Consider the following 243793-nt stretch of genomic DNA (forward strand, 5'->3'; position numbering starts at 1 on the left):
CAATGTAAATGAATTTCAAAATAATTATACTGAGTGAAAGAAACCAGCCCCCCCCCAAAAAAAAGAGTACATGTTGTAAGAATCCATTTACAGAATATTCCAGAAGGTGAAAACTAATGTACAGCAACAGAAAGTGGATGAGGGGTTGTGTGGTGGGGGCAAGAGGGGTGAAAGGATGATACAGGGGCATGAGGGAGTTTGGGGGAGTGATGGATGTGCTCATTATCCTGCCTGTGGTGAGTCCCAAGTTATGGGTTTAGCTCTTAGATGGGAGCAGCTTGGTAGAAAAGGGTACAGGGTCCCAGGGAGCAGGGCATGTCCATAGCACTTGAATGGAAATGTCTCACCCAGCTTGATTGCCATAAGATATGAAAATTGAGCCCCTCGAGATTTATCTCTTCTCTTCACTTGTCATAGCAATAATTTGAGTGAACAATCTGTTGGTTAGGCTCCCCTGTATTTTTGCAGACAAATGATACTGCCTCTAAGTGCAAGGATACATTAGATTCAGGCGTGGCTGGATCCAGTGATCAGACGAGATCCCTGGCCCTTGCTGTTTCTCCATCTCTTCGTTCTTCTGTCTGTGATGGCTCCATCTTCAAGAAGGTCTTCTCTCAGGGTGGCAAGATGACTGTCAGCAACTCCTGGCATGCATCTAGCAGACAGAGTGCTTCTGGATTTCTTAAGTTTCATCAAAAGATCCAGGACTGACTCTGGTTGGATGGACTCACATGTCTATGTCTAGGTGTTAAAAAATGCTGACTGGCCAGGCTTGGGTCATGTGTTCACCCTTGGCTCAACTCCAAGTAGGAAGTGAATGGTTTCTCAAAGAAAACCAGAGACCCACTGCACCTTCAACATGAACCCCTGCAAAGAACTACCAATTAGCTTAACATGGTGCTTGATTGCACTCCCTGAATGCTTGACTGTGGGGGAGTAGCTGCATTCTGTATTAAAGATCCATAGAATTATGAACTCACTTGATCGGGAAAGACACTAAAGTTCTAGCCATTCGGTGTAGCAGATTTTCTATACCTTATTCCTTTCAAGCTCTGACTTCAAAGCTAATTGTATTTCTTTGCATATGATCATTCAGTCTAGGAAAACACACAAGAGACTTCCCTGGTGATCCAGTGATGAAGAATCTGCCTTCCAGTGCTGGAGACGTGGGTTCAATCCCTGGTCGGGGAACTAAGATCCCACATGCCATGGGGCAACTAAGCCACAACTAGAGAAGCCCGTATGTGCCACAAAGACCCAGCACAGCCAAAAAAAAGGAAAAAAGAAAATCACCCCACCCCTGCTGTATTAAGCATTTTCTCTAGATGGTGCTTAAAATTTCCAACAATCCTACGAGAATGTTACAGACTGAGGTCCAGAAGGTTGAGTAACTTAGGTGAGGTCAAGCTTGTGAGGGGGAGGAGAGCCTGCCCTGGGCTCCCCCCTGCAGGCGCAGGCCTGTCTGCCCCGTTACCAGGAGCCCCAGCGCACAGGTCAGTCCCAGAAGCTTGGCCTCTCAGCCTCATCTGTCCTGTGTGTTGTTCTCCAACACCTGCTAAGAGGCTATTAGGGATAAAATGAGATGAACCTGCACTTTCAATGTCCTCCTCAAGGCGAAAGAGAGCTTTCCTCTGTAGCCAATTTAATGTATAAGGGTATTTTCCGTTTACTGACATCAGGCTCAGGCAGGAATGCTCTATTTTCAGTACATTTCAATGTGGCTTTTAAGACCACTGCAGAAGCACCAGGTTGATGTGGAGGAAGGAGCATTGCCCTAGTTAGAAGGAGACCTGAATTCCTCTAGCTCTGCCTTTGCCCACCACTCCCTGTATGACTTCTGAAAATCCACTTAACCTGAGTCTCAGTTTCCCGAACTGTTGGATTTGATCAGGGTTTCCTGCTGCATGGTAGGTAGACTTAATATGGTGATACCTGAGATGAACACTTTACATTTTCCTAAATCTTGTACACATTTTAATGTGTAAAAATATAATAGTACACCAAGCCAATTATTTTCCAGGTATTTCTGCTTAGGATGATGCTAAGTAAAATGGGTATATTATTTAGTTTTATATACATATATATATATATATGTATTAAGTAAATTCTAGTAGAGGTTTATGCAAATATGACAAAAAATTGCAACAAAGGCCTATGAATGACGGAAGTTTAGGAATTCCTGGATTGGGAAATGGAGCTACAGTTTACCAAGCCAGGAACCTGGCACTTTGTAAGCATTAACTTAATTCTTACAATCCTAAACAATAAGTACTATTATTATCATCTTTATATTATCAAAGAAGATGCTGTGGCAGAGAGAGGGGAAGTTGCTTTCTTACCAACATGTGGCCGAGCCAGGGTCTGACCTCAAACCATGTTCTTGGTCCTGGTGCTCTGATGGTGACCGTGGACGGCGGTGCAGCGTGGAGGATTTACTGGGACCTGAAGGCAGGGGTGTGTGATTCAGCAGGCCTGGGATGAAGGCAGCATGGGCATCACCTGGGGAGCTTGTTAAAGCTGCAGCTTGTTAAAGCTGCAGCCCCTCCCCCAGGAATACGGGTCCTTCGGCTGGAGGGCCAGGGAGGCGAGGTTTTAACAATCACCCCAGGACATTCTGAAGCAGGAGGACCTGTGGTCTCACACAGAGAAGTGGCTGTAGTCCTCAGAATAATTAGAATAGTGAGTAGCTGTGGGGAGATGAGCTCTCTACTGACTTCTCTCCCTCCCTTGTTCACCTGGCCTGTCATACTTGCGGCTGTTTGCAGCCTGTGGGCCAGAAGTAATGAGCTGACATCATGTCTCTTTCAACTGTTCCTTTTACACATCACAGTGGCAGCAAGGAATCAATTGATCTGTATTCTCAAGTCGGTTCTGACAGCAGATCTCTATGTTCCTGATCACCCAACCAGAAGAAAAGAAACTCCAGAACAGGTAACAGTAGAAAAGTAAGCTTTGAAAAAATTCAGTGCAGATTCAAGTAAATTCTAGGTCTGCAGAATCTCACCCACACTCACTGATGCCCCCTGCCAGCCTGTTTCCCCCTTCCACAGTCGAAGCTCATTATGATTGCATGTAGGCTGAGTATACGGGGCTGTAAAAGGCTGAAAAATAGCGGAAGAATGTGTAGGTCTCTTCCAAAGAGACGATGAGGACAAGAGACGCCTGTGCCCCAGGACGGCTTTGCTAGTCAGGTGTGCCAAAAAGTGAGAGAGAAAAAAGGAGGAGAAAGCGGAGAGGATGCTTTCAGAGCTTCTGAAAAGGAGGACGTGGACTTTTGGTTAGTCCCTCTCAGATGAACAGTTCAGAAAAGAGGTAAGAAATGACCACAAACAACGACAAAGTACAAGATGGTAACAAGCACCGTAAAAGAAGTTCAAATCTCTTGAAACAGGTGTAAAGTTTGATGAGCAGGTGAACAAAGAGGGTTTTGAAACTCTAAGACCTGATGCCCAACAACTGGATGAACAGGATGAAGCTGGAACCTGCGATCTTCAGGTTGCCGGAATCCCCCCATTTCCCATTTTTCTTGCACCTGACACCTTTCCTTTTGGTTAATGAAAGTCATTCAGTTGTGTCCTACTCTTTGCAACCCCATGGACTGTAGCCCGCCAGGTTCCTCTGTCCATGGAATTCTCCAGGCAAGAATATTGGAGTGGGTAATCATTCCCTTCTCTAGGGTATCTTCCCTAGAGACCGGACTGAACCCAGGTCTCCTGCATTGCAGGTGGATTCCCACAAGGGAAGCCTCTGCTTTTGGTTAAGTCACACCTGGAGTTCTGTGGGCATCTGAGTTTGTGTATCAGCACGATGTGGGTGCCGATGTAGTTACTGCAGAGGATGCGATGCAGGAAGGATGTGGAGACGGGGCTGGCCGTGTGGGCTGGATTGAGCTGGGCCTTGGATGGCATACAAAGGGGTCAGTACCTTAAAAGTCAGCAGATCGCAAATAGACCATTGGTGCCCTCTTTAGACCCTGCACCTTGACACCATGGAGCATCATGAGAGGTGTTCTGGGCGTGAGTGGTGCAGGAGAATCAGAAAAAAAACCAAAACAAAACTGTAAGCAACAGGGTGCTACAATGCAGTGTGTGACTCAGGAGGGAGAGTGACAGGAGCACACACATGCTTTAGAAACCTCATTCTGGGGGAAGCTGGGAGTATGATGGAAGGAAGGAAAGGAAGAAGAATGATTGAAGCCAGAAGAACAGCTAGCAAGTGACAAGAGTAATCCGATGGGACTCGGGACCTCCCTCCCACCACTGCTTTCCAGCCCCTCCCTGGTCAACTGACCCACTCAGGAACTGGGTTGTGGGCAGATCAGCCCGAGGTGAAGGCCACTTTGTTAAAAACATTTGTGCTTGTTGCAGTTTGCTTTTTCCATCCCCAAATTCAGAGACTTTGGTCTTATGCTGTAAGTGACTCTGGATCATATACAAATTTGGGAGCTGGTCTTTAGAGAGGGCTTCTGCTGAAGCCTGGCAGACCTGGGGGGCAAAGAGGGGTTTTCTGGGCCCACAGAGGACATTTTTATCTACACAGTAGCGTCCAAACAAGAAAGCCCATGTGGTTTTAAGCAAATGAACAGAGAAGTGATCTCAGAGAAAAAAACGTGGGCATCTTTCTTTCCCCTGGAATCAATCAATGCTCAGCTCTCATCCCTTCACACCACGTCCCTGCCTGACACCTTGGGTTTGGAAAATGTAGCTGCTCTAGAAGCAACACTATTCTGGATTCCCAGAGGGGTTCAGCAACCCAAAGCAGTGGGAGGGCATAGAGTCTAGGAAATCATTGCTCTTCTTTCTTCCCCAGGGAATCAGAGTTTCAGGATTAGTTCTGTAAATGTTTTGCTTTGTTACATCTTAAACCCCTCCTGGGACAGAGAAACTGTGGAATCCCCAGCTTCATTAGCTGAAACCAAGTAGGTGGATGACTATAGAAATCACAGCCAAATAGTTTGGGGGGTGTGAGAGGGGGAGACTTCTAGCCCCTTACTTTCTTGGTTTGGCACTCCTGGTACACTCCTGGTCATTATCATGAATGAGTTCTCAATTCTCTTGGCAAATCATCCAAATCATTTGATGATGACCAGTCCTAAAATTGCTGTTGACAAAAGACTTGATTAGATGCTGTGTGTATGTATGCATAACATGTTTGTGCTCTTTTGTGTGCCTTCTGGGCCAGGTGAGAGGGTGGGATGAAGAGTTAAAACATCTTAACCACACATTTCATCAATAGCACTGAGCATGTCCTACCATGGGTCTATCACCATGCTGGAGTTTTGGTGACTGAAAGAAGCTAAGGGCAGGTCCTTGCCAATTTCTCCCCATGTCCTCCAGCAGGAGCTGAGATGAAGATAATGGGCTTGACATCTGGGAAACAGAAGCTTTGTTGCGATTTCTATTATTACTTTATATGCTCTCAAAAAAAGAAAGTTTTGAGCCTAGAGAAGGTTCATTCTGTAACACAGGCTTTTTGGTATTTTCAAAGGTGTTCTACTTTGAACCTTGCAGATCTGTCTAGAAAACCATGTCACAGGAAACACTGCATCTCCAAAAGTACTTGCTTTCATGCTTCCTGGTGTTCCAAAAAGGTCTGATGTTTCTAAAGCACTTACAAGTATGGAATTAAAAATTTGAAGCTTCAAAAGTTGAACTTCTCGTAGTTTCAGACTCCCCCCCTCTTCTAGAGATGAGATCAACGCAGCAAGAAGGGCTATGTTCTCGCTATTTGGGGGAACAGATCCAGGAGTGCACAGAAGAGGGGTGAAGAGCTCAAACTCAGACAAAACAAAGATGAAACCAAAATTCACTTCCCCTGACTATGCCACTTTTCAGCTGCGTGTCTTGGGCAAATTATTAAGCTTCTTTAAGAAATCCTACTTGTTTAATTTTGCATTTGTTCTTGGGCTCACAGACATTTAAGGTCCGTCTGTTCTAAGACTTTAATGTACCCAGAGGCTACATCAACACCCCCAATTTCAATCACTCATTTTGGTTTTTATTTTCAGTGTCCTCTTTTCATTAATGACCTCAATACTTCTTAGCTAGCAGGAATAGTAACAGGAATCCAGAGGAGTGAAACACCACATTCATATTTAACCCATATATCTAGGCTCCCATTTGAGAACCTACACTTTTTTTTTTCCCTTGCTTTCAAGGATCAAAAATTAGCTTTCTTGAATGCACTGTTAGGACTAGAAATAGAAGCTGACATCTATTCAGAACTTGTGTGGCAGGTTTTGATCTAAATGTGCAATTTCCATCAACATGCTTAGTAATTATTAATGATATAATAATTTCTAATTTAGATTAACTTCCTTGCAGTATAATTCACATAAACTGCACAGACTTTTGGTTGGATAAGTTTTGATGCACACCCCTCAAGTAGCCATCACCCCAATGAAGGTATCACACATTTCCATCAACTCTCGCGTTCAGTCAGATTTACACATTCACATTCTCTGATGTTTACAAACCATAGCACTGTGAACCGGTAAAAGGCACAGTGGACAAACAGATGATTTAGGATAAAGTTCTTGTTCTTCCCATGAAACGGTATTGGAAGTTAAGATATTTAACTTTTGGGAGGCAGTTCACTCACCTTTAAAATGAAGGGATTGGAGAAGATGATGCTTCTAAGTTGCCTTGGGGCTCTAACATCCCCGGTTATACTATTCCATATCTGAGGGCATGTGTGCACGTGTGCGCACACACACACACACACACACACACACACACCCATCCCCTGAGAGTTTTAAACTATTAAGCTAGATTATACATATTTTGATAGTGAAAAAGAATGGGAGTATCAGTTTAAGGAAAAAGAGGTGACTGAAATGTACTAGGCCCTATATTTTGTAAAGTTCTTAATCAGATACCCACAGTCATTTCTGCATCAGTTAAGAGAAGATGTGGTGGTGGCTCTTCTATCATGTCATCAGATTATGCTGGATCACCTACCAGACAAAGGGTAGATGTCAAGCTCTCATGTAACACGCAGGGCCACACGGGTGTCACAAAGCTCCAGGTCTTCAGTCACCTGCATGATGAGGCACCGTGAAGGAAGAGCATCCGCTCGCCTCGCCCCCGGGGCGCGTCCAGACGTCCTCCCGGGCGCAGAGCAGGAAGACGAGAGCTGGGCTCTGCAGAGGTGTCAGGTACCCCTTCCCTCAATCCCCCATCCTAGGACCCTCATATTCCAGCCGGGCAGGACTACGGAAATGCAGCGGTACACTTACGGTGCTTTAAAATCTTACCTTAATGCTTGACTAAAACATGCTATGTAAACTGACCCAAAGAAATAAAATGGTCCACTGACTTTTAAAATTTTCTATGAGAAGGGGAATGCATTTGATTATTCTTTTTTCACTTATTCTAAGGTATTCTAATTCCATAAGCAAATTGAGATTCATTGATAATAAGAGCTACTTTTTTTTTTAAAAAAGCTAAACATTCTCCCTCTCTCTTTAGAAAACTTCTCCGAACCCAAATGCCTATAGAGCATAAACTGGATTATAAGATGTTCATGGCTTAAAAAAAAAAAATGGTTTTTAATATCTCACCTTCAAATTGCTTTCTCTTAATTTTCCCTCAGAAAACCATGTTAAATAACTTTTTAAAGGTTTTAAGAGCTTTATTTTTTCTCCCTACTTGAGAGAGGCTCCATTTTAGTAGCAGAAAATAAATGTATTTCAAATGAAGCGTTAGCTTCAGATAACTTACCTCGCCCCTGGCTCCAGAGCAACTTGGATTTCCGATTCTTCGAGCAGGTTAGTGACTTGGGGAACCAGTAGAAGAGCCAGGCTATTCTTCTGACTGTCTTGTTAAAGTCACTTTTGATGGCCATAGCCAGTACTGCTGAGTGCTTCAGAACAGCCCTCCACAAGCGTGGACGAGGAAAACACAGCAAGACCCACATGTGACACTTTAGCTGTGAACTCTTTCCGCCAACATGTCTGGGGACCACCTGTCAGCCCTAAATCCCCTTCCCCTGTTATCCCTTTGGTCTGTCCTTTGGACCTTAGCCCTCGCAACTAGAAACTGTATTAATAGATGTTCTTTCTAAAAAAAGAGTTTTAAGCTTCAGAAACTCTAACCTAATGCAACACTTGATAATTTTTAAGTACAGACGCCACCCCTGCCCCACCTCCTCCAAAGAATTACAATTACTTTCACACAGGGACAAAGTCACCAGTATCCACTAACACAGCATCCAACAGAATTGTCAACGGCAGTCCGCAGGACTTGCTGGTGTTTAACCAAGCTACTTCTAAAAGCCATAGCCTTGATCCCATTTGTTTTGCACATTTTTGTTTTGTTTTGTACATTTTTTATTGGAAAAATGAAATGTATTTTAAACCTTGGCAGGAATCTATCGCAGAATGAAAGAATTTGACTGATTCTTACAAGTCAAGAAGTAAATAAAAGGCAAAGATCCATCATCACTCCTAGAACTACATCTAACAACTGATCTTTGTGCATTCTGTTTATGTCAAAAGAAATAAACTTATTCATACATTAGTCTGATGTAATGTTTGGACAGGCTTCTTTTATGGGAAACACTGCATTTTTGGAGCTGATTTATACACACCCACAAAAGGAAACTATTTTATGACCAGCTTGTTTCCAAGTCAGATGTTTTGGTTTCCTGCTCTACTTCCATGAGTTCTTATGAATTTGCTTAGGAGTCTGCTTCGAGGTGACAAGTGGGGGAGGAAGTCCAATTAAAACCATAGTGGAACACTTCCTGATACTCTCCTCTTCCTAAAAATAGGATGTAGGCTGGTGGATCTTGCCCAAAATGACAGCATTACGACTTCTTTATGTTTTCAGTGTCCGCCCCCGCACATTTTAAATGAGTAACTGTAAATTTTCTACAGCACTTCCTCAAAGACAAAAAGTACAATGTGAAAAATGCCCTTCTGTGTGGAGTGAAGTCAAAGATAAAAAGACTAGCTCTGGTTGTGGTTGTGATTCTGAAGGCACAATAAAAGTTCTGACATTTCAATTGAGACTGTTTATTCCTACAGATAATTCATAATTCCTTTCTTAACTCCAAATAACAAACCTCTTTTAGCACAGAACACCACAAAAAGCAAACTTCATCACTTAAAAAAAAACCTCAGGAAAACAAACAAAAACACATTCTGGATAACTTACTGATGCAGGTATTATATTTTTAAAGGAATATTTTGAGGAAAAGATCTTTTTATATCTAATAAGAGACACTCTGACAGTGTAACAAGGGCTATAAACCACTTACACAGTATTTGGTCATTTCCAAAATAATCGAAATGGGAGCTTTAGAAGACATGATGGGATTATTTTCCACATTTCTTCCTTAACCTCTAATTTTTATTTACTAAAAGATATCCCTGTTTTTCCCACATAATTTACATTCACTTATTTCATTTTTGATTACTTCTTCTATCAGAACCATAATCTCTTTTTTACATTAAGAATTAAATCCTACCTTACACCTGTCAGAATGGCTATCATCAAAAAGAACACAGATAACACATGTTGGTGAGGATGTGGAGAAAGGAGACCCATGCACACTGCTGGTGGGAACGTAAACTGATGCAGTCACTGTAGAAAACTAAAGCAGAGCTAAAAGGAGAGCTATCATATGACAGCAATCTACTCTGAGGTATACATCCAAAAAAACCCAAAAACACTAACTTGAAAAGATATGTGCACTCCAATGCTCAGAGCAGTATTATTTAGTTGCCAAGATACAGAAGCAATCTTAAGTGTTCATCGACAGATGAATGGATAAAGATGTGGTGTATACATACATGATGGACACTCAATCATTAAAAAAGAATGAAATTTTACCATTTGCAACAATGTGGATGGACTTGGAGGGTATTATGCTAACTGAAACAAGTCAGAAAAAGACAGATACAGTACAATACCACTTTTATGTGGAATCTAAAAAATACAACAAATTAGTGAATATAATAAGAAAAGAAATAGAGTCCCAGAGAAAGAGGACAAACTAGTACTTACCAGTGTGGAGAGAGAAGTAGAGAGGGGCAATATAGGGTAGGGGATTTAGAGCTAGAAACTACTATGTATAAAATTAGCTAAAAGTATATACTGTACAACAAGGAATATAGCCACTATTCTATGACTATACATGGAGTATAACCTTTAAAATTGTGAATCCCTATACTGTACATTTGTAACATATAATATTGTATATTACTGTACATTAATTTAAAAAAACTACCAAAAAAAAAAAAGAAAGAAGAGTTAAATGCATCAACTCTTTCACTTGTTACATTTAATATTTTTAATCCCCATCTTTTGGAAATATATCCAAATACTGAAAAAAAAAAGCTACTAAACTAGAAATGTAACTTATTTTAAAGCTAATTTTACTTACATAGTAACTCTGAAAATTTGGTTAGCAGACCAATGTCACTATGCATTTATTGACATAAGGTGTTCTGAATGAACACGCATTCTTGACAGTAGTCTATTGAAAGCAAGTGTGCTTGATTTACATGCTGCTGTAACGAGGAACAGAACAGTAAGTCTTACCCAACTATTAGCGTGGATCAGCGTTGATTTTACCAGGACAACTTACACAAGTTACACAAATACAGCCCCCACAGCAAGGGTTTGTTTATTGATGTTCTTTTCTAGAGGTGCTTGAATAAAAATGAAATTTGAAAATATATTAACTGACCATCTAACTTACATAAAATTTTTAGCTAGCATTCAGTGACGTAAACTTTTAAACTACACAATTAAAGACATTCACGTGAGATGGTCAAATGGTCTCTTACATTAGAATGTAAGAGATTAAACACCCCCTTGCCCCACATTCTCTGACTGAACAGCTTTGATGGTGGGAACTGTCACAATCAAAGTAAAGTAATGTCAAAGTAAAGTAGTGTCACTTACCCATGTGTTTATTTCTATGTGCATAGGTGACACTTAAAATTCCCCACCACAATAAAGTATCAATTTGAGATTTCAAATAACATCCTAATCCGTTTTCAGTTTTCCAATGTCCATGGGAGCCAAAATTTATTTACTCTTTAGAACATGGTCTCTTCATGATATACAGGTTGTACCCGGTCATACTTCAATCATCTAAGAAATCAGAAACCAAAACCAAAACCTAATCCTTCTGGGATAAAATAATTTCGTATTGAGCACAATTCTTTTGTCTAGAACCTTGGGTACATTTTTCAAAGAGAAGGCTCTCTTAGATTTGTACAGTGTATCTTTATGAAAGAACTTCTACTAAATTTGGAATCAATGGTTTAGAAAAGACACTGAATTGCCCCTCATCCAACTTCTGAGGTTAATTGACCATTACCACCCACATTATTTATCAAAAGATAACTTTTGTTTCTCAAACTGTTGTACACAGAAAAAATACAAACTGTTACATTAAAATCGAGAAATTTATTGATATTTCTTCATGAAATAGTAAGCAGAATTAAAGAAGAAATGTACAGCCTAAAACAGTTGAAATGATCCTAAAATTTTTATGACAATTATACATTTATGGCCAAAATAAAAAATGAAGTTTTTAATAATTCATCACTTTAAAAATTTTGCTCAGTAATTTACCTGAAATTAAACAGATAGGAGGATAACTGGGATAATGCCACTTTATCCTTCTCAAAAAAACTGGGATCCTAGTACAACAGTGGTTCGGTTCTGCTCTTCACTCACAAAAGCTATCTCACCATTCTGTCACTTACAAACGTATCAACAATCAGCCTTTACTGATTTGTAAGGATGCCAATTTTGGTTCCACTTAAAAATGTTTTCAGCAGGCAGTCGGAGATACATGACTTAATTGGCCTTACTCAGAAAAGTCGACCATCAGTATCTCAGAATACAGGTCATGGCTTTCTTCTAAGTGCTAACTGAGGTCAAATGTCCTCATATAATTATGAATGTTAAAAGGTAAAATTACATCTTAACAGCAGCCAAAAATTTATATACTTTTATGTATTTACAATATTATACATATTTACATGACCACATCAAATAGTGAAATATAGAAACAAGAGACCACCTATACAGGCATTCATTTAATGCCTCGACATTATTTTCTTGTGCAAACCGAAACTTGCCTCGAACTTCTTATAAAGCTAAAGACAGTCAACATTGCGAAGGCCACCGTCCATGGTTAATGAGCCAAACCTAAAACACAAAAGAAAAAAAGGCAATCTCACAAGATTCATTTATTTGACCTGTAATATTTTAAAGAATATAAAACACTTCTTAGATGAACAAACTATTCTTTTTAAAGAGTTAACCAACCATAATTTGCTCTATTTTGAAAATAGAGCAAAATAAACTTGCTCTAATTTGAAACACAGTGGTATTATTATAAATATTTGAAGAAATAAAACTCAATGGCTTGGGAAGACTTCTTAAGAGAAAACGAGGAGTGACATAATCTAGAAAGCATTAGGAAGAGTTGGGTAATTTCTTCGGGATGGGATTTATAAACACAGATGTGGAGCTAGGAGTCAGGGACAGTGAGGAATGGAATCCTGCTAGAACAGAATGTTATTTGGAGGAATAAAATTGGGTGATTAGGCTGGCATCAGACTATTATATTCTTTGAATTCAGTACAAATTTATACTTGACTTTTTAGGTAGCAGGAATTTAGAAATTTTTGAGTCAAAGGAGTGGTGTGATTAGATCAGTATTTGGGAAGATTAGTTTGGCTGTAAAACCCATGACAGATGAGAAGGGCTGGTTAAGCATATAGGTGGGAGATTATGCCAATGGCTCATGAGGGAGGGGGAAAGGAGACCTAAATGAGGTTGATGAGGGCAACAGGCGAACATTTTGAAGGAAGACTACCAAATATGATGAAAGGAGGTAAAAAAAAGAGTTAGTGTCTAAAATAATTTATATTCATGGAAGGAGAAAAAAGGGGAAGAAGATGAGGAAATTACAGGGGAAACTGAGTTGGGAAGGATGATAATTGATTTTAGATACAAAAAAATCTGAAGTGACAGATATCTATGTGGAGACAGTGCATAAGACTTGGTTTCTATTACCTGTTCTGGCACAAATCCTTAAGTGGTCACTCAAACATTTAAGTTATGATTCTGCCATGTCTGGTTACCCGTGAATTGTCAAGCCAGCAAATAAAACATGACTTAGTGGACATGCTTTGGGAAGTGGGGATTTTCTTTCACAAAACAGAAGTGATTCAATATATCAATAAAATTTTGTTAAAAAATTTTAATAATCTTTTCTACTTGCTAATCTTTAGCCTTTCAGGATAAACTTAGAATTTAGCTAAAGTTGTGAAGAAACTAGTTTGAGTAAATTTATGAAGTTATAAAGAGATAATTACTATGTAGATGCTATAAACCAATAGGAAAAGACTCTAAAACCTAACAGACAATTCACAGGAAAAAAATAAAAGAAGGAACATATAAAAAGATGTTTGACATCACTATTAACTGAAGAAATACAAACTAAAATAAGATACCAGCTTCAACTAAACAAATTGGCATTTGAAAAAGTGGTAACATTAAGTGTTGACAATGGGATAACAAGCAAGTCTTTTAGAGAACTAACAAAGCTGATTCAAAATTTAAATGTGCATAACCTTAGACCCAACAATTCCGTATCTAGAAATAAACCCTTCAAAAATTCTTACACAAGCACATGAAGAGGTATATGAACATGTATGTTCACTGAGGTATGGTTTGTAATTGTGAAAAATTAGAAACAATTTAAATGCCCAATAAATAGGGATGCACTAAATAGGTATGGTAGATGACTACGCTAGAATACCAGGCAGCTGCTGAAAATGAGAAAACTAAAGCTATAGGGAAGGATGTGAATAAGTGTTCTTGTTATATAGTCTTAAGTGAAAAAAGACTAAACCAGTGTGAACAGAATGATTCCATTCTTATAAAATAGACATGCACAACAAACTATTAATACTGATTGCTTCTATGGGGGTGGAGAAGTATGAGAAAGTAGATGAATTTTATTTCAATTTTTACAATTACATATGGCTAAAAGTTGATTTCAATTCATTAAATTCATTAAGAAGGCTGATGATACTACAGAAGTGTCTGATAACTTTCTGCATGTAGCTCGAATATCATGTGATTTCCTGACATTTAATCTTTTCAAGCCTTAGGAAGCTGTGTGGCCTTTTATTTGAGAGAACAGGGCTAGCAGGGGGAAGATGATGTGAGGAGATAAGAGGCTGGGTTCCAGCTCCAGTTCATCTTCTCAGGTATGAAGGTCAGCATCTGTGGAACACTGACAAAGACTTATCTGCTAGACCCTGGAACGCAAGGCTGGAATGCATGCTTAAGAGGCCATACAGCATGAAAGTGCCCTTCAAGTGTACCAAACACCCATGGTGTCCTTGCATTAACATCGTGGTGGTGAGAGGACCTCTGGAGAAACACCTAAGGGCTGGAAAAAGAAGGCTCCTTCATGAGCCAAATATGACTTCACTTCTCTGAGAAACACAGACAAGGAATCTGAGGAAAACAGCCAATAAAGTGGCTTTATTGGCTCTGTATGTTTTCCAACTTTTCCTCCTTGATCTATTAGGATTCTGGAGATAAGCAGACACTCAGCTCCTAAAGAACTCAATGAACAGATGATGCTCACGTGCAAGGAGATGTGCAGAGGGTTCTGTGAGTTACACTACCAGAGTGCTGTCATCTCCTAAGCAGCTCTGATTTCAGAATTGAAAATGATGATTCTAATGAGAAAATGTTTGGAACAATAACATGCAAAGTATTTTTGTTTTCGCAGACTGATTCAAAGAATTCTATTAGGTTGCTGCAAAATTGTGGTTTTACACTGTTGAAATTTGCCATTTGATACTGGAATACATTCTTAGATAAATGTGGTTATGCTTTCATACATCATATTAATGTGCATTTCTCACTTTATGTATTTTTGCTAATGACTTATTACTTGCTGTTTATTTTATATTTATTTTAGACTATGGAAATGTTAGACAAAAAGCAAATTTGAGCGATTCTCTTATTTGAGTTCAAAATGGGTCATAAAGCAGAGCAGACAACTTGCAACATAAACAAAACATCTGGCCCAGGAACTGCTAACGAACATACAGTGCTTCAAGAAGTTCTGAAAGGAGATGAGAGCCTTGAAAATGAGAAGTGTGGTGGTTGGCCATTGGAAGTTGACAATGACCAATTGAGAGAATCATCAAAGCTGATCCTCTTACAAATACACAAGAAGTTGCCAAAGAACTCAACGTCAACCATTCTATGGCCATTCAGCATCTCAAGCAAACTGGAAAGGTGAAAAAGCTTGGTAAGTTGGTACCTCATGCACATGCGTGGTCAGTCACTTCAGTTGTGTTTGACTCTTTGAGACTATATGGACCGGAGCCCACCAGGTTCCTCTGTCCATGGGATTCTCCAAGCAAGAATACTGGGGTGGGTTGCCATGCCCTCTTCTAGGGGATCTTCCTAACTCAGGGGGATTGAACACATCTCTTAAGTCTCCTGCATTGGCAGGCAGGTGACACATGAGCTGACCACAAATAAAAAAAAACTGTCGTTTTGAAGTGTCATCTTCTCTTGATCTACACAACAACAACAAACTATTTCTTGATTGGTTGTGATGTGTGACGAAAAATGGATTTTATATAAACAACCAGTGATGACCAGGTCTGTGTCTGGGCCAAGAAGAAGCTCCAAAGCACTTCCCAAAGCCAAACTTACACTCACAAAAAGTCATGGTCACTGTCAGATGGTCTGCTGCCCAACTGATCCACTACAGGTTTCTGAGTCTTGGCGAAGCCATTACCTCTGAGACAAGTATGCTCAGCAAATCAATGAGATGCACAGAAAACTGCAACAGCTGCAGCCAGCACTGGTTAGCAGAAAGGGCCCAATTCTCCACAACACCCAACAGCATGTCACACAACCAACATTTAAAAGCTGAACAAACTGGGCTATGAAGTTTTGCCTCATCCGCCATATTCACCTGACCTCTTGCCAACCGACTACCACTTCTTCAAGCATTTAGACAACTTTTTGCAGGGAAAATGCTTCCAGTAGGAAGCAGAAAATTCTTTCCAAGAGTTCGTCAAATCCTGAAGCATGGATTTTTATGCTATAGGAATAAACACACTTACCTCTTGTTGGCAAATATTTGTTGATTTTAATAGTGCCTGTTTTGACTAATAAAGATGTGTTTGAGCCTAGTTATAATGATTTAACATTCAAGATCCAAAACTGCAATTATATTTGCACCAACCTAATATTAACCAGTGCTTCTATAAAATGAAGTCAATCACAATTGACTTTTCTTTATCCAAACAACCCCAAACATTAACAGGCATCATGAAATTCACAAAACCTAAGGGTTCTGACTTAATACTGCTTTCTCACTGCTTAACCTATTGATACAGGAAGACAGACAGATACAAGTATAGATATATATGTATGCACTCAACTGCATAATCACCAGGAAGAATGATTTTTTTAATTACTCACCTTTCTAAAATATGATTATTTTCAGCAAGTTCTTTAACTACCCCTTCCATTTCTTCCTTTAATTTCTTCATACTATATTCAAAATAAAGATAAAAGTATCTCTGCTTAAAAAAAGTGAGCAAATGTTCTATGATTATATTTACAGTATGTTTAGTTCTCTAGACTGATCTAAGCCATTAAATAACATTAGCAAATGTATTCCTAACAAATATAAAACATTTCAAAATAAAAGAGCAAGTAAAACAAAAACAAATAGAAACATTACAGTTACCAAATAATAAATTTCTTACCCAAGAGTCATTTCTACTAATGTGTTAGAACATGGATAAATTGGGGTCATGGTATGTTTGATCCCACTGGAGGCTGCAAACATTTTCTGTGGCAAAGTTTCTTGTAACTACAACATCAGAAACAAACAAAAAAACCCACATCAATCACAGAACAGAATACTTACTACAGATCTTGGAACAAATGTTACAGGTTTTAAAAAGCCCGTTATAGCTTTATGCTGTAATTTCAAAACCATCAATAATACAATACTTCAACCAAAACTCTTTTTAAAAAAACTTTTTAGATGATAAAAAATGATCTATTAGATGTTTTATAATTAAAAACATCTAAGTTCTTGAAACCTGGCTCAAAATACGTATCACACAGACTTCCCTGGTGGCCCGCTGGTTAACAATCCACTGTGCGGTGCAGGGGGCGTGATTTCTGGTTGGGGAACTCATAATCCCACCTGCTGTGGAGCAGCCGTGACCACTCAGACCACTCGCTCCAGAGTCTGCACCACGAGAAAGCCCGAGTGCCAGAACTAGAGTGTGTTCACCGCAACGGACGATGCCTGTGCACATGAACAAGCGTGCGTGTCAGCCACTCCGTCACACGCACCTCCCTGCCACCCCATGGACTGCAGACCGCTAGGGTCCTCTGTGCATGGGCTCCTCCAGGCAAGAATACTAGAGTGGATGCCATGCCCTTCTCCAGGGGGTCTTCCTGACTGAGGGGTAGAACCCGGGTCTGCTGCATCGCAGGCAGACTCTTTACCATCTGAGCCCCCAGTGAAGACTAAATAAACAAATAAATCTTTAAAAAGGATTTCAATGGTACATGTTACACTGTGTACATTAAAAAAATACATATCACAAATGAGCAAGTGAAACTGAATACAGGCTATTATATCCTATTTCTCTCTTTTCAATCATTATCAGATACAAACTGAGAAGAATTTTAATTTTTCCTAATAGGAAAAAGGTTTTTATTCTAGATAATTTTGAAGCTATACCTCATTAGTATAGTCTTGATACTTTGATACTTCTTCTTCAATATCAAAACACTGATTAGTTAGGGATAATAACTGTTTCCTAAGGTGAAGCATCTTTCTGAAAACCAAAAAGAATCAATTAATAAGCAGTCTAAGGAAATATTACCCTTACTTAAAATATGTAATATAGATTAGATTGTATACTGTGCAGCCAACCACTAATCACCCCCCAAAAGTTTCCTTACCTCATCCATTCTTCTGATTTATCCAAAAAAGTCTCATACTTTTTAACACATTCATCCGTAAAGTGGGTCATAGCTTTTGTTGCATGATAATACAGTTTTTGCCTGTAATTTAGAAATGATCAGACTTAGAGCAATGTCACTGTTTCTATTTCCAATATTAAAGAGTCTTAAAATATATGAAAATTATTTCCTGTGACTACTGTTGTGGGTTTAGGATATTTACAGTAGAAAGCGCCTAAGATTTCTAAGACAGACATTATAGCAGCAAGAGAAGAAAAAGAAGGTTCATAGTGGAGAATGGTCAAAATCTATTTACTGAATGAGGTTAAGGTCAAAGAGGTGGTTAGGTGTGCCCTCGCCTATGTCCTCTATTGTCTGTCCTTCTGCAGTCAGAGCACAGGGGGCAGAAGAAGACTGTCTCCCTTATCCTCCTATCTCTGCAACCTCTGAACCAGGGAGCCAGGTGAGTAGGCCTCAAACATGTGCACATCAGTCACAGCTCTATATAAGGCCAATATTAAGATGTATTTTTTATGTGATTAATCACAACTCTAAGAAGAATCTCATTAACATATAACCAAAACTCATTATCAAACATAATCTGAGAGGAAGGAGAGGGTGAGATGAATGGGGAGAGTAGCATGGACGCATATAAACTAACACATCAAACAGCTGGCCAGTGGAAATTTGCTATGACTCAGGAAACTCAAACTGGGGCCCTGTCACAACCTAGAGGGGTGAGAAAAGGTGGGAGATGGGAGGTGGGAGGGAGGCTTCAGAGGGAGGAGACAGATGTACACCTATGGCTAATTCATGCTGATGTATGGCAGAAATCAAACCAATATTGTAAAGCAATCATCAATTAAAAATAAGTAAATATAATCAAAAAACCATAATCTGAACACTTACTTATCAAATTTGTGGATTTGTTCTTCATTATAAGCTAGTCCTAAAAATAAAAATATATATTACTTTTATAAATGTAGAATCATAAAATCACATGCAATTGTTTTCTGAGATTAGTACTTCAAAAAGCCTAAGAGCTTAAAGCAGATGTTACAAATTTGTGACCCATGGGTAGATATAACCCACAAATTCTTTTCTTTGGTCTATACAGTGCTAACATTAAAAAAGAACTGTCAAAAAAAAAATTGTCAACATTTAAAAACAGGCTATTTCTAGTAGAGTCTATCTCTAGCTTCTCTTGAGATCTAGGAAGACTGGAAAAACAATTAGGTGAATCTGAGTATTGGCTCTCCCCTTTGATGGGGGCAGGGCCGGGGAGGGGCTCCTCTCTGGCTCCCCTCAGTCTCCACTGGCGAATCTCATTCCTTTCTTTTACGTGCATGGCCCCTAGAGGTTTGAGACCATGATCCCTGATTTGAAATACTCAAAAGGTTGAATATTTAATACATTCAACCTCTTTCCTGACAGAAATCAAGTCTCTGAAATAAATCACTTACGTAGACATCTTTATTAAATATAGCAAATAATTCAACTGAATTACAACTAGTAGGACTGACTCATTAGATTAACAAATGGGAAATTTTACTTACTACGTTCTGCCTTGTCTTTTTTGAACTGATAGTAAATCTCTGTGATGCAATTTAACAGGACCTGTAGCTTTTCTACACTGTTTTAGGAAGAAAAATCCAAATAAATTAACTGAGTCGATGTGAAAAAGGACATTTAATAATAAGAGCAGAAACTACCAATGCACTTATAACCTACTGTCTATCCTTGGGATGAGTGCCTTCTTGATGGGTCCATGTATCAGCAAGTAATCCACCTGGAGACAATTTGCTTTCAATATCCTGGAGACTGGTTTCTATTGTTCCCTGAGAACTGGAAAGCTAAATAAAACCAAAGTGTTTAGATCCAGGTTACCAAAAATCAGAAATGAAAATTACAGTGCCAATGGAGCTGAATGTCTGAACAGTATTTCTTTTGTAGATTACTTCAAGGTCAGAATAATTCTTTTTACCTTTAAATGCAAGGACAATTTCTTAGGTTGTATTCAATATGATAATGACAATTATCATATGACAATATGATAATAAAACATGAGTATGAATACATTTTATAAACACTGCTTACATCAAATATTCTTTTTTAAAAAACACACAAAATATTTGTAATCATTCAATTACGCTTCTGTTTCTTTAGTTACAAAGTATGTGTTAGTACTCTATCTCATGAAAATCCAACAGGGGAACTACTAGCATAAGCCCAAGCATAAATGCAGGTATGCAGTACTGTGCTCTCTTTGTTTAGAGATTAAAAAAGGAAGTCCTCATAAAAACAAAAAATGCAAAGAAACCTCATCTAAGACCCTGTTCATTTTAAGCCTAATAAATTTATCACTTATCTACCAAAGATCTGAGCATTTGTATAACTTACAAAGAAAAGATGGTTAGACTTAAAGGATGAAGATATCTGAATATTTTACATGTCCTGATACATATTATTGTTTATCAAATAAAGTTTTAAGTGATGGTTTAGGCAGCTACTAGCAATGAACAAATGTGCCCTTTCCACTCCACTCCGTTAGCATTGGTATTATAGTTTTTTTTTTTTAATACGGTTTTGATATTTACTTATTTGCCTGCTTGCTTACTGTGTTGTGTGCTTTGTGGAATCTTAGTTACTGCACCAGGGATTGAACCTGTAACTCTCGGCAGTGAAAGCATGGAGTCCTAACCACTGAACTGCCAGAGAATTCCAGTATATCATTTTAGAGGGCACAATCCAGCCCATAACATCACGCATAGCAAGGAAAAGGAGATAAAGCCTTAAGCCAGTTCAGGACAGGGAGTCAGAAATGAATATTTCGCAAACATCCATAACTTGAGGAGTGCAGGGATCTTAGTCATCGTGGCTATTCTGCTGCCTGGAACAGGCCTGGCCCAGAGTTATGTGTGTGCTCATTTGTTTAAATGGACAGAAAAATAAATGGACACGGAGTGAAAAGAGACAGGAAAAGACTGAGGTAAGGTTGGAGAGAAGGGATAATTTTTAAAGCCTTGTTAATTTGAAAGTCAAAATGGTATCTTACTGTTACCCTAACAGGCAATTTTCTATTACTATTGGGGTTGAACTTTTTTCCCCAGGAATTTCACTTAGATCTACTCATTTTAAAATCATTTCTAAATGTTCTATGTCTACTTACTGCAGATTTAATGTTTCCCTTATGCATTTGTTAGGGAAAAAATTCCCTGGTGGCTCAGTCGATAAAGAGTCTGCCTGCAATGCAGGAGACCCGGGTTCAATCCCTGGGTCAGGAAGATTCCCTGGAGAAGGAAATGGCAACCCACTCCAGTATTCTTGCCTGGAAAATTCCATGGATGGAGGAACCTGGTAGGCTATAGTCCATAGGTTCACAAAAAGTCAGACACGACTGAGTAACTTCACTTTATGCATCTGTATGAGCTGTGTTTATTAAAAAACAACAACAAAAAAAAACCCCTTTATCTCCTTTTCTCAATCTATTTTTTAACTTTTTTGTTTTTTTTTCATTTAACATATATGGATCTTGAGAATTCCATGGCACTCCATGCTTTCACTGCCAATGGTCAGGGTTCAATCCCTGGTCAGGGAACTAAGATCCCACAAGCCATGTGGAACAGACCAAAGGAAAAAAAAAGATTTTAAATTCTTATATAGCCAAATACATATCTTGCTTTTCATGTTTTATATCTTTCTTAACACTAATGTTAAGAATGTATTACCTTATAGTTCTAAAATATGGAAAATAGTTTACGGACAAAGTTATTTTTTTATAGCACAAAAGTGTGTGAAATAGCAAGCAGCCTGAAGGACCAACATTCAATTGGCTGCAATATTATTAAATGTCTATTTAAAAATTAGTGGGACTTCCGGGCCTTCCACTTCCAATGCAGTTGATGTGGGTCTGATCCTTGGTTGGGGAACTAAGATCCCACATGCTGAAGTACAGTCAAAAATAAAAAGTAGTATTACCAATAAAACAAAACTGGAAAATGCTTTTACTATAATGTCATACCAAAAAAAAAAATTGTGTGTTCACAGGGAAAAAAGTATTTAATTATATATTATATATAAAAGACAGCCACTGATTTGACAAAATTTTAGCAGCATCGAAATCATTCGGAGAGCTTGCAACACTGATTGCTGGACCCTACCATCAGCTCCTGATTCAACAGGCGGGGCCCCAAATGTGCATTTCTAACAAGTTCTCACGTGAGGTGAGGCTGCTGCTTTAAGAATTACTCTGAGAATCACTGCTGCAGGACACTGAACAGAACTTCTAATACTCATTTTTGATTGGTATGTATATACATAACCTTTTCTAACTTATATATCTTACTTTTATGGTGGGAAAAAATTCTGAGGTCTCCATTAGGAAAGGAGCCACAAAAACTCAACATGTATGAGGAAAAACACTGAAATCTGGTGAAAAATAAATGGCCTGAAGTTAAAGCCCTGACTTTCTAAGACTCCGTGAATATAAGCTATTTAACCATCCATGCTTTGATTCTCCTACGAAATCTAAATCCTCACAAAAATGTCATAAAAATGAGAAACATTTTGGACTCAATGAAAGAAAAACATACAATTTCAATTCAAAGTGCTGAAATGACACTGGCACTTGAAAGTGTCATGAGGTCTATGAGCTGGTAAGTCAAGTTCTAAAACAAAAGCAGAAAAAAAATAGAAAACATTTACAACAATATGACTGCCTGTATTTTAATATGGACAAATACTGGGGAAAACTACTTCCTGTTTCTCTGACTTTTCATGTCTACTCTACAGAAACATTTTTCAAACTTTTTTGATCATGACCTATAGAAAGAAATTCACTTTGTTTTAACCCAGTATCATTAAAGTGTAAATAGTAAAACTGAACAGAAAGTTTCATGGACTAGAAATATCCTTATATGTGATGCATTCTGACTTTCTATTCTATTTCATTTTTAAAACATTGCTGGTTGCAATGCATTAAACTTTACAACTACTAGTTGTTCATGGCTCAATTTTGAAAACCACTGTTTCAGATCTAAAACTGAGGAAAAGAAATAACTAAAAATCAGCCTAAACTTGGAAAGAGAAAAGGAGTATAACAGCAAGCTCTAAAACTCTTAACATCCATTTCATGTAAGAATAATTAAAATACTAAAAGCTTGCAGGAGTATATATAGCATTTTTATTTATCTCATTTAATTGGTACAATAACCTGTGAGGTAAGCAGAGTAAGAAACTACCCATTTTAAAGAAGAAAAAAGTGAGAATGCAAAGAATTGAAGGCCTTGGTTAAGTAGCCAGGCAGGAATTGCTGGGTAAACAGGGACATGTCTAGGATTAGGAGTCAGTTCTCAATACATAATTTCATGCTCTTCTACCACACATTTTAATAAGAGATCCAGAGATTACCTGAAATGCTATTGCATTTTTCAGCAGAGATTTTGTCCTAATTTCTTTTTTAGTTATAGAAACAAATCATTGCCTTGAGAAACTCAAAAATTTTTTCTTACTTTTTATTTTAGAAAAGACTGGGTATTTTCCTAACTTGCATCTATTTCTAAACAAGTTTATACATTCTGCATGTCAAATTATATGAACTTGCTTTAACTTCCACAAAAGCAACACAAGAGCACTGTGAATTCTAAAGACAGAGAGGGAAAGAAGAGAGAGAGAGAGAAATGGGCTTAAAGCAAAGAAGGCATTTGGAAATGTCATGAAGAACTTCATGGCAGTAAATGGTATTTAAATAATTATAAATAATTTTCTATGGTGGGAAAAGGCTACTATTTCTCCTGAGATCTTTAGGTACATCATCTCTCTAGGAAAGTTCATTTCTAATCTTGTCACCAAAGGAACAGACTATGAACCTACAATTGTCATAATTTTGTAAACACTTACTCTCAACAGTTTGGTGTGTATGTCTGAAATTTCACCTAACTCTGCTGCTTCTAGGTTGATCTTCATCAACTTTTCATATCTGTACAAAAACAAGTACAGAAAAATTAAATGACCATAGATTTTAAAAGATGTCTCATAAATTATATTTGACCTATTATCATAATCATTTAAGAACAGAATATTGAATGCAAAGCCTACAACAATAATTCCAAGAAAACTTGATGTCTCTGTAAAAATGAAATTTTATATATTTGTATTTATAAATGTGCAGATTAAGAGATAAACTATAAGAGACAACTTTACTTCAGTCTTATGCCAGGATAATTGTCAAAATACTAGATTTCTGATTTAATGGAGGTCAACAGTATATACAGGTTCAGTTATTATATTTCCTATGCAGTACAAGTAGTATAGCCTAGGAACAGGGCAGTTTAAAATATCGCTGTGTTTCAAAAGGCATTCTCAGGGATAAGTAAGAGGAAACTAAACAACAGTAAGTAAGAGTAAACTAAATAATAATAAGTAAGAGTCAATTAAATACTAATGTAAGAAGAATAAACTTATTAATATAGCGCTGAAGAATATGCTTTTGAACTGTGGTGTTGGACAAGACTCTTGAGAGTCCCTTGGACTGCAAGGAGATCCAACCAATCAATCCTAAAGGAAATCAGTCCTGAATATTCACTGGAAGGACTGATGCTGAAGCTAAAGTTCCAACACTGGCCACCTGATGCAAAGAACTGACTCATTGGTAAAGACCCTGATAATGGAAAGACAGAGGCAAGAGAAGAAGGGGACAACAGAGGATGAGACGGTTGGATGGCATCACCGCTTCGAGGAACATGAGTTTCAGCAAGCTCCGGGAGTTGGCGATGGACAAGGAGGCCTGGCCTGCTGCAGTTATGGGGTTGCAAAGAGATGAACACGACTGAGCGACTGAACTGAAGAATAAACTGGAAGTAATCCCAAAATTCTAAAAATACTTTTGAAATACAGTTTTAGAATAACTTCCTACTTCCTTTGATTATAGCTTTTATATTTCCTATGCAGAACTGTCTGCTTAGCAAGGTAAAAAATTGAAATGTTTCTATTTCAGATTCTTTTTCCTTTTCAAAGGGAAAGAGAAAATGCTACCAAAGAGATGGCATTCATTTCTTACTGAGACAACTGGATATTTCTGTCCTTGTGAGGAAATGACTTAATCTAAGGTTGTCCCTTAACAGAAAGACTTGCATGGCATGCTATATCATGTTAACAATAACTAAACAAATTAAACAGAAATGGAATAATAGTCAATATTTTAACCATTACCAGTAAGACAGCAATCTACTCACACTTTCACAGTTTTTTCAATGTTTCTGATGCAGAAATCCAATGTGATCACAACTTCTGTCTTTTTGTGAACAGTTTCATTATAGTCATCTTTAACTAATTCTCTAAAAAATGATAATATTCTCATTAGTTTATCCAAGGAATTATTTGCTCTTGTCTTTCACTAATTACACTGCTGTACTACCTTCTGTTCAAACAAACTTCTTAATAGTCTTGATATATTATGAAAGTCAGTTATCTTTTTATTACTGAAAGCATCTCTATAACACTTATTCAGGGCACAAATCATTACCAGGTCAATAGTTTGGAAATCTAAGGCATTAAAATTACATTAAGGAAAAAAATTAACCTTCAACCACACAAATAAGCTGAACAGCATTACATTTTACACCACCAGAATTAATTTTTACTGTTCATAGTAGACTACTGATTTATACTTTAAATCAGTTAATATGATCTCTAAGGAAACATATAATGAGATAGTATATAACATAACTGAAGAGCTTTTGATCTCTATCAAGTCAGTAAACTAAGGCCTGATGCTTGTTTCTGCTAAAAAGAGTATCTACATTTTTAATGTTTGTATAAACAAAATAAAAACAAGAGAACTTGTGGTCCACAAAGTCTAAAATATTTACTATTTGAAAAAATTTGCCAACAGTGGTCTACATGAAAAACTGTTTTCTTATGACTTACTGAACTAAAAACTAATAAGTAAAGAAAAGCTTCATAGAGCTGTGACTTGGAGAGAAAAGGGCAAGAGAAAACAAGAGCTGTTAGTAGCAATGCTATGATACTGAATGAAGTCAACATTTAGATTTTTCCAGAAACCACTTAGTAAAAATAAACAGGCTTCTTAATGGAAAGAGAAAAGCATAGGTTTACAAATTGGCTATCTGTGGCGCAGATGGTAAAGCATCTACCTACAATGCGGGAGACCCGGGTTTGACCCCCGGGTCAGGAAGACCCCCTGGAGAAGGAAATGGCAACCCACTCCAGTACTCTTGCCTGGAAAATCCCATGGATGGAGGAGCCTGGTAGGCTCCATGGGGTTGCAAAGAGTCAGACATGACTGAGCGACTTCACTCACTTTATGTGAACACATAAAAAATATTAGAAGCATAAATGACAGGTTTAAGATAAAGGTGACAGGAAAAAAAAGAGCCTTATACTTTTTTCTTTTTAGAAAAAGCAGCAGAACAAGAATGATGAAACGCTTCATGTATGTTTTTGCGAGAAGGGAAGGACAGGTGTGAGGTGGGTATACATAAACTGTCACAAGCATTAAAGCCCAAGAGCACCATGAGTCCATTATTATGTGTCTATAAAATCCAAAAGCTTCAAATGACGTTGTCTAGAACTAGAGGCGTGATTTCTAAGAGAGCATTCACTCTCCACTTCTGTGAGAACATATATACTCATCCACAAAACATTTCTTAGGGTCATGGGACCATGGCAGTGGAAGCATGAATCCTAACTACTGGACCCTGGGGAAGTCCCATTGTCTCCTGATTTGTTTTAAAATTTAATTAAAAAAATTTTTAAATTCAGATACTATTTGTCCTGTCTTATATTTTTGTAGGAATAAAATTAAAGAAAAAAAAAAAGCTGCTAAATATTTTGTAAACTAAATGTGAAACAAATATACTACAGTAAAAATCACCCACGTGACCCTACCTAGTCTGAAGAGGTAAAGTACCCATGAAGAGATGATCAGTTATTTAGTGAGGCCTATGTGAAGATCAATTTTCAAATTTCAATCCATTACTTACATCAACCATCGTATCCCCTTTCGCATTAATTCCTGATAAAGCAGCAAGGTACTGGCAATTCTACAGGCATAACACACAACTCCTGTCATTGCCTAATGAAGAAATACAAAGTGTTAATATTTGGTGCTAAATTGTGGTATAGGGTAAGAAAAACTTTCACATAAAAATTTTCAAACATGCCTATTTTTATCACTGAAAACAGGATAAGCTACTAGTTCCCAAAAGCTAAGGACAGATATAACTGCAATAAACATTTCATCCTTAATATAATAATGGTAAACATGCACTGTCTCAATGGAGAACATTTTCTTGTGAGTTCAAGAAAAGATATAAGGAAGAGAGAACATGAAACAATTTGTAATGGATAACAATCTAAATGAACAATTTCCTAAGCTATACAAGTGTATATAAAGATACACTTTTTATTGCTCCCACTATTGATAATTTTAATTCAGATGTTTAAATAGTAATTTAATTAAATACTAACCTTAGCCATGCTGGCATCCCCATCTAAATCATAACGTGGATGTACTTTAGGGAGGGAAACTGAAATATGAAATAAAATAGTTAAAATCAGAAATAAAAAATGCATTATTTTATCCTTTATACATCAACCTCCAAATTAAACATTAACCTCTAAATTACCTTTAAATTAAACATTAGTGATAAAACTCTTTAATGTTCTTTACCTGGTTAAAAAAACTCATTCCTTAACAAATTACTACCTACACTATTTCTAAGGAGTTTCACATCTTTTTCTTAAATATATTCCAACATAACAAGTTCAATGCTTTTCTTTAAATCTAAATCAAATCCCAAAGGTCTAAATAGAAATGTAAAAATCCAGGCAATTTTTTTTCACCATCAGAATTAATAATTTAAAAGATCCCAAAATACAGATCTAATTATTCTTAGATTCCGAAGCCTGGCAAAGGGTCCTATTCACCCTGGAGACAATAGACATTTGTTGCAATTTATGATACAAAAGGTTATTCTGAGGATTAGTAAAATACTAAAAGCAGAGAGCTACAGTAAAACATGTATGACAAAGTATTTTACCATTTTATAAACAAAATATTTAATGTCAAATCTTGTTACTGATGAGGATTTAAAATTTTACTACTACTCTCATTCAATTAACTTATAAATTTTAACATTTATAAAAGTTCCACATCAATGTCATCATTAATCAACTTTATGAAGATGACAATCATTTTTATAGTTTTTTCCCCTTTGGCTGCGTTGTGTGTCTTGTGGGATCTTACTTCCCCAAACAGAGACAGAATCCAGGCCCTCAGCAATGAGAGTGTGGAGTTGTAACCACTAGACCACCAGGGAATTCCCAGTTTATTGTTGTTTTTTAACAACAATAAAAAATAAGAACAACAAGAAAAATCCCAACTTAAAAAAAAAAAAAGAAAAACCCCAGCTTACTTTTTTCATATGTCAATCCTATGGTGCTCAGAGGGTCCCGGCTGACTACAAAGATAGGGTTTTCCTCAGAAGTTTTAGGGAAATGCTGTGCTAGTCTTCCAGGTTCTAGAACTAAACGTCGTCCTTCATATATAAGCTCTTGATTTGAAGAAATAATTTTGGTTTGTTTATACACCAGTTCATGAAATACAGTAGCACTGTGTGAGAAAAATCGAAAAGGACAACATAATTGGGATAAAATGAAAGGTAAAATCTTTTTTTTTAAACCAGTGCCATGACATCCATTTCTCAGTAAAACTTTAGATCATGTCCAGTCCACAGAAACGCTTCGTTGATGTGGACACTATAAAGTCTACTAAACTGAAAATTCCACATAGTCTGTTGATATGGCAGTCAATTCCAAGACATTTTTATGTCTGGGCACATATATTGGATATGTGCAATTCACAGGAGTCTTAATATTTCAATAAATGGGAGCCAATACAGAAGACAGTTTAAGGCCACTGATTAGAGTCAGAATAGCTGGGTTCAAATTTCAGTTTGTTTGCTTTCTGCTTACTCACTACCTTAAACTACTTAACTTCTCTGTGCTGTGTTTCCTTATCTACAGAATGGGAATAACAGTCCTCACCTCACAGAACTGTCGTGAGGACTAAATGACTTAAATATATAAAGAATTGAGAATATCACTTACAACATGAGTATATAATATGTGTTAAATAAGCTAATAAAATCAGGTATTTTCAAAATGATGTTTTGGGGGAAAAGGCAGATTTTCCCTAAAGAAATCCATGAAAAAAACAAACAAACCAACATTCCAGCAGCAATGTTGTGATTTTTCTCTGCCAAAAGTCTCTGCTGTGATTTCTGGCTTGGGCTCAGGTGGGCTTTCTATGTACACATATACTTTTACAATGAAATAGTGGCCAACACCTAACTAAGTTACATTTCTATTCAGGCTATTAAGCACCAAAATACAGATGATGATTAATGTATTTTAGACAGTATATTAAAAAGCAGAGACATTACTTTGCCAACAAAGGTCTGCCTAGTCAAGGCTATGGTTTTTCCAGTAGTCATGTATGGATGTGAGTGTTGGACTCTAAAGAAAGCTGAGTGCCAAAGAATTGATGCTTTTGAAGTGTGGTGCTGGAGAAGACTCGAGAGTCCCTTGGACTGCAAGGAGATCCAACCAGTCCATCCTAAAGGAGATCAGTCCTGGGTGTTCATTGGAAGCACTGATGTTGAAGCTGAACCTCCAATTACTTTGGCCACCTGATGCAAAGAACTGACTCATCTGAAAAGACCCTGATGCTGGAAAAGACTGAAGGCAGGAGAAGGGGACGGTACAGGATGAGGTGGTTGGATGGCATCACCGACTCAATGGACATGAGTTTGGGTGAACTCCAGGAGCTGGTGATGGACAGGGAGGCCTGGCGTGCGGTACAGGATGAGGTGGTTGGATGGCATCACCGACTCAATGGACATGAGTTTGGGTAAACTCCAGGAGCTGGTGATGGACAGGGAGGCCTGGCGTGTGGTGGTCCATGGGGTTGCAAACAGTCAGATGCGACTGAGCGACTAAACTGAACTGAACCTAATGTTATATTAATATTATTTTATTCATTCTATTTATATTATTTTCAATGTTTATAATATTGTAATGTTAGTTGGTGTTAGTCACTTAGTTGTGTCTGACTCTTTGCAACCCCATAGACTACAGACCGCCAGGCTTCTCTGTCTATGAAATTCTCCAGGCAAGAATACTGGAGTGGGTAGCCACTGCCTTCTCCAGGGGATCTTCCTGACCCAGGAATCAAACCCGGGTCTCCTGCACTGCAGGCAGATTCTTTACCATATGAACCACCGGGGAAGCACCTTATTGGATACAGACATTAGACAAAATGTCAAAAGTATTATTCCATCTAATTGATTTTATTTGTTAATAAATAACCACTGAAAGTCTCTTTTTTAATTTCATGAGGCATCAAAACTGCTACCTGAGTCTTGTTAAAATAGAAACTAAGGCATGTAGAATGGGTGTAATGCTTTCCTCTTTCATTAAAAAAAAAAAATTTATTTTGAGATCACTGTAGGTTCATGTGCAGTTGAAAGAAATTGTATAGACACTAAACAGTCTTTACTCAGTTTCCCCCCAATGGTAACATCTTGCGTAAGTATAGTACACTATTACAATCAGGACCTTGATACTGACACAATCCACTTATCTTATTTAGATTTCCCTAGTTCCACATGTTAAGGGTGTGTGTGATTTAGTTGTATGTAGTTTTATCACATGGATAGATTTTTATCACATAGGTACAATCTATTTTTTTAAGATAAAAGGAACAGGTCTTTCCCCAGCACTCAAGGGCTTTAGGCCACATATGCAAATAATTACATGAACTATCTTTAAGGCTTATGCTTTAATATTTTTAAGTGACAGGACAATACTCTTAATAAAACATGGCTCATTTATTAAAAATGCTAATTGCAGTTATGTGGTTATGTAATTTGAGAGAAGGCACATAAAGGAAAATAGTCCTGTAAAATTTGTAGTTTAAGAACAAGTTAATTTACCTGTAAATTTTAGAAAATTAATCCTTTTACTTCAAAGATAAGTGAAAAGTAATTTACTAAGCACTCAAACATTTTCTAACACTTTCTACCCAGAAATGGGTACATCTGATGAAGCTGAATTATCTTTTCTATTTCTTCTCCTGATTTGTGAAGATACGTAACTATTATATAACACAATATCATGATATAGGAAAAAATATAAAGAGGTACTTACGTATTATAGCCATGAATATAAATTTTATGAGCTGTCATTTGTTGTAGTGAAAAAACATGAACTATCATCCGGTGAAGTATATCACTAGTTTCTGCAAAAAACTGGTCAAAACCCCAACACTTTTCCTGATCTGCCTCAAGGATGTTTGCAAGAACAGGAGTAAGTAGAACTTGAAGACCCCTAAAATAGTATTGAAAAGAGTTACATGAAGAGTGAATGTGTTACATTCTAAGTACAAAATCATAACCTTTACCAACAAATCAAAGGAACTGCTATTACTATTATCAGATAAGATTAATTTAAAATTGCAAAAAATCTGCCAACTTTTTGGAAAGCCAGGTAACCTTGATTTAATATTACTTGTCAATAAACCAGGGCTTATGGTATTTTTATGTTGGCTTTTACATTTTATTTTCTTTTATTCTCTCCTTTCCAAGTTTCCTCACTTTTCCAAACATCCTAACATTGTATATCCATGGCTATCCAGGTGAGATCAGTTGACTGGAACCCTGTGGTCATTGAGGATAATGGTTTAACTTCAGGGTCACTAATGTCCTTTTAACATGTCACTCCAACACCTAATTTTTTATGCTGAATTCATATGCCTTTTGTAGCATATTTCTTCAAGAAGGAAAATCACTATAATCATTTAGCAATCAATTAATGCCAATTAAACTAGGAATAATCTTTGACTCTGTTAGTCGCTTAGTCTTGTCCGACTCTGACCCCATGGATTACAGCCCGCTAGGCTCCTCTGTCCATAGAATTCTCCAGGCAAGAATACTGGAGTGGGTTGCCATTTCCTTCTCCAGAGGATCTTCCTGACCCAGGGACTGAACCTGGGATCTCTTGCATTGCAAGTAGATGCTTTAACGTCTGAGCTCCTAGGGAAGCTCCCAATCTTTGACTAATAAACTTAAATATTAAAAAAAAATGAATGGAAGGAACTTAATTCTCATGCACTACCTGAATTTTAAAATATGTTTAAATAGACTCAATTATGGAATTTCAAGTCATCTTAAAAATATATTCTTGACTACATGGCAGACACTGAAATAACTGTTAACAGTTTTTAAGGTATGTGTACACAGCATGTGCATGCTCAGTTGTGTCCGACTCTTTGCGACTCCACAGACTGTAGCCCACCAGACTCTGTCCATGGAATTTTCCAGGCAAGAATACTCAAGTGGGTTGCCATTTCCTTCTCTGGGGAATTTCTCTGACCCAGGAACCAAACCCAGGTCTCTTGCTGTATTTCCTGCATTGCAGGTGGATTCTTCACTGCTGAGCCATCAGGGAAGCCCACCAAGCCTTGATGACAACCTGAATCTGAGGATTTGGTGGAGCTCTGAGTTACACACACACATAAACTCTGAATTACAACGTCAACCCATTTTTCACATATCTGTCTTCACTCACAGCTGAGTTAGGTTTGTCTCGTTGGCTATCTAGTCTTGACTAATTAATACATATGAGAAAGAAGACGGTTATCTTTTTTCTGTAGTTCTTGCATTTTTGGTAGTTGTTTTCATTGTTGATTGTTAGTATTTAAAGTCCTTAGTATTTAAAAAAATCATATAACATACTTTGATACCTAAGCAATTTTTATAAAAAAATTTATAACTTAGTGTACTAAAGAATAATCAGACAGATAAGGCCTGCTGCCCTCCGGAAATATGCAATCTACTGTTCAGATGGACAAAAAGCCGTGTGAGTGTCGGCAATGCAGTTAGACACTAAACAGCAAGCGCTCATTTTCCTGACCCTTTTAGATTTTATCAGTTTTGCCCAACAGTTCCCAAATGGGTACTTTTCTAAATCAAAATTTTACAAAGATCACTATTATAACATTGAATTTCTGCTCTCCAATAAAGTGACTTTCTCTTGGTAATTCTAGCTGCATGACACAATTTAGTTTTGGAGACTTTTAACACACAAAAATGAAATTGTCAGGCCAGTTGTTTTCAAAAACCATTTCGGCACGGGTTTAAATGAGTTTTCACAGATATTAATACATAAAATGACAGGACATATTTCATTAACTTGTATATGTATTATATATGTACAGTCTAAATAAATATTTTGAATAAACATATTTATTTACTTTTATGTTGAAAGTAATACAAAAAGCACCCACAGATTTTAAAAGGCATTAAACCAATAAAACATAACCTATGTATGTTCACTTGTGGATTATACAATCCCCACACTCAAGAAAAATGGAAAGTAATTCAGTAATTACAAATTCTAAATACTGATGACTGCCTTGGCTTTACTTCCAGAGTAAAATCTAAAATAATTTACTCTCAAATTAGCACAACTTTGTAAATCAAACATATGTCAATAAAAAAAGATATACAACAGAAAAAAAATTTACTCTCTACTTTTAATTTCCTTTACCTTAAATCTCTCTCTGTGATAACAGGATTCATGTATAATTTGAGTTCTGGCTGCTATATTAAGACCCATATGAACTTTTGAAATGCTGGAAAAAGCAGTAGAAAACTGTTATTTCTCACCTTTTGAATAATATGATCACTTTTTGAAAATGAGGGAAATATTATACTTCTCCAATGTTTGTTTCTTAGAACTCTAGTTATTCCTACCTGTACCACTACTTGAGCTCTGCTATGATGAAGGTCAGCACAAGAGACACCAAAGGCCCAAGCTGGAAGCCCACATTGGACACGACTCTAAGACAAGCGACTAGCAATCTGAAGAATGTATGTATGCTCTATGTCTTAAAAGAGATCTGGCAAAACTATTTACATAGACCCAAATCAAACTTTACATTGCCACAAAGACGAAAATTACAAATCAAGGCATGCTTTAATAACACTTACTGAAAAATTAAGAACAAAACTACACTTAAGTATTGGTGACTTTAATCAACAAAGGTCCCATAAATTCATGGCTAATTCATTTCAATGTATGACAAAAACCACTGCAATGTTATAAAGTAATTAGCCTTCAACTAATAAAAATAAATGGAAAAAAAAAAACAAACAAAGGTCCCAACACCAAAAAGAACAGGGTACATACGCTATACTTACCGAGAAAGACTACAAGAAACAGGCATGTCTCCACTCCAGTCAATTGGTCCATTTTCCGCTTTCTGTACTCCAGATATTGCACCAGAAGGCTTTCCAGTAATTATTTTATACCTTGGGAGGAATAAAAGTAGATTAAAATAAGCAGTTTGTTACTGCATATCCTATCAAAGGGCTCTGCAAAAATATTTCCTCACTTGCACCTACAATTATCTACTATACAAAACTTTGTGACTGATGTTTACAGGATCCATAAAACAATCAAAATACTCTGAATCTGACTGACTGAAGTAGAATTGTGGCTGTATGATTATTTTACATAGCCCATAATTTTCATTTGGGTTCTCAGACTGCCATATAACAGCATCTTGATGTCCACAACAAAAATATTCATTTTTCCATCTGAAAAAATTGAGCAAACACAAAAAAAGTTATGTTACAGAATGTCTCTAGACCATGAAAAAAGCATCTAATCACTCTTACCCACATTATCCAAAGGCACAGTCAACTGGACCATGAAATTACTATAGAATGAACAATAGCTTTCTTTGAAAAAAAAAAAAAAAGATAAAACTATACATAGCAGAGTATCAGAAAGTTTTAGCATATTGAGAAAATATATATACGTAACAGGATTAGATGCGTGTACCAAATTAAAAGCCAAACTTAATCTGTTTCTTGATGATGGTGATAAAAATAAAGATGAGTTCAAGAAAGAGATGAATGAAGAAGTGAAAAAATGCTAATAATGATGGAGGCAGGGCAATGAAAGCAGCCTTACAAGTGCCAGCCCTTTCTAAAACAAAACCTGAAATCAGGAGAGAAATAAGAGGTCCATGCCTTCAAGATGAAAACGTAAATCATAACATGTCAGAATCTGATGTAAGTTTACAGACAGTGTTTCTGACATAGTTTTTGATTTGTTTAATGGCTACACAAATGTGCTCTGAGAAGATTAACAAACTCTGTAAAGAAGTAAAAGAAACCGGAACAGCTGATCTGAGCTGCTTGCTGCTTCTTCAGCAGAGGCAGCCAGGATGTGTGCACTAAGAGATTTTTCAAAGAAGGAAATTATTATTATTTTTTTTTTTAACAATTCAGTTTTTTTTTTTCCATTTATTTTTATTAGTTGGAGGCTAATTACTTTACAGCATTGCAGTGGTTTTTGTCATACATTGAATTAGCCATGGATTTACATGTATTACCCATCCCGGTCCCCCCTCCCACCTCCCTCTCCACCCCATCCCTCTGGGTCCTCCCAGTGCACCAGGCCTGAGCACTTGTCTCATGCATCCAACCTGGGCTGGTGATCTGTTTCACCCTAGATATACATGTTTCGATGCTGTTCTCTTGAAACATCCCACCCCCGGGTTCTCCCATAGAGTCCACAAGTCTGTTCTATACATCTGAGTCTCTTTTTCTTTTTTTGCATATAGGGTTATCGTTACCATCTTTCTAAATTCCATATATATGTGTTAGTATACTGTAATGGTCTTTATCTTTCTGGCTTACTTCGCTCTGTATAATGGGCTCAAGTTTCACCCATCTCATTAGAACTGATTCAAATGAATTCTTTTTAACGGCTGAGTAATATTCCATGGTGTATATGTACCACAGCTTCAAAGAAGGAAATTAATGTGAAATATAAGTTGCATTCATGTGAGAAGGATTAGATTGTGGAGAAATAAGTAGAAATATGTGACATTAATGCAAGAAGAGAAGTGAATAGAATGAATGGCAGAATTCTTAATTAAGGTAATGCTTATAAACTTGAAAAAACTTATTTTGTTAAGATACATATCTAAATACATTTATTAACATGTAAATAAGATTCTGAGGGATCAATACTCCTATAATGTGAGAGGAATACATCACTCAATAGTCAAGCAAAACAATCCTTATTATTTCTTTTGTGTTTTTAGTTCTACCACTTTATTGCTACCAACCCATCTCCCTCCACCCTCATGCACACATGCTCAGTCATGTAACCCCATAGACTGCAGCCCACCAGGCTCCTCTGTCCATGGACTTTTCCAGGCAAGAATACTGGAGTGGGTTGCCATTTCCTTCTCCATCCTTATTATTTCTTAAAGTGCTTCTGAACATTCATTAGCATCAATGTTCATAAAAAGTTTAGTTTCTGTGCAAATAAAGAAAAAAATTCTTCTAATGGTATTATCTGCCTACATGGTGGGCAGATAAAAACATCAGGTATTCCCAGTTGTTTATGAGTCATGTTTCCTTTATTACAGAGCACCACACTTTATTTAACCCATTCTTAGTGCAGCAATACATGCTGACACTGCTTTAAAACGCCTATGACAGCAAAGCATGATTAACTGTAGGCACACTTTATGTTTAATGAGGAAAGACAGTAACTGACTCTAAGCCTTCATTAATGAAGAGATTTTATAAAAAGGACACTGTTGTAAAGTGGGTTCAAGATGATGCTATACCAAAATCAGTACACTAATGGATAACTTCTTCCCACATATATGTATGCTCTCCTTGCTGGAAAACATTTAGATACTCAGGTTTTAGCAAAAGTCATGGTATCAGCTGAACTAGTTTTACCTCCTCAAACAAACAAAAGGAAAAATATGCTTCTCCTAACTTTCTGAGATTAAAGACTGTATGTTTACATTTGTGATTATTACTTATAAAGTGTTGGTCAGTCATGTCCGACTCTTTGTGACCCCATGGACTGTATGTAGCCCACCAGACTCCCCTGTCCATGGAATTTTTCAGGCAAGAACACTGGAGTGGGTGGCCATTTCCTCCTCCAGGGAATTTTCCGTACCCAGGGAATGAATCTGGGTCTCCTCATTGCAGGCAGATCCTTTACTATCTGAGCCACCAGGGAAGCCCCACTTACAAAAGGCGCGGTCAAATATATAAAGATCTGAGATCTAAAAAAGCAGTTGAACACGTTAAGGCTGTCAAGTGAGCTACCTCACTGAACTGAACAACATTCATAACCTCACCTTATAGTTTTATGTGTTCAGAGGTTGGATATTTCCCATGAGGCAAGGTCAACCACTAATTTCTTTCAAAATAGAAAGATGTGTGGCCAATGTACAGATGAATTTTATAATAAATTTCACATCTAACAATCCATCCCTTTTTTCTTCCAGTATTTGGTTTATAACAGTGACTTCATACATAGTAATTATTTCCTAGTAACTATGGCAGTTGCATAAATGTTTAATGTACTAGTAAAATGCATTCAGCATGTTTTCGACTGAAACAGCAACACTAGAAAAATATTACATTAAACGTTATTTTTGAAATGGTTAAAGAAATCAGGTCAGTTCATATTTCTTTTTGATCCACTAATGGTTCTATTACTTCATGAAAGTGCTTTTTTATTTTTTTAGTTATATGGAAGGAAAAAACTAATAAGCACACAAAAAGAACTAAATAGTGCTGAAACAAATTTCAGAAGGCACAATATTTTTAATATGGACCAGAGACTGGATGGACCAAATTTGGATGCCATTTATACTTTGTACATAAGATAGTTAAACACAGTATGAAACATTATCTCTATGCATTTTTATAAGGTTGTACTCTTACTAAAAAATCAAATAGTTTAAAATATCAGAAATGATGGCTAGATCAATACTCAGTAGTGTACCTCTCTAACATGATGAAATAAAGTAAGATAGATACACATTTAAAAAAATTATTTCTAATTTTAGATGGAGAAATCACTTACATCACTTCCTTATTCCTACGCGGCCCTTCAAATGGTCTAAATGGCAGTGATCCAGTAGCTGCATGGTAAAATGTTACCCCAATGCTCCAAAGATCCACAGTTGCTCCATATTTCTTCTGATGATCTTTTCTTAGCACTGCTCTCTCATACATATCAGGATGCTTTAAAAAGAAAAGATAAAGCTACTAACTTGCATTCTATGAAATACATTACACAAAAATGTGTATTCAATAATGTCTGGAAATTATATTTCCCTAATAATTTTACTTTTCCAATCTGAAAAGACCATTTCATATCTTCCTCTCTCTCCTCAAACCTCCAACACCACCTCCTTCGACCCTCAGTTTTGATGACCCCACTTCATACTACAATGAGAAAATGGAAGCAGAGATTAACTTTCCTTTATATCTTTTACCAAAAGCCAACCTACCTGAATCTGTGTTCAGAACCAGTTACAATGGGACGGCTCTTATCAAAGGCTTAACTTTTCCACCTGTGCTGTACCAAGTTGCTTCAGTCGTGTCTCTTTGCACTCCCATGGACTGTAGACCACCAGGTTCCTCTGTGCATGGGATTCTCCAGTCAAGAATACTGGAGTGGGTTGCCATTTCCTTCTCCAGGGGATCTTCCCGATCCAGGGATTAAACCTGCTTCTCTTATGTCTCTTGCACCGGCAGGCGGGTTCTCTACCACTAGCGCCACATCTGTGCTGTGGGTCCCATCATATCATCTCACCAATTCTAGAAATCATTTCCTGAAACTACCCTTTTAATTTTATGCATCATTTCCCCCCTTTCTATTAGCTCATTTCTTTCAGCTTACACACATGCTTTCATATCTCCCATTAAAAAAGCCCCTAAATTGACCTTACAATCTCTTTGACCTATCATTCAATTTTCTGCTTCCTTCCATAGCAAAACTCAAAACAGCCATCCACACTTAACAACTGCCTTATTTTTTCATCTCCCATTCAGGCCGATGGCATTAAGTGTTACCTATATCCTTTAACTTTCCAAACCATTTCTTGTCCTGAGTTCTGGATTCATATAGCCTACTGTTTTCTCAAATGTCTAACAGGTAGCTTAAACTTAAGGTATCAAAAACAGACTCCTGGTCTGACTCAAACCTGTTTCCTTCTAATCTTTACCCTTTAAGTAAATGGTTCCATCATCTAACCAGTTGCTCATACCCAAAACATATCAGGCAGCCTCAATTCCTTTCCCTCATACCTCACATGCAAGCCATGTGAGCAAGTCATACGGGCTCTGCGATGAAAACTGGTTTTCTGAATGAATTCGGAGGACTGGCCTGATTGGGTGTGTCGGAGGATACAGCAACTCAGCTAAGTAGCTGGTCTGGTGTTCACCACATGGTCCTTAAGCACAGAAGACACTACCATACAGTTGTGAAGAACAGATGGAATTTATAGGGCATGGCTTAGGAGCTTACAGATCCAGACAGATTCTTATGGACATTAAGCTCTGCAAAGGACAGCAGGGGTCATACACGCTTAGCCTCCGTGACACTGTCTTTATGTAAATTACGTGCTTTAACGCCAAGGTTTTTTGTAGATAAACCTGTAAGAGTGTACTCTGGACCAGAGCAGAGTCATCTCCCAAATGATCCCAAACTAAAACAATGCCTTATGACACTGTGGTATATGGCAGTGGCCCAACGGACTGGGAACCAACACAGGTAACAGTGCTGGGAGGGTGTCTCTACTGTAAATGATGCAGTTTATGAATTCAGCTCTCAAAGGGTCACAAGCTTTGGATTATTTTGGGGGGGGTGGATGGGACTTTTTTGGGAAATACATTTTAATGAGGAATAAGAAGAGGTGACAAGCCTGAGGGGCTTAAGACGTATGTCCAAACATGGCTACCAGATGCACAGGGTCTGAGTGGTTTTGCGGATTCTGTGGCATAGTACGTAAGGCATTACTGTCTAAAGAAGCATGAGCCAGACCTCTGTCCTAGCAGAAGGTTCTTACTTTATCAATGGCGCTGTGAAGAGGCCAAGAGTACCTGGACATGCCTGATATCTTCAAAGAACATGAGGCTGCCAACCTGGGAAGAGCAGATACAGCGATTCTAGAAGGAGACAAAGCGGGACCTCCTCAAAAGGTGCACTAACATACCTCCTAAATAGTACAGCTGGAAGGCCTTCCCTAGGCTGAGAATGATTAGCTGAGAATGGCCTGATGCATGCTGGTCTGACATATCTGGGCCCACAGGCTCTCACCTGAATGTGCTACTTATATTTGCACAGGGATTAGTATTACTGCGCCCGGGCCCCTGCATCTGGGACAGGAGCATAAGGACAAACCTACTGTAAGTTCTCAGGTTAAATCGGGTTGACCAAAATGTTCGTTTGAGTTTTCCTGCACTATCTTATGGAAAAACCCGAATGAACTTTTTGGGTGATTCATATTAAGAAAGCCATTATATTAAAAACAGAAGAAAAAATGCTGGTGCTTCCTTTGGTCTTCAACACATAAAAAGGAGAAGATTCAACATCTGGTCCGGGAATTCCAAAATGAGGAAAGTTTTCATTTAAATACAGAAATATTTCTAGACTGCTGAGTTTCATAACTGCTGGTGTAATTTATTAGAAAACAGAGTTGGGAATAACCTGAAATAGGAAAACAGACTACAGTAAAATTTCAGCCAAGAGAACAGTATGGGCTTGGAAGTTTATTTATTTAATGTTGTGTTCTTTCCATTTTACAAGTCTGTTAGTGGCAGAGGCTAAATTGTGGTCTTCGGAGACTATGAGAAAGCTGACAGTCGGTAAGAGGGATCACAATCACAAAGGCTAGTATGGTACTGCCATTGTTTCTTTCGATCACCACGGTCATTGGGAAGGGCTACTGGGATTTAGTGGGCAGAGACCAGAGATGAGAGACATCCTGTTGAACATGAAACAGCTCTGAAAAACAAGCTTCTGACTTCCTGCATGACTTTTAAATATCCTGCCAGATATTTGTGCACCTAAGAAGTCTGTTTATAATGATCTCACTTCATTTTATATGTAAACAGTGTATTTTTGAATATAAAGTAAACAGTATTTTTGTAGCTATAGGAATGCAGTATACATAAATCTACTTTGTTAAGTTAGAAACTTTATCAGGAATTCTTCAGTGCTTTGGAAATCGATGTCAGTAACAACACAAGACTTATGATATATGACTCACCAATTCAATATACAGGTTATCACTGCATGTACACTGGAGGTAACATTATACACAGGTACAGCATCTAATTATTTCAGTTGTTTGCTAGTGAAATTGGTAGTAAACTTTTGCCAGTAAACTTTTACATATTAAACATCTATGATTTTATTATATTTTCCTTTATATTATCATTAAGAGACTATGCTCTTCCTTTAATTAGGTATGCTGGTTGATTATATTATCTAAGAATTCCATTTCAAGATACTGAAAAGAATATTGTAAAACATTTATTATTAACAGGGGGTGATCATACAGGGTAGAAACCACTAGTCCATATGCTTTGGTTGGCTTCTGCTTACTTCTCCAATTCTTATCACCTGCCTTTTCATTCACTAAGTCCAACTATTCTGTCATCCTTTCTGTTTCTCAAACATCTAAGGTCATTTCTGTTTTTAGGCCTTTGTTCAGTTCAGTCGCTCAGTCGTGTCAGACTCTTTGCGACCCCGTGAACCACAGCATGCCAGACCTCCCTGTCCATCACCAACTCCTGGAGTTTACTCAAACTCACGTCCACTGAGTCAATGATGCCATCCAGCCATCTCATCCTCCGTCGTCCCCTTCTCCTCCTGCCCCCAAGCTTTCCTTTGTAGTTGCTTGTAATGCTGCTCTCCCCCAAAATCTTTGCATGACTTGCTTGTTTTCATCATTAAAGTATCAGTTGACTTAAGAGTGAAAGGAAGCTGTCCCTAGCTATCTTTCTTCTGCTTTGGTACCTTATTGTCTTTTCAACACTTTAATTATCTGAATTTATCTTATTTACTTGTCTACTGTCCTCACTAGATTGAGGGTTCCATAGGAGCAGAAATCATGTATTTCTGGTACACCGAAGAAGTCTCAATTTCCACAACAATGCTTGGTACATAAATAGCTGTTGGATGAATATAACCCGTTTTTAGGTGTGTGTGGTTTTTTTTGGCCACACTGCACAGCAGGATCTTAATTCCCTGACTAGGGACTAAATCTGTGCCCCCACACTCTAAGTGTGAAGTCGTAACCCCTGGACTGTCAGAGAAGTCCCCATTTTTAAGTACTCTTAAAAGATTATCCAAATGCAACTGCAGATTTATTAGTGGTTTCATATTCATAGAACAAGTTAAGATACCTTAATTCATGCCAGGGTTAGAATAATCTGAATAAAGCTATAGGGGCACCTTGACTTCATTCAAATTATAAAATTACAACCGCAGAATCCAATTGGAAAAAAAGTCACAGAATCTAAGACTTTTAAAATAAAACTCAGAGCATTAACCAATCAGTGACAGCTATATATCATAAACTTTCTGATTACATGTTAAATGTACTTTTTTTAAGTGCCTTTCTTAAGTGTTTCAAATGTTTACTAACTTCACACAAACACATCTACATAAACTGTTTCAACCACGGAGCTTTTCTAGTTTTCTAGTATTTCAAGTTAGATCTTTTAGAGGCATGTCATTTTTTGTGTGTGTTTCTAACAATGGTTCTTTTCATCTTTCAGTAACCAGCCTCCCTGAAGAGAGTCTTCTGCTTCAGAATTATAATGAAGTCTGCTCTACAGGGAACAGTATTATAACAAGCTTGTAAATATATTAACTGCTCTGATCCAAATAAGGAAGCCTTTACTAGCTAGATGCTTCTGGAGTGTACAGATAGTTCTTTCTTTTAACAAAGATGTATAACATTAGTAAAATTATTTAAGAGTACTATAAAACTTACAAGAATTTTTTTTAAAGCAACACCCTTAGAAACCACTAATTCCACATTACATACCATATTCATTAGAATAGAAAATTTAATTTTTGCCATAAGAGTTAAGACATTTTATAGAGTGATCTGGTTGATCAACTACCCATATTTATAATATATCCAGCTTCTTAAAATAAAATTATTAGTGATGCATGACTTACCAAATATTCTTCTGTGCCATACAGAGAAACAAACTGCTCATCATCTTCTAATTCTCTAGCTGCACCAAAATCTGTGAGTTTGTACACAGACTGTCCATCTTCCCCTATCACACGCATGATATTTCCTGGCTTGATATCACGGTGAACTATGCCATTCTCTCGGAGATGATTCATTCCACCCACTTCAACAATAAATATAAAACAAAGGAAATCATAAGTAGGTATGTGTGTGTGCATCAGATTCACTAATGAACATTAATTCATTCTTATTCACTCAATGTAAGTTTTTACATAAGTTGGTCCAAAGTCATTTTAATCAAAGAAGTAATAGATTATACTTAGATTTTGTGTTTCATGCTTGAGTAATGAGAAATTTTAGAAGGACAGGGATCAATACGGTCTAAGGAAGAGTCTCTCTTAAATACTGTCAAGAAAATGGAACACAATGATCTTAAGCCTATGACTTCCTGAATTACTTTTGTTATATACCTGTGGGCCATCTACCTAAACCCAAGAATACAGATTCCCAAGAAAAATAATCTTTCACCATAATTTAAATTTTTACTTTGGGGAAAAAATTCCACAAAATAGTAAACTGGACTCAATACATAATATGGTAAAAAAAAAAAATTAATAGCAATTGCTGAAATTAAGCTGTTTGGGGTAACTGACATGCAGTGTCAAAGAATGATAGTCTGAACCATTTGTGTGACAGCTGATAGATGAATGTCCAAGCATGACATATAAAAATAAGTTTAAAGATATCAACATTCAATTACGGAAACTCAGGACTACCAGTATACTTAGGAAGGGATCAATTATCTACCTCTTCTTTTGACTTAATAGGCTGTAGCATATATGGCCTCTCTTTCATTTTACCCTCACCTATGTAGTCTCTACTGCTTCCAGTATCAATTTCAAGAATTCCCACTAACGTCATACTTTGTAACACTGGGCTTTTCCTATTCTTCAAATATTGATTCATTTCTTTCCAAGAAGATATTATTCCTTGGGACTGCCATATTATTATTTTTTTAATAACAGGTTTACTGAGATAAAATCCACAAATCATAAAACTCATTTTTTTAAAGTATACAATTCAGTAGATTTTAGTACAGACCACAGAGCATACTAACCATCACCACCAATTTCAGAACATTTCCATTACACAAAAAGAAGCCCTGTGTCTATCAGCAGTCACTCCTTGGCTCCACTCTCCTCTCAGGGCCTTGACCACTATTACTCTGCTTTCTGTCTCTAGGGGTCTGCCTACTCTGAACATTTCACATAGATGAAATCATACAAGTATCGTTGCCTTTTGTGTCTGGTGTTTTTCACTAAGCATAATTTTCCAAGGTGCATCCGTGTTACAGCATGTATCACTACTTCATTCCTGTTACAAACAAATATACCCCACTGTATGTACCCCACTTGTCTATTCACAGCTGGTGAATGCTGGGCTTCCTTTGTGTTGTTGCTATTATTATAAATATTGGTATACAAGTTTTTGTGTGGAAATATTTTAAATTCTTTTAGATAAACACCTAGTAATGGAACTGATAAGTCATATAGTAACTGTTTAACTTTTTGAAGAACTGTCAGTCTACTGTACAAAGTGCCTGCACTTTTTTTTACAGTACCACCAACAGTATATGAGGGTTTCAATTTCTCTACATCCTTACCAATGCTTGTTTTGTCTTTTTGATTTTAGCCATCCTAGTGGGTATGTAGTGGCATCTCTTTACGGTTTTGATCGGCATTTCCCTAGTGCCTAATGATCTTTTTATATATTAGTTGGGGGCCTACATATCTTCTTTGGAGAAACGTCTACCAAATCCTTTACCAATTTTTAAATCAGATTGTCTCTTTGTTGTTGACTTGTTGGGATAAAAATTGGGATAAAATTCCTTATCAGACATCTGATTTGCAAATATTTTCTCTCCTTCTATGAGTTGTCTTTTTACTTGACGCTTCCTTTGGACACACACAAGTTAATGATGAAATTTATCTACTTTTTCCTTATTGTACTTGTGCTTTTGATATCATATCTAAGAAAGCACTCCATAAAGGTCTTTAGCTTTGAATGTAAGAAATTTATTTTTAAAAATTTTTATGTCATTAAATTATATTTACACACATACATAATCACATAAATAAATAAACATACCCACATCTCGCAAAACAATTAGAAACTCAGACTCTGGTAGTCCGTAAGCATTAGATGGTTCTTCTAAAACAGTGTATAAACTTCCACAAGGGCAGAATTCCATAATAAGTACTTTATGTCTTGTTGTTGTCTAGAAAAAAAAAAAAATCACTGACTTCGACTCAATCTAAAAAATAAATTTTTAATATATGCCAATACTCATCTGATTTCATTTACCAGTTGGATTTGCTACAATAATGAAGGTACTTTGAACTGCTTTTTACCTAGGGTTTGTTAAATATTTGTTTACTGTACAGATAAGAGTTAACATTTTCCAAAATTAATATTAAAACTGGATTTGTTTTTAAAGACGAACCACAGTAAAACTGGCTAAATCTAATTAGAAAATCACTGCTACAATGTTATAATGGATTTTTCAAAATTGTTTAATTTCTAACACATAATAGTACATTTAGGATATTAGCTTTGTAATGAAACTCTTAAAACACTTGAATTCTTCTTGTGACAAACACTTTCACTACTTTTACTTCAAAGAATGGAGTTTCAGTGTTTTTTTTTTTTGGCAGTACAATGTGGCATGTGGGATCTTAGTTTGCTGATCAGGGACTCAACCTGTGCCCCATGCAATGGAAGCCCAGAGCCCTAACCACTGGACTGCCAGAGAGTTGCCCGAGTTTTAGCCTTAAAAACAAATAGGTAGAATAACTGAGTGGTCCCTTTGGAGCAAAGTTCTAGTCAGCTCAGGAATCTGAGCTGCTGATCTGTTTTAAATCATGATTTTAATGTATCATTGATTATAAGATACACCATCAATTTAACAATAGCTTTATAGAGGAATAAAAGAAGTATTACCAAATTACAAATACACATTGATTATAAGATAAGGCCCATTTCAGAAACTTGAAAATGTGAATGAGTCTTAAATACAGTCATTATCATTTTTTACTCTTTCTTCCTTTTATAATTTTTTTCTATATATCCCCAAAATAAATCTATAAAATATTTTAAAAACTTCTTTACTATTGGGTAGTATGAAAGAAATAATTTTAAAAGAAAAAAGCTGTTGCTTTTAAATAATGAAATAACTGAGTTTTGAGGAGTTGAAAATTTGAAAAATACCTCTAATTTCATCACCAAGATAATTATGTTTTTATTTGGTGTGTTTCCCTTCAGTCTCTTTTCTATGTAATGAATCACATTATAGACACATAACACTTTGTATACCATACTTTATTTATCAAGATCATACTGCATAAATATTTTTAATACTGATTTTCTCACAAAACATTATATATAAGCATGCTCCCAGGTGACTGAAATTTTGTTAAATATTTCTTTTTATTACTGCTTAACCACTGTGCAGTACAGAATTAATTTTAGCCAGAGAGGTCTAGCACTTGCCCTTGGCTACTGGGAGCTGATTCAATAGACCTCTAGAATGTCCTATCTGCTGAAAGTGTCTCTGTCTGGGGGTTTTGGCCACGTGACAGTCTAAAAATGTGATTTATGATGGGGATCTTAGGACGTGCACTTCCGTTTCGACTTTCCGAGGCTAAGGAATCAGCCAGAACCCACAGGAAGGGCTGGAGACTAAACTCTGGCCATGCAGACAGTATGTGATTGCGCCTCAGTAAAAACTCTGCACACCAAAGGCGTGGGTAAGCCTCCAGGGTTGACAATGCTCTGCGTGTACTGTCACAGCATGCATCAGTGCCAGGAAGATAACGTATCCTTGTGGAAAGGAAGATTCGTGTTCGGAACCCTCGTACAGTCCTATGGCCCTATGGATCTCTTCCTCTGGTTAGTTCTAATTTATATCCTTTTGCTTTGCTACGATACTAACTTGTAAGTAGAGTCGATCCTTGAACAAAGCAGGGGTTAAGGGTGCTGCCCTTCCATGCATTCGAAAATCTACATGTAACTTTACAGTCAACCCCCTGTATCTGTGGTTCCATATCTGCAGATTCAACCAGTCTCAGATTATGTGGTTCTGTAGTACATATTTAGTGGAAAAAAATTCACATTATTATTGGTGGACCTGTGCAGTTCGAACCTGTGCACTTCGAGGGTCCACTGTATAGTGCTTTCCTGAGTTCTGTGAGTCATTCAACATTCTAGTAAATTATCAAATCTGAGGGCAGTCATGGGAAGCCCCAAATTTGGAGCCAGCTGGTCTTAAGGGAAGATGGCCCTGAGGACTCCTGAGCGTGCAGCTCGTGTCTGAATGAGCCGTCTGATGGGGACTTCTCCGACAGCCTGCCTGCCAAATTCTTCTGTGTCTCGTCTAAGAAGTTTGAACAGACCTGGCAGTCGAAAGGGCTATGCTTTTAATCTGCAGTATAGCTAACTCTGGGTAACAATCCATCAAACATTCTAACTTATTTAACCATTCTTTACTATAAACAGGACAGCAATGAACATCTTTGTGCATAAAATTATAGTTTACACTTCTGATTACTTTCTAAGAAGTAATCACTAAAAATGAAATCACTGATAGGAGTATAAACTGCCAAATTGTTTTTCAAAAGGTGTGATTTGATTACCCATACTAATGAGATTTCTATTTTTCTAATGACATTTTTATTTTCACTGTTTACCACTAAAACCAATCCTGTCTTTGACAATTGGATTCATATATCACTCTCTGGATTCCAAAGATTTTTACTCTTTATAAAGCCTTACTTGCATTGTTTGATTTTCTCCTTATGTAATTATGTCAACTTAACTTCACTTAGCTTTTGCTTTCAGTAATAATACTGGTAACCACATTGTATATTCTTTTATTACTTATATTACTTTTTCTGATTCCATGAGACTTTCCATTGTTATATATCTCTTTTTGAGAATACATAGCTGATTGTATGAGCCCTAATTTTCAGCATTAAAAAACCCACTCTTTATAAAACAATTTTTATGTCAGATTATTTCTCCTGAATTGTATTAACAATAAACATGACAGGATTAACTAAAGCTTGACGACTTACCTCCTCTTCAATAGCAAATAATTTGACAATGTTTTTGTGATTGAGTTTTTTTAACACTTCAAATTCTCTCATTTGAACATCCACTGGACGAAGGAAGCTTATGTTATTAAATACTTTGATAGCAAATAAGTCACCAGTTTTCTAAGAAAAGGAGAGAAAGCTTTTATTTACTTATAATATAAAGAAAATAAAAAAGGTAGCATTAGAACTAGATACAGCAATTTACTTTTTTTGTAGAACACCCTGAATATTTTTAAGCATTAGTAGTTTGTACTAGGACTCCTGATCTTTTTTTTTTAAAAAGCTAAAATACATCAATCAACTGCTCAATATTTATTTCAAATTGTATGCTTTGGAATGTAGAAAAGGCTATTTTCTTTCATATTATAAATAAAGCTTCCATTGTGATACATGTGGCAAAGACAGTCAACAGTAGTAAAGGTGAACATGTATTTTGAATGAGAAATAGAAAGTGAAATTCACAAGGTTTCTCTGGGAACTAATAATTTTAAACTAATCAAAGCAGGAAGAGAAAGATTACAGATTATATTCCACATATGAAATTTTTAGTGAGAATCGCAAAGTAAGGCAATTAGCTTTTAAGACTCCCTAGCTGGATAAAATGTACGTATGTGCATGTGGACATAGAGGAGTTAAAAGAGTAAGGTTAGAGCAGACCCTTCCTGCTGGATTGCGCCACGGCTGCTGCTGGGAACTTTCTGCAACTTTACCTAGATGACTAGGGCAGCTTGCTGCTTCCCACATCATTTCTGAAGGATCAAAGACATTTCCTTTCCTCCACCAAAGCAGCTGCAGTAGCCCCACTCTCACTCTCCCAGGGCACACGGAAGTACATCAAACACAGAATTACAAAGCACAGCCGAAACTGGGAAGGCATCTTAGAAGTACAGAACACATGTAAACATCACATTCTCACCTTCTTCACAGAATTAACCTTAAAGGCTCTCCTGCAGACCCTCTCACTTCTTTCCAATCACTCAGGCCAGATTGTCTGAGTTTAACCTTACTTTTCCCACAACCCAAGGCTGAACCCGCCTAGAGTTAGTGGAAAGCTCGTTTCCTCTATGAGCGTGGGGTTCAAGCATGCCTACGTAAAGCTTTCCCGTGGCTCTCTGTCTTTGAGGACCCTGCGCTTTTCCTGCTTTGAAGCCCTCTCTACAGTTTCTCACACAGATTAACCACCTACAGCTCGTCGCCCTCCTCGCTCGTCGCCCTCCTCCCTCACGTTAGAACTTCATGATCTTCTTCTTAAGACCATTTAGCCGTCTCACCAGCTCAGTCTGAGAGCACTCTGTGGACACCATCTTCCGTGTGATGAGATCACTCCTCCCTTTCTCCCATGTTCCCTCCACACCAGATACACGTGCGTTCTTTACAGAGGAAGAGACCCCCGACTGTTTCCAGACAGAATGAAAACGGAACAATTTAACCAAGGCTCAGTCAGACTGTTTTACCATTTGATCAGCAGGATAAGAACGCTGTTAAATCTATTACCATCCAAGAGAGATTCTTCTTGAGGACACTTGTCTTAAGCTTAGTCTGAAATGAGGAGAATCCTAAGAGAGGAGCAAGCAGGGGAAATAACACAATGCTGCAAAGTATTCACTGTGACCAAGGCCAGTATTCTCCACTGTTCTGTGGTCTACAATATACCCTTGAGTTCACTGGGACGTATGACACCATGTCCCAGTTTCCTTCTATTCAACTGCACAGTCACCTGTCGGTCGTGGTCCTTAAGTCAAAGCACCACGAGTATTATCTAGAGACTCACCAGCACACACACATACAACGTGCAGGTCAACATGTCCTTCCTCCAGCTCTCCCCCCTTAACTCCACCTAGTTATCACACGCATATACACCCATCCACACATGGCAGCAGCTCCAGGCAACTTACTGAAAAAGAGACAAATTGAGTAGGTAATAAACTTGGCATGGGGCTTCCCTGGCAGCTCAGACAGGAAAGAATCTGCCCGCAATGCAGGAGACCTGGGTTCGATCCCGACGCTGGGAAGATTCCCTGGAGAAGGGAACGGCTACCTTCTCCAGTATTCCAGCCCAGAGAATCCCATGGACAGAGGAGCCTGGCAGGCTACAGTCCATGGGGTCACAAAAAGTCAGACACGACTGAGCAAATAACACTTTCACTTTCATATTTTGTATAGGGCTTCCTGGTGGCTTTGTGGTAAAGACTCTACCTGCTAATGCAGGGGACATGAGTTCAATCCCTGGATTGGGAAGATCCACTGGAGAAAGAAATGGCAACCCACTCCAGTATTCTTGTCTAGGAAATTTCATGGACAGAGGAGCTTGGCGGGTTATAGTCCATGAGGTCATAAACAGTTGGACATGATTTAGCAACTAATCAATAACAACAACAAATGGTAAACTTAGGGACCTGGTCACTCCCAGCAATAACATAAAAAGGGTTTAGCTAATACAATGAAAGATCCTTAAACAAGCAGTAATTAAGGGCAAGCAGGATTTTGGGGGTATAGTCCTAAACCCTTGAAACTGATGTCACTGAGAACAAATGTGGTTTCTCAAAACATGTTTTGAATACTAAACTAGGTGTTGGCAATATTGTAAGTCAATTCTTATGCCTCTCAAACCCTTATTTGAGATTTTTGAACTCTACTGGATAAAGAACATTTTTACTTCCTTTGAAGAACTTCAGGTCATGTTAGGGCAGTCTACTGTAGTTTGTCCTCATTCATTCATTTATTCTTTCAGTCATCAAGCATTTATACCACCTACTAAATCTAAGTACTCCCATGAAGGACACTGGATCCACAGAAGGCAAGGCACCGGTCAACAGAGATATTCACCAGCCTCTGGCACTTAAAAACATGCCTCCCTCAGCTCCTGTCACTGCTGACTACCTGTCACTCCCTCGGTTTCCAGTTGACGTTCCTTCCAATGCCACCCCGCTGCTAAACCCAAACCTCTTCATGCACAGGAGCTGTACTTTATCTGTGGTTAAAATCACTAGTCCCCTCATAGTATTCGACATATACCAGGTGATTACTAAAGTCTGGTAAGTTAATTTGGGTCACAGGAAGACAGAGGGTCAGATGTGTCTCACTGCTAAAATTCAGTGCTGCCGCTCACTTTCTCTTCTTGGCACACTGCACAGAACAAAAACAATTTCGAGGACAGGAATATCCAAGGCTGACCACTATCAATCTAATCAAGGACTGGAACCTGTGGATAATTCTAAAAATTGGAGGTGAAAAAAAAGCTAAAAACGGTACGACACTTTGGATTCACTCCCTAAGACCCACAGAGGAAATAGCACCTGTCTATGAATACTTACTTCACTGTCACAGACAGAACCGACTGGTGGTCTCAGGGCTACAGAAAAATATATAGAAACTCCTCCTTACTAAAGTGTTGAGCTCCTGGGCTGAATTCTTAGTGCTGAAAAACTAGTGGCTGATTATTTGCAACATAAAAAGATGTTTTTATTCTATTATTTTTCCAGCTTCCTTCCCAGAACAGAAATTTTAATGATTTTAACTTTCTTCATTTTTAAATGACTTTAATTATCTTTCATCTCATTCTCCAGTATAGAAGCTGACACAGAGTCCTTTTGGTTCCTGAAAAGCCTCTGGGATTAGCCCTTTTATTCTATTCTCCCTTGTCACTAACAAGTTCTGATTACCTCATACCAAGATATACCTTTGAAACCTGGGCTCCTTGTTGGTACGTTCACTTTACACCAATCTACTCTGCAGAATGTTGGTTACTTCAGGGGCAGGACGCCCTACTACAGGCCAGCAGAATCATCCGACGGTTTCCCTCCAAAGTTCCCATCTGCTCCTCACCTCGCCTCCCTCTCCTGCCTCCTACCCCAAATCACCGCTGCACTGAACTCTGTCAGGGAGCTCACTCTCTACCGCAGGAGGACCAGGTGGAGGAAAGAACCAAGAAAAAGGCCAACATGAATTTTCCCTAGTTCCTTTTTTCATACAACCATCTGTTTTCTCCTTTTCCCAGCACATGACCTCTGCCACCACCAGGTAGATAACACTGCCTGTGACACAAGCAATACCTTAAATAACCACAAAAACACATACTCTCTTTAGACAAAATAATCAAACCCACCAAGTGTAAGCGTACATCTCAGAAAACTGCACATACAGAGCTTTCACAGAACTCTCCGCACCAACCTTATGTCTTCCACGAAAGACATTTGCAGTAGCTCCTTGGCCTAAAATATCAGATAAAAGCCACAGATGATTAGAAGTGCTCTGCATCTCGGTGTAATCAGGCGATCCTCCTGTTATACTAAGAGAAAAGAAAAAAAAATTGCATGCTTGTTTTAAGGGAATAATACATTTAAGAAACAAATGTTACCTACTTTTAGTCTCAAGAAAGAGCACCTATAATTTACTGCTAAATTGAAGTGTATAAACAGTCCAATAAAAATCTAACTTTCCAGCAATATTAAAGACTAACATGCTGTGTGGGCTCTGAAAAACCTTTAACCAATGACATCTTATATGTTCAGTTTAATTCACTTATTCACAGGGCTGAAAAAAATATCTATTTTCCTTCTAATTTTTTCTCTGTCAACGAAAGTGATATTTACCTCCTTAAAATGTTTTGAAAGATTAATCGCTGATGCATCATATTTTAAAGTGTTTTAAATAAAATAAGGTAAAATACAACGAATTATAGGAAAAAGTAACTTTGTTTCTTTCAGGTGCAAGGCAACACTAACAAAAGCAATTGTTGCCACTACATAACACTTTCCTAATTTAAAATTCCATCTACTCAGAGCCTGACAACCAGGATTCAAAGAAGACCTTTCAGTCACAAATTCTGAAATTAACTTAAGGATAGTTTTTCCAACCTCTAAATACATAAATACACACATATGAAGTGTATATTAACAAGTCTTAAAAAATAAGCAAGGGAGACTATGTACGTTTAGAGGCAGAAGTATATGGAAAAATCTCTGTACCTTTTGCTCAATTTTGCAGTGAACTTAAAACTGCTCTAAAAAAGTCTATTAAAAAAATAAACAATACCCCCACCTTTGTCCTTCAATATTGTAAAGCTGTGTATCTAGAAGGATATTGTGAATATTTGTGCTCCATGATGGAGTAAAAATGAGGTATGCTAAATAGCATAAACATTTGTTCCACCATGCCAATCTAAACCTAATGTAATGTCACATTTAATCTTAATATCCTTTCACAGTAAGTTAGAAGTAGATATTCAGGAATGAATTAATGAATGCCAATATTCCAAGTAGGGTTAAGAACACAAAGAATGGGCAGGGTCCAAACTTCAACAATCTTTGATATATTAAGATACATGAATATAATTTTACCCCCATCTAATTCAGATGAATAATTTTATATACAGAATTTATGGGAAATAAGCAGTAAAAATAAGATTTTGTTTTCAAAATATGGAATACACATTTATCAGCTACTGATATAATAAAATTCTCAAATATCTTTTCAATAGTATCTTCAAGTATTTCTCAAGAATGAAAAGCTTCCTTAATTAATGTAACTTTGCTGCTTGAGCTAACTATAACTGACAAACAATATCATTAGCTACCTATGTACATCCAATGGGTAATATAAAACACATTGATCAGCTAAGATACGGTGCTCTCTATATGCAGATATTAAACTACAGTGTCACAATGATTGGGGAAATGCCTTTTCAAACTATCTACCAATTACCCAACAACAACAGCATGCTAAAACATGACTCAGCACACCTAGAAGGTGCTTGCTATATAAATCCTTCCGAAATTTTGAGACAACATAAGCAGGCACTCAACAAGTACGAGATTGGTGATCCTGCCTTAAGTCTACTTCCTTATACCGTCCAAAATGAAAGTTACCATTTGTCCATAGATGAAAACCGGCTTGGTGACGCCGCATATGGACAAAGTTCCAGGATTTCCAAACTCTACCACTACGTGAATCATTTATTAAAGATAATATTCAGAGTTCCACAGCGAAAAAAGCCGGGCTTTGGTTACGCACTGGCAATTACTGGGGAGAACCTGTTTTGAGGACACCAATTGAAAACACCTGGGAAACGGACTGGAAAATACACTCGTAAGTCATTTCCCAAAGGAAACGTTTGGGAATTTGCATTACATGTATGTAACATTAAAAACGTCTTCGGCTTCTAGCTTCCGGTGAGCCAGCCCTTGCTGTTTTCATTAAAACCCTAATGACATGTCTTCTTAACCATCTAAAAAATCAAACGACCGCATTCACGCTCGGAAAGACGGGAGAAAGCAGCCAGTCTAACTCCAAGGGAAAGGGGCATCGATGCGCGCCTGCCCGGGCGGCCAGGGCCCAACCCCAGTAACGGATACATCCTCTTTCTCGGTGCCCAACGACACCAGACCCGTGAGGGCCCGGGTCAAAGGGCCGGCCATGGGGCGAGGAGTCCAGACGCAGCGGACCGGCCCGCGCGACCATTCCGGCCGGCTTCGCACGCCCCGGACACCCGGGAGGCGGTATCCGCCCAGCCAGGGTCGGGGAGGGCTCGGCCTCGGGTCCCGCTAGGCTCCTTGGGTCGCCCGCCCCGCCTCCGCCCTGACTCAGCACCCCAGTTTCCCACGGGGGCGGGATTGCTTCTCGCGGGCCATGCCTGGCTCCGCAGCCCGTGCCCCACGCGTCTGCAGCCCCTCCGCCCGAGCCTTCCCGGCTTACCTCGCCCGGTCTCCGCCGCTCCACCGCCAGCGGGCTCCCGCGGCCTCCCTGCGCCTCAGGCCACTTCCGGCTTCGCAAGCTCTGGACAGAGGCCACGTGACCGACGGCCGGCGCGCGGGTGCGCGTGCGCACTCCCGCCGGACCGGCCTGGGCCTCAGCCTCCGCCGCCGACGCTGCTCGCACGGCTGGGTCCGCGATTTTCTGTGACGAGGAGCCAGGAGGCTGGGTGGGTGTCTGAGTCCGACCCAGTCCACATCCACCGCCTGTCTCCCGCTCACTATGAGGGTAAAGCCGGAGAGCCCTGCGCGGTGAGCGCAAGAATTCAGATTCCCACGCGGCAAATTCTGCCGCTTCCCCCAGTGCAGCGATAGTGGGGCAGGCAGATAGGGACCGATGATTACAAACGTATAATAATCACAGCTGTGCAGAATACTGACACGTGCGGGGCCATCGCTGCAGGCATAGAGTCGTACGTATTTTAAAGACCACGTTGGCTGCAGGGGAGCCAGATTATCGAATGTAAACAAGCTCATTTAATTCCCGCTCTTTAGATGGTATTTTGGGCTTCCCCGGTGGCTCAGATGGTAAAGTGTCTACCTGCAACGCGGGAAACGCAGGTTCGATCCCTGGACCGGGAAGATCCCCTAGAGAAGGAAATGGCAACCCACTCCAGTACTCTTGCTTTGGAAAAGGACAATATTGGAGAATCTACGGACTAAAATCACATGCCCTGCAATATTTGTGCCTCTGAGAGTTCAAGCAGCTATCCCCTATAGATCCCTCTGGCCCACTGACAGCACTGCAGCCTTTCTCAGCTAGAGGCAAAAGAGACTTCTGCTGCTGAGGGGTAAATTCCGGAGGGAAGGAGGAGGAAGGCGCCAGTCCTTCCCAGGTGAGAACTACAGGAGCCAGGAGTGAAAGAAGGAAACTGGCAGAGTGGTTTAAGAGCAGAGGCCTCCAATGGAGCCGACCTGGATTGCCGTCCCAGCGCTTTTTCCTAAATGCTGATGTGCTGCAGTTCATGGGGTTGCAGAGTCGGACACGACTGAGCGACTAAAATGAACTGACTTTAGACAATTTGTTTTTTAACCTAAGCCTGTTTTTTAGGACTTCCCCGGTAGCTCAGAAGGTAAAGAATCTGCCTGAAATGCGGCACACCTGGGTTCGATCCCTGGGTGGGGAAGACCCCCTGGAGGAGGAAATGGCACCACACTCCTGAAAAAATCCCATGGACAGAAGAACCTGTCTGGTTACAGTCCGTGGAGTCGCAGAGTCGGTCACGACTCAGCAACTAACACTTAAGTCCTTAGGCGTGTTTTTATCATATATCATGGGTACAAAACAGAGGTAACAAAAATCCACTATAATGTCTGTTACAAAGGAATTTACATTATTAAATCATTAAAGTGTTTAATGATGGAATCATTCTAACAACGGTCTATTCACTGCTTACAATTCCCACTAATTTTAGTTCACCCCTATCTAATGCCAAGAAGGCGGCCTTGAGTCAAAAGTTGCTTCCAACAGTATAACCTACATCTCAAAGTTGAATGGGAGAAAATGTGATTAGCTGAAGGCCTTGATTCAAAATGTTTACTGCATTAAGTGAGGAACGCTGAAATACCTTTTCTGGAAGATCAAGCCGTTTGTGAAGCATTTAATGTATTTAAGATTTAAACAAACTGTTAGGCCCAGAACTATACCAGGCCTCATAAAACTTGTAGTTCCTTAGCTAAGACATACAAATCCCCATCGTTTTGCCACAGTGAGGCTTTGTTAAGGTGAGATTCACCCTTGAGACAATTATTGGGGTGTTTGCTTTTGGAGACTGTTATACAATACAGATAAGGCAATTTATGATGAAACAGTTTCCTAATTGCTATGGCACCCCCTAAGTGAAGTGCTCTAGACAGCTTCAAGGAAGGAAGGTGTGAAATATTACACGATTAGATAACATGAAGTTTTAATCTCTATTACAGATTCTTAATGCCCCTGTTTTGATTTCTCTTAGCTCGGAACACTTACGAATCTTCTGAAGGGTTTAAAGAGCCAGGAAGGAAGGAGGTGTCACCTTTACACATATGGAATAAACAGTACGGTAACACTGGCTACTGGGGGCTTCCAGGTGGCTCAGTGGTAACGAGCCTGCCTGCCAAGCAGGAGATTGGGTTCGATCCCTAGGTCAGGAAGATTCTCTGGAAAAGGAAATGGCCACCCACTCCAGTATTCTTGCCTGGAACATCCCATGGACAGAGAAGCCTAGCAGGTTACAAAAAGAGTATATAAAATAGCATGGGGTCACAAGAGTCAGACACCACCTAATAACTAAACAATAGTTATTATCAATAAGCAGATGCTGCAGTAAGCTTTTTTCATGTTTAACGTACTGAATTCTTAGTTATAATGTAGTTACCATTATTCCCCCCATTTTACAGATGGGTAAACTGGGGCAGAGAGAACTTACCTAACTCGCCAAAGGTTCTAAAACCAATTACTGGCATAACTGCTATCTGAACCTACTGAATCTGGATCCCGGGCCTGTCTAAGCTCTTAACTATTATGCTATGCAATTCAGTATATATATGCAATGATCTCTCCCACTGTACAGGGGAACTTGTCAAAGGAACAATAGCTCTCACTCATCTATTTTTAAAATCATTTTTACTGAAGTAGTCATCCCTTAGTATCCACAAGGGATTGGCTCCAGGACCTCCTCCCCAGTACCAAAATCCTTGGATGCTAATTTCTTATATAAAATAGCATAGTATTTGCATATAATCCATACACATCCTCTCACTTACTTTAAATGATTTCTAGAATACTTACAACACCTAATACAATGTAAACACTATATAAATAGTTCTCAAGTACAGCAAATTCAAGTTTTGCTTTTTGAAACCTTCTGGAAATTGTTTTTTCCAAGTATTTTTGATCTAAGGTTGGCTGAATCCATGGATGTGGAACCTGCACATACAGAGGGCTGACTGTATAATATACATCTCATTGATCTATTTTACAATTAACTGTTAACTTAGTTTAGCACCTTTATTCTATGATGTTAGGAAAATGTTTAGAATCATTTATGAAATTAACCCCAGGAGAATATTTATATAAAATTCAGGATACAATTTTAGGGAATTTAGAAAACCACTGAAGCCCATCCATGAAACCTCTAGGGACCACATGGGCCAAAGGTTAAAAAAAACCCTTAGCCACCCTAAAACCCTACTTGGAAGTTTGGAATTTAAACTTAAATGATGACTATAGTAATTCTGCTGCTCAATTTTGTCCATCCTTTCTTAATTTTCCGATAGTACTACTGGTCTTATCATCTTGGTTTCTTGCATGAAAGTGAAAGTGTTAGTCGCTCAGTTGTGTCCGACTCCTTGTAGCCCGCCAGGCTCCTCTGTCCATGGAATTCTCCAGGCAAGAATAATGGAGTGGGTAGCAATTCCCTTCTCCAGGGGATCTTCCCGACCCAGGGACTGAACCCAGGTCACCCAAACTGCAGGCAGATTCTTTACTGTCTGAGCCACCAGGGAAGGTTTCTTGCATAGTTATGAATAAAAATGGGGGAAGGCAGGGGAACTAAACCGGCAGCTACTACTTATAAGCATTATAAATACACAGGTATATTGTACCCTAAGTAAATCCAGTTAAGAGGGAAAATAATAGATTTTTAATTCTATCAACATATGCACACAGGCTTTTTGTAGTGCATTTGAAAAAAGATTCTGAATTGTTTAATAGAACAAAGTAGGATATACTCTTTTAGGAGCATAATTAAATCATCCAGACACTCATACAGTATGTGCAGTCACTTAAATGGAAAATCAGAGAAAGATGAAAAAATAAGGCTCAAGTATTTAAAATAACTCCAAAAGACTTGATATATTTCACTACGTAAAATTTATTTGTTTTTTTTTATAAAAATGTATAACACCAGCACCTACTCTTCAATCAGTTAATTTATGAAACCATTCTGTTTTGTAGAATACACATTGGCATTGAAACAGTTTAAGGAAATGTAATAGCTATCTACAAAAAAGTTAATTTTGATTTTATTCCCCCCACTTTTTTATGAAGTCTGCACACATAAATGAAACAGTTTATGAGTCTGCACACATAAAACAAAAATTTAAATTTTCAAATATTTTATATTCAGTAATGAAAAAGAAGTACACTGCTTTCTTGCTATGGTCTTTATAAAGGACTTAAAAGTTTCAAGTTAAAAAAAAGGTACTAGGATAACTGCTGTATCTTACAACAGCATTTTTATATAGAACGATTTAATCGGCATGCAACTTCTCTATGTTGTCACATACCTGTAATTTAGGGAAAATTACAACCATTTTACAGAAAAAAATCCCAATACATATACTGCAATAAGCTCAAAGCAATGTTAAAAAGACCAGTGTGAACAGCACACAAAAAATTGTTTCTTTATAAATTATTAACTGGAATTCCTGATCATGAAGTAGGCACGGGGAGATCTAGTCCTCAGGGCTTTGCTCTCTGGAAGAACACCTGTAAATAAAGTATTAGTTCAATTAGAACTGATGTCAGATGATTATCACCTTTTACCTGAAGAAGGGCTCCATGTTACTGGCTGCGAGCCACTCTTCTAAAACATTTCATATACTCCATAAAGCCACACATAATACAAGACAAAACCTTTCTCTTCTGGACAACCTGGTAAAGTCTAGAGATAACTACTGTTGCCATCACTCAGTTGGGAAACGAGTGAAGACACAGTGCTGCCTCCAGTGCGATGGGAGCCAAGCAGCGAGAGGAGAACACGCCCTTGACGCGGCTTGCTGACGGCACCGCTGTCAGAGTCAACTAAATTCTAAGGAAGGAACAAGTCAAAGCTAAAGACAGCAGGCGTTATCCCCTAGCTATTTATTTCTTTGATTATAAAAAAATACTTAAACTTAACATCTAAGACTCCGAATGTGTAGGCTAGAGGCTGTGCTAAGCACTGGCTCATATTACTCCCTTCCATAGTTGGGTTCACTTTAAGTAAGCACCAGAAAGAGTAAATAGAAGGCAGTAAACTCATTATGGATAAGGACCACATTCGTCACTGTATCTCTAACACCTAGTAGATCAGACATTCACCTAACAGTTATTAACTATTTATTGACTAAGTGGAGAGAAAAGAATCATCTCTATATAAGCAAAAGATAGCCTTATATAGAGGCCACAATTAAGATTAGCCTTGAAGAATGGGTAGAATTCCTAAAGGAGAAGAGTGCTAACAAGGGAGAATACTTGAAGAACAGCAGGAATAGTAAGGGACATTCCTGCAAGAGAAAACAAAGGTAGTCTGAGCTCAGAAGCTGGGAAAAAAAAAAGCACCTAAATGCCAAATCAAAGAATATGTTACTGTTTAGTCAACAGGTAAAGCATATGAAGATCATGAAGCAAAGGAACGAATTTCAGAAAACTGTTTCATGTTTTTAAATGGATCAGCTTGGACAGAACAAGGGAAGGGAAGTCAGAGTGGGAGCAGGGAAGACAGAAAACAAGTGAGAGAGTGGGGAGGAGGCGGTCAGCGAGGTCTGAGGACTCATCAGACGGGACAGAGGCGGTCAGCGAGGTCTGAGGACTGATCAGACGGGACAGAGAGGCGGTCAGCAAGGTCTGAGGACTCATCAGATGGGACAGAGGTGGTCAGCGAGGTCTGAGGACTCATCAGACGGGACAGAGAGGCGGTCAGCAAGGTCTGAGGACCCATCAGACGGGACAGAGAGGCGGTCAGCAAGGTCTGAGGACTCATCAGACGGGACAGAGGCGGTCAGCGAGGTCTGAGGACTCATCAGACGGGACAGAGAGGCGGTCAGCAAGGTCTGAGGACTCATCAGACGGGGACAGAGAGGCAGTCAGCAAGGTCTGAGGACTCATCAGACGGGACAGAGGCGGTCAGCGAGGTCTGAGGACTCATTAGACGGGACAGAGAGGCAGTCAGCAAGGTCTGAGGACTCATCAGACGGGGACAGAGAGGCGGTCAGCAAGGTCTGAGGACTCATTAGACGGGACAGAGAGGCGGTCAGCAAGGTCTGAGGACTCATCAGACGGGACAGAGGCGGCCAGCAAGGTCTGAGGACTCATCAGACGGGACAGAGAGGCAGTCAGCAAGGTCTGAGGACTCATCAGACGGGACAGAGAGGCGGTCAGCAAGGTCTGAGGACTCATTAGACGGGACAGAGAGGCGGTCAGCAAGGTCTGAGGACTCATCAGACGGGACAGAGAGGCGGTCAGCAAGGTCTGAGGACTCATCAGACGGGGACAGAGAGGCGGTCAGCAAGGTCTGAGGACTCATCAGACGGGACAGAGAGGCAGTCAGCAAGGTCTGAGGACCGATCAGACGGGACAGGGAGGCGGTCAGCAAGGTCTGAGGACTCATCAGATGGGGACAGAGAGGCGGTCAGCAAGGTCTGAGGACCGATCAGACGGGAGAGAGGCGGTCAGCAAGGTCTGAGGACTCATCAGACGAGACAGAGAGGCGGTCAGCAAGGTCTGAGGGCCGATCAGACGGGACAGAGAGGCGGTCAGCAAGGTCTGAGGACTCATCAGATGGGGACAGAGAGGCGGTCAGCAAGGTCTGAGGACCGATCAGACGGGACAGAGAGGCGGTCAGCAAGGTCTGAGGACTCATCAGATGGGGACAGAGAGGCGGTCAGCAAGGTCTGAGGACCGATCAGACGGGAGAGAGGCGGTCAGCAAGGTCTGAGGACTCATCAGACGGGACAGAGAGGCGGTCAGCAAGGTCTGAGGACTCATCAGACGGGACAGAGGAGGCTCACAAGAAGGAGCTTCGTTTTTTTCCCCAACTAGAAGACTAACCATAGAGAAGTTGCGCTTGGGAGGAAGACTATAAATGCTGTTGGGATGAATATACTTGGAGCACAAGCCTCCTACAATGTACCTAGACCTGCTGGAACAGATACCTCTAACAGAGAGTTACAATTTATTTTTAGTCCTTTAATCCAGTATGATGATCAGTTACTTAACAGAGGTTACTTTCACAGGTACTTTGCTTTTATGGGGAACTGGGAAAGGGGAGGGTTCCCAATGATAAACAGTAACTCTCTTCTCACAAACTCTTTGGTCAGTTTAAGCTGACAAACTATTACTAGGGGAAAAACTGGCAAGGGAAGATGGTAGAACCAAAGTTGAAGGATAGCACACAGTGACATCCCTTGACTTGAATGCCTTTAGCAAAAGGACCAGGGAGCCATTAAGTTACTTATCACTAAGAAATTTAGCGCATGTTTTACCCTGAAATTTGTTGAAGATAATTAAAAAAGTAAAGAACAGTTCCTCAAGCTGTCACACTATAACTTTAATTCCAGCCCATGAGCTCCTTGTGGGCAGGGAAAGTCACTCATACCAGTATCTGCAGCAGTTAGGATAGTATGTGTTACATAACAAGGCGGTCAGAGTACTGACTGAGTGACTAGCTGGGTGAGGGCAAGACAGCTGTTTCATGGACTTAACTGTAAAAATGAATACCAAGTAAATACTTGGAGGTTGGTTTGGTTAATTCAGCAGTTTTATGAATGTAAAAAGAGCCTTAGCGGCCAAATCTGAGGATTCTACTTTTTGTCCATTTTGCAAATTTGAAAGTTTCAAGACAGGCTATAACCAAGGAACTCATACTTGTGTTTTTTTTTTAGTTCCTTACTTTCAACTCTATATGGGCAGCTGTTCTTAAATATTACTTGTTCTCCCAATTCTCTACTTCCTATTTAGTTACATCACAAAACTGTAAAAGGAAATGACATTTTCCTATCACCATGGTCAGGCATATACAATTCAGTGTGCTTATCTAACTTCCTTTAACCTTTTGTAGGAGCTCAGCTGAAAGGGCCTTCACATAAAACTGAAGTGTAGTAATAGCTATTAATTGTGGATTCTTAGAAGCAGGTTTTAGAGCAAAGAGATGCCCAAATATGTAACTATGTAACTGTTGGTCAAACTACAACATGATACAATATGCTGTAGGATGTACTGGCTCTGAAACATCACCTAATTGTATGAAGATATGTAAGTTTTCCAAATACCTACCTTTAAGTAGTTTTTAAAAACTTTAGCATCAGGCTGCTGAAGCGCTTGACAAAACTCCTGAGGGGCCAGGAGGGGAGGAGAGGTAAAAGAATGAGTCATTTGTATTAAATTCATCAAAATTCAAAACCACAATATTCTTTTAAAATTGTGATAATAAAATCATAAAACTGACCATCTTAACCACATATACAGTACAGCACTGCTAACTATATGCACTGTCATGCACCAGATCTCAAGAATCTTTCATCTTGCAAAACTAAAACTCCACACCCATTGAACAAATTCCCCGTTCCCCCTTCCTCTCCAGCCCCCACCCCCTGGCCACCAACATTCTACCTTCTGTTTCTAAGAGTTTGACCACTTTAGATACTTCATTTAAGTGGAATAATGCGGTATCTGTTTTTGTGATTGGCTTATTTCACTTAGCGTAGTGTCCTCAAGGTTATCCATGTTGCAGCATATGACAAAATTTCCCTTTTTGTTTTAAAGGCTGAACCATATCCGTTCTATGTATACACCACACTTGGCTTATCCATTCACCCGTCAAGAGACATTCAGCTGGCTTCACATCTCCAGTATTCATATTATAATTAATCAAAATTAACCTGAACAGTTCCTTACCAAAAAGGTTATATGACATTTCCAAAGGTAATGCTTTTCAGCCAGGCTGTTTTCACTCTAGAGAACACAGCTGTTCTGGGGCAGACGGACTCTCACCTCAGAAGGGTGAGTGGGACAGAGATTACATGGTTATAGCTGTTCTCATCTAGCAAAAGGGTAACTGTGAGGAGCCAGACCAAATGAGAAAGAGAAAATTCTCTCCAATAGAGCTGTGCAAGAAGCGCAGTCAGATGGCATATGAGAAAAGGAAAACTGGGAATCATTATCTTTTATAAGCAAATTATTCAATAGAAATATATATATATATATATATTGCTTCATTTAGGAATCTAGGAAACTATTTGAGCTATTCAAAATTGAATGATATACTTCTGTTTCTGATACATTAAGATCATAAGTAATTAGTAACATAGTTTTTATAAAATATTAATTTACTTATGTAACAAATGGTGAGAAAATTAATATCCAAGTTAAAGATATGACATAAAACTAGAGATCATAAATTCATTAAAAATGAATTTTGTGAGTACTCTTATGTGAGGTCTATCTTTCATTCAGTTTTTCCAGTGCCTCTTACAAACAGCATTATAAAATACTATTGATGAAGAAACAATCCTTAGGATCTACACAAGAGATCCTAACTCGAGTTTCAATCGGGACTCTGATAGCTCATTAGAACTATGTGCTACTGCGCAAGAGGTCTGGATAACTAGATGCTCAGCAAACTGAATGCCATCATAAAAATGATGTGCCACTTACCTCAAAATATGATTTCAAATTCACAAGCTAAGCACAGGTGAGCTTGGCCTGTGTAAAATTAACCACCTGGCACAAACTTTCAGACCATGCGTTTGTGTACCACAGTCCCCTCTGGCAGACCGGGGGAGCCTATTAGACCACTTTCAGAATGTTTTAAAAAATACTCTTAAAATACATGGGGTTACAAAGGAAATTAATGAAAATGAATTATGCTTATGAAATATATTTGTGATGTGTGGCAGAATAATAAGACTTACTGACTTAGATAACAAGGTCTAGTAGCTATTTCAAGATCTCTGGAACAATGTAATGTGATATAAAAATATCTGTGATTCCTATAAGTGACAAAATCACAGGCAATGTGAATACTACTATGATCTGTTACCTACACAATAGTAGGAAGTTAGATTTGTTAGACTGAGAAAAAAAAAATTTTTTTCCCCCATTCAATTTCACAGACTCTCTGATGTTTGGACTTTGGCTATCCTATGTGTATTAAGTCAAGGTGAATGTAATAGTTCTGGCTTTCTTTTTTCTTTTAAAGCCTCTTTATTGATTTTGTTATAATAATGATTATGTTTTGGTCTTTTGGCCAAGAGGTATGTGGGATCTTAGCTCCCTGACCAGGGATGGAACCTGTACCCCCTGCACCGGAAGGTGAAGTCTTAACCACTGGACCACCAGGGAACTTCCAGGTTTGGCTTTCTCCAGTCAAAATTTAAATTGAATTACAGTGGCTCAGTGGTAAAGAATCCACCTGCCAAGCAGGATATGTAGGTTCAATCCCTGGGTTGGGAAGATCCCTTGGAGAAGGAAATGGCAACCCACTCCAGTATTCTTGCTTGGGAAATCCCATGGAGAGGAGCTTTATGGGCTCCAATCCATGGGATCACAAAGAATCGGACATGACTTAGGAACTAAACAACAACTTCTTTAATTAACATTAAGAGGAAAATCTGCTACAACAGTTCTTACCTGAATTATCTCTGGAGCTACTTGCAAGGAAGGCAGGTATTCCTGTTGAAGATACTGAACACATTCTGGGCCCTGAAAATTAAATTGGAACAATACATGAATACTTAAAATTCAATATGGTATTGTGATTAAGAAAACAGATTCAAAAGCCAGACTGCTTTGAAGCCTGGCTCTGGCTAACTTCTAATAACTTGGGTAGGTCACTTAATCTCCCTGAGCCTCAGTTTCTGAAAAAATGGAGTTATTGTGAGGACTGGAAGAGTTAACAAACATAAAGCTGCTAGAATAACACTCAGCACTCAAGACATATTAACATGCAGTGTTATGCAGTGCTAACAACTAAACAAATATTCTTCTAATGCAGGAGATCACAAAACCAGAGTCTGGTTCACAGGACTGAAAAAGAAAGCAAAGAGGGGTGCTCCAGTTCAGTCTACCAGAGTGGACGACAGGCACAGTGGGGGAAAGCCTGTGGGTAGTGCCAGGATCATTAACATCTTTAGAAATTAAAATATCAGCAAGAAAGAACAAAATGCTATATAGGAGATAATAGCAATAAAAGCACACCTCCTTCTTCCTATTCAATAAACTAGGAAACAGGAATTTAGTAGCCAGGTGAGAAAACTAAGACACAGGAAGACAGGGTGATTTGTCCAGTTTGCTGTTAATTAAGTCTGTACTATATACTAAATGCCAAAGCCTTTGACTGTGTGGATCACAATAAACTGTGGAAAATTCTGAAAGAGATGGAATACCAGACCACCTGACCTGCCTCTCGAGAAACCTACATGCAGGTCAGGAAGCAACAGTTAGAACTAGACATGGAACAACAGACTGGTTCAAAATAGGAACAGGAGTATGTCAAGAATGTATACTGTCACCCTGCTTATTTAACTTATATGCAGAGTACATCATGAGAAACGCTGGGCTGGAAGAAGCACAAGGTGGAATCAAGATTGCCAGGAGAAATATCAATCACCTCAGATATGGAGATGACACCACCCTTATCGCAGAAAGTGAAGAAAAACTGAAGAGCCTCTTGAGGAAAGTGAAAGAGGAGAGCGAAAAAGTTGGCTTAAAACTCAACATTCAGAAAACTAAGATAATGGCATCCAGTCCCATCATTTCATGGCAAACAGATGGGGAAACAGTGGAAACAGTGGCAGACTTTATTTTTTTGGGCTCCAAAATCATTGCAGATGGTGATTGCAGCCAGGAAACTAAAAGACGCTTACTCCTTGGAAGGAAAGTTATGACCAACCTAGATAGCATATTAAAAAGCAGAGACATTATTTTGCCAACAAAGGTCCGTCTAGTCAAGGCTATGGTTTTTCCAGTGGTCATGTACGGATGTGAGAGTTGGACTGTGAAGAAAGCTGAGCGCTGAAAAATTGATGCTTCTGAAGTGTGGTGTTGGAGAAGACTCTTGAGAGTCCCTTGGACTGTAAGGAGATCCAACCAGTCCATCCTAAAGGAGATCAGTCCTGGGTGTTCATTGGAAGGACTGGCGCTGAAGCTGAAACTCCAATACTTTGGCCACCTCATGCGAAGAGTTGACTCACCGGAAAAGACCCTGATGCTAGCAAGGATTGGGGACAGGAGAAGGGGACGACAGAGGATGAGATGGCTGGATGGCATCACTGACTTGATGGACATGAGTTTGAGTAAACTCTGGGAGTTGGTGATGGACAGGAGGCCTGGCGTGCTGCGATTCATGGGGTCGCAAAGAGTTGGACACGACTGAGCGACTGAACTGAACTGAAATACTAAATAAAGAGCAAGTCATTTGATATCTTAAACCGTTGTCCTTCATTGCCAACTGCTAGTACTTCTAGATACAAAAACTTTTGTAATAGTTATCTGGCTTTTTAAGGGTAAACCTGGTAGAGGAAAGGGAGAAGAGTTAAACAAACTTACCCCTAATCCCCACCCCTTCTCAACACCTACAAAGGAACTTAGGACACAGTTTGAAAACGGCTGTCTTATAGCACTCTGTTGCTGAGACAATGGCCTCAACCAAATACAATAAACCCAATACTGAGAAAACAAACAAAATCCCTGCTAATTTCATCTTCAAACTTGAATCTAACTTAAATGCTTTAATATATTGAGGACTCCAACCTAGTGCAACCGAAAGGATGCTATCAAAACAAAAGCAACCCAACTTTCCTCAATGTACTCCTCCCTGCATTAATATCTGGATTTCCTGTTCTGCTCCTGAATCAAAGGCTTTCTTTATGTTTCCTTATCTACGTTGACTCCTGACCCACTAGCCCAATCAATCCAGGTCACAATTTAATGATCCTTCTAAGGAAACTTGTTCCTGAGAGGAGGTAATACTGTACTGTTTGTGCAAGTTTCTCATATCAATTCTACTTTCCTTCTCACTTCTTTATTCTACTCATCTCCCTGTACTAACTGCCCATTCAGTGCTCATCATTGCATATAGCTCCACTGCTATCACTTAAAAATGGAGTATAGTTTTGTTTTTGTTTTTTTTTTAATGAGGAAACGTAAACTTTGACCTCAAGAGGAGATGAGTCAGGTAAATAAATGAGAAAATAGAAAAATGAAGTAAATAATTTTTAAATATTATGTTCCACTTGATTCAATTCTGTGTGTGTCTAAATAACAACTCTGAGGACAAGATAAACACTTCTGAATTGTAAATATCATTCTTACTGTTATTCCTCATCTCCTTGACTCTCTAGCATCTAACAATGTTAACCAGTCTTCTCTTTCATGACTCTATTCCCCTAACTTTTGTTTTTTTATTTTACAACATTGTACTGGTTTTGCCATACATTGACTTAAATCTGCCATGGGTGGACATGTGTTCCCCACCCTGAACCCCCCTCCCAACTCCCCCCCATTCCCCTAACTTTCACACCTTTGGTCCTACTTCTAGCTTTCTGTTGACTCTTGCTTTAGCCAAAGTTCTTTCTGTCCTGGTCTTAGAAACTCCCATTCATTCCTACTACTCCATCTTAACAAACTACAACCTGAGAACTCCAAAACCAGTATTTAGTTCTAACTGCTTTTGACCCATGTTTCTAAGTGCTCTGTGTACATTTTTTCTACCTAGCTATTCTAAATTACAATCACTGCCTGCTGACTTCCCAACTTCTCACACGTAACACATGCCTAGTCTCAATTAGGTTTTTAGCTATTCTACCCCTATGCTTCAGTTAAACAGAATAACATTATTTTCTACTAAGCCTACACTACAACACCTCATCTGTCTTCCTACACCTGTCACAGTATTTTTGCCTAGAGTGTCAGCTCCTCCTGGTCAGTCTAATGAATCCACATTTGCTTCACAGTCTATAAAAAACCATAAAAACACTCCCTCTTTTGGTATTGACTTATATATTGCCTGGGCAGACCTGCTCATTCATCTTTAGTCCCACCATGTTACACTTAATACAAATGAATTAATTTACTATACCTCCATTAAAGTACTTACTTAACACATCCAATTGAGTTTTTAAGTACTGGTCTCCCCAATTCTAAGTGAAAGTTGCTTAGTTGTGTCTGACTCTTTGCAACCTCATGGATAGCCCATGGAATTCTCCAGGCCAGAATACTGGAGTGAGTAGCTGTTCCCTTCTCCAGGGGATCTTCCCAACCCAGGGATTGAACCCAGGTCTCCCACATTTCAGGCGGATTCTTTACCAGCTGAGCTACCAGGGAAGCCCGATTCTAAGCTCCACATATGTTGGGGCACTTTTTATTCATGTTTATACAGGACTTTTGCAGCTCCAAAACACATAGCCCTTCCTCCCTAGCACATAATAGGTGTAGAGAAAATGCTGGATTGAAAACCCTTCAAGTCTCTCTTGGAATAAAAAATTCAAGTTCAGACGAGGGAGTAGGATGTATGGAGACTCTGAACAAAATCTCACGTGTTTATTTTGGGTGGTTGAGGGAAGCTCCTGTTCACTAGATGACTTCAGCTATGTGGGACTACTAGTCCTATGTTGGCATCCTGGCTTTGAGAAGTCGGAGATAGAAATTTTTGTTTTAAAAAAAAAAAAAGGACCTGATTTTCAAATGCTGGCATTCAATTCACTAGTTAAAAACACTATATAAAGCAAACAACACACCAGCTAGATTCAGCCCAGAATCACTTATGATTTATACAAATTGTTAGGTTTAACAAGGGGACTACAAACTTCTGAAGTAGTGAAGTGCTCTAACCAACCTGTAACTCTAAGAAGTTGGACAAATCTGTGAAGAACCTACCAGGTAGTGAAACCTGGGATTGTGAAATTCCGGTTAAGATGTTTCTTATTGTTTGTCAAATGAAACAAATACACATTTTAACTTTCTGGTTATCCCAACTGTGAAAGACAATAAAGGATACTACTACTTTCGTTCAGCCCCTCCCTCACATCCAAGACAGTTGAAAGTGAAGTTAATCAATTTTCATAAAAGACAGTTTTCAAGAACAAGACATACTCAATTAAAACTATAAAAAATAAACATGCAAGCTGAAAATAAGGGGGCAGGAAGTACAAAGCTTACCCGTTTGAGATGAATTGTTTTCAGTGTCACCGCACACTCAGATAAAGCCTATGAAAAGCAAGTTTAAGAATTTTAATATAGTCAATTCTTAAATACTGATCCTACATTTCTTCCCCTCGCCACTGTTCATTAACATTTACTGCCAAAGAAAAGATGGAGAAAGGAATGCTAACAGACAGGCAAAAGGAACAAATGGGTAGACAGAAAAATACAAAAATGCTGTCTTAATGTAGTGCATTATAATTAAGAAATCAAGCTTTTACTTGGTCTTAGGGAAATGAGTAAAGGGCAACTGCTTGACATTAAGCATTCTAAAGATGAGATTTGGGGAAACTATCAAATGAGGAAGAGAAAGTTACTCTCTTAATGATTAAGAAAGAAAAAAAACAACAAAAAAAACAACATTAAGCACAAGATTTAGAAGAAAGAAGTGGTAGGAAACTAGTAACCCAATCAAGCTTTAAAGAATGTTTGCATCATGTAGCCTTTCACAGTCATAGAAAGTCCTGGTTATTAAAACTGGAGGAGCTATATTTTATATAGTTAACTTTAATACCAAGATTTAGTAAGAATTCACAAAAGGTCCAAAAGGTATCATCAATGTTTTAAAGAAAATTTAAGCTAATATTCTAATTTGAAATTATTATTATTTTTTAAAGGCACTGAAATCTAATATAATCAGCCTGGCATTAAGGAAGAAATTGTGAGTTAGAACACATGAGATCTAAGAAGGTCTAAAGAGATTCCTAGGTGCTTACCAATACTGTTTGTGCATCTGCCAGGTCAAAGGTTTGTTTTAAAGGTGCTAGGAAACATGCGGGGACAATGTGCTTATAAACAAAATCAGCAAATCCCACTGGTCCATCTTTACCTCCTGTTAAGAAAATTCAAATTTTCATCTTGTATAATAATGAAGTCATTTAATTTATCACCAGTGAAAATCAACTCCCAGCTCTTGTCTATGTTAGGACTAGGATCCCATTTCATCTCTCTTGTCTTAGGAAACAGGCTGGGGAATGAAGAATTTTTTAAAAAATTATATTTATTTTTGACTGTGCTGGGTCTTCGTTGCTGTGTGGGCTTTTCTCTAGTGAGACATGGGCTCTAGGGCACGCAGGCTTCAGCAGTTGCAGCTCCTGGGCTCTTGAGCACAGGCTCAATAGTTGTGATGTACGGGCTTAGCTGCTCCAAGGCATGTGGGATCTTCCTGGATCAGGGATCAAACCTGTGTCTCCTGCATTGGCAGGCGGATTCTTCTACCACTGAGACACCATGGGAAGCCCCAAGATTTTTTAAAAAAGAATTATCTTACCCCAGAGTTCTACCAACTTGGAAAGGATAATAAAACATGTTTTCTGAGCAATGGGATCTGGATATTCGACTGCTCCTTGAATAACAGTAACCAGCACTTGTTCTACATTCTCTGCACCTGAAGAGAAAAACCTGAGTTCAATCTGAAAAAGAACTAGAAAGGCAATCTGAAGTCCTGATTTCATATACAGTAAAAAGACAAAAGTATTTACAGGGTTGATAAGATCCCTCAATTTTTATTATCCTGGCTCCTAAATTTTAAGAATAGAACACTGAAAAATTACTATTCCCTCATTATCCTGCCCTCTGGATTTCCATGTAACAAAATTAACTACGTGGACCCCTGCAGTCCATTTTTAATAGCTTACTGACCAGAGACAATTCAATATTCAGTTACATAACTAATTGCAGGCCACAGGCATTAAATTTCTGCAAAAATCCCCCAGACACTAATGTGTTAATTTAAAAAAAAGGCAATGTGGCCAGTAAGATTCAATTCTGGCAAGAAGCCATCACAGTAGTATACTATAAAGGAATCAACTAATATAGCTTTTGGCAAACAAAGAACATTCTCTAGAATAAAATACATATAGAATATACAACCAAGCCACAGTAAATATAAAAGGATAGACATTATTTCAAGTATCTTTTCTGACCACAATGGCATGAAACTAGAGATCAACCACAGAAAGAAAAATGAAAAAAAAAAACTATGTGGAAATGAAACAACATGCTACTAAAAAACCAATGGGTCAGTAAGGAAATCAAAGAAGAAAAAAGAAAAAATAATACCAAAGCAAGTGATAATGAAAAACAACCATACAAAAATCTACAGGATGCAGCAAAAGCAGTCTTAAGATAGAAGTTCATAGTGATATGGGCCTTCCTCAAAAAAACAAGAGAAATCTCAAACAATGTAACATACCTAAAAGAATTAGAAAAAGAACAAACAAACCCTGAAGTCAACAGAAGGAAGGAAATAAATATCAGAGAGAAGACACAGATTAAATAGAGATTAAAAAAAAATAGAAAAAGGCAATAAAAGCAAGAGATGGTTTTTTGGAAGGGATAAACAAAATCAACAAACCTGTAGCCAGTCTCATCAAGAAGGAAAAGGACTCAAATAAACAAAATAAAAAATGAAAAAGAACCAGTACTGCAGAAATTAAAATTAAAGAAATTATAATACTACAGTCATATGGCAACAAAATGGACAACCTAAGAAATGGAAAAATTTCTAGAGACATACAGCCTACCAAATCTGAATCAAGAAGAAACAGGTAACTTCAACAGACTGATCATTAGAGATGAAATAGAATCTGTCTTAAAAAAAAAGCTCCCTGCAAAAAAAGTCCAGGACCATTCAGCTTCACTGGGGAATTCTACCAAACAGACAAAGAACTTACACCTATCTTTCTTAAACTCTTACAAAAGACTGAAGAGAGAACACCATCAACGTCATTCTATGAAGCCATCATCACTCTGATACCCAAACCAGACAAAACACTACAAAAAAAGAAAATCACAGGCTGGTATCTTTGATGAATATAGAAGCAAAAATCTTCAACAAAATATTAGCAAACTGAAGCCAATAACACATAAAAAGGATTATACTCCATGATCAAGTAGGATTTATTTCAGGGTCACAAGGATGGTTCAATATATGCAAATCAATCAATGTGACATTACCACCCCAACAAAAGAAAAGATAAAAACCACATATTTATCTCAGTAGATTCAGAAAAAGCATCTGGCAAAATCAACATTCCTTCATGATAAAAACTCTCACCAAAGTGAGTACAGAGGGAGTATATCTCAACATAATAAAAGCCATTTATAACAAACCCACAGTGAATTTAATACTCAATGGTGAAAAGCCAAAAACATTCCTGCTCAATTTTGGAACAAGAGAAGAATGTTCACTCTTACCACTTCTAGTCAATATAGTATTGGAAGTCTCAGCCACAGCAATTACACACAAAAAAGAAATAAAAGGTGGTATCCACACTGGAAGGGAAGAGGTAAAACTGTCATTATAGGCTAATGACATGATATTCTATATTGAAAACCCTAAGGACTCCACAAAAAAATATATTAGAATAAATGAGTTCAGCAAGGTAGCAGGATACAAGTCTAATATATAGAAATCTGTTGCATTTCTTTAATAATGAAATATCAGAAAAAGCAAAAAAAAAATCACACTTGAGATTGTGTCAAAAAAACAAAACAAAACAACAACCAATAAATAAACCTATCAAGGAGGTGAAAGATCCATATGCTGAGAACTATAAAAAACTGGTTAACAGAAATTGAAGATGATTCAAAGAAATGGAAAGATATCCCATGTTCTTGGTTTGGAAGAATATTGTTAGAATGGCCATACTACCCAAAGTCACCTATGGATTTAATACAATTCCTATCAAATTACCTATGGCATTTTTTAAAGAATTAGAAGAAATAATCCTAAAATTTATATGGAGCCATAAAAGACCCAGACTTGCCAAAGGAATCCTGAGGAAAAAGAACAAAGCTGGAGGCACAGCCCTCCCAGACTTCCAACAACACTAAAAAGCTAAAAAGTTATTGTAGTAAAAACAGCATGATAATGGCACAAAAACGAACATACAGATCAATGAAACAAAACAGAAGCCAAAAAAAAAACCAAAACCACAAACACCTACAGTTAATCTTCTACAAAGGCACGATTATATAATGGAAAAGACAGTCTCTTTGGTAAGTGGCATTGAGAAAACTACTTGTTAATCAATCAAGTTAGAACATTCCCTCATGCTGTACACAAAAATAAACTCACAAAGACCTAACTATAAGATATGACACCATCAAACTAGAAGAGAATGTAAGTAAACATTCTCTGACATAAATCACAGCAACATTTTCTTAGGTCAGCCTCCCAAAGCAAAAGAAATAAAAGCAAAAATAAATGGAACCTAAACAAACTTATTGGCATTTGCACAGCAAAGTAAATCATAAATGAAATGAGAAGACTGGAAGAAAATATTTGCAGATTATGAGATTGATGAGGGCTTAAATCCAAAATATGCAAATAGTTCATACTACTCAACAACAAAAAAATAAACAACCCCATCAAAAACTGGGCAGAAAACCTAAACAGACATTTCTTCAAAGACAAACAGATGGCCAAGAAGCACATTAAAAAGATGTTCAACATTGCTAATTAGAGAAATGCAAATCAAAACTACAATGAGGTTATCGCCTCACAGAATGGCCATCATCAAAAAGTCTCCAAGTAATAAAGGCTGGAGAGCATATGGAGAAAAGGTAGTTCTTCTACACTGATGGTGGCAATGTACATTGGTGCAGCCCGTATGGCGAACAGCATGTAGGTTCTTGGAAAACTATACGTGGAATTACCATGTAATCCAGCAATCCTACTCCTGGGCATATACCCAGAAAAGATGGAAACCCTAATTTGAAAAGAAACATGCACAACAGGTTCACAGCAGCACTATTTACAAAAGCCCAAACATGGAAGCAACCTAAATGTCCACCGAAAGATGAATGGGTAAAGAAGATGTAGGTTACATATACAAGGGGATATACTCAGTCATCAAAAACAGTGGAATATTTCAATCTGCAGCAACATGGATGAACCTAGAGATTATCCTACTAAGTAAAGTGAGTCAGACAGAGAAAGACAAGTATTATATGATACCATTTATATATGGAGTCTAAAACATGACACAAATGAGCTTATTTACAAAAAAAAAAACAAGACTCATAGACATAAAAAACTTATGGTTACCAAAGGGGAAGTGGGGAGGAATAAATTATAGGTATGAGATTAACCTCTAAAGACTAGAGATCTCTTCAAGAAAATTAGAGATACCAAGGGAACATTTCATGCAAAAATGGGCACAATAAAGAAATTGTATGGACATAACAGAAGCAGAAGATATTGAGAAGAGGTGGCAAGAATACACAGGAGAACTATACAAAAAAGATCTTCATGACCCAGATAACCATGATGGTGTAATTACTGGACTAGATCCAGGCATCCTGGAATGTGGAGTCAAGTAGACCTTAGGAAGCATCACTAAGAACAAAGCTAGTGGAGGTGATGGAATTCCAGTTGAGCTATTTCAAATCCTAAAAGATTATGTTGTAAAAGTACTGCACTCAATATGCCAGCAAATTTGGAAAACTCAGCAGTGGCCACAGGGCTGGAAAAGGTCAGCTTTCATTCCAATCCCAAAGAAAGGCAATGCCAAAGAATGTTCAAACTACCGCACAATTGCACTCATCTCACACGCTAGCGAAGTAATGTTTAAAATTCTCCAAACCAGGCTTCAACAGTAAGTGAACCGTGAACTTCCAGATGTTCAAGCTAGATTTAGAAAAGGCAGAGGAACCAGAGATCAAATTACCAACATCTATTCAATCATCAAAAAAGCAAGAGAGTTCCAGAAAAACACCTACTTCTGGTTTATTGACTATGCAAAAGCCTTTGACTGTGTGGACCACAACAAGCTCTGGAAAATTCTGAAAGAGGTGGGAATGCCAGACCACCTGACCTGCCTCCTGAGAAATCTGCATGCAGTGGCTCAGAGGGTAAAGCATCTGCTTGCAATGCAGGAGACCCGGGCTCAACCTCTGTGTCGGGAAGATCCCTCGGAGAAGGCAATGGCAACCAACTCCAGTACTCTTGCCTGGAAAATCCCACAGACGGAGGAGCCTGGTAGGCTACAGTCCATGTGGCTGCAAAGAGTTGGACACAACTGAGCAACTTCACTTTCATTTTCAAGAAGCAACAGTTAGAACTGGACATGGAACAACAGACTGGTTCCAAATCGGGAAAGGAGTATGTCAAGAATGTATACTGTCACCCTGTTTATTTAACCTATATGCAGAGTACATCATGAGAAACACTGGGCTGGATGAAGCACAAGCTGGAATCAAGACTGCCGGGAGAAATATCAATAACCTCAGATATGCAGATGACACCACCCTTATGGCAGAAAGTGAAGAACTAAAGAGCCTCTTGAGGAAAGTGAAAGAGATGAGTGAGAAAGGCAGCTTAAAACTCAACATTCAGAAAACTAAGATCATGGCGTCTGGTCCCATTACTTCATGGCAAGCAGATGGGGAAACAATGGAGTGGCCGACTTTATTTTTTTGGGCTCCAAAATCACTGCAGATGGTGACTGCAGCCATGAAATTAAAAGATGCTTGCTCCCTGGAAGAATAGCTATGACCAACCTAGACAGCATATTAAAAAGCACAGACATTACTTTGCCAACAAAGGTCTGTCTAGTCAAAGATATGGTTTTTCCAGTAATCATGTATGGATGTGAGTATTGGACTATAAAGAAAGCTGAGTGCCGAAGAATTGATGATTTTGAACTGTGGTGTTGGAGAAGACTCTTGAGAGTCCCTTGGACTGCAAGGAGATCCAACCAGTCCATCCTAAAGGAGATCAGTAATGAATATTCATTGGAAGGACTGATGATAAAGCTGAAACTCCAGTACTTTGGCCACCTGATGCAAAGAACTGACTCATTTGTAAAGACCCTGATGCTGGGAAGGATTCAAGGCAAGAGGAGAAGGGGACGACAGAGGATGAGATGGTTGAATGGCATCATCGACTCAATGAACATGAGTGTGAGCAAGCTCCAGGAGTTGGTGATGGACAGGGAAGGTTGGCCGTGCTGCAGTCCATAGGGTCGCAGAGAGTTGGACACTACTGATCAACAGAACTGAACTGATGAGATTAACAGATACACAATACTATGTATAAAACAGATAACCAACAAGGACCTACTATATAGAATAAGAAACTAGATTCATTATCTTATAATAACCTATAATGGAAAATAATCTGGAAGAGGATATGTATAAATGTGTATAACTGAATCACTTGGCTGTGTATCTGAAGCTCACACATTGCTCATCAACTTAAAGAAAAAGGAACATTGCTTTAGGAAAACAGGAACTGAATACAAATTAATTTTAAGGGCGCTGAAGTGAAAGTGATTGCCACTGATAATAACAAACTGTCATCCTTGTGGCCAACATACAACTACTTGAAAAGTTCAGTTTTTACTTCAACGAGCTCTTGCTCATACAGATGCAGAACTGTGACAAATGACAGACAACTGAGGCACTGCATGCATCCGCACCTTGATTTGCTATGACTTCACTCATTCCGCTGCCCGTGACGGTTTGCAGGAAAGCAAAGTAACTCCTCCGCAACATCTGCTTCTCTAAAGCAGCAGACTGGTCATTTTCTTCTGCTGGTCGGAGCAAAACTTCAAAAATTGCATGAAGAAGAGGCATGAACATCTGTTGTAAAAATGGGGATACCTGTATCTGAAGAGAGGAAACAACTATTACTATCTGAGAAATAAGAAAATTACTAATATAAAATTTAGGAAAAACATGTTTTACATAAAGCCTTTTTCCAGAGTTTCTATATTTAGAATGCATATTTATATAATTCAGCTAGCAAATATCAATATGAAGACAAAAATCTACATAGCATATATGGTATTGAAAGCCTCAAAAATCAATAAATTCAAACCATTTCCTACTATTCAAGTTTCAGGTTCAAGTAACATGGAATCAAACATATTCCACAATCAAATATTGTCAAGGAATATTTTCAAATTTAAATTCTCAATAAATGAATTCTACTGCTAAATTAGGGCTTCCCTGATAGCTCAGTAGGTAAAGAATCCACCTGCAATGCAGGAGACGCTGGATTCGATTCCCAGGTCAGGAAGATCCGCTGGAGAAGGGATAGGCTACCCACTCCAGTATTCTTGGGCTTCCTTTGTGGGGGCTCAGCTGGTAAAGAATCCACCTGCAATTCGCGAGACCTAGGTTCTCTCCCTGGGTTGGGAAGACCCCCTGGAGAAGGGAAAGGCTACCCACTCCAGTATTCTGGCCTGGAGAATTCCATACGTCACAAAGAGTTGGACACAACTGAGTGACTTTAACTGCTAAATTAAAAATGAATTTATATGATTGAACTCTGTGAAGGCTTTACATGGCCTTAAGCAAATTCCTTAACTTCTCACTTAAGTGTCTTAGTTTCTTCATCTACAGAAGAACAATATTTAACTTCCAGGGTTGTTACAAAGATCAAATGAATGTATAAGAAAATGCTCAGAACAGATGTTGAACACAGAAAACACTATGTTAAGTGTTAGCCAATTTCATTAGCCAGCTTATGCTTTGCTTAAATTTCCTTGTACATAAAACTGACATTGAATTACTTTTAAACTACTTGGATACCCAAATTACAGTGCTTTTAACTTATTCGTTAGACATTTAGTATCCAGTGCTGTTTCATTTGCTTTTCTAAAACACGAAACTAATAGTTTTCTTCTAATGCATAGAACAGAAAAGATCTGTTCTCATTAAATATCTATCGACCATGCCCTGAATGTCAGGGAGTGTTGTAGACATTGGGATGATAAAAATGATCCATGCCCTCAGATAACTCATACTTAAAAAAAAAAGTCAAATGCTAAAATACACCTGAAGAGAAACACATCTAATCTTGCAGTCGGGAGACCGTACAGTCAGGACACGCTCTGCCCTCTGAAGGCGTGGTACCTTAAATTTGGCTGTGATCTGGTTGATGAGAGGGATGAATTCCTGGAGGTCCTTTGCTTCACAGTCTTTGAGCATGTGTTCTGAAGCGGATGGAATGAAGGGAAGGACTTCTTCCTCCAGGCAAATAATCATGCGATGAAGGAAAGTGCGGACTCCACTTCTGAGAACATCCTTTTGTAAGGGACAGCTGAGAGCTGGCAAGAACGTCTGTAAACAGTCCAGGTAAACTTCCGAGCAGCCACACTGCTTCACGGTCTGCTTGTTGCTGAAAGCTTTGCTGGTTCGACTATATAAACAATTATCAGGTAATTGGTTTTAAGTTTATTCTTCAGGTGTTTTATGGAGTCATAAACAACAATGCACAACAAATTACAAAACCAACAGAACAGAGCAGCCAATTCTTTACTTTCCATGTCAGTTATGTCCACTTTTAGCTAATGGCTGCTTCCAGTTACCATTCCAGAAAGGGCCCAAGTTAAATGCACGAAATGTAATTGATACGATCACTCAAGTGTGAGTCCACCTAAACGTTTTGCTAAAATCCTGCTGAGAATATATGCAGTAAAGAGAAAAAAAATCTATTTACTATGAATACGCTATACTACACAAACTGTAAACCACCAATTTATATTAGAAAACAATCTTAGAATTGAGTTATTTATACACTATCTCTAACATAAGCTTTTGCATGGAAGTCTTCCGTAGAGCAATTTCTCTAAGTGCTTCTAATTAAAAATCACTGTAACTTTCATGCTGTTATTGTTTACCAATAAAGAAGTATGTGTAGAGAGAAAAACAACAGCTTGGGTGGTTGAGACCCAATGCAACAACTAAGAAGAAGCCTCAGCACCTTATCTTTAAGATTCCATAACAGATTCCTGATGTCATTGCTATATATACTTAAGCAAATCTCCTTAAATACATTCTCAACTTAAACCAGAGAAATTAGAGAAGTTATGGGTTTAGAAAGATGTCAAGTTGAAATGCAGAATGTTACGAGATCTATTCCCTTCTTCAGCTAAACCTCCTAATTTAATGAATTTAGAAAAGAAATGTTTATACAATTCTCTGGACAATCCAGTTTTGGAAACACAACACACATGCCCAATTCTAGAAAAATCTAAGCAAATGACTCTGTACATACTGAGAAAATCACTTCGCCAATTTAAATGACAATCTTCACCAATCACACTCACCTAGCAAATCCAACAGCATGGTTGAGACAGTCTGCTAGAGATGCCTGCCTTTCTTCGTCCTGTGCCAGCATCAATTTTTCTAACAGAATTTTAAACTTCTCCATGAGTGGAGTCAACAGATTCCTCATTAATGCCTGCTTCCGCTCTGCTGGATACTCACTATTAACAATTAGCACTCCAGCTGTCTCATAGATAAATAATTGATCGTCGCTGCTCAACAAGGACTGGTAACCATTCTCCTAAAATGAAATTTAGTCTTATTGAAGTTTTTCTTTGTTCAGTTCCTCCCATTTAAAAGTAAAAGAGGGACAGAAGATGTAATCTATCCCATCAACTCATTAATAAAAAGAAGATTGAGTACTTATAAATAAACTGAATGAGAAGTCAAAAGATGATGGGTCTATTGAGACGACTACGTAAATGGTCGTGCAATGTAGTAATCAGTTTTCTAACTTGTTTTACTTTCATTATAAAATTTATCTGCTATTAGGAGGCTAAAAGTCAGTTATACAAAGTGCTTTGAAGGTTAAGACAAAGGCCACACAGATTAATATTTTGAAGTGTTTAAGATTTAAATAACAACAATTGCCACATAATAAACACATACACAAGTTGTTACTTTTGCACGTTTGAAAATAAGACTGCAAATAAAAAGAAAAGATCTTATTCAAGTGTAAGCAAACATCCATCCATACATTGAGCCATTTTATTAATGACTTTTGTTATTTTTCACCTTTATGCAAGATGAGAGGGCAGGGGGAATGGGAAAGTATCAGAGGCCCTTCTACATCTAACACCAAAACTCCTTGTTAAGAAATTATTTACAAGCCTAGTCTTAAAACAGATAAGTTGTGTGGTGGCCTTATTTTATATATCTATATATAAAAATATATATATAGAATATATACACACACACATATATAAAAGAAACTTTATCTTTTAAAAGAGAACGTCCTTATTTAGAAGTAACTAAAACACTTATTAACCAACACTATCTAGGACTTGTGACACTATCACAACTGTTAGATAGTTGTGACATTATCACACTATCTGAGAATCTAACAATCACTGCTCTAGAAGTTGAGATCACAAAGTTAAAGTTACTAGATAAATCCAAGGTACTTATACCACTACTAAGCAGCCAACATTCAGTAAAAGCACTGTTAATCAAGTCTTTTTACACCCTAAAAAAAGGTGTACAGGTATAGTACAAGTTCTTGTTTCTATGTGCAATAAGAAAAACAAAAAATTTCCAATATCCATAAATATGGCATGGCTAAATACGGCTCTGTGAAAGTCTTTTAATATATATATTTCTTTAGTATGTAGGCAAATTTAACCATATGATTCACTAGTAAGCTTTCATGCAATGAAATTAAATAACCCATATACTCTAAAAGTTGATATTTATTTTAAAAAACAAAATATTTTATGTTTAACATTTTTCAAGTGTGGCTCCATTAATAACTCTCATCAAAATGAAAAAACAAGTCAATGTCAGTAGTTTGCTGGCACTGCCAGTATTTTACACAAAAACAGGTATCAGTCAAAATGTGCTTTGCTTACAAGGTATCTTTTAAAAATTACTTAAATCTTTCTAGTGAAATAAACAACCAAGATATTCAGATCAAGCAGCATTTAAATTCTTTTTACCTCAAGCCAGAAGTTTAACAAAAAAATTTCAGTGTACTAGTAGCAGTCACTGGGAATGGCTCGTGTGACCACAGTACTAAACAGAGAATAATTCTGAAACTGAATTTTTCTTCTCCAAAAAATACTTCACTGGCATTCAATAGTACAGAGAGCAGACCATATCTCACACTGCTAAATCTATCAATCAAATTTTGATTCCCTTCTATTTCTTTTTTCCCCCTTCTATTTCTATTACTGCGTTTGTTTACTATATCTCAACAGAGTTTCAGTAAATAGATTTAAGCCCTATATGCCCCCCACCCCAACTTAAAACCTATCATTTGGAAAGAAAGATACTTACAGGTGGAGAAAGCTCTAATAAATCTTGTATTCTATTCAGAATATCCTCAATGAAAGGATTCATTTGTTTACTGAATAAAGGCAAAAAGGAAAAACACAATTACATAAATATATTAGTGCTTAGAGAAGTGCTGAAATATCAAATTCCTCTTTAAGGCAGAACTAAAAAAAAGTTCAGTTCTAAGGTAACATGTCACCATTCAGACTAGCTATGATTTTTTTAAAAAACAATATTATATCCTAAGAAAAAGCAGCTTTCATACCTTAAAAAATGGTACTAATAAAGAACAATATGACAGATTAAGGTAAAAATGTATTTCCAAGGAATATCATCTTTAGAATTTCAAAGAAACCATACAGTTTTATTTACAGCAATAAAACTGTGAAATAACTAATGCCACTAGTAATGACAAGCGTTACATATAAAAATATCCAAACAAATCAGTTTAATAATGAACAAAGCACCTGGCTGAAGAGAAAGAAAAGAAATCTTAGCACAATACAGAAAGGAACATTTTTTTAAAAAGCCTAAGAACAGAAGCAACCAAATCTACCATAGGCCCTTAGACAATAAGTTACATCTTACTTAACAATCTTAAAAATAAGAATTAAACATAACAGCCAAAATGTTTTACTTACTTGAGAGATTTAACAAATCTGGAGAATAGGTAAGCGGTTCTGCTCCGGACTTTAGCACTAGAGTGCCGCAGACCCCTGTGATCTAAGAAAGCCATCTAAAGAAACAGAGACACTTTTATGATTTCTGTACTTATTTAATGTCTTTTATTGCTAATGTCATGACATGTTTTTGTTCACAAAGAATTTTACTTTTTAGCTCTGGAAGACAGGAACCAGGTACATATATAAGTAAGTCTACACTACACACAAACAGGTTCTTGACTATTTGTTTTAAATAACTGTCTAGACACAAACTCCATTTTAAAGAAATGGAGGAGTTTTAGCATGTTCAGGAGTTTTTGAGAGCTCTGGAAAAGTGATAAAAGAAAGAATACTATCTGTTCATTAGCTGAAACACATGGAAAATAACAAAAGCTGAGATTAAAGTGTATACTTACTAGTACACATGGAATGTGCTGAGGTTCAACTGTGAAAAACTTTTCGTATCTAACAACCGTTTCGAAGAACTCCAATGTCACAGATGTGTGCTGATAGGAACTAACTCCTGATGTCACCAGCTAGAGCAGGAAAAAGTTAAGAAATCTATCTTCATTTAGTGCAACATCAAAATGTCCCTGTAATAATGCACATTATCAACTCTAACAATTAAGAAACTCACATGAGCTTATATGAAAACAGAAAATTAGGTTCAGAATAAGTTGTCTTTAGTATACTTACAGTTCGCATCATATCCTGCAAAGCACTAGCTTTTGAAACATCCCCTGAGAAGTGAGCACCATGAGATACTGGAAGAGCTTCTGCCAACATATACAGCAATCTTATTGCCACTTCAACTTCCATAAACCGTGTAGTCTGCCAGTTCCTACCAAGGTACAATACACCACTGAGATCAGAATACAGACTTTCTATACAACTAGTGATGCACTGGATAAAAACACACCAACAAAATCCTCTTTAACTATTAAAAAGTCACAGCAATTGTTAATTCTGCCAGGGAACAAAATTACTATCACAGAAGTATAAACAACCAACGTAATCCATGTTACTGTTTATGTTCCGAAGAGCAGCATTTCCTCTCAAGGATCAAGATAAATCAAGAAGTCAAGTGCATTGTTTCAGAGATACACATAAGATCTCAGTAAGGAACATAAACAAGTAAGTCATGTGAATCACTTATGGCAGGCCACCATCAGAGAGAAGAGGAAAGAGGTGACTTGCTAGAAACAGATGAACAAACTTACTGCAGTGTAGAACTGAACACTCTGCGAACAGAAGCCAGCAGTAACTCTGGTGAAACTTGAGCAAGCCTGTCCAACAATAACTTCAGTTGTTTTCTATATTCTACAAACATGGCTTCGTCTTCACCCTATGGTATTTAAAAAATCCCATTAAAAAGCTTAGAAGACCTTAAGACACATAAAATGGTGAGTTCTCATTAGTTTTTTATATTTACAAATGTAATACACTTTTATTTTTTCATAAATTTTACTTATGTAGGAAAACGCAGTAGTCTTTCCCCTCTGCTCATAAATAATTATTTTCAAGCCTAGAGCCAGAAACAGCACAAGGAGGAGGCTAAATACAAGAGTCATTATAACAGACGAGAGTGACCGAGGGATGATCAGGCAAACACCAGATAATGGAAGGCTTTGGAAAACAAAAGCCAAAGTCTAAGCCACGAAGGGGTCACATAGGGCTTTATGAGAACCTTAGCATCTTATGTATACTCTTTGTACCTTACTGTCCACTGTAAGAACTGTAATAATATCACATGATTAAAGGTATTATATGTAATGAACCTGGCACTTAGAAGTGCATGGTGTGTTGGTGATTATCACCATTATTATCCTCGTGCAGTTCAAAGTTTCTGAATGTCTGAAGTGGGCAGTAGAATATGTTAGCACACAGCTAGACAGTACATGCCATTACTGAGTTGCCAGAAAGCACTCATGACACTTGTGACTGATGGAAAGCTGACTCATGACAACCCTGGAGAGGACTTTAACCAGAACAAGTCCAGAGACAGTGAAGTGCCTCATTCCCACTCTCCCGCAGACAATTACAATCTGAGGTCCACCAACTGGGCCTCAATTCCTCTCTTATTAAATATAAACTGAAATATGATCACGAATAATACTGTCAATGTTTTACAAAGTTCAGTGCTACAGTGTCCTTAAAAGGGTCATTTTAAAGAATTAGAGGACAAAATACAAAAACATGAAGAATTATGAAGTTTCCATTAATCTAAGAAGTCGTCAATATAAACAAGACTAATTTTTAAAACACTTCTTGTTTTAAAGGACTCTAAGATACTCAAAACTTGAAACAGTAATTTGATGTGGGTACATAATAAAATTAAAACTGTTTTCTCCTCAATCCAAAATTCTTACCTCATTTTCAAAGTTATATTCTTCATCGTAAGTTAATTTTTTCATAACGGCCAACATGATTGCCTAAAATTAAGAACAAAGTATCTTTTATCAGTCTCTAATTTCACATAATTTGAAATTAGGCTCTATTTCAAGGCAGACTGCAGATACAGAGTCTATTATTGGTTTAAAAGAAGCAAAAAGAAGTCAGTTACCTCTACATTAGCTTTTTGTTGATCTGAAAGCACTGTAAGCTGTTGAAAAGAAAGCAATCATTTATTAGGTTTCCTAAAGTAATACTTGCTTATCAAAATATTTTTCTATTCAGTATCTTTTCAAACACGCACACAGCTCTTCTGGAGGGCGGTTTGATAGCACCTTTCTGTATGTGAAACGTACCTAGTCTAAAATCTATCAATTTCACTTCTAGTAAGTAACTTGGCATACAGGCAAAAACATGTAGATAAACTTGATTTTTAAAGATACTTATAAATGTACTCAGCAAAGAAGCAGATTACAGAACAGCAAAGTATGATCTCACCTTGTTTTTAATTAAGGCCATAAAAGCCTAGAAATCCACTATGAAATACAATGGGATTACCAATAGGGAGTTTAACTTTCTTCATACCTTTTCACACTGCCTAAAATTTCTTCAAGTATGCACGCAGAAATATGTTATAACACAAGCTAAACTCAGCTTGGAAAAATATTATCTTAAGCTTGACTCAATTCAACTAAATCAGTGTAAATTAAGTAGGCATAGCTCTCACCTAATGTCATAATGAAAAGTTATTAATTCTTTAAATGGCTAAATGTATAATATATGAGATTCACACCTTCTACATTTTAAGTTCTATTATTGGCAGCAACTCTCTAGGGGCAAATTTTTAATTATAAAAAAACTTTATAAGAAATGATGCATATGTAATGGCAGGGGTACAGGTTCAGTCCCCAGTCGGGGAACTAAGATGCCACATGATACAAGGCCGAAAAGAAACACAGATTAAAAAGAAAAGAAACAACCTAAACCTATAACTAATTCTGAAGCTTTTTAGTCTAGTGAATTTTAGAACCTGGCCATTTGTTTTCCGGCTAAGAAGTTTAAAGGAAAGAAAAATATGAAAATATATTCATAATTAACAGTAAACATCATTAGAGTAGATAACTATCTTATTTTCATTTTCCTGTATTTTCCAATTCTCTATGGCTTTTCTATATTGTCTACAACAAAGATTAACATAAGGACTTACCTGTTTCAAAATATGAAGATAATCGTAACAAAATCCAATAATGTTAGAAGAGATGTCATCATCCTCATGAATTAGGAGCTGCAACATCAGCGCCACCTTTGTTTCAATAGCTTGCAGTGCCTCCTGAGCATTTTTGATATCCCCATTTTTAATTAATTTAGTCCAGCTAACTATCAATGACTGTCCCATTCCATTGACCAATTTAGAAAATCTGGCCAGGAAGTCAACATCTTCTTCCTACAAACAATACAGATCTCAATTTAAAACCAACTACCTGAGAGGAAAAACTCTAAATTTTAGAATGGATCAAGTGCCATTTATAGGAGTCAATTTTAAACTAACATTAGACATTAACAATACTACCATTTTGACTGAGAAGTTTTAAGAGTCTGAATTCTTCTACTGTTATTATCTGCTAATACTCTCAAAATAACTATATTTAATGATTATAGTCATGTGGACATTGTCAAATTATAAAAGTTTAAAAAAGAGGGATTCAAAACCTTCTCTCTAAACTGATGAATTTAGTAAATACCTTCTAATAAACTTAATGCTGCCTTATTATGCTTTGTGCAACAATTTACAAGTCCTTTCTGACACTATTTGAACCTCAACTACATCACAAAGAGATAAAACTGCTATTAAAATAACCTACCTAAAGTTAATCAGCATTAGTGTTAGAACTCAAAATCAGGTTTATTTTCATTAATTATCCTTATGATGTTCTCCTACAGAAAGATTTTTTAGTTTCACCATTTTAAGTCTTTTAATAAGACAATTATTAGCAGTGTAACTGACTACACTTTGTCAGTTAGGTAAATACCAGAGGTGTACTCCTGATATATCAACAATACAAAGACTTAGTAATTCTTTATCACTGTCACAGGTAAAATTAAAAGTAAAACCCTTCAAATTCAGTTTCTAAATTATTAATTTACCACACTCACTCAAGCCCTAATTCTGCTGAGGCTAAACTCTAATCGCTCAAATGAATATGGTGAAAATGTAACATTAATAATGGAGTCTAAAAAAAAAAAAAAAATAATGGAGTCTAATTTAGGTCAAAATGCACTGCCATGCTTCTTAAAGTATGGTCCACGAAGAGCAGTATCACAGCATCACCTGAGAGGCTATTAGAAAGCACAATAGTAAGTACTATCCCAGATCTTCAAGTTTAAGTCTGGTATAATCCATGGTTAAGGAAAATGTTACACATGACAGTACAGCTTTCTGGACAGTGTTTCACTATTATAAGCTCAAGGAAGTTTCCAACGCTTAAAAACAAAAATAAAGAAAAAGGAAAGTATATTTAAATTACTGCCTATCCTAGTCTGTTCTAACAATTTTCAAAACCTTATACATAAATTTACTGACCCGGTCAATGCTGAAAAACCCAGCAGACTGTAACACTTGACACAAAGATTCTACCAGTTTCATTTTATCAACAGGATCCATTCCTTTATTTACAATTTCAAATAAACAATCACATGCTTCTTCCCGTAGAACTTCTATTGACATATGACCTAGCAGCATATTTATAAACCTGGCAATGGAGAAACAAAAATTCTTACAATATTTTCAAATTCATGAGTTTTACACACTGTATCTGCAGGTTTATATTCTTAAAATATAGATTTACTTACCTATCATTGGCTATAAGGGATAAGTCTATCCAAGAGACATAAGCCCCAACTACTTCAAGGCACTGGCATGTCACTTCTGAATTGGTATACTGATAATTTTGTAGGATTTGGTACCATGATTCCACCAAGTTTGGAATGCACTGTTCCCTCATGGTATCCTTTATGAGAGTATTCCTACGAGCCTCCTAGAAAATACCCCAAGATACCATATATACAATCAGATTACCTCCCAACATAATGTTTGATATCTGTATAATAGTTGCACACAGTAATTTCCTCACCACTACATTTCCCAACTTGTTAACACATTCCCTGCCAGTATTTCCTATTTATCTGCTCTAAAATCATAAGCTGTGATTCTAATTCTTCCTTCCATTCAACTTGGACATAATTTATTAAACACAAACTATAAAAAAAAACACTGCTTAGAAATTTTAACCATGTGATAAAAGTTATTTCTCAGTATTCTACAAACATACTTAAACTATTTAAGAGAACAGCAATAATATAAACAACACTCTTTGTAAATGTCATATTTAACACACAATAACCTGAAATCGTCATACACATTTGAATGAAGCTATTTCCATTGTGTTCTTTAAGAAAAAGGAGAAAGTTATATTGGGTAATAAAGAAATAGAGAAAGACTAAGATCATGGCCTGTGTGGCAGAATACAGAAGAACCTAGCACTGGTACGTGGCAATGCTTTTTCCTCACTCAGCAACTATAAGGTAATAGTAAATACAGGCCACATTTCTCTACAAATTCATAGGAAAAAAATCAATTTGTTTGTTTCACTAGAGGAAGTTCCTGTCTGGTTTAAAAAAAAAAACACAAACGCTAAATGCTCTAATTTCACCCTATACCTGGGGAAAAAAACCCCAATTTAAGTTCTTTTGTAAAGCAAAATTCAAAATGTTGAGCAAATTTGTAAGTATTCTTAATATTTAAGTTTTATCAAAAACAAAAAAATAACCCTTCTTGATCCTTTTATTATGTACCCAATATCTCTTGCAATATCTAAATTAAAAATTTATTAATAAGACGTTACTTGCCTCTGAGGTGTGAACCACATCACGATCCACCAACTCTGAATCAATAGCCATGAGAATTCGGAGGTACAGATCTACTCCCCTTGGGTTTAGGTCCACTACTGAGAGAATGTCAAAAAAAAATTTGGGCCATTTAGTGAGATACTCTGTAACAAAAAGCAAGGCGAAGACTTGGGCAGCTTTATTTCGTATGAAGGTCTTCTCTGGTTGGGGGTTCAGCATCTGACAAACAAAGATACAGTTCATGAAATTAAATGTAAATGGAAAAGACTCAAACGTCGTTCTCCTATTTATCATCAACAGGTAAAATCCCACTAAACTGCACCATGGCCTCCTACAGCTGTGCAGCAAACACTCCTGAGAATTACCAAGTACTAAAGTTTCATGGGCAGAGTTTTAGTGGTTCCTAAGGCCTTTTCTAAGAAGAAAACAAACACAATGATTTTTCTTCTAGCTGCTTGCTCTCTAAGATAATTATTCTAGCTACACAACTGCTTTAATATGTTAAAATTAGCTAAAATTAATGAAAAATAAAATACTGTGAATAAGGAACTCTATTGGCTCCTTTATAAAGGGCTCTTTGTGAAGAATCGTTCCAGGAGGGTTCGCCTTAAATGTGAAAATTGACTTTTATTTAGTAGTTAAAATTACATTTTAAAACCAAAAGTTTCCACCATGTGTCATGGAAAGAATGACAGCTTCAATTACTGATATAATTTTAAGTTACTGCTAATTTTTTATCACTCCTAATCTTCAAAGCCAGCACTTTCTAAAAGAGCTACATGATCAAATGGAGGATAAATGAGCGACATTTTTGAGGTGAAGCTGCAAACTCTTCCAAAAACAAAAACTGAAATATCTGGCAATTTGAGGTACTAAATGTAAAAACTACTATTTTACCTGAGCTTGAAGCCAAGATACAAGAGTCTCTCTAATTAGTTGTTGTTGAACAGTGGTTAATTCTGAATATCTGTTCAAAATACAGAAGAAAAACAATAATGGTAATATTTAGTGTATGTGGTTTTTAAAAAGTAATGGCCTCTTATATTTGAAACAGAAAATTTGTATAGCAATTACCTAAAATTCCCTATGATAAATTGGCAATAATCCTCATTACCACTTTAAAGACAGGGGTGGGAGTGGCTGGAGAGCTATCAATATTGATCTTAGTTTGATCTGTGATCCAGTTCATGCTAAAACAAAATGGCAGCTACACAATTTTTCAAATGAAAATAAGTCCATGGTCTCAGGTCTGTGATTTACAGAATAAATCAGGAGGCAAACTCAGGATCCCTGGGGCAGCAATTCTCGGTTTCTGCTTAAATCAGGCAGGGGTTTTTGGAAAAGTCAATGGCAACCCACTCCAGTGTTCCTGCCTGGGAAATCCCATGGACAGAGGAGCCTGGTGGGCTACAGTCCATGGGGTCACAGAGTTGGACACGACTGAGTGCCTAGACAACAACAGGCAGGGGTTCCAAATACAAGTGCCCACACTGCCACTCAACTGTAACAGAGAGTGGTCATGTACTGACACAGCACGGGGTTGCCGTATCTTTTAATTCTTTCCCAGAGAAACTGGAATTTAACTTTTTCCTGTGTACTGACTGGATTCTTTTATGGAGCCAATGAACTCAATATTTTTAAAACACCTTGGGATAAATCAAAACATATCTCAAAGCTGGATATGACACATAATGTCAATTTACAGCCAATGTTATGATGTCCCCAAAGAGGGAAAAACTAATTTCAAAAATAGCCTCTCCCCGCAAATCTTACTGAGAAAAGCCATACTTGTATTTAACTTGATGTTCCAGTACTTGGAAGCAGAAAAACTTAATATGATCATCACTGAAAAAGAAAAAAAAAAGAAAAATTAGATAAAGCAAATATGAATTGGGAAAAACAAATCAAAGGTAACTAGTAATGAATAACTTTTGAAAGTTTCTCAAACCAGACTTTTGGCTTATTGCTCTCAAGTGTTACATTCACATCCATTTGTAAGCTAAGAGAACTTTATATAATATTCAACAGAAATCTGACAAACAGAATAATCCCAAATTAAGATTCATTTTAAGTACATACAGCACTTTGCAAACAGAGAGCATTCCCCCCAAATTCTAGATGTTAGGATTCCCAAAGCAATTCTTACATTTTACAACAGAAAGGATAGATGTAAAATGACAAATGGTAGAACAGCCAGAAACTGTATCAAGTCAGAGATGGTCATCAAAGCCATACTTAAACTTAAAAGTTCTACTGCAGCAAAATCCAAAACAAGAGAAGTCCCCTAGACTGGCAGTCAGCCTCGGACTCATATAGAAAACCAGGTACAAACATGCTGCCTTAGGGACTTCCCCGGTGGTCCAGTCGATAGGAGTCTGCACTTCCACTGCATGGGGTCTGGGTTTGGGCCCTGGTTGGGAAACTAAGATCTTGCACATTGCATGGTGAGGTCATTAAAAAAAAAGAAAGAAAGTAAAAACAGATATATGATCTTAAAAAGGGGGGGACTAAAAATCAATATCTATCCACTCTCCACTTCTAACTGCCTCCCTAGGAGTGACAACAGAGATGCAGTGAGCTAGCTACAAGCTCTGACCAAGTCCCTTTAATGAACAACAGTGTTCTTTTTAGACCGTTGGTTTGAGTCAGGCATAGTCAAGGAACAATTTTTCATATACAAAGCTAACTAACAGTCAATGTAAGAATGGAGGTATTGTCTTCATTCTGACTACATCCCTTAACCCCTCCACCAAAAAAAATTCACACTTAAGAAAATAAAACCTAATTTTTAAAAGTTTTTTAAAAAGTTACACTTAATTAGCATCTTTTCTTACGGTTTCTATTCTTATCATGGATTGCACTGAAGCTTTAATTATATGACTTAGATTTTTCACTCAAAATATAAACTACAAGGAGTCTTTCATTAAAAGCCAGCCCCCATTTACTCTAAGACATATAGATGTTCTTCAAAATCAACTTTCACTAAATTGGAGCACTTGCTTTCAGCTATAAAATGTAGTGACTGATAGCAGTGAAAAAAAAAAAAAAAAAAAAAAATGTAGTGACTGATACTCCCAGCATGCAAGAAATCTAGGCAGGAATTCTCACTGACCCCTATAAACTTATTTACACGCCCACTAGTAGAGTTGTTTGTTCACAACTGGTCAGCGTGCTTCCCCGAGTCTCACTAGGTGCACTGTACTTCTTTTATATTTAAGTAACTTACTTAACTACTATATAAAATAACAGTGGGTATGATAAGTTTCTGTTTTTGTAACAGTTAAGTCGAAAGCTTTAGAAAGAGTTCATAGAAAGTCACATTGCCTGGGAGAAAAAAACCTTGTACATGTGTATTGTGGGCCAGATAACCAGAAGACTTGGAGACGTGGGAACAAATAAATAAAAGGTTTAGAAATCCACATTCACTGTTCTTCAATCCACTGCAGGGACCCAAAGCAGAAACTGGAGAGGATCAGTTATGGGGGATTTCAATATCTTCAACATTAAGAATCACAAAGTTACTGTGGCACATACACAAAGAAAAAGTGTTGGTTGACATCAAAAGATTAGTAACTGAATGTTTATGCACTTAAATTAAAAATTAAGATAGATAATTTCTGATTACCTTCTTTACCATGTTTTTAGAAAACCAACCATCCCTCCTCATCATAAGAAAACAAGGAAATTTCTACTGTACTATATGCCAGCTGGAATCTACTGCCAGGTACTTAGAATAAGGCAAAGAAAGGATAGTTTTAATGAAAAGTGCTCTCAGAATTGGCCAAAATTTTTAGTTTACTATTTTCCTCATTATACATTGAATAGTGTTTTAAAACTAAGGCATAAAATGTTTTTATGAAAGCCTTTTTCAAACAGATAAATGAAACAATCATGCCAAGTTCATAAAAATTTAAAGTCTTCTACAAGTTATGTATATTTTGCTTTAATTACCTGTATGTCCTCTGAGCCAGAGCTTCTGCACACACCTGCCAGGCATCTGGGGAAATCTTTAACTGTTCAAAATAGGCCAGGGCCTGTATAATTGCAAAGCAGAATATGCATTTGGAATAGTCAACCTCAATTCTTGCCAATACTCAACAAAGTTTACTGAGAGTAGTGAACTAACTACAGTGACTAAAAAAAACAGCTGAACACTGAATTCAGGCTTCTGAGTAGGTGCAACTGAATGATTACTCCTAGGAAAAAGGTTAAGTAAAAAACAAATTCCATCAGTTGGATACTTCTAACTTGTTTCCTTATGGGGAAGGAGACAACACAAAAATGCCCTGCAGACCTCCCTGGGTTATTAGAAGATACCAGAGAAACACTCCAGTGCTCTGTCAGGTGCTGTAGCCTGAGGCACATGTGATTATAAAAGGGGGTATAAAGAATACTTTTCCTAATTAGTAGCAAACATGCTGTTAAGGAAGTGACTACATATAAAGGATGAAACATTCTGTATTATCATTTGCTCTACCATTTAACAGAAAAAGAGAATTATTTCCATTTTTCAACTGCATCAGTAAGTTTCCTAAATGGTGAGATTAAAATCAGAGTTGAACTGCTTGACATGAATTTTAGGGAAGTACCAAATAACTAAAAAAGTCAAAGCTTTAGGAAATGCGTTTCTCATCCCTGTATTCATGAATTCTGGGTCTTCTTACAAGAGCAAGTATCCTCTAGAACAGACGCAGCACCAAGTCCATAGGCTATCTACCACTGTTGGGAAAATAGGGGTGACTCAACTCTTCCATTTGTATGCTGCAATGGAGATCAATGACGGATGCCAGTTTCACATGTGACAACAAACAGTAATCTCAGTAACTTGCAAAAAATATCTCAGTCAAGAAAATAACACATAATCTCTAGAAACACTGCTAAATGAGTCTGAAGCAATTAAGCACATACCTTGAAATGAGTTGAGGAATCTAATTTCAATTAGCCAATATATATTTTTTTAAATGTGGTTTGTGCCTCATCAATGTTGTGAAAACAATTTTATCAGTCTTGATCAGCAATTTAAAAAATGAAACAGAATAGAGATATTAGAGTGCACTGCACCTAACAAGAGTAACTATTATTTTGTATGACTTGTTTTACTTATGCGTGTGTATATATATATATGTCATATATTCACGTGTATATACATACATGTGAAAGTGAAGTTGTTCAGTCATGTCCGACTCTATGCAACCCCGTGGACTGTAACCCACCAGGTTCCTCTGTCCATGGAATTCTCCAGGCAAGAATACTGGAGTGGGTTGCCATTTCCTTCTCCAATATACATACATATGATATAAAATTATTTTTTCCTTTGGGTTAGAGGTTAAAAAAAATAAGTTAGAATCCTTGAGTCACAATGAGAGCTCTCACACACTCAACAAAAGATTCTGCTTGCCACAAGTTAGACCCGAGGCAGCCAAATAAATATTTTTATTTATTTTATAAACATACATATATTTTTAAACCTGCAATAATAATGGAAAGCTACAGAAATGGCAACCCACTCCAGTATCCCTGCCTGGAAAACTCCATGAACCATGGAGCCTGGCATGTTACAGTCCCTGGGGCTGCAAAGAGCTGGACATGTCTGAGTGAGTGATGTGCGTGTAGTCAGGGGATGGTTTCCTGTGTTACGCAATTGTATGAATGAGGAAATGAGGTTTTATATGCTGTCTCAATGGCTGTTCCCACTGAGAGGACCAGGTGAAAGAACTGAGTAGATGAAGACCACTATCTTAAGTGTAAATAACGGCTGCCTTTAGAATTAAGAATACAGGAGCTCAAGCAGCAGAAAAAAAATCTAGTTCAGGTGTCTAACAATACCTATTCGATAAAGCCTCGAGTTTCCTTTAGGAGTATCTCAGGGGCCTGGGCGGAGACAAGTTTGAAGTCAGTCTTGCAGACTGCATTACCATCTAATAAAACAAAACTTACCAAAACAGGTGGGGGAGGTGTGATTCAGCTGCTAGAATTGTCACTAAGTTTTAAGCCAAAGACAGATATTCTATTTTTTTAAGTGACAATAACTTGAAATTTTTCAGTTTTAACTATTCTTTGCACTCTGAATCCATGTGATACTAGCATTAAAAAAAACCAAACCAAAAACAACACTGTAACAATGATGAACAAGTCCGTTTCCATCGCCCAGTTCTTCTGTCTCACACCTGTCTACTGCTCCACCGTCTCTAGGTGGCAAGAGAGTCAGTCCAGTTCCTTAGTGCCCAGGGAGAAAACAGAACTACAGACAGACAATTGGGAACCAGGGTTGGTGGTCATTTATCTTATGACAAAACTGAACGAAGTTCCTGCTATTCCTCAATTCCAGCATCAGGACTATCAGTCCTTACTTTTCCTTACAATTCCTTATTTTTCATTCTAATTATTACTCAGGGTGGCTTAAAGGAGTATCAAATTAGGCCTGGATCAGGATGTCTAACATATGCCTCTGACTGATAGAACCCATTTTTATTGCTAAAAAATCTAACTTCTATAATATTAAAACCACTGTCAATGTACTAGTTTTACTTTCTGAAAAAGAAAATCATGGCACATTAAAAAAAAAAAGTTCTGATGGTGGAATTTAATTATAAAACAAAGGATTTCAAAAAAGGAACATAAAAATAACAGAGAAGCTTATTTAATAACTAAACAAAAAGTCAAAAGTTATGTAAACCAAGCTAAATGAAAGGTACAGATTTATTATGCTTCAACTATGTTCATGACTAAAGGATTTGAAGGTAGGTAGCTAAAGCTCCTATGAAAAGAAATATTTGTCTATATACACAAGACGTAGACTTTTTTTTTTTAAGACATAGACTTTTAATGACTTTTCATGTCCTAACCGGTTTGATAGGTATCTTGTAATTAGCTATTTAAATCTCAGTTTTTGTCTTTTACCTCTATCTGGAAGGCTGGTTACTTCTTTTAACATAGGAGACAAGTACACAGTACTATCCTGGAAATCCCTGCAGATTTTTTTTTTACTATTTAAAAAAATTTCTGTAAAATTGTTGATTTTTATATTTTGTAAAATTTTTAATATATTTTGTAAATCGTTAACTTCATTTAGCTCATGTATTAAAAAATATCCTTTACTATGAGAGCAGAAAGAAAATGACTCTTCATCCATTCACCTTATACTTTAAACCACCCACACATCTTTAAAAAATTTAATTACAGGCTTGTTCTTTAGATTTTTCTTTTATCATTCAGCCTTGATTACAAGTGTATGCTACAATATGTTTAATTGTTTATACTTACCCAAATATCCCAGCATCTCATAATGGATTCTTTGTCATGTAATCATTTTAGGTAGCCTGAGACATGGTATATAATACCTGCTTATTTACATGTCTGCCTGATCGAAGTAACAAGAATGTTAACCATCACTAACATGAGGGTTAAACACTTGTTTAGACTAAATTAAACCAAGCGATGGAAAAACATAGTATGTACGCCTGCTACTATGGCGAGTCCCTTGAACAATACTTTACATTACAACTTTCAAATAATTATAATGATGTGACATAAAGACTTGCCTTGAATTACATGAGATTTTAATACTGTTGTTAAGCCAACTACAGAGAAGATAAATCACAATCATTCATTGTTTCTGTATTCAGAATATAGTGAAATACCTCAGATTTGTTTCTCTATTCATTTCCATCCAAATTAAATCTTCCTCAGATATGAATTTTTTATTCAAGCCCTCTAATGAAAATGTTTATGTAACATGCTTTAAAAAATGATTAAGCCGACATGACTTACCCTTTGTCTGAAGTCTGAATCAGCATTTGGATTTAGACCTAAGAGAGCCTGTTCATCCATTCCTGCTGCTATACTTGGAGTTTTCTGATTACAATAGGCGTCCCCTCTAATTCCACAGAAGAATCCACAAACATCTGTACACACACACAAAGTTGAAAGAAAAAAACACTTGATAAGCAAAATAGATGCTTATCCTGAATACCATTACAAGCAGATAACATTATACAAAGACATTTTAACATTTAAGAGTTCAAAGAACTTTCTTTGAAACAATCCAAATTACAAGTATAGGAGCCTGTCTCAGCAGAGTGGGTCTGCTAAATAGTCCACTAATGTGTAATTTCTAAGGTATGTCATTAAGGTTCTTAAATTTCTTTTCTTCAAGATCATCAATAAAGTATAGAAAGTAATTCTTTTTACCTGAAATAGAAGCATCTAATTTACATTGTTACTATCTCCAATAAAGTGCAACTGTGCAACCACATTAAGTTTAAAAAGAAATACAAATTCAGATTATGTTACTGACGATTTAACACTTATTTAAGAACTTTTTTTTAGTCTCTGGAAAGCACTGCACTTTTTCACAATTTAGAGTCTAACATTTTCAAGTAAGAACATGATCAGCCCCAAAGGCAACTTGGTTTCTGATAAAATGTGTATTTATTTGCAAAAATAAAGAACAAACTCCAACTGAGGTAAGGAGACCTGGTCTTACTACTCTTAAAAGGCAAGAACCTGGGGGTGGGGGGCACAGGGGGTAATGAGGAAGGGGCCACAGCCTTTCTTGGGAATGGTGAGGCCAGGATTGGATCCAGGTTACAAGATTCTTACTACAACATGCTTTTCTGTCTCCCCCTGGTTCTGCCAAATCAATGATAAATCAGGATGTGTTCTGAGAGCCTTGGAGAAGAAAGCTCAGCCCCTTCTCTTATAGTTAAGGTCATACTTGCAGATTACATGAAGGCAGTGTAACTCCCTACTGCCCTCAGGATTAAGATCCAAACACTTTTCAATGACTGTAACCATTCTGCACTCTAACCACGCAAAACAACTGGTAGTCTGCCTTTCATCTTCTTTGCACATTGCTTACTTGGTTAACCCCTGCTTGTCCTTCAGAACTCAGCTTAGAGGTCACCAGCCCAGCTTGGATGCATGAGACAAGTGCTCGGACCTGGTGCACTGGGAAGACCCAGAGGGATCGGGTGGAGAGGGAGGTGGGAGGGGGGATCGGGATGGGGAATACATGTATATCCATGGCTGATTCATGTCAATGTATGACAAGAGCCACTACAATGTTGTGAAGTAATTAGCCTCCAACTAATAAAAAAAAAAATTAAAAAAAAAAAAAAATTAACCTCTTTCAAGAATGCTTCTTTGACCCCTGTTCTTCAACTTTCCCAAAATGGATGAGAAGTCCCTCCAAGTGCTGATAGGTTGTTACTTTATGCTTTCTACTTTTCTCTCATTAACCTTAAACGGAAGGAGTGACTGAGTATTTGTCACTATGTTGCTAGGATGAAATATAACATAGATTTTGGATTTGCAAAGATGGATTGGCACTCTTAATCTTATTTTCAAACTGGGGCCACGTGGACAACTACAAAAACTGAGAGAGCCCTTTCTATGAAATAGGCAAAAAAAGAGCACCTGCCTCATAAAGCAGTAAAGACTTCAATGAGACAAGGTATGTAAAGCATGACTGGCACATAGTGGGCCTGCAATTCATAATTCAGAGCTAGGCACATGGGAGAATGGGAACTACTTGGAGCATTCTTGATTTATCATATCACACTAGAAAACCGGCATTTTGAAAAGATGGAAAAACAAAGGCATTGTTAAAAATTTGATGATAATCCCCCTGAAAAACGCACACACAGAAAGAAAAGACGATCTGAATTTCTATGAATCCCAGATTGAGAAATTCTGTAAAAGATTCCTTGAATATGGCATGGCTTTAGAAAATTTCATAAACTCGGTCACTTTGATTCTATCAAGGGAAACAGCAAGCGGTACTAAGAAAAAAACATTGTATATAAAATCTAAGGAAACGAACTTGTTACAGTTGTCAGTAGAGAAAGAATCTCCCATGGAGAAAGCACTTGAATGATAATATGCAATTTTAAGTCACCTACATGTACGCAAAAAAAACCTGAAAAGTTGTAACGTATGCAAAAACGTGACAATTTTCCTAGCAAAAGGTTGTGCATGAACACATATCTAACATGGTATAGAGGTGCAGGCTTAAACATTTGTTACACTATGATAAACCCTTCAATTACGCATCTAGCAAATGTTCTTGGGGAAGGCAAGCAAAATACTTAAAATATTAAGCCCTAACTTTACTATGGATACCCATTAAATCAAGAATCAAAACAGTCTGGAAAAATTCCACTACACCTACTGAACACTGTACTTAAGTTCCAAGGCCGAATTTTTCCAGCCTTTTACCACCACGCTGACAACTCGCTTTAATCAAACGTAACTTCCCCCAGTAACAACTAATTAGCACTTTCAAAAAGTAATTTTTTTTCTGGTTACAAGGAAACATCATGTTTCTCTACTCCTGCAGAATTGTGAGAGGAAAGAGCAAAAGGAAAGAGCAAAAATGGCGTGTCCGTGCTGGCAAATTACTACACAGAAATAATACTTTTTTTCTTTTTTGTCCTGGGACGGGGTGGGGGTGGGGATCAAGTCTGAGGTCTCTGCAGTTGAAACTGCTGAGATACGCTACAACTATTACAAATGGGCTTAAACACTTTTACTATGTGGGGGCCACAGGCGATGGGGGCCCTCCTCCGCCGGCCTTGCCCCTTTCCTTCCCCCGGATCCCTCCCCTAAAGGAAGCCTCGTGGCAACTGGAGTGATGAAACACCGGGCAACTAGCGGCCGCGCACTGGGGACGCGCTCTGCCGCAGCTCTTACTACCCCCACCCAGTCAGCCCAGCCTCAGGGCGCACCGCCACGGAGAGCCCCCGGCCCGCACCCCTCACCAGCATGGGGGCTTCCCGGGCCAGTCCTCCCGGCCAACTTCCCAGCAGCCTCGCGTGGACCGAACTGGGTCCGAGTCCCGCCCCAAGCCCCGAGTCACCTTCCCTATCACTCCATCCCGCCTGCCCGCCTGCACTCCCGAGGGCCGGTCAGTGGAGCCGCGCCGCAAGCAGGGAGCGAGAAGAGCGGCCCTCGTCCTCGTCGTCCTCCGCCACGGCCGCGGCGCTAACGCTGGAGACGGAGCTGGCCGGGGCCGCGCGCCTCTCGCCGCTCTGCGTCTCCTGGCGCCTTCTCCTGCGTGGCGCCGGGCAGGCAAGCTAGCAAGCTGGCGGGCGGGGTTGGCGCCCCAGGAAGGTTAAGAGCGTGAGGGCCGGCTAACGCCGCCACGGCCGTCGCCGCTGAGTCAGCGCGAAGCGCGCTCCCCGCGTCGGTGTCGCGCGGACCAAAGCCAGCAGCCTCACGGAGAGGGCCGACGACGGCCCGAGGGCCCGGACCGGGAGCCTACGACTCCCAGCATGCAATGTGCAGGCGACGCTTCCGGGCGACGGTGCGCACACGCGCACCGGGCGCTCGCCGGGAGGCGTGGTCGCCGGGGCCTCTGGTGCATGCCGGGATGGGGGTCCGGTCGGAATCTTTCCCGGCTGTGAAGTCTGGTGAGGCTTCTGCGCCCGGGCGGAGATCCGTAACCACCCTCCCCCCACGCCCCCAAGCCGGGCCGGGTTTGCTCAGTACGTTCCATAAAGACTTAGGGAGGTAGTTGGTAGGTTAGAGAACGGAGTACCGGAGAGCCGCCTGTCGTGGTCCAAACCACGTGTGAGTCAGTTGTTTAATTTCTCTTATGATCGCACATGTTCCCCCGTGTGAGCATCCCCCGACGAGCGCTGAAGATTTTTTGTCAGTTTAAACGTACCAGTGTTTTTGTCATTCGTGAAAAGATACGGTTTACTTCGTGCGATACTCTTACTTGGTTTATTCATTCACCGATTAATTTAAAATACTGAATAGAGATAGTACAGGCTCAAGCTGTGTAGATTTGGATCCCAGCTCGTCCCACTCCCGTTACCCCGCTCACTGATTGTTAACCTCAGGTTCAGGCACGTTACATAATCTTATCTGTATTTCAGTACGATTGGATTTTTCTTGCTCAGTAGTGTCGGACTCTTCACACCCATGGACTGTAGCCCGCCAGGCTTCTCTGTCCGTGGGATTTTCCAGACAAGAATACTGGAGTGGGTTGCCATTCCATATTCCAGGGGATCTTCCCCACCGAGGGACAGAATCCGCCTCTCCTACATTGGCAGGCAGATTCTGTACCACTCAGCCACCTGGGATGCCCCTGTTTACTCATCAGTAAAACGGTGTATGCTAATAGTACCTACCTCAAAAGCTTGTTGTGAGAATTGAGTTAATACTTAATGTTTGACATACAATAAGTGCTCTGTATTTAGGTTTCATTACTGATCGTTAAGTATGTACTGAATATAGACTAGGTTACCCTCAGGTGGACTAGAGTGAAAAACAAAACCCGGGAGAAGGGAATGGACAGAAAAGTAGAATAAAATTAATGTAACCATATAACAGCTACATTTATTTCGTGACCTGCCCCGTGCAAAACACTGCACCAGGCATTTCATATATAAAGTATCTTGAGTCACTTTTGCATCACGTTTATAATTTACTTGTTCAAAATCTAAGGCTAGGATTCCTGTTCTATTTCAGTGTATCCCTGGTGCCTAGTACCACACTGTAGTTACAATTCAATAAGTGAATCATTGCATGGATTCTTACATTAGCTGTGTGGGTCAACTACTGACTATGGAAGTTCAATACTCATCCTGGTCCAAGTGACTCCAAAGGCTATAATGTGTTCAGCATATTCCACTGTATTATCCTAAATAACTTCAAAACACAGTCTATTATATTGGTACTATCGTTGCCTTTTTCATTTGTAAACTCATTTTGTGAATACTTCATAGTTAAATTAACTACTTCATAGTTAAATTACATGAAGTTTATCTACAGCTTATCTAATATCTATACCTTATCTACAGTTTATCTGGTAACACTGGCCTTTCATGGTAGTTCAAATGCCTAGGACTGTAAAAGTCTTTCCCTTTTGTTGACACATTATTTCATAATGAATAAGGAAATACTTGGACTCCACCAGAAGAGGATCTGAGAGGGATATGAAATGTGACTATTCCATATTCTGGTTCCCCCATCTATAAAGGAATGGACAGCTTCTCATCTCAGACTAATGTAAAATACCAGTTATCAAAATGTTGACAAAGAACAGTCATTAAAGTATGTGCTTCGCTGGTGGCTCAAATGGTAAAGAATCTGCCTAGAATGTGGGAAACCCAGGTTCGATCCCTGGGTTGGGAAGATACCCTGGAGAAGAGAATGGCAACCCATGCCAGTATTCTTGCCTGGAGAATTCCATGAACAGAGGAGCCTATAGTCCATGGGCTATAGTCCATGGGGTCCCAAAGAGTCAGACACATGTGCTTGCATATGACAATGCTTTCACTAACTGCCAGCATTTTCAATGTTTCCAAGGCAAACCATTCAATATCACAGTAATCCAAGTCTATGCCCCGACCAGTAATGCTGAAGAAGCTGAAGTTGAACAGTTCTATGAAGACCTACAAAACCTTTTAGAACTAACACTCAAAAAAGATGTCCTTTTCATTATAGGGGTCTGGAATGCAAAAGTAGGAAGTCAAGAGATACCTGGAGTAACAGGCAAATTTGGCCTTGGAGTACAGAATGAAGCAGGGCAAAGGCTAATAGAGTTTTGCCAAGAGAACACACTGGTCATAGCAAACACCCTTTTCCAAAAACACAAGAAGACTCTACATATGGACAACACCAGCTGGTCAATACTGAAATCATATTGATTATATTCTTTGCAGCCAAAGATGGAGAGGCTCTATACAGTCAGCAAAAAGAAGACCAGGAGTTGACTGTGGCTCAGATCATGAGCTCCTTATGGCCAAGTTCAGACTTAAGTTGAAGAAAGTAGGGAAAACCTCTCGACCATTCAGGTATGACCTAAATCAAATCCCTTAGGATTATACAGTGGAAGTGAGAAATAGATTCAAGGGATTAGATCTGATAGACAGAGTGCCTGATGAACTATGGATGGAGGTTCATGACATTGTACAGGAGACAGGGATCAAGACCATCCCCAAGAAAAATAAATGCAAAAAAGCAAAATGGCTGTCTGAGGAGGCCTTACAAATAACTGTTATCTTGCTTGTACCTTTTTGGATTAAAGCAATTTTTTCCCCCACTGTGAATATGTAGTACATTCTTAAAAAAACTTTAAAAAACTGACTGTAATAAAAGGAAAAAAAGGAACAGTCTCATTGACTTTGAGAATTTATTGAATGCTATCTCTCTCATGAAGTGACTCTACATTTCTGCAACCAGGTTTGATCAGTCATTTTTTTTTATGTGATTTTTTTCCATACCTCTCATGTCATTAATGTATTTTTGTTTTGTATTAAATTTGTATGGTTGTCTTACTCACCTAGTAGTCAGTTCTTGAAGACTGAAAATAAGTTCCTTCTGATTCTGTTTATGGATAACAATGTCTCAGTAAGTATCTGTGACATGTATTGAATTGAACCCAAAATAATACAATGTGAGCTGATAAACACTTAGTTCTGTGTCAAATTTTCTTCATCTCAGTGCTTATTAAGCCTAGGGCCATTTCTAATGGGCTTCCTGGCAGAGAAAGAAGGTGGAAAATAGGTCAGGTGAGCTGTCTTTATTGGGTTCTCATTAAATCACTGGTTTCTTTTATAGGAAGTGGGTGTGAAGCAGGAAGTCTGAGGCACAACAGAGCACTGGGGAATTATTTAGTAAAATAAATGTTTGTTTAATCCAGCGCTTTGCATGGTTCCTAAGACTTCATTATAATGACATGTCTCCTCCATATTTCAGTTGATTGCTAAATGTTATAGATAATTTAAATGTCCATAGAGTCTGTGATGCTATCCAAACATCTCATCCTCTGTCCTCCCCTTCTCCTCCTGCCTTCAATCTTTCCCACCATCAAGGTCTTTATAATGAGTCAGTTCTTCACATCAGGTGGCCAAAGTATTGGAGTTTCACCTTCAGCATCAGTCCTTCCAATGAATATTCAGGACTGATTTCCTGTAAGACAGACTGGTTGGATCTCCTTGCAGTCCAAAGGACTCTCAAGAGTCTTCTCCAACATCACACTTTAAAAGCATCAATTCTTTGGCGCTCAGCTTTCTTTATAGTCCAACTCTCACATCCATACATGATTACTGGAAAAACCACAGCTTTGACTAGATGGACCTCTATGGTAAAGTAATGTCTCTGCTTTTTAATATGCTGTCTAGGTTGGTCATAACTTTTCTTCCAAGGAGTAAGCGTCTTTTAATTTCATGACTGAAGTCACCATCTGCAGTGATTTTGGAGCCCAGAAAAATAAAGTCTGTCATTGTGTCCACTGTTTCCCCATCTATTTGCCATGAAGTGATGGGACCAGACACCATGATCTTAGTTTTCTGAATGTTGAGTTTTAAGCCAACTTTTTCGCTCTCCTCTTTCACTTTCCTCAAGAGGCTCTTTAGTTTTTTTTCACTTTCTGCGATAAGGGTGGTGTCATCTCCATATCTGAGGTGATTTATATTTCTCCCGGCAGTCTTGATTCCAGCTTGTGCTTCATCCAGCCCAGCATTTCTCATGATGTACTCTGCATAGAAGTTAAATAAGCAGGTGACAACATACAGCTTTGACATTCTCCTTTCCCTATTTGGAATCGGTCTGTTGTTCTATGTCCAGTTGTAACTGTTGCTTCCTGACTTGTATGCGGATTTTTCATGAGACAGGTCACGTGATCTGGTATTCCCATCTCTTTAAGAATTTTCCACAGTTTGTTGTGGTCCACACAGTCAAAGGCTCTGGCACAGTCAATAAAGCGGAAGTAGATATTTTTCTGGAACTCTCTTGCTTTTTCAAGAATCCAATGAATGTTGGCAATTTGACCTCTGGTTCCTCTGCCTTTTCTAAATCCAGCTTAAACATCTGGAATTTCACGGTTCATGTACTGTTGAAGCCTGGTTGGAGAATTTTGAGCATTACTTTACTAGCGTGTGAGATGAGTGCAATTGTGCTGTAGTTGGAGCATTCTTTGGCATTGCCTTTCTTTGGGATTGGAATGAAAACTGATCTTTTCCAGTCCTGTGGCCACTGCTGAGTTTTCCAAATTTGCTGGCATATTGAGTGCAGCACTTTCACAGCATCATCTTTTAGGATTTGAAATAGCTCCACTGGAATTCCATCACTCCACTAGCTTTGTTTGTAGTGATGCTTCCTAAGGCCCACTTGTTAGGCTATCACCCAACAAAGAAGAATTTGATATTATTACTTTGTAGAAGGGGAACTGAAAGAGCACATATGTACCAGTAAATCACATACTGGTTCAATTTATTTTTAAAACACTTATGTAGTGTTCACTCTGTTCCAAATACCTGTTCTAAGTACTCAGAATCATTGATAATCCTCATAATAACCCTGTGGGGTTGGTACTATTACCCATTTACAGGTCAGGAAACTGAGGCACTGAACATTTAAAATAAGCTGTCCAGGAATTCCCTGGCATTCAGTGGATAAGACTCCTCAGTCTCACTGCCAAGGGCTCAGGTTTGATCCCTGGCTAGGGAACTAGGATCCTGCATGCCATGCAGCACAGCCAAATAAAAAAGTTGTCCAAGGTGATTTTTTTTAACTACCAAGTGAGAGCTGGAATTTGAACCCAGGTCATCTGGCTCTATCCAGATGTCTATCCAACCTAGACAGCATATTAAAAAGCAGAGCCATTACATGGTCAACAAAGGTCCATCTAGTCAAAGCTATGGTTTTTCCAGTAATCATGTATGGATGTGAGAGTTGGACTATAAAGAAAGCTGAGTGCCGAAGAATTGATGCTTTTGAACTGTGGTGTTGGAGAAGACTCTTGAGAGTCCCTTGGACTGCAAGGAGATCCAACCAGTCCATCCTAAAGGAGATCAGTCCTGAATATTCATTGGAAGGACAGATGCTGAAGCTGAAACTCCAATAGTTTGGCCACCTTATGTGAAGAACTGACTCATTGGAAAAGACCCTGGTGGTGGGAAAGATTGAAGGCAGGAGGAGAAGTGGATGACAGAGGATGAGATGGTTGGATGGAGTCACCGACTGGATGGACGTGAATTTGGGCAAGCTCCAGGAGTTGGTGATGGACAGGAAAGCCTGGCATGCTGCAGTCCATGGGGTCGCAAAGACACTAAGTTGTGTCCAACTCTTTACAACCCTATGAACTATAACTCAACAGGCTCCTCTGTCCATGGAATTCTCCAGGCAAGAATACAGGAATGGGTTGCCATTCCCTCCTCCCAAGGATCTTGTACAGAATCTGTACCAAATGCTTCCTGAGTTCGGTTGGATTTAGAAGATAAGGAGTAAATGCCTATGTAGAGTGTATTTATGTTGTTGTTGTTTAGTCACTAAGTCATGTCCGACTCTTTTGTGACCCCATAGGCTGGAGCCCGCCAGGTTCCCCTGTCAGTAAGATTTTCCAGGCAAGACTACTGGAGTAAGTTGCCATTTCCTTCTCGAGGGGATCTTCCCAACCCAGGGGTCAAATCTGCACCTCCTGCTTGGCAGGAGGATTCTTTACCAGTGAGCCACCTGGGAAAGCTGTATTTACGTTAACTATTCTTATAAAGCTTACCGAAAGATAAGGGAGTACAGACACTTCACAGATCTGTAGTCCTTTCATAATTCGTAAGTCATTGCCTTTGGTCCTCCCAGCAACTGTCTAGTTAGGAGGGCATATGTTTAGTAGTGGTTTCATTACACAGATGGTGAAATGAAGCTCCAGAGGTGAAGTGACTTTTCAAAAATCTCAGGTACTGAGCAACAGGATTAGTGCTCTAATCCAGTTCTCCTGACTCCAAATCCAGGGATCTCTCTCCTATATTAAACCCCTTTCCTGGGAGCTGAACTTCGCTGTTACCTTGGCAGCAGTACAGAGAATGAGTGCCTGGAAACCATGATACTGCCGTCTCTGTATGCCACAAGATTAAACAGCTAACTGGGGTCAGCTTAGCCACCAGACCCTTTGTTAAATTCCCTTCTTCATGTGCATCACCTTCACGTTTGTTAAGCCTAGTACCCTTGTCACCAGAAACTTGCTTATGGTGGGCTTCCTGGCAGATATATCAGATATGCTTTCTTTTCTGGTCCTGATCCAGTCATTCTGTTTCTTAGTCCCGGGAAGTGGCTATGAAACAGGGAGCCTGTGAGACAGGAGACAGCCGTCTGGACTGAGGCTTGTTCTGCACTTGGGCCTCCCATTCCAACTGCAGCAGCCATTTCCCTCTCAACCACTCTCCTGAGGTATGACTCTTGGGCAAACGTGAAGGGCCTTTCCTTCTGTTGGTTTGAGGCAGCAAATTTCAGAATGAGTTAGATAGGAATAATCCTTACTTCAGAGGAAAGAGCCATGACCCTGGGGCTCCCTTTTCGTCCAGGTATTTATATGAAGAGTCAGATGTATGATCAGATATTAAGAAAACTTCAAATGCTAGGTCATTTAAGATTTTGTCAGCAGGTGGCGCTTCTCTCCTTACTCACCAAATACGGTCTTTCCAAAAGAGAAATATTGTTTCTATTCCTTTGCTGCTATTGAGTTTCTCAGACTGCTTTAGCTACATCTAAACATTTCTCCTCAGTTCCCTTTTGTAGCGATTTAGTCTACATTATGTTTATGTGTTTTAATTTATTTATACTGTTTCCACAAAGGATTTGAAATTGCTTACAACATACAGTATGCAATAGTAAAATACGAGGAAAATGAAAATGTAAAATGCAATAAAGAATACATGATTCAGGTGAGGGGGGTGGGAGGGGGGATCAGGATGGGGAACACATGTAAATCCATGGCTGATTCATGTCAATGTATGGCAAAAACCACTACAATATTGTAGTTACCCTCCAACTAATAAAAATAAATGGAAAAAAAAAGAATACATAATTCAATACTGGGTTGCAGGTAGCTAGAACAAATTAAACAAAATATACATATACTGTTTGCATTGTCTCTGGGTCTCTGGGTGAATCGGAAGGGAGAGAGAATGACTTTTCCAGGATTTGAAATTAAAATGAAAGTTCTCACCTAGGGTTACTGGAGGTAAGTTTTCTGTTGCTGTGTTCTCATCTCGTTAACCTAATTTACAATAAGTTATTCCTGGTCTGTAAAAAGTAAATAGTACTTGTTACTACCCTGAAGCCTCAAGTCTGCATGTTCAGCATTTCTCAGCCTCTAAAGTTCAATTTTTAGAGACGCAGGCCTCACCCATTCATTCATCCTACACAGATTGAGCTCCGACTGCCTACGGGGCGTTGTCCTGGGCACTGGGAACAGAATCACATCCATTAGGTAGACATGGGTGTCCGCGAAACTATTTATAACAGGCTCTTCTGTCAGAGAGCTTTTATGTAGGTGCAGAAAGAAGAGCTACGTCTCTACTCGTGAAAAACTAGAGAGCAATGCCAAGCAATCTTATAATCAAATGCTAAATCTGTGTGGTTGATCTTAATAGAGCTATAGGATTGTTTTATTTTAAAACAAATCGGTAAATTTCATCTCGTTCACGTTTGTAATAGAAAACCGGACTAAACCCGAGGCCTCGATACTTGGTCCGCAACAGCTAGGCTAGGGGAGGGTAAGGGGCCGGGGTGAGCAGAAGGCCCCAGGATGCTTGGCAGCGAGCCCAGAAGGACCAGCGTCGGGCCCCGCCCATTGTTGTCGGGGACTGAGACCAAGATTGGGGGGCGGGGCCAGACGCGGGGTGTGTGTGTGTGTGTGTGTGTGTGTGTGTGTGTTGGTGTGTGTGTGTGTGTTGGTGTGTTGTGGCGGGGGGCGGGGGTGCGGTGGTGGTCCAGGGGGCCGGACGCAGGAGTCCCGAAGCCGGGGGCCCGGCCACCAGCGCCCGGGGAGGCGGCCGCGCGGTTCGGCGGCTTTGTGGCGTGCGCGGGTTCCACCGCGGGCGGCGCGGAGGCGGGGTCGGGCAGAGGCGTCCGCCGACCCCGGCACTCGGCGGGGCCGCGGGCGCCCCGCATGGCCTGCCCCGCGCGCTGCGGCTTCCCAGCGCGCAAGAATAGCCGCTTGGACGCCTTCCTGCGGAGGCATCTGCCGCCCGAGGTCTACGACGCCGTCCGCGCCTATGAGCTGTGCATCGCGGTATGTGACTCGGAGAAACACACCGTAAAGTACGCGGTGCTCACCGACCGGCTCATCTACCTGACCGAGAACCCGCCCAAGTCCATCCGACGAGTCGTGGCGCTGCGGGACATCGTAGCCATTGACCTGGTGAGGCGCGCAGACCGGCTCGCGAGCACCCTGTTCTTGGCCCCCCCCCCCCCCCCCAGTCCCTGTTACACGCGGGGAGGAGGAGGACCTTCCCCACCCTGCCCTGGAGTCCTGTTCTCTTTACCATATATTTCCCGACTAGCAGCCACTTAGGGAAACTGGATTGCTGTATGCGTTCCGAATAAAGATGCTTTTCCCATGCTCATTGTGTACCGCGCATCCCTGTCCCCTCAAGTAGGACGACAGATCTGAGAACATAGCCTCCTACCAGAAGTACGCTTTAAGGCCCTTCTTTTCGTTAATTAAGCACCCACAGTGGGACAAACACTGTGCTAGACTCTGAGGATGAGAAACTGAAGCAGGGGGCCTTCCTAGCAGATTCTGTGGGAAAGACAGAAAACCAAAACCAGTGCAAATGAATGCCATGCGAGAAGTGCGAATATGCCTTGCTTATTTTTTATCTTTAGGGCTTAGACCGTGTTAGGTACTCAGTATGAGTAAGTGAATGAATGAATAAGTGCATGCACTGATAAGATTTGTATGGGATGCATGGCAATCTCTGGCAGGTATTTCATCCAATCCAGGCCCAGGCCATGCTGGGAAAACTTCCTGGAAGGAGCGTCATTAGAGCAGGAGCCTTGAAGGGGATACAGTCTGTCTCAGTTTTTTAGCTGCTGCTACTGTATCCCTTTCATCCAGCCATAGATTTACCTTATAAACCAGCAACAGCTGGGAAGCAGTCTCCTCTCCAGTGACTGTTTTTCCCCCCTTGGCTCCCTTTGTCTGAGTTGCTCTCCAGGTGTGTGCTTCCTTTTCCCACTGGGGACAGGTGTCTAGCCGCCTGTTTCTTTCCCTCGCTTGAGTCTCTGCGTCTCCCAGGGGAGAACCTAGCAAGACTTGATGGGGCCAAGAAAATCATAGCTTCTTTGGAACATGTCTGTAAGAAAATAATGAAATTGAATGAAAAAAGTGAAAGCTTTTTCTACTTAAAATACCTCTGTGGGCTAATATCACTATGTTGATTTCTTTGCTTCATTTTGATCTCAGGTGGCCTCAGCCTGCAGGGGATTGAAGCAGGATTCCTGGCCAGAGATTGAAGTCAGCCACCAAAGTGAAGTGCTGAATCCTAGACTAGAACATCAGGGACCAGTGGGCAGAGACAAGGCCCTTGCTGGTCAGCTGTGTAGAAGTGAATTTCCACAGAGAGACAGAAAGTAGTGAAACAAGTAAAGCATTTATTAGGAGAAAAGGGGGACTGTGGATAGACACACAGGTGGTCTCAGAGAGTTGCGCCCTTGTGGCAGTTTGAATCACTTTAATGGGGCATTTCTTCCGGGTTTCCTCTGGCCAATCATCTTGCTTTGCCTGGATGAGTCCTTATTTGGTACATATCAGGGTCTGTCCATGTGTGTGCACACATCCCTTAGCCAAGATGGATTCTAGCAAAGAGGCCGATCCACAGGTTGGCGTCACTTAAGATGTGATATGGGGTGGTGCCCCCTCCCTTTAGACCTCCAAGAAGCCTTTCTGCGCATATATAGTCAAGACGGTCTCCTTATCCTCAAGAGTGATAAATATGTGGTCTCTTTAATCTGGGCAGGTCTTAACTTCTCTTTCCTTCTGCTATTTTGGAGGATCTGTCCATAGGGGATGAACTCCAGCTGTTCAGCCTGTGGCTCATCTATCTGGATGATAGATGTTGGAAGTAAAACTACCTTTTCCTCACTGCTACTATTTGCATTCTCATGAACTAAAATTTTAAAAAATTTAAATGTCCGACCAAATGTTTTAGAAAACATTAAATGGTCAACTTTTATCCTAGTGTCTGCAGTGTAAACATGTATTCTTTGGACAGAAAGTTATGATTTTAGGATATTGTCACTCTCTCCCAAAAGAGACAGTATAGATATTTCAGTAGGTGTCAGATAGCTTTCTTTTTAAGCTGTCAGAATCTGCAAAGTACAGTAAAGCTCCGTAGGTCTCCCAAGCCAAGAATACTACAAAAAGGCACACCTGATCATGCTTGATGTATAAAGTTTACCTTTCTGGCATATAGGAGAGTGTGTAATGTCTAGAAAGGTACTGAACAAGTCTCAAGATTTCAGCATTGTTGATAGAATTTTTTAAATTTTTGGCTGTGTTGGGTCTTGGTTGCAGCATGTGGGACTGTTCAAGTTTCGGAGTGCGGGCTCCAGAGCCTGAGGGCTCTGCTGTTGAGGCATGCGGGCTGTTACCCCACAACATGTGGGATCTTAGTTTGCTGACCAGGGATTGAACCCGCATCCCCTGCAGTGGCAGGCGGGTTCTTAACCACTGGACCACCAGGGAAGTCCCTGTCAGTAAATTGAATGTCCATCTTACACAATATAGTTTAACTTTGGTTAAAGCTGTGGAAGGCAGAATAATGGCTCCCCAAAGATATCTCCAGAAGCTGTTTCTATTTTATATTACTTCCTATTTTATATTATACAACAGAGGGGAATTACAGTTGCAGGGCTTCCCAGGTGACGCAGTAGTAAAGAATCTGCCTGCCAGTACAGGAGGTGGAGACGTGGGTTCGATCCCTGAGTCGGGAAGATCCCTTGGAAAAGGAACTGGCAACCTTATATTCTTGCCTGGAAACTTCTATGAACAGAGGACCCTGACAGGCTACAGTTTATGGGGTCACAATGAGCTGGACACAACTGGGCAACTGCACACGTATGCTAACCAGCTGACCTTAAAATCGGGAGATTATCTTGGATTATATGTATAAGGTAAATGTAATCACTAAATCCTTAAAAGTGGAAAAGGAAAGCAGAAGAAGAGTCAGCAGCAGAGTGATGCTCTCGAAGAAAGACTGGTTTTGAAGTTGGAAGGGGGCCACAAACCAAGGAATGTGGATAGCCTCTAAAAGCTGATAAAGGCACAGGAACATGTTTTTCCCTAGAGCCTCCGGAAAGAATGCAGTCTTGCTGATACCCATTTTAGATCAGTGAGACCCATTTCAGACTTCTGACCCCAAAACCATTAAGAAAATAAGTTTGTGTTATTTAATACCACCAAGTTTATGGAAACGTGTTACAATAGCAATAAGAAATCAACACAGAAATGTTTCCTCTTATGATGTTTTAAAATGGGTAATTGTTTAAAAAGTATTCTTTCAGTGAGTAATAAGTACAATCATGCCAAAAACAAATGCCTTGACAATCTTTTTTGCTGAGTTTTTATTATAGTTATTATTATAGTTCAGTGGCTTGTACTAAATTTGCTGACCTAGTGAGTACAGCATTTTAACAGCATCATTTTTAAGGATTTTTTAATAGCTCAGTTGGAATTCCATCACCTCCACTAGCTTTGTTTGTAGTAATGCTTCCTAAAGCTCACTTGACTTCACACTCTAGGATGTCCGGCCCTAACTGAATGACCACTGAGTTTTCCAAATATGACCACTGACCATCTCAATGACCATTGTGTTTATCTGTGTCATTAAGACCTTTCTTGTATAGTTCTTCCATGTGTTCTTGACACTTCTTAATCTCTTCTGCTTCTGTAAAATCCTTACAGCTTCTGTCCTTTATTGTTTATCTGTCCTTGCATGAAATGTTCCCTTGATATCTCCAGTTTTCTTGAAGAGATCTCCCAGGTCAGTTCAGTTCAGTCGCTAAGCAGTATTCAACTCCTTAGGACCTCATGGACTGCAGCATACCAGGTCTCCCTGTTCATCACCAACTCCTGGAGCTTGCACAAACTCATGTCCATTGAGTCGGTGATGCCATCCAACCATCTCATCCTCTGTCGTCCCCTTCTCCTCCCGCCTTCGATCTTTCCCAGTATCAGGGTCTTTTAAAATGAGTCACTTCTTCACATCGGGTGGCCAAAGTATTGGAGTTTCAGCTTCATCAGTCCTTCCAATGAATATCAGGACTGATCTCCTTTAGGATGGACTGGTCGGATCTCCTTGCAGTCTAAGGAACTCTCAAGAGTCTTCTCCAGCACTACAGTTCAAAAGCATCAATTCTTCGGCACCTGACTTTCTTTATAGTCCAACTCTCATATCCATTCATGACTAGAAAGAGATCTCTAGTCTTTTCCATCCTATTGTTTCCTCTATTTCTTTGCATTGTTCTGCACTCAGTATGGCAGCATATTTGGAAAACTCAGCAATAGCCACAGGACTAGGAAAGGTCAGTTTTCATTCCAATCCCAAAGAAAGGCAATGCTAAAGAATGTTCAAACCACTGTACAATTGCCCTCATTTCACATGCTAGGTTATCCTCAAAGTCCTTCAAGCTGGGCTTCAACAGCATGTGAACCGAGAACTTCCAGATGTACAGGCTGGGCTTAGAAAAGGCAGAGGAACCAGAGATCAAATTGACAATATGTGTTTGAAGAAAGCAAAGAAATTTCAGAAAAACATCTACCTCTGTTTCATTGACTACACTAAAGCCTTTGACTGTGTGGATCACAACAAACTGTGGAAAATTCTTAGAGATGGGAGTACCAGACCACCTTATCTGTCTCCTGAGAAACCTGTATGTGGGTCAAGAAGCAACAGTTAGAACCAGATGTAGAATAACTGACTGCTTCAAAATTGGGAAAGGAGTAGGACAAAGCTGTATATTGTCACCTTGTTTATTTAACTTAAATGCAGAGAGAGAGAGAGAGAGAGAGAGAGAGAGAGAGAGAGAGAGAGAGTGTGTGTGTGTGTGTGCACACCCGCGTGCATGCTCAGTCATATCTGACTTTTTTTCGACTCTACTAGACTGTAGTCCCCAGGCTCCTCTGTTCATGGAATTTTCCCAGCAATAATACCAGAGTGGGTCACCATTTCCTTCTCCAGGGGATTTTCCCAACCCAGTGATCAAACCCGCGTCTACCTGTGTCTCCTGCATTTCAGGTGAATTCTTTACCACCACTGAGCCGCCAGGGGAATATATCATGTGAAATACTGGGCTGGATGAATCACAAGCTGGAATCAAGACTGCTGGGAGAAATATCAACAACCTCAGATATATAGGTGATACCACTATAACAGCAGAAAGTTAAGAGGAACTAAAGAGCCTTTAATGAGCATGAAAGAAGAGAGTGAAAAAGTTGGCTTGAAACGCAGCATTCAAAAAGTGAAGATCATGGTATCTGGTCCTATAACTTCATGCCACATAGAAGGGGAAAAAGTGGAAGCAGTGATAGATTTTATTTTCTTGGGCTCCAAAATCACTGTGGATGGTGACTGCAGCCATGAAATTAAAAGATACTTGCTCCTTGGAAGGAAAGCTAATGACAAACCTAGACAGTGTATTAAAAGCAGAGACATCACTTTGCTGACAAAAGTGTGTATGATCAAAGCTATGGTGTTTCCAGTAGTCATGTACAGATGTAAGAGTTGGACCATAAAGAAGGTTGAGCACTGAAGAATTGATGCTTTCAAACTGTGGTGCTGGAGAAGACTCTTGAGAGTCCTTTGGACAGCAAGGAGATCAAACCAATCAATCCTAAAGGAAATCAACCCTGAATGTTCATTGGAATGACTGATGCTGAAACTGGAGCTCCAATACTTTGGCTACCTGATGGGAAGAGCTGACTCATTAGAAAAGACCCTGATTCTGGAAAACAGTTGAGGGCAGGAGGAGAAGGGGGCAACAGAGGATGAGTTAGTTGGATGGCATCACCAACTCAGTGGACATGAATTTGAGCAAATTCTGGGAGATAGTGGAGGACAGAGGAGCCTGGTGTGCTGCAGCCCACGGGCCACCATGAGTTGGACATAACATAGCAACTAAAGGACAATGATGACGGCTTGTACTAACTAAGCTTCACAGGGTGTGTGAAAAATGAGTGTCCCCACATCGCTTTATCTAGTGTCAATTAATATCCACAGGTGTAGTTAGCTTGTCATCCCTCTGTGAACACTATGTCTGTCCTTAATACTACATGGAGAATTTTCCTGATTTCTGTATTATGTCAACTATATTGTCCCCTCATATGTATAGATGTCTGTTACAACGGATTACACTGTTAGAGTGCCAGGCAGCTTTGTCTTTTAGAACCGGTTCCTCCTTTCTTGAAAGATCAACTGTTCTAATCTCCTTTTCTACTAGGGTGCTGTCTTTTTCTAAGGCTACCTCTTTAGAATCCTTTTCCGTTCTCAAAGGTCTTCTCACTTTACTGTGCAAATTTGTCTCTTGTTATTTAACTTTCAGTTGACTCAGGTTCCCAGTGGCCTTTGTTTTCACTGTCAGTAAAGCCCCTAAGCAAGCCAATCCTTTTTGCCTCTGCGTCGCTACCCTTCCTGTTCCCTATCTGGCCAGATCTCTCCATTTAGTTCATGTCTCATGTTCTAGTTACACTTCACACACAAAAAATGTGCAAATATACAGATGAAATTCTATTCTCTCCCCTAAGGGGGGAAAGAAAAATGAAAAGAACAGCAACAAAACACCGAGGTGAGATTTCCATTCTAGCAAAGACAAGTTTGATGTGCATTTGGAGGTCTCAGTAGGGGATTTTTTTCCCAAAGCAAATTAATGTCAGATTTATTTAAATAATTTTATGTAAGTTTTTATCATTTATTTTTAAAAACTAATTAATTGTTTTAAAAACTGAAATATAATTGACCTATAACACTGTGTTAGTTCTGGGTGCACAACACAGTGATTCAATATTTCTACACATTACTAATGATCACCACTCAGTTTGGTTAAAACAATGGGTTTCTAAGTTCGCTTAGGCAGAGCTTTTGTGAAAGGCTGATATTTTCTTTAAAAATTACTTTTGAAAGCTCTAGAGTTCTGCTTTTATTGTGTGCATCACCACACTATTCGTTAAGCGCTTCTAAGACTAGATACATTTTTCAAGTGTGAGAACCAACCTACCTGAACAGTGATTTCCTATGGTTCCTGGAACACTGCCTGATTGATACATGTGACATGACCAATAACTATTTGTTAAATATTCAACATAAGCTGTCTCTTTGTTTCTCAATTTACGATCTGCAGTATACGTTGGAGTATTTAGTAGTACATTTTTATTCAGCTTTTGCTTTCTACCTGTGTGGATTTGGTCAAGTTATTCAACCTCTACTTTATCTCTCCATTTCTTCATCTGTAAAATGGAGATGACAGCATCATCCTTATAGAGCTGTTGGAAGGATTAACTTCATTAATACATGAAACACACTTAAAGTCATACTTGGGGATTTCCCTGGAGGTCCAGTGGCTCAGACTCCATGCTCTCAACACAGGTGGCCCGAGTTCGAACCCTGGTCAGGGAATGACATCCTGCATGTCACAACTAAGACCTGGTGTAGCCAAAAACATAAGTCAATAAATGAATGTGTTTAAATAAAATAGTACTTGGCACATGGTAGTAGCTATATACATATTTCATTATTATTAATAACCTTTATCCATATACATTAAGTCAACTTAGGTTCATGAATCTGTAAGACTATATCTCTTTGCGAGATTAGTAAATTTGGGGGGGGGGGGCGGCGGGGGGAAGAACTGGTTTTTGAGCATTGCTTATACATTGGATGTTTTAAAATCTCACTTGTTCTTTTTGAAAACTTGCCCACTGGGTTTGCCGAGTTTAATTTGTTGAAGAACAGAATTCCTGAGCTCCACCCCTGAACCTGTTTCTCTCTTAACTTTTCCCATTTTAGGAAGTAATGTCATCTTCCATTATCTTTAGTTCTATCTTTCTTTCATTCCCCATATCCTACATATTAATCTATTCTCTTGATTTGTGTAGAAGAGGAAAAGGTTTTCCTTAACCCTTCTAGGGATCCTGATTAGGTCTGAAAATTAAACTGAAAAAAAAAATAGATGAGCAGGAGAAAAATGTAAAAACTCATTTAATATAAATTTTATATGATAAGGGAGACTTTAGAAGGAAATAAAATTCCAAAGAAGAAATAGTTAGACCTGGGGGGGGGGGGGCTTCCCTGGTGGTCCAGTGGTTAGAAATTTGTCTTCCAATACAGGGGGTGCAGGTTCAATCTCTGGTTGGAGAACTAAGATCCCATATGCCTCATGGCCACAAAACCAAAACATAAAATAAATAATATTGTAACAAATTCAATAAAGACTTTAAAAAATGGTCCCACATCAATTAAAGAAAAATCTTAAAAAAACAAAGCAAAAACCGGTGTGTTTAACACTAGGTTTGGTGAAGAATGGAGAGTCATAGAAAAATATGATAGTTCAAAAAAGTTGAAAAAGCTAAGGGTCATAAACTGGGGACATTTCAGCAAGGCCTGCTTGTTTGGATTCATCTTAGCATCCCTGTCTTGGAGATAAGGTTGTTCCTTTCTTCTGGGTATAGAGAGACCAACTCTCTCATGAGGGCCTTATGACCTGATTCAGGGAGGAGGACTTTTCTGCATCTGCATTTTCTTGAATCCCTTCAGCTCAGAACATTCAATATGCTAAGGTACCACATTTTGGGGTAGTGTGTTCTGAACCCTGTCACTTGTCTGCTAAAATGTATTTAACTATGAACTACCTGGAACACTTTCCCTCACATCTTCAGAGGGTTGACTCCTTGACAGTTACATTTCCAGTTCAGCATCACCTCCACAGGGATGCCTTCTGGGCCCACCCAGTCTAAAGTGTCAGTGCCCAACACAACTACCATGTCACTGTTTCAAAGCACTTACCACTGTTTGCAGTATGAGATTAATGTGTTTGGTGATTTATTCTTATCTGTGTCGCATAGTGGGCTCAGAGGTAAAGAACCCGCCTGCCAAGCAGGAGACACAGGTTTGATCCCTGGGTTGGGAAGACATCCTGGAGAAGGAAGCGGAAATCCATATTCTTGCCTGGGAAATCTCACAGACAGAGGAGCCTGGAGGGCTACAGTCCATGAGATCACAAAGGAGTTGGACATGACTTAGCGACTAAACAACAATAACAAATGCACCACAGTAAAGTAAGCTCCATGAGAGCAGGAACTTGTCTGTCTTTTCATCCCTGTATCACTGTGCGTTATATTCTCTGACACATAGCAGATAGTCAATAACTATTTGTAAATTGGAAGAATGAATAAGTGAATAAATGGATGCTCAGATACATCATACAGTTCAGTTCTTAGAAAGGGAGATCATATTTCCTTATTTCCAAATACCGAGAGACTTGGGAGATTGGCAACTCATCACACTGGCCAGAGTTACATAGTCAGTTAGTGGCAGAGTTGGACTAAATTCTCATGGGTCTCCTGCTCCTCAAGTTCAGCTTTCTTCATGTTTTTTGTGTGTTTGCATGAGATGATCCCTGTGTTGTTTATCATGCATGTTGAGAGGTAGTAAATAGTTATAGAAGGTAAGACCATGTTATGGATACTTCTTTTCATCTTGAACTTTTTTTTCCCCTGTATTTTGACTCATTTTTACATTTCAAAGATCTCACTGTGGGAGGTGGAAAAAGTGGTAAACTTTTATCAGTTATTTTGGCTGCTTCTTAAGAGTTTGTTTGCATAGAATATTTTGGATATTGCATTCAAGTCTTGAGAAACTCTAAGAGGACCAGCAGTTTGTCAGCCTGATTCACTGCTCTGACCCTAGTGACTGGTCAGAATCGTTCAGCTTAAGCTGCACTAAGACATCACCTCAAAGCCGGAGTACTTTCACAGGGCCACAGTCTAGTCTTAGCTGCCTGTCCATGGTGGATTAGCATGGACTGTTCATTTTACTCACAAGGTATGTGATACTTAGTTGCCCATGTTAGCATCAGAGGTTCCCTTTTACCACATGCTTGCTTGATCACCAGGGCAGGGGAGATTACCTCTGCAAATTATCTACTGGGTTTTCATCTTCTACCCAGGGACACGTCCCTGCTTTTCACATTTCATGAACCAGTGTCAGGCACATGGCCACGCTAAACATAAAAGGGGGTAGGAAAATATGATTCTACTGTGTGTGTGTTCCATGGGTCTGGAAGAGAGGACAGGAATATTTCTGAACAGCTCTAATGCCTGCCTCAAATTGCTGACATTTTATTGAGTGCTTACTATATGCTACCCAGCTGCTGTTCTGAGTGCTTGATGTGAAACTTCTTTATCCTTACAACAAGCCTCAGATGATACTGTTAGCTCAGCTTTACAGATAAGGAGCCTGAAATACAAGGATTGTAAGCAGTCTGCCCGCGGTCATCCACCAAATGACAGAACCAGAATTTGAACCCAAGTCATCTGCTCCGGAGGCAGGGCCCTTATTCTCTAGGCTACACCTGCCTTAGTACATAGCAAATCATTTTTTAAAAAAAAGTTTTCATTGGCTGGATCTCCAGAAGACTCTAAACTCTTGAAAACAGAAACTCTGATCTTATGTTTTGTATGTTTCAACTTTGTACTTTGTATCAGGAGCTCAAAAATTCTATGAGGAGTTGAACTGAATAAATTAGAAACTTGATAATCAACTGCTGAAAGCTTAGGGTTCCTTTTTTCTCTGAAATTAAAAGCTGGTAAAAGAAAACTGAGTGAAGACTATGAAATCAAGACTAAGAGTTAACATAAATATAGGGTTATTCACAGAATACTGGAAAATAAGAAGGGTTTCCCCTCTCCCTGCATTTTGAAAGTAGTACTTTAAGAGAAATTGGTACCAGTTGCAAATATAAATATGGTCAAAAAGGATGCAGACTCATTCATAAGTGATCTATTATTCTTAGTGTAGTGAAAGTGTTAATTGCTCAGTTGTGTCTGACTCTTTTGCGACCCCATGGACTGTAGCTCACCAGGTTCCTCTGTCCATGGGATTTCCTAGGCAAGAATACTGGAGTGGGTTGCCATTCCCTTATCTAGGGGGATCTTCCCGACCCAGGGATTGAACCCAGGTCTCCTGCATTGCAGGCCAATTCTTTACTGTCTGAGCCACTAAGGAAGCCCATTTTATTCTTAAGAGATTTAGTCAAAAAAATTAGGGATATTTTCAAATAAAGCCTATTCACTTGATAGCAAAAAAGAGCATTCACCTCTCTCCCCAAATGCCTTTTGCTGCCATCATCAGAGACAAATGCCAGATGGAGTGGACCATGAATCTGGCTCAGCATTGCACTCCTGAAGTTCTTATGAACAATCAAATATCAAGAGTTATAAGAGACACCTGTTGGGTATGTACTGTGTGCCAGCCACTTTTAGTGGATTATCTCATTTCATTGTATTGATTCTTTCGGGAAGGTGATGCTCTCTTTCTTGCATAGATGAGAAAACTGAGGCAGAGAAAGGGTAAATACTTGTACAAGTTGCATAATCTGAAAACATCTGAGCTGGAATGTAAATTTAACCTTTGGAAACATCATAGCCAGCATTCTTTAACCACTATGCATATAGTAACAACTGGCCTCCTGCAAATTTATGGTATTAATATTCCTTGAGAGGTTTTTAGGTTTTGCAATAGGACAACAGAGTTACCTCAGTATGCACATTGCATGGTTTCTGAGTATCGGGTGTCAGGAAGGAGAGGAGTGGATAAACAAAACACCTTTTCCATTCTCCCACATCACCTCTCTGTATTCAGGACTGTTGTCCTTCACAACTGAGGCTGGTGTCATTGCTGTTGATGAGGTTCAAGCACAGGTTTGGCTGCAAGGACCCAGATGGAATATAGCGTCTTTTTCACAGGGCCAGGATTTGCAAGGTTTTTTTTTTTTTTTTTTTTTTCTTTTAGTATTCCTGAGGTGTGGCTCTGGGTCCTGAGGCAATGATTTTTCAAGCAAACATTAAAATAATCTAGGGACTCTCCAATATTATGCGAGGGCAGTGCCCCATTCTCCTAATGGGTAATTCCTTTTGAAATCTATGAGTGGATCATTCACCCCAGCAATATTCATACTTTCCAAAACTAGCTCACCTACTCAGATTTACTCAGGGATTGGTATGCTAAAGCCCAAGGAGAGTACAATGGGAAAAAACCACCTGGTGGAGACTGCACAATTACCACAGTGGAAGGCTTTGCTAAATGCTAAGTGTTAGAACTGGACATGCAACAACAGACTGGTTGCAAATCAGGAAAGGAGTACATTAAGGCTGTATACTGTCACCCTGCTTATTTAACTTATATGCAAAGTACACCATGAGAAATGCTGGGTTGGATGAAGCACAAGCTGGAATCAAGACTTCCGGGAGAAATCTCAGTAACCTCAAATATGCAGATGACACCACCCTTATGGCAGAAAGTGAAGAACTACTAAAGAGCCTCTCGAGGAAAGTGAAAGAGGAGAGTGAAAAAGTTGGCTTAAAACTCAACATTCAGAAAACTAAGATCATGGCATCTGGTCCCATCACTTCATGGCAAATAGATGGGGAAAGAGTGAAAACAGTGACAGACTTTATTTCTTTGGGGTCCAAAATCACCACAGATGGTGACTGTAGCTATGAAATTAAAAGACACTTGCTCCTTGGAAGAAAAGCTATAACCAACCTAGACAGCATATTAAAAAGCAGAGACATTACTTTGCCAACAAAGTTCTGTCTAGTCAAAGCTATGGCTTTTCCAGTAGTCATGTATAGATGTGAGATTTGGACTCTAAAGAAAGCTGAGTGCCGAAGAGGTGATGCTTTTGAAGTGAGGTGTTGGAGAAGACTCTTGAGAATCCCCTGGACTGCAAAGAGATCCAACGAGTCCATCCTAAAGGAAATCAGTCCTGAATATTCATTGGAATGACTGATGCTGAAGCTGAAACTCCAATAGTTCGGCCACCTGATGCAAAGAGCTGACTCACTGGAAAAGACCCTGAAGCTGGGAAAGATTGAAGGCAGGCCGAGAAGGGGATGACAGAGGATGAGATGGTTGGGTGGCATCACCGACTTTATGGACATGAGTTTGAGTAAACTCTGGGGCCTGGTGATGGACAGGGAAGCCTGCAGTGCTGCAGTCCATGGGGTCACAGAGTCAGACGTGACTGAGCGACTGAACTGAAATGTAAAAATAGCTTCCACTTAGGAGTAAGCTTAAGTACAGTGTGACATAGGTGATAGCTAACGTGGTTTAATTTGAGGGAGGTTCATTGATGGCCTCTCCATATATTGATTGGCCATTTCATCAGGATATTAAATATCTTGAGCTTGTCAGTGGTCCTCCTTCAGATGTGCTCTGAAATAATCTTGGAACAGGTGATTCATTACATTGCAATTTGAGTAAATTAATTTTTTTTTTTTACCCTGCTTTCCTCCCTTTATGGGAGATTGTAGAGTTAGAATGTGCTGTGCAGACGAAGCTAGGTTCTGAAATGACAATGGAAGTGGAAAAATGTCTCACAGCGTACCTGTATCAGGGCCTTACTTCAACTACCTACTGTCCCATTAAGTAAAAGTGAAAAAAAGTAAAAGTGCTAGTCACTCAATCGTGTGTGACTCTTTGCGACCACATGGACTGTAGCCCACCAGGCTTCTCTGTCCATGGAATCATCCAGGCAAGAATGGGAAGACATTCCCTTCTCCAGGGGATCCTCCCCACCCAGGGATCGAACCCAAGTCTCCTGCATTGCAGGCGGACTTTTTACTATTTGAGCCACCTGGGAAGCTTATTAAGTAAAATGGTCTCCAAATAGATGTTTACCTTCCGTTTTCCCCTTTTTTCTGGTTTATGTCTTTCTTCTTTCTACACTGAATAGTTCTACTGAATGTATGTTAGATTTTATAGAGAGCATTTACCAGTGTTTTGAATCACTGGTATTCATTTATACTACAGATGTATAAATGAATAAAAAATGGAACCTACTTTTGAGTAACTCATAATTTAGAGAGGAAGGTAAGCCAGATGGAAAAGAAGAAAAATGATAAGCAGATGATTATAATGGAATATGAAAGCAGATTAAATAGAATATTGTGGGATAAGAGAAAGTGACATATTCTTTCAGGTGGATGAATGGGTAATGGTTCACCGAGGAAGTAACTTGAGTTTCATCTTGAAAAAAGATTAGAAGTTCTAGGCAAAAAAAAAAAAAGGGACAGAGTATTCGTCAAAGGAAGGAATGACATGTGCTTCATCAGCTTTCTACAATATGTGTGTGTGCTAAGTTGCTTCGGTCGTGTCCAACTCTTTGTGACCCTATGGACTGTAGACCTCCAGACTCTGTCCATGGGATTCTCCAGGCAAGAATACTAGAGTGGGTTGCCATGTCTTCCTCCAGGTGATCTTCCCGACCCAGAGGTCGAACCTGCGTCTCTTGTCTCCTGCATTGGCAGGTGGGTTCTTTACTACTAGTACCACCTGGGAAGCCCTTTGTTCAGTATGTTTTACCCAAATCAGTGAACCTAGTAGAGCCTATTTTAGCGAAGGTCACAAAGCTTTTCTGTTTCTACCTGTCTTTTCAGTTTGTTCAAACTAGGATCCAGTCAAGAATCACACATTGCATTTGGTTGTTCTCTCTCTCATATTTACTTTTTCATATGGAAAATCTCAAGCATAAAGAAACTAGAATAAAGGACTACATTTAATATTTCTTATAGGTTGGCTAGTACCGATAACTTTTACAAGATTCTTTGGGATATAGATACAGAATTCTTTATAAGGAATGTTCTTAACAAAATGCATAGGTAAATTACATATTTACGTATATTCTCCTCCCACAAAACAGGACTCAGTAGATACCCTTTGCCTGCATCTTTGCAGGGAAGCTCCCGTGGTTCTTTTTGATCATGTAAATGCATTTCCTGAAGTACAATCATTAAGTTTCAATATTATAATGTTATAATTTCATATTTTAAAATATATATATTCAAGCTGAAAGAGACCTTAATTGATTCTACATTTCTCATTTTAACCTGAGAAAATCACAGCCGAAAGAGAATAAGTAACTTGACCAAAGCCATATAGTAACTTAATAATGGAGACCACATTAGATATCAGATTTCTTTTTTTTTCCCAATTATTTTTATTAGTTGGAGGCTCATTACTTTACAATATTGTTGTGGTTTTTGCCATATGTTGACATGAATCAGCCATGGATTTACATGTGTTCCCCATCCTGAACCCCCCTTCAACCTCCCTCCCCATTCCATCCCCCTGGGTCATCCCAGTGCACCAGCCCCAAGCACTTGTCTCATGCATCCAACCGGGGCTGGTGATCTGTTTCACCCTTGATGATATACATGTTTCAATGCTGTTCTCTCAGATCATCCCACCCTCGCCTTCTCCCATAGAATCCAAAAGTCTGTTCTATACATGAAATCAGATTTCTTAACTGCTAGTTCATAGTTTTTCCCCAGCCTTCCAAATTCCTGTCAAGGTGTTGGCTGATTACCTAGTTTGGTCATGATGTACTTAATAATTAGGGCACAAAACAATGAATTGGCTCATAAGACTTTAATGAGAATAATTCATACCAATGAACTAGATTGCTGCCTGCTTGATGGCTTTTCTTTAGGACATTTTAGTACCTTCCACTTAGAAATCTGATTCCCAAGTGATTTTAATCCTGATCTTTGTACATGAGTTTATGTTCATTTTTTGGGCTTTCTTAGTCTGAGGTTCTCTTTCATGTTTCAGTCCCTCTTTGATGTCAGGGCTTTGATAGAAACTCTGTACATGGGCAATTCATGAAAATGGGTAAGAAGTGAGAGTTACCTATCTCTCCTAAAGTAAAGGAAATAAAAGCAAAAAATAAACAAATTGGATCTAATTAAACATTAAAGCTTTTGCACAGCAAAGGAAACCTTCAACAAAACAAAAAGATAACCTCCTGAATGGGATAAAATATTTGCAAGCGATATGACTAATAAAGGATTAATATCCAATACACATAAACTTCAGTTTAAAAAGAAAGGAAAAAGAAATGAGAGCCAAATGGGTCCATTTAGCAATTAGAAAATTTGGCATTTTTGAGGTTTCTGTGACATTTGTTACCATAGTAATAATGTCTGTACAGCAGTCTTTGTCCTTAAACACTGTCTCACAGTAAGATTACAAAATACAGAAACACAAAAATCTACCTCATCATACCATTGCACCATCTCATAATAGAAGCAATTTTATTTTTAGACCCACAGTATGTAAGTTTTTTTGTGTGTGTGCATATATGTTTTATACTTTGCATGTCATTTGCATAAGTTAAGAGCGCAGGATTCATTTTGAATCTTCAGTTTGCTGCTTACTAGCAAAGGAACCTTGGGCAGGCCACTTCACTTTCTCAGCCTCAGGTTCTTCAAATTCCCTTGTAAAATGGGAATAGTTTTACCTACACTAGGAGTTCTATGAGGATTCAGTGAGGTAATACCTATAAAGAACATGTAATAAGTATTCAATAAATGTTAAACTTTATTACATTTTGTAAGATACTGTTTGAACATTTAATCTCTTTTTCCCATCTTCACTCTGGCACAAATCTTGGCCTCAAGGATAAGAATCTTATAAGTTCTTTCGAAAGGAAGGACAGGCAGGTGGGCTGACTCCTCAGGACTTAATAGCCGGGGAAAGAGCAAGGTTCTGCAGTGCCCAAAGGAAGCATAACCAGTGGTATAGACAGCCAATGGCCTTATGCTTGGGTTGCTGTTGTTTAGTCCTAAGTCATGTTGATTCTTTGTGACCCCATGGACGGCAGCACGCCAGGCCTCCCTGTCCCTTACTGTCTCCTGGAGTTTGCCCAAGTTCATGTCCATTGAATCAGTGATCTCAACCATCTCATCCTCTGGCCCCTTCTTCTCCTGCCTTCAATCTAACCCAGCATCAGGGTCTTTTCCAGTGGATTGACTCTTCACATCAAGTGGTCAAAGTACTGGAGCTTCAACTTCAGCATCAGTCCTTCCAATGAGTATTCAGGGTTGACTTTCTTTAGGATTCACTGGTTTGATCTCCTTTGATCTCCTTGCAGTCCTAGGGACTCTCAGGAGTCTTCTCCAGTACCACAGTTCGAAAGCATCAATTCTTCGGTGCTCAGCTTTCTTTATGGTCCAACTCTCACATCCATACATGACTACTGGAAAAACCATAGCTTTTACTATCATGGACCTTTGCTGGGAAACCAATGTCTTTGCTTTTTAATGCTTGGGTATGGCTGTCCAACTGTGTAGGGGTCTCCAAGACCACCTTCATGCTTGATAGATCATAGGACTCACAGGACTCAGACGTGGTTTATTACAGTGAGAGAATACAGATTACATTTAGCAAAGGGAGGTGTGTAGGATGGAATCCAGGAGACACCAGGTGCAAGCTGCCAGGTGTCCCTGCCCAGTGGAGTAGCATATGCGTGCATGCTAAGTTGCTTAAGTAGTGTCTGACTCTTTGTCACGTCATAGACTGTAGCCTGCCAGGCTCCTCCATCTTCCACGATGCAAGGTATGAGCTGCTCAGACCTGGAGAGTTAACCCTTTCCTGCACACCTACCTACTATTTTAACTTCACAGTTTGAGAAAAGGTATTCCTGGTTGGTGAGCCAGCATGGTGTTTTTTTTCCCCCTTCACATAAGCAGTGAAACCTAGCAGGAGTCTGTGGGGCTCCTGGCCGTGGAAGTCTTTCAGACAGTCGCTAATCAGGGAAGGCAGGGGAAGCAGAGACAAGGGAGGGGCAGCCGAGAAACGACCTGGCAGCCTTGGGGCAGGGTCTGTGCTCCTCTCCAGGGGATGCCTGCGTGTGTGCGTGCTGTGTCAGTGCAGCTGTGTTTGACCCCTTGCGACACTAGGGACTGTGGTCCGCCAGCCTCCTCTATCCACGGGGTCCTCCAGGCACGAATGCTGGAGTGGGCTGCCGCTGCCTCCTCCACTGGGGATCTTCTCAACCCAGGGATCACACCCATGTCTCCTGCGGCTTGTGCACTGAAGGCAGGTTCTTTACCACTGAGCCGCCTGGGAAGTTCCCCCCTAAGGGATATACAGGACAATTTCTTTGAGCGCCTTACAGAACTAAAACTCCCCATAAATGGAAGATGTTAGCATTCTTCATCCCAGAGAGGACCACCTGAGGTCAGATTAAAGGAGTACTGGCCCTACACACCCTGATCCTCATAAACACCCCAACCCTTGAACCACTGCTATAAAACCCCTCGTGAAATCTTCTTGGGTTGGGATACACAGCTTTTGAGGGGCACAAGCCTGCTTTTCCTGGCACAGCAATGAAGCTATTCTTTTCTACTTCACCCAAAACTCAATTCGGCACCAGTGTACAGAGGCTGAGTTTTCAGCATCAGTAATACAGGGTTTTTGGTTGTTGTTGTTAAGATTTTCCCCAAGACTCAATTTTTTTGAGGGGTGGACATGTGGCTTGCAGGATCTTAATTCTCTGACCAGAACCTGTATATCCTGCAGTGGAAGTGTGAAGTCCTAACCACTGGACTGCCAAGGAATTCCCCCCAAGATCTAGCTTTTAATGGGAGGATAGCATCTGGTGCTCTTGGACATGGTTGGAGCATGGGGTTCCATATTAGTATTGACGGGGGTCAGCACCTTTTTCAGAGGCAAAGAAAGGTCATATATCAGGAAGCACTACAACTGATGAATAGTCTTCAGTTCAGCTCAGTCACTCAGTTGTGTTTGACTCTTTGCAGCCCCATGGACTGCAGCATGCCAGGCTTCCCCGTCCATCATCAACTCCCAGAGCCTGCTCAAACTCATGTCCATCGAGTCAGTGATGCCATGCAACCATCTCATCCTCTGTTGTCCCCTTCTCCTCCTGCCTTCAATCTTTCTCAGCACTAGGGTCTTTTCCAATGAGTCAGTTCTTTGCATCAGGTGGTCAAAGTATTGGAGTTTTAGCTTCAGCATCAGTCCTTCCAATGAATAGTCAGGACTGATTTCCTTGAGGAATGACTGGTTGGATCTCCTTGCAGTCCAAGGGACTCTCAAGAGTCTTCTCCAACACCACAGTTCAAAAGCATCAATTCTTTGGCACTCAGTTTCTTTATAGTCCAGCTCTCACATCCATACATGACTACTGGAAACACCATAGCTTTAACTAGATGGACCTATCTATAAGTAGTGTGGTTTAATTATTTTATTAAGAGTTTTTATGTCAACAAGTCATAGGAAAAAAGAAATGTGTCACGTGTCTCAGTTTGGAGTTCTACGGTTATTTTCATGTAGATATTCTACATGAAGCACTGGTATGATTACCTGTGCTAGAAGTAAAAGCAGTTCTTTCAGCTTTGAAAAATGGTCCTAAAAACATAAATTCAGTGCTGTATGAAACAATGGATAACCTTATTTCCAACCTAAATTAGCTAAGAGTTTACAAAATAGAATCTGTCATAATAACTTAAAGCTGATTTGGGACATAAAGTTAGAAAATTTTAAACAAAGGTAATTCTGCAGGACCGTTACAATTTCCTTCCTGCCTCCTCCCTCCCCTCCTTCTCCTCTTCCTCCCCCCACCCCCATCTCATTCCTGTCTCTCCTTTAGGCTAAAACTTTGGCTTCTGAATTCCCTAAAGAGGTCTCTCTGATGTCCCAGTGCAAAGGCAGAACATCTTTTGTTTTTTCAGATAACACCACATCTAAAGCAAATCTCTAACAAGGGACTGAGTTCAGCTCTATCCCCTTTAAGAGCTTTCTTTTCTTTCTTCAGGTGCTGATTTGGACTTAGGTGTCCTTGCCCTGTTCACTGCTGCCAGTGGAGAGGCTTTCTGGTTAGAAAGAAAACTAGGCCAACACCCCATGGAGGAGTAAACTCGCCTTGTTTGGTTCCTGAGTGGTCCTCTCACGCTTCACAAGCATGCTATGGGTCTTGGAAAGAAGATTTTGATTAATTTTTGTTTTTTTTTTAATCTAAAAGTGAAAGAAAAAAAGAGAGACCACCTTCCTTTCTTTAACACTTTGCCCTTCTAATTCAAGTCCAAGTGAATTAATTGTGTATGTCAGAGTTTTGCTCTGGCTATACATTTGTATTCATAGGATCTGCAACTGAGATTACGATTGTTAGATGAACCAACAAGAGAGAAGAGGGAAGGTGAAAAGTGACCGGTCATTTTGGCACTACCACTATTCACAGTTACTGTTTATCACATGTGTCATCGTCCCCCCTCTCTTTTCCAACACAGATGTATCCCTCTAGCTGTGTGACTGTGATCAGGAATCATGTATCACCTCCGTTCTCATGATAGGGTGTCACGGTGTGCATAAAAATGGCTTTTTTAAAAGGCTACTGTAAACAAATTGTTTTTATTAATCATATTAGATGTTGTCCTTATTGTTCTACCCCTGCAACCCCAACTCTTTGGTGACAGATTTTTCAGGGAAGAATGCACACATCTGTGTTTTATGACTATGAGATGCCAGACTACCAGCTGAAATATTTTTTTAAAAAAAGATCAGCAAACAAGATGATTCTTACAATTAAATGAAAATAAATTATATACATATAATTCCATCGTCCAAAGATAACCACAGTTAGCCATACACCCGAGAAAATCTGAGTGCAGTATTACAAACTGATCAACCAATTAACACACATGGACCATGTTCCACATAAAAAATGAAAGTGTCAGTTGCTCAGTCATGTGTGACTCTTTGTGACCCCATGGACTCCTCCTGCCAAGCTCCCCTGTCCATGGGGCTCTCTAAGCAAGAGCAGTGGATGGCCGTTCCCTTCTCCGTGGGATCTTCCTGACCCAGGGATCGAACCCTGGATCTCCTGCATTGCAGGCAGGTTCTTTACAGTCTGAGCCGCCGTGGAAGCCCTGAGCCACCCAGGAAGCCCATATACTCCACATACTGTTTTATAATCTGTTATTTTTCGTTTCCAGCGTATCGTGGACATTTTTTCATGCCAATGAATACAGAAAAAATTTAAATGACTTCTTTGTATAAAATGTCACCTCTGTGTATTTAAGCAAGATACCATGTTCTAGAAGGACAGAGCTAAGCAAATTCGATGATTACAGCAACTAAAAAAGGGGTCTGACTCTACTCACTTCCAAATGAAGGAATTAGCATAATTTGACTGAAACTCTGACACAATAATGAATCCAGCTGCTTGATTGCTTCTTGGATTCCTGCCTTATTTTTAAAAGAAATTCTTCTTTGAGAAAATCCCCACCTCTGACCACTAATAGGGCTGTGCACTTAAACCTTAGTTTTTTTTTTTTTTTTTTTAATAAAATTGGCTTTAGAGACAGAGTAACTTGATTTGTAATTCTAGTTCCACCATTTATTTACTAGTTTTGTGAAGTTAACTCTTTGAATCTTGGATTTTTCCATTGCAAAATGGAGTTAATAATGACTACCTTATAGATTCGCTGCAAGTATTATTATATAAAATGTGTACTGTTTTTCATGAACTGTAATTATTATTCAAATAATTATAAATACTTTTTCTCTCTCCCAAACTGCTAATAAGCAATTTGACTCAGAAATGTTTCCACATTTATTTGCATTCAGTCTCTACTTAAGGCATGATTTTCATCACAGTAACAGTAAACACACTTGGAATCATAGACTGAAGTCTTCAGGAACACTCCCAATAAAGATTCCAGAAGTATTAGAGAGCTAACTGTAAAAGAGAAAACCATAAAGGAAATATAAATTATAGGTGAATATTTATTTGATGGAAGGCAGTAGTAAGCAATAAACAAAGGAAGAAATGAGGACAAAAGTTGATAGATTTACCACTTAGAAGCGCTATGTTTCTGTATGTTTTTAAAAAACACAGAAAAGTTTTCTACAAATAACAGCATTGTAAAATATGTCAAAGACAATGAAAGACATAGATAGTTACACTAGTAACACTAGTTACCCCAGCAGAATTCCTACTAATCACCCCTGTCCCCACTTCAAAGTTTTTCCCACCCCTACTATCATAATAATCTCAAAAAAAAAGGTTATTCTTTTTTTTTCAGCCAAGCCCGACAGCTTGTGGGATCTTAGTTTTCCCCAACGATTGACCGAACTCAGCCTACTGCAGTGAAGGCAGCAAATCCTAACCACTGGATCACCAGGGAATTTCTGAGAAAAGATTCTTTATCACAATATAAGACTCTTTAGGCTGGCCAGATTATTTACATAGGTGCAACAAGAGTGTTAATTTACCAGACAGGCCTCCTTAAAAATACTTTGCAAACCTAGGGTACTGAATAACTACCACTGCTGTAGATTTAACTTCTATCTGGAAGTTCCATGATGAATGCAGGTTAGACTTTTAAAAGCCTGTATTTGCTTTCCCAAAGCTAGGCAATCAAGCTTAAGAAACTCCACCAGATTTCCCCTGCAGTACCTATAAAATTTGAATGATTTTTGAGATCTTGAAATTTCTTCTGGGGGGTCTTCTTGAGATTCAGAAAATTTCTTGAGTTTTCTAGTCTGCCAGGGAGTGACTTTCCTAATACCTGTGAGGCTGGTACTCCTAGGAACCAGGACAGTTTTCCTAGGAAGTCTTTGTTAACATTGGTTCCATAGGTGCTGCCAAACTTTGGCCCTTAAAATGGCCTGCCATACCTGGTTAAACAAGCATTCTACTTAAATATTACACTTCATGTAAAGCTGTAGTTATACAATCAATGTGTCTGTCAGGTCATATCCTGGTAAAACGGAAAGCAGATCTTTATTCAATCAAGTTAAGAGTTTCCAAATTCTGGGGGAGTCAGTAAAGATCTGATATTTAAACATTTTCAGTTTCCAAAAGTAGAATCTACTGAATTTTTATGTTACATACTGATTATTATTTAAGAAGAAAGAGAAAGAGCTTCCTCTCATATCCAGAAAAACAGAACATTAAAACACCACTAATAATAGTCCAAAGAAATAATAAAAATAAAATTCCACTCATCAGTTTCACTTTGTCTTAAACTGTTAATTCTTATTCTGATAAACATTGAGTTAGGAGTCTTGTGAAGTTACCTGCTTCTTGATATAATAAAATCCTGGAAATCCTGACTCAGCCCAATGGTGCAGTCTTGAGGGCTGACTGTGTAATATAAGGTCAGCATTGAAGTGTTAATACTTTGAAGAATTATATGTCAATTATACCTCAGTAAAAATATGTTTAAAAATAGTTTGAAGAACCTGGCTCAATTCTTTTACCAGGAGGCTCTGAAACTGGCCTCTTTGTTGAAGATACAAACTCTGACTTTAGCTTACAGTAGAACTCTCAAGCAAGCATCTCAATAAAACAAAAACTATCTGTAGAAGACAGAGATGTTAAATGACTATGATTAGTTTATTACTCAGACCTTTCAAATAGGAAAGTCTGATGAGGCAACTGACACAAATTCATCTCACACACTAGTAAAGTAATGCTCAAAATTCTCCAAGCCATGCTTCAATAATACGTGAGCTGTGAACTTCCAGATGTTCAAGCTGGTTTTAGAAAAGGCAGAGGAACCAGAGATCAAATCGCCAACATCCCTGGATCATCGAAAAAGCAACAGACTTACAGAAAAACATCTATTTCTGCTTTATTGACTATGCCAAAGCCTTTGACTGTGTGGATCACAATAAACTGTGGAAGATTCTGAAAGAGATGGGAATACCAGACCACCTGACCTGCCTCTTGAGAAATCGGTATGCAGGTCAAGAAGAAACACTTAGAACTGGACATAGAACAACAGACTGTTTCCAAATAGGAAAAGGAGTACGTCAAGACTGTATATTGTCACCCTGCTTATTTAACTTCTATGCAGAGTACATCATGAGAAACGCTGGGCTGGAAGAAGCACAAGCTGGAATCAGGATTGCCAGGAGAAATATCAATCACCTCAGATATGCAGATGACACCACCCTTACGGCAGAAAGTGAAGAACTAAAGAGCCTCTTGATGAAAGTGAAAGAGGAGAGTGAAAAAGTTGGCTTAAAGCTCAACATTCAGAAAACTAAGATCATGGCATCTGGTCCCATCCCTTCATGGCAAATAGATGAGGAAACAGTGAAAACAGTGACAGACTTTATTTTGGGGGACTCCAAAATCACTGCAGATGTTGATTGCAGCCATGAAATTAAAAGATGCTTACTCCTTGGAAGGAAAGTTATGACCAACCTAGATAGCATATTAAAATGCAGAGACATTACTTTGCCACAGAGTTCCGTCTAGTCAAGGCTATGGTTTTTCCAGTAGTCATGTATGGATGTGAGAGTTGGACTATAAAGAAAGCTGAATGCCAAAGAATTGGTGCTTTTGAACTGTGGTGTTGGAAAAGACTCTTGAGAGTCCCTTGGACTGCAAGGAGGTCCAACCAGTCCATCCTAAAGGAGATCAGTCCTAGGAGTTCATTGGAAGGACTGATGTTGAAGCTGAAACTCCAATACTTTGACAACTTGATGTGAAGAACTGACTCACTGGAAAAGACCCTGATGCTGGGAAAGATTGGAAGCGGGAGGAGAAGGGGACAACAGTGGATGAGATAGATGGCATCACCGACTATTATGGACACGAGTCTGAGTAAACTCTGGGAGTTGGTGATGGACAGGGAGGCCAGGCATGCTGCAGTCCATGGGGTCGCAGAGAGCTGGACATGACTGAGCGACTGAACTAAACTGATCTGATGGCATGCAAAACAAAGATAATAAAGCCATGCCAAAAAATTAGACAAAATGCCTCTAAGCGTAGTGATGAAGTTTGTTTTCAAAGACATCATAAAGGTTACATCTCATTTGTAAAAATGAATGGATGAACATGATTTTTATATAATGCTTAAATATAGCTAATAATACTGAGATATTATACTATTAAGGCTTCCCTGATGGCTCAGTGGGTAAAAATCCACCTGCAATGCAGGAGACACAGGAGACTCAGGTTTGATCCCTAGGTCAGGAAGATCTGGAGGAGGAAATGGCAACCCACTCCAGTATTCTCACCTGGTACACTCCATGGACAGAGGAGCCTGGCAGCCTACAGTCCATGAGGTCACAAAGAGTCAGACACGACTAAGCACATGCACACATTATACGAATATAATATAAAGAATTGTTGTTCAGTCACTAAGTCATGTCCGACTCTTTGTGACCCCATAGACTGCAGCACACCAGGCTTCTCTGTCCTCCATTATCTCCCAGAGTTTGCTCAAGTTCATGTCCACTGAATCAGTGATGCTATCTAACCATCCTTTGCCACCTCTTCTCCTTTTGCCTTCAATCTTTCCCAGCAGGGTCTTTTCCAATGAGTCAGCTCTTTGCATCAGGTGGCCAAAGTATTGCAGCTTCAGCTTCAGCATTAGTCCTTCCAATGAATATACACAGCTCATTTAAAATATTAGATGTTAAATATACTTATTTTGGTGCAGAAACATTTTACTTACATAAGTACTTCCTTATCTCTACAAGCCATGAGAACACGAGTTCTTTTAAGAATTACTAATGTAGGGGCTTCCCTGGTGGTTCAGTGGTTAAGAATCTGCCTTGCAATGCAGGGGACAAGGGTATATCAAACCCTTGTCCCCTGCATTGCAAGGCAGTCACAACTCCTGAGTCTGACAGCTGAAACTACAGAAGCCCAAGCTCCCCAACAAAGAGAGGCCACTACAGTGAGAAGCCCATTAGTCACAACTAGAGAAAGCCTGGGCACAGCAAGGAAGATCCAGCCAAGGCAAAAATAAATAAATACATTTAAAAGTTAAAAACAAAAAGTATTACTAATTAGCACACTTCCTGGTGGTCGAATGGCTAAGACTCTGCACTCCTAAATCAGGCAGCTTGGATTTGATCCCTGGTCAGGGAGCCTGGTGGACTGCCATCTATGGGGTCGCACAGAGTCGGACACAACTGAAGTGACTTAGCAGCAGCAGCAGCAGATATAGAAAGAGCTTATAGTTTCAGATCAGTAAAGTTAGAAAACAAATTCACACTGGTGCAGATATCCAATAGCTGTTCTTTGTGTCAGATGGCAATGATCAATTCTATTCCACTGGACACAAACAATCTGTATCATTATGAACAAAAATCATTTGGATTATTATCAGTTTTTTACAACTTACAGTTTTAAAATATCTTAAAGACGATAAAAGATAAATATCTAGATAATCCTTTTTGCCTATTTCAAAGCCTTTCATAATTTATCTTGACTAAAGCAAGGGAAAAGTATTCAGAATACAGTTACACAAACCAGAAAATTTAGCTATTTATGTGTAACATTCTAATCTTATAAACTTTGCAGATTTCAAAATAAAGGCATTTCTGAAGAATCTTTTGTGCAGAATTCCTTTATTAACAATAAAACTTTGTATTAACTAAAGCACATTCTCCACTAGGCCTTGCTTCATTAGCCTGATTTGAATTACCCTACATATTTGAAAATAATTTTAAAAATTTGAGTAGGTCCTAACAGTTTTTCATTAATCCATCTTCCTATCTTTGGTTACTCTGTATTAGAATTAAAAATTTTAATTATTATCATTAATCTCCTTCTTACATTTGTGAAAAGAAAATGATGGAACTGAACAATCACAGGAAACATTTTTATCCAAATTCTGAGTACCTGTAAAAAGTACAGAGGAATCCCTCCTGATGTTTGAATTAATAGTTTTAAGTATGTGTCAGGTGATTCTTCTTTGGCGAAGGAATGGCAACCCACTCCAGTATTCTTGCCTGGATAATCCCATGGACAGAGAAGCCTGACAGGCTACAGTCCACGGGGTCACAAAGAGTTGGACACGACTGAAGCTTTTAACACACAGGTACACACGGTGATTCCCTCTGCTCCTAGCTTTTCAATCGTGTGCTATTGCTGCCTATCTGTCATAAAAAGGGAAGTAGATTGTTAAGGAAAAGATCTAAAACTCCTAAATATTTATTGAGATTGTCCCCTTTTCAGTCAAGAATGGAAAATAAGCACTTTGGAGAGAAGAAAGAGCTATTTAGAAGTAGGACACTTTCAATAGTCTAAACCTTGACGTTTGTACTCACAGCATCTGTGTAGACTGTTCTCTGCAAATGGCTATTGTCCTCTGCAGAGAAAAATCCTAGTCTAAACCCAATTAATTATACACTTTAAGACCTTTAAAATTCTTTAAAAATCCGAAAATGGAAGTGGTAGGGTATATTTTAACAAACGAAAACACACTATTTATTTAGCAATCCTATTGTGTAAATAGTTTCTTCGGTTTTGTTGCTGAGCACATTTTTGAAAGTGAAAGTGAAAGTGAAGTCGCTCAGTCGTGTCTGACTCTTTGCGACCCTGTGGACTGTAGCCTACCAGGCTCCTCCATCCATGGACTTCTCCAGGCAAGAATACTGGAGCGGGTTACCATTTCCTTCTCCAGGGGATCTTCCCAACCCAGGGATCGAACCTGGGTCTCCCGCATTGGAGGCAGATGCTTTAACCTCTGAGCCACCAGGGAATTTTTAGTAAAGACTAAAACAAATAGAGGAGGAATTGGGAAATCTAACAATAAGAGGAAAGATTTCCCAGGGAACAAAATAAGAAGAAAGAATGCAGTTTAAAATTGCCATAAACTTTTATCCCAGAAAAGACAAGCAGTTGTATTTGTCTTCAATCAGCTCTGTTCATTTTGTTTTTCAGATTGATGATTACCCAGAATTTCTAAGTCCACCAAATAGAGAAACCAACCAACACATTCGTATCATCTATTATTCAACTGTTTTTAAAAAAGAGTGTGAAAAATCAAAAGGTGTCAGGAAATTCTTATTTCCATTTCATCATGTCAATGCTAACAACAAAAAAGGTATGTAATATATTTCTTTAGGTGACATAAGAAAAGATACATTTCTACATGAGATTAAAAAGATAATGTTCTTTTTTCCTCCCCAGCTTTATGGAAGTATGATTGACAAATAAAAATCTATGTATTGATATTTAAGGCGTACAGTGTGATGTTTTGATATATGTATATCAAAGTGATCACTGTGAAGTGATCACCACAGTCAGGCTAACTAAGATATCCATCACCACATGCGGTTACTTTTTTGTTTGCTTTTTTTTTTTAAACACTTGAGATTTACTCTCTCTGCAGATTTCAAATATACAGCATGTTGTTGTTAACTACAGTCACCATGCTATGGCCAGGACTTTTTTATCTTATAACTGAAATTTTGTAACCTTTGATGCACACCTACCTTTTCCCCTCACCTCCACTTCCCAGTCCCACAGTGGTGACCACCATTATACTCTCTGTTACTGTGAGTTCCTTTTTTAGATTCCACACAAGCGAGATTATGCAGTATTTACCTTTCTGTGCCTGGCTTATTTGCATAATGTCTTCCAGGTTCATCCACGTTGTTGCAAATGGCAGAATTTCCTTCGTTTTAGAAGCTGGATAATACTACATTGTGTGTGTGTATGTATACATATGTACACATACATATATACATACACAGGCTTCCCAGGTGGCACAGTGGTGAAGAATCCACCTGCCAATGCAGAAGATGCAAGAAACACAGGTTTGATCCCTGAGTTGGGAAGATCCCCTGGAGTATGAAATGGGAACCTGCCTCTGTCTTCTTGCCTGGAAAATTCTATGGCCAGAGGAGCCTGGAGGGCTACCACCCATGGGGTTGCAGAGTCAGACAGGACTGAGCGACTAAGCACGCATGTGTGTGCGCGCGCGCGCGCACACACGCGCACACACACACACACACACAGACACACTACATTTTCTTTACCCATTCATCTACTGCCAGACACTTCGGTTGTTTACCATTCTTGACTGTGTGTGCTCAGTTGCTAAGTCACGTCCGACTTTTTGTGACCCCATGGACTGTGGTCTGCCAGGCTCCTTTGTCCATAAATTCCCCAGGCAAGAACACTGGAGGGGTTGCTACTTCATTCTCCAGGAGTACTTCCCAACCCAGGAATTGAACCCACGCCTCTTGCATCTCCTGCATTGGCAGACAGTTTCTTTACCACTGAGCCACCTGGGAAGCCCCATTACACAATTCTTGACTACTGTAACTAATTCTGCTATGAACATGGGAGTGCAGATATCTCTTTGAGACGGTGATTTTATTTCCTTCAGATATATACCCAGAAGTGGGATGGCTTTTATTTTTAATTTTTGGGGAACTTCCATACCATTTTCCAGAATAGCTGTACTAACTTACATTCCCTCCCAACAGTGCATGACGGTTTTCTTTCTTTTTTTTTTTTGCATCCTTGCCGACACTTGTTATCTTTTGACCTTTCGATAAGTCATCCTAGCAGGTGTGAGGTGATAGCACACTGCGGTTTTTGACTTGCTTTTCCCTTATGATTAATGATTGAGAAGATTCGGTTCTTTACACTGAGGATAAGCTGACTGTCCATGATCAGCAGCATAGTGCCTGGGCCTAGCTTGCCATGAGTAGAGAGGAAGGAAAGAAAGAAAAGTATGGAAGAAAGAAAGGGAGGAAGGAAAATAAAAGAAGAAAGAAAAAAAGAGAGGAAAGTGTTTACACTAAATATTGGTTTAAAAAAAGAATGAATTAGACTCGGAATTCCCTTTGGTCAGTGCTTGTTTGATTTTAGTAACCTTATCAACAATCAGAGATTTTAATGAAAAACCCAGTGAAGAAGTGCAGGGGGTAACGAGAAAGATTGTGAACACCTGGCTTTAGGAAAACTCCTCATAGTCATCTCTCTGAACCCTGGGCCTCTTACCAGCAAGGGAGCCACCAGCCCTGCCCTGATAATTGTGGTTTATTAACAGCATTCACTCTTCATTCAAAAATATTGGTCAGAAGTCTGTTCCCAAGAATGATTCACATCTCGATAAAAGCATGAAAAGTCACCTTTAGATCTTGTTTTTAGGGAGTTCAGTGTGTGATTTTCCAGTTGTGCCTAAGGAGATCCAGATGATCTAGAGAAAGGGAGGTGGGGAGTCCAGACTCCCGGCACTCAACGGGCTCAACCCCAGAGCAGCCCTGTTTCGAGGTTTCACACTTTGGGCCCTTCCCAAACATTTCTCACGGAGAAATTTTAAAAATTCAAGGGTGACTGGATTAAAATAGATTATATAGTTCAGCAAGACACGGCTTACTTTCTTGGTCTTATTTTGTGTATGAAAAATACACATATGTATATGTGTTTGATATATGTATATGAAATGTACATGTATACAAAGGAGTCCTTTAAAGTATCCATCCCTATAATTGGGAGCTATTGAAAAGCAGAAAAAAATGCATAGACTTGGGACTCAGTTAAGCCCAGATTTGCATACTGGTTCTCACCCTTCCCAGCTGTGTGACTGTCTGCAAGTCACTCAACGTTTTTGTGAGCCTCAGCGTCCTCATCTCTGTTACTAACTTCACAAGGTCATTGTATTATGTGAACTCATGTGGCCAGGGCTGGGCACACAGCAGGGAAGTAGGCAGCTGTGAAGTCTGCATGCTTAGCATGGAGGGAGAAAGAAAGAATGAGATTCACGCTGGCTCACTGGATAGGCCCTTCCACTTCTGGCGTCTAGCCAGTGTAGCCAGACCAACCCGTAGCAGCCTGTTCACGCTTCACTGGACTCCACTCAAAATCAGGGTCAACCTCTTGGAGTACTGAATAGCTACTAAGTGTGAGAAAAATATCCAGTGTTTGTACACTGTCCTGGATAAGGACCTTACCACATCGACAATCGAGCATGGCGACTGTTTTTTAAAAGCTGCTCTAATTAGTAAACTTGTTAAATCCCTGGTTGCTCACCAGGTCTCCCGTCACACTCATTAGGATATCTAACTGGTGTTGGTTGCCTTAAATTCATATTTATCCTTGTCCACAAGCATAATTATTCTTGGCCTCTTTTCCCCTAACACATATAAGAAGATGAAAACATGCATTAAAGAAGCCAATTATAGGTAGAAGTTTTATGAAATTTAAATTCCTAGAAACTTTGCAAATGATGTTAAAAGCAGTGAAGAGTATTTAAAAACTTATCCTTTGTTCACACACATATTCATGGAATGACACCTCTCCCCTCCTCTTCTTTACTTTCATCTCCAAGGGTACCATCTGACACTTTGGCAAAGGGATTTTAAAAAACACGAAACTACTGCTGTTTCCAAGGAGTCATACGTAGCACACACTGGAGGATAAAATATATGCCCCCTTTCCAGCAAGTCAGCACTGATGTGCTCAGATTCCTCTTGGCCTCCAAGCTGCTTATTCCTGGGTTAGGTATTGCTCTGTGCACAGGACCCCAGTGGTTCGCCTCCTGGACATTCTGTAATATGTAGTTCTGAAGCAAGAGATACGCTCAAACCTATCTAAGCGTCTATTTGATGGCAGTCATTACTAGGGTCCTTCATGTTAATAATGATGATGCCATACCTAGAGAAGCTGCTCACATTAATTACTGAGTATTTAAATAAAGATAATTATTAGAACTCCAAATCTCTTGGGTGAAAGCCTAGGGAATATTTGTGTCATGTGGTAAAGGTGCTCACACTCCAATCAAGTAGACCATCTTAACAAAGGAAGCTCAAAATTGCAGATCATTTATAATATAAATGCTCAGTTTAATCACCATACTTTAAAGCAGGATTTCTAATTAGGCCCAACTTATCTGGAGCTACAAAGAGGCTTTTCCCTATAGTACACATGTATACTTGTATGGGCCACAGTTAGCACTCTGAATTGCACATTTTATGGCAACCCACTCCAGTATTCTTGCCTGGAGAATCCCGTGGATGGAGGAGCCTGTGGACTACAGTTCATAGGGCAGCAAAGAGTCAGACACAACTGAAGTGACTTAGTATGCACGCACACATGGTTAGATGGAGGGCATGATTAGCAAACTCTAAATGAACAGTCTTGGTGACACAGAGTGACAGTGGTGAGCTGAACTGGCAGTAAGAGCTCTAGAATGAATGGGGTTATTAATGCCCATTAGCTTCAGGTACATTCTAGAACAGCACTATCCAAGAGAACTTTCTGCAATGATGGAATTGTTCTATATCTAGTCTAATTATGTCTAAACAGTATCCATCAGCTACTTGTGGCTATTGAGGACCTGAGATGACTAGCTACTACCTGAATTTTAATTAATTTTAATGTTAATAGCCACAGGTAGCTCATGGCTGCCAAATTGATCACTGCAGTTCTAGAATCATGGAAAGGAGCTTAAAGGTTTTAGTGGCATATTTTGAAACACTGGCATAAAGTGAAATAGACTAATCCCCAAACCAGAATGAGACACAATAATTTAATGAAACAAACACAGAACCAAAGGTTTATATGTGTGTGTGCATATGTATACATGTGTATGTGCATAATTTTTATTTTAAACCTAAAACCTAGATGTTTTTTAAAACTAGTGATGTGGGGTAAAGCCAAAACAACAAGACACTGATGAGTCTCTTAGGTTAAGTGGATAACTTTTTAAAAGAAAAACTTTTGGCTGCTCTATGCAGCATGTGGGATGCAAGTTCCCCGACCAGGAATGGAACCCACGCCCACTGCATTGGGAGCGCAGACTCCTAGCCACTGGACCACCAGGGAAGTCTCCGGATAATTTTTATCAATACAAAAGCTTGTTGGCCTTCCCCACAGGAATAGGATTTGACATATAATCAAACCTCCTACAGGCAAAACTGCAGGTTCGTTCTTTCTGGCCTGTCGCTTCTGAAAGCTCCTCAGCTGACCAGCACCGTGCACCATCAGACACACACTGCGCTGAATGGTTGAAGGACTTCCTACCTAGGCTACTGAAGGAGGTTGAAGACTGCTGGTGCACGCGAGATGACATAGGGGCAGATCTCTCTATTATCTGTATTCAGGCTCGCCTGTCATTACTGCCAGTGTAGCCCTGCTGGGTTCCCATCACTGGCATCCAGGAGACCAGACATCCCACCAAGTGCTGAAACACAACTCCAGCCCTACTTCATTTCTCAGTGGAGGACAGATGGTCCTAAGTTTAGCCACTCCATTGTTACAAATTAAAAAGCTAATACAGAGAGGCAGGGACATTGACACTAAAGTTTTGTCACAACCTTAGTGTCCTCATACACAAAAAGAGAAAGTTCAGGTTTGGCTGGTGCACTTGGATGAACTCAGGTTTAAGAGATGACTTGAAGCTAGCTAGGTACAGGTTGATTGTAGGCAGTATCAGCTTCTTAGTAAAGGAGCCCCAGCGCTCTCTTTCCCCTTTCCAGCATGCCAGCAGCACAGGACTGTGTTTACAGTTCTCCAAGCTGCCTGTTTCCTGGGTTAGGCACTGCTCTGTACATGCGTCTCCGCGGTTCACCTCCTAGACACCCTGTAACATGTGCTCCTGAAGAAGAGACAGGCTCAAACTTGTCTGACCCCCTAGGCCACAGGTGTTCTACTAATATGTTCTACTTAATTCTAGCAAAAACCAAAGGTGTTATGTGTACCACATTTAGTACCGAATTTGTGAAATGCCTACTATTTCAAGCACCTGTGATGACTGGGGTCCTAAACACTTACATATTAGTAAAGGTTATTTAGCTTGCAAGTACAAACAATTTGATTCTGCCTTAATGCCAAAGAGAATTTATTGGAAAGATTTTGGAGCCTCTTAGGGAATCCAAAGGGGGAACAGAAGAACCAAATAATGGAAGAAACCCAGGGGCCTGCTCCAGGGACTGAATAGCCTGTGAGGAACCCTCCTCTAGGGTTCAGGCAGCCCAAGCGCCACAACTACCGAGCCTGATCAATAGGTAGAGAGTCTGTGTGCCGCAATGAAAGATCCTGCATGAGACAAGACTCAATGCAGCTAAATAAATAGTCAGCAAATCAGTACCTGTATTATATCTTCTTTATAAGCTCAATCAAACTATGTAATTAATGACCAGTTAACTTTTCTTTTTTCCTTAGTCAAAGAAGAGAATAATGGGCCTATCTTTTGGAGAGGCAAAAAGTCTAAAGGTCTGAATGAATCCTTTTTCAGGTGAGATTGTTGTTGGTTTATGTTTTTAACTTACTGATCAAAATTTGTTTTACATTTTTTAAATGCTTTTGTTCTACTAAAATCTTCTAATTGAGTTCTGTTTATCTTATATATAATAATAAGGTATTTGGGGAGGCTTTCTTCTACATTCAAATCCAGTTAGTTATAAACTATAAATTTTCTCATTTCAATGGAATATACAGTATCTCAATATAAGTAAATGATTAAAATCAAATTCAAAAACACTTATTGAACTCTGATTCTGTGTAGTAGGAAGTTGGTCCCTGTAATACATACAATGAGTGAGATATAGTTCTACCCTTGAGAAGCTGATTCTAACCAGGACATATGATATTTGCATAAATGAAGACACTACAAAGTACGCATGCTAAGTGTCCTCAATGAGTTTGAGCAACTTGTCGGAGAGATTTAACGAGGAGAAAGGTTTTATTCAGTTTGGGAGAGGAGTCAAGACGTCAGACGACAGTTGTTGAAGGAAGAGCACACATGGTGCTTCAGATATTGCAGTTGCGGGAACGGTAGAAGCTACGATAGAGGCAGGAAGAAAATGGAACATGTGTAAATTTAAAAAGGAGTTTCTTAAGCTGCACAACTCAAAGTATGGTTCTATCACACACTTTGAGTATCTAGACACGAGAAGGAGGAGGGGAGCATAGGATTCTAAGAGCTCTGATTCAGGGGGTGACAGGCAGGGGAGAAATTAAGGTGTGTTGGGGCCTTGAAAGTCAGGTATGACATGGGGGGAGTAGCCAGGTTAGGAAAAGTGAACTCCTACTTGGGAAGTACGCGCAGACGCGTGGTGCCCCATGCTGTGTGGTATCAGGATACTGGGGAGGGTCCTTTTCCCACTGTACTTACTCTCATGCTCACCTTCTCTCACTGCACAATGATGGACAAAGGTCTTCTAAACCTAAATGTCGCTATTATAACTTTGTTTCCTGACCAAAAGAAAAAGAATTGGTTTAGGAAGCCTTGTGTCAGATAGGCTTAGAGGAGCATGATTTGATTTAAATCCATGCAATACGACGCCATGTTTTAAGGGGTTGCAATTCCATTGTTACCCTGAGCACCATAAGTTACTAGATTCTTGGAGGAGGGGTCTCTGCCTTCCTGTCTCAAGGCACTAAGTGATGTTCCTAACATGGCTTGCATAACTGGAAGTACTGAGGGAGGGGCCGTGCCAGTGGATAGCCCCACATGCTCTCAGATTCAACATTCTTCATTTCACATATGGTGTACAGTGTCCTAATTTTCCTACACCACGCTGATAGCCTCATTGTTTTCTTCCAATTTAGAAAAATAAAAAAGATTTGTAAGTAATGTAGCAGTAGTTGTTGTAGGTTATTTTGGAGGTTAGAACTCTGTTAAAAAGTGGCTGAAGTCCAACATAGGTTAAAAGGGGAATTTAGGCAATATTGGAATTAGAGGGCAATGCATGTTATTCAACATTCATTCAGTAGATATATATAGATATAAATGTAGATCCATCTATCTTACCTGTTAAATCTGGTGTATTCTATTTGTTGGGCTCTGTGATTGATTTCACATGTGCAACAGTGAGAAAAATCAGTAAAAGTTAGAAAGCACACCACAGGAATGTAGGAATGGTAAGCATGAAGTTGGATTAAGCATACCTAGAACTGGGGACCCGAGTACCATAGACCTTTGTCTCTGTCTCCTTGGATGTTTGTGGATCAACTTCCTTTTCTTTCACTGAATAACAAGTCCTCTCTGGGACAGCAAAGTCAACAGCTGTCTTAACTACACTTTTTACTGCTCCCACCACCACATGGTGGCTAACTCACATACTTTCTTGCATCAAATTTAAAAATCCTGGGACCTCCCTGGTGGTCCAGTGGTTAAGAATCCACCTGCCGGTGCAGGGAACACAGGTCTGATCCCTGGTCTGGGAACTAAGATCCCACACGCCATGGGGCAACTAGACCTGTGTGTCAGAACTACTGAAGCCCATGTACCCTAAAGCCTGTGCTCTGTAACAAGAGAAACCACAGCAATGAGAAGCCTGCACGCCTCTATTAGAGAAAGTCCACGCACAGCAACGAAGAGCCTGAGAACTTCAATGAAGACCCACCACAACCAAAAAAAAGAAAAAATCCTGGGACGTCTCTGATGCCTAGCTTGAATAAATGATTCACTGCTGAAAATATCCACTATAACCAAGAAGTTTAAGAACATGGCAGCTTCTGTGCGCTCCATGTGTGGAGGAGAGGAGTGAATATAGGTCGGGGTGGTAGAGTTAGGTCTGCTATCCATAGTTTTCTAGGACTGCCATCTTCGTAATTAAACATTTGAGCCCAAAGTGTAAACAAAAGGCAGGCTATGATGAACACTAATTAGAGGGCTAAAGAATGTTATCGTGTAGAGAGGGCTTTGAAACACCTCTGTGGTATAAAGTTCCAGGCCTAATTATGAGAAGCTGCAGGTCATAAGAAGGAAGTAGTTATCTTGGGACATCAGACTTACATAAATATGATTACTTTTCAAGGTAATAGTAAACAACAGACCTTTTAACACCTGAGGGATGGAAAACAGACTAGTGATGATCTCTGATAATGAGATTCAGTACTTCGGTTTCTCTATCTTTAGTATAGCTCTTCATTAGTGGATAGTTTCATGTACTCAAACATTTTACAGGAGAAAACCCAGGCAGATGTCTCCTCAAAATGCTCCTTGAGGAAAATTTATTGTGACCAATTTTAAGAGTCCCCTAAAGCTGGTGGGGAAAACACTGCCTATTGCTTGCACATATAAAAGGAAAACATAGAGGTCAACAGAAAATTTTTACACTGCTGGAACAGAGTCAGATTTATATAAATTCAACTGAGTTCACCCTGAATAATCCAAAAGGAAAAGAGTGACAATGCTTAGTGCTCAGTCTAGATCTGCTCGGCTCATACCCAACTAGGGTGGATTTTGATCTGAGTTTACATCTGTTTATAGCCTCTACTGATATCTAGCTAATGGAAACTTAAAAGCAGACTTTCTAACCATAGCGCATGGCAAGTAGAAGGATGACCTGAAGAAACCAATCTGTTTAATAAACAGAATTCACCCAGGTTCAATCCCTGGGTTGGGAAGATCTCCTGGAGAAGGAAATGGCAACCCACTCCAGTGTTCTTGCCTGGAGAATCCCATGGACAGAGGAGCCTGGCAGGCTACAGAACATGGGATCGCAAGAGTCAGACATGACTGAGTGGCTAAACCACCACCACATGACAGAGGTGACCACCTTGGCATCCTCATGAAGTGAGAATGTGTTGCACTTAATATCATTAGCAAAATAGAATGGAAAAAAACAATCAAAAAGAAGTTGAACCTTCTATCTTTCTCTAAGAAGAAACATTTCTTGGCAGAAAGTAGAAAAAGAGAGCTGTGTTATTCTTTTCTGCATAGTAGAGAAAAACATGCAGCCTCAGTAGTCACACTGGATAACCTCAAGTCTGGACTCTGTCTTGGACTATTTCACCTTCCCAGGGCTTCACTCCTCATTGTAGGATGGGGCTCACAATGGTACCTATTCCACAGGGATGATACATAAAGAACTAAATCACGTATGGTTGACCCTTGAACAACACTGGCTTGAACTTTGCTTGTTCATTTATATGGATATTTCTTTAATACATTCTGTAATAGTACTACAGTCCTACACAATCCTCAGATATGGAACCTTGGATACAGAGGGGTGACTCTCAAGTGTTATGTGCACAGTTGATTTTCAACTGTGCAGAGGATCAGCGCCCCAACCCCATGTTGTTCAAGGGTCAACTGTACATGTAAAATGCTTGAACTGTGTGTGACACTTAGTAAATCCCTATTAAACTTAGCTCTTTTGTTATTGCTAATTATCTGTAAGTCAGTCACTAAACAATAATCTATTCAGCATCCTCAGAATCCTTGTACAAGTCTTAGAAAAGAATAACTTTCCTCTTTTCTACTCTCACTAATAATATGGTATTTAAAGAATAAAAATGCTATTGTGTGGGTTTCCCGCGTAGCTCAGTGGTAAAGAATCCATCTGCCAGTGCGGGAGAAACGAGTTCACTCCCTGATCCGGGAAGACCCCACATGCTGAGAAGCAACTAAGTCGGTGAGCCACCACTACCGAGCCTGTGTTCTGGAGCCCAGGCGCTGCAACTGCTGAGCCCGTGTGCCACAACTACTGAAGCCCGTGCACCTAGAGCTCATGGTCCACAACAGGAGAAGCTCCCACAATGAGAAGCCTGTGTACGACAACTGCAATGTAGCCCCTAGTTGCCACAACCAGAGAAAAGCTCATGCAGCAATGAAGACCCAGCACATAAATGAAAATGAAAATAAGTACATAATTTTTTAAAAAGCTATTAAAAATGCTATTGTGCAATAATTTGGCATGTGTGTGTGCTGAGTCACTTCAGGCATGTCCGACTCTTTGCGATCCTATGGACTGTAGCCTGCCAGGCTCCTCTGTCCTTGGGATTCTCCAGGCAAGAATACTGGAGTGGGTTGCCATAAAATGTACAATTCACAGTGCTAACTGTGTTGAATATTATGTTATGTGACTCTGGGTCACATGAAGAGTTTGGTACTGGTCTCTGCCAGCCTCTTGATTACACTTAAATACTGATAATTGCTTTCCAGTTCTGAATTATATTACATAAAATTGCTTATATCTCACCAATTCTGCTTTAGTAGAGCCTTCATGGGGAATTTTTTATTCAGGAGAGCTGTAATTCTACATCTTGAGGTCTAGGCCTATATGATTTTTTTTATGGAAGAATCATTGTTCTTTATTGTTCTGCTTGTTTTTTCTATTTTATGCATTAATCTGACTACCTCCTTGAATAGGTGCTTTGCTCTCCATGAAAACTAAATTCCCTATTTTCATATTTAACTTCTTTCTCTTCCTTCATAAGAGTTTTAAAAATCAAATAATTATTATATTTTGTATTTGATTTTAAAACTCTTGAAAAAGATGAGAAAGAAGGTAAATAAATTCTACTTAAAAACACTTTCTTCATTTCTTGATAGAATCAATACGCTAGCATATATGTACTTTGTATTCTTAGTCGACCTTTCATCTAATGGATTTTTCTTAAGCTGTTTAATGTTACCTGTTGCTTTTTGGACTGTGGCTTTAACTTGATGGTTTCAGCCTCAAGGAGTGAATGTGGCTGTGTTTGATGTGGAGGGGAAAAGGAGAAAAGTCATTTGTGCATAATTTTGATCTTGGAGTTATCTTTCCCAGTTCTCTCATTGCTTACTCCTTTATGGCTGGGCTCTCCCTAGAGATACATAATTAGTTCATTAGAAAAACACTTGACTTTTAGCAACCTAGTACTATAAATATGAAGTCGACAAGTGTGGAAATTCAAGGTTTTAGAACTCTTGCTTAGTAATGAACTACTCTTTAATCAGACTACTAAGAGTGGGTATTACTGAATTTTAAATGAAAAATACAGTTTAGCTTTATGGTTGGCTTGCTTAATTGGTGAAGCTATAATGTCTGTGGCATTTTAATTTATGCTGTCAAAAAGGTAATTCTTGTTAGAACTCTCTTAACTCTCTAAAATAATACATTTTTCATACGACTGAGTAAATTACAGTCACTTCAAGTGGACCTTTCTGTAACTACCTGAAATCATTTTGATGACCTTTCACATTTAAGATCAGTTCAGTTCAATCGCTCAGTCGTGTCCAACTCTTTGTGACCCCATGGACTGCAGCACGCCAGGCCTCCCTATCCACCACCAACTCCGGAGCTTATTCAAACTCATGTCCATCGACTTGGTGATGCCATCCAACCATCTCATCCTCTCATTCCTTTCTCCTCCCACCTTCAATCTTTCCCAGCATCAGGGTCTTTTCCAATAAGTCAGTTCTTTGCATCATGTGGCTAAAGTATTGGAGTTTCAGCTTCAACATCAGTCCTCCCAATGAATATTCAGGACTGATTTCCTTTAGGATAGACTGGTTGGATCTCCTTGCAGTCTGAGGGACTCTCAAGAGTCTTCTGCAACACCACAGTTCAAAAGCATCAGTTCTTCAGTGCTCAGCTTTCTTTATTGTCCAACTCTCACATCCATATGTGACTACTGGAAAAACCATAGCTTTGACTAGACGGACCTTTGTTGGCAAAGTGATGTCTCTGCTATTTAATATGCTGCTTAGGTTGATCATAGCTTTTCTTCCAAGGAGCAAGTGTCTTTGAATTTCATGGCTGCAATCACCATCTGCAGTGATTTTGGAGCCCAGAAAGATAAAGTCTGTCACTGTTTTCCCATCTGTTTGCCATGAAGTGATGGGACTGGATGCCATGATCTTAGTTTAACATACGTTGTGCCTAAAATGAACATTTTAACCTAATTTCATAACATAATCTGTACACTGGCTATTTAATTGAGTTCCCATAGAGAAAATTTTAGAAAATATCATCTACAAAAATAAAGAAAAAAAAAAGAAGAAAGAAAAAAAAATAAAGAAAAGCTATCACTTTTTGAGCAGTTGTATATTCATGTGTGAGTGTTGTGTGTGCATACATATACACATATGTAAAATCAGTGGAAGAGGGAGCTGAGAGTTGAAACTCAGCCTAGTTCATAGGATTGTACAGATGATGAATGAATTCTACAACTGTTTAAAATTAAGAACAAATACAAACAAAGTGGTTTCCAACTTTCATAGAGGTTCCAGTCTCACAAGGGAGACAAGATAAATTAATATAAAATGATAAACCAGCCATTCAAGGCAATATAGGGTAATATTAATAGCTAGCACCTACTGAGTGATTAATAGCTAGCATCTATTGAGTATTGCATGTATTTCCTTACTTAATCCTCACAGAAACCCAATGAGATGGTTCTATCGGTTCCTATTTTTAAATTAGGAAATGAAGGCTTAGGTCAGTCAAAGTCACATGACCACTGAGTGGCAGAGCCTGGATTAGAACTTGGATCTCATGCTCTGCAACTTCTTAGAGTCTGCCACTTGCTTCCTTGGGCTGCAGAGAAGAGAAATGGGTCGTGGTGAGCTGGAGGGAACAGGGAAGACAAAAGACGGGACAAAAGGTTGATTCTGAAGAAAACTGCTGATGCTATTGCAATGATATTGGAAAAATCAGAGGAGTATTAGGAAGACATGAGTCAAAGAAAACACCATTTGAGAAAATCTCTTTTCACATCTCTCCATGTGAATAGTTTCTTCCTTATGGTGTCCATCAGAAATGCACAGTGAAGGAACAATCAGCTTTCAAAACTAGAATGAGAAGTCCTTTCACCAGGAGTACTGGGCTCTGGGAAGGACAGGCGTAATGCTTGAGATGTAAAAAAATGCCTCTTTAAAGGACATAGGGTAGAATTCTATTTCTGAAAGCAGGAGTACATACTGAAGAATTGTACCCTAACCCCTCCAGGTCAGTGGTGAACGCAGGTGAGAGTAAATCGCTCCTTTCTCCTAACAAGCATTCCCTTTATGTGAAGACTTTTACTTTCAGACTGCTGCAGTGGGCCACTGGGTTCTCTGTTCCTTTCTGTTAAATTCTGACTATGATGTTTAACTCTGAATTCCACCTGACAGGCACCACCGGGAGAGCAGCCCAGCATCCGAGGACTCAACTCTCGGCCCTCCTTCAGACCTGAAGAAGCTGTCCCTTCGTGGCCAAAGAGCCTGTGGACCCTCACCTACCCCCTCCAGGGGAAGCTGTCAGCTCACTCCACCCACTAGCAAGGCTAGTGGGCCATTCTGTACAACAGACACAAAAGATCCCCGGGAGCTTTCAGATCACAAGGACTCTCTAAGTGAAATCCCTTTCAAGTGCAATGGGCACGGAAATGAGTTTTACTTAGGAAATTCCACTCTGGCTTCCCCTTTACAGAGCAACCCAAACCTAGAGAAAAAGGAATCAGAACTTCATTTGTATGTTATTTCCACAACGTCATCAATGTTTCTGCACCTAAAAAGTTCATGGAACAATTATATTATAGTAAGTGTCCTCCTAAGTTAACCTCGGCTTGGGTGTTGTTCTTTAGGATGGGCTTCCCTGCTCTCCCTCCCCATTTTGGAAACTTAACCTTGGGATTTAAGGTGGCGAAAGACACAGTGCACTGGACAATTAAGGAGATGGTGTTATCAGGCTACTGCAATAGGGAAGATGCTCATTAATGAAAAGTGTCTTAAAGAGAAGGAGACGGGCCTGAGGTTTCATGAGGCAGGTAATAAATAGGGGAGTTGACCATAAGTCTCATGGGAATCAGTAAGGAAGGTTGGAGACAGGTTTTATTTTGGAATATTTGTGAGCAGTGTGGGGTTTTTTTGAGTTAGCTGGGGTGATTTCTCAGGCTTCCCACGTGGCGGTAGTGGTAAAAAACCTGCCTGCCAGTGCAGGAGATTTAAGAGACACAGGTTCAATCCCTGGGTTGGAAAGATGCCCTGGAGGAGGGCATGGCACCCACTCCAGTATTCTTGCCTGGAGAATCCCATGGAGCCTGGTGGGCTATGGTCCACAGTGTTGCAAAGGGTTGGACACAATTGAAGTGACTTAGCATGCACACACGGGGTGATTTCTTAACCATTCAGCTTTCAGTGAGGACAAAGCTCAACATTGTCAATATGTTTCATTATTTCTTAGCTGTGCTACTAAAAGTAGGTTAGTGGGAGTCATTGTCATAATATCAGCTAATTTTATAGAGATCACCTGGCTTACGTCCTTTATTTTACAAATGAGGAGACTGAAGCAAAAAAAAAAAAAAATTCAAGTAACTTACTCAGCATTGTATAGTAAGTTTAGAGACAGAGTCAGAACTCTCATTTAGTAATCTTTTTATAATGCCAGGATCAGTTTTATAATATGATTCTTTTTAGTTACCTTCAGTGATATATAATTTTTATTACTGATCTTCGAATATAATAATGTTGAAATGAAAGTCTCACAGTTGTGTCTGACTCTTTGCAACTCCATGGACTATATATAGTCCATGGAATTCTCCAGGCCAGAATACTGGAGTGGGTAGCCTTTCCCTTCTCCAGGGGATCTTCCCAACCCAGGGATCGAACTCAGGTCTGCATTGTGGATGAATTCTTTACCAGCTGAGCCACAAGGGAAGCCCAGGAATACTGTAGTGGGTAGTCTATCCCTTCTGCAGCAGATCTTCCAACCCAGGGATCAAACCCAGGTCTCCCGCATTGTAGGTGGATTCTTCACCAGCTGAGCCACAAGGGAAGCCCTTCCGAGGGAAAAGAATCTTTCATAATAATGTTAAGAGGTATGAAAGACTCTTATCACTCAGAAGTTAGGAAGGAGGGGTTTTATAAGTGGCCCCATATTTGGAAGACTGGCAAGGCAACTCTAGTTTTCTCATAGCACAGTTCAGAATATTTAATGTTTAAATTAAATGTTAAATGTTTAAAATTCACCTGTAAAATCTTAAACAGCCTCTTCCTCCAAATTAAGAATGTATGTGAATCATAAATAGAGGGAAAATCTTGATCTCTTAAAAGAAGGCTTTATATATTCTAATAGAAAACCCAAAACTTAATTGACTTTTAAAAATCTGCCTAGATATTTAAAAGTAACTGCTTATGCTTCCAGAATTAACTAACTCCTAGTTTTAAGTACTACTTTAAAATTCTGCAGTAGAGGCATGCTTGGGATAAGTCAAATGGGCCAACTCATAGCCTTTCTGATAATAAAAGCAACAACAAATAACTAACATGTAGTGTTATTATCAGTGTGTTAACTGTGCTGATGCTTTCTGTATATTAACTCATTTAATCTGTACAATAGTCCTATGAGGGAAGACTTATTCTCATCTCATAGATGAGGAAACTGAGGTATAGGGAAATTAAATAATATATTCAAGGTTATACAACTAACACAGAACTGGGATTTGAACCCAGATAGACTGATTTTTTTTCTATGCACTGAAGTAATGTGGATGGAGGGTGTTATCCTTATGAGTTGGCAGACATTACTATTAAACAACGTTCTATCCCTTGAAAGATGGAAAACAAGTAAGCAAATATTTCATATGCAAATGATGAATCAATTAGGTTAGCATTTATTCTAGTGAAAACAGGGTATTAGCTCAATATAAACATTTTTAAAAGTGTGACTTTTTTGGTGACATTGTTGAATTCTCTAATTAGCGTGGTTACCCTTGGTTAGTCTTGGCTATCTTCATAAATTTTAGGAAATGGAAAAAAAAAAATCTCCTAAATCAGTCAGACTTATCTTGGGTAATTGATCTGTTGTGTCTGAGATTTCTTTCCTGTTGAGGTATGGAAATGCTCCTGGGAAAAGACATCTTAACTCTCTGTATACTTTCAGGTAAAATTAACCTAAACTATCCAGTTAGAAATTAGCACTCATTCTGAATTTTAAGGGTTTCCAAAGAGTTGTCTCCGTGGGTAAGCAATTTTATCTGTAAATTTTACCAAAAGTAATTATGAACTCTGTTGTTTAGCATCTCAAATTCTACAAAGACAAAATATGGCAATTCTTTGCCCTAATGTTGTGAAGATAACTGTTAGAAAGCTAAATAACTAAGGAATATTCTCAAATTAAAATTCTAGATTTAAGGCAAGGATAAATTTGGAGAGGAAAAAAGGGCAGCTTTTTAAAAAAAATAAAAAACATAGAATGATGACAAAAATAGTAAGACAAAGCACCTAATCCCCCCCCTACACACCCACCTACCACCTACCTCTGTTCTAAGGAGTAAGACAGGAGTTGTTTGGAGACATTTCAGAAATCCCTTCTGAGCTGTCTGTTAAGCCTCAAAATGAACAAAAAATTACTTAGAGAACTTGCCGAACATTACACGCCAGTTTCCCGGAATGAATGGGAAATGGCAACACTAACGATTTAAGGAAAAAATAACCCCATTAAAGGGGGAACAGGTAACAAAATTATTGTATATCTTGGCAATGTAATACTGGGTAATTATTAAAAAGACTGAAATAAATCTATATATATAGATATGAAGAACTGTCCACTATGTATTAAGTGAAAAAAAACCCCCAGATTAACATGTGATATGATGTGGCTAGTATTAAATAAATATTATAAATATATATCATCTAATGTGTAAATATTATAAATGTATGTTATAATTAATATGTTTTTATCGGCCTGAAAGAATATAAACCAAACCAACAACAGCAAGGTGTTTTGAATATTGAGACAGAAGGGGTAGTGAGGGATAGGGAACTTTTTATCACTTACACATTTCTGTACTGTTTGATGGTGATACAATGAGCAAGTATTAGGTTTAAAACTTTAAAAAAAAACTATGTAAGGAAAACAATTCCCCGTGGTATTATCAAATACTGGAATGAGTTACAAATCATGTACTGTAGAAGGGATTAAAGAATAGATAGGTATATGATATTGACTAAAAGTAAGGGGAATTGATTTTCAGTCAACAAAAATTCTAACTATTCCCACTTTTTTCCTCTTTCAGAAAGCTACTCTTTTACAAGATCCCCTATATGTTAGCGAGCTCAGCCCTGCTACTGGAAATCAAAAGCCATACAGGTAAGAAGTGACGACAGGTCAGAGTTACATAGGAGGTGGGGAGGGGGGGTTGTTCTCTTTGCCTCTCCTAATGCTGTGTGTGGCTGACCATCATATTTATATCTATATCACTTCTTGCCCTGAATTGCAAATACTCTAATCTACGGGACATCACTTCTTGTGTGTGTCACAGGAGCCATAAGGTCAGCATATTCAAAACAGGGCTCAGCCTCTTCCTTCTGTGACCTGACCTTCTGGCTATGTTTCCTAAACAGGGCATGATGTCAGTATCTCCAGACAGCCTAAGCCAGGGTCCTGGATCCCCAGATGCCCGCCCTCTACATCCAGTCCTCACTACATGATTTGTTGCACCTGTTGAATACATCTGGATAACACCCACTTCTTTCCACTGCCATATGCTCAGGTCCAATTTCTGTTTTGGGTTCCCACCAGTATTTTCCTTGGTGGTCTCTGCCTTCACTCTTGCGCCCCTCTAGACCCTTCTTCAGCATGACAGAGGAATCTTTCAGAAGCACAAATCTGATCATGTCACTTCTCCCTTCAAGCCTCTGAAGAGCTCCCCAGTGCCCTTAGGAGGTCTACACTCTATAACACCTTTTTACAAATCTTCCTACTATCTCTTTATTTTTCTATCCTCAACTGTTGTGAGGATATCCCCACACTCCTACCTTAAATTCCTGATCCAAGAGAACTTGTAGTTCTCAAAAAAATCCCTGTTCATCTGGGTCCTAACATGATGGCCTCCATTCTAGAACTTACCCTCTTCTCTCCTTCCTCTTCATAGAAATGTCAGCTCAAGTCTTAGCTCATTATCCCTTTTTCTAAAAATCATTTCTCAAAGTAAGTTAAGAGGGCCCCTCCATAACATCCTGTGGTTACACAGCTTGTAGCACTGTCCGCTCTATATTATGGACTGCTGTTTGTGTGCTGCCCGTTAGGAAATATGCTCCTCAAGGGGGGACAGTACCTTGGTCGCTGGCACATAGTAGACTGCCAGTGAGCTTTATACAATGAATGAATGAATGAATGAAATAAGATAGAGGCTGGACCTTATATGCGAGACAAAGGAACTTGGGATTTTATCCAGACTTTACACCACTACTATGTTCTCATCACAGTCAGCCTTACATTGAAGTAGTTATTTGTGATGTGACTATTACTTCCAATAGATTGTGAGCCCCTGGAAGGCAATGGACTTCCTTTGTGGGTCAGGGGTAAAGAATCCACCTGCAACGCAGGAGTCGTGGTTTTGATGCCTGGGTCGGGAAGATCCTTAGAGAAGAAAATGACAATCACTCCAGTATTTTTGCCTGGGAAATCACACGGACAGAGGAGCCTGGCGGGCTACAGTCCATGGGGGTCACAAGAGCTGGACACAACTTATCAACTAAACCACCACCACCACCCTAGAAGGCAAGAAGGATGTCTTATTAATTTTTGTATTTTTCTTAAAACAGTGCTTTGCACAAAGAAAACACTCTGTGAATTGATGATTCCAATAACTTTGATATTAAGTCATAAGCGAGTTTTGAGAGATTTATGATAGTGACATATACGGGGGGGTGATGTAAATAAACTAAGGGAAAGTTTAATTTTAAAAGATACAATTTATTCCCCATTAAAAGGACCCAAAGTTTCTTGGAAGAATGACTGATTCTAGGCCTGCGGCAGGAAATACACAAATGAGCTTGAAACAGCTCGAGGCAGGATGCAAAGAGCAACAGGGCCCAAACTAAAGGACAAAGGAGCATCCATGAAGAGGCTCCTAACAGCCAAAGACAGGACAACAGGAGATCAGAAAAATAATGAATGAGGTGGTTAAAACATAATGAATATATAAAAATTCCAAAGTGTATAATGATGCATCATGGAAAGTCCTCTCTCCTACCCTCCTCCCATTAAGAAATAAAAATGCACTAAACTCCATTCAAAGTAAATAGGGCATTAATTCATTTCTCTGCAAATAAGCAAACAAATGGAAATAATAAGCATTTATCCTGCCTTTCCTTCATAAATTGTAGTTAGTTCAGGGTAACCAAGTAGCTCAAGTTGATGAGGACAAATTTAATTTTACAGAATTCCAGCTAATAAATATGGAAGGTTTGATAGCAATAGAAAAATTACCATTTTTCCACCCTCAAATGAAATAAAAGATTCATGCAATGATCTCAATGGATGGAACCATTAGATAGAAAGGTGAAGTGGAACTTCAAAATCGAGGGATCATGTAAATAACTAAACCATTCTTAGCATCACTTAACTGGGATGCTCTAATGAGGCACTTAAAAATTTTGTGCCTCATTATCTGCCATAACATGAAACAGAAAGCACCTCCTGTGGCACACCTTTGTTCAATTAAACTGGTTTGTTGTCATTTAGTCCCTCAGTTGTATCTGACTCTCTCGCAACCTCATGGACTGAAGCCCACCAGGCTCCTCTGTCCATGGGATTGCCAAGCCAAGAAAAGCGGAGTGCTGTTTGCTTCTCGACAATTAAACTGGAATCTGACTTAAAGTGTGGGTATGTCAGCCTTAAGGAATGAAATTCTGATACATGTCACAATATAGATGAGCCTTGAAGACATAATGCTATGTGAAATAAGTCAGTCATAAAAGGACAAATATTTTATGATTCCACTTATACGAGACACCTAAAATAGGCAAATTCATAGAAACAGAAACCAGAATATGGGTTACCAGGAGCTAGGGAGAGAGAGGAATGGAGACTTATTGATTGATGGATTCAGAGTTTCTGTTTGGGATGATGAAAAAGTTCTGGAAATAGGTAGTAGTGGTGTTGCACAATATTATGATTGCACTTACTGCCGCTGAATTGTATTAATACACCTGAAAATGGTTGAAGTGGTAAATTTTTGTTATGCATATTTTATCTCAGAATTTTTAAAGGGGTGTGTGTGTGTTTGTGTGTGTCTGTGTGTGTAAGGGAATAGATAAAACATGACTGACAAAATGTTGAAAATTACTGAAGCTTAGTGATGGGTATGTGGGGATTTCTTATGTGATTTTCCCCATTTTTGTGTATGAAAATTTCATAGTTAAAGTTTTTAAAAGACCTAAGAAACACGGCAAGCAAATATAACCATTATCTTATTTAGATCTTGATTTTAGCAAGCCAAATATAAAAATATATTTTAAGGCAAGAGAGAACATTTGAATATGGACTGGGTATTAGACAATACCACAGAATTACTGATGTTTGTTGGTGTGATAATGATGAGTTTGCATGGAAATGTTCCATTTATTTTGAGATATGTTCTTAGGTATAGGGGTTAAATAACATAATGTTTGGGATTTCTTTTTAAAAAAGATGATTAGATAGCTTAGAATTTCTACACGTTTTCATCTGTTTACTCTAAAAAAGTATCAGTTTTAATTTTTGGTGCTATGTTGTGTAAAGTGATTTTAAAGTTAATTGTATAATAAAACAGGCTCTCACTTTGTGTGGCTTGAAATTTATCCCTGAAGGCAAGGAGAGGTCTGCCTCTATCTGGACTCAGGAAAAGCATATTTCTTGCAAAGTTAATTAGCAAAGGCAATATATTTAAAATATAGTAATTTAATGCACCATGAAGGATGCAAATATATGTACAAGACACATAGGAAATGGTCTGTACCTACAAGGCACCTTCAGCTTAAAAGGAGTAAATATTCTTTGGGTTAGGATTTTGTCACAGTTGTGAGTTCTGTAATCTGATTATTGTGAACATATACACAGGGCTTCTGAGATAATATATGAAAAACCATTCCAGCTATAAAGTATGATACAAATGTAAGTTATAACTGATGTTAAAGTTTATAAAAATGAAAAATACAGGAAAAATAGAACTTATCATTAAATCAAGAATTCTCCTGCCACATTATTTGCGTGAGGTTTTGTTTTGTAGCTCATGAAATACAGAATATCTGTTAACTTTAATATAAAATGTCCTCTTATTCTTAAACTGAATAATGGAGTTTTCTGGCACTAGACTTTTTCTTATTTAAATTAGTCAAAGTTTGTCATCTATGTAAAAGCAAATATTCTCTGAATTTTCAGAGAAACTGTGATTATCCATAACTTCTCTGTAGAAATATAGATTACTGAATCTAATTTGAATTTATGAGGTAAGATAAGACCTCACTTTACACATGAATTGATTTTCAGTATGAAGAGATTAGTGTGCTTTTTCTTATGAAATTTGTTTTTGCCTTTTTGAAAAAAATAGTTTGATATTATAATCTATTATCACAGGTGCCAAAAGATTAAAAACAGTTCATTTATATATGAATCTTAGCAAATTGCTGACTCCCAGTGGGAAAAACTGGAAACTCAATTTCAAAATGATTGTGCTGATATTGTATTTTTCTGGGCTTTTGCTTTTCTAAGCTCATTTGTTTGTGAAAACTATGTTTCTGCTGTTTTTCGGAGTTCTCAGAGAGTAGAGGGATTTTATGATTATTTTTTAAATGAAATATGGCAATAGTTTGAAAAAGGCATATAGGGAAGCAAGATCTCAAAGCTTATTCCTATTTAGATAATATTTATTAAATACTTACTGTATGCTAAGCACATGAAGTAACTAAAATACCAAAACAGCACAGTGGGATAGGTACTATCATCATCCTCATTTTACAGATGGGAAAACTGAGGTATAGACACACGAGGAAACTTGCCCTTGGTAGTTACTCAGAGGAGCAGGGGCAGATCCAGGATACTGATCAGTCCATCTGACCATGCCCTCATGCTCAAAATCATGTTCTTCTGCCTCTATGACTGTTACCACTGAATTCTTTAATTTTTTAAATTCAGGTATAGTTGATTTATAATATTATATGTTTTAGGTATACAACATTGTGATTCACAGTTTTTAATGATGATAGTCCATTTAAAGTTGTTATAAAATGTTGGCGATATTCCCTGTGCTGTATGATATATCCTTCAGCTTATTTATTTTATACATAGTAGTTTATACTCTTAATGTCCTACCTCTGTCTTGCCCCTCTTCCCTTCCCTCTCCTCGCTGATGACCACTAGTTTGTTCTCTGTATCTGTGAGTCTATTTATTTTCTGTTATATTCATTCGTTTATTTCTTAGATTCCACATATAAGTGATATCATACAGTATCTGCCTTTTTCTGTCTGACTTATTTCAATTAGCATAATACCCTCCAACTCTATCCATGTTCTGCAAATGGCAGGATTTCATTCTCTTTTATGGCTGAGTAGTATTCCTCTGTGTGTGTGTGTGTGTGTGTGTGTGTGTGTGTGTGTGTGTGTACACACATATGGCTTCCCTGGTGACTCAGTGATAAAGAATCCACCTGCCAATGCAGAAGATACAGGTTTGATCCCTGGGTCAGGAAGATGCCCTGGAGAAGGAAATGGCAACCCACTCCAGTATTCTTGCCTGGGAAATCCCATGGGACAGAGGAGCCTGGCAGGCTACAGTCCATAGTGTCACAAGAGTTGGACATGACTTAGCAACTAAAACTATACACACACACACACACATCATATCTTCTTTATCCACTCATCTGCTGAGGTTACTTATATCCATTAGCCATTGTAAATAATGGTCCTGTGATCACTGGGAGTACATGTATCTTCACATTACTCTTTTCATTTTTTTTCAGTTAAGTATCCAGGAGTGGGTACTTGGGTCATATGGCAGCTCTATTTTTAGTTTTTTGAGTAACCTCTATCCTGTTTTCCATAGTGGCTGCACCAATTTACATTCCTGCCAACAGTGAAAAAAGTGAAAGTGAAAGTTGCTTAGTCGTGTCCAACTCTTTGTGACCCCATGGACTATACAGTCCAGGGAATTCTCCAGGCCAGAATACTGGAGTAGGTAGCCTTATCCTTTCTCCAGGGAATCTTCCCAACCCAGGGATTGAACCCAGGTCTCCCTCATTGCAGGCAGATTCTTTACCAGCTGAGCCACAAGGGAAACCCAAGAATACTGGAGTGGGTAGCCTATCCCTTCTCCAAGGGATCTTCCCAATCCAGGAATCGAACTGGGGTCTCCTGCATTGCAGGCAGATTCTTTACCAACTGAGCTATCAGGGAAGCCCTAACAGTGTACAAGGATTCCTTTTTTCCCACATCCTTGCCAACATTTGTTATTTGTGGCCTTTTTGATGGCTAAGTACACATGGACATCACCAGATGGTCAACACCGAAATCAGATTGATTATATTCTATGCAGCCAAAGATGGAGAAGCTCTATACAGTCAGCAAAAACAAGACTGGGAGCTGACTGTGGCTCAGGTCATGAACTCCTTATTGCCAAATTCAGACTGAGATTGAAGAAAGTAGGGAAAACCACTAGATCATTCAGGTATGACCTAAATCAAATCCCTTAGGATTATACAGTGAAAGTGAGAAATAGATTTAAGGGACTAGATCTGATAGACAGAGTGCCTGATGAACAATGGATGGAGGTTCATGACACTGTACAGGAGACAGGGATTAAGACCATCCCCATGGAAAAGAAATGCAAAAAAGCAAAATGGCTGTCTAAGGAGGCCTTACAAATAGCTGTGAAAAGAAGAGAAGTGAAAAGCAAAGGAGAAAAGGAAAGATATTCCCATTTGAATGCAGAGTTCCAAAGAATAGCCAGGAGAGATAAAAAAGCGATCAATGCAAAGAAATAGAGGAAAACAACAGAATGGGAAAGACGAGAGATCCCTTCAAGAAAATTAGAGATATCAAGGGAACATTTCACGCCAACATGGGCTCGATAAAGGACAGAAATGGTATGGACCTAACAGAAGCAGAAGATATTAAGAAGAGGTGGCAAGAATACACAGAAGAACTGTACAAAAAGACCTTCACGACCCAGATAATCATGATGGTGTGATCACTCACCTAGAGCCAGACATCCTGGAATGTGAAGTCAAGTGGGCCTTAGAAAGCATCACTGCACACAAAGCTAGTGGATGTGATGGAATTCCAGTTGAGCTATTTCAAATCCTGAAAGATGATGCTGTGAAAGTGCTGCACTCAATATGCCAGCAAATCTGGAGAACTCGGCAGTGGCCACAGGACTGGAAAAGGTCAGTTTTCATTCCAATCCCAAAGAAAGGCAATCCCAAAGAATGCTCAAACTACCGCACAATTGCACTCACCTCTCACGCTAGTAAAGTAATGCTCAAAATTCTCCATGCCAGGCTTCAGCAATATGTGAACCGAGAAATTCCAGATGTTCAAGCTGGATTTAGAAAAGGCAGAGGAACCAGAGATCAAATTGCCAACATCCGCTGGATCATCGAAAAAGCAACAGACTTACAGAAAAACATCTATTTCTGCTTTATTGACTATGCCAAAGCCTTTGACTGTGTGGATCACAATAAACTGTGGAAAATTCTGAAAGAGATGGGAATACCAGACCATCTGACCTTTCTCTTGAGAAACCTGTATGCAGGTCAGGAAGCAACAGTTAGAACTGGACATGGAACAATAGACTGGTTCCAAATAGGAAAAGGAGTACGTCAAGGCTGTATATTGTCACCCTGCTTATTTAACTTATATGCAGAGTACATCATGAGAAACGCTGGGCTGGAAGAAGCACAAGCTGGAATCAAGATTGCTGAGAGAAATATCAATAACCTCAGATATGCAGATGACACCACCCTTATGGCAGAGAGTGAAGAGGAACTAAAAAGCCTCTTGATGAAAGTGAAGGAGGAGAGTGAAAAAGTTGGCTTAAAGCTCAACATTCAGAAAACTAAGATCATGGCATCTGGTCCCATTACTTCATGGCAAATAGATGGGGAAACAATGTCAGACTTTATTTTTTTGGGCTCCAAAATCACTGCAGATGGTGATTGCAGCCATGAAATTAAAAGATGCTTACTCCTTGGAAGGAAAGTTATGACCAACCTAGACAGCATATTAAAAAGCAGAAACATTACTTTGCCAACAAAGGTCCGTCTAGTCAAGGGTATGGTTTTTCCAGTAGTCATGTATGGATGTGAGAGTTGGACAGTGAAGAAAGCTGAGCACCAAAGAATTGATGCTTTTGAAGTGTGGTGTTGGAGAAGACTCTTGAGAGTCCCTTGGACTGCAAGGAGATCCAACCAGTCCATCCTAAAGGAGATCAGTCCTGGGTGTTCATTGGAAGGACTGGCGCTGAAGCTGAAACGCCAATACTTTGGCCACCTCATGTGAAGAGTTGACTCATTGGAAAAGACCCTGATGCTGGGAAGGATTGGGGGCCGGAGGAGAAGGGGACGACAGAGGATGAGATGGCTGGATGGCACACTGACTCGATGGACATCGGTTTGGGTAAACTCTGGGAGTTGGTGATGGACAGGGAGGCCTGGTGTGCTGCGATTCATGGGGTCGCAAAGAGTCGGACACGACTGAGCGACTGAACTGAACTGATGGCTGAGATTGATCTCTTCGTGTTCATTTCTACTCTGGTGTCTTCACTAGAAAAGAGACTACTTTTCAGAAAGTCTTAATTTTTATGTTAATAAGAGAGGTTCATTGGTTGGATAGAAGAGATCATCTTAGATTTTTTTTTTAAAATAAAGTGGGAGGTAGTGGGCAAGAACCAAGATTCTGTGTAGTATTATTGGAATAAAGGGCTGATACCAAGATTTCTGGAGTAAGTGGTAAAATTATTTTTACTTTAAGTCAGAAATTCTAAGACATTTCCATTGATCTACACAGAACATGAAACAGCTCTCTTAGTGTTACTTGGCACTCTGCTCTTCTGAATCACTGGTTGTGTGAGCTTGGACAGGCTACCTAACGTAATGTCCTGTAAGCGCGATAGTAATCCCCAGCTCCGCCCACTTAGTCACACTGAGGGAGTCAGTCCATGAGGAGCCCCCAGGCCAAAGCTGCCCCAGAGTCGGTGCTCAGGTAAGCGCAGCTGTTACTGCTGAGCACAGTGGGAGATGGAAACAACATCCAACCTGTTAATGGTTTTTCAAGTTGCTGCAAATCAGCTGAGGGGCCCAGGTAAGTAGACAAAGAAACCGCAATGGAGTGAAGTATGGAAAAAGGGCTAGGGGAGAGGGTCCCCGTGGTTGGTGGAATTAGGGAAAGCCCTAAGGAGAAGGTGTTAACTCATTCCAGTGAAGCCAGCTTTTCCCGAAGTGTGGAACGCACGTAGGGCAATGATGTGGGGTGACTTCATGTGGTGTTCTGACATGGCATGAAATGACTTTGAATTCCACGGTAAAAAAGTGATTCTCTTTTCCAACTCGTCTGATCGCATCAGGGAGAATCTCTTGACTTGGTGCCAGCTCTCTAACACTCATCTGCCCTTTTGTCAAAGGGAGAGCAGACTTCAGGCTCAAAATAGGGAGCATCTACTTAGAATTTTGTTGCTTTCAAGCTGTTTTTACAGTTACCTGCTAATTATAGCAAACAGTACGGGATTTTCCCTTGCGAAGTAGTAATAAAAAGTTTTCTTCGTAAAGAAATTTCTCTAAGAAAAATGAGTTGATTTAAAGGAAAAATAGTATGCAAATAATATTACATATGATTCAGAGATTATGGTAAATGGTATACAAACGAACTCTGAGCTAGACTATGAAAGAGGGACAGGAGATTCGGGATATGTACAGCTCGGGTAAAGGGGCATGGTAAGAAATGTGTTTGGAGAGTAATAAACAGTTCAATTTAGGGGCTTCCCCAGTGGTTCAGCACTAAAGAATCTGCCTGCACTGCAGGAGATGCAGGAGATGTGAGTTCATTCCCTGGGTCAAGATCTCCTGCAGGATAAAATGGTGACCTCCAGTATTCTCACCTGGAAAATTCCATGGACAGAGGAGCCTGGAGGGCTACAAGGAGCAGTTTTCATTACTGATAAGTAATTAAGTTAGAAGTACAAAACTATATTAATATTCCATGAGTCGTCTTTCGGCCATCTTCCCATGCCGCCATGATGGTGGCACCATGAATGTCCTGGCTAATGCTTTCAAGAGTATCAGCAACGCCCCAAAGAGAGGTAAACGCCAAATTCTTATTAGGCTGTGCTCCAACGTCATCTTCCATGATGAAGCATGGTTACATTGGCAAATTTTAAATAATCGATGATCACAGGGCTGGGAAGATTGTTGGGAACCTCACAGACAGGCTAAATAAGTGTGGAGTGATCAGCTTCAGATTTGATGTGCAACTCAAAGATGTGGAAAAATGGCAGAATAAGCTGCTCCTGTCACATCAGTTTGGTTTCAGTGTACCGACAACCTCAGCTGGCATCACAGACCATGAATAAGCAAGATGAAAACACACAGGAGGGAAAAATCCTTGAATTCTTTTTTTTAGGGATGTAATACATACATGCAAATAAAATGCCTCAGGAAGCTAAAGAAAAAAATTCCATTAGTAACAAAGTTTTACATACCTGTCAATAATTGTTGATATTCCTCAACTGCTGTTTCTTATCATTTTTTTCCCATGGCACATTTTCTTTCTGTAGATCTGAGGAGAAAATTAAGCACTTTGGTCAGCTTAAATCTGAACTGTTTCTTAAAGACAACACGTTGAGGAGGATACTTTGTCTAATCACGGAACTTAAAGTAGCAGCCCAGAAAAACTTCATTCTGAAAAGACTTTTCTGGAAAGTAGGTATTTTATTTTTAATCTTTAGAACTCATTTTACCTGTTTATCAAATGCAGCATATTCAAGCATAAAGTACAATAGAAATAAATATCTTGTATTCTGATGCTGTTTTTTAAAAAAATGTTGATTAAATTTAATGCAATCGTCTTGATGCTTGAAATGTTGTGATGTAATCAATGTATATGTGTGTGTGCTGAAGCCAGGGAGACGCAAGAGAGGACAGCAGTAGCAAAATGATGGTAGCTCACATGGGCTGGGTTGACAGAGTGAAAAAAAGAGAGAGGGTGGGGGGAAGCTTCTGGCATGCAAAAAGTATAAGAGTGAGATAAAGCAGATATCAAGAAGTTTTATGTGCATGTTCCCCAACAACAAAAATAGAATTAAATACACTTTTAAGTGTAGGGTTGATATATTTAAAAATTTTTTTATTGTGGTAAAAGTCACATAATACAAAACTATCTTAACCATATTTAACTGTACAGTTCAGTGACACTAAGTACATTCACATTGTTAAAGATGACTCCTGGGCTTCTCTGACGGTTCAGTGGTAGAAAATCCACCTGCCAATGCAGGAGACATGGATTTGATCCCTGATCCAGGAAGATTCCACAGGCTGCAGAGCAGCTAGGCCTGCAGGCCACCACTACTGAGCCCACACGCCCTAGAGCCCGCGCTACCCAGCAAGAGAGGCAACGAGAAGCTGGAGCATCACAGCTAGAGAGTGGCCCTTGCTTGCCGCAACGAGAGAAAAGACGGAACAGCAACGAAGACCCGGCACAGACACAAATAAATAAATAAATAAATAAAGTTTTTAAAAAGGTGACTCCTGAGAAGTCAAAGCAATCTAGCTGTCCCACTCGGCAAGTTACAGACTTACTCTGGAAGACTGACTTGGTGTCCCTGAGTTTTAGGGGAAGGCATTGAGGAGCCCAGGTGAGCACTGCTGCTGTGCTGGTGAGGCCGATTCCGGCTCCTGGCCTCATACCTAGTTGCCTTTTTACTGCACAGCTGGGAGGGGCACAGCTTCCCCCACCATACAAGACAGTCTTGGCTATTTCTTAGATTCTGAGTGCTTCACATGTCTGATGGCCAACCATTCTGGTTTACCCAGATAGGGTAACAAACTGCTCCAGTGTGTCTGGGACTGAGGAAGTTCATGGCACTTGGGGCTTGTAGTGCAAAAGCTAGACCAATTGCAAGCAAATTGGGATGGTTGGTCACACTAACCAGAGGGCATAGTAGCTAAAGAGAATAGTCTGTCTAGTGTTCCCAGCATTGAGGCAGGTAGGGATGATGTAGTACTGTGTCATCTAAAATGCTTGCACTAGAGAGACCCTGTTAGGAATACACCACATTATTAGCTTAGAGGCAACTCTCATTTTTGGTTCTTGGGTAAGAGGATGGGAAATTATATATATATTTGTAAATTATAATAAAATTAGTATAATGAATAATAGCCATATTCTTATAATTAATAATATAATTATTATAATAATATAATAAACAACATAATATTATATAATTATAGTAATATATATAGTTGACCCTTGAACATCAGTTTGAACTGCTTGGTCCACTTATATGTTAATTTTTTCAATAGTAAATACTACAGTACTACATGATCACATTTGGTTGAATCCGTGGGTATGGAACCACAGATATGAAGGGTTGACTGTAAGTTATACTCAGATTTTTGATGGTGAAGAGGATGAGCACTTTTAACTCCCCCCAAACCTCCACCCCTTGTTGTTGAAGGATCAGCTGTGCATCATTTTCCCTTTTAAAAATCAACTTCATAGGGGTATAATTTCCCTCTGTTAGGTAGTTTTTATTCTTTTATTACAATAAAACTTTTAAAATTTGAAAACACTTTTTCATAGGCTGACTAAACTGAAAGCTTTAGGAGTACAGATATCATGTCCAGTTAGTCTGTTTTGCTTAAGATGTCATTTGCTTTACTTCGCTTAGTACTTGCCACATGGCTGGATTAAATAGTTATATGTTCAGTGAATGAATGAAAGAGTTCTCTCTCTTTTTTTTTTTTGGCCAAACCACATGGCATGCAGGATCTTAGTTCCCCAACCAGGGATTAAACCCGTGTCCCCTGCATTGGGAGTTTGAAGTCTTAACCACTGGACTGCCAAAGAAGTCCCAAAAGAGTTGTCTAGATATGTTCTTTCCCAACCCTTCATTTTTTGTTCATGGTTTTTTTTCCTTCAGTTTTTAAACATATAAAATTTACCATCTTAACCATCTTTAAGTGTGCAGTTCAGTGTTATGTATCCATGTTGTGTAACCATCACCACCATCTATCTCCAGACCTCTTTTCATCTTACAGAACTGAAACTGTACTTAATAAACAAAACGCCTCATTTCCCCTCCCCCAACCCCTGGCAACCGTGCTTTTTCTTTGCGCTTCTATGAGTTTGATTATCCATGTAAGCGGAATCATACAGCATTTATCATTTTGTGATTGGCTTATTTCACTTGGCATGATGTCTTCCAGATTCACTGAAGTTAAAGGATATGTCAGAATTTCCTTCCTTTTAAGGTTGAATAATATTCCAGACATGTAATGCCATGTTTTATTTATCCATTCATCCACTGATTAGCACTTGGATTGCTTCCATGTTTTAAGTATTGTCAATAATGTTGTTATGAACATGGATGTGTAAATATCTCTTTAAGACCCTGCTGTCGATTCTTTTCGGAGCCCAGTTAGAAGCAGAATTGTTAAATCATGTAGTAATTTTATTGTTAATTTTTTAGTCACTCCCATACTGTTTTGCACAGCAGCTGTACCGTTGTACATTCTCACCAACAGTGCATAAAGTCCCCAGTTTTTCCACTCCTTGCCAAGACTTGTTATTGACTGATTTTTTGAAGCGGTCATTCTGATGGGTGTTAGGGTGTATCTAGTAGTTTTGATTTACATTTCCCTAATGGTTAGTGATGTTGAGCATTTTTTCCCCTGCTTACTGGCAATTTGTATATCTTCTTTGAAGAAATCCTGGGGTCCAATTTACATATAATAAAATGCACATATATTTTAAGAGTTTAAAGAGTTTTAACATACAGTTTAAAGAGCTTTAGCAAATGTATATACCTGTATAAACACCACCCAACCAAGATTTAGAACATTTCTATCACCTCTTAGGGCTAAATTGTGCCCTCTGGCACTCAAGTTTCCTCTGACCCATGTCCTCAGGCAACTATTGTATTTTCTATCATAGATTAATTTTGCTGTTCATAGAATTCCAGTTACATGGAATTGTACTGGAGTTTGTGTCTGGCTTCTTTTGACATAATTTTAATATTCTTTCATGTTGTTGCTAGTAGGTGGAAGATATTTTAAATGTAAAAATTCCTGACCCACTGAGAGGTGGGCGATTACAATAATCACTGATATTTATTAAGCACGTACAATATGTTGAGTACTGTTCAGGCTTTACAAATAATGTCTTATTTAATCCTAACATCAACTTCACGAGGTGATTCTATGAATCCCATTTTAGAGATGAAGAGTTATAGAATATATAAGTAATTTGCCAAACACCCTGCAGCTACCCATTGCCAGAACTGGGCTTCCCAGGTGGCTCAAGTGGTAAAGAATCCACTTGACAAGGCAGAAGACATGGGTTTGATCCCTGGGTTGGGACAATCTCCTAGAGGAGGAAATGGCAACCCATACCAGTATTCTTGCCTGGAGAATCCCATGGACAGAGGAGCCTGGGGACTACAGTCCACGGGGTCGCAAAGAGTCGGACACGACTGAGCATATGTGCAGCCTGGCTCCAGGGTCAGCGTGTAAAGCTACCGTGCTCTGCTAATTTATCAGGGCACCAGGTAAATCCCAGCACTTCTCCCAAGGTGTCCATTTGCCCCTCTTCTCCTTCCCATTCTCCACTTGCCATTCCAGCCTCTTCTCATGCCACGTTAACTAAATAAGAGCACACAGGTGCCTGTCTAAACAAGGAGTCTAGGTTGCCACAAGTAAATGAAAAAGTTGTGGGGAGAAAAGGAACAACAGAGGGATAGAAAACAGAAGCGATTACATCCTATTTCTCATTAGTACCAACTTGCCTGATTTCATGGGCCAGTGCTTATTGTCGCGCTCGATTATCTCATGAGACTGGATAGGAACACACAAAAAATTGGTTCCCCCACTCTTAAGTCAGTGTTTAGTTTGGCAGAAATGGCAATCTACATTTCCACTGTTTTAACAGAAGTGTTAAAATCATTCTGCACCATCTTCACAGGCTGTCCCACTGCCATTCATTTGTTTTTTAATTAGTAAACATTTCACAATGAGTGCTTTTCTAGACATTATTTCATCATGTTCTCACAAAAGCCATATTACTTTGGAAAGGCCGGATATATAACGGCCCCCATTTAACATTGTTACTCCAAGGTGACTTAATGACTTGCCTAAATTATACACCTACTTCTGGATGATCTTCAGTATTAATGGTGAAGTCATCTCCCAGCATCACCTGCTCAGTTTCAGCTCTGCCTCTGTTCAGGAGGGACAGTGGTCTCCTGGTTGTAAGTAAAAGTACGTTTTCAATTGGGTTATGCTAGCATTAATGAGAGAAGATTGTAAATCCCTTTCTCCCTAATCAAAGAACAAATAATTTCTTATTTTTATTATGGAAGAATCGACAGTTTTGCCAACAGGTAACTCAGGGAGGCCTGGCATGCTGCAGCCCACGGGGTCGCAAAGAGTCAGACACGACTGAGCGACTGAACTGAACTGAACTTAATTACCATTTCTTTCCTGCTTGCTTTCACAGACCAGTGACCTTTTCTATTTCCTAGTGAACAAACTTCATGAATACTTGCCAGAGTCTAGGGATAAGAATGCACTTCACAATAGAAGCCAAAGGGCTGATGAGCTGGTGTAAGTACTAACTGGAAAATCACAGATATTTTTTCCTAGGATGTTAAATAAATGGGAGGCACTGGGCAAAATATGTACTATTTTAATGATAAATAGTGCTGCGAATTTTGCTTCACATAGATTTTTAAAAATAGCACTTATTTTGTTCTAATTGTGTGGTCAAAAACTACACAAGAAACTAGTAATCCTGGCTGTTCCCAAAGGGGGGAAAAATCAGTGTATGAAGGAAAGACACCTTTCACTTATCCCCATTTTTACATTTGAAATTTTGAAAAACTACCTACTTGAAACAGTTAAAATGATTAAATTTTGTTTTAAAATAGTGTGATTATCATTAAAACTTTGCAAAAAATAAGTACAAAAATCAATATGATAATGACTTGTAATCCTGACATGCACTTATTAATTTATTCATCTGACAAATATTTTTGAATGCTTACCATGTAGCCATCACAGAATAGGCTTGCAACCAATGTCGGCAATTTGATATACAGAATTTCCTTCCTATACGTTTTTTTAAATGGGGATCTGAATGTAACTCTATTAAGGATCACTGATTTTGTGAAATTCTGAACTCATAATGAAGTCATGCCATTTCTGTGACATTTTTCCTCTTTGTTTTACAGGGTGTGCATTGAAATCATACAGACTCTGGGATGGATGTTCAGAGAAACGGAAACTGAGTCATTGCGCCTGAACATACTAGCAGCTAAGAAGTAAGGCCTTTTAAAAATTGAGATCTTGTAGCTGCAACCCACTAACTACTCTTTTGAGTGTCTTCCAGAACTCATAATTCTCTGACTTCTCTGCTTGATCCCTTTGTAAATATATTAAACTCTTTTGTCTCTCACTTCCTTCTGTGATGAACAGATTAATTGGTGCATACTGAGTTCTCTCTGATTATTGAGGGCACAAAGATTTTGTTATCCTAAGTTTATCTTTTGTCATTATCTGAAGAAGACCAAGGGGCTTTCCCGGTGGCTTAGTGGTAAAGAATCTGCCTGCAATGCAGGAACTGCAGGAGACACAGGTTTGATCCCTGGGTTGGGAAGATCCCCTGGAAGAGGGCATAGCAACCCACTCCAGTATTCTTACCTGCAGAACCCCATGGATAGAGGAGCCTGGCGGGCTACAGTTCATAGGGTCACAAAGAGTTGGACACGATTCTATCATATGCTATCTTTGTCCTCATGGTTAGCTGGCTGAACTTCTTGGCTTCATCACACCCTGTGGGAATCAGGAGGGGCAAGGAAATTTCTTCTTTTTATGTAGGAATATATTTTTATTTACTTTTTTTTTAATTGGAGTGTAATTGCTTCATAATTTGGTTTAGTTTCTGCTGTACAACAACATGAACCAGCTGTAAGTACATACATCCCCCTCTAGAGCCTCCCTCTCACCTGCTTCCCCTCCCCGCCGCCCCACTGCTGCAAACCCTACTCCTCCAGGTCATCACAGAGCACCCATCTGAGCTTCCTGTGCTGCATAATAGCAGCTTTCCAAATTTCTTTTTAAAGCAAAGCATAGAAGACTTCTGTTGTTGTTCAGTCACTAAGTCGTGTCCCACTCTTTGAGACCCCATGGACTGCATAATAGTTTTGCTTTCCTTTTACTGGTGAGAATTTCAGGCATACAGCATTTCTAGCTGCAAAAAAGGCTGCAAAATGTGTCTATGGTTGGACTTCTGTGTGCTTAGCTAAACTTTAGATGGCAATGGGACAGCTGTTATTCTAAGGAAGAATGGGAGACTGTATAGTGTGGGACAACAGCATTCTTTGCCACAGAAAGTGTGTGTTTGCATATTAGTTGTTTGACCTTTTTATGAGATCTATAGGCTATGAATTATATCCTTGGACAATGGTCTGGCTAAAATCTTAATTTCCTCCCACCGTTTCAATCAACTGTTTATCTAAATACATTTCTTGCATCATAAGGTGGAAGAAGGAGGAGCGCCATGGACTCTGAAACATTTGAACCAGAAGGAAGAATAAGAACTTTTAGTACTATTTTGTCCAGGCTATTTATTAGAGACTTTTACAAATAAATTTTACTGATAATGGTCATTAGCATATCTTAAGCAGCTTGCTATGTGTCAAGGACTATAGGCATACTATGCTTCACAGCAGGGTGGTCAAATGTTTCTGCAAAAGGCTACATAGTCTCTGTTGAAACTACTTAACTCTACCATTGTCACAAAAGCAGCCATAGACAATATTCCAAAGGAAAGGGCACAGCAGTATTCCAATAAAGTTTTATTTATAAAAACAGGCTCTGGGCTATTGGGCTTGTAGGCCATAGTTTGTTGACCCCTACTCTACAGCATAAAAAGAAAATATACTGCTATTTTCTCTGCATACTTTTCTGCATACTTTATGTAGTTGACGATACTGCCATTTTCACAATATCCAAGAGAGAGATTCAAAGTTATGTCTGATATTTATGTCTTCTCCCACGCTGAAATTATTGCTAAATCACGTTATCCTTTTTGTCCACCTTTTGGTCTCTACTTTTCTTTATCCCAATTGGACAAAATCATTCTTACCAATCTCTGTTGTAAAGTGTTGCATTTTAATTGCTCTGTCTTAACTTGGTTCTGCCACATCAGCCCTACTGTATCAAGCTTCTTTCCTGATATGAGAAATTCTTCTCACGTCCTTTGGTACATATATTATATTGCTATAGTACAGTCTGGTTGTAATACTAACTTTTCAGTCAATTTTGATATTCATAGTCGTCAGATCATGTTATCTGTACTATTAGCTAGCACAGTAAATGTCTAATACAACTAATAATCTTCTATTGCCATGTAACAAATTATTGGATTGGTCAAAAAGTTCATTTGGCTTTTTCCATAGATCTTACAGGAAGACCCAAATGAACTTTTTGACCAACCCAATACCGCAAATTTAGTGGCTTCAAACAACATACACTTATTATCTGACAGTTTCTGTGGATCAGGAAATCTGGACACAGCTTAGCTGGCTCCTCAGCTCAGGGTCTCACAAGGCTATAATCAAGGTGGTTGGCTGGGGCTGCAGTCTCAGGCTTGGGGCCCTCTTCCAAACTCATTTGGGTAGTTGTTAGCAGAATTAATTTCCTTATAGCTATAAAACTCATGACAGCTTGCTTCTTGGCAGGAGAATATCTCTGAGCTCAGAAAAGGCCTAAACTCTCTTTTAAAGGACTCGCCTCATTAGCTTAGGCCCACTCAGGATAATCTCTCTTTGATTAACTCAAAAGCCAACTCACTGGGGATCTTAATTACATTTGCAAAATTTCTTCACCTTTCTCATCTAACATAACTTAATGACGAGAATGAAAGCCTAATATGTTCCCAGGTCCTGACCATACTTTAGGGAAGGGATCATATAGAGTGTATATACTATAGGATGCAAATCTTGGAAGCCATATTAAAATTCTGCTTACCAAAGAACACAGAATGACTTATGAGACCATGAGTGTGCCCTTCAAAGTCTGTACTTTAAGATACTGTAATACATTTTAAAAAATTTTACATTGGAAATAATAACAATCTAACAATAGAAGTATCAAAATGTTGGTACCATTTTTAAGGGTGTGATGTCAATAATAAGTCAGGATGAAATACCATTTTAGAATAAAATTTCTTTTATCCATTATTGACTTAATGGATTTTAAATTGAGTTGGCAGAAGGGATAGATTGCAGAAGGGATAGATTTAAAATTAAATTGATTTGAGCAAATAAAAAACATTCATTTCAGCATTTTCCTTTCTATTTTTTTCATAAGTAGAGATTTTATTAGTTCAACCCACTTCATTGTATTCTTGAAATATGCCATAATCCTTCCTTTTTTTCAATATTCTTATGGTTGAATTCATGTATTCAACTTACCACAGTAAGTGACTCAGAATTTGAGAGTTCCTCCCCTTAGCCTAGGATATATGATAGTTTGAAAAGAAGCTGTTGCTGAAAATAAAGGACTATAATTAAATATTACAGTGAATGGAATGTCAATTCAAACTTAATATCAGGAAAGCTTCTAAATGAGTATTTTGTTGATTTTGGAAGTGTCTTCTGAAAATAGACTGGCTGTTTTAAAAAAGCTTGAATAAAACATTAGCAAATATCCTGTAGGACATATCCTGCTTTTTTTGAGCAATGTGGTAACTGACAACGTGCTAACTTCTTTTGCAGATATGAGAACTAGATTTGTTTTTTGAGTTGGTGAAAGGAAGGGAATTGCATTTTTATTAGAATTTTGGTAAACTTATCATGGTAATGATTTAAATGATTGTAAAAAGATTAGGAAGCCTCAAATATTACTAAGTTAGAAATAGATTTAAGGGAGTAGATCTGATAAGACAGAGAGCCTGATGAACTATGGACGGACGTTCGTGACATTGTACAGGAGACAGGGATCAAGACCATCCCCATGGAAAAGAAATGCAAAAAGGCAAAATGGTTGTCTGAGGAGGCCTTACAAATAGCTGTGAGAAGAACAGAAGCGAAAAGCAAAGGGGAAAAGGAAAGATATTCCCATTTGAATGCAGAGTTCCAAAGAATAGCCAGGAGAGATAAGAAAGCCTGCCTCAGCGATCAATGCAAATAAATAGAGGAAAACAACAGAATGGGAAAGACTAGAGATCTCTTCAAGAAAATTAGAGATATCAAGGGAACATTTCAGGCAAAGATGGGTTCGATAAAGGACAGAAATGGTATGGACCTAACAGAAGCAGAAGATATTAAGAAGAGGTGGCAAGAATACACAGAAGAACTGTACAAAAAAGATCTTCACAACACAGATAATCACAATGGTGTGATCACTGACCTAGAGCCAGACATCCTGGAATGTGAAGTCAAGTGGGCTGTAGAAAGCATCACTACGAACAAACCTAGTGGATGTGATGGAATTCCAGTTGAGCTATTTCAAAGCCTGAAAGATGATGCTGTGAAAGTGCTGCACTCAATATGCCAGCAAATTTGGAGAACTCGGCAGTAGTCACAGGACTGGAAAAGGTCAGTTTTCATTCCAATCCCTAAGAAAGGCAATCCCAAAGAATGCTCAAACTACTGCACAATTGCACTCATCTCTCACGCTAGTAAAGTAATGCTCAAAATTCTCCAAGCCAGGCTTCAGCAATATGTGAACCGAGAACTTCCAGATGTTCAAGCTGGATTTAGAAAAGGCAGAGGAACCAGAGATCAAATTGCCAACATCTGCTGGATCATTGAAAAAGCAAAAAGAGTTCCAGAAAAACATCTATTTCTGCTTTATTGACTATGCCAAAGCCTTTGACTGTGTGGATCACAATAAACTGTGGAAAATTCTGAAAGAGAGATGGGAATACCAGACCATCTGACCTGCCTCTTGAGAAAGCTGTATGCAGGTCAGGAAGCAACAGTTAGAACTGGACATGGAACAACAGACTGGTTCCAAATAGGAAAAGGAGTACGTCAAGGCTGTATATTGTCACCCTGCTTATTTAACTTATATGCAGAGTACATCATGAGAAATGCTGGGCTGGAAGAAGTACAAGCTGGAATCAAGATTGCTAGGAGAAATATCAATAACCTCAGATATGCAGATGACACCACCCTTATGGCAGAGAGTGAAAAGGAACTAAAAAGCCTCTTGATGAAAGTGAAAGAGGAGAGTGAAAAAGTTGGCTTAAAGCTTAACATTCAGAAAACTAAGATCATGGCATCTGGTCCCATCCCTTCATGGGAAATAGATGGGGAAACAGTGGGAACAGTGTCAGACTTTATTTTTGGGGGCTCCAAAATCACTGCAGATGGTGACTGCAGCCATGAAATTAAAAGACACTTACTCCTTGGAAGGAAAGTTATGACCAACCTAGACAGCATATTAAAAAGTAGAGACATTACTTTGCCAACAAAGGTCCATCTAGTCAAGGCTATGGTTTTTCCAGTGGTCATGTATGGATGTGAGAGTTGGGACTGTGAAGAAAGCTGAGCACCGAAAAATTGATGCTTTTGAAGTGTGGTGTTGGAGAAGACTCTTGAGAGTCCCTTGGACTGCAAGGAGATCCAACCAGTCCATCCTAAAGGAGATCAGTCCTGGGTGTTCATTGGAAGGACTGATGCTGAAGCTGAAACTCCAGTACTTTGGCCAGAAGAGTTGACTCATTGGAAAAGACCCTGATGCTGGGAGGGACTGGGGGCAGGAGGAGGAGGGGACGACAGAGGATGAGATGGCTGGATGGCATCACCGACTCGATGGGCATGAGTTTGAGTCAACTCCGGGAGTTGGTGATGGACAGGGAGGCCTGGCGTGCTGCGATTCATGGGGTTGCAAAGAGTCAGACACGACTGAGCGACTGAACTGAACTGAACTGACTGAAGATTGTTTATATTCTTCTTTATTTCATTATGGAAGGAATGCTTAAGAATATAGAGAATTTTTATATAGTCCTATATGTACATTCTTTTATTCCTCCTCTCTGTCAAAGCTTCTCTGATATTGTTTTCAATTAGGGAACGGATTTTTCTAATGGTCTGCCTTCAATTTTTTTTTAACCTTACAGGGGTTGTACTATACATATGAAAATCGAATTATTGACCCAGCTTCTCAGGAAGCATGTTTTGAATTGTGATTTTTGTGTGTGTGAGCCTTTTTATTTTCAAATAGCATGATATATTACTCGAGTATGCAGTAAATTTTAGGTGGGTTATTAGTATGTGTTAGGGGACTGTACACTGCATTTGAAAGACCTGAAGTTTAATACTACTTTTATTCACTAATAGCTATTGCTCTTTAGTGGAACAATAAACCTCTGAAATGGTTTGTTACAAATGGTTTCTAGAGTCAAAAAACTCTACGATAGCACTTATATGTAGAATCTAAAAAATAAGACTAGTGAATCTAACAAAAAATAAGCAGACTCACAGATATAAAGAACAAACTTAAGTGCTCTAACCAGTGAGCAGAGGGTAGGCGGGGGGCAAAACAGAGGAATGGAACCAAGAGGTGCAAACTGCTAGGTATAAAATAAATAGGTGGGAGGGGGGACCGGGATGGGGAATACATGTAAATCCATGGCTAATTCATTTCAATGTATGACAAAAACCACTGCAATGATGTAAAGTAATTAGCCTCCAACTAATAAAAATAAATGGAAAAAAAAAAGAATCTGAAGCAAGTCACAAGATAAACAATAAATGATTAGATTTTCCTTTGAATTAAAATTTTATGACAACAACAAAAATAAATAAATAAAATAAATAGGCTACAAGGATATATTGTACAAGACAGGGAATATAGCCAGTATTGTGTAATAAGTATAAATGGAGTATAATCTATAAAATTTTTGAATCACTATATTGTATACCTGAAACTAATATTATAAATCAATTATACCTCAATTACACAGTCCACAGTGCTTCATACATTTCAATATAATTACACTCAGTGCCTGCAAACTTGGTGTCACTGTTTTTCTTTTTGAACTTAACTCACTAATTGCCTTTATTTTTTTTTCAGGAGAACACTATTTAACCTTTTGGTAATCTTAATTAGCGAGCCTCAGATTCCAAAATCATGTCCTGTGTTTGACATCCAGTTGGTGGCTGACTCAACTTTAGTTGAGATGTCTTTTGATGCTGAGGTGAGATGAAAATTTTGGAATAGATGAACTACAATATATAGGAGTTCTTCTATATGGACCATGAGTCTTAGAATATAGAAACATAATTAAATCAAAGTTAATATTTTGTTACTAACCTCAAAACTTAGATAGCTATTTGTCAATATTATATCCATTTTATATGTTTTAAAGTATGCATACTGAGAAAACAGTATTCTGTATATATTAGATAAATCTGTTTATATCTGTCTCTGTAAAATATTTATGTATATAATTCCACAGCAGGGGTCTAATGGGTAAAAAAACACTGTCTTAGAGATATATCAGGGTTATCGTTCTTCTCTTAGTTTATCATTTCCTTACCTATCTAAGTAGTGCAAACTTAGCATTACTTGTTTTTTTAAAGTTTTACTAAAACATTAGAGGTATCAAAATGCCTATAATGTACTTACTCTGAGAGAATAAATCAGGTTATTATTAGTTTATTTTGAGGAGGTCAAAGAATTTCTTTAAAGGGTGGACATGATTTGATAGTTCTTGAACACACAATCAGAGTTATGTTTTAGAAAGTTCTTAAATTCACTCATTGATTTAATAAATATTTATTGAGTGTCTGTTATGAGCTAAACAGTGTGCTAGGCAGCAGGTTGCAAATAAAAAGCAAAATAGACACAACTTCTGCCCTCATAGGTTGAAGAGACAGGCATTAATTGGTCAAATATAACATCAAATATTATTACAGATGGTATATGGAGCATCTGCAGTACCAATTTCAACAGTGGGATGAGTGGATTAGGGATAAAAGAGGAGGATGGAAGCAAGACTGACAGAGGTGTTAAGAAGCTAGTGCTGTCGTCCAGCTGAGGGACGACAGGGGCCAAGAAGCAAGCCTTCCTTGACCCCCAAACAACACGAGGCTTCTTTTTAGAGTGCTCCTAACTTCCGGTGCCTTTCTTCCACAGCCCTTGCCTCAGTTTGCAGCTGTGCATTTATTTATGTGATTGTTAGATTGATATCTGTTCCCCGCTAGATTGTATACTCCACCAGGGCAGTAACCACGTCTCCGTGACTCTCCCTTAGTACAGCATGGGACTCCAATGACTGCTGTGTCTGATGCATGTTTGCTCAATAAAGAAATGGAAAAAGGAAGATGGTAATTGTGAAGAGGAACGATTCCAGAAATTTTAAGGAAACTGTGTTCATAAAAATATAGAGTTAATGTTAGATATACTAGGTTTAAAGGGGAAATAATGAGCTTGGTTTTAGATTAGTTTATTTGATTTGCCTTTGATATTTCCATATGAAAACATCCAGTGAGCAGTATAGACAGGTCTGAATTTCCTGTTTTTGGACCTGCTGGTCTTTTGCACCTGGGCTATGAGTGAAGCCATGAGCAGATTATATAAATTCTGGTTCCAAGGTCTAATAGAGCAGGTGGTTTCAAACTAGAACTCTTCCTTGCAAACAGTACTGTTAGGGAATATGTGGGGCCTGTAGCATGCCTGCAGACACAGTCCTCATGCACCTCCTAGCCTGTGGGCTAGGAGACAGCTTCACCAACTGTTTGAATTTCTTGAGAACAACAACTAAATGTCTCTACCTCTACATTTACCCATACCACAGAAGGAGTTATCCTTCAAGTTGGGCATTAAGACTTAATTCCCTGGAGAATCTCCTACTTCAATCCTGGGGAGTCTATTTCTACATCCTTGAAAGGAAGCAAGATGTTGATCTGAATGACACTGCATATCAGTGGGCATTTTTCTGCATGTCAGTATTCTGTAGGCCGTGTCTTCTTTTCCTGACCCACTTTCTTAGCCATTATTATATGTGCAGTCATTTTATGAGAGCCACTTTTTTGAGAATGATTGAATCAAACAGAACAAGAAAATTAACCACACTAATACTTTCTATTGATCATAAATTCTTTCTATAAATACCTAAGGAGAACCAGAAGAAATGATTATTTTCTGGCTCAGCCAATGATACCGCATTGATTACTATTTAAAATTCTAGTTACAGAAGCTTATCTTGGAATATACAGACACAGCTACAGCACTTTTGTATGAGATACTTCTTGTCTTTCAGCAGGTACAGTGGTTTTATTATACATACTGTATTGTGCCATTATCTTATATGTCATGATCATTATATGATATATACTGTTGTTGTTGAGTCACTAAGTCATGTCTGACTCTTTTGTGACCCCATGCATGACAGCCTTCAAGGCCCTCTGTCCATGGGATTTCCCAGGCACGAATACTGGCGTGGGCTGCCATTTTCTTCTCCAGGGGATCTTCATAACTCAGGGATCAAACTTGCGTCTCCTGTATTGGCAGGCTAATTCTTTACCACTGAGCCACCTGGGAAACCCTGTTATATGATATGTATATTCTATAATTAAAATGCTTGTATTAGAGATAATCTCCAAAATTGGGTGATTTAAATGACAGGACTACTATTGCTCCTATGTGTTCATCTAGCTGATGTTCCTAAATACTGATCTTAAAGATTTGATTAATCAGGATAAAATGTATTTGAAAATGAATATCTTTTTAGCTGCGTTTGAACTTCATGAATATAACTTGCTTATTTCCTTGCATTTTTTTAGGGAAATCTTGGATTGGAGTCAACACAGTTTGCTATTAGCTGGATAATGTCCTTTCTACAAAGTTGTCCTCCCATAGTGAGTACATCCTAGAAGCAGAAACAAAACTATCACTCAAGACTGATGAAACAGATGCTCTTGTGCTTAATTAATGACTATTTCTCTATAATGGGTCAAGTTTATAAAACAGAAGAAAATGTACATTTGATAATTTTATTAGTCAAAATGTTTTTCTATTTGGGGCCTGAATGTTTAAGATATTGAAATAACGTCTTAAATGTGATTTCTATTTAATGAAAAGCCCGAAGATATATGTAGAAAACAGAATTTTAAAACACTGGCTGTATAATTACGTGAAAAACATGCACGTTCATCTTAAACAGTGAGTGTGAGTTGGCGAGTGTGGGCAGAACGCGTTTAGTGCTGTGGCCGCTCTGTCCTGGCAGCCACCATCCTGGTCTGTGCTATCACCATCTCTCCTCGGCGCTCTAACTGCATCTACATGGTCTGCCCTATCTTCCCACCAGACGACAGTCAAAGGAATCTATTCAAAATAAAAAACCCAATTATGTCATCACTTGCTTTAAATACGAGCACGTGATTTAAAGCAAGTGATGACATAATCAGAAATGAAGACATAACAAATGAAGACTAAAATCTTCTCACTGTGGCCTCCAAGGCTGTGTATGTTCTGACCCCACAGCCTCATCTGGTCCCTCACTCTGCCAGCTATGTGGGTACCACTGCCCACCCTGGTACTCCCAGCTCCATCACATGGTCTTTACCATTCCCTCTGTCTGTCTGCCTGAAGTGCTTTTTTCTTCTTTTTACACCTAATTAACTCCTACTCGTCCTTCAGGCCTCAGTGCCCCTTCCTTGCGTGGGGTGAAGGTGGTGAATCTCTCATTCCGATTATATCAGAGTCTTTCATCATGGGCACACATTGTCAGAGCATGGCAACTTTTTCCTTTTCTACATAGGACTTGTTGCAGTCTACACTGTTGGTGTTATTATTTGATTCTGTCTTGTGCTAGCCATTAGTGTCCATATATATTCTGGGTTTCTCTCCTTTCAGACTCGTAGTAGCAGTATGCTTCCCTACCCACTCGAAATTAGGTGGGTCTCTGTTTTGCTTTGGCCAGTGGAATGTGAGCAGAAGTAACCTATGTCACTTCTTGTCCAAAGGTTTAGGAGCCAGTGCATGCTTTCCCGCCTTCTTCTTCTGGTAGGGTGACTGGTAACATTCCATATGGTCCTGGAATGTGGACCAGTGCCTGCAATGAGCAGGAACCCCTACTGATCCGTAAGGAACATACAGCATTGGCAAATGAGAAACCTTCCTTGTGTTAAACAAAGCGCTGATATTTTGTGAGATTTATTACCATCACATAGCCTAGTCTATCATGATTGATACAGTGTCTTTCTTCCCTAACTCCAGGGGCCATAAGGACAGGAGCTCTGTGTTTTGTGCCAGGCACATATAGATGTTAAGTAAAATATCTGCTGAATTAACTCTAAGAAAGGCTTTATCCATTAATCTCTTCTCATCTCCCCAAACTTACTTTCCCCTTTATTCATTCATGTATTTGTCTGTGTAGTCAACATAGATTTGATTGGAAATCTTTTCAAAAGGTAGTAATGCCAACTAAATTTTTGTTGTTAATGGGGGATTGACATGTGGTATTATGTTCTCTTTTCATACGTGAACATGCTTCTTTTAACCATCAGCGGTTTCCTGCTTTGAGCTATTTTGATGTTGAGTCTGTCTTAGGGAATCCAGTTGCCAGATCTCTGTGACATATATCTATAAAAACCAGACTGCAGTCAGAGGGTACACATGTCAGTAGCACAACCAACTGCCTTAGACAGAGATTGAGCCAGGAACGTGGGTCCTTTAGCAGACATAGACTCTGACCAGTCTCAGGCCCACTTCAAAGAGTGCTGTAAAGTTACAGTCACTCCCAGCAACAGTAGCTCATATGTGCACAATGCAAGACCCTTACTTTTTGTGTGGGGTGTCTGCAGGCCTCATCATCTAAAATACTGTGTGAAATTTGGGGTCCTAAGAACTCCAAGTGACAGGAAAGTTTTCTTATCAACCTCTAGGGTCGGTTCACCAAAGGAACTGAGCTGAGTATGTGGCCAGCCTGTGACCATAAAGCAGGCTGTCAGGATGAAAGATGGCAAAAGGCCCACTGACAGTGTTGAACACTTCAGTAACCTATTTCTAAAGAGTGTGGGTAGAAACAGACCATTTGAGAGAAATTTGCAAGCAGGGAAACTTGTGGAATCATTGAATATACCTGCACGCCAGTTAGCTCTGGCTGATTCTCTTTCTTGATTACAGCAAGATGCTAAAGAAATTAAAAATTTAATTCCCAAATGGGCATTGCTTTGTTTCCCCACTCCAGGCTCTCTGATCTCAATCTGCATTTGCCTGACACAATATTTAGTCAATATGTGTAAATGGATCTGGGTTGGGGAAACTTCAGATCACCTGTCTTACTTAGGAAGGGTCAGTAGCCACATGAATAAATAGAAAAGGCAAATTTTGTCAGTGCTAATTTAATGAGCATCCAGAATGACCTTCTGGTTAGAGCCTGAAAGGGCAGTAGTATTCCTTTCTGTTATTTACAGTAGCCTAAATTTAGGCTTCCAATGTTCTCCTTCTGCTTTGGAGTCAAACTCCTTTGACAGGCAGGTCTGGTTCTGATCCAGTTTGTAGGGAGGCAGCTGGCAAACCCAGTCGGTCTATTGTCTGGGCAATGCAAGGGCATTGGTGTCAGGGTGGTGAGGACTTCAGCCTAGATTTCTAGTTGAGATTCCAGCTAAGCAGGTGCCCTTGCAGGGGGCATGCATCGTGCATGTAACTGTGTTTCCCTTGTCTAGATTACTTTTGTGGCCAGTATTGTGAAACGAGTGGTGAAGGGCCTTTCAGCTTCATTTCAGCCGCTAAGTCCCAGCAGAGCGGTTTTGTTGTACCAGCAGTTTTACATCCTCAAGAGCTGCCTGCAATACAGCAAGACTTTAGCTGAGTATATTAGGAACAACTACAGAGAAGAATTCAGGTAAGAAAAAGTCTGACTCTAATCCACTCATTTTTTATTTTCGTGCAAAACTACAACACAGCCCCGTATTTAGAAGATTAAATGACAATAAGAAATTCTAATGTTTGTTTTTAATAATATTTTACTTTGATAAAATAGTTACCTTACTGTGGTAAGGTAGGATTTGGGGGGTGGGGGGGTGTCTAAGAACTATTGCCACTTGAAGGACAATCCTAGGCCAGAAGAGACCAGTGAATCATCAAAGCTCTCTGGGAAGAACTGTTTCTCACTCAGTCTTTATCGCAACCAGCATCTATTTCTCAGAACTGGTAATGATTTTAACATGTGAGTAACTGAAAGTAAGAAACCCTACTGGAGGAGACAATATAATTGGCTGTGAATTAACCCAGCCACTGGGAAAGAAAAACAATTGATAAAGAAGGAAAGATGAATGCAGCTATTGGGGTTTTCTTTTCTGTTGTTTCGTTTACCCTTCTCTTACATTCAATAACAAAACAGTAAGAAAGAAACAGTAGAGAGCATTGTTTCATCAGCCAGCTTGTTCTGCACCTCAGGGGTTCCTACTTCTATTTATAGGCCGGCAAAGCCAAATGCTCTTAACGGTCTAGCTTTGCATTAGCACCTTTAAAGGAAAGAATAAAACCAAACCCAGGCTGTGTCTAACTTAGGATGAAAAGGGTGCAGCAGGCGTAGCTTTGTCATTACTTTTGGATGGAGACAGACAGACAAGGATGGGAAGGCATGTGTTGTGGCCTAAAGGTTTGCTTTAAAGACTTTTACCAGGCCAGTGTCAATCCTGTTTTTCCTCCATGTGGTTTTATAGCATAGGTTACACTCTGGTTAGGGCCTTGATTGTCCTGCTATGAGTTGGTACACGTGACCTAATTTCTTCCTCACTTTTTTTGAAGTAAAATTCATATAGCATCAAATTCACCATTTTAAACATTTTAAAGGGTACAATTCAGTGGCTTTTTTTTACTTTTAAAGACTTTATTTTTTGACCCAGGCCTACAGCAGTGAAAGTATTGATTCCTAATCACTGAACTACCAGGGAACTGCCAAGACTTTATTGTTATTATTTTTATTATTTTGTTTTGGTTGCACCACGTGGCATGTGGGATTGCGCTCGGGCCACTTGCATTGGAAGCACAGAGTCTTAACCACTGGACCACCAGGGAATTCCCTCGGTGGCTTTTAATACATTTCACAGTGTTGTGCCACCACCACGCCTATCTAATTGCAGAACATTTTCATCACTCCCAAAAGTTACCCATAAAGCTGTCACACCCCAGCACCCGGCAACCACTAATCTACTTTCTGTCTCTATGGATTTGCCTGTTCTGGACATTTCGTACAAACAGAATCACACAACATATGGCCACTGTGTCTGGTTTCTTTCAATTAGCATGATGTTTCCAAGGTTCATCCATGTTGTAGCATGGGTCACATAAATCAATGTCTTAAAAATAGTTACGCACATTTAAAAATCAGAACAATGGCAACAACAGTGTCACATGCCTACATGACAATAGTTGGCCAGGGCTCAGAAGCAGCTACCCCCTTAGGCAGATAATGCACTGTTTAGTTTGCCACTGTCTCCTTTGTCCCTAGTGTTATCCTTCTTACATGTGATACCCAGGTATCACCTATAGAAATGCCGTAACTGTTCAGTTTGTCTGGGGTGGCGCCTGGGCACTAAACTCTCTAGGTGATGCTAATGTGCATCCAGGGCTGAGAAGCAATGCTTGAAGCCGTCCAAGAGTCTAGCTAAAGATTTTCTTACTTTTGTCTCTTCCCTGGTTTTTTCCTATAGTAGCTGACCCTTGAACAGTGTTGTAGCTAGGGGTGCCACACCCCACATGGTTAAAAAATCCATATATAACTTTTGACTCCACCCAAAGTTAAAAAATAGCCTATTTTTGACCAGAAGCCATTCTGATAACATAAAGCTTATTAATACATATTTTGTATGTTATATGTATCATATACTGCATTCTTACAATTAAGTCAGTTAGAGAAAATATTATTAAGAAAATCATATTTATTGATACAGGAAGTTCATGTTGTCTTTAAAAGATGAACTGTCTATCTATAAGTATCTACATTAATATTGTCTTATATGATACAAAGCACTGTAGATGTTACACATATTACAATCAATAGGCAAAAGAAATGAAAAGATAATGTGGAAAAGAAATTTATATTTATGTTCATGCATTGGTAAGAAAGCAGCAGCAATATGATCGCTTCATGGTAACCTGGCTTATACAATAATGAATGAATCATAAGAAAATGTTTATGGCACACAGTATTACAGTCACATTCATAATATAGTATTGGAAACATTGTTACTTAAAAAAAAAACACCTGTGGTGATAGGCTGATACAGTTTCTCCAATTACAAGAAAGAGAAGTATACTGTATGGTATGTAATTCTTTGAAAGCAAAGTTATAAACAGTAATATGGAAACTAACACATTATCAATTTTTTATTAAACATCACCTTGTGCCTATGTAAGGATAGGCTATCCACTTCAATACAAGTCTTGTGTACAGTGCTCCACACCTATATTTATGTATACTTACTGAAAACAATCCAAGCCCAAATGGATCCACGCAGTTCAAACCCATGTTGTTCAAGGGTCAACTGTACTTTCACTGAGGCCATGGGGACAAACCCTCCTCTTCCCTCGACTTGGTCAACCCAGCTTGACTCATTTCCACTCCCCACTGTGTGTGGCCTGTGAAAACGAGAGGCAGGAGCCTCCGCTCACACTGTGCTGAGGACAGTCCTAGCTTCCTTATTTGATGCTTTGATAACTGATACATTATTAATGCAATTCACTTTCTTTGCTGAAGTAAAGTGCTTCAGTGAGCTGAAAGGCTCACACATCAGAGGTCTTCTAGGTCACAAATGGAGGAGATTGGAGGGGTAAATGTTGGCAGTCTTGTGGGTTAAACTCCCACACTCAACAGCCCTATGCCAGTAAGTATGTATTTAGTGATGTGACTGGTGTGAAAAGTCTTGTTTTTAAAGCTCTCTATTTTGTTTCTTGTTATGATTTGCAGGTACTTTATTCACATGCCAGCATTGGAAAAAAGGCTCCCATTATGTTACCCTATTACCCAACCTATCACTCAACTTTTTCATGAAGTTCTGAAATTGGTTGAACAGAAACAATCTGTGAAATGTTAATATGCGTATAAAATGTTAATTGGAAGTCAACTTAATAATTATTAGAAATACAGCTATTCCTGTATTCTACAAAAAAGATCTTATTTGAAGTTTCCATCAATACCTCTCTAAGAGAAGTCTTTAAAGTTTTTAATCTGCTACAAAAAAGAAACTGTTCAATACAATGACATAAAGTGTTGCTAAAGACTAGCATTTTTCTAAAAGAAAAAGCTCCTAAAGACATAAAAGAAACAGAAACCTATGAAGAGCAAATGTAGAAAGTGCACCCTGATGAGTTTTGGTGTAATAATGGTGACTGGCATGAAGCCACTGACATATCCAAAAATAAATTGTGGGGCATATAAATACTGGGCAACAGGATGACACCACCTGTAAAAATTCTAGTGATATAAGTATTCATGGAAGAAGGAGCAAAAGAACATAGGCATAGCTGTAAGAAAGGTCAGTTCCTCATTTATCATGGGGAAAGAAGCTTGGACTTGCTTCAACAAAACTAAGTGCATTCTGCCACTCTTGAATGAACCTGGGGCTAATGAGAGCAGTCTTGTAGAGTTTCTATGAAAGAGAAACTGTCTATAAGCAGTTATGGCTCTTCCAATCATTTTTTTTTTTTTTTATTCTTTTATTTTTTTATTATTATTTTTTTTAACAATGTCAATATTCAATAGAAGATTGTTTAACTTAATTTCAACATTCAGGCATTAAAAGAAAAGAAATAGAAACAACAGCCAGAAGTAACAGTGGTACACATCACCAAAGTGGGCGGAAGTCTACATCCAGACTTGGACAGTGCTGGGAAGTCCCAAGGAACAGCAATTTGGAGTCCCAACTGGGAAAGGGACTGGGCAGTGCTTCCACCCTGGGGTGAGACTTCAAATTGCAGCTTTGGAGGCTCCCGCTGAAACCATTTGGTGTTGTTTTGTGGGGGCTCCGGCACCACAGTCCTGTATGTCAGCCCTGCTGAGCAGGGGACATTGGTTTGATCAGTTGGTGTGCTTGCCGGCAGGCATGTAGTCCAGGCAGGGTCCGGGCAAGGTCAGACGTCGGTCAGAGGCATGCTTCTGACTTCTCAAGTCTGAACAGGACTATTCTAATTTCCCTACAAGGACCTAGGCAGTCACACTTCTCTGGCCCCTGTCCTCTCTCCACACTCCCAGAGGAGTGTTGAGGTGACTAATACAGTTTCTTTGAAATGAAGAGGCATGTGGATCAGACTCCTCAGGACTTTTCAAGCCCCCAGAAGTCTGGAACCAAGTGACTGATCGATGGAGGTACATCTGCAAGTGTCTCATTGCCTTCCTGTCAGCCTTGGAGTCTTTCTGCACACAGCTTCCTGCACATAGCACATCATTCCCCAGCTCTGGCTGCCTCTCCTGTTCCACGAGCGGTCTTTCTGAGGTTTTGTATCTCCCTCTGAGTTCTTGAAAGCCCACAAGGGTCCCTCCTCATCTTCAGGAGACTTGGACTTGGAGAAGGGGCTCTAGGATCCAAGCCAGGTGAGGACCCTTTGAGCACTCATGGAAACTTTCATGGGCGCCTTATGCTGCCACTGCCTCCCATCTTCTGGGCCACTGGTGTACATCCGCCCGTCTCCCCATCGCTCAGACTCTCCAATTATTTTTAAAATGTCTTACTCTATCTTATGGCAGTAAACTAAAACCTTCACTTTGGCATCGCTGCTGAGCTATTGGGTTTGGGCTTCTAAGAACTCAGGAGCTGGGTCCTCCCTTCAACTGACATAAGGGAGAATCAGAGAAGAATCCAGCACCAAAGAAAGAGCTCCCAAGCCAGACCTGCCTGTGCTGCGCAGTGGAGAGAGAATTAAACTCAGGACATCTGATTTCTGGTTCTGGCTAAGCCACTAACCGGCTGTTTGACCTGGAGAAAGCCAGATCTCCTTTCAGGGCCTCCCCTGCTATGTGGAAAGCTAGGCAGAACTTGTTCTCCAAGTTCTCTTCCAGCTCTGACATTCTCTGCTGGTGATGAGAGACGTCTGAGCATTCTGTCATGGGCAGTGCATTCCTCTGCTGCCCTGGCTCAGTGCCTGGTTGTACATTGATTTCAACAATACTGTTTTCTTTGGACTAAGCATTTTCCTCCTGGCTGTCATCAGCATCGCCCCAGAAAGTATCCAAGCCTTCTGCACTGTCACGCATCCAAGATTACAAGTCTTCTGCTTTCTAATCTAGGGACAGAAAGGGGAGCAAAATGGTCTTTATGAGTGTCCCGGGCTGTCAGATGAGGGGTTATTCCCAAGAGATGTTTAAACAGGAGAATTTGAAAAGGTTCTTAAGATAAAGGCAAGCAACACTTGAAACTGGAAAAATGATGTGCCAGTAGGCTGACTACTGATGAGTGTGCAGCCTGCAGAAGGACAAGAGGACCGCCTCAGCTCTGCCTCGGCTTCCAGGCGGTGCCCTGGCTCTGGGCTAGGAGAGACGAGGCTCTGGAGGGGGCTCGGGGGTCCCTATCCCACCTGCCTTCTTGTCCGTGTTGCCTCTTCTCTCCCACTAGTTTCGGACCTTGGGAAGTTACTTAACATCTCTAAGCCTTAATCAAAACAAAAGTATAACCCATCCCAGAGGGTTGTTAGATTTAAATGAAAAGGTATTGCTTAAGCACACAGCGGGGTATGTGGAAGCAGTAAGGATTCAGTGCATGCGTGCTCGGTTGCTGAGTCATGTCTGACTTTTTGTGACCCCATGGACTGTAGGCTGCCAGGCTCCTCTGTCCATGGGATTATCCAGGCAAGAAATACTGAAGTGGGTTGCCATTTTCCCCATTAGGAGATCTTCCCCACCTAGGGATTGAACCCATGTCTCCTGCATCTCCTGCAATGGCAGGCAGATTCTTTATCACTGAGCCACCCGGGAAGTTTTAGGTTTTGGTACTTATTCAACTACTATCAAAGCTGGCTGAGAACTTAGAGATTAATAAGTTCTGCCCTTATTTCCAGGACCAATTTGGGGACTAGCTATTATACTCAACCCCTAATCTATACAGTATTGAAGAACAGATTCATTTCGTTATTAAACTGAAAATTCAATTTTACATTAGCAGGAGTATGATTTCATTAGGTGACTATTTCTACTGCTCATCACCAAGGACTGTAGGCTCTAATTGACATTCACAATGCAAGAGCTGTGTGGGAAATATTCTTCCCAAGGGTGGACAGAAAGCTTTCAGTCATGTAAACTTTTTTTAACCTTTGATTTAAACAGCTAATTACTAACTGATCAAGCAGACTTTGCTATTCTGTCCTTATAGTGTTCCTAATTGATTCACAGACAGGGTGAGAATACATATATGAAGAGTTTCTTCATTTTACTGAAATCTAGATAATCCAGAAACTATATTAAGAGGGAAAAGCCTAAAGTCTCTATGATTGATGATGTATTTTACTTATTTCCATACTGACTGTCACTCATTGGTAGTACCACTTTTCAGTGTATAGAAATGCCCGAGTATGATATTAAGTATGGTATTAAACATGCTATAAGGCATTCGCTAAAAGTGGTCACAGCTTGTTGACTGGTGATATGTTTCAGCCGGTGGCATTATATTTTCTCTGAGGTTAGAATCACTTGTTTTCTATTTAATGTATTTGTATAGTAGAGGGGTTTCAGTGATAAATGTAGAAGAGAAGCTAGAAATTTCTTGAAAAAATGAATTTAATGGGAATTTCTGAGCAACCTTTAATAGTATTAACTCACTCTGATTTCTCTTTGTTCACTGTATTTACTTCTAAAATGCAATCCTGACTTGTAAGTTCCACTTGAACTTGGCTCTCTGTAGGAGGAAGACAGTCAGCAACTCTTCATCCCATCAGACCAAGCACTCCTGTATATCTGTCTTTTGGATCTGAAGATTTTTACATTGAGAGGAAGGCAGAATGATTCTGGCTGGAAATAGGGGTGGTATAACCTTGTGACCAAGAGTCCAGATGCTTTGTCAGCAAGACCTTGTTTTGATTCTTGCTCATCTACTTGTTAGCAGACTTTCGGCAGGTTATTTAACTTCTTTCAGAACTTCCATTTTATCAAGCATAAGTTAACAGAAAGTCTACCTTAAGGGTTTTTGTGAATATTCATTCATTCATATGTAAACAAATAGTTCTATGGCCGGAATACAGAGACAAGCCGTATGGCATTGCCATTTTCAAGTTCAAAATTACCAATATCTGCAATCTCATACGGTTCAAACAAATAAAAACCCCCTCAATCGATGGTAGCAATTATCCTAACAGAAACACTAACTCACTTTAAGAACTTATACTTTAAATACATGTCATTAATTCTAATTTCCCAGGTAGCATGGCACTTTGTTATAACATGGCTTATTCTTGTACAGATTTGGGTGAACCTTAAGTCATGTATTAACAGTTCAATTACAAATTATTAAGTGGGCATAATATAATTTAAAATGTTCAAATAGAATTTAAAATTTTCCTTCCTGCCTTCTCCTCCGAATAAAGAAATCTGTTCTTCCAGCAGACTGCTCCTCCTCAGTGAATTTTACTTCATTCACTCTGCCACTCTAAAGAGACAGTTGGGAGCTTTTGTGTTTTCTCCTTTCTCTTCATCCTCCAAGCACAATCCACCAGCAGCGTTTGTTGGAAATTCCTTCAAAATATATGAATAATCTACTGACTTCTCTGAATTACCCTACTCTTGTCCAAACCTCTATCACCTAACGCAACAAACTATTTCATTACCGTGTTTTCATCCCCGACTCTTACAAAACCCTGCTCTAAGGTGAGAGTGGACTATTCTTCTGAACAAGAAAATCAATACAATGTATGACTTTAAACCTCGTTTCTTCCCGTGACCCAAGATGAAATCCAAAGTCCTTCCCGTGGCTTTCAGGACTCTTAATGACCTGATCACTGACTGCCTTTGGGACCTAATCCACTCACTCTTCTCACTCTACTCCCTAAGCACAGGGGCCTTTTATGGTTTTCCTTTAAACCTCCAAGTTCTTCCAAGCCTTGGACATTTGCACTAGCAAACGCTTCCCCCCAACCCAGATCGTCAAGTGTCACTTCAAAGAGGGCTTTTCTGATCTCTCCAAAGTGGCCTCCCAATCACTTACCTCACTTAATATATATTTATATTTGTTTACTTACTTATTTTCTGCAATGCAGGCATTTAAGAATGTAAGCTTCATGAGGGTCTGGCCCTCATTCGTCTTATTCATGACTATACCCCAGCATCTGGGATAGTGCTATCCCAATATCTGCCTATTCTACAAAGTGCCTCTTCTATGCTGAGTTGAAAGCATGGGCTAAAGAAACATGCAGGAGACCACTCAGAAGCGCCAGCCCGGCTGCCTCCTAACAGCGAACTCATGAGAAGGCCCCAAGTAAGATCTCCGGAAGAGCCACCCAGGCCAGCCACAGAGCTGTGAGATATAATAAAGGGTTGGATCTCTTCCAGCTTTACTGAGGTATAATTGACTGATAAAGCTGTAAGGTAAAGTAAACAATGTGATGATTTGATATTCTTGTACTCTGTGAAGGGATTTTCCCCACCCTCACCCCTCACCCCCACTCAAGTTAATCCATCCCTTACCTCCCATAGATATCTCTTTTTTTTTTTTTTTTTTTTTGAGGGGGAAGAGAACCACTTAAGCTCTATTGTCTTAGCAAATTTCAATTATATAATAGTGTTATCAGCTATGGTGACCATGTTATACATCAGGTACTCAGACCTTATTCATCTTATAATTGAAAGTGTTTGTACCATTAAAAGCTTGGAGAAGTACCAACCTCTCCCGATTTCCCTATCCCAGCCCCTAGCAACTACTTTCTACCCTCTGTTTCTATGGGCTTGACTTAAAAAAAAAAAAAAAAGAAGTGTGGTTTTAAGTCTCTAAGTTTTGGGGTGGTTTATTAGGTAGCAATGGGTAAACAGAACAAGGACATTTTCATTTATTTTAAATACATTTACAGCATTTTGTCAATGTTAGTGTAATTCCAAATTAAATCATTGGCCACAATCAAGCACTGTAACCAGCATAAGTATTTTACATATCTGTTCTTCCAGCTTTTCCCTAAAAGTTGGCTAAACATGGCTAAAATCATAAAATCATTTTCCCTTTTGTCATTTTAAATGGACTAGACAGTATTCCACAGAATTCTCCTAATCCTTTTAAAATGGGATTTATATTTGTCTAAGCACAACAGGGTCCACACTGTCACTCTCCCTTGCTGGGGCGGAGCCCTTGGAAGCACACAGCACAAACAACAGTTGACCACTTAAGTGCTGATAGTATATGATGAACATGAAGAGGACCAAGACTGCTTAAGTGCTGATAGTATATGATGAACATGAAGAGGACCAAGACCACTTCAGTGCTGATAGTATATGATGAACATGAAGAGGACCAAGACTGCTTCTGCCCTCAACCCTTCCTCTTTGAGCCAGTCCTTAGAAGGGACTAATGAGAAAGTTATAAAACTTGGAGGAGGTAAGGTTTTGAAGGTTTACTGGTTGTATATCAAGAGATTTCTGGCTTCTGAGTTTAGGAAAAACCTTGGGGCAAAGGGTTTTCTTTTCTTTCCTTTTTAAAGAATTTTTCTTTTCCTTTCTTGTTGTCTTCTAGTTAGAAGGTGACTTTGGAGAACTAAGAGGGGCTAGAGGTGGAACAAGAGAAAAGAAAGCAAGATTAATATTTGCCCTAAGATTCTGAGAGGCAAAGGGGACTATTACGTTTCCTTCTGGGTGGTCCACTCCTTTGAAGACCCCAGGAGAGGTGCAGGATTGCAGGGTATAAGTTGTGCCTATAAATAAAGATGTTGGATTTGATGGAGCCACTAATTCCCTTCCTTCCTCTTTCTACTTGTGGTGGGGATGCAGACGGAGTCATTAGTGGCGATGGTAGGGACAGGGGTTAAGTGACTTGTTTTGCCAGCACGGAGGACAGAAGAGGCTTCCCAAGTGGTGCTAGTGGTAAAGAACCCACCTGCCAATGCAGGAGACAAAAGAGATGCAGGTTCAATCCCCGAGTTGGGAAGGTGCCCTGGAGAAGGAAACGGCAACCCACTCCAGTATTCTTGTGGAGAAATCCCATGGACAGAGGAGCCTGGTGGGCTACAGGCCATGGGGTCACAAAGAGTCCGACACGACTGAAGTGACTTAGCAGAAGCAGCAGGGTAGAACAGGAGGGTGGAGGGTGTAGATCAAGTGGAACAGGGCCACTGTGGGGTTTTGTAGGCTATTCTGCAATATTAGCCATTATTTAGAACATTGTTCCTACACAGAAATTACTCTGTCTTCAGCACAGCTAACCTGCAAATGAATTTGGAAAAGACACATTTATAAAGGGAGTATTTTTACATCCTGGGACTTCACAGTGGCTCCATGGTGAAGAACCCGCCTGCCAATGCAGGAGACATGGGTTCTGTTCCTGGATAGGGAAGATCCCTTGGAGAAAGAAATGGCAACCCACTCCAGTATTCTTGCCTGGGAAATCTCAATGACAGAGGAGACTGGTGGGCTACAGTCCATGGGGGTCGCAAGAAGCAAACACTACTTGGCAACTATAAACAACATTTTACATCTATTACCAACTGAATCCGCCAGGGGGCAAAACTGGATAAGGAAGACAGAAAAACACAACTGCTCTAGGAGTTTTGATTGCTAAACTTTTAATTCTTGCTGATCTTCAAAATTAAATTAATTTTTGTTGTCAGTCTTCTTTAATATGTGCTAACACAAATCTAGGTGTGAGAAAACTGTTCTTTTGTGCTCAGTCGCTTCAGTTGTGTCCGACTTTCTGACCCCATGCACTGAAGCCCACCAGGCTCCTCTGTCATACTCTGGGGGATTCTCCAGCAAGAACCCTGGGGTGGGCTGCCATGTCCTTGGCCAGGGTACCTTCCCCACCCAGGGATCGAACTCGTGGCTCCTATTACTCCTGCATGGCAGGCGTATTCTCTACCAACTGAGCCCTGGGAAGCCCCCATATGTTCTTATAAAATCAGCACAAGCGTATGGTTTAAAAGTTTACAAAATTAAATGTAAATTAGTGTCAATGTCACATGCGATGTTTTGCTCAAAGTCCACCTCTGCTCACAAAATGAAGATGGTAGAATGTATCACAAAGGCCCTTAAGCTCTTCAGTCTCCTGAAATCACATCTCACTGTGCTCTTCAGAACTACTGCACATCTTTACGTGCAGGCCACACGAACCTCGGACTGTCCCTTGGCTTGAAATTTTCACTGTGTTTGTAATCTGCTTGTGTTCTTTTTCTCCCCCAGTGTATTGCTATTTTTTAAAATTTTCTTTTAAATTAAAAGAAAAATTCTGAAACATGGTTGATTTACATAGCCACAGTGTTATTTACTTTTCACCCAGCCCTGAGGTATGTGGGATTCTAGTTCCCCAACCAAGGATCAAACTGGTGCCCCCTGCATTGGGAGGGCAAAGAAGTCTTAACTGCTGGACCACCAGGAAAGCACCTGTTTCTGTTCTCTTTTTGGCTGAGGACACTCGAAAGTTCCCCCACTTAGGGACAAACAATGACCCCACATAAACAATGCAAAAACAGGCATTCCACTGAAATAAAAATGAAACTTTAAACTTCCTAAGAAACTGCACAGACTTTCAAGCTGAAGTCCAGACCTCAGTTTGGGAGGCTCTGCTGCAGAGGCTGAACGGCCCACAGTATTTTAAGTATGGTGACGTAACATCATGCTGTTCCTGGGTGGTTTACACTTTTTTTTTCCCCCAGCAACTCTGCTACATTTTCAATAGTGTCCTCACTTGGATGATAAAGTAATAAGGTTATATCTGTACCCTGGCTAGAAGCCAATCTTGGTGTGGAATTTTAGAATCAGGAAAGATCTGTGTCTCAGCAGTGGGAGTTAAGAAGCAAAACTTAAACCTACTTCTCGGGCTTTGTTGAGAAGCATATCTAGGCTAATATGAGTAAAGCTTTGGGAGTTCAACCAAACTTTTAATATGTTCTGATCTTCTTTTGTGACTCAGAAGCATCAGGGGTTCCCCTGACTCCCCCATATTAACAAAACACCACCTCAAAACACAGGCTGAAGGAAAGGAAATACTAATACATAGAGTGAAAGACTTCATCACAATGAGGATTCTTTGATATTTGAGAGCATACAAGGTCATTTTTGGGTAGGAGGGGTGAAACTTCTGAGAAGGCCATATTTACTCAGAGAAGCTGGAAGACTGGACAGCAGTTTGGTAACTATGACATAATTTGGCTAGCATGATGCTTTAGGCTTGCTACACAACAAAACGATTCCTCGCCGCCAAGTCTCAAGACCAAATTCAGTTGCCAATTCAGTTGACTTCAGATGGTTCTGTGTTAACAGTAATGAAAAGATGCCACAAAACAGTGATTTTTAAGGAGGCGGAGAAATATTTCTCTAAAATGGCCCATAGACTGAAATTTGCTGAGACTAGGTCTGTTGAAGTGGATACGAATGACAGCATTCTGGCAACTCTGAGTTCTCATTCCTTCAGATGATGACTATTATTAGCATTATTTCATATTTATCAAGCCCCAACTGGGGCACCTTGTCATAATGGACAGAGAAGAGACAGGGGGAAGAAAGCAACCATCTGTCCTTGGCATATGTGCTGCGGACGCTCAATGTGGCGACAACGTCTAAACGTGGTCTGTCAGAGGTTTGGGAGGTTTCAAACAATTTTCAAGGATCTTGCTGTCCCAGAGAATTTGGATTTAGTCTGACTTAATTTGGAGTTAGTAGGATACTTAGGATATACAAAAGTTAATAAAACTGGGTCTCTGTTCTAAAAAGCTAAATTCTCTAAGCTAAACTGAGTACAACCTTCAAAACTTTTACCATATCATCTGTATTTTTGTTTACTCCATATTTTTCTAACATCATTATTTACTCCATATTTTTCTAGTACCCCTACCTAGTTTAGAGTATCTGGGAAATCATGGAGTTGATGTTCTAGATATACATTTTAAATACTTGTGCTTATATATTTCTAATATACATTTTTAAATAAACACAATTCTAAACATTTTAAATGCCTTTACCTTGGACTATCTAAAATCGTCTTTGCACCACTCTATGGGAATGACAACGGAACACTTAAAGAAGCTATTACAAGGGTAGAATAAGTCAAATGGTATAGGTAGAAAGAAAGGGTTACAGGAAATCACAGAAAGAAGTTTAATTCTGATTAGGTTCATTAACAAAGCCGATCTTAGAAGATTTAGTATTTGTGAAGGTTTTAAAAGTATCTACGCAGGTAATATTGTTTCATAAGTGTGCAAATTTTTTTTCAAACTAAAGAAGATGGCAAAAGATTCAACAATGCTTAGTGATGAGTGCACAGATATCCCTATATTATTATCTTTGTATGCTTGAAATATTTTATGATAATAATAAAATGTGTCTAGGATTTGGAGAAGAGAAAATCATTCCAAGTAGAAAACAAAGTATGAGTGAAAGCACAAAATCCTGAAATTCAGGTGAGGTGTCTCCAACAGAGGGCTTCCCTGGTGGTTCAGTGGTAAGGTGTTCTCGCCTGGAGAATCCTATGGACAGAGGAGCCTGGCGGGCTACAGTCCATGGCGTCGCAAGAGTCGGACATGACTGAAGCGACTTAGCGCATGCACATCTTCGATAGAAGGTAAGCGTCAGAAAATTAACTTGGGCAGATCATGTAGGACACTGGCTAAGTGTTCCTGAAGAAGAGGTCTGCAGGCAAGGGACATCCCTGGAGCTTTCTGATGAACAATATATAACCAGAGCAGTAGATTAGGAATAGAACTCTGGGAGAGAACTGCAAGATGTGGAGAGCCCAGATATGGAAGGATCTTATAATAATGACTCAAGTGAAAATATGATAGTCTCTCTAAGACCCATAACATCCTGATTAGCTCCCTTGTTCTGCTCATTTGCATCCCCTATTTTTATTTTTTTAAAATCCATTTCTACTGGACAGTGATATTTCCTCCTTCCTATCCTAGATTCTTTGCAGTCTCACCAACTACATTGTAGGCAAGTCTCATCCAACTATATTTTCTGTAAATGAACATACAGTAAACATTTTAGGCTTTGCAGGGCATGCAGTCAATGTTGTAACTATTCAGCTCTGTTGCAGGGAGAAAGGCAGCCACGGACAATACAAAATAAATTGGTGAGACTGTATTTCCCTAAAACTTTATTTATAGACACTGAAATTGAAATTTCAGGTAAATATTCTTCTTTTGTTTTTTTTCAACATTAAAAAAATGTAAAAACCATTCATAGTTTTCACACTGTATAAAAATAAGCTGTAAATTACAGAAATGCAGAACAAAACCTAATGAGAGCTCATTCCTCACCCCTTGATGGCTATAATCAAACAGACAAACAATAACGCGTGTGGGCAAGGATATGCAGAAGCCGCAGCCCTCGTGCATTACTGTGGGAATTGTAGAATGTCACAGCAGCCTTGGGAAACAGTCTGGCAGTTTCTCAAAAATCTAAGCAGGGAGTTATATATGATCTAGCAATTCCACTCCTACGTATATACCCAAGAGAAATGAAAATATATGTCCACACAAAACATTGTACACAAATGTTCATGGAAGCATTATTCAGCAGAGTCAAAATGTGGAAACATCCATTTCATTCTTTTGGCAGTAAAAAAGAAAGAAGCATCGTTGTGCCACAACCTGGACGAATCCTGAAAACATACTAAGTAAAAGAAGCCAGTCACAAAAAAACCACCTATTGTATGATTCCACTTATAAGAAACATCCAGAATACACACATCTATAGACAAAAAACAAAAAAAGAATACGAGGGCTGGCAGGTTTTGGCAACAGGGAGAGGAACTGCTCATGGGTGAGGGTTTTCTGGGGATATGTGATGAAAATGTTATAAAATCAATTGTGGTGAAGATAGTGCAACTCAATACATACACCAAAAAACCATTGAACTGTACACTTTAAAAGGGCAACTGTAGGGTATGTGAATTATATCTCAATAAAGCTGTTAAAAAGTAAATAATGGGCTACAGGCTAACTGGTCCCACAAGTGGCAGTTTTCCAGCCTCTGCAGTAGACACCAGATGAACTGGCTGCTTTCAGCTTACTAGTAGACTCGGCTATTTAAACTTGGAAAATTCAGTTTAGGAGAGCTGGAAGATGACTGTAGACAGGCTTTTGTTCTTTTGTTCTTGGGTTCTGCTGATGATGCAATCTATAAGTCTCACAGATGTATGATATAAGCAATGATGAATTCCATTTATAATTAAAGTCAGGAATTTAGCCTACACACTCAGATACACTCAGATTCTCTGTGGTTTCCAACAGTGAGGTCCTGCTAAGCCACTAGGCTTCGAGGACCTTCACCTGGTCCCAGCTGAGCTGCCCAGGCAAGTATTTTGTGCATCTTTATTCCTATAGACCAGCTGGCTGCTTAGCTTAAATTCTCCAGCTTCCCATGATTAAAAAACAAAGGTTTGGGACTTCCCTGGTGGTCCAGGGGCTAAGACTCCACACTCCCAATACAGGGAGTCCACGTTTGATCCCTGACTAGGGAACTAGATCACAAATGCCATAACTAAAGATCCCATGTGCCACAACCAAGACCAGGAACAGCCAAATAAGTAAATAAGCAAAAACAAAGCTTTCTCTCATTGCCTCTTTAGAGAGACAATGTGAGGTGTGACGGTAAATTTAATCTGAATTTTTCTTATAATTAGAGTCTTGGCCAAGGCAACTGCTTAGATAGTTTCTGTACTGTAACTGTGGCACTAGGCAGTCATTCCACAAATATTTATTTAGTAGGTATGTGTCAGGCACTATTCCAACCACTAGAGATACCGTAGTGAACAAGAAATTAAAAATCCCTGGCTTATGGCATGGCATTTATATTCTAATAAGATGAAGTCTCCTCTTCTTTTATTCACATCTTTCCATCATGAACTACTATATTATCATGAGTTAATCTTGAGTAAGACTCTTATGCTTCAAGAGAAGTCATTTCACCTCTCCCTCTGTCTCTAGACAGGACAGATCTAAACTCATCCACAGGGAAGTGTTAAGTCCTGTGAATTCTGTCCACAATAGAATTTCAAAACACATACTTCTTCCCATCTTTACTAGTCCAAACCAATGTCATTAACATCTATGTTACAGCAATAGCGTTTTTAGGGGTCTCCTGAATTTTAAATTTCTCCACAGTTACTTTTAAAATAATAAAATCTGATTACATCCTTTTTATTTATAACTTTCCAATAGCTTTTTCATTTTTCTTAGGATTAAGTCCAAAATATATAACCTGGCCCATAGTGGCATTACATGTCCTGGTTCCTACCTGCTACTGCTAAGTCACTTCAGTTGTGTCCGACTCTGTGCGACCCCATTCCTGGGATTCTCCAGGCAAGAACACTGGAGTGGGTTACCATTTCCTTCTCCAATGCACAAAAGTGAAAAGTGAAAGTGAAGTCGCTCAGTCATGTCCGACTCTTCGCGACCCCATGGACTGCAGCCCACCAGGCTCCTCCGTCCATGGGATTTTCCAGGCAAGAGTACTGGAGTGGGGTGCCATTGCCTTCTCTGGGTCCCTACCTATCTCCCCTCAAATAACTCTACCCTTGGCTCAAAATTTTCCCACCACATCTGTCTTCTCTCTTTTTTTCCCATTCTTCCCCACCCTCCATGTTTTCTCTTTATTTTGAGCATGCCAAGCCCCTTCATACCTCATTCATACTTGTATTCACAAAATTCAGCTTAAATATCACTTTCTTAGTAAAGCTACCTTCAACTCCACTCTATCATAGACTTTGAGTTATTAGACAAATAAGCTATGTTATTATTTACTTAATGAATGCCATCTTCAGCAGACTATGAGCTCCTTACAGGGGCCTTATATCATTTGTTTGTGATTATATCTCCTTACCTAGATCAGGATCTGACTGATCACAGATGCTCAACAGATGTTTTCAATAAGAGATGGATATTCTGAAAAACATCAATTAAGACAGGAAGACTATGGAATTACTTTAAAAATGTAAAAGTATTTTAAGTACATACATTATAACTTAGAATAAAGAGAATGAGAAGAAGGACAGAAATATGATTAGAAAAGAAGGAAATGAGATGGGGAGAGAGTAACAAAAAGAGAGGACATAGAGAGTCAAGGCTCTAAGCAAGAAAAGAAGTGTGGTAACAAGAGAATTTCATTTAAAATAAAAACTGGTGAAGGGCTGACTGAAGCAGCATTTGTTTTAGGAATAATGCTTTGATGAGACTTGGAAAGTTATAATTTGGGACTGCTACTCATGTAGCAGTCAGAATAAAGACTATCCCAAATTTCTGAAAAGGACAGTTTTTTCCACTTCTTTGCATCTTTTGTCTTAAATCCTTAGAATCTTCTAAATGAGATAGTACATGCCTTCCTCAGGAGAACTAGAAGTTTTAGGAAATAAAACATATAGTGGTGTGCTTGCTTTTAAGAGGAAAGCTTTCAATTCACTTCCAGCCTTAATTCTTGGATAATCTGTCCTTCATCTCCTCTCTCTTCAACTTTTGCATGTGGTGATAGCTAACTATTTATAAATGGGAGAGAATTTTTAGTTTTATTATTAAGTGTCAAGACGAGATCATTTGTAGAAAAAAATGTTTAATAATATGCAGAAAGCACAGCTCCAAAAGTCTTCATGAAGACCTTTGCCCTACATGTAAATGGATAAATGGATGGAAATGCCAACTTTAAGTAACACAGGTGAGAACAACAGAAATGAATGATCAGAGGAATTAAAATTTAATGATACATACATACTTAGGAAAAAATACTCAAAAGATCTTCTCTGAGGAACACAAGATATAAATTTTAATGATGTCACTAAAAGAACTAAACAAGTCCATGATCATTTAAAACACAAAGGGAGAGTCCTTTTGTCTTAATGAGGGCTCCAATCTTTTACAGAATTAACTAGGAAGAAAATGTTGACAAATACAACTCCAATCTATTTGGGAGTTTAAATAGTGTCCATTTATGAGAACAACATTTATATTTTATTAAGAAAACTGATAAAAACAATTTTCTGGGGTTCACAGTACAGCATTAGTAAAATTGAATACCATAATTATTTCAACATTTTTTTTTGAGTTCCTACTTTTGCATTCCAGCTGAGCTATTTCAAATCCTAAGCAATGATGCTTTTAAAATGCTGCACTCAATTTCCCAGCAAATATGGCAACTTAGCAGTGGCCACAGGACTGGAAAAGGTCAGTTTTCGTTCTAATCCCAAAGAAGGGCAACACCAAAGAACGTTCAAACTACCACACAATAGAACACACTTCACATGCTAGCAAAGTAATGCTTAAAATTCTCCAAGCCAGGCTTCAACAGTATGTGAACCATGAACTTTCAGATATTCAAGCTGGGTTTAGAAAAGGCAGAGGAACCAGGGATCAAACTGCCAACATCTGTTGGATCATAGAAAAAGCAAGAGAATTCCAGAAAAACATCTACTTCTGCTTCACTGACTATGCTAAAGCCTTTGACTGTCTGGATCACAACAAACTTGAAAAATTCTTATAAAAGAGATGGGAATACTGGACCATCTTACCTGCCTCCTGAGAAACCTGTACGTAGGTCAAGAAGCAACAGTTAAAACCGACATGGAACAATGGACTGGTTCCAAATTGGGAAAGAAGTACGTCAAGGCTGTATATTGTCTTCCTGCTTATTTAGCTTATATGCAGAGTACACCATGCAAAATGCTGGGGTGGATGAAGCAAATACTGGAATCAAGATTGCCGGGAGAAATATCAATAACCTCAGATATGCAGATGACACCACCTTAATGTCAGAAAGCAAAGAGGAACTAAAGAGCCTCTTGATGAAGGTGAGAGAGGACAGTGAAAAAGCTGGCTTAAAACTCAACATTTAAAAAATGAAGATCATGGCATCTGGTCCCATCACTTCATGGCAAATAGATGGGGAAACAATGGAAACAGTAACAGACTTTATTTTCTTGGGCTCCAAAATCACTGCAGATGGTGACTGCAGCCATGAAATTAAAAGACACTTGCTCCTTGGAAGAAAAGCTATGACAAACCTAGGCACTGTATTAAAAACAGGGACATTACTTTGCCGACAAAGGCCCACACAGTCAAAGCTATGATTTTTCCAGTAGTCATGCATGGATGTGAGAGTTGGACCATAAGGAAAGCTGAATGCCGAAGAATTGATGCTTTTGAACTGTGGTATTGGAGAAGACTGGAGAGTCCCTTGGGCTGCAAGGAGATCAAACCAGTCAATCCTAAAGGAAATCAATCCTGAATAGTCATTAGAAGGACTGATGCTGAAGTTGAAGCTCCAACACTTTGGCCACCTGATGCAAACAGCCGATTCATTAGAAAAGACTGATGCTGGGAAAGATTGAAGGCAGGAGAAGGGGGAGACAGAGGATGAGATGGTTGGATGGCATCACTGACTCAATGGACAAGAGTTTGAGCAAGCTCTGGGAGATAATGAAAGACAGGGAAGCCTGGCGTGCTGCAATCCATGGGGTCACAAAGAGTTGGACATAACTGAGTGACTGAATAACAACAACAACAATTACTGAGTATCAACTATGTGCAAGTTACTGTAAAGATGAATAAGACACAGTGCCAATCTTCAAGATTACTATATGGCAAGCTTGTAATACATTAACTACAGAGATAATTATGTGATAAAATAGTTCAGAATAAATGACCAGGAGGTACAGAGTTTTATGAGTTAGAAGGCAAAGACGCTTGGATTTACCTTATTGAGATCATCAGTAAAATTGTCATGAAGGAAGTAGCATTTGAGATGAGGCTTGAAAAACAGTAACTTTTGCATATTCTGGGATATGAGAGAAGAATATTCCAGGCCACTGGTACAGTAACAGCAAGGGTACAGAAGTGGGAAAGCAAGAGAGATTTTTAGGAAACTCAATAACTATTTTGCCAAAGTATAAATTGGATGTTTTGGGGAGAGGGCAGTTGGATATACCACAACTGGAAAAGTAGGTAGGAGTCAGGTTGTGAGGAGCTTTTCAAATTCGTTCCCTCACTTCTTCAACGTTGACGGAGCACCTGTGCCTGCCATTGTTTTAAATATAGGGGTCAAAAGATAGGAGATGAGAGTGCTGGAAGCATGTCAACTGTGTCTCCACAGACGTTCACCACTATAAACCTAAACATTCTTTTCATAAAATGAAGTCATATTATTTGTCTGCTCCCCAAACTTCATACTGAATTAATAAGCTTATTAACGGTGGTACCTGAGTCCATGAGATCCCTGTCTCACAGGGGTTCAAAAGTAATTTTGAGAAAGAAAGAAACACATTTGCAACCAAATATACTTTTCATTATACACTCTAATTTCCAGAAACTAGGTCAAATTCCTTAGCAGGTTTGGAAGGATTTAACCTGTTCCTCTCTGGCAATGGTGACCTCCGCAGCCTGTTCCATGAGAGGCTGGTCCCATTTGGTTTGTCCCAATGGGGTGATATCATGACGGTAATCACATCCCAGTAGCTGATCCACCAACCAGCCAAATTTGGACTTTTATCAACTGGAAGCAACTGCTGAAGAATTCTAAGGACAAATTCTTGCAGCTGTTTTCAGCCTCAAACATGACTGGAATATCAATCTGTAAGCTGGAGGTGGCACATGCTAAGAATCTGTTGAAACTACAGGAACCCAGATTTAAAAGTGGCAAATTTAGGCACCCCCCCACCCTGGCTATTAAAACAAAGAGGCTATGTCTACATTTAAATACTTTAAAAAAGAAATATGAAATAACAAAACATTAAGAGTAGAAATGAAAGTTACTGACATGCAGGGCAATTATACAGATGACAAATTAAAATGAAATGTTAAGAATATATTAGGGAAAAGGCTACACTAAAAGAGTATCATTCACTCAAAGCGTTATAATAAGAAGGCTTCCCAGGCTGAGTGTTCATTGAATGTAAGGTGCCCAAAAAGCTTTCTCAGTTTGAAGTTCAAATCTGGGGAACTCCCTGTCCTCTGGGCTTGAACCCAGGCCTGCCATTACTCACTCAGGAACCACTGCCAACCTTGTCTTTGCCATCCAAGCAGAAAACAGCACTGCAAGTCTTCACAAAAAGCCTCTGGGCCTTGAACAGCCTTACTGATGCAAGTGAATTAACTTACTCATCTATCTACTACTCACATGTTAGTCTTCTAATAAGATAAAGAGCCTTAGAGGACCTAATCTTTGTCCTTTCACCCCCTCCAATCCGAAATGCACGTCGGGGCAGTCCAATTAGGAAAATGGCCTAGTTTTGATCCTCTAGATAAATATAAGAGGTTTTTTCCCCCCCCTTTTTTTTTCGGGGTGGGAAGATTGTTGTAAGACTTACAGGATCTTAATTCCCCAATCAGGGGCTGAACCTGTCCCCCCCCCCCCCCCCCCCACACACACACAATGCTGCTGGCAGTGGTGCAGAGTCCTAACCACTGGACTGCCAGGGAATTCCCAGGAGTCATTTTTAAAATCAAATTTCGGTTGGGTGACTCTCTCTATAGCTTAGAAAGGAAGACACAGCAGAAATATAATTTATTCAGTTCAGTCAATCAGTATATGTGTTTTAGTGCCTAATATATTCTTAGCACTGTGCTTGACGCTGTTAGGAGGAGAAGTGTCGGAGGCTAATAGTCGGAGGTACAGGACCAACACAGATAAATAAGGAAAGTATAGGGCAGTGCATGATGAGCTGTTCTCTCTCCCCTTTGTATGTACTGTGCTAAGAAGGCACCCCGTCAGACTGCCTTGCTTCCATGGTGACAGTTGCTAAGGAGGCGCAGATCCACATGCGAACAGGTTACAGAGTTCTGTTTTGTTGTTATGGTTTCTAAATATGCAGTTTTTCTTGCTCTTTTTTCTAAATATGCAGTTTCTTCAGTGAGATGAATGGTTCTTAATATCAGTCTCCAATTTTCTCTATGAATTCTCTGTATTCAAGTCCTTAAAGAGCACTCAGCCCATCCATGCTGATCCCGCACAATCTGGGGGGGCTGGGGATCAGGCTTTAGCCTTTCATGTGTAGCGTCGAATGACCTCAAGGGTCCCAGGCCTCTAGGTTTACCTGGCCCTTTTAATACATAGGTGATGATTCCCCAAGGTTACCCCAAGGTTAAGAAGGAATTCTTGACCTCTAAATTTCTCCTTTTTAGTGGCTGCTATTACCTCTTTGCCCCACTTCATCCTAGTCGTCACCACTGCCCCCCCCCCCCCCCGCCCCATTTATTCCCGAAGAACCATTCTGTACAAGTGGTTGTTTATAAAAGACTTACTGAAGGTCTGGGAATTACAAGAGGAATTAGTATACTCTAAGCACAGGAAATGGCAACCCACTCTAGTATTCTTGCCTAGAAAATCCCATGGATGGAGGAGCCTGGTGGGCTACAGTCCATGGGGTCGCAAAGAGTCGGACGTGACTGAGCGACTTTTCACTTTCACTTTCACAAGCACAGGACAGAAAATATAAGTATCCAAAAGTTCCATGGTCACTTTCAACACAGGGAATTTATCACTGTATTTTCTTCTCAGGTCCTGCCTGCTGCCATTTTGCCCAGATTTCCTTCTCCTTCACAGGTTCAAATCACTGTAATTTTATTACTCCAAACAAAGCATTAAAAATTTTCACTGTCAAATCGTCCCCATAGAGACTAGCTCACAATCCCAAAGGCTGGTCTTTTTTTTTTTTTCCTCTCCTCAAATAGAATCTCCATTTACCCCAGAGGTGAGTTTTGCTGTTCCCCTAGAATGTAATATCAAAGTGAAACTCACTCAGCTGTGTCTCTCTGTGAACCCATGGACTTAGCCTACCAGGCTCCTCTGTCCATGATATCCTCCAGGCAAGAATACTGGAGTGGATTGCCATTCCCTTCTCTAGGGGATTTTCCTGACCCAGGGATTGAACTCAGGTCTCCTGCTTTGCAGGCAGATTCTTTACCATCTGAGCCATCAGGGGAGCCATAATGTAAAATAGCAGCTAAATATAATTATTTTTTAAAAAGGTACTTGTTTTCTTTCCCTTTCACATGCTTTTGGGCTTTGTTTAATCTGCATTCATGGTAACTTATTTTCTTGAGACTAACGTAAGTCAAAGTTTCAGAAACATTATGCCTTGTCCATATGTCATTTATATGTTTAGAGAGAATTTAATTTCCTTTTTTTTTTCTTTTTAAACTTCATTTCCTAAAGAAGTGATTCCTCCAAGATTGAGAAAAACTGTTGAATGATCTTGTGATTTTATGACTGCCCTGTGTAAGTGACAGGGAGCAGAATAAAAACTGGTTCCCTATAGAAAACTCTGTACTGTATCTGGCATTATCCACAGGCCAAGAGTATTTTATATGCATGTAGCACAATTTTCATAAAAGAAACCTTTACATTCAGTCACAGGAATAGACAATTGGGCAGTGAACACAGCCCTGCTCTAAGGAAAAGAATCTCAGCTCTGACTACAGAAACACTTACAAAAATGTTGAGGACTGATTTCTCAGAGGCATACTCAAATTACATTTGAATGTCACCCCCAAAAGAAAGTAACATATAACAGTAAAGAGGAGAAAACTTGATGAATATTTCCCCTTGGAAAGATCTCCATCTATGTATTTATTTCTTATCTCTTAAGAGCCTGTTTTGTACTATGCAGGACACTGGACTAGGTATCATGGAAGATGTGAGGAAACAAAATTGAAATCCCACAGAAGCTTAGACTTCAGAGGGTAAAGAAAGTTCCACTATACAGAAGTAATAATTGTTGAATGAAAAACAAAGTAGAATTTATTCATAGAGTTCTGGAATTTTAGAACTTCAAGTATTTTTTAAAATTAATTTTTATTGAAATATGGGGCTTCCCTTGTGGCTTAGCTGGTAAAGAACTCACCTGCAATGTGGGAGACCCGGGTTCAATCCCTGGGTTGAGAAGATCCCCTGGAGAAGGGAAAGGCTATCCACTCCAGGATTCTGGCCTGGAGAATTTCAAGGACTGTATAGTCCATGGGGTTGCAAAGAGTCAGACAAGACTGAGCGACTTTCACTTTACTGGAGTATAGTTGTACCTATATAGGTACACAGAGAGTCAAATAAGGATACATACATAGAGAGTATTGGTGGAACTACTCTTTGCTCTGCCAAAAAGCCAGAAAGTTACCTTTTTTTGCTTTTACCATACAGATATCAGCACACAAAAGTTGGAGCAAAGAAAATAGGAAAAGAAACGCTATTTGGGATGTTATAATACAGGAAGTACTTATTATTCTTAACAAATAATACACCAAGTTTCTACTTTTAAGGTGTTTATAGTTTGGTGGAGGAATAAAGTGAAAGTCGCTCAGTCATGTCTGACTCTTTGCGACCCCACGGATAGTCCATGGAATTCTCCAGGCCAGAATACTGGAGTGGGTAGCCTATCCCTTCTGCAGCAGATCTTCCCGACCCAGGAATCAAACAGGGGTCTCCTGCATTGCAGGCGGATTCTTTACCAGCTGAGCTACCAGGGAAGCCCGGAAGAAACCGGGCTATGATGATATAGAGAACTACATAGGTCATACAGCTAGAACTAAGACCTAGGGAAGCTCACAAAGGGCATTCCATTAAGGGTGGAGGTAGAGAAGGGGGTGTCAGAGATTTCTCAAGGAAAGGAATAAGGAACTGGCCAAAGACGAGAAGGAGCCTAAAGCCACAATATAGTTGTGGTGGTTGCTCTGAACTGGCTCTCAGCATTTATGCCAAACCTCTAGTATTTCTTCTCTTTTTAATATTTGTTTGGCTGGCTCGGGTCTCAGTTGTGTCACGCAGCATCTTTTGTTGAGGTGCACAGACTCTAGTTGTGACAATCGAGCTCCAGAGCACGTGGGCTCAGTAGCTTCTCTGTGGCATGTGGGATCTTAGTTCCCCAACCAGGGATCAAACCCCAGTCCCCTTCATTACGAGGCAGATTCCTAACCACCGGACCACCAGGGAAGTCCTCTAGTGTTTCTGAGACTGCAGGTGTCACTGTTGTTGTTATTCAGTCACCAGGTCATGTCCAACTGTTTGCAACCCCATGGACTGCAGCACACCAGGCTCCCCCGTCCCTCACCATCTCCCGGAGTTTGCCCGAGTTTATGTCCATTGAATCGGTGATGCCATCTAACCATCTTATCCTCTGTCACCCTCTTTTGCTTTCAATCTTTCCCAGCATAAGGATCTTTTCCATTGAGTTGGCTCTTCATATCAGGTGGCCAAAGTATTCCAGCTTCAGCTTCAGCAGCAGCCCTTCTATTGAATATTCAGGGTTGATTTCCTTTAGGATTGACTGGTTTGATCTCCTTGCTGTCCAAGGGACTTTCAAGAGTTTTCTCCAGTCCCATTGTTCGAAAGCATCAATTCTTCAGCACTCTGCAAATGTTAAAGAAGGATAAAAACCACACGTCCCACATCTCCGTGCAGTTAGGGTTCTGCTTCTGCCAATTAGAAGCACTTGGAAGATGGATCAAAGGCTGGAGCCACCTGCTTTGTTTCTGCCAGTAAACTCAGCTGTGAACACGTTGGGCTTTACTAACTAGTTTAGGTACTAACTTCGTGTGTGCTGAGAAGTAGTCCCAGGAACCGCAGTGGCTTCCTAACAACAGTGACAGCGTCGAGACTTTGAACTCAACAGCACCAATGGTGTCCCTGGACGCCCCATCTCTCTGTCTACAGCAGAGATCGCCTCTTGCCTGGTAAACCAGCCCAGCAGTCTTGTCCTAGTAAGCACTCCTGGAGGCCCCACTTTTTTTTTTTTTTAATTTTTTTTATTTTTTATTTTTTTCCATTTATTTTTATTAGTTGGAGGCTAATTACTTTACAACATTGCAGTGGTTTTTGTCATACACTGAAATGAATTAGCCATGGATTTACATGTATTCCCCATCCCGGTCCCCCCTCCCACCTCCCTCTCTACCCCATCCCTCTGGGTCTTCCCAGTGCACCAGGCCCGAGCACTTGTCTCATGCATCCAACCTGGGCTGGTGTTCTGTTTCACCCTAGATATACATGTTTCAATGCTGTTCTCTTGAAACATCCCACCCTCGCCTTCTCCCACAGTCCACAAGTCTGTTCTATACATCTGAGTCTCTTTTTCTGTTTTGCATATAAGGTTATCGTTACCATCTTTCTAAATTCCATATATATGTGTTAGTATACTGTAATGGTCTTTATCTTTCTGGCTTACTTCGCTCTGTATAATGGGCTCCAGTTTCATCCATCTCGTTAGAACTGATTCAAATGAATTCTTTTTAATGGCTGAGTAATATTCCATGGTGTATATGTACCACAGCTTCCTCATCCATTCGTCTGCTGATGGGCATCTAGGTTGCTTCCATGTCCTGGCTATTATAAACAGTGCTGCGATGAACATTGGGGTGCACATGTCTCTTTCAGGTCTGGTTTCCTCAGTGTGAATGCCTAGAAGTGGGATTGCTGGGTCATATGGCAGTTCTATTTCCAGCTTTTTAAGGAATCTCCACATTGTTTTCCATAGTGGCTGTACTAATTTGCATTCCCACCAACAGTGTAAGAGGGTTCCCTTTTCTCCACACCCTCTCCAGCATTTATTGCTTGTAGACTTTTGGACAGCAGCCATCCTGACTGGCGTGTAATGGTACCTCATTGTGGTTTTGATTTGCATTTCTCTGATAATGAGTGATGTTGAGCATCTTTTCATGTGTTTTTTTGCCATCTGTATGTCTTCCTTGGAGAAATGTCTGTTTAGTTCTTTGGCCCATTTTTTGATTGGGTCATTTATTTTTCTGGAGTTGAGCTGGAGGAGTTGCTTGTATATTTTTGAGATTAATCCTTTGTCTGTTGCTTCATTTGCTATTATTTTCTCCCAATCTGAGGGCTGTGTTTTCACCTTGCTTATAGTTTCCTTTGTTGTGCAAAAGCTTTTAAGTTTCATTAGGTCCCATTTGTTTATTTTTGCTTTTGTTTCTAAAATTCTGGGATGTGGGTCATAGAGGATCCTGCTGTGATTTATGTCGGAGAGTGTTTTTGGAGGCCCCACTTTTATCTCTTCAGCCTTTCCAGTAACTCTGTAAGCTCCTGATTCCCTGTATTAAATCTCCTATTGCTTAACACGATGTGAGTGGGTCCTAGTTCATGCACCAAATACACCAAAGAAATACAAAAATACACAATGTGCCATGAGTAATATCATTTGCAAGGGTCATCAAATAAGGGACCAAGATAGTGAATATGTATTTTAGGCACTGAAGGACCCTGTGATCTTGATCTACTTTTCTTTCTCCACCACTCCTAAGTGTTAAGTACATTCACATTATTGTGCAACGATCTCCAGAATACTTTCATTTTGCAAAACTGAAACTCTATACTCCTTAAACAGCAAGTCCCCATTCCCCTCTCCCAGCCACCGGCAACTACAGCAATTCTACTTTCTGTCTCTGTAAGTTTGACTATTCTAGATACCTTACATAAATGGAATCGAACATTTGTCTTTTCTCAACTGGTTTATTTAACTTAGCATAATGTCCTCATAATCCATACTGTAGCACGTGACAGGATTCCCTCTCTCCTGTCCTTTTTAAGGCTGAAAAATATTCTACTGTTTGCATATACCATATTCTCTTTATCACTCATCTACTTATAGACACCTGGGCTGCTTCCACCTTTTGGCTGTTGTGAACAATGCTGTTATGAACATAGGTGTGTGAGTGCCTCTTTGAGAGCCTTTCAGTTCTCTTGGATGTACACCTAGAAAGGGGATTACCAGATCCCATGGTGATTCTATTTTAATTTTCTGAGGAAGCAGCACACTGTTTTCCGTAGCGGCTGCACCAGTCTATGTTCCTACCAAGAGGGCACAAGGATTCCAATTTCTCCACATCCTCGCCAACATGTTATTTTGTGTTTGCTTGCTTTCAATGGTAGCCATTTTGATTTGCATTTCTCTAAACAGTGATGTGTATCTTCTTGCCCATTTTTAAAGTGGCTTCTATTTGATGTTGTTGAGTTGTAAGAGTTCCTTAGAGATCCTGAATATTATCCCCTTACTAGATACATGATTTCCTCAGGCTGCCTTTTCACTCTGCTGCTTCTGCCAGGCCAGTTTTAGTCCATGCTCATGAATGGAAGTCTAGTCTGTAGAAACTTGCTGGCAGTCTGGCCAGATCTAGAGCCATCTTCCATCCTAAAGACACCAGTGGGAAAGAGCTAGAGCATCTCTATCTTGGACACCCCAGGTCTTAGATACTCTGATTCCCTGCGACCTGTAAAAGTATACCCATGCTTTGAACCTGAACCAGCCAGCCTGAGGTTTCTGTGGCTGTCAAATCAGAAACAGCCTCGAGACTGGGTAAGTGGGACTCATGGAGGTGGACTCACTAGATTTAGGTTTTGCCAATGTCAAGCGCCTGCCACTAGACAGCTGAAATCAAACACAATCTTCACATCTGCTTTGTAATTTAGCACTGCTCCTTTCACTTCAAGCAGTAGTGCAGTTCATCTTCTTTGATTCTGTTTATCCTCAAGGATAAAATATCCCAACCTTAGAGATCTTAATGACTTCCAGGCAAATATACAGAAAATTAGGCTTTCCTCATGGTTCAGATGGAGAAGGCTATGGCAACCCACTTCAGTACTCTTGCCTGGAAAATCCCATGGACGGAGGAGCCTGGCAGGCTGCAGTCCATGGGGTCGCTAAGAGTCGGACACGACTGAGCGACTTCACTTTCACGCATTGGAGAAGGAAATGGCAACCCACTCCAGTGTTCTTGCCTGGAGAATCCCAGGGACGGGGGAGCCTGGTGGGCTGCCATCTATGGGGTCGCACAGAGTCGGACACGACTGAAGCGACTTAGCAGCAGCAGCATCAGCATGGCTCAGATGGTAAAGAATCTGCCTATGATGCAGGAGACCTGGGATTGATTCCTGGGTTGGGAAGATCCGCTGGAGGAGGGCATGGCAACCCACTCCAGTATTCTTGCCTGGAGAATCCCTGTGGACAGAGGAGCATGACGGGCTACAGTCCATGGGGTCACAGAGTTGGACGTGACTAACAACTAAGCATAGCACGTACAGAAAATTAATGCAGGACTTAATGCAGCCCAGTTTATGGAACACTTGCTCCAAAGAAACTCTTGCTGATTCTGTAGTGGTGGCTATGAACTCAGTGGCATGCTGCCTTTGCTAAAATATCCCATTTGAAGAGATATGGTTATGATCTATAAACGATCTATTTACTTTTCTAACTACTATTGCCTTTTGAAAGACTTTAGGAAGCCTTACATGCCTTATTTTTCTGGTCCCCAAAGAAAAGGAAAACAGGATGGGTAAGGACAGAGCTGCACAAGGTCAAAAAGAAGAAACACCGGAAGAGAAGGATCCTGATTCTTCTTCCCTGACTTTTACGTTAAACCATTGCTATTCAAGTGTTTATCACTGCATTACTTCTAATCATGAACATCAAGGATAGTGACATTTATAAATTATTTCAGCTATAAGTAACAGAAAACCCAAACATAAGCACATTTGAAAAAATACAGTTTTTTCCTTCATCATAAAAAGAAATCCAGAGATAGGTAGTTGCTTTTTAAAAAAATTTATTTTGGCTGCATCGGGTCTTAGTTGCAGTATGCAGGATCTTCAACCAGGGATTGAACTGGTTCCCTAATGCAAGGGAAGTCCCCTGGTATAAATGTTCAATGATCTTAAGGCCAGAAGCCCTTCATTTTCTTGACTTTTTGCTCACAGATGAAAGATGGCTACCACAGCCCCAGACATCCTATTCCTTACCAAGCAGACAGAACAGGGAAGAGATGATACCATTTTTGGTTGTGCAATTTTATTTGGAAGGCAAAAGGTTTCCTGGAACTTCCCTTCATCTTCAGATATCTTCAGATGACTTCTCAAAGGCTGAAATTTACACCACTCCTAGCAAGGTTAGGAAAACAAAATACATGGGAATATTTTGGTTTTCCCATCCCATAGGCAGGCAAGTGAGAGAGAAGTTGGGGATGAATGCTGGTCTAAGTTACAGGGTTTGCCACAGTGAAAACCAGGAAACACCAAAATATTCAAGAATGTAAGTCTGAGTATAATGTATTACATGAATCCTGGGGAGCTGTTACAAACTGTGGTATAAAGAAATACTTTGTGGCATGTAAAATTATTCATAAAATGTTATCAACTAAAAGTTAACATACAAAACAATAGATGAGAAAACATCAAAGTTGTTGGGGTGACCTAAGTTTGGATAGGTTTTTAAAAGTAACATAAATATATGCAAAAATTAAAAAACTGAAACTGATCCTCTGAAATGTTGACTGAGGTTGGGTTTTGCAGGAAACCGACTCTGAGGCAGAGATCTGCATGCAGGTGGTTTAGCACAGAATACTCTGAGAGGCAGCACCTGCAAGGGAGGCAAGACTGGGCAGAGGGAGAGGGTGAACCACAGGGCAGCTGCCACAGCGTTGTTTCCGAGGTGAGTTCTGAAGCTGGATGTCTCAGACTGTCCCTTGTTCCTTTTTTAAAAATTTATTTTGGCTGCACTGGGTCTTAGTTGCAGCATGCAGGATCTCCCACCAGGGATCAAGACCACATTGAACCCTTTTTTTTTTTTAAAATAAGCAATTATTTATCTTTGAGGTACTGTGCCTTGTACCTTTACAGGTGACCAGTCATGGGATGTGGGCTGTCCCCAGGGAGGGGATGTAACCTAGTGTGAGGCAGTTGCCTTCACAGAAGGTAATTCTGGAGAACAACTCAACTGTGAGTCATCGGCAGCCAAGATTCCTGGCAGCTGTATGCTGAGCTCCAGGCAGGATACCACAGTGTTCACCGGAAATGTCAACAGTGATTAACCTCTGGGTTTGCGGATTAACGTTGGTTTTCTCTCTTTTAAAAATATTTTCGTAATGAATATAACATTGTTCTAAGGATTAAATGAGTTAATACACAGAAGGCACTTAGTAGAGTTCCTGGAATTTATTAGGTACTCAATAAATTTAGCTGTAATTATTTTTTGTGTGTGAATAGCTAAGAAAAGAAGAGAAGCTAAAGGCAAAGAAGAAAATGAAAGATATTCCCATTTGAATGCATAGTTCCAGAAAATAGCAAGGACAGGTAAGAAAGCCTTCCTCAGTGATCAACCCAGAGAAATAGAGAAAAACAATCAAATGGGAAAGACTAGAGATCTTCTTCAAGAAAATTAGAGATACCAAGGGAACATTTCATGAAAAGATGAGCACAATAAAGGACAGAAACGGTATGGATCTAACAGAAGCAGAAGATATTAAAAAGAGGTGAACAGAATACACAGAAGAACTGTACAAAAAAGATCTTCATGACCCAGATAACCATGATGGTGTGATCACTCACCTAGAGCCAGACATCCTGGAATCTGAAATCAAGTGAGCCTTAGGAAGCATCACTATGAACAAAGCTAGTGGAGGTGATGGAATTCCAGTTGGGCTATTTCAAATCCTTGAAAGATGATGCTGTGAAAGTGCTGCACTCAATATGCCAGCAAATTTGGAAAACTCAGCAGTGGCCACAGGACTGGAAAAGGTCAATTTTCATTCCAGTCCCAAAGAAAGGCAATGCTAAAGAATGTTCAAACTACCGCTCATCTCACATGCTAGCAAGGTAATGCTCAAAATCCTTCAAGCTATGCTTCAGTAGTGTGTGAACGGAGAACTTCCAGATGTACAAGCTGGGTTGAGAAAAGGCAGAGGAACCAGAGAGCAAATTGCCAACATTTGTTGGATCATAGAGAAAGGAAGGGAATTCCAGAATAACATCTCCTTCTGCTTTACTGACTATGCTAAAGCCTTTGACTATGTGGATCACAACAAACTGTGAAAAATTCTTCAAGAGCTGGGAGTACCAGACCACCTGACCTGTCTCCTGAGAAACCTGTATGCGGGTCAAGAAGCAACAATCCATGGGATTGCAAAGAGTTGAACACGATTCAGTGACTGAATAACAGCAACAACAAAAGTCACTAAGTTTCGGAGTCATTTAATACACAGCAGTAGATGGCAAGCATATCGTCAACAGCAAACATTTATTGCTACTGTCCAAAGTGTCTTGCTAATAGACTAAATCAGATGATCCTTTAAGGTAACCTGTATTTTTACAGCGTCAATGCTTTAATAGCCTATCATGTCACTGATTCAGTATCTTTCTCCTACAAAATTCCTTTAAGACAAGGAGAATCAGCCAATCAAATATAAACAGACATTAATAAACATCCATTAAGTTTGTAGAAATAAAGAACCTCAGCTGAAGCTGGAGTCAGAACATGTCTGCAGGGAGAGCTCATGTCTGCATCATCAGTTGCTCCAAACTGTAACAGACAGACCCCTGCCTCTTTCCCACACGAAGGTATTGCCTACTTTACTGTTTAGCAGGAAGAAGAAAACCATCTTTCTGGCCAACCACTGCCCAGTCAATCAAAGACTGTAGCACCACAAACAGGGAAAAGCCTCCACAGGCCATACTTTGAACTCTCTGCTTCCTCCCGTGAACTATTTAGTTATGACAGCCCCTTCAGTTCAGTTCAATTCAGTCGCTCAGTTGTGCCCAACTCTTTGTGACCCCATGGGCTACAGCCTGCCAGGCTTCTCTGTCCATGGAATTCTCCAGGCAAGAATACTGGAGTGGGTAACCACTCACTTCTCCACGGGATCTTCCTGTCCCAAGGAGCGAACCCAGGCTGCCTGCATTGCAGGTAAATTCTTTAGTATCTAAGCCACCAGGGAAGCCCTTCCATGTCCTCTGGACTTGCCAGTGGTCCACCATAGTTTCCATTACCTGAATTGCAATTCCTCTGGCTATTTCTGAGTAAACTCTTCTGCAGGTAAAATAATTGGCTACTATTAAATTTGATAAGTTCAAGGTATTATTCTAGGTGCTCTGCTGATTAAAAGGTCAGATGTTGTGAACGATAAAAGCAACAATAGTAACAATAAGTGTTAACTAGTATTTATTAAGCATCTATTTTGTCTTAGTGTTTTAGACACTGTGCATACACTCTCATTTAACCTTAATATATAGAAGAAGGAAATGGCAACCCACTCCAGTATTCTTGCCTGAAGAATTCCATTGACAGAGGAGCCTGGCGGGCTATAGTCCATGGGGTCACAAAGAGTTGGACACAACTGAGTGACTAACACACAACCTTAATATATATTGCTAAATGTTTTCCCGGAAGGTCACACCAAGTTACACTCCCATCTGTAAGGTATAAGAAGAGAGTCCCTGCATGTTTACCAGCACATAAAAAAAAATTTTTGCAAAATCTGGTAGGTGAAAAATATAATAATCTGCATTTCTCTGATGACTAGATCTTGATATGTTAAGCACATCAGACCTCTGCCTGACATACAGTTACAAAGATCTTTCCCCCAGGATGGCACTGTGTTTTCTTGAAATTTTTACAAACAATTCAATCCCTTCCTGGAATTGTAATTTCTTCCAATTCTTTCATAATTATGTTCTTCTATTTCTAGATCAATTAAATTTTCATTTGTATTTCTTTCTAGTTTGTTTATGATTTTGTTTTTTACATATGCAATTATTTTTTGTTGCAGGATACAGGGGGAAAGTTTTTTTTCCTTCCCCATAATCATGTCTCCTTCACTATTAATTGAGTTTTCCTTTCCCCACTCATCTATGATGTTACCCTTACTATCTAAGGAATTCTTACATATCTTGAGTATGTTTATGAGCTTTAAAACTGTCTTTCACTGCCTGTCGGTTTTGGTGCTAGTACTACACTTTTTTTTTGGATTACTTACTTTTCTATTCATTCATTTAGAACCATCACATTGTCTTCCAGGAAGCCTTGATTCCTCCAAAAAGACACCACGGCTGCCTCCCTTTTTACCTTTATAACATATAAAATTCTGCCTTGTATCACAGTTAACAGAGTTGATCTTACTGAATTATATTCTTGACAGCAAGCAACAGATACACTATATATTCATTAAAATCAAATTATGGGATGTTATATTAAAAGGTAACAATGGCAGAACAGATCTCATTTGACCAACAAAATGAAAACCAGCAAGTCCCTCATTTGACTAAGGAACATCATTGCGCCATCCATGATGAAGAGATTGTAAAGTCTAGGTTACCCTAGACTCTGCTTTAGGGAAATCACCACTTCATAGGGGAAAGAGACATGTAAATTTATGTGACTAAACAGATTATAACTAAATAGTATTAAAAAAAAAAAGCATGTACAAGGAAAGAGTAATAGCTAAGTGAGAAGTGGGTAGTGTCTCAAGCAGGGGACATACACATGAGCTGGGTTATGGAATTTCTTAAATGTCAGAAAAATTTGTAACTAACCTGAATGGCGAAGTGGATCAATTCAGATTCTTTAACAGAAGTTACATTAAGGCAGCCTTCATTCTGAGAACTTTCTAAGGAAGCCTGAGGTAGCATGGCCAAGCCCAGGACCAGCTCTGCGCGGAAGCCCTTTCGTTAGCACGAACTTGAGAGAACCCCCGCAGAGGCGAGAATTAACTCGCGTGACTGGGTGAAAATCAGACATGAGGAAAAGAAAGAAACGTTTACCTACGTGAGGCTTCTATAAACCACTTACTGGGCTTGGTTTGAAAGCAATGGCTACAGAGTCCTTGCTGTGAGAGCCAGCACGCTTCTAGGCCTCAGTCTCAATTCCTAGCCCTGCGCCTCAGGCTCGGCGGGGCCCAGGCCAGAGGTTAGCCCAAGCACTACTGACGTCACGTAACCGTGACGTCATCAGCACTGACGCAGTCTCACGGGGCGGGGCCTCTCAGCTCACCTCTGAACGTCAGCTCCACGGAGCAGCGAGTTGGCCTCTTAGCGCTCTGCCCTGAGGGTCCGAATAGTCAGAGCTGCGGGAACTGAAGCGCCGAAGCGGCTCAGGAGCTGAGGGGCGGTCACCCGTCTCTCGCCTGAACTCTTATCCTCGTCCTCTCTGAGGCCCAGGCTCGGTCCGGGCAGCAGCGCGCTCACGAGCCCGCCGCTTGCAGCGGTTACGCGCACGCACGCTCGTGCGCACGTTCCCTGAGAACCCGGAAGTGCGAGGGAGAGGCGAGCCACGTGGGTGGAGCTGGAGCGCAGCTCGCATGGGGGAGTCTATCCCGCTGGCCGCCCCGGTCCCGGTGGAACAGGCGGTGCTGGAGACGTTCTTCTCTCATCTGGGTATCTTCTCTTACGACAAGGCCAAGGACAATGTGGAGAAGGAACGAGAGGCCAACAAGAGCGCGGGGGGCAGCTGGCTGTCGCTGCTGGCGGCATTGGCCCACCTGGCCGCGGCCGAGAAGGTCTATCACAGCCTCACCTACTTGGGGCAGAAACTAGGTACCTCCGCCCCGCCCCCCGGTGCCCCTGGAGGAGGAAGGAAAGGGAGTATATTCCCCGATCGGCAGTGGCTTGGGTTCCCAGTCTCTCTGTCACTGGTAGCCGCTGGCTCAACTCTGCACTCCCAGGTCTCCTCCCACCGATCCCTTCCTTCCCTCGGCTTCCACAAACCCCGCCCACCGGCCTGCGCGGCGCTTAGATTGGCCAACTGGGTGGATGGTCTTTGCAGGGCTGGGCTCCAAGAGGATGGCTGTATCCATTTTTCTCATGCGTGGATTGGTGCCATAAGTGAGAAGTTACGCAAACTCGCTCTCTACCCAGTGACACTGCGGCGAGAGGAGCAAAACTTGGCAGTACAACCTAGTTAGAATTAATAAACACTGTTGTCTGGCCTCTTAAGGCTAAGGCCCCAGAGTATTACAGATGGAGTCCTACCCCGTCTACGTAGACCCTCAATAAACATTTAATGAATCAAGGGAAAAAAATGAATACTGGACAGGAAAGGCAAGAAATATGCCTAACAAGAGGGGTATTACAGAGAAAATGGTAAACACGCTTATCATCCCATGATAAACCTTGCCCCTGAAAATCAAATGCAGGAGCTGATTCAGCTGATTTTCACTAGTAGAAACAAACAGTATGAGTAGATCAGAAGGAAATAATATATGTGAAAGCCAAAGGCTCTACATATAAAGTATTACTAGTAATAATTACCAATATTATGAATGCCAGAGTTTTTAAGAGTCTTTTGAGTGCTTTGGCCTGTTTTAGACTCTACAATATCTGAGGCACGGGGTCTGGTATGAATAAAGGACACAGACACAATATAAACTAGAAGAGTACAGCTGAGTGCAGATTCCAGTTTGAGTTTTTTCCCCTACTTTCCTTCTATTGCCAGAAGGTGACCCTGTATATCTTGCTTTCTGTAAACACCCAAGGGGCAGGACTTTCTGAGATCTTTGCTTTAGCTTTTCAAACTATGTCAAACAGTATCTTGTTATTTAATATGTTGACTTGTTGGCAAGAACTAGTCAGGTAGTTTTACCTTCTGCATTTTTTCCTCCTTTCCTACAGTGGCACTTTTCATAAATTTAAAATTGCTGTTGCATTATTGTAATTCCCCTTTCTATGGATTGACAAATTGTGTGTGTGTGTGTGTGTGTGTGTGTGTGTGTGTGTGTGAAGTTGTGTGAGTAGGTGACAGAGCCTGTACCAGAATACCTACCTTTGAACTGTCAGATTGTGTTTGTAACCATATGATTTATAAAAAATTATAGATGTGTTGTAATTTACATACTATGTATTATGTCATTTACATATTATTATGTATATATGAAAATGGAGATGATCCTGGCTATAAAATTGATGGTGGGTAATTTTCTCGCGGTTTTAGTGTTTTTAGATCCCCTACCTCATGAAGATTGGTAATTGAACCCAGAGTCACGTTTTTTAGGTTTTTTCTTTTAGCTCACCTATGAGAATTTGGGAACCTGTGGCCTCACTCCCCAGAAAAATATATGTGTAATACAATTTTGCATATAACCTGAAAGTATTCAGTCGGATTTCCGAAAGCCTAGGTATGTTGTTGTTAAGTCGCTGAGTCGTGTCCAGCTCTTTTCCATCTCATGGACCCTAGCTAGCTAGGCTCCTCTGTCCATGGGATTTCCCAGGCAAGAATACTGGACTGGGTTGCCATTCTGACCCAGGGACTGAAACCACATCTTCAAGTGGATTCTTTACCTGCTGAACCACCTGGGAAACCCATAGCCTATGTATAGACCACAGTTAAGCAATCCAAAAAAAGAAAGAAAAATCTACTCTAGTTTACACTGTATGTGCCTGGCTTTATGTGTCTGATGTGCATGAGAACATGCACAAGGCCATCACTGTCTCTGACTTGGATTCTGTGAAGTGGCTCTTATTATGTAAAGTGATTAGTTCTGCAAGGACCCCAGCTTGCATGGGTGAGCCTGAGGACTGTGCTTTGAAATTGATCCACAGAGCAATTTACAGTAGGAAACATCCTCAGGGCTGTTGAGGCTCCCAGCTGATCTGTCATTTCAGAGTAAATGTTCTGAAAATGGCATGTTTAATGCCTTATAACTTATTCCCATGTACAGTAAATGTAGGTTCCAGATGTAAAATTTTAACTTTGCAAATACCTTACGGTTTTTTGGTATGGGAATGTTTGTGCTATCAACGTGCTTACAATATGACTCCTTGATTATTGAGCTGACTCTCCCATTTTCTTAAAAACTTGGAAAAATTTTTGCGTTGCCACTTAATACAGTCCCATGTTCTTCAATTACTTTGCTATTTAGAATACTTATCTGGGTTTTTTAAAAAGCAAAACAAAAAGTTTATGTATACCTTTTAAACATGTAGAAAGCATGGTTTTAAAAAGTGAGTCTTTTTGACCCTACTTCTGTGACTGTTTATTGGAGACCTTAGCCGTGAATCCTGATTATAAATGGAAGGATGGAACTTTAGACAAAGGACAGAACTGACAGGGAGACTTCTGTTCCTATCTTGGCTCAGTTGAAGAACTTTGGGGGAAGTGCTTATCTTATAGCCTTCTCCATACTCTGAGGGGAGAATATACATATTTGGGAAAAGAAAATACCTGTGAAACCGAAACCAACTGGTGTCATTTCCGGGGGCTCCAAAGAGCTCTCGGGCCACAGTGCTTTATGTCTCAGCACGGAGAACTCAACAAGAGCAAAGTGATAGATAAGAAGTGATGTATAAGAATAGGACCCTTGTGAGGCTTACAAGCGGGTGGGTGAGAAATGCTGCCCCTTGTGAACTTACACGAGCAATAGTTTTATAATCAAAGGAAAAGTAGCAGGGAGAAGAACTTCCTTGTCTTCCTTGAGTAGACGTCATGGCTCCATCATCGGCTCCTCCTCCAGGTTGGGCAGGGGAATTTTCTTGTCCAAACATGGTCAAGCTAGGTCCACAAATCATTGTTTTCTATGTGTCAGAGAGCGTGTCAAAGTGGTGATCATTAACTTACTGAGCTCACTGGGGAATATATGAGTCTCATGCCCCCGTTGTTTTAGTGTTTGGGCGCATGTCTCATGCTTCTGCAGCATGGTTTTGTTGCTAAGCAAGCCTGCTTGGTTTCGTGATTAAGCAAACCTACTTTTTTGAATAATCAGTAACTTACAAGTGTCTCCCATATTTTTCTACTTATAATCACCTAGTGATTTTTAACTATTTAATTCCCTACTTTGCCCCTTCGCTCTGCCGTTATCACTTGTGGAGGACTTTAGAAGGTCATACTTTCCTCCCCTTTGTTTTGTTGTTGGAGAGTTTCCTCGACATCTGGTTGCTGGAAGTTACCATGGTAGAAAATGACTTAACTTGAGAACTGCTGTTTAAAGGTTATCATTAGCAAGAAGTTGTGGAATAAAATGTGCTTAGAAATTTTGCACACTCCTTTAATATACTTGCTACTTGAAATTTCATGATATGAGATAGACTGTTGAAATCTTAAAAAATAATGAGCTTTCATGAAAATAGACTTCTAGAAATAATTCAAAATAATTATATTTTGTAAATTCAAAAAACTGAGACAAGAAAGAAGCCTGGTTTCTCTGGCTCTGTGTTTCCCAGCATGAAGGAAGCCCTCTCCCCATTGGGTATTTCAGTCTGTGTGTGTGTGTGTGTGTGTGTGTGTGTAATGTATGTGCTCGTCATGTCTGATTCTTTGCAGGCCCCTAGACTGTAGCCTGCCAGGCTCCCCTGTCCGTGGAATGTTCCAGGCAAGAATACCAGAGTGGGTTTCTTTCTCTCAGGGATCTTTCCCACCCAGGGATCGAACCTGAGTCTCCTGCATTGGCAGGTGGATTCTTGACCACGGAGCCACCTGGGCCTCCCATTCCTCAGCAGGACAGTCACCAAATAGGCTTGTGCTCCTGAGAGCTTTGAGAAAAAAAATCCATTTAAAAGAAATGCATTGGTGGTCTTTCCCTTCCTTAAAGTGTCAGTTCACTTGATTTCACATACTAGTAGTGTATGTTTATGGATAAGCTTTAAAAGGTATTCTTTATGTTTATGTGGTGTTTCCACACCAAATGCGTGTGTGCATGTTTAGTCTCTTAGTCGTGTCCAACCCTTTGAGACCCCGTGGACTGTAGCCCGCCAGGCTCCTCTGTCCATGGAATGCTCCAGGCAAGAATAGTGGAGTGGGTAGCTGTTCCCTTCTTCAGGGGATCTTCCTGTCCGAAGGATCAAATCCAGGCCTCCTGCATTGCAGGCGGATTCTTTACGAGCTGAGCCACCAGGAAAACCCTTCCACACCCCCTAGATAACCCAGTTATCTATCAAGTAGCTAGCTGTTCTTTGCCAGTGCTTGAAGCTTCCAATGGACCACAGAGTTGTGGAGGCTGACTCTGGAGTATTGGGAGCTTCTTTTGTTTTTAAAGTGAAAAAGAGAAGTCGCTCAGTCATGTCCGACTCTTAGCGACCCCATGGACCGCAGCCTACCAGGCTCCTCTGTCCATAGGATTTTCCAGGCAAGAACACTGGAGTGGGGTGCCATTGCCTTCTCCATCTTTTGTTTTTAAGAGGAGGATAATTGCTTTACAATGTTGTGTTTGTTTCTGCCACAGAATAACTTGAATTAGTCGTATGTATGCATATGTCCTGTCCCTCTTGAACCTCCCTCCCACCACAGCCCCCATCCCACCCCTCAAGACTGTCCAGGAGCACACGTTGAACTCCCTGTGTTATACTGCAGCTTCCCACTAGCCGTCTGTATTACAGGTGGTAATAAAAAATGTTTCAATGCTACTTTCTCAATTCATCCCACCCTTTCCTTCCCCTGCTGTGTCCACAAGTTTGTTCTCTATGTCTTTGTCTCTATGCCTGCCCTGCAAATAGGCTCATCAGTACTATTTTTGTAGATTCCATACTTATGTGTTAGTATATGATATCTGGGGCCCCCTAGGCAGCACTAGTGGTAAAGAACACATCTACCAGTATAGGAAACCTAAGAGGTGCGAGTTTGATCCCTGGGTGGGGAAGATCCCCTGGAGGACGGCATGGCAACCCACTCCAGTATTCTTGCCTGGAGACTCGCATGGACAGAGGAGTCTGGTGGGCTATGGACCATTGGGTCACGAAGAGTCAGACACGACTGAAATGACTTAGCACCCACACAATATTTGGTTTTCTCTAACTTGCTTCAATCTGTATTACAGACTATAAGTTCATCCATCTTAGTTCACCTGACTCAAATTCATTCCTTTTTTATGGGCTTCCCAGGCAGTGCTAGTGATAAAGAACCTGCCTGGCAATGTAGGAGACATGAGATGTGAGTTTGATCCCTGGGTCAGGAAGGTCCCTTAGAGAAGGAAATGGCAACCCACTCCAGCCATTCTTGCCTGGAAAATCCCAAGGACAGGGGAGCCGGGTGGGTTTTAGTCTATAGGGTTGCAAAGAGTCAGCCATGACTGAAGCGACTTAACACACACACACACACACACACACACACAGCATTTCATTGTATATATGTACCACAACTTTATCCATTCATCTATTGATGGATACCTAGGGTTGCTTCCATGTCATAACTATTGTAAATAGTGGTGCAGTGAGTGCTGGGGTACGTGTGTGCTTTTGAATTATGGTTTTCTAAGGGTCTATGCCCAGTAGTGGGATTGCTGGGTTGTATGGTAGTTTTATTCCTAGTGTTTTAAGAAGTCTCCCTACGGTTCTCCCTAGTGGCTGTATCAATTTACATTCCCACCAACTGTGCAAGAGGATTCCCTTTTCTCCACATACTCTCCAGCATCTGTTGTTTATAGATTTCTTAATAATGGCCTTTCAGGATGGTGTGAGATGTTACCTCACTGAGATTTTTATTTGCATTTCTCTGATAATGAGGGATGTTGAGCATCTTTCATATGTTTATTGGGAGAGCTTCTTATATCAGTTAGAAATGGAAGGAAAGTGAAAGTCGCTCAGTCGTGTCTGACTCTTTGTAACCCCATGGACTGTATAGTCCTTGGAATTCTCCAGGCCAGAATACTGGAGTGGGTAGCCTTTCCCTTCTCCAGGGGATCTTCCCAACCTAGGGATCGAACCCCGGTCTCCCACATGCAGGCGGATTCTTTACCAGCTGAACCACAAGGGAAGCCCAAATGAAAGGGAAAGGGGTTAGCATTATTGATTATGTGCTTTGCTCCAGGCTTGTTACAAACCAAGTGTTATTTCATTGTTTCCTTTTAGTTTCATGTTAAAACAACAACTCAGGCTCAAAGTGGCTGTTAGTGCACATCACACAGCTTGTAAATTTGGAAGCTGGGATTTGGAACCAAGTGTTTTCAGCCTTCCAGAGCTTTCAGCTTTTACTCATTACTCTCGTCACCTTCCTAACCTAACAGATTTTGTCGTAGACCTCAGCACAAATATCCATTTATTTCATACCATCACTTTACAAATTCTGCAAAGCTAGACTGAATACAGATGGAGAAGGACTGTATCCAGATACAGTCCTGTATAGGATGTTGGATCCACCTCTGTGTGCTAAGTCACCTCAGTCGTGTCCGACTCTTTGAGACCCTATGGACTGTAGCCCTCCAGGCTTCTCTGTCCACGGGATTCTCCAGGCAAGAATACTGGAGTGGGTTGCCATGCTCTCCTCCAGGGGATCTTCCCGATCCAGGAATCAAACGCACATCTCTTAGGTCTCCAGCATTGGCAGATGGGCTTTTTACCACTGGTGCCACCTGGGGATCCACCTGTACCATATCGTTTTTGCTGCTATTAGTAAGAGAAATGATGTGAATGCTAGCCAGTGTGATTGGGCAGTATATTGGAGAAAACACTTGTTAAGTATCAGTAGTTTGCCTATGGAATCAGAAGTTAAGTAGGGTGACCATCCACATGAAAGTAAAAGTCGCTCAGTTGTGTCCGACTCTTTGCAAACCCATGGACTATACAGTCCATGGAATCCTCCAGGCCAGAATACCGGAGTGGGTAGCCTTTCCCTTCTCCAGGGAATCTTCCCAACCCAGGGATCGAACACAGGTCGCCCGCATTGCAGATGGATTCTTTACCAGCTGAGCCACAAGGGAAGCCCAAGAATATTGGAGTGGGTAGCCTATCCCTTCTCCAGTGGATCTTCCCAACCCAGGAGTCAAAACAGGGTTTCTTGCATTGCAGACATGTTCTTTACCAACTGAGCTATCAGAGAAGCCTGACTGTCCACATAGGTTTGCTCAAAGTTGAGGGAGTTTTCAGGACATGGCCTTAAGGGTTTCCTGAGAAGCTAGATTTTCAGTACTAAAACCTGGACAGTCGCAGATAAACTGGGGCAAGGTGGTTGCCATAGTAGTAAGGGATATAAGAATACTTCCTTGAAATACAAACTGGGCAATGAATTGCGAAATATTTCATTCATTAAGAGCACATTTTACAAAAGCCTTGATATGTAACTTTCCCTCCTAACTGGTATGTTTAGAATGCTAACTCATTCATTAAAGCTTTCTGTGAATTTTCAGCAGAGAATTTAAACTGTCCCTTGTCTCTGAGATTTTTAACATTCCTAAGACTTCCTGTCTTAAACCTCACCTGTTTCTTTTTGTTCTCCTAATGTCTTGCCTCTGATCCATTGTTGGGGCACAGAATTGCTTAAGACAACATCTATGAAACTGGCCCCAGAAATATAGTTTTTCATGTATTCATACAAAAGTAAAGAAATGATGTATATGCCATTTGAACCTTTTCAACTGTTGTAAAGAATGTATTTGGCCTTACTTCTTGTTGATTTCCTTTGGAATCCCTGAGTTACAGCAGCAGTTATTTATAATTGCTTCCTACTCTTAATAATTCACAATGTGGTGCTTATTGTGATATAACCTATAGTGTCAATCTTGCTAAGAACACTAACATCTCCTTTTCCCCCCCTGGGATCCCAGTAGGCTGTGTTTTCCATTTTCTAGTATAGCTTAAAAAAAAAACAACAACTCCAAAGCCAAAATGAAGTTTTCTGGTATACCAGGAATAACAACAGTGTCTCATAATTGGGTATTCTCTTTTATTTTAAATTCCTAAATGTGGAAGGAGGGCTTTTTAGAACCAGGTTCATGTCACTTGCTAGATTAACTATCCTCTGAATTAGACCTGAATCCTTCATTGAAGAGGGATTGGTATGTGGGTGAGGAAAACTCAGTGGTAGATTCCACCTGGGTTGGGAAGATCCCCTGGAGAAGAAAATGGCAACTCATGCCAGTATTCTTGCCTGGAATACCACCAGGGTAGCCCGTTCTTGCCTGGAGACTCCCATAGACAGAGGAGCCTGATGGGCTCCAGTCCTTGGGGTTGCAAAAGTCAAACACGACTTGACGGCTGAACGACAAGACAACAAGAAAATCACACACAGGTTCATCGCTACACAAATGAGGGGTGCAAGTCATCCACTTAACTTACGCTCCAGTGAAATTATGAATCACAAAATATTGTAGAAGTCAGAGAAGACGGTTCTGGATGCTGGCAGGCATTTAGTGGGTCTGGTTTCTCTTCCTTACCTGCTTCTGCCGTTTGCCTTCCAGGGGGCCAGTCTTTCTTCAGCAGGAAGGATTCCATTCGCACCATCTATACGTCCCTGCACAACGAGCTGAAGAAGGTGGTGACCAGCCGTGGTGCCTTCGGGGGGACCGCGCCCCACGTGGAGGAGCTCCTTTCACACCTGTCAGAGCAACTCTGCTTCTTCGTCCAGGCTCGCACAGAGATCGCAGACTTCTATGAGAAGATGTATACTCTGAGCACACAGAAGTTCATCAATGCCGAAGAGCTCGTTGGCCTTTTGGACACCATCCTCAAGAAGTACAGCTCCAGGTCAGTGTAGGTGAGGGGGGAGGGATGGGGTGTGGCAACCTGGCAATTCCATGCAGGGTCTCATGGAATAACTGTGAAGAAATGGCTGTATTATGTTTTATATATGTTAATTCATCAACAGGTGTACATTAGGCAGGGCTTCCCTGGCGGCCCAGTGGTAAGGAATCTGCCTGCCAGTGTGGGAGACACAAGCTACCTGTAAAGAAGTGAGATGGGTTGTAATGTGTTACTTCCTGCCAGATCCAAAAGGCAATTCCAAAAGAATTTGAATGGTGCTGTGGATATCATCGGCTCTGAATGACTCAGTTTTATTTTGGGGTCCTTGGAACCTGGCACAGAGCCTTGCACATAGTAGGTGCTCAGTAATTTTATGATGAGCTAAATGGAAAGTGATGACTTGAAAGGATACCACTCCTCTGGACATAATGAGTTCAGATATGTTTGCTTAAAAAAGAAAGGCTGATATTTTAATTTATATTCCCAAATGAAGGCTAATTAACGCTCATCTGATTAATAGATGAGTAGTATGGCATCACTGACTCGATGGACATGAGTTTGAGTAAACCCCGGGAGTTGGTGATGGACAGGGAGGCCTGGCGTGCTGCGATTCATGGGGTCGCAGAGAGTCGGACACGACTGAGCGACTGAACTGAACTGAACTGAGTGGGCGAGGTACAGAGATTAAAAAGACTATATGGAGGAAGTAGAATCTGAGGAGACTTTAAAAAAGTTTTTTTTAATGTTATATTGGAGCATAGTTGATGGACAATGTTGTGTTAGTCTTGGGTGTAGAGCAGAGTGTTTCAGTTGCACAAATATATGTGTCTATGCTTTTTCAAATCTTTTCTCATTTAGAGTATTACAGAATATTGAGCAGTGTTCCCTCTGTTGTACAGTAGGTCCTTGTTGGTTATCTTATTTTATTTTTTTTTTTTTTGTTTTTGATATTTTAACTTTATTGGCGTATGGTTATTTACAGTGTTGTGTGAGTTTCAGGTGTACACCAAAGCGATTCAGTTGTACACAAACACATATTTATTCTGTTTTAGATTATTTTTCCTTGTAGGTTATCACAGAATATTGGGTAGAGTTCCTTGTGCTGTATACTAGGCCCTTGTTGATTACTTATCTTATGTTTATAGTTCTGTGTGTATGTTCATCTCAAGGTCCTGATTTATCCCTTCTCTCCATCTTTCCCCTTTGGTGACTGTAAGTTTGTTTTTGATATCTCCAAGTCTGCTTTTATTTCATAAATAAGTTCATCTGTATCTTTTTTAAAATTAGATTCCACATATGAGTGATATCACATGATACTTGTCCTTCTCTGACTTACTTCACTTAACATGATAGCCTCTAGGTCTATCCGTGTTGCTGCAAACAGCATTATTTCACTCTTTTTTATAGCTGAGTGATGTGAGATCCAACTGGTCTATCCTAAAGGAGATCAGTCCTGGGAGTTCACTGGAAGGACTGATGTTGAAGCTGAAACTCCAGTAATTTGGCCACCTCAGGCAAAGAGTTGACTTATTGGAAAAGACCCTGATGCTGGGAGGGATTGGGGACAGGAGGAGAAGGGGATGACAGAGGGTGAGATGGCTGGATGGCATCACCAACTCAATGGACATGAGTTTGAGTAGACTCCGGGCGTTGGTGATGGACAGGGAGGCCTGGCGTGCTGAGATTCATGGGGTCACAAAGAGTCGGACACAACTGAGCGACTGAACTGAACTGAACTGATATGCATTGTATATGTATACCACATCTTCTTTATTCCTTTGTTGATGGACATTTAGGTTGCTTCCATGTCTTGGCTATTGTAAATAGTGCTGTAATGAACATTGGGGTGCATGTATCCTTTTGGATTATGGTTTTCTCTGATACACACTGCTATATTTAAAATAGATATATAGATGTCAATCCCAAACTCCCAATCTATCCCTCTCTGAGAAGATTTTTAAGGGCAGGTAGGATTTTGAAAGCAAAGGTTTGTAGAAAGAAAGGTTTCTTTCTTTTTTTTTTTGAAAGGTTTCTTTATATCTGTGGTTTCTCCCTTTTTGTGACTCCACATCCAAGGATGCAAAGTATTTACTGTTGAAAAAAATCTGCAAGTAAGTGGACCTGTACAGTTCAAATTCATGTCATTCAAGGGTAATCTGTATTCTAAATTATCTTTTTATTTACTTTTAATAGATAATATATTGTTGCTATTCAGTTGCTAAGTTGTGTCCGACTCTTTGCAGCCCCATGAGCTGCAGCACACCAGGCTTCTCTGTCCATCTCCCTGAGTCTGGTCTCCCTGAGTTTGCTCAGACTCATGTCCATTAAGTCAGTGATGCCATCCAACCATCTCATTCTCTGTTGCCCACTTCTCCTCTTGTCCTCAATTTTTCCCGGAATCAGGGTCTATTCCAATATATTAACATGGCTCAAAATTTATAAAAGTGCAAAAGAACACAGCAGTGAAAATTTACCTTCTGCCCCTGTTCTTCAGCTAAATTCGCTTCCTAACAGCCAATGAATGTTAGCAACTTTTTCCTGTCCTTCTCAAGGGATAGTCTATGCATATCAATCCACACATTTTCTTTTTTTAAACAAATTTTGCATGTTTTCAAATGTTTTATGTTTGGAAGTGTTGTTTTATTTCTACCTCAAATCTGATTAGTATATGTTGTCCCTTAATAATTTTTTAAAATCAAAAAGTATAATATAACTGGAGATATGATTCTTAGGGTGAAGGATCTTATGTGGTGATTCCCAAATGCTAACGTGAAAGTGGTTTTGTTGAACCATTTCGGGAGCTTAAGAAAAATACTTATACTGGGGCCCTTCTTCTTTCCCAAGATAGTAAGATCTAGCAGTTCTGGATTGGGTATCCAGACATCTGTCTTTTAAAAGTTTCCTGTGATACTGATACATAAGTCTGCAAGAAAAATGGAATAAATAAGAGAATGATGCCAATACTGGATATATGGGGTATGGAGCCTTACCAGTGTGTGTGCAAGGGCTGTGCATTTGTTGTATCCTAGTAATGAAGGCAGTAGTGGTGTAGCTGCTTCAGTCGTATCCAACTCTTGGGACCCCATGGACTGTAGCCTGCCAGGCTCCTCTGTCCCTGGGGTCTCCCAGGCAAGAATACTGGAGTGGGTTGCCATTTGTTTCTCCATGGGCTCTTCCCAACCCAGGGATAGAACCCACATCTCCTACATTGCAGGTGGATTCTTTACCACTGAGCTCCCGAAATTCCCCATAGTAATGAAAGGTTATTACTATTTAACTGTTTTTATTTTGTTAGACTTGTGGTATATCAACTTTGAACCTTCTTTGAAATACCCCAACTTCTCAAAGCCCTGGGAATTTCTTCCACTGCAGTAGCAAAAGCCCAGATTTCATTCTTGCAGATCTTCGGGCACTTGTCTGTACCCCTCATCCTGCTGAGTGGATACTGATGGAGTTGGGCTATAAGATAACACATGATCAATAAGTATTTTCAGCTATAGACATTCTCCACCAATGCTACCTTTGTCTACTTAACAGGGAATTACTGATCACAGACACATTCTAGTCTAAAAATGATCTACATTTAGATGCTTTGGGTTAATTTGAGCAATATAAATTCATAGTTTAGAATTACTGAAAAGTTGTAATTTTGTATAATATATTGATTTTTCAGAGAAGGCAATGGCACCCTACTCCAGTACTCTTGCCTGGAAAATCCCATGGACGGAGGAGCCTGGTGGGCTGCAGTCCATGGGGTCACTAAGAGTCGGACACGACTGAGCGACTTCACTTTCACTTTTCACTTTCATGCATTGGAGAAGGAAATGGCAACCCACTCCAGTGTTCTTGCCTGGGGAATCTCAGGGACGGGGGAACCTGGTGGGCTGCGGTCTATGGGGTCGCACAGAGTTGGACATGACTTAGCAGCAGCAGCAGCAGCATATTGATTTTGGGGGAGAAAGTGGAATTATTTTAGATACAAATTAACATGCTTTACCCTTTGCTTTCAGAGTTGAAGAGGAAGCATGTTTTGTTTTTTTCCCCTGGAAGCCAGTTGTGCTCAGAGTAGAATGGTGTTAAAGGTTTCCTCTTTTGGCAAACTTACTACACTGTTAAACAAATACAAATTCTTGTTTAAGAATCACAATCATTTGTGATACTGCATTTCAAATTGAACAATTAACATTAACATTAATCATTAACATTAATCATTCTGTGTGCCCTATAGAAAGAATAATACAGATTTAATTCTTTCAGGGTCAGTTCAGTTCAGTCGCTCAGTCATATCTGACTCTTTGCCACCCCATGGACTGCAGCATACCACGCTTCCCTGTCCATCACCAACTCCTGAGCTTGCTCAAACTCATGTCCATCAAGTCGGTGATGCCATCCAACCATCTTATCCTCTGTTGTTCCCTTCTCCTGCTTTCAATCTTTCCCAGCATCAGGGTCTTTTCCAGTGAGTCAGTTCTTTGCATCAGGTACTGGAGTTTCAGCTTCAGCATCAGTCCTTCCAATGAATATTCAGGACTGATTTCCTTTAGGATGGATTGGTTGGATCTCCTTACAGTCTAAGGGACTCTCAAGAGTCTTCAACACCACAATTTAAAAGCATCAATTCTTTGGCGTTCAGCTTTCATTATGGTCCAACTCTCACATTCACGCACTGGAAAAACCATAGCGTTGACTAGGCGGACCTTTGTCAGCTATCTAAGTTGGTCATAACTTTTCTTCCAAGGAGCAAGTGTCTTTTAATTTCATGGCTGCAGTCACTATCTGCAGTGATTTTGGAGCCCAAGAAAATAAAGTCTGTCACTGTTTCCATTTTTTTCCCATCTATTTGTGGTGAAGTGATGGGACCGGATGCCATGATTTTTCTTTTTTGAATGTTGAGTTCAGGGTCAGGGTGTCTACTATTCCTTGAATACTTTTGAAGGGAAGTAGAACTTGGGTTTTTTCCCCAAGGAAACATCAGTGGAACATTTTTTTGATTCTGTAGAGTTTGTTTTTAATTTATTTACCTGTTTTGTACAATGGGCATAAGAGAAAACTCTGGCTAATCTTTCTGTTTCATGGTTAGAGCAAAACTAGAATATTGATTATAAATGCGAATTAATATATACTCTCCTAAAACAAGAGCTTTTAATTGAAGTGCAGTATTTTATGTTATAGGTATACAATGTAGTGATTCACAATTTTTAAATGATATATCCCTTTTATAGTTACTATAAAATATTGGCTGTATTCCTTGTGTGGTACCATGTATCCTTTTTATGCCACGCCATGCAGCATGCGAGATCTTAGTTCCCCAACCAGGGATCTGCAGTTATTCATTCTAGAAAGCTTTTTAAAGCAATAATATTCTATTAAATGATTTTTATTCTTTAATCATAAGTTTATAGCTAGTATTTAAAGGACATTTTAAAAAATTGAGTTACATAAGTTTATTTGCATTTGGGAGGGAGGGTTGAAGTAGAAAAGGATAGCTTTAAACCTTTGCCAGGCAAAGGTAGACACACCAGGCTTCTGCCTTGAAAAACTATGTGTTTCCTGTTTGCATTTTAGGAAGCACATTTTGTTTTTCAACCTGAATGCTTCAAATGACAGAATTCTCACCGTAGGCAGAACTGTGATTTGATTTATTAGGCTTTAGGCCCTTTTTCCTTCAAAAAAGATTTGTAATGATAACACTGTTAATGAAACAGTTGGTTGCATGTGTGTAGTTCAATAAGGTTAACTCTTGCCCACTGAAAATTTCATAAGCAAAACCAACAACAGTGCAATATCTGTGGGACACATTCTACTCTCGTTAATTGACATGCCTAGATCTTAACAGTGAAGACTCTAGGCTTTCCTATGATCTTGCCCCAACCCAACTGCTCAAATTATCTAAGACCCATCAAATGCTTTAAATTGCATTCAAACTCTGAGTGAAAAGGAAGCAGCTTCAAAGATAAATACAGGGTTTTAAGCAGAAGCCCCCTCCCGCCAAAAAAACCCAAAACCAGTCCAAGTCTAATATATTCCCCATAAGTATTTGCCATTTCCTACCTTAGTTCCTGTTACTTAGTTCGGTTAGAATATGCTTGAATTTGTATCGGAGGAAATGCTACGTCTTCTCTTTACCCTTTTTTCCAGCTGGGGACCCTTTAGCAAAAGACACGTTAACGAGAGAAAAGCATTCAAATGTATTTAATAGTTTTAATGTGCCCTGGGGGCTTCCGTCATGGCTCAGGGGTAAAGAATCCACCTGGCAATGCAGAGACCCAGGTTCAATCCATGGGTCAGGAAGATCCCCTGGAGAAGGAAATGACAACCCACTCCAGTATTCTTGCTGGGGAAATGGACAGAGGAGCCTGGTGGGCTACAGTCCGTGGGGTTGCAAAGAGTCAGACACGACTTAGCAACCAAACAGCAATGTGGCCTGGAGTCTTAAGGAAATGAAGACCCAAATAAGTTGTTAAACCTGTGTTTTTATGCTAGAGTTGATGATGAGTGAGAGTTGTGGGGAAAAGTGGTATGAGCCAAGTTTCTGGAACTGGGAGAAACAGCGAGGCCTGTTAGTTCAGATTTCTCTCTGTGACCTTTGTCTTTGGAGATAAGAATGTTCCTTTCCTCAGGGTACAAGGAGGGTGCTTGAGGGTTTTATTACCTGCTTCAGGAGACGGCCAGAAAGTCCTTCTTGCACTTGTCATTTCTCAAATTCCTTCAGCTTAAAATAGTCAATATACCAGGATGCCGTAGAGTTCTGTCTCGTATCGGCTGTTGCCACAATCATTCTGTATAACAGGCCATCCCCAAAGTCACACTTTGGGCAGACAGGCCTGCTGGGAGTTGTCTGATGTAGGCTGGGCTCAGCTGCTGGCTGTGCTGAGCACGTGGCTCTCAGTGGCCTTGGCTTTTCGCTGTGAGCCGTGGGCTTAGTCAGCTGCACGTGTGTTCGTTCTGAGCCCAAGGTTAGAGAGGAAGCAGCTCCCTACTGGTGAGGACCCAAGTGCAAAGGAACAAGCCCAGTCAAGCTCATGTTAAGCTTTTGCCTGCATCAGATCTGTTGACATCCCTTTGACTAAAGCAAATCACATAAGCAGTCCATGGTCGGGGTGGGAAAGTACGCTACCTCTGGTGGGAGCGCTGCAAAATCACTCAGCAAAGGGGGTGGAATTGGGGTGGTTAGGAATTTGGGGCCTGAAATTTAAGCCCTCATCTTCACATGGCTAACTCCTACCAGTTCTTTGAGCTTTGTGGGTCAATTTAAACCTGTCTCCTCTGTGGCCTGCACAACCTTTCCACCAAAAGGAATTGTTCCTTTTTCTAAACTGTTACTTGATCTGTATCCATCCTAAGAGATGGGTTACTTCCTACCTGCACCCATTATAAACACCTCCTTCCAGCAGGTTAAGTCCTGTAGGGCAAACCTTTGGCTAATTCATCGTCATTTCATCAATGTGTTTGTCTCTAAAAACTAGTAAAATAGTTGTTTTAAGTGGGATTATGGATTTTTTTTCATTTATTTTTATTAGTTGGAGGCTAATTACTTTACAATATTGTAGTGGTTTTTGTCATACATTGACATGAATCAGCCATGGATTTACATGTATTCCCCATCCCGATCCCCCCTCCCACCTCCCTCTCCACCCGATTCCTCTGGGTCTTCCCAGTGCACCAGGCCCGAGCACTTGTCTCATGCACCCAACCTGGGCTGGTGATCTGTTTCACCCTAGATAATATACATGTTTTGATGCTGTTCTCTCGAAGCATCCCACCCTTGCCTTCTCCACAGAGTCCAAAATTCTGTTCTGTACATCTGTGTCTCTTTTTCTGTTTTGCATATAGGGTTTCCGTTACCATCTTTCTAAATTCCATGTATATGCGTTAGTATACTGTATTGGTCTTTATCTTTCTGGCTTACTTCACTCTGTATAATGGGCTCCAGTTTCATCCATCTCATTAGAACTGATTCAAATGAATTCTCTTTGATGGCTGAGTAATATTCTATGGTGTATATGTACCACAGCTTAGGATTATGGATTTTTTTAATGTGGTGAAATTTATGTAACATAAAATGTACTGTTTTAATCATTTTTAAGTGTACAGTTCTGTGACATATCCTATATTCACATTGTGCTACAGGTTTATTTTTCTTCAGACTTCTGACTTCTCACATGCGTGGACCTCCGTACTTCTTTTGGAAGGAGCTGCTTGATGGGCATCTGTGAAGGAAGGACTGCACGCTTGAGTTCTCTCTCTCTTTTTCTGTCTTAACTTTTGGCGCTTTTTTTGGAGCAGATGTTCTCTGCAAATAGTTGTCAATGTATTTATTCGGACTCTTTCAAGCTCGCTGCCATAGCTGAGGTGTGTGTTTTTGGATTACGATCTAACAGACCACCACCACCACCCACCCCATGGTCTGAAATGTGAATAGGTATAAGGCACAGGGTAGGAATGGGAAAATGATACAACATAATGCTAATCTCAAAGTCTTAGCAGAATAACATCAACATGCATTTTTAACTCTTCTTGAAAAGATGAAAAGTAGCTTCGCCATTCACATTCATCCTCATAAACATCGAACATTTAAACACTTTTAGTATGTTTATGGAAGAGCTTGTGCGGAATTCTTTCTAAAGGTTGGTACAGAGAATTCATTTTCTTTCAAGGAGACTATTGGATATAAATGATTTCCAATGGGAAGCAGGAAAACCACTTTGAGTACTGTTACTCGTGACAGAATGATACCATTTTCCTGCTGTCAGCAGTCTCACTGCGTTCATAGCTCCTTGACAGATTTTTCTTGATACCCATGATTACAGCATATTGTGATGCTTAAGGCTCGTTAAGTGTCAGATTGCCTAAAAGCTAAAGTGGCAGGAGCATTTCTTAGAATGCAAAGATTTTGAGACATGCTATAGTGTGTGTGTGTGTGTGTGTGTGTGTTAGACTTTCTTAATGTTTATTTCGAAGCATGTCGTGTTTGAAGAGTCCAAATTAGTTAATTGAGTACTTGAGCCAGAGGATTTTTAAAAAGCACTTTTATTTATTTTTCTGCACCAGGTCTTTCGTTGCGGCATGTGAACTCTTAGTTGCAGTGTGTGGGGTCTATTTTCCTGACCAGGGATTGGACCCCTCTGCACTGGAGCACGGAGTCGTAGGCACTGGACCACCAGGGAAGTCCCTGAGCTAGAATATTTGAGATCCGGTTTATTTTCCAGTGGTCATGTGTGGATGTGAGAGTTGGACTGTAAAGAAAGCTGAGCGCCAAAGAATTGATGCTTTTGAACTGTGGTGTTGGAGAAGACTCTTGAGAGTTGCTTGGACTATGAGGAGATCCAACCAGTCCATCCTAGAGGAAATCAGTCCTGAATATTCATCGGAAGGACTGATGCTGAAGCTGAAACTCCAATACTTTGGCCACCTGATGCAAAGAACTGACTCATTTGAAAAGACCCTGATGCTGGGAAAGATTGAAGGCGGGAGGAAAAGGGGATGACAGAGGATGAGATGGTTGGATGGCATCACCAACTCAATGGACATCAGTTTGAGTAAGCTCTAGGAGTTGGTGATGGACAGGGAGGCCTGGCGTGCTGCAGTCCATGGGGTCTCAAAGAGTCGGACACGACTCAGTGACCAAACTGAGTTTATCCTTCTGATTCTTTCAGTGCCTTATTAGACTACACCCTCCATCCATGTTTTAGCTTCCCTTTCCTAGAGGATGTTGACTATAAAATGCCAGTAATACAAAAAACAATGTATTATTGTTATGTGAATAACTGCATCCTATTTATCACATGATAATCAGTTTCTCTTATAATATTCAGCCTAGTTTGGGATCTCATAATCATCATCTCATTTTTTTAGGGTTTTAAAAACTCTAGATATACTTGTGATGATTTTTTTTCCTAATTGTTTAGTTGATAACCAAAATTTTCCTCCTCAACCAGGGCCAAAACAGATGTGTGTGAATCTTCTGTCTCTTTGAAGTGTGTTGCTGCTGCTGTTCAGTCTCTAAGTCACGTCCGGCTCTGCAACCCCATGGGCTGCAGCACGCCAGGCTCCTCTGTCCTCCACTGTTTGAGTTTGCTCAAATTCATCTCCATTGAGTCAGTGATGCCATCCAACCATCTCATCCTCTGTCGTCCCCTTCTCCTCCTGCCCTCAATCTTTCCCAGCATCAGGGTCTTTTCCAGTGAGTTGGCTTTTCACATCAGGTGGCAAAGTACTCAAACTTCAGCTTCATCATCAGTCTTTCCAATGAATACTCAGGGATGATCTCCTTTAGGATGGATTGGTTTGGTCTTACCGTCCATGGGACTCTCAAGGGTCTTCTCCAGCACCGCAATTCTTTGGTACTCAGCCTTCTTTATGATCCAATTCTCACATCTGTACTTGACTACTGGAAGTGTAGCAGTTAAATTACATGGGGTCATGCCTGTAAATCATTTCCCATGGTGACTGGAGCATACTGGAGTCATCAAATTAATTTAGTGAGTAGTAACCTAATTACAAATATATATGTATAATAAATAAAGAGTACATTGTGCATAGTAAGTGTGAAGTGAAGTCGTTCAGTCGTGTCCGACTCTTTGTGACCCCATGGACTGTAGCCTTCTAGGCTCCTTGGTCCATGGGATTTTCCAGGCAAGAGTACTGGAGTGGGTTGCCATTTCCTTCTCCAGGGGATCTTCCCGACCCAGGAATCGAACCGGGATCTCCCGCATTGTAGGCAGATGCTTTACCATCTGAGCTACCAGGGAAGCCCCATAGTAAGTGTAAATATGAAATTTATCTATAGATATATGTATAAAGTATAGTATGGTCACAGTACTAAGTCATAGTATAAACTGTATTTCTTACTGTAGATCATGGCTAAAATTTTTAAAAAACATTTTGCCTAGGACAAATAGGAATGAAATCACAGTATTACCTTAACTTTCTTTGTGATATCGTCTCATTTCTAGTTATGTAATTTCTGGGGAAACTGAGGAGAATGGGAATGTGGATCAAACTGATGAGGGTCTAAGTTCAAGGAAGGTGAACTTGCACAGGTTATTAAAAGACTTTTTAAGCCTTTGTTAAGGATTTTAGGTTTTATCCTGAGATAAATGGAAAGTGAAGTATAAAATTTTTAAATTTAGCCACCGTTTTGTTTGTAACTGTGATTAAATTATGAAGGGAATTTGGGAACTAGGATTGAATAAGGCCTTTCTGGTAAGTGTTCTATTCCTTTAATAAACAGTTATTGATTGTATACTATGTTTCAGATATTGATTTATCATCTCTACTCCCATCTGCAAAATAGGTTTTATAATCCTTTTGGAGTTACTGTGAACATTAAATAAGGTGATATGTGTTATGTGCACATTTAAGAGAGATTTCAGTGACCTTTTCTTTGCCTCTTTAGGACCTAAGCCTGAAATAGAATGTCTTGCTTTGTCATACAATTCCTGGAATAAATAAACTTCAGAGAGACCTATACAGAAATTACCTGCAGTCCAGTGTTTAAGACTCGGTGCTTTCACTGCCCGAGTTCAACCCTGATCAGGGAATTAAAATCCCACAATCTGTGTGGCATGGCCAAAAACAAACAAAATGAAACAAACGAAAGCTGAGAAAGACTTACAGCTAATTCAGTTTCTTTTTATTTGAAAAGAAAGTAGAGGCTATTCTCAATTTCTTTTTGTAACATCAGGCTCTTCCCATGGGAGACTATAACACCGACATAATCCTGAGACGGTGAAGTTGTCAGAACGATTCTTTAAGTAAATCAACATGGAATCTTTCTGTCTTTTCCTTCCCTGCCCCCAAACATTATATTGTGTGTCTGACCACATTGGGGTTTTCTTTTTCTTTTTGAGGATGGACAGCGTCACCGTGGGGTCACACTTCCACTGAACGTCTTCATTTCCCTTCCCACTTTAGATTTCACCACCCCATCCTCAGTCCCCTGGAGAGCAGTTTCCAGCTGGAGGCCGACGTCCTGAGTCACCTCCTGAAGGCCCAGGCTCAGGTCTCCGAGTGGAAGTTCCTCCCCTCCTTGGTGAATTTGCACAGCGCTCACACCAAGCTGCAGACTTGGGGCCAGATCTTTGAAAAGCAGCGGGAGACCAAGAAACATCTGTTTGGAGGGCAGTCTCAGAAGGCCGTTCAGCCCCCACACCTTTTCCTTTGGCTGATGAAACTCAAAAACATGCTCCTTGCCAAATTTAGCTTCTACTTTCACGAGGCGCTGAGCCGACAAACGACTGCTTCAGAAATGAAAGCGCTGACTGCAAGAGCCAGCCCCGACCTCTTTGGAAAGATCTCCAGCTTCATCAGGAAATACGACGCTGCCAACGTGTCGTTAATCTTCGACAACCGAGGTTCTGAGAGCTTTCAGGGTCACGGCTATCACCACCCCCATTCCTACAGAGAGGCCCCCAAGGGCGTGGATCAATATCCGGCTGTGGTGTCTCTGCCCAGCGACCGGCCTGTCATGCACTGGCCCAATGTCATCATGATCATGACGGACCGCACATCCGACCTGAACAGCTTGGAGAAAGTGGTCCACTTCTATGATGACAAAGTTCAGAGCACCTACTTCCTCACCCGCCCAGAACCTCACTTTACCATTGTTGTCATTTTTGAGTCAAAGAAATCGGAGAGAGACTCCCACTTTATTTCTTTCCTTAGTGAGATCTCACTTGCCCTTAAGAACCCCAAGGTCTTTGCAAGTCTAAAACCTGGATCCAAAGGTTAGCAGGTGGTTTGTGTGAAAGGTATTCAAGACTGGGTATTGTGTTCTTAATTGCTCTAACGAGCTACAGTGGTCTATGATTAGAGGTTCCTCCCCACCCCCACCCCGCACCACCACCACCCCCCCACCCCTCCCCCACCCCATGCTTCTTGCAGTTCTAAATTCAGGACAAACCCTGCCTGATTGCGTTGCACCCTTTATAAGCAATTATGGCCAAGTGAATTACATATCCAAAGAGTAGTCTAGGAGGTGGTCATGGATGCTGGTCTCTGCAGTACAGCAAGGTATTTTTTTAGCGTTTTCTTCTGTTTTCCTATATTTCATGTAGACTAGTATTTATTGGCCTTTGATTTTTCCAGATGTTTTATATTGTTCCAAACATTGTATTCCAATGTAATTTCAAATGCCCTGTCTTTCCCTCCCCTCCTTCCTGGATGAGTAACTGAGATACTATATAAAACAGCTTTTATTAAAATCAAGGAATATTTTCTAGCTCATGAATTAGCAAATTAACATGAAACTTCAAGTTTTGTGATCAGCAAATTAATATTTTTGATGCCGAAATTAGGGTCTTGGTGAGAAAGTTCTATCAACTTTTTTTGAAATTGACAGTGAATCAGAATGGTAGCAATAGCATCTGGTTTTTAACAATTCTGAAGATTCTCGAGGCAACTTTAATAGCCAGGATTGCTTTTGGGATGACCTGCACATCTAGCTGCATTTGTCTTTACCCTTATAACGTTTGAATTTTTCACTCTGTTTTAAAGTTAGTGTAAGCCATTAAGTGGTCGTTTCTTCCTTCTTCAGCTATTTGGCTCTCGGGTTATCACCTTTCTGTTGAAATGCATGCTTATGTTTGGCTCCACTCCCTGGTTATCTTTAGGCTGAAAAAGCAGGCAGTCTTGATTTTTCAGCCACTTTTATGCAACTTAACCTACTTCTATAAAATCAAAATGAAGGTCTTGATACTTTTTACTTGCTAAAAATCTATTGCGCATTCAAAAGACCTCTTCGTAATTGAGTAAATCCACCTATAGTTAAGCACATCTCAACCTGGGTTTCATTCCTGTCTCCTCCACATTATTTTTAGAAGCAGTGATGCATCTTAACACATGCTTCCTTGACGCTTTCCTTCAGTAGGTGTTCATGGGGAAGGAGACAGATCAGTGAAGACATAATGGTCTGTGGAGACCTTCCCTTCTAGGTTATTGATTCAAAATAAAAATAAGCCACAAAGAGTAATTTAGTTGTTACTATTTGATAGTTCCTTCAAAGCTTGTGTGCAGCATAATGATCAGAGCAGTCCCCTTTCTCGTGATTGCGTGGACTCACGGTTTTTTACAGGGTGGCCACAGCAGGCAAGCTGGCAGCATTGCCCGAGACCAGAGAGTCTCTCAAGCCCATGTAGAAGGCCTGCCTATCTCAGGCTGGACTCCCTGGTGAAAGAACCCACTGGCCTATTTTCTGTGGAGAACATGTGTTTTTCTTTTCTTTTTCCTTTTTTTAAAAAAAAAAAAAAATATGATTTGTGAAAAGCCAGTTTGCTTTACATAGGAAGTAGAGATTTACTTCTGCATTTTATTCACTCAGGTTCAATAAAAATCTGGGCCGATTTCACAACATTTAACTTACATAAAAAATTGAAAACAATTGGAACTAATTATTCAAATCATTTTTCTTCCTTTTCGTGTTTTTTCCAAGAAGCTGAGAAATATTCCTTGGTGTTCATGAATTTTTTTCCCCCCAGATGAAACCACCATTAGCCTTAATGATATGGTGTCCGTTTACCTAAAAGAAATAGGCCTCAGTGGAGCGTGGCAGAGTGTGTAAATAAGACATATATACAATATTTAAATACTGAGTCCTCGCCTAGAACATATTTGAATTGTATATTTATTTTTAAACCTATTTTGGTTCAAGCCAGGAAACAAAATCATTTTACTCTCTTGAGATTTGTCCTTTGAAATCAGTAATGAAATGATCTATAAAGTCTATGCTTTGCTAATGTGAAGTGAAGTGAAAGTCGCTTAGTCGTGTCTGACTCTTTGCGACCCCATTCTCCAGGCCAGAATACTGGAGTGGGTAGCCTTTCTCTTCTCCAGGGGATCTTCCCAACCCAGGGATTGAACCCAGGTCTCCCGCGTTGCAGGCGGACTCTTTACCAGGTGAACCACAAGGAAAGCCCAAAAATACTGGAGTGGGCAGCCTATCCCTTCTCCAGGGGATCTTCCTGACCTAGGAATCAAACTGGGGTCTCCTGCATTGCAGGTAAATTATTTACCAACTGAGCTATCAGGGAAGCCCCATGTTTTGCTAATGGAAAGAGTAAATGCTCATATTTTCTGTAGACTGTTTGCTTTGAAATATGTTTCTAAACCACAACTTGGTCAATGTTTATAGGTGACCAGAAGTGTAGTGAACACTTACCAAGTTTGCCAACAAGCCCATCAAGGAGTGTTCATTTCAGAATGTTGTTTGGACAGAGGGTGAACATTTATGACTTTGTTCTTTGGGTCCAACCTGGTGTCTGACTGTGTCATCTTAGGGAATGTGACACTAAAGCTAAATTCTTAACCCAAGAGCCAATATCCTGTTTATAATTGCTCTGTACATTTGAAGATACTAGAGAAAATTTACTTTGAAGAGAGAAAATAGTTATTTCAACCTCACTCCCAGTAGAGTCACTCAGGTGATCATCAAAATAAGTTCACCCTTTGATATAACAGCCAACTTGCAATTTTCTTTGGCAAGTTGGCCTCTGGGTTTGACTTCCTTATCTGTAAAATGGGAATAAGGAAATATGGTCTACTTTTTCCAAAGGATGTGTAAGAAAGAGCCAAGATCACACATGTAAAAAACGCTTTGCAAACTTACTTGAATTTGAACACTGTCAAAATAAAAGATGAACCACTGTTTCTTTAAACTTTCCTGTTCTCATCTTTCTCTTCATATTAGTGACAAACCTGTACTTAAGACATTAAGTTTGAATGGTACTTAAAGAACTAGTTTAGAAGAGGTGACAGATAAATGTCTAATCAACCCACCTGCTCTACTTATTTTAGAATCTTTGTGGTTCTTACCCAAATTTTTATCATCAGTGGAAGCATCATTTCATTTCTGTTTTCTTACTGATATTTCTTAGTCTGGTTGCTCTATCAATTATTGAGAAGGGTAAATTAAAATCTCCAGTTGTGACTATGGATTTATTTTTGTCAGTTTTCTGCATTTTGAATTCCTTGTATTAGGCCCATACACATTTATAGTTTTTCTTTCTCATGTATTAACCATTTTATCATTATAAAGCTTCCCACTTTATTTTTTTTTAAGCTTCCCACTTTATTTCCATTAATACTCCTTGCTTTGAAGTCCATTTTGCCTCTTCTTTTTTTTTTTTTTAGTTCTACCAGTTTATTGCTACCAACCCATCTCCCTCCACCCTCATGCACACATGCTCAGTCACGTAATCCTATGGACTTCAGCCTGCCGGACTCCTCTGTCCATGGATTTTTCCAGGCAAGAATGCTGGAGTGGGTTGCCATTTCCTTCTCCATTTTCTCTTTTTTT

General features: G+C 39.6%; 4 protein-coding genes, 1 non-coding gene and 1 pseudogene across 9 annotated transcripts; 3 read left to right on the top strand and 3 right to left on the bottom strand.

The window, feature by feature from the left end:
• Positions 1 to 11403: 11403 nt before the first annotated feature.
• TBK1 (TANK binding kinase 1) lies at positions 11404 to 55098 on the bottom strand. 2 transcript variants are annotated; one of them, XM_020882824.2, is made up of 21 exons: positions 54990 to 55098; positions 52467 to 52584; positions 48276 to 48416; positions 45292 to 45421; positions 43125 to 43306; positions 38007 to 38167; positions 34292 to 34402; positions 31239 to 31418; positions 28445 to 28641; positions 27498 to 27556; positions 27011 to 27102; positions 25241 to 25342; positions 23907 to 23985; positions 19740 to 19861; positions 19565 to 19641; positions 18918 to 18957; positions 18009 to 18110; positions 17785 to 17881; positions 16790 to 16896; positions 16500 to 16571; positions 11404 to 12173 (listed from the first exon to the last, which is right to left on the bottom strand). In XM_020882824.2, exons 2-21 carry the CDS (start codon positions 52551 to 52553, stop codon positions 12122 to 12124), a joined length of 2190 nt encoding a protein of 729 aa, XP_020738483.1. In that variant the 5' UTR covers positions 52554 to 52584; positions 54990 to 55098; the 3' UTR covers positions 11404 to 12121. The 2 variants fall into 2 exon arrangements, with proteins under 2 accessions (XP_020738483.1, XP_020738482.1); XM_020882823.2 differs by lacking the exon at positions 54990 to 55098 and adding an exon at positions 54164 to 54185.
• A 3781-nt stretch (positions 55099 to 58879) lies between these two features.
• Positions 58880 to 218265, bottom strand: XPOT (exportin for tRNA). Of its 4 annotated transcripts, XM_070454657.1 has the most exons (27): positions 218114 to 218203; positions 200203 to 200264; positions 164726 to 164802; positions 96770 to 96903; positions 92951 to 93033; positions 90788 to 90844; positions 89897 to 89966; positions 89000 to 89218; positions 87944 to 88128; positions 87675 to 87843; positions 86301 to 86537; positions 85266 to 85304; positions 85072 to 85134; positions 83923 to 84047; positions 83399 to 83543; positions 83119 to 83238; positions 82682 to 82776; positions 82044 to 82113; positions 80051 to 80289; positions 78855 to 79140; positions 77414 to 77603; positions 71257 to 71373; positions 70703 to 70818; positions 69945 to 69992; positions 65418 to 65489; positions 63063 to 63119; positions 58880 to 59516 (listed from the first exon to the last, which is right to left on the bottom strand). In XM_070454657.1, the coding sequence occupies exons 4-27, from the start codon at positions 96827 to 96829 to the stop codon at positions 59490 to 59492; spliced, it is 2889 nt and encodes a 962-aa protein (XP_070310758.1). In that variant the 5' UTR covers positions 96830 to 96903; positions 164726 to 164802; positions 200203 to 200264; positions 218114 to 218203; the 3' UTR covers positions 58880 to 59489. The 4 variants fall into 4 exon arrangements, with proteins under 4 accessions (XP_070310758.1, XP_020738487.2, XP_020738486.2 ...); XM_020882828.2 differs by lacking the exon at positions 200203 to 200264 and having other exon boundaries at positions 218114 to 218265; XM_020882827.2 differs by lacking the exons at positions 164726 to 164802; positions 200203 to 200264; positions 218114 to 218203 and adding an exon at positions 99858 to 100259.
• Positions 108751 to 190793, top strand: C24H12orf56 (chromosome 24 C12orf56 homolog). Its single transcript, XM_070454659.1, has 13 exons — positions 108751 to 109151; positions 136502 to 136664; positions 142739 to 142811; positions 150405 to 150810; positions 154289 to 154362; positions 164801 to 164945; positions 169738 to 169844; positions 170471 to 170560; positions 177327 to 177450; positions 179446 to 179520; positions 180041 to 180115; positions 182927 to 183105; positions 186175 to 190793. Exons 1-13 carry the CDS (start codon positions 108900 to 108902, stop codon positions 186299 to 186301), a joined length of 1890 nt encoding a protein of 629 aa, XP_070310760.1. The 5' UTR covers positions 108751 to 108899; the 3' UTR covers positions 186302 to 190793.
• On the bottom strand, positions 136248 to 136319 carry TRNAW-CCA (transfer RNA tryptophan (anticodon CCA)). Its single transcript has one exon. It is a non-coding gene; the product is annotated as a tRNA-Trp (tRNA).
• LOC110130664 (small ribosomal subunit protein uS8-like) lies at positions 164159 to 164632 on the top strand (annotated as a pseudogene).
• Positions 218266 to 218329: 64 nt separating the features above from the next.
• On the top strand, positions 218330 to 243152 carry KICS2 (KICSTOR subunit 2). The gene is made up of 3 exons (XM_070454660.1): positions 218330 to 218655; positions 227217 to 227502; positions 239416 to 243152. Exons 1-3 carry the CDS (start codon positions 218421 to 218423, stop codon positions 240230 to 240232), a joined length of 1338 nt encoding a protein of 445 aa, XP_070310761.1. The 5' UTR covers positions 218330 to 218420; the 3' UTR covers positions 240233 to 243152.
• Positions 243153 to 243793: the final 641 nt, after the last annotated feature.

The sequence above is a fragment of the Odocoileus virginianus genome, chromosome 24, assembly GCF_023699985.2.
Source record: "Odocoileus virginianus isolate 20LAN1187 ecotype Illinois chromosome 24, Ovbor_1.2, whole genome shotgun sequence".
Classification (NCBI taxonomy): domain Eukaryota; kingdom Metazoa; phylum Chordata; class Mammalia; order Artiodactyla; family Cervidae; genus Odocoileus; species Odocoileus virginianus.

Excerpts from the sequence above, each read along its gene's own strand:
- XPOT (XM_020882828.2), bottom strand. The coding sequence starts at position 96,829 with ATGGATGAACAGGCTCTCTTAGGTCTAAATCCAAATGCTGATTCAGAC. Across the intron at positions 85,135-85,265 it reads AACAAAAAGCTAATGTAGAG|GCAATCATGTTGGCCGTTAT; the intron begins GTAACTGACTTC and ends TCTTAATTTTAG. Across the intron at positions 63,120-65,417 it reads TAGCTCCAGAGATAATTCAG|GAGTTTTGTCAAGCGCTTCA; the intron begins GTAAGAACTGTT and ends CTGGCCCCTCAG.
- C24H12orf56 (XM_070454659.1), top strand. The coding sequence starts at position 108,900 with ATGGCCTGCCCCGCGCGCTGCGGCTTCCCAGCGCGCAAGAATAGCCGC. Across the intron at positions 150,811-154,288 it reads CATGGAACAATTATATTATA|AAAGCTACTCTTTTACAAGA; the intron begins GTAAGTGTCCTC and ends TTCCTCTTTCAG. Across the intron at positions 170,561-177,326 it reads AACATACTAGCAGCTAAGAA|GAGAACACTATTTAACCTTT; the intron begins GTAAGGCCTTTT and ends TTTTTTTTTCAG.
- TBK1 (XM_020882823.2), bottom strand. Across the intron at positions 17,882-18,008 it reads AAATCAGAAGAATGGATGAG|AAAGATGCTTCACCTTAGGA; the intron begins GTAAGGAAACTT and ends TTTGGTTTTCAG. Across the intron at positions 12,174-16,499 it reads AATAATCATATTTTAGAAAG|GTTTGGCTCATTAACCATGG; the intron begins GTGAGTAATTAA and ends TTTGTGTTTTAG.
- KICS2 (XM_070454660.1), top strand. The coding sequence starts at position 218,421 with ATGGGGGAGTCTATCCCGCTGGCCGCCCCGGTCCCGGTGGAACAGGCG. Across the intron at positions 218,656-227,216 it reads CTACTTGGGGCAGAAACTAG|GGGGCCAGTCTTTCTTCAGC; the intron begins GTACCTCCGCCC and ends TTTGCCTTCCAG. Across the intron at positions 227,503-239,415 it reads CTCAAGAAGTACAGCTCCAG|ATTTCACCACCCCATCCTCA; the intron begins GTCAGTGTAGGT and ends TTCCCACTTTAG.